Here is a 288,358-nt window from a genome sequence, read left to right on the forward strand (position 1 = left end):
TCAGTTCCTTTAAACCGTTTTATTTCCGTTATCGTGAATCCTGCGGACAAGGCAGGTTCCAGCCTGGATCAGCAGTAACGTCACGTCTTCGAGGAATTCTTTACTTCAGGAAAGTCTCTCCTAATTGACTGTATAAATCTCTTGGACTTTCGAATTTACCATTCTAAGAACGGTGTTCGAATTTACCACTTTAAGAACTATTTTTGCATTTACCCTTTTAAGAACTGTTCCAGAGTTGCCGCATAGCAGTTAACTTCCAGCTAAATTAGTCATTTAAATATTTTTTTGCTATTGTTGAGCAGAGTTTAATAAATGTTTGTTTGTTTTTATGAAACCTGACTCAATTGATATTCATTGTTGCTAGTCACGTGACATAATTTGTGGATTGTTCCATCTGGGATTGTTCCAATTTTGAGCTTAAGTGCTTGTTTAATTATCAATCTGATTTGGAAAAGGAGTAATACCCGATTCTTTTGTTTGATTGGTCTGTGGGTGGTATTCGGTAGCAATAAATATTGACGACTTTTTGGAATCGCCAGACCCGGAGTTTTTGGCGAAGGCGAGAAAGGGTGTTGTATCCGAGATTGCTAGAAGGTTGGAACTTAAAGGAATTACGAAGGTTACAACAAAGCCAGTAATTCAGAGAAAAATCGCGGCACACTATAAAGAGTTGGGTGTTTTTGATGAAGAAGTGTTAGGTATGTTTCCATTGAGTAATCTAGAGATGCAGTTACATATCGAACAAATAAAGTTAAAGCAATTAGAAGCTGATTTGGAAAGAAGTTGGTTAGAAGCTGAAAATAAACAGAAGGAATTCGAGGCTAGAGAAGCCCATAGGAAAAGGGAAGTTGAAGAAAGAAAAGCAGAGAAACAGAGGAAATTTGATCTAGAGATGGAGAAATTGAAGTCTGAGAATCAGTCCTCTGGTTCTAGGAAACAGTTTGTTGCTAGTTGAGAGGTTATTTTGGCTCCTCCATTTAATGAAACAGTGGACAAATATTTCCAACATTTTGAAATTTTGCACTGAGTTTAGGGTGGCCGAAAGAGAAATGGCTAGTGATGTTACAAAGTGTAATTAGAGGCAAGGCAAAACAAGTTTATACAGCTTTAACTGCTGAGCATGCACTTGATTATGATATTGTGAAGCAGCATATATTGAAAGCGTATGAACTACAGAGCTTATAGAGAAAGAGTCAGAAATTTGAAGAAATCTCTGGAAAAAACTCACATGGAATTTGCCTAGGAGAAATCTGTGTGTTTTGAGAGATGGGTTTCCTCTAAAAATGTGAATGGGGAGTATGATAAATTAAGAGTTGATTTTACTGGAGGAATTTAAAAGGAGCATTCCTGTTGATGTGAGGACATACTTAAATGAAAGGGACACTGCTACATTGCAGGAGTCTGCTAAATTAGCTGATGAGTGAGTTTTAATTCATCAGAGTAAATTTTCTCCAGGTAGAACTTTTAAAAGGAAAAATAGCGCAGAGAGTCAAGGTAAACCAGAAATTAAATCTGAAGTTAGTGAGAAAGGCAAGGATGAAGGGAGACATGTGAAGGAAAGACATTTTGGTCCTATTTGTAATTATTGTAAGAAACCTGGACATGTAATAGCTAACTGTTTTCGATTGAAAAAGAAAGAGAAGGAAGCAGTCCCAGACGCTTGTGTGCAGCATATTGAAACACCTGTAAATCCGCAGAGTTCGATAAATACCAATGAACCTTTGTCAGAGTCTGACCAAGTTAAGAGGGGATATGAACATTTTATAACCGAGGGATTTGTATCCTTGAAAGAAGGATCCACTCCAGTACCAATAAGAATCCTTAGAGATACTGGAGCTTCTCAATCACTAATGTTAGACAGTGTTCTAAAGTTTAGTGAGTCTGACACTGGTGAGGTAAACTATATAAGAGGAGTTGGGAGTGCCCTTATGCTGGTACATTTACATAGAGTAAATTTAAGGTCAGGGTTAGTTACAGGGCCTGTTAAAGTAGGACTACAACCCAGTTTACCCGTGAATGATGTTTCTTTATTGTTAGGGAATGACTTAGCAGATGGACAAGTTTTTCCTGAAGCGCATTTGACAATAAAGCCTATTTCTGAGGAACCACAAGGGGATTATAACACAGATTCTTCCTGCGTTGTAACCCGAGCTATGGCTAAAAAGACTGATGTGCAGGATGGGTTTGTTACCCATGACTGTTCAACTTGGGATTTGAATTTTGAGGATGTGTCAGAAACTTTCTTACCTTCATTATTTGATCAAGATTACTGTAGTAAATCTGACCATGAAGATTTGTCTTTATCTCGGAAGGAGGTGCTACCAGAGCAGGGTAGAGATCCTGAGATTATCAAATTAAGGGAACAAGCTCTTCCAGATAGTGAAATTGAGAAGGTGCCAGTAGGATATTATTTTGAAAAGGGAGTATTAATGAGGAAGGGGATATCACCTACAATTCCTGCAAGTGAGGAATGGGAAGTTAATCACCAGGTAGTAGTTCCTAAAGTTTATCGAAATGAGATTTTAACTATGGCTCATATTATGCCTTTAGGTGGCCATCAAGGTGTAAAGAAAACTATGAACAAGGTTTTTAAACATTTTTACTGGCCTAGTTTAAGAAAAGATGTGGCGACATTTTGCAGGACGTGTCATACTTGTCAAATTGTGGGTAAACCTAATCAAATTACTCCAGTGGCCCCACTGCAACCGATTCCAGCATTTGGTGAGCGGTTTTCCAAAATTATTATAGATTGTGTAGGCCCATTGCCAAAAACTAAAACTGGACATCAATATTTGCTGACCATTATGAGCATAGCGTCTAGGTTTCCAGAGGCAATACCTCTTAGGAATATAACAGCCAAAACTGTGACAAAGGCTCTTATAAAATTCTTCACTTACTTTGGGTTGCCTAAGGAAATACAATCTGATCAAGGTAGTAATTTTATGTCTGGATTGTTCCAGCAGATAGTTTATAATCTGGGAGCAAAACAGATTACCTCATCTGCATATCATCCAGGATCGCAAGGAGCCTTGGAAATATTCCATTCTACCCTTAAAACTATGATGAGGGCATATTGTGTGGAAAATGAAAAGGACTGGGATGAAGGTGTACATTTACTACTTTTTGCAGTATGGGAGGCAGTGCAGGAATCATTAGGTTTTAGTCCTTTTGAACTTGTGTTTGGGCATAGAGTTCAAGGACCTTTGGCCTTGTTGAAAGAACAGTGGAATAATAAAGAGGTACACACTAATTTGCTGGATTATGTTTTAAAATGTAAAGAAAAATTATGTAAAACTTGTAGCTTAGCCAAGGAAAATTTAAAATTGGCTCAGGAGAAAATAAAAACTTGGTATGATAAGGAAGCTAGAATGAGGTTATTTAAGCCTGGAGATAAGGTATTGGTTCTTTTCCCGGTACAAACAAACCCATTACAAGCTAAATTTCATGGTCCTTATGAGATTAAATCTAAACTAAATTATGTGGATTACATGATAAAAACCCCAGATCGAAGAAAGGCAACACAGCTGTGTCATATAAATATGATAAAACCGTATTATGAGAAACAGGCTGCTACTATGACTGTTGTGGTCAATTATAATGAGTTTGATCCCACTGGGAACTTAATGGATGATTTATCTGAAACTCATTTTAAGCCCAACATTATTTCTGCCAGATTACCAAACTCCACAATTCTGGAAAATATTGATGAGAAATTAGCTCATTTACAGCCAGAGCAGAGACAGCAGATGAAATGGTTAATTTTTAAATATAGGGATTTATTTCCAGACGTTCCTAGAAGAACCACCATAACTTCGCATGATGTAGATGTTGGAGATACAAAGCCTATAAAGCAACATCCATATCGGATGAACAGGGAAAAATGTGAACTTGCTGAACAAGAAATTAAGTATATGTTAGAGAATAATATTATTAGACCTTCTATTTCGAATTGGAGTTCACCGTGTGTTATGGTGCCTAAGCCAGACAATAGTATTAGGTTTTGTACAGATTACAGGAAGGTGAATGCTGTGACAAAAACTGATGCATATCCAATCCCTAGGGTAGATGATTGTGTGGATAAAGTTGGACGAGCAAAGTTCCTTACAAAGATTGATTTGTTAAAAGGTTATTGGTGTGTTCCATTGATGGACAGAGGTAGAGAGATTTCTGCATTTGTAACCCCATCCAGGTTATATGAATATAATGTTCTTCCATTTGGGATGAAGAAAGCACCAGGTACTTTCCCATGGATGATTAATAGTGTGATTCATGGGTTAAAAGGTACAGATGCCTATATTGATGACGTAGTTACAGGAAACTATTGTGTTGGCGCGTGGCCAAGTGGTTAAGGCGTCTGTCTAGTGATCTGAAGGTTGCTAGTTCGAGCCTCAGCTGAGGCAGCATGTTGTGGCACTTAACTACACATTGCTCTCCGGTGACACTGGTGCCAAGCTGTATCAGCCTAGTGCCCTTCCCTTGAACAACATCAGTGGCGTGGAGAGGGGAGACTTGCAGCATGGGCAACTGCCAGTCTTCCATACAACCTTGCCCAGGCCTGCGCCCTGGAAACCTTCCAAGGCGCAAATCCATGGTCTCACGAGACTAACGGATGCCTACAAGTTACAGGAAATAATATTTGGAAAGCACATATTACTGCGGTGGAGAAACTATTTGAAAGACTTTCAAAAGCTAACTTAACTATTAACTTAGTTAAAAGTGAATTTGGTCATGCCTCGGTGACCTACAAGTTATGTTGTGGGTCAAGGAAAACTAGCTCCTGTTCAGGCAAAAGTTCAGGCAATTTTAGAAGTACCCACTCCAACTGGTAAGAAAACTCTCAGAAGATTCTTGGGTACGGTAGGATATTACCAAAAATTTTTAGGAATTTTGCGGACATTGCTCTTCCATTAACTAACCTCTTGAAGAAAAATGAAAGGTTTGTTTGGACAGAGCCTTGTCCAGTAGCTTACTTTTCTAAGAAATTTAATTTGCATCAAAGAAATTATTCAACAATAGAATAGGAACTATTATCTCTTGTTTTGGCTTTACAACATTTTGAAGTGTATGTTGGTACAATTCAAAAACCACTCAGTTTACACCAATCATAATCCGTTAGTGTTTTTAAGTAAGATGAAAAACAAAAATAAAAGATTACTAAATTGGAGTTTGATGTTACAGGAGTATAATATTTTGATAACCCATATTAAAGGTAAAGGTAATGTGATCGCTGATCGTCTATCTAGTTGTTAAATGTACAATGTAATTTTTTTTGCAGTGCTTTTTAACATTTGTAACACTCCTACTGTATATTAGTTTGCAAGATGCTGTATGATAATACTGTGTATATTGTGTAAGTTGTAAATTTTATACATTTGTATTTGTTTTGTAAATAGTTAATTGTTAAAATTTTGCTCCTAAAAAGACCAAAATATTTTTGGAGGGAGGTGTTACATACCTCATGGGTATCTTGTGACTGTCTTATGACCATGATGTAATTGAGTATCTGATGAGCATGATGTAATGGTCATGTGGAGGTCAGATGATGTAATTTTTCCACTGATGTGAGGTCACGTGATGAAATGTTCTCACCAGGTATATAAAGGGAGACCCCTGGTGTGATGCAGTTAGTTTTTCCAGTTGAGTTTTAAGTTTAGTTCATTGTTTAATTCATCAGATACGCCGTTATGTTGCATATTCATCTTATGATGCAGTTTCGTTTTAAAGCGGAGTTCTACTTTCTATTGTAAGTAGTATTGGAGAGTGAAGACCTTGCCAAAGTACAGGAATTCACAGAGTTCAGTAAAGCTGATATTGTTTGGCGGTTTTGGAGGGGATTGACCTTGATTGAATCTTAGTTCAAGAAATAGTGACCTGCATCTTGAGATATCCTCTGCTAAAGCAGGAAGGATTGTGCAGTGTCTATTCTCCAGAGGAAAAGTTCAGTTCCTTTAAACCGTTTTATTTCCATCGTCGTGAATCCTGCGGCCAAGGCAGGTTCTGGCCAGGATCAGCAGTAACGTCACGTCTTCGAGGAGTTCTTTGCTTCAGGAAAGTCTCTCCTAATTGACTGTATAAATTTCTTGGACTTTCGAATTTCCCATTCTAAGAACGATGTTTGAATTTACCACTTTAAGAGCTGTTTTTGCATTTACCCTTTTAAGAACTGTTCCAGAATTGCTGTATAGCAGTTAACTTCCAGTTAAATTAGTCGTTTGAATATTTTTTCACTATTTTTGAGCAGAGTTTAATAAATGTTTGTTTGTTTTTATGAAACCTGACTCAATTGATATTCATTGTTGCCGGTCACGTGACACTATAGAGATTACAGAGGAGGAAAGGTTTGCTGTCTTGAAGCAAATTAGGGTGGATAAATCCCTAGGGCCTGACAGGTTGTTCCCTGAGATCCTGTGGGAGGCAAGTGCAGAAATTGCAGGGGCCCTAGGAGAGATAGCTAAATTATCCTTGACCACAGAAGAGGTACCAGAGGATGAGGGGATTGCTTTCATTGTCCCACTGTTTAAGAAAGGCTCCAAGAATAAACCAGGAAATTACAGACCAGTGAGCCTGACATCAGTATTCAAAAAAGTATTGGAAGCTATTCTAAGAGACTGTATATGAGTATTTGGATAGACATGGAATGATTAGGGATAGTCAGCATGGCTTTGTGTATGGTAGAACATGTCTAACCAATCTTACGGAGTTTTTTGAGGAAATTACCAGGTAAATGGATAAAGGCAAGACAGTAGATGTTGTCTACATGGACTTCTCAAAGCATTTGACAAGGTCCCACATGTGAGGTTGGTTAAGAATGTTCATTCACTTGGCATTCAAGATGAGGTTTAAACTTTGGCTTTGTGGGAGAGGTCAGACAGTGGTAGTAGATGGTTGTCTCTTTGACTGGAAGCTTGCAACTAGTGGAGTGCCACAGAGATCGGTGCTGGGTCCCTTGTTATCATCTATATCAACGATCTGTATGATAATGTGGTTAACTGGATCAACAAATTTGTGGATGACACCAAGACTGGGCATGTAGTGGACAGTGAGGAAGGCTATCATGGCTGCAGTGGGATCTGGCCCAGTTGGAAAAATGGCAGATGGAATTTAATGCAGACAAGTCTGAGGTGTTGCACTTTGTTAGGACCACCAAGGTAGGCCTTACATAGTGAATGGTGGCACATTGAGGAGTGCAGAAGAACAAAGGAATCTGGAAATACAGATCCATAATTCCTTGAAAGTGGTATCACAGGTACATAGGGTCATAAAGAAAGTTTTTAGCACATTGGCCTTCATAAATCAAAGTTTTGAGTACAGGAGATGGGATGTTATGTAAAAGCTGTTTAAGATATTATGTTTAAGGCACTTAAATACATTATTGTTTTAAGCATCTGTTTAAAACAAACGCTTCAACATTTGGAGTTAACTGCAGGAAAGATGTAAATAAGGTTGAAAGAGTACAGAGAAAATTTACAAGGCTGCTGCTGGGACTGGAGGGCCTGAGTTATAAGAAAAGTTTGAAAAGGTTAGGACTTAATTTCTTGGAATGTAAAAGATTGAGAGGAGATTTTATAGAGGTACACAGAATTATGAGGGGTTTAGATAGGATAAATGCAAGCAGGCTTTTTCCACTGACATTGGGTGAGACTGCAACTAGAGGTCATGGGTTAAGGGTAGAAGGTGAAAAGTTTAAGGGAAACATGAAGGGACACTTCTTCATTTGGGGTTGTGAGCGTGTGGAAGAAGCTGCCAGAGCAAGTGGTGCATGTGAGCTAGATTTCAACATGATGGATACATGGATGGTAGGGGTATGGAGAGCTATGGTCCTGGTGCAGGTTGATGGGAATAGGCAGTTTAAATGGTTCGGTATGGACTAGATGGGTTGAAGAGCCTGTTTATGTGCTGTATATTTCTGTGACTCTATGAAGAAATTTCTCGATTATGTTGCCACGATAAACATTGGTCTCTTGCAAGATGAGAAAGGGAATTAATAATGGGAAATAAGAAAACAGCAAAGACTTTGAAGTTTTACATTTATTGTCATAGTGAAAGACGCTAAAGACATCCAATAGGAATAGGTCGACAAGGAAAAGGGAAGAGGAACTTCAAATATTTGAAAATAGGTATCAAGTAAACTAAGGGGCCTAAAGAGTAACAAGTACCAATATCCAGACCAGGAGGTTTGCTGATACTGCTCGGGAGAGTAAAAACTGATTGTGCAGGGGTCCAGGAACCGGAGCAGCGGGTCAGTAAGGGAAGCATTGGACCAGCAGGTGGATGTCAGGGAAAGTACAGAAAATCAAAATTAAAATAGCAGGTATGATGGGTCAGCTTCTTTGAAGTGTGCATATTTTAATGGCAGAAGTATTATAGGTAAGGGTGATGAACCCTTTGCATGGATCAGTACATGAAACTATGATGTTGTAGATATTACTGAAATTTGATTGAGAGAGGGGCAGGAATAAGTGATTAATGTACCAGTTTTCAAAATGTTAGAAAAGATAAAGGAGGAGGTAAAGGCAGGAGTGGGGTGGCACCACTGACCAGGGATAGTATCACAGCTGTACTCAGAGGAGATATTATGTATTTGGGTGGAACTCAGGAGTAGGAAGGGTGCAATAACACTGATGGGATTGCACTACTAACCCTCCAATAGCCACCAGGACAATGAGGAATGGATATAGAATCAGTCTAAGGAAATGTGCAAAATCCAGAAGGTGGGGGGGGGGGGGGAAGAAAAGGCACGTCGTGGTGATAGGGGATTCGTTAGTTAGGGGAACGGATAGTAAGTTCTTTGGGTGAGAATGAGATTCCTGAATGGTATGTTGCCTCCTGGTTGCCAGGGCCCAGGACATCTCGGATCAAGTCCTCAGCATTCTTAAGTGGGAGGGTGAACAGCCAGAGGTTGTGGTCCATGTAGGTACCAATAGCATTGGTAGGACAATTATTGACGTTCTGCATACGGAGTTTAGGGAGTTAGGTGCTAGGTTAAAGGGCAGAACCTACAGGGTTGCGATCTCAGGATTGCTACCTGTGCCACATGCTAGTGAGGCTAGAACTATGATGTTTACACAGTATAATACTTGGCTAAGGAGTTGGTGTAGGAGGAAGGACATCAGAGTTTTGGATCATTGGGCTCTCTTCCAGGGAAGGAGGGGCCTGTACAGAAGGACGGTTTGCATCTGAATTGGAGGGGGACTAATATCCTAGTGGGAAGGTTTGTTAATGTTGCACGATGGAGTTTAAACCAGAGTTGCAGGGGGATGGGAACCAGAGTGCCAAAAGAGTTAGTGGAGATGTTGTGGAAGCAGATGTTGGTAGGACCTCAGACAAAGTTAGGAACAAAAAGGTTGAGCACGGTACGACTACTGTCCTGAGCTGCATATATTTCAAAGCAAGTATTGTAGGAAAGTGGAATAATAGTGCTGAAGATGAGGTAGCTGGTTTACAGTCAGAGGCAATGTGTAGTGAGGAGAGGCTGTTGACAGGACAAAATTGTAGTCAGCAGGATGATTTGCACTGTAAAAGGCAGACAAAATCAAAAAGGGTAAATACAGGACTCTGGTGTTATATATGAATTGGTACAGAGTACAGAATAAGGAAGATGCACTTGTAGCACAGTTGCATGTTGGCAGATATGATGTTGTAGCAATCAATGAATTATGGCTGAAAGAAGATTGGATGTTGTGAAATGAACCAGAATTGATTGAGGTAAAAGAACCCTTAGAGACAAGTGATCATCATAAGATCGAATTCACCCTGAAATTTAAGAAGGAAAAGCTAAAGTCAGATATTACAGTGGAGTAAAGGGATTTAAAGAGGCATGAGGGAGTAGTTGGCCAAAATCGATTGGAATAGAACACTGGCAAGGATGATGGCAGAGCAGTAAAAGCTGGAATTTCTGGAAGCAATACAGAAGGTGTAGGATATATACATCCCAAAGAGAAAAATATTCCAAAGGCAAGATGATACAACTGTAGCTAACTAGAGAGGTCAAAGCCAACATAAAAGCCAAAGAGAGGACATATAATAGACAAAAAAGTGGTAAGTCAGAGGATTGGGAAGCTTTTAAAAAACAACAGAAGGCAACTAAAAAAGTCACTAAGAAGGTAAAGATAGAGTACAAAAGTAAACTGCCCAATAATATAAAAGAGGATAGCAAAAGTTGCTTCAGATACATAAAGTGTAAAAGAGGGAGATATTGGATGGCTGGAAAATGATGCTGGAGAAGTAGTAATGGAGGACTGTTACGTGTCCACAGTTTCGTTTTCCTGGGAGTCCATAGTTTCATTTACTGTGGGCGTCACGTGTCCCCAGATTTGTTTTACTGAGGGTCCACAGTTTCGTTTCTGTGAGCATTACCTTATGATGTATGCTGACGGTATAAAAGAAATGCGGACAGTGCTGAGAAGGAGTCAAAGGAAAGAGAGAGAGAGTGAATATTGCAGACTTTGAGCTATCTGGGAACAGCTCACGATCGAGAAGGGTAAAGTCTAATGCTTACCCAAACCCAAAGGATTGGGTTAATCAGCGGCACACTGCATTGTGGAGACATGTCTGTCTTTCATATGATCCATGGGTGTGAAATTCGTGACAGTCACTTTGTGAAATCACTCTTCGTGAACTTCGGAACAGCATTCCTCAGCTGGGATCTTCAGTAACTGTTTCTTCATTTGCTAGCAGTGGAATCTTTGGAATTCGTTGTGATCACCTCATCGCTGTATTGTGAATCCGCAATCCTCTTCTCTCACCTATTTCGTGAATTACTGGAACTCCCTGAACTGCCATTGTAAGACTATGCTTGAGTAAGATTTGTTAAGAACGGGTTCTATGTTTGACTGTTTGGGAGTTATAGACGCATAACACTGTCAACTTCCGTTTAAGAAAGTAGTTTATTTAATTTTCTATATTTTCGTGTAGATGCAAATGAATATAGTGGTTTTAATATTTAAACCCGACTCAATTTGTCATCTCTTGCTGCTGGTATGTTAGGAAGTTGTAACAGAGTTGGGGGTTCGTCCGGGATATGAACAAAATTGGAGCTTATTAATTGATTGATTATCGATCTCGTTGGCTACTATGCTTTTGATTGGTTTGTGTGGGGGAACCAGCAGCAATGGATATTGGGATATTTCTGGCATCGCCAGACCCTCAGGCAGTAGGAGATGCCAGAAAGGATGATTTGTTGGCCATAGCTAGGGAGCTGGGACTTACTGTGGTAAAACAGGATATAATAAAGGTACCGATTCAGAGGATAATAACTGAGCATTATATTTCTTTGAGGAAGTTTGAAGAGGTGGTGTTAGAAAGGTTTCCCGAAAGTAAACCCAGTGATCTTGAGCTCCAGTACAAGTTGGAAAAACTAAAGATGGAGGCTGAGGATAGGCGAAGACAGCAACAGCTTGAGGCTGAGTTAAAACAAAAACAGCTCGAGGCTGAGTTAAGAGGAAAACAGCTCAAGATTGAGTTACAACAAAAGCAGCTTGAAGCTGAAGAAGCAGAAAAACAGAGGTGGTTTGCAGCTGAAGAAGCAGAGAAAAAAAGGTTTGAGCTAGAGAGGATAGAGAAGTTACAGCAAGGGGGTCCAATATTTGACTCTGGTGATAAGTTTGTTGCCAGTCGGAAAGTTAAATTGGTCTCTCCATTTGATGAAACTGAGGTTGATAAGTACTTTCAGCATTTTGAGAAAGTGGCTCATAGCCTAAAGTGGCCGAAAGTTGGCCTCTCTTGTTACAGAGTGTATTTAAGGGTAAGGATCAACAGGCTTATTCTGCCCTATCAATTGGAGATGCAGCTAATTATGAGATCGTGAAACGGGCTGTGCTTAAAGCCTATGAACTGGTTCCAGAAGCCTATAGGCAAAGATTTAGAAATTTGAGGAAATCTGTGAACCAGACTTACGTGAAATTTGCTTATGAGAAGTTTGTGTTTTGACCACTGGTACACGTCTAAAAATGTGGATGATAATTTTGAGAAACTGAAAGAGTTAATTTTAATTGAAGAATTTAAAAGGGGCATCCATAATGATATAAAGGCATATTTAGATGAAAAGGATGCCGCCACTTTGCAAGAGTCTGCTAAACTAGCAGATGAGTTTGCCTTAACCCACAAGGTTAAATTTTCCCCGAGTAAGACCTTCCAAAAGAGTAGCATGGATAGTCAGGGTAAACCAGAAATCAAATTTGGGTCCAGTGACAAAGGTAAGGATGAAGGGAAACAATGAAAGGAGAAGTCCTCTGGTCCTACTTGTCACTATTGTAGGAAACCTGGTCATGTCATGGCGAACGGTTTCCTTCTGAAAAAGAAGGAAAAGGAGGCAGTTCCAGATGCCTGTGTTCAAAAGGTTGAAACACCTGTAAACCCACGGGGTCCTGCACATTCTGATGAAGCTCTGCCAAAGGCTAAGGTGTCTGGTCAGGTTAGGAAAGAGTTCATTCCTTTTGTGTCAGAGGGATTTGTGTCAGTGAATGAAGAGCCACTCCCTGTGCCAGTGAAAATTCTTTGAGATACTGTGGCTTCTCAGTCACTTATGTTAGACAGTGTTCTAAAGTTTGTGATGAGACTGCCATTGATGAGGTAAATCTCATTTGAGGTATTGGGTGCGATGTTGTTTCTGTACCTCTGCACAAGATAATTTTGAAGTCAGAGTTAGTTTCAGGACTTGTTAAAATAGGACTACGACCCAGTTTACCGGTGGAAGGTATTTCTTTGTTGTTAGGGAATGACCTAGCAGGTGGTAAGGTTGTTCCTGCAGTGCAGCTGAAAACTAAGCCAATCAATGATGATTCAAAGATAGACCCTAACGTTTATCCCTCATGTGCAACAACTCGAGCAAGGGCCAAGAAACTTGCCAATGCAGATGGTCTTGTGCGGCATGATGGGCTACTCATGATAGCCCAAATAAGGAATCAGATTTTAGTGACTTGTCAGGGACTTTTCTGCCTTCATTGTATCACCAGGATCCAGGTATTAAACCTGATAATAAAGATTTATCTCTGTCTAGAAAGGAGTTTATAGCACAGCAGAGACCCTGAGATTGAAACTTTAAGAGAAAAAGCTCTCCAGGTGAGATTGATAAAGTGCCAGTAGGGTTTTATTTCAAAGATGGAGTGGAGGAAGTGGAGACCACCTGATGTTCTTGCAAGTGAGGAATGGGCAATTGGTCACCAGGTTGTAGTTCCTAAAGCCTATCGGAATGAGATTTTAACTTTGGCCCACAGTAAACCCCTGGGCGGCCATCTAGCTGTGAAGGAAACTGTGAACAAAGTTTTAAAACAATTCTTCTGGCCTAGTTTAAGGATAGATGTTGCAACATTTTGCAGGACTTGTCACACTTGTCAGGTTGGGGGTAAACCTAATCAGGTCACCCCAGTGGTACCACTGCAGCCAATTCCTGCATTTGGTGAACCCTTTTCTAAAGTTATTGTGGATTGTGTTGGCCCATTGCCGAAGGCGAAAGCTGGCCATCAGTATTTGCTAACTATCATGTGTACAGCACCTAGATTTCCAGAGGCAATACCTCTCAGAAATATAAAAGCCAAAACTGTGTCGAAGGCTCTTGTAAAGTTTTTTTTTACTTTATTTGGTTTGCCTAAAGAAATTCAGTCTGATCAAGGCAGTAATTTTATGTCAGGTTATTCCAGCAGGTAGTTTACAAACTGGGAGCTAAACAAATTATGTCATCTGCGTATCATCCAGAATCCCAAGGGGTCTTAGAGAGATTCCATTCTGCCCTCAAAACCATGATTAGGACATTCTGTATTGAAAATGAGAAGGATTGGGATGAGGGAGTTCATTTAGACCATAAGACCATAAGACAAAGGAGCAGAAGTAGGCCATTCGGCCCATCGAGTCTGCTCTGCCATTTTATCATGAGCTGATCCATTCTCCTATTTAGTCCCACTCCCCCGCCTTCTCACCATAACCTTTGATGCCCTGGCTACTCAGATACCTATCAATCTCTGCCTTAATTACACCCAATGACTTGGACTCCATTGCTGCCCATGGCAACAAATTCCATAGATTCACCACCCTCTGACTAAAAAAATTTTTTCTTCGCATTTCTGTTCTGAATGGGCGCCCTTCAATCCTTAAGTCAAGCCCTCTCGTACTAGACTCCCCCATCATGGGAAACAACTTTGTCACATCCACTCTGTCCATGCCTTTTAATATTCGAAATGTTTCTATGAGGTCTCCCCTCATTCTTCTAAACTCCAAGGAATACAGTCGAAGAGCGGACAAACGTTCCTCATATGTTAACCCTCTCATTCCTGGAATCATTCTAGTGAATCTTCTCTGTATCCTCTCCAACGTCAGCACATCCTTTCTTAAATAAGGAGACAAAAACGGCGCACAGTACTCCAAGTGAGGTCTCACCAGTGCCTTATAGAGCCTCAACATCACATCCCTGCTCCTATACTCTATTCCTCTAGAAACGAATGCCAACATTGCATTCGCCTTCTTCACTACTGACTCAACCTGGAGGTTAACTTTAAGGGTATCCTATATGAGGACTCCCAAGTCCTGTTGCATCTCAGAACTTTGAATTCTTTCCCCATTTAAATAATAGTCTGCCCATTTATTTTTTCTGCCAAAGTGCATAACCATACACTTTCCAACATTGTACTTCATTTGCCACTTCTCTGCCCATTTTTCCAATCTATCCAAGTCTCTCTGCAGACTCTCCGTTTCCTCAGCACGACCGGCCCCTCCACCTATCTTCGTATCGTCAACAAACTTAGCCACAAAGCTATCTATTTCATAATCCAAATCGTTGATGTACAATGTAAAAAGAAGCAGCCCCAACACTGATCCCTGTGGAACACCACTGGTAACCGGCAGCCAACCAGAATAGGATCCCTTTATTCCCACTCTCTGTTTCCTGCCAATCAGCCAACGCTCTATCCACGTATGTAACTTTCCCATAATTCCATGGGCTCTTATCTTGTTAAGTAGCCTCCTGTGTGGCACCCTGTCAAAGGCCTTCTGAAAATCCAAATATACAACATCCACTGCATCTCCCTTATCTAGCCTACTGGTAATTTCCTCAAAAAATTGTAATAGGTTTGTCAGGCAGGATTTTCCTTTAAGGAATCCATGCTGAGTTCTGCCTATCTTGTCATATGCCTCCAGGTACTCTGTAACCTCATCCTTGACAATAGACTCCAACAACTTCCCAACCACTGATGTCAAGATAACAGATCTATAATTTCCTTTATGCTTCCTTGCCCCCTTCTTAAATAGCGGAGTGACATTTGCAATCTTCCAGTCCTCCGGAACCATGCCAGAATCTATCGACTTTTAACATAGAACATAGAACATAGAATAGTACAGCACATACAGGCCCTTCGGCCCACAATGTTGTGCCGACCCTCAAACCCTGCCTCCCATATAAGCTCCCACCTTAGATTCCTCCATATACCTGTCTAGTAGTCTCTTAAACTTCACTAGTGTATCTGCCTCCACCACTGACTCAGGCAGTGCATTCCACGCACCAGCCACTCTCTGAGTAAAATACCTTCCTCTAATATACCCCTTGAACTTCCCACCCCTTACCTTAAAGCCATGTCCTCTTGTATTGAGCAGTGGTGCCCTGGGGAATAGAGGGAGTAGACCAGGAAATTATAGACCAGTGAATCTTTCTTCAGTGGTTGATAAGTTGATAGAAAAGATTTTGAGAGGCAGGATTTATGAACATTCGGAGAGGCATAATATGATTAGGAATAGATAGCATAGCTTTGTCAAAGGCAGGTCGTGCCTTCCGAGCCTGGTTGCATTTTTTTGAGGATGTGACTAAACACATTGATGAAGGTGGAGTAGTAAATGTAGTGTATATGGATTTCAGCAAGGCATTTGATAAGGTACCCCATGCAAGGCTTATTGAGAAAGTAAGGAGGCAAGGGATCCAAGGGAACATTGCTTTGTGGATCCAGAACTGACTTGCCCACAGAAGGCAAAGAGTGGTTGTAAATGAGTTGTATTCTGCATGGAGGTTGGTGACCAATGGTGTGCCTCAGGGATCTGTTCTGGGACCCCTACTCTTCGTGATTTTTATTAATGACCTGTATGAGGAAGTGGAGAGATGGGTTAGTAAATTTGCTGATGACACAAAGGTTGGGGGTGTCATAGAACATAGAATAGTACAGCACAGTACAGGCCCTTCGGCCCACAATGTTGTGCCGACCCTCAAACCCTGCCTCCCATATAAGCCCCCACCTTAAATTCCTCCATATACCTGTCTAGTAGTCTCTAAACTTCACTAGTGTATCTGCCTCCACCACTGACTCAGGCAGTGCATTCTATGCACCAACCACTCTCTGAGTAAAAGACCTTCCTCTGATATCCCCCTTGAACTTCCCATCCCTTACCTTAAAGCCATGTCCTCCTGTATTGAGCAGTGGTGCCCTGGGGAGGAGGTGCTGGCTATCCACTCTATCTATTCCTCTTATTATCTTGTACACCTCTATCATGTCTCCTCTCATCCTCCTTCTCTCCAAAGAGTAAAGCCCTAGCTCCCTTAATCTCTGATCATAATGCATACTTTCTAAACCAGGCAGCATCCTGGTAAATCTCCTCTGTACCCTTTCCAATGCTTCCACATCCTTCCTATAGTGAGGTGACCAGAAGTGGACACAGTACTCCAAGTGTGGCCTAACCAGAGTTTTATAGAGCTGCATCATTACATCGCGACTCTTAAACTCTATCCCTCGACTTGTGAAAGCTAACACCCCATAAGCTTTCTTAACTACCCCATCTACCTGTGAGGCAACTTTCAGGGATCTGTGGACATGTACCCCGAGATCCCTCTGCTCCTCCACACTACCAAGTATCCTGCCATTTACTTTGTACTCTGCCTTGGAGTTTGTCCTTCCAAAGTGTACCACCTCACACTTCTCCAGGTTGAACTCCATCTGCCACTTCTCAGCCCACTTCTGCATCCTATCAATGTTTCTCTGCAATCTTCGGCAATCCTCTACACTATCTACAACACCACCAACCTTTGTGTCGTCTGCAAACTTGCCAACCCACCCTTTTACCCCCACATCCAGGTCGTTAATAAAAATCACGAAAAGTAGAGGTCCCAGAACAGATCCTTGTGGGACACCACTAGTCACAATTCTCCAATCTGAATGTACTCCCTCCACCACCACCCTCTGCCTTCTGCAGACAAGCCAATTCTGAATCCACCTGGCCAAACTTCCCTGGATCCCATGCCTTCTAACTTTCTGAATAAGCCTACCATGTGGAACCTTGTCAAATGCCTTACTAAAATCCATATAGATCACATCCACTGCACTACCCTCATCTATATGCCTGGTCACCTCCTCAAAGAACTCTATCAGGCTTGTTAGACACGATCTACCCTTCACAAAGCCATGCTGACTGTCCCTGATCAGACCATGATTCTCTAAATGCCTATAGATCCTATCTCTAAGAACCTTTTCCAACAGCTTTCCCACCACAGACGTAAGGCTCACTGGTCTATAATTACCCGGACTATCCCTACTACCCTTTTTGAGCAAGCCAACAACATTCGCCTCCCTCCAATCCTCCGGTACAATTTCCGTGGACAACGAGGACATAAAGATCCTAGCCAGAGGCTCAGCAATCTCTTCTCTCGCCTCGTGGAGTAGCCGGGGGAATATTCCGTCAGGCCCCGGGGACTTAACTGTCCTAATGTATTTTAACAACTCCAACACCTCCTCTCCCTTAATATTAGCATGCTCCAGAACATCAACCTCACTCATATTGTCCTCACCATCATCAAGTTCTCTCTCATTGGTGAATACCGAAGAGAAGTATTCATTGAGGACCTCGCTCACTTCCACAGCCTCCAGGCACATCTTCCCACCTTTATCTCTAATCGGTCCTACCTTCACTCCTGTCATCCTTTTTTTCTTCACATAATTGAAGAATGCCTTGGGATTTTCCTTTACCCTACTCACCAAGGCCTTCTCATGCCCCCTTCTTGCTCTTCTCAGCCCCTTCTTAAGCTCCTTTCTTGCTTCCCTATATTCCTCAATAGACCCATCTGATCCTTGCTTCCTCAACCTCATGTACGCTGCCTTCTTCCTCCTGACTAGATTTTCCACCTCACTTGTCACCCATGGTTCCTTCACCCTACCATTCTTTATCTTCCTCACCGGGACAAATTTATCCGTTACATCCCGCAAGAGATCTTGAAACATTGAGCACATGTCCATAGTACATTTCCCTGCAAAAACATCATCCCAATTCACACCCGCAAGTTCTAGCCTTATAGCCTCATAATTTGCCTTTCCCCAATTAAAAATTTTCCTGTCCTCTTTGATTCTATCCTTTTCCATGATAATTATAAAAGCCAGGGAGCGGTGGTCACTGTCCCCCAGATGCTCACCCACTGAGAGATCTGTGACCTGACCCAGTTCATTACCTAATACTAGATCTAGTATGGCAATCCCCCTGGTCGGCCTGTCCACATACTGTGACAGGAATCCCTCCTGGACACACTTAACAAATTCTGCCCCATCTGAACCCTTGGAACTAATCAGGTGCCAATCAATATTAGGGAAGTTAAAGTCACCCACGATAACAACCCTGCTATTTTTGCACCTTTCCAAAATCTGCCTCCCAATCTGCTCCTCCGTATCTCTGCTGCTACCAGGGGGCCTATAGAATACCCCCAGTAGAGTAACTGCTCCCTTCCTGTTCCTGACTTCCACCCATATTGACTCAAAAGAGGATCCTGCTACATTACCCACCATTTCTTTAGCTGTAATAGTATCCCTGACCAGTAATGCCACCCCTCCTCCCCCTTTTCCGCCCTCTCTATCCCTTTTAAAACACTGAAATTCAGGAATATTGAGAATATATTCCTGCCCTTGTGCCAGCCAAGTCTCTCTAATGGCCACTACATCATAATTCCATGTATGTATCCAAGCTCTCAGTTCATCACCTTTGTTCCTGATGCTTCTTGCATTGAGGTACACACACTTGAGCCCTTCTACCTTACTGTCTTTACACCGTTTATTCTGCTTCTCTTTCCTCAAAGCCTCTCTGTATGTTAGATCTGGCTTTACTCCATTCACTTCTTTCACTGCTCTATCGCTCTGGGTCCCATCCCCCTCGCAAATTAGTTTAAACCCTCCCGAACCATGCTAGCAAACCTACCTGCAAGGATATTGCTCCCCCTCGAGTTCGGGTGCAACCCATCCAATCTGTACAGGTCCCACCTTCCCCAGAAGAGAACCCAATGATCTAAAAATCTAAAACCCTGCTCCCTGCACCAACTCCTCAGCCACGCATTCAACTGCCATCTCCTCCAATTCTTACCATCTCTGTCACGTAGCACTGGCAGCAATCCTGAGAACGTCACCCTTGAGGTCCTGTTCTTCAGCCTTCTGCCTAATTCCCGAAACTCACACTTCAGGACCTCATCCCTCTTCCTGCCTATGTCATTGGTTCCAACATGTATCATGACTTCTGGTTGCTTTCCGTCTCGTACCAGGATGGCATGCACCCGGTCAGAGACATCCCGGACCCTGGCACCCGGGAGGCAACAAACCATGTGGGTGTCCTTCCCACGTCCACAAAATCTCCTGTCTGCTCCTCTGACTATAGAGTCTCCAATGACGACAGCTCTCCTCTTCTCCATCCCACCCTTCTGCACCACAGGGTCAGACTCAGTGCTGGAGGCCCTGCCACCGTGGCGCACACCTGGTTGGTCGTCCCCACCAACAGTATCCAGGACGGTAAACTTATTATTCAGGGGAATGGCTACAGGGGTGCTCTGCACTACCTGTCTGCTCACCTTCACTTTCCCCGCTCTGACTGTCACCCAACGAGCTTCTTCCGACAGCCTAGGTGTGACTACCTCTCTGTAGCTCTCATCTATGACTGCCTCATTCTCCCTTATGAGTCGAAGGTCATCCAGCTGCTGCTCCAGATTCCTTACACGGTCTTCCAGATCGCTCAACCGTATGCACTTCTGGCAGATGTGACTCTGCGGGAGAGGGGAGTTCCCCCAAGACTGCCACATCTCACATGGAAGGCACATCACCGTCTCAGGAGACAGTGTAAAAACTAACTGCGAGCTAGCTTGTCCTCCGCCTCTTCTCGTCAAAGCCTGTTGAGTCAAAGCCTCAAAGCTCCACTCCTTCACTGGCCTACTCACGCTCTGGCCGCTTTCCACAGGCCGCTTCGCTTGAACTATCCCTCTATTTGTCTGTTTGAGCTTTTCAAAATGTTTGGTCACCTGACCTTGACTGCCCAATCAGCTGCTTTCTGCTGAGTCTGAGCTTATTCTAATTAACGGCTTACTGCTGATCTATTTTGAAAGATCATCGCTAATGCCTCCACAATCTCCACAGCTACTTCCTTCAGAACACGAGGGTGCATTCCATCTGGTCCAGGAGATTTATCTACCTTTAGACTATTCAGTTTCCTGAGTACTTTCTCTGTCGTAATTGTGACTGCGCAGACTTCTCTTCCCTGCCACCCTTGAGTGTCTGGTATACTGCTGTCTTCCTCAGTGAAGACTGATGCAAAATACTGGTTCACTTCCTCTGCCATCTCCTTATCTCCCATTACAATTTCTCCAGTATCATTTTCTATCGGTCCTATATCTACTCTCACCTGTCTTTTACTCTTTATATACTTGAAAAAGCTTTTAGTATCCTCTTTGATATTATTTGCTAGCTTCCTTTCATAGTTAATCTTTTCTCTCTTAATGACCTTCTTGCTTTTCTTTTGTAAGGTTTTAAAAACTTCCCAATCCTCTGTCTTCCCACTAATTTTTGCTTCCTTGTATGCCCTCACCTTTGCTTTAACTTTGGCTTTGATTTCTCTTGTCAACCATGGTTGCCTCCTTTTTCCACTTGAAAATTTCTTCTTTTTTGGAATACACCTGTCCTGCGCATTCCTCATTTCTCGCATAAACTCCAGCCACTGCTGCTCTGCTGTCTTTCCCGCCAGTGTACCTTTCCAGTCAACTTTGGCCAGTTCCTCTCTCATGCCATTGTAATTTCCTTTACTCCACTGAAATACCGACACATCAGATTTCGGCTTCTCTTTTCCTAATTTCACAGTGAACTCAATCATGTTATGATCACTGCTTCCTAAGAGTTCCTTCACCTCAATCTCTCTAATCACCTCCGGTTCATTACACAATACCCAATCCAGTACAGCCGATCCCCTAGTGAGTTCAACAACTAGCTGTTCTAAAAAGCCATCTCGCAGACATTCTACAAATTCTCTCTCTTGAGATCCAGCGCTGACCTGATTTTCCCAATCTATTTGCATGTTAAAATCCCGCACAATTATCATAACACTGCCCTTCTGACAAGCCTTTTCTATTTCCAGTTGTAATTTGTAGTCCACATTCCTGCAGCTGTTTGGAGGCCTATAAATAACTGCCATCAGGGTCCTTTTACCCCTGCTATTTCTTAGCTCAACCCATAAAGATTCTGCACCTTCCAATCCTATATCACCTCTTTCTAATGATTTAATATCATTTCTTACCAATAAAGCCACGCCTCCCCCTCTGCCTACCTTCCTATCCTCCCGATACACCGTGTATCCTTGGACGTTTAGCTCCCAGAGACATGTATCCTTTAGCCAGGTCTCAGTGATGGCCACAATATCATACCTGCCATTCTGTAGCTGTACATCAAGATCATCCACCTTATTCCTTATGCTGCGTGCATTTAAATACAACACCTTAAGACCAGTATTTGATACTTTTTGCTTTGATTTCACTGCAACTCATCCCAATGGCTACAAATTTGCCCCATCACCTGCCTGTCTTTCCTGACATCTTTACTGCTCACTATCTTAGATTTATTTCTGTTTTCCCCTTCCTCCGCTCTATCATTCCGGTTCCCATCCCCCTGCCAAATTAGTTTAAACCCTCCCTAACAGCTCTATTAAACTTTCCCACCAGGATATTGGTCCCCTTCGGGTTCAGGTGTAACCTGTCCTTTTTGAATAGGTCATACTTCCCCCAGAAGAGATCCCAATTATCCAAGAATCTGAAGCCCTGCCTCTTACACCAGTCTCTCAGCCGCGCATTCATCTGCCTGATCCCACTATTCTTGCCCTTGCTAGCACGTGGCACAGGTAGCAATCTGGAGATTACTACTCTGGAGGTCCTGCTTCTCAGCTTCCTTCCTAACTCCTGGAAATCTCTCTTCAGGACCTCCTCCTTTGTTTTTATTTGCAGTAAGGGAGTCAGTACAAGAGTCCCTAGGCTTTAGTCCCTTTGTACTTGTGTTTAGTCACCAGGTCCGAAGACCTTTGGCATTGCTAAAGGAACAGTGGGTTAACAATGACCTGCATGTTAATTTGCTAGATTATCTTTTGAAGTTTCAGGACAAATTGCAAAGGGGTTGCAACCTAGCAAAGGGAAATTTAAAATCAACCCAGGAAAGAATGAAAACTTGGTATGATAAACAAGTCAGAATGAGGTTATTCAAGCCTGGAGATAAAGTGCTTGTTTTGTTTCCTGTACAAACAAACCCTCTACAAGCTAAGTTTCTTACAAAGATTGATCTGTTGAAAGGATATTGGTATGTTCCATTAACGGATAGAGGTAGAGAAATTTCTGCCTTTGTGACGCCTTCTGGGTTGTGTGAATACAAAGTTCTGCCATTTGCAATGAAAAATGCTCCAGGAACATTTCAGATAATGATTAATTCTGTAATTCAAGGATTGGAACACACAGATGCCTATATTGGTGATTTAGTCATGGGGAATGACACCTGGGAAGCCCATATCTCTGCAGTGGAAAAGCTGTTTGAAAGGCTCTCAAAAGCCAACCTGACCATTAACCTAGCTAAGGGTGAATTTGGCCATGCCACTGTGACTTATCTTGGTTATGTTGTGGGTCAAGGCAGGTTGGCTCCTGTTCAAGCAATTTCTGAGGTTCCCATTCCAACCGGGAAAAGGGCTCTTACAAGATTTCTGGGAATGGCCGGATATTATTGCTAGTTCTGTAAGAACTTTGCTGATGTTGTTCTCCCATTGACTAACCTCCTGAAGAAGGGTGAAAAGTTTGTTTGGATAGGACCTTGTCAGGAGGCATTTGATAGATTGAAAGCTATTTTATGTCACCAACCTGTGCTCAGGGCACCTGATTTTGCCAAGCCATTCTCCATAGCTGTGGATGTCAGTGATGAAGCTGCAGGGGCAGTGTTACTACAAAGGGATGATTATGATGATGTTGACCATCCTGTGTCTTACTTTTCAAAGAAATTCAATGAGCATCAAAGAAATTATTCCACCCTAGAGAAGGAATTATTATCACTTATTTTGGCTTTGCAGTATATTGATGTGCATGTTTGCACAGCTCAGAAACCACTTGTGGTTTATACAGATCATAATCCATTGATGTTCTTGAGTAAGCTGAAAAATAAAAATTGAAGGTTACTTAATTGGAGTTTAATTTTGCAAAAGTATGATCTCATGATAACTCATATTAAAGGCAAAAATAATGTAATTGCCGATTGTCTTTCCAGATGGAGATATGATGTGGTGGCTATTACAGACACTTGGATGGCTCAGGGACAGGAATGGTTACTTCAAGTGCCGGGCTTTAGATGTTTCAGAAAGGACAGGGAGGGAGGTAAAAGAGGTGGGGGTGTGGCACTGTTGATCAGAGATAGTTTCACGGCTGCAGAAAAGGTGGATGCCATGGAGGGATTATCTACGGAGTCTCTGTGGGTGGAGGTTAGGAACAGGAAGGGGTCAATAACTTTACTGGGTGTTTTTTATAGGCCACCCAATAGTAACAGGGATATCGAGGAGCAGATAGGGAAACAAATCCTGGAAAGGTGTAATAATAAGAGTTGTTATGATGGGAGATTTTAATTTCCCAAATATTGATTGGCATCTCCCTAGAGAAGGGGTTTAGGTGGGGTGGAGTTGGTTAGGTGTGTTCAGGAAGGTTTCTTGACACAATATGTAGATAAGCCTACAAGAGGAGAGGCTATACTTGATTTGGTATTGGGAAATGAACCTGGTCAGGTGTCAGATCTCTCAGTGGGAGAGCATTTTGGAGATAGTGATCATAATTCTATCCCCTTTACAATAGCATTGGAGAGAAATAGGAACAGACAAGTTAGAAAAGCGTTTAATTGGAGTAAGGGGAATTATGAGGCTATCAGGCAGGAAATTGGAGGCTTAAATTGGAAACAGATGTTCTCAGGGAAAAGTACGGAAGAAATGTGGCAAATATTCCGGGGATATTTGTGTGGAGTTCTACATAGGTACGTTCCAATGAGACAGGGAAGTTATGGTAGGGTACAAGAACCATGGTGTACAAAGGCTGTAATAAATCTAGTCAAGAAGAAAAGTTTACAAAAGGTTCAGAGAGCTAGGTAATGTTAGAGATCTAGAAGATTATAAGGCTAATAGGAAGGAGCTTAAGAATGAAATTAGGAGAGCCAGAAGGGGCCATGAGAAGGCCATGGCGGGCAGGATTAAGGAAAACTCCAAGGCATTCTACAAGTATGTGAAGAGCAAGAGGATAAGATGTGAAAGAATAGGACCTATCAAGTGTGCATGGAACCGGAGGAGATAGCAGAGGTATTTAATGAATACATTACTTCAGTATTCACTATGGAAAAGGATCTTGATGATTGTAGTGATGACTTGCAGCAGACTGAAAAGCTTGAGCATGTAGATATTAAGAAAGAGGATATGCTGGAGCTGTTGGAAAGCATCAAGTTGGATAAGTTGCCGGGACCGGATGAGACGTACCATAGGCTACTGTGGGATGTGAGGGAGGAGATTGCTGAGTCTCTGGCGATGATCATTGCATCATCAATGGGGATGGGAGAGGTTCCGGAGGATTGGAGGGTTGCCGATGTTGTTCCTTTATTCAAGAAAGGGAGTAGAGATAGCCCAGGAAATTATAGACCAGTGAGTCTTAGTGGATAGTAAGTTGATGGAGAAGATCCTGAGAGGCAGGATTTATGAGCATTTGGAGAGGTATAATATCATTAGGAGTAGTCAGCATGGCATTGTCACGGGCAGGTCGTGCCTTTCAAACCTGACTGAATTTTTTGAGGATGTGACTAAACACATTGAAGAAGGAAGAGTAGTAGATATAGTGTATATGGATTTCAGGAAAGCATTTGATAATGTACCCCATTCAAGGCTTATTGAGAAAGTAAGGAGGCATGGGATCCAAGGGGAAATTGCTTTGTGGATCCAGAACTGGCTTGCCTAGAGAAGGCAAAGAGTGGTTGTGGGCATGTCATTTTCTGCATGGAGGTCGGTCACCAGTGGAGTGCCTCAGGAATCTGTTCTGGGACCCTTACTCTTTGTGATTTTTATAAATGACCTGGATGAGGAAGCTGAGGGATGGGTTAGTAAGTTTGCTGACGATACAATGGTTGAGGGTGTTGTGGGAAGTGTGGAGGGCTGTCAGAGGTTACAGCGGGACATTGATAGGATGCAAAACTGGGCTGAGAAGTGGCAGATGGAGTTCAACCCAGATAGTGAGAAGTGGTTTATTTTGGTAGGTCAAATATGATGGCAGAATATAGTATTAATGGTAAGTCTCTTGGCAGTGTGGAGGATCAGAGGGATCTTGGGGTCCGAGTCCATAGGAGACTCAAAGCAGCTGCGCAGGTTGACTCTGTGGTTAAGAAGGCATACAGTGTATTGGCCTTCATCAGTCATGGAATTGAATTTAGGAGCCAAGAGGTAATGTTGCAGCTATATAGGACCCTGATCAGACCACACTTGGAGTACTGTGCTCAGTTCTGGTCACCTTACTACAGGAAGGATGTGGAAACCATAGAAAGGGTGCAGAGGAGATTTACAAGGATGTTGTCTGAATTGGAGAGCATGCCTTATGAGAATAGGTTGAGTGAACTCGGCCTTTTCTCCTTGGAGCAACAAAGGATGAGAGGTGACCTGATAGAGGTGTATAAGATGACGAGAGGCATTGATCGTGTGGATAGCCATATGCTTTTTCCCAGGGCTGAAATGGTTGCCACAAGAGGACACAGGTTTATAGTGCTGGGGAGTAGGTACAGAGAAGAAGTCAGGGGTAAGTTTTTTACTCAGAGAGTGGTGAGTGCGTGGAATGGGCTGCCGGCAACGGTGGTGGAAGCGGATACCATAGGGTCTTTTAAGAAACTTTTAGATAGGTACATGTAGCTTAGTAAAATAGAGGGCTATAGGTAAGCCTAGTAATTTCTAAGTTAGGGACATGTTCGGCACAACTCTGTGGGCGAAAGGGCCTGTATTGTGCTGTAGGTTTTCTATGTTAAACTTGCAATATAATTTTAATAATGGAGTGGAATTTAATATTTGTATATGCTCCCGGAATATGTTGTATTAGTTTGTAGTGTGCTGTATGATAACCGTATATGTATTGTTCCACATATTGTAGATTGCGGTTAAAATTTTGCTCTTACAAATCAAAATTTTCTCTTCTTGTGTGGAGGTGTTACATGTCCACAGTTTTGTTTTCCTGGGAGTCCATAGTTTCATTTACTGTGGGCGTCACGTGTCCCCAGATTCATTTTACTGAGGGTCCATAGTTTTGTTTCTGTGAGCGTTACCTTATGATGTATGCCGATGGTATAAAAGAAATGTGGACAGTGCTGAGAAGGAGTCAAAGGAAAGAGGGAGAGAGTGAAGATTGCAGACTTTGAGCTATTTGGGAACAGCTCACGATTGAGAAGGGTAAAGTCTAATGCTTACCCAGACCCAAAGGATTGAGTTAATCAGCGGCACACTGTGCATTGTTGAGACGTGTCTGTCTTTCGTATGATCCATGGGTGTGGATTTCGTGACAGTCACTTTGTGAAATCGCTCTTCATGAACTTTGGATCACCATTCCTCGGCTGGGATCTTCGGTAACCATTTCTTCGTTTGCTAGCTGTGGAATCTTTGGAAATTGTTGTGATCGCCTCATTGCTTCATTGTGAATTCGCAAGTTTCTCCTCTCACCTATTTTGTGAATTACTGGGACTCTTTGAACTGCCACGGTAAGACTGTACTTGAGTAAGATTTGTTAAGAATGGGTTCTATGTTTGACTGTTTAGGAGCTATAGACACATGACATTGTTATCTTCTGTTTAAGAAAGTAGTTTATTTAATTTTCTATATTTTTGTGTAGATGTAAATGAATATAGTGGTTTTAATATTTAAACCCAGCTCAATTTGTCATCTCTTGCTGCTGCTACGTTACGAATTCGTAACAAGGACAATGAAATAGCGTACAAACCAATTGAGTATTTTTGCATCAGGCTTCACTGAGGAATATAGTAGCAGTATGGTGGAAGTTCCAGGTGTCAGGGTGAAATGTATGAAGTTACCATTACTAGAGAGAAGGATCTTGAGAAGGTAGATAAGCCCAGATGGTGTACAACCCAGGGTTCTGAAAGTGGTGGCTGAAGAGATTGTGGAGGTATTAGTAATAATCTTTCAAGAATAACTAGATTCTGGAATGGTTCCGGAACACTGGAAAATTGCAAATGTCACTCCATTCTTCAAGAAGAGAGAGAGGCAGAAGAAAGGAAACTATATGCCAGTTCCTCTGACCTCAGTGGTTGGGAAGATGTTGGAGTAGATTATTAAGTATGAGGTCTCAGATTACTTGGAGCCCATAGTCATCATGGTTTCCTTAAGGGTAAATCTTGCCTGACAAATCTGTTGGAATTCTTTGAACAAATAACAAATGGGATAGACAAAGGAGAATTGGTTAATGTTTTGTACTTGATATTTTTAGAAGACATTTGGCAAGGTGCCACCCATGAGGCTGCTTAACAAGCTACGAGCCCATGGTATTACAGAAAAGATTCTAGCATGGATAAAGCAGTGGATGATTGGCAGGAGGCAAAGAGTGGAAATAAAGGGAACCTTTTCTAGTTGGCTGCCTGTGACTATTGGTGCTGCACAGATGTCTGTGTGGGACTAATTATCTTTACGTTATATGTCAATGATTTGGTTGATGGAATTGATGGCTTTGTTGCAAAGTTTGAAGACAATATGAAGATAAATGGAGGAGTAGGTAGTTTTCAGGAAGCAGAGAGGTTACAGAGAACTTAGATAGCTTAGGATAATGGGCAAAGAAGGGACAGATGGAATAGTGTTGAGAAGTGTATGGTCATGCACTTTGATAGGAGAAATGAAAGGGTTGTCTATTTTTGAAGTGGAGAGAAAATACAAAAAAGTGAATTGCAAAGGGAAACAACAGGAATTCTGCAGATGCTGGAAATTCAAGCAACACACATCAAAGTTGCTGGTGAATGCAGCAGGCCAGGCAGAATCTCTAGGAAGAGGTACAGTGGACATTTCAGGCCGAGACCCTTCGAAGGGTCTCGGCCTGAAACGTCGACTGTACCTCTTCCTAGAGATGCTGCCTGGCCTGCTGCGTTCACCAGCAACTTTGATGTGTGTGAATTGCAAAGGGACTTGGGAATCCTTGTGCAGGATTCCCTAAAGGTTAATTTGCAGGTTGATTCTATGGTGAGGAAGGCAAATGTGATTTCAGCTTTCATTTCAAGAGGACTAGAATATAAAAGGATGTAATGTTGAGACTTTATAAAGCAGAGGTGAGGCCTTACTTGGAGTATTGTGAGCTGTTTTGGTCTTCTTATCTTAGAAAGGATGTGCTGAAATTGGAGAGGGTTCAAAGGGGGTTCACGAAAATGATTCCAGGAGTGAAAGGTTTGTCATATGAAGTGTGTTTTATGGCTCTGGGCCTTTATAGACTGGAATTCAGAAGAGTGAAGGGTGACCTAATTGAAAGTAGTTAAATATTTGAGGCCTTGGTAGAGTGGACATGGAGAGGATGTGTCCTATTCAAATCAATTCAAGTTTAATTGTCATTTAACCAGATATGAATACTCATGAGTATAGCCAAATGAGACAGCGTTACTATGGGGTCAAGGTGCAAAGATACATTACCAACAGTCACGCGCAATAAGCACACACAAGATCACAATCACGTAACGTGAGTCCCGAGGCCCATCTCCCGCCCACCCCCCATCTGCGATGCCACGGCTTGATGCACACAAATCAACAAACTCATGTAGAATACATACACACACAGACATATATATTAAGTGACACTGCGGTCTGAGGTCCAGTCCTCATCCCGCCGCCCAATTCCCGCTAGGCAAACCCATGGCTTTGTGGCCCAGGTAACATGCCTGAACGACTGGCATCCTGTTGCACTCACCTCAATAATAAGCAAGCAATTTGACAGGCTGGTCAGGATTACATTTGCAGCTTGCTACCACCCAAACTGGGCCCCTTACAATTCGCCTACCTACACAACCGATCGGCAGATGACACAATAGCCACTGCTCTACATACCATCCTTACACATCTGGAAAAGAAGGATGCTTTTGTGAGAATGCTGTTCAGCATTCAACACCATAATTCCATCAGGCTCGACAGGAAGCTCAAGACCTTGACCTTGACCTTGCCTTGTGCTGCTGGATCCTGGATTTTCTGTCAGATCGCCGGCAGTTGGTAAGAGTGGACTCCCTCACCTCCACCCCTCTGACTCTCAACGCAGGAGCCCCTCAGGGCTGTATACTGAATTCCCTCCTTTACTCCCTGTATATCCATGACTTTGTCGCCACCCACAGCTCTAATCTGCTAATTAAATTTGCTGATGACACTAGATTGATTGGCCTAATCTCAAACAATAACGAGGTGGCATACAGGGAAGAAGCCATCTCTCTGACACAGTGGTGTCAAGAAAACAACCTCTCCCTCAATGTCGCAAAAACAAAGGAGCTGGTTATGAACTACAGGAGGAATGGAGACAGGCTAACCCCTATTGACCTCAGTGGATCTGGTGTTGAGAAGGTAAACAGCTTTAAGTTCCTCGGCATCCACATCACTGAAGATCTCACATGGTCTGTACACATCAGCTGCGTGGTGAAAATGGCACAACATCACCTCTTTCACCTCAGACAGTTGAGGAAGTTTGGTTTGGGCCCCTAAATCCTTTCTATGGGGCACGATGAGAGCATCCTGACTGGCTGCATCACTGCCTGGTATGGGAACTGTACATCCCTTAATCGCAGGACTCTGCAGAGTGGTGCGGACAGCCCAGCGCATCTGTAGTTGTGAACTTGCCGTGATTCAGGATATTTACAAAGACAGGTGTGAGAAAAGGGCCTGAAGGATCATTAGGGACCCGAGTCATCCCAACCACTATCTATTCCAGCTGCTACCATCTGGGAAACGGTACTGCAGCATAAAAGCCAGGATCAACAGGCTCTGGGACAGCTTCTTTCACCTGGCCATCAGACTGATTTGAGTGTATTTCTACTTTACTTACTTTATTTTACTTTATTGTTGACAAACAATTGATACTAGAGTGTACAATCATCACAGCGATATTGGATTCTGCACTTCACGCTCCTTGGAGTACAAATCGATAGTAATTATAGTAAAAATTTAAATGATAAATCATAAATAGAAAATAGAAAAGGGAAAGTAAGGTAGTGCAAAAAATCAAGAGGCAGGTCCAGATATTTGGAGGGTACGGCCCAGATCCATTCAGCAGTCTTATCATAGTTGGAAAGAAACTGTTCCCAAATCTGGCCGTATGAGTCTTCAAGCTCCTGAACCTTCTCCCGGAGCGTAGGTGTTCAGCAAAATGATCTCCCAGTCTGTGCTGGGTCTTGCCAATATATAGAAGGCACCTACGCTCTGTCCGCCAGAGAAAGCAGGATCTCCCAGTGGCCACATATTTTAATTCCACGTCCCACTCCCATTCTGATATGTCTATCCACGGCCTCCTCTACTGTAAAGATGAAGCCACATTCAGGTTGGAGGAACAACACCTTATATTCCGTCTGGGTAGCCTCCAACCGGATGGCATGAACATTGACTTCTCAAGCTTCCGTTAATGCTCCACCTCCCCCTCGTACCCCATCCGTTATTTATTTATTTATATACACACATTCATTTTCTCTCTCTCCTTTTTCTCCCTCTGTCCCTCTGACTATACCCCTTGCCCATCCTCTAGGTTTTTACCCCCTCCCCCTTTTCTTTCTCCCTGGGCATCCTGTCCCATGATGCTCTCATATCCCTTTTGCCAATCAACTGTCCAGTTCTTGGCTCCATCCCTCCCCCTCCTGTCTTCTCCTATCATTTTGGATCTCCCCTTCCCCCTCCCACTTTCAAATCTCTTACTAGCTCTTCTTTCAGTTAGTCCTGACGAAGGGTCTCGGCCCGTAACGTCGACTGTACCTCTTCCTAGAGATGCTGCCTGGCCTGCTGCGTTCACCAGCAACTTTGATGTGTGTTGCTTGAAATTCCAGCATCTTCAGATTTCCTATTGTTTGTGTCTATCACTTGCAAACTTGGCAACAAAGCCATCTATTTTCTTGAATGTTTGAATTCAGTTATAGGAATAATGGTGGGGCAGTTACAAAATCATTCCATTGTGAAATAGAGTCAATACGGTTTTGTGAAAGGGATATCAGTTTTAACAAATTCGAGTTCTTTGAGGAGATAATGTGCAGCATGGATGAAGACAGAGTATCTGAATTTGAGGATTATTGCACAAGGTAAAAGCTTGTGGCATTGTAAATAGTACATATTAGCATGGATAAGTCTGGTTTATTAACAGCAAGGAGAGTTTCTGAACAAATGGGTCAATTCCATGTTGGCCAGCTGTAAGTTGTGGAGTACAATTAAGATCAGCGTTGAAACCACAACTATTTACTATCTACGTTATTGACATATGTACCAAGTATATAATAGGTATATTTCCTAATGATCCATAGATAATTGGGTATCCAAAATGTGAGAAGGCCATCACAAGTCTGCAATAGGACATGGAAATGTCCCTTGATGGAGAAAAGGAACAGAAAATGTTTCCATGTGTCTTTCTCTGGGCACGCCAGATACAGCGATCAGACCCCGTAGGCTTCTCGCTTTACAGCAACACTCACAACACGCTGGAGGAACTCCGCAGGTCAGGCAGCATCCGTGGAAATGATCAGTCAACGTTTCAGGCCGGAACCCTTTGTCAGACTGAAGAGGGAAGGGGCAGAGGCTCCGTAAAGAAGGTGAAAAACTAGTAAGGGGAAAGATAAAGGGGCTTAGCAAGGGCCTCACTTTTGTCCCCCTCTGTCCACACCTCAGTGAGTTCTGTGCCCGCCATGACGCTGAACTCTTCTTCCGTCTCCTATGTCTCCGAGCCTACTTCTTTGGCAGGGATTCCCCTCCCCCAGTGATGACCCCTTCTCCTGTCTTCAACCCTCCTCCTCCTCCTGGACACCCCGCCGGGGCCTTCTACCTGCACTCGATCTTTTCATCTCCAACTGTCGCCAAGACATCAACCGTCTCAACTTCACCACTCCTCTCTCCTGTTCCAATCTCACTCCCGCTGAACGCACTGCCCTCCACTCTCTCCATGCTAATCTCAATTTTAAAAAGGCCCTTTATCTTTCCCCTTACTGGTTTTTCACCTTCTTTATAGGGCCTCTGGCCCTTCCCTCTTCAGTTCTGACGAAGGGTTCGGGCCCGAAACGTTGACTGATCGTTTCCACGGATGCTGCCCGACCTGCTGAGTTCCTCCAGCGTGTTGTGAGTGTTGCTTTGACCCCAGCATCTGCAGAGTATTTTATATTCTCGGTTTACAAACTAGATCGAACTGTTAATTCAGAAAAGGCAAAAGGTGGAGGTGTGTGCTTCATGATAAACTCTCGGTGGTGCTCCAAGATGGTGATTTTGTCGAACTCGTGTTCCCCCTACCTTGAATACGTAACGGTCAAATGTCATCCGTTCTATTTACCTTGGGATTTCTCCTCCATAATCCTGACCACAGATTACACACCACCAGCGGTCAGGGACACCACCCGGACCAGATGGGTTCACTGCTCTGGGTTCAGGTGCATTGTAAACGGACAGTTAAGATTCAGGTATGTTGCAGCTACAGAAAAACTATATTTGCATCCACACTTCTGCAATTGTTAACGCCGTGAGATGGGTATGCGTCCCTGGTTACACGGGAAAAATCGGACGTATTCACGACAAATGGAATCTTTCACTTCGCAATCAGCTTATTACAGTTTAAACAAATATTACCTAATTCATGAACGGATAAATGGGAATGCAGAAAACGAGGAGCCCGGTCTATGCTCACAATAGTTCCGTCTCCCTTGGTTACCGTCTCTAAGGCCCGCCGCTGCCGTCGGGTCGCCAAGTGTCGCAAAACCGAAGGCCGGTCGGCAAGGGGAAAGCCGTAAAGGGAGCGCTGCCTCTGGGCCCAGTGAGGGTGGTGTCGCTGGAATGTAGAAGAACTGGAGGGAGAGACGCCTATATTGATGTACACTGGAGCATTCATGTAGTAGGATCAGGCGAGTCTGCGACTGTTAGTGGTGCATTTGCCTTCAAAGTGTTCTTCCTGGTTCTCGTCCTGATCACGTAGCTGACGCCATGGACGAGAACATGGAGGAGGACGCCAGCTATCAGCAACTGGTAATGGACGACCACAATCACAACAACTGGGAGGCGGATGCTTATCAGCATCACCATAACCACCAGCACCATAACGGCCACCGCCACACTGAGCTCATTCTGCCCGAGCCAGGCGGTATGTCGCAAGCACAACAGGATCCCAAAGAACTACACCACCACCACCACCATCATCTGTCTGTCAACGGGGAAGAGCGAGGGCCAGGAGCGCATAGGGAGCCTGAGCCCATGACCAATAAAGTAACCCTGAATATTAACAGTTCAGCTTCCAAGTTCTGTAAGTGAAACAGGGGGAGAAGAATCTTAAGACTATGTGTATTTTAAGATTATTTGTGTTAAATAACTGATAGTTAACGAGAATGAGGAATTCATGGTTTGAATTTAATTCATTAGAGTTGGATTTTCCATGCTTTTTATTTAAATTTTTTGTGCATCTAGCTGTAATAGTATATCCCTAAATATTGTATCTTAATATTTGGTGGGCAATGCTATAAAGCTGAAGTACAAATCATTTGAAGTAGAAAGTGTAGTTACTTAAATGCCACTCTCAATAGCAAAGAAATAAATAGGTTCTGATCTAAATAAACCTGAAACTTTTACTCAAACTAGCTTTCATGCATTAACTGCATTTCATATGTATGTGCAATAGGAATTGAAATAAGAATTAATTACTTTCTTGGGGGAATAGTACATGCTTGGTTTAATTTCAAATGAATGTGTCTGTCAACAGGTGTTTGGGACTAACGTAATCTATACAGTGGCATGCAAGAGTTTGGGCACCCCTCGTCAAAATTTCTGTTACTGTGAATAGCTAAGCAAGTAAAAGATGAACTGATTTCCAAAAGGTATAAAGTTAAAGATGACACATTTCTTTAATATTTTAAGCAAGAAAACTTTTTTATTTCCATCTTTTACGGTTTCAAAATAACAAAAAAGGAGAAGGGCCACTGGCTGCAACACAAGTCCAAAGCATGATCGATCCACCCCCGTGCTTAACAGTTGGAGAGGTGTTCTTTTCATGAAATTCTGCACTTTTTTTCTCCAAACATACCTTTGCTTATTGCAGCCAAAAAGTTCTATTTTAACTTCATCAGTTCACCGGACTTGTTTCCAAAATGCATCAGGCTTGTTTAGATGTTCCTTTGAATCTTTTGAATAGCACTTCTTGGCTGCAATGAGCAAAGGTATGTTTGGAGAAAAAAGGGTGCAGAATTTCATGAAAAGAACCCCTCTCCAACTGTTAAGCACGGGGGTGGGTCGATCATGCTTTGGGCTTGTGTTGCGGCCAGTGGCACGGGGAACATTTACTGGTAGAGGGAAGAATGAGTTCAATTAAATACCAGCAAATTCTGGAAGCAAACATCACACCGTCTGTAAAAAAAAAAGCCGAAGATGAAAAGAGGATGGCTTCCACAACAGGATAATGATCTTAAAAACACCTCAAAATCCACAATGGACTACCTCAAGAGGTGCAAGCTGAAGGTTTTGCCATGACCCTCACACTCCCCTGACCTGAACATCATCAAAAATCTGTGGATAGACCTCAGAAGAGCAGTGCATGGAAGATGGCTCAAGAATCTCACAGAACTAGAAGCCTTTTGCAAGGAAGAATGGGCGAAAATCTCCCAAACAATAATTGTAAGACTCTTAGCTGGCTACAAAAACTGTTTACAAGCTGTGATAATTGCTAAAGGGGGTGTTACTAAGTACTGCCAAGCAGGGTGCCCAAACTTTTGCTTCAGGCCCTTTTTCTTTTTTGTTATTTGGAAACTGTAAAAGATGGAAATAAAAAAAGTTTTCTTACTTAAAATATTAAGGAAATGTGTCATCTTTAACTTTATGCCTTTTGGAAATAAGTTCATCTTTTACTTGCTTAGCTATTCACAGTAACAGAAATTTTGACCGGGATGCCCAAACTTTTGCATGACACTGTATGCATTGGACTTTCTTCACTGACAAAAGTAAAATGCCAAGGCAAGCCTAGAATATTTGCAAACTGGAAGTAACAGTAAATTGCCAAGTAAAAGGAATAAACTCCACTCTTGAAAATTGAATGCTGCCTCTGAGGGATTGTTGCATACTTTGGTTACTTTTTCTCTGCTTTTTCCAGGTGTTGTGAATAATTGAAACTGAGACCTGACATTCATGACATAAGTTTAACCATCTTAACGCTTGCTCTGTCTGTGTATGTGTAAATATCCTATCAATATTTGACACAACTTATTTTAAAATTAATTATTGAATTTATCTGTAGAAGGTATATGTGTAATCTGTACAGTGAAAATTTAAGTACTGAAATAACGCAGAATCCAGAAAGCAGAGTTTAGTTGCAGTTCCCCTGATATACTTGTCTGCATCTGCAAAACTCATTATTGTATTGAACAGTATAGAACTGGAGGATTAAAACACAAGAGATTCTGCGGATGTTGGAAATCCAGAGCAACATGCACAAAATGCTGGAGGAACTCAGCAGGTCAGGCAGTATCAATGGTAATGAACAAAAAGTTGATATTTTGGGCTGAGACCTTTCATCCTAGTGTTTTAAATTGGTACTGATTTTCTTGGGCTGAGAAATTGTAACTTGTTTCAGGTTTATGTTAGTGTGGTGAGAAAGCAGGTAGGTAAATATCGTTTGGGAAGAGAAAATTGTCTGGAGTTCCTGTAGGTTAGTGGTCACCAATCTTTTCAAGCCCAAGATCTCCTACCTTGACCTTAGTGGAAGGCAAGATCTACCTACTAAATCGTTTATATTAAAAAAAAAACCCAGCTCAGATTATACTTCCAATTTGAGGCCTTTTATTTGGGCTAATTGTATTTGAATTACACAAAATACTTTTGTCAAACTTTCAAATTAATTCAAACAAGAAAACACTGTAACTAGCATATCAAGCAGGCCATAGCTGTCTTTCTTTAAGAATATTACAATACTTCCCACCTTTAATTCTAACTTTCATTATTTAATTTTATTTCAGCACGAAAAATAAATGAATAAGAATTGACTCTTGCACTCAGTGTGATGACTGGGGCTGAATACTTTCCGCTAGTAGAGACAACCAGTCTGAGACAGTCTGTGAGGTGTCTGTCAGTAAGACAGCTCCTGTACTTAGATTTAATAATTTTCATCTGTGAAAATGCAATTTCACATAGATAAGTTGACCTGGCACTAACTTTTAGTGCTATAAAACCAACGCGCCCACCGCGCATTGCTGGGGCCCCATCAGTAGTAATTGCCACCAGTTTATGAATGGGGGTGTCATTTTCACGGACATATTTTTTTAACTCATTGTAAATATCCTCGCCTCTTGTTCTCTCCTTTAATTGCGAAAGAGTTAGGAAGTCCTCCTTTGTTGTATAATCCTGGAAAGCCATTCTGACAAATACAACAAGCTGAGCTGTTTGCATTACATCCAGGGATTCATCAAACTGTAGTGAAAAATATTCAGAGTGACAAGTCCTTTAACAGTTGTCGATCCATGTCCTCTGACAGTGACTATACCCTCCTTGTCACTGTTGCAGGGCCAAGTGGTATATTATGTATTGCGGTTGTGATGTTGTTTTTGTTTTTAAAGTCATTAAAAACAGTCTCTGCAGTAATGGCCATTGCTTCCTTGAATAAATCGCCATTTGTAAAAGGCTTCTTGTGTTTAGCCAAAAGGTGACTGACACGAAATGATGCTTCAATAGCAGCTTTATTTTGAGCAGCATGTTTTGTGAAAAACGATTGCTGGGCCTTCAACCCTGATTTCAGCTCCTCAACTTTCCAGGCACGAATTGCGCTCTTCGGGGGGTAGGTGTCTTTAAATTCCTGGTGGTTGCTGTTGTGGTGCCGCTCCAGATTCCCTCTTTTAGTCAGTGCTTGTGTTTGGTGGCACAACATACATACACACTTGTCTTTCACCAAGTAGAAATTCCTCTTCCCATTCTGGATGGAATTTGTATGTTTTTGCCTTTTTTCGTGGAGCCTCCCCCATGCTATCAGGATATCATGAGCGAGTGCTGTATATCAGTGGTCCCCAACCTCCGGGCTGCGGACTGATACAGTGCCGCGAAGCATGCAGTGGTGCAGCGGTAGTCGGAATGCACCCAGCACATCTTTAAGAAAAAAGCCGAAATAAACAAGCTAATTAATGAGGTGCCGCCTGGCACGTAAATGTCGGCCCAGATCAGAGGCGATTGCCGATTGCATGGCCTCTGATCTGGGCTGACATTTACGTGGCAGGCAGCACCTAACTAATTAGCTTGTTTATTTCGGCTTTTTTCTTAAAGATGTGCTGGGTGCGTTACGGCCACCACTGCATGCTTCGCGGCAGTGTATCAGTCCGCGGCCCGGAGGTTGGGGACCACTGCCGTATATTGATGTTTGTGACAGTCTGTACTCTTATCTAATCTAATTGGTCACTTTGATGCAGCACAGGCTACGCTGAAAACGCGGTGCATGGCGGGGCAGCTACACACATGCGCACCGGGCAGAAAGAACGGAATTAAAACCCAGCAACCCGGAAACAATCCCTCTTTACAAACAGCTTTCAGTAGCGAAAGTATTGCTATATTACCATTATCCTAATTAGTATTACTTATTTTTATTATGCTCACATTACAACAGTATTTGTGTATTTATTTTTGATTTTTTTCGGATCTACTTGGAAAGTCTCAAAGATCAACCGGTCGATCGGATCGATGGGTTGGCGACCACTACTGTAGGTGTTACCTACTGACACACATTAAGGAACTGTATGTTTGCAATGTCATCAGCAGTTAGCTTGGTGGGAATGGGGTTCTTGTTTACAGATGTCTTATGCAGAATAATCTTTTGGATCATATTCTGGAATCTTAATGCCACACTATTGGGAGAATTTGTGAGATAGTTGGTGGAAACTGGTAAAACAGAACTTTGTGATTTGGAATAAGTTGCTATATTATTCATAATTTAATTGGACATTAATTCCTAAATATGCAGGGATTTAATTAAATGGTTAATTGATATGCCTTGTAGACAAGTGCTTTTTAGAAAAATTGTGATTCAGTGAATGTAATCAAGTAATATTTTGTGCTTTGAAATAATTTATATAATAGACTAAATGGGTTATAGCATACAGAAGTGAAATGTTTTTATTGTAGCAGTGTAGTTTTGAAAGGAATAATATACATTAATATAGAACAAATGAAGTGCATTTCATTACCTTGAAAGAGATGAAAGTCTTTTACAGAAGGCAGCAATCCTTTGGAAGATTGTTGCTGTCGAATGCAGGGAATCATGGCAGTCAATTTGAGCACTGCAAAATCCCACAAGTAAGAATAAGGCATTGGCCCGAACATGCTTTTCTTTGACATTTGTGAATGAGTTTTAGCATCCTCCTGGTTTTCAATTGCTCTCATCTGGAAATGCCTCATTCTCTCAGCTGCATAGAAGCATTCGCCTAGATTTATTATAGCCTCTGGGTTAGAACTTGGGCAACAATGCTAGATCAGGGTTTGAAGGGAATATTTAGTCAGGGTTAATTTTGAACCTTGAAATGTTCTGAAGTTTGTAACAGTGAACAGAAGAAATCTATTTTATAGAAATGACACAAGTTCTTTGACATCTATCAAAATATTTTAAATGTCATTTCCTTTCATATAAATTTGATTTAATTTCTATATTTCTTTATTTTTATTTTAACCTGCTCAGTACCAAAAAGCTTGGACTCATAAATACAAAACCTTATCCATCTCTTAACATTTTAGATGAAGGGTGCATAAATCTTTGCAAGGTATTGCTGTACTAACGCTTCCTCATTTTAAGTGACGAAAGCTTCCACACCCAATGAGTGCATTTTTCATAACAATGTTTAGATGCTTGTAATCAGGCAGTTGTGTTCTTTTGGTCACATTTTATATTTAGTCTTGTGCCAATGTGGAGCAACTACAATGTTTGGAGCGTATTAGTCAGATAATGGTAGTGGTGTATTTCTGCCACTAAGAATTGCTTGTCTATTACTCAGTAATCTATTTTTGTCTTAAGTTGCATTTCTTTGCTGTGTATATCATACAGCAAAAAGAAATAACTGGTTTTAAATTAGGTTATTGAAGGAGAAAGACTCAGGCATTCACATACTGAAATCCCTGAAGGTGGCAAGTCAAGCTGATACGGCTTTCGTTATTTTTTGTTGTGTATCTATCAATAGAGACAAAGTAGAAAAATAAATAAATTAATACCATCATTTGTATAAACCACTGTTTAGACATGAACTTGTTAATAATTAAATCTTGGTACTACGTTTAAGGATGGAGATTAAGGCCTATAAGAGGTTAATTGGATTTATATCAGAGACAAGAGATATCACTTAATATGGAAATAGTAGTAACTGGGGCTTTTTTTGTATCTTCTGATGGAACTAGAAGATATAAAATTTTGCAAAAATAAGAGCTCTAATTTCCTATTTCTATGCCTTCACGTTATGGATATTCTTGCCAGAGCAAAAAGGGCACTGAGTTGATAAGGGAATAACTTTTTTCTTTGTTTTTGAGCTATGGTCTGGAATAGCTGAAACGTTGATATAAGATTCAATACAACTCTCTAAAGGCACATGGAGGTATAATAAAGGAAAATGCACAAGGAAACCTAAGAAATTTGCATATCTAGCACAAAAACAGTTTGGCTTGTTATGAGTGTGAAATTACGTGGTAGTTCTTATAAATAATATCTTGGAGAGTAAGATGGTTATGAATTTTTCTGGTATCTGAAAACTCTAGTGCTGACCAGCCAAATTAATTTCCTCCTTCCTTTCTGTATTTCCTAATGACATTGGTTGAATGGAAGCTGCTATAGCCTGTGACACTTGAGTTTTGTGAAGTGTTGTGTATTCATTTGGTATGCATCTAACCAGGTTAGATCTTAGACTATATGATACAGAAGCAGAATTAGGCCATTTGGCCCATCGAGTCTGTTCTGCCATTTCATCTTGGCTGAGCCATTTTTCCTCTCACCCCTATCTCCTGCCTTTTTTCTCCTCCTCCCATATCCCTTCAGCCCTGACCAATCAACCTTTGTCTTAAATATACATAAAGTCTTGGCCTCCACAGCTGCCTGTGGCAACAAATTTACAGATTCATTGCTCTCTGGCTAAAAAATTTCCTCATCTCCATTCTTAAAGGCTGTGTCCTCTGGTCTTAGACTCTCCCACCATAGGAAACATCCTCTCCACATCCACTCTATCAAGGCATTTCACCATTCAGTAAGTTTCAATTAGATCACCCCTTATTCTTCTAAATTCCAGTGAATACTGGCCAAGAGCCACCAAACACTCTTTATATGACAAGTTGTTTAATCCTGGCATATTAATCATGAATCTTCTTTGAACGCTGTCCAGTTTCAGCACATCCTTTCTAAGATAAGGAGCCCCAAAACTGCTCACAATACTCCAAGTGAGGCCTCACCAGTGCTTTATAAAGTTTCAGCATAAACATCCTTCCTTTTATGTTCTACTCCTCTTGAAATGAATGCTAACATCGCATTTACCTTCCTCGCCACAGACTCATACTGCATATTAACCTTTAGGGAATCCTGAACAAGGACTCCCAAATCCCTTTATGCCTCAGATTTTTGTATTTTGTCTCCATCTGGAAAATAGTCAACCCTTTCATTTCTTCTACCAAAGTGCATGAGCATACACTTTTCAACAGTGTATTCCATCTGCCATTTCTTTGCCCATTTTCCTGATCTAAGTCTTTCTGTAGTCCCCCTATTTCCTCAGAACTATCTGCCCCTCCACCTATCTTCATATTATCTGCAAACTTTGCAACAATTCCATCTTCCAAGTCATTGACATGTAACATAAAAACAATCGGTCCCAATACAGACCCCTGTGGAACACCACTGGTCACCGACAGCCAACCAGAAAAGGCTCCCTTTATTCACTCTTTGCCTCCTGCCAATCAGCTACTGCTTTATCCATGCTAGAATCTTTCCTGAAATACCATGGGCTCGTAGCTTGTTAAGCGCCTTGTATGTGGCGCCTTGTTAAAGGCCCTCTGAAAATCCAAGTGCACAACATCAACCAATTCTCTTTTGTTGATACTGCTTGTTATTTTTTCAAAGAATTCCAACATATTTGTAAAGCAAGATTTTCCCTTGAAGAAACCATGCTGACTCCAGCCTTTTTTTATCATGTGCCTCCAAGTACCCCGAAACCACATCCTCAACAATCAACTCTAGCATCTTTTCAACCACTGAGGTCAGACAAACTAGTTTATAATTTCCTTTCTTCTGCCTCTCTCCCTTCTTGAAGATTGGAGTGACATTTGCAGTTTTGCAGTTTTCCAGTGTTCAGGAACCATTCCAGAATCTAGTGATTCTTGAAAGATCGTCAATAATGCCTCCACAATCTCTTCAGCCACCTCTTTCACAGCACTGTCATGTACACCATCTGCTCCAGGTGTTTTAACTACCTTCAGTCTCCCAAGATCCTTCTCCCTGGTAATGGTAACTTCGCACACTACATGGCCCTTGGTGCCTGGAACTTCCACCACACTGCTAGTGTCTTCCACAATGAAGACTGATGCAAAAAGACTGATCTTGGTTGATTTGGTAAAGTTGGTAAAGCTTAGTAACTTTAAAATTTATTTTGTTGTATAGATATTGCAAATTCTAATGCAGAATTAAACCAGTGGTCTTCAGAGGCTGATTCTAAATGCAGAATGATCAGAAGTCAAACAGATAAGAAAAGTTCTCAAAGTTTCATATTCATTTAAAATTACATCACAATTGGTGCCTTTTAACTAGAATAAATTGTAAATGGTGATATAGAACATAGAACAGTACAGCACAGTACAGGCCCTTCGGCCCACAATGTTGTGCCAACCCTTAAACCCTGCCTCCCATATAACCCCCCCCCACCTTAAACTCCTCCATATACCTGTCTAGTAGTCTCTTAAACTTCACTAGTGTATCTGCCTCCACCACTGACTCAGGCAGTGCATTCCACACACCAACCACTCTGAGTAAAAAACCTTCCTCTAATATCCCCCTTGGACTTCCCACCCCTTACCTTAAAGCCATGTCCTCTTGTAGTGAGCAGTGGTGCCCTGGGGAAGAGGCGCTGGCTATCCACGCTATCTATTCCTCTTAATATCTTGTGTACCTCTATCATGTCTCCTCTCATCCTCCTTCTCTCCAAAGAGTAAAGCCCTAGCTCCCTTAATCTCTGATCATAATCCATACTCTCTAAACCAGGCAGCATCCTGGTAAATCTCCTCTGTATCCTTTCCAATGCTTCCACATCCTTCCTATAGTGAGGCGACCAGAACTGGACACAGTACTCCAAGTGCGGCCTAACCAGAGTTTTATAGAGTTGCATCATTACCTCGCGACTCTTAAACTCTGTCCCTCGACTTATGAAAGCTAACACCCCATAAGCTTTCTTAACTACCCTATCCACCTGTGAGGCAACCTTCAGGGATCTGTGGACATGTACCCCCAGATTTTTCTGCTCCACCACACTACCAAGTATCCTGCCGTTTACTTTGTACTCTGCCTTAGAGTTTGTCCTTCCAAAGTGTACCACCTCACACTTCTCCGTATTGAACTCCATCTGCTACTTCTCAGCCCACTTCTGCATCCTATCAATGCCTCTCTGCAATCTTCGACAATCCTCTCCACTATCCACAACAGCACCAACCTTTGTGTCGTCTGCAAACTTGCCAACCCATCCTTCTAGCCCCACATCCAAGTAGTTAATAAAAATCACGAAAAGTAGAGGTCCCAGAACCGATCCTTGTGGGACACTGCCAGTCACAGCCCTCCAATCCGAATGTACTCCTTTCAACATAACCCTCTGCCTTCTGCAGGCAAGCCAATTCTGAATCCACCTGGCCAAACTTCCCTGGACTCCATGCCTTCTGACTTTCTGAATAAGCCTACCATGTGGAACCTTGTCAAATGCCTTACTAAAATCCATGTAGATCACATCCACTGCACTGCCCTCATCTATATGCCTGGTCACCTCCTCAAAGAACTCTATCAGGCTTGTTAGACACAATCTGCCCTTCACAAAGCCACGCTGACTGTCCCTGATCAAACCATGTTTCTCTAAATGCCCATAGATTCTATTTCTAAGAATCTTTTCCAACAGCTTTCCCACCACAGATGTAAGACTCACTGGTCTATAATCACCCGGACTATCCTTACTACCTTTTTTGAACAAGGGGACAGCATTCGCCTCCGTCCAGTCCTCCAGTACCATTCCTGTGGACAATGAGGACATAAAGATCCTAGCCAGAGGCTCAGCAATCTCTTCCCTCGCCTCGTGGAGCAGCCTGGGGAATATTCCGTCAGTCCCCAGGGATTTATCCGTCCTAATGTATTTTAACAATTCCAATACCTCCTCTCCCTTAATATCAACATGCTCCAGAATGTCAACCTCACTCATATTGTCCTCACCGTCATCAAGTGATCTTTAAGGAGGTGGACATGTTTTGCAGCAAATGCTAAATTGATCAAAATTGCAATATGTGAACTTGCTATTTGGATTTAAACGCAGGTTGTCAATTTGGAATGTTACTGAAAGGCTGCTGACATGTTGAACTAGGGATCTGTAAGTACTGACCAGTTACATTTTAACCCCATTGTAAACATTTGCCTCCTGTTCATCTGACTAGACCTTTATTGTAGTAACTTTTGTTCAGGATGACACCAGTCTTGAGTTTTAGAAACCCCCAGGGTGCTATTGTCTGATAGCTCCAAGTCAAATCCCAATTTGAGTGATTTATTTTTGTATTGTGTCTGTCTTCAAAATTTAAGCTGTCAGTTATTCAATAAAGCTGAGGATGGATTCTAGTGGATAATAGATATTCCAATGGCTATTCAGTTCTGGTCATCTTACTGCAAGAAGGTTGTGGATAGGGTAGTTAAGAAAGCTTATGGGGTGTTATCTTTCATAAGTCGAGGGATAGAGTTTAAGAGTCGCGATGTAATGATGCAGCTCTATAAAACTCTGGTTAGGCCACACTTGGGAGTACTGTGTCCAGTTCTGGTCACCTCACTATAGGAAGGATGTGGAAGCATTGGAAAGGGTACAGAGGAGATTTACCAGGATGCTGCCTGGTTTAGAAAGTATGCATTATGATCAGAGATTAAGGGAGCTAGGGCTTTACTCTTTGGAGAGAAGGAGGATGAGAGGAGACATGATAGAGGTGTACAAGATAATAAGAGGAATAGACAGAGTGGATAGCCAGCACCTCTTCCCCAGGGCACCACTGCTCAAAACAAGAGGACATGGCTTTAAGGTAAGGGGTGGGAAGTTCAAGGGGGATATTAGAGTAAGGTTTTTTACTCAGAGTGGTTGGTGCATGGAATGCACTGCCTGAGTCAGTGGTGGAGGCAGATACACTAGTGAAGTTTAAGAGACTACTAGACAGGTATATGGAGGAATCTAAGGTGGGGGCTTATATGGGAGGCAGGGTTTGAGGGTCGGCACAACATTGTGAGCAGAAGGGCCTGTACTGTGCTGTACTATTCTATGTTCTATATGATACTATAGAGAGTGCAGAGGAGATTTACAAGGATGTTGCCTGGATTGGAGAGCGTACCTTATGAGAATAGGTTGAGTATACTTGGCCTTTTCTCCTTGGAGTGACAGAGGTTGAGAGGTGACCTGATAGAGGTGTATAAGATGGTGAGAGGCATTGATCATGTGGATAGCCAGATGCTTTTTCCCAGGGCTGAAATGGCTAACATGAGGGGGCATAGTTTTAAGGTGCTTGGAAATGGTTGCAGAGGGAACATCAGGGGTAAGTTTTTCATACAGTGCCGGATTGGGGGTGTCTTGGATCATATTTCGGGCCTTCCCAGGGGTCCGGGGCTTTAATATCGGGATCTCCCCAATCATAATCTTGGGAGCTTGAGTTGTCAATTTGCCTAGTCGCTTTTCTCTCATCCTGGTTCTGTTACTTGGTTCTCCTTCAGTGGAGGAAACCTCATGTTCTTGGTTGGGTCTGGGATTTGAGGGACAGTTCCCTTCGTTCATTGTTTCAGCTTCTCCCGGTTCATCGACTGGGTGATGTACCTGTCTCTGTTGCCCCTGTTGCCAGGCACAGACCATCTCTATTACTTCTTGAATCCCCTCGTTCTTGGAGTCGTCTGCAAGATTCTTACCTTTCAGAATGTTACTGGGCTGTGCCTTAAGCATTTGGGGAGCCACTGGCAGAGCTGGGTACGGAGGTGCAGTGGGAGATGGTTTGGAATAAGGGGGTGGGTGAGGTGGTGGAATAACTGGGGCTAAAAGGATTGGTGGGGCCGAACTTGAGTCCGCCTTTTGTACAGGAGCGGGTTTCTCTTTGGATTCAGGGCGATTTTTCTTAAATTTAGGAGGCTGGTGCTTCTTTGCTATTTCCATCCATTTTTCAGAACATCCCATTATATATCCGACATCCCAGTTTGGATCTCCATTCCCATCAGGTCTGAATCAATGGAATCTTAAACGACCCCCCGTATGGCCAATTCCCTTGCGACCACCCATACAAGTCACTACTAAAAGTTACTGCATATCGGTCATCTCCCGTTTCCTTAATAATGGTGTCTGCTGGTGATCCCGCAGGTACCAGCAGGTCTCCTACCTTCTGTCGAGCTTTCTTTACCTTCTTCAGTCTGGCCGTTGTTACCTTGCTGACTCTCGGGGGAGCCTTGGATTTCCGAGCAGGAGCCGATCTAGCGGCTCGACTGCTACTAGCAGCTCCCATTATTTTGTAATGAGAGTTAACTACAATACACTGTCACACAATCGCACGCACACACTCGCCGGTGAGTTTCACAAGACCGGGTGCTGTTTCGTCACTCCGTGCTGTTATTAATCGGTAGCTACCCTTAATCTGGCGCAGCCCTCCCTTTCAGCTAAGGGCTCGCCCGCTGCACTCCCTAACCGGAAGCACAGCGTTAATCTACCTCCCCTCCCTTTCGGATGAGAGCAGGCCCAGTTCCTTCTCCTGGATTCTTTTCCTAGAATCGCGTAAGAGCCACTGTCTTGTTTCCGCTCAAGCGTACTCCCCACTATCTTGCCTCAGCTCAAGCGTAAGAGCCACTGTCTTGTTTTTGCTCAAGCGTACTCTATAGCGATCTCATCCTCGTCGTCATTAACTGTCAGAGAAATATTAGGAACTGCACTCAGACACGGAGGAGATCGCTTCAACCAATCTTTATTTGTGATACCACGGGGAACTCTTCCCTAAGAGCCGGGTGTCAGAGTTCCGAAAACAGCTTCATTGATGCAGTTGAGTACATATCAGTAAGCTGTACAAGCAGGGGGTATCGGTTAGTTATCACTTATGATCACAGTACATTCCATTGATGTGACAGTAGGATGCAGGCTTTGAGGTTTAAATCAACATTCACAGTCAATCCTGATACATGACCTCTGTTGTGCAGACACAATACATTCTGTTGCCCTTTAATCACGATAAGGAAGCCGCTCTAGCAGAAATATGCTAATATGTGATAAAGAATTACAAAAACGGACAGACTGGTGCATTCGGTTTCCCCCCACTGTCACCTTTCACAGGCTTTAAGCATTTATCCCATTTTGTCCATTTTAACCTTTTGATGCTTGATAATCCCTCCACACACACACAGAGTGGTGGGTGCGTGGAATGCACCGCTGGCCACGGTGGTGGAGGCGGATATGATAGGGTCTTTTAAGAGCTTCTTAGATAGGTACATGGAGCTTAGAAAAATAGAGGGCTGTGCGCTAGGGAAATTCTAGGCAGTTTCTAGAATACCTGGTCGGCGCAACATTGTGAGTCGAAAGGCATGTAATGTGCTGTAAACATTTATGTTCTGTTATTCATATTCCAACACATTTTATGATTGAAAGAAAAATGTGTATTGTTCCACTGTAACAATATTGTGACTGTTTTAAACTAAATGTTAATTTTCAACACATTTCTAAATTGAAAGAAGTTTAATAACTAAAATGATGTTTAATTTATTGAAAGCTTTTCTGAAAGTTAATCTTTGATCACATTCAGCAAGAGAAACCCTTTGGCAAAAATATTGCATTTGTTATGAAGTGTGTGGGATATCTTAAAGACAATATAAGGTACCATCAGAATCAAAGATTTATGCCGTTCTACTTAACTGGAAATTTCTGGAGGTGACAACTGATTTGAAACTTATTACTTTTCTTTACATTTCATATCATTTGGTGATGCTTGTATTTGAGGCTAATACTTGTGGGCAATGGTTGCTGTGGCTATTGTGGGGGAAGAAGACGAGTACAGAGGATTCTGTAGTTACAGGAGTAGACATGAGATTCTATGGATGTGATAGAGACACCCAGATGGAATGATGCTTCCAAGGTGCCAGGGTCAGGGAAGTTTGGATCAGGTTCATAGCATTCTAAAGTGGAAAGGTGAACAGACAGAAGTTGTGGTTCCTGTTGGTCATCATGATCATCAGGTGCCATGCCCCGTTTGAACTTTGACTGCCATAGCCCACACACTCCTGTTTCGGGTCAAGTGGATCAATTCATTGCTACCAATGATATAAATAGGGAAAAGGAGTAGGTCCTGAAGAGAGAATATAGGGAGTTGGGGTTAGGCAGAAAGCTGAAAAGCAGTAATTACTCCAAAGTAGTAATATCTGGATTGCTGCCTATACCACGTACCAGTAAGAGTAAATTTAGGATAATATGGCAAAGGAATGCCTGGCTGAAGAACTGGTGCAGAAGGCTGGTGTAGATGGCTGCCAGTGACTAGTGTTCCACAGGGGTCTGTCTTTTTACACTATATGTCTATGATTTGGATGATGAAATTGATGGCTTTGTTACCAAGTTTGCAGACGATATGAGGATAGGTGGAGGAGAAGATAATTGTGAGGAAGCAGAGAGGCTACAGAAGGACTTAGACAGATTAGGAGAATTGGCAAAGAAGTGGCAGATGGAATGCAGTATTGGGAAGTGCATGGTCATGTAATTCGGTAGAAGAAGGGTTCACTATTTTCTAAATGGTGAGCAAATACAAAACTCCTAGGTGCAAAGGAACTTGGGAATCCTTGTGCAGGATTCCATAAAGGTTAATTTGCAGACTGAATCTGTGATGAGGAAGGCAAATGCAATGAAAGCATTCATTTCAAGAGGACTAGGATATAAAAGCAAGGATGACACTTTATAAAGCACTGGTGAGGCCTCACTTGGAGTATTGTGAGCTGTTTTGGTCTTATCTTAGAAAGGATGTGCTGAAAATGGAGAGGGTTAAAAGTAGGTTCATGAAATGATTTCAGGATTGAATGGCTTGTCATATGAAGGGCATTTGATGGCTCTGGGCTTGTATTCACTAGAATTCAGAAGAATGAGGGGTAACCTCAGTGAAACCTATCAAATTCTAAAAGGCCTTGATAGTGGATCAGTACTTGGTTAGTGGATAAGCAGATGAGCTTAGAGCGTGGATCAGTACTTGGAGCTATGATGTTGTGGCCATTATAGAGACTTGGATGGCTCAGGGGCAGGAATGGTTACTTAGAGTGCCAGGCTTTAGATGTTTCAGAAAGGACAGGGAGGGCAGCAAAAGAGGTGGGGGCATGGCACTGCTGATCGGAGATGGTGTCAGGGCTGCAGAAAAGCAGGAAGTCATGGAGGGATTGTCTACTGAGTCTCTGTGGGTGGAATGTAGGAACAGCAAGGGGTCAATAACTCTGGGTGTTTTTTATAGACCACCCAAGAGTAACAGCGACATTGAGGAGTATATAGGGAGATAGATTCTGGAAAGATGTAATAATAACAGTGTTGTCATGGTGGGAGATTTTAATTTCCAAATATTTATTGGCATCTGCCTAGAATAAGGGGTTTAGAGGGGTGGAGTTTGTTAGGTGTGTTCAGGAAGGTTGCCTGACAATATGTGGATAAACCTGCACGAGGAGAGGGTGCAGGAATTCACATTAAAAGGGTTGCTGGACATGGGTAAGAGAGCACAGGTCAGGGTATTTTTAGCTTTAAGGGGTACAGGGTTTTTTTTACAGGATATGATGGATAAGCAGGTATAGGGTACTAGGATGGCCAAAGATGGGAGGATAAAGTGTAGGTTAGGGGGTGTGTGTGTGTGTGTTTGTGATTGGATGAAGGGATTTAGAATGTAAGTATATTGCACACCCCAGAGCAGAAGGTCGCGGTAATGCACCACTAAGCTGGGTGCCAACTGCCGTAAAACAAGATGGAGAGGCTGTACTTGATCTGGTATTGGGAAATGAACCTGGTCAGGTGTCAGGTCTCTCAGTGGGAGAGCATTTTGGAGATAGTGATCAAAATTCTATCTCCTTTACCATATCATTGGAGAGGGATAGGAACAGACAAGTTAGGAAAGCGTTTAATTGGAGTAAGAGGAAATATGAAGCTAACAGGCAGGAACTTGGAAGCATAAATTGGAAACAGATGTTCTCAGGGAATGTGGCAAATGTTCAGGGGATATTTGTGTGGCATTCTGCATAGGGACATTCCAATGAGACGGAAAGGATGGTAGGGTACAGGAATCGTGGTGTACAAAGGCTGTTGAAAAGCTAGTCAAGAAGGAAAGAAAAGCTTATGAAATGTTCAAAAAGCTAGGTAATGATAGAGATCTAGAAGATTATAAGGCTATCAGGAAGGAGCTTAAGAATGAAATTAGGAGAGACAGAAGGAGCCATAAGAAGGCCTTGGCGAGCAAGAATAAGGAAAACCCCAAGGCATTCTACCAGTATGTGAAGAGCAAGAGGATAAGATATGAGAGAATAGGACCAACCAAGTGTGACAGTAGAAAAGTGTGTATGGAACCGGAGGAGATAGCAGAGGTACTTAATGAATACTTTGCTTCAGTATTCACCATGGAAAAGGACCTTAGTGATTGTAGTGATGTCTTGGAGTGGACTGAAAAGCTTGAGCAAATAGACATTAAGAAAGAGGACGTGCTAGAGCTTTTGGAAAGCATCAAGTTGGAAAAGTCACTGGGACTGGATGAGATGTACCCCAGTTATTGTGGATTGCTGAGCCTCTGGCAATGATCTTTGCATCACTAATGGGGACAGGAGAGGCTTTGGATGATTGGAGAGTTGCAGATGTTGTTCCCGTATTCAAGAAAGGGAGTAGAGGTAGCCCAGGAAATTATAGATCAGAGAGTCTTACTTCAATGGTTGTTAAGTTGATGGAGAAGATCCTGAGAAGCAGGATTATGAACATTTAGAGAGGCATAATATGATCAGGAATAGTCAGCATGGCTTTGTCAAAGGCAGGTTGTGCCTTACTAGCCTGATTGAATTTTTTGAGGATGTGACTAAACATTGATGAAGGTAGAGCAGTCGATGTAGTGTATATGGATTTCAGCAAGGCATTTGATAAGGTACCCCATGCAAGGCTCATTGAGAAAGTAAGGAGACATGGAATTCAAGGGGATCTTGCTTTGTGGATCCAGAATTGGCTTGCCCACAGAAGGCAAAGAGTGGTTGTGGACGGGTCATATTCTGCATGGAGGTCGGTGACCAGTGGCGAGCCTCAGGGATCTGTTCTGGGACCCCTTCTATTCATGATTTTTATAAATGACCTGGATGAGGAAGTGGAGGGATGGGTTAGTAAATTCACTGATGACACAGAAGTTGGGGATGTTGTGGATAGTGTGGGGGCTGTCAGAAGTTACATTGGGACATCGATAGAATGCAAAACTGAGCTGAGAAGTGGCGGATGGAATTCAACCCAGATAAGTGTGAGGTGGTTCATTTTGGTAGGTCAAATATGATGGTAAGATATAGTATTAATGGTAAGTCTCTTGGCAGTGTGGAGGATCAGAGAGATCTTGGGGACTGAATCCATAGGACACTCAAAGCTGCTGTGCCGGTTGACTGGTGAAGAAGGCAATACGGTGCATTGGCCTCTGTCAATCGTGGGATTGAGTTTAAGAGCCGAGAGGTAATGTTACAACTGTATAGGACCCTGGTCACACCCCACTTGGAGTACTGTGCTCAGTTCTGGTCACCTCACGACAAGAAGGATGTGGAAACTACAGAAAGGGTACAGAGGAGATTTACAAGGATGTTGCCTGGATTGGGGAGCATGCCTTATGAATATAGGTTGAGTGAACTCAGCCTTTTCTCCTTGGAACAGCAAAGGTTGAGAGGTGACCTGATAGAGGTGAATAAGATGATAAGAGACATTGATAGTGTGAATAGTCAGAGACTTTTTCCTAGGGCTGAAATGGCTAACATAAGAGGGCACAGTTTTAAGGTGCTTGGAATTAGGTACAGAGGAGATGTCAGGGGTACGTTTTTTACACAGAGAGTGGTGAGTGCATGGAATGGGCTGCTGGCAACGGTGGTGGAGGCAGATACAATAGGGTCTTTTAGGAGACTTCTGGATAGTTACATGGAGCTTAGAAAAATAGAGGGCTATGGGTAACCCTAGGTAATTTCTAAAGTGAGGACGTGTTTGGCACAACATTGTGGGCTGAAGGGCCTGTATTGTGCTGTAGGTTTTCTGTGTTTCTGTGGATGTGGAGAGGATGTTTCCTGTGGTGAGGAGAGTCTAAGGCCAGAGAACACAGCTTCAGAATAGAGTGGTGTTCTTTTAGAATGGAGATGAAGAGGAATTTCTTTGGCCAGAGTGTAGTGAATCTGTGGAATTCATTGCTACGGGCAGCTGTGGAGGCCAAGTCTTCAAGTATATTTAAGGGTGAGGTTAAAAGATTCCTGACTGGTCAGGACATGAGGAGATAGAACATTAGAACATAGAAGAGATGTGGGGTGAAGGCAGGAGACTGGGGCTGCGAGGAGAATTGGTTCAGCCATAATGAAATAGCAGACCAGACTCGATGGGCCAAGTTCCCTAATTCTTCTCCTATATCTTATGTTGAATGGTTTTTAAATTTGTGGATCATTGGGATCTCTTCCAGGGTGGGTACAACTTGTACAAGTAGGGTGAGTTACACCTGAACCCGAAAGTGACCAACATCCTTGCGGATAGATTTGCTGGAGCTGTTGGGGAGGGTTTAAACTAGTTTGGTAAGAGATGGGAATAGGAGTGATAGGAGTGAGGATGGGGCTGTTGGACAGCATATAGATACAGTGTGTCATGAGACTGAGGATGGACAGGCAGATGATAGGGTAAAATTGCAGTCAGTGGGATGAGTTGGTGGAACAGGGGCCAAAATCAAAAAGGTTGTTGAATGTAGGACTGAAGGTATTATATTTGAATGCACACAATATACAGAATAGGGTAGATTATCTTGTGGAGCAATTAGAGATTGGTAGGTATGACATTGTGGCATCATTGAGGCGTGATTGAAAGAAGATCCTAGTTGGGAACTTAACATCCAAGGATGTACATTGTATTGAAGGGATAGGCGGGTAGGCATAGTGGGTGGCGTGGCTCTTTTAATAAAAAAATGAAATCAAATCCTTAGAAAGATGAATCCTTAGACATCGTATCGGAAGATCTAGAGTCCTTGTGGGTAGGGTTAAGGAACTGCAAGGGTAAAAAAGACCCTAAAGGGAGTTGTATACAGGCTCCTGAACAGTAGCCAGGATGTGGGCTACAAATTGCAGTGGAAGATAGAAAAGGCATGTAAAAAGGCAAAATGTCGGGATAATCGTGGGGGATTTCAATATGCAGGTAGATTGGGGGAAATCAGGTTGATGTTGGAATCTAAGGAAATTTGTAGAATGCCTGGAAATGGTTGTTTAGAACAGCTTATGGTTGAGCACACGAGGGGAATGGGAATTCTGGATTGGGTGTGATGTAATGACCCAGATTTGAATATGGAGCTTAAGATAAAGAAATGCTTAGGCAGTAATCATAATATGATAGAATTCATGCTGCAGTTTGAGAAGAAGCAGCTCAAATCAAATATATCAGTATTAGATTTTAGATTATGAAGACACGCAGTCCTCTTTTATTGTCATTTAGTAATGCATGCATTAAGAAATGATACAATATTTCCTCTGGTGTGATATCAGAAAACACAGGACAGACCAAGACTGAAAAAACTAACAAAACCACATAATTATAACACATAGTTACAACAGTGCAACAATACCATAGCTTGATGAAGAACAGTCCACGAGCACAGTAAAAAGTTCAAAGTCTCTCAAATGTCCCACATCTCACGCAGACGGGAGAAAGAAGAAAAACTCTCCCTGCCATGCCCGACCACAGTCCAACTCTGAGTCATCCGAAAACTTCGAGCCTCTGATCAGCTCTCCGACACCGAGTACGGAGCACCATCTCTATCTGAGCGATTCGACCTCAATCTCGGTTGCCAACAGCAGGCAAAGCCGGGGATTTTGAGGCCTATCCTCCGGAAGATTCACGATCGCACAGTAACGACTGCAGCGAAAGGGCGTTTCAGAAATTTCTCCAGATGTTCCTCTGTGCTTTCACGTCTGTCTCTATCAAATCAGAATTGTCCACGGCCCCTATTTAACGGATATGGTATCATTTTTCACTGGAAGGCTGTGCACGCGAGGCGAGCTGCACTCTCTCCTCCCGCCGTTACAGTGGAATAAAGGGAATTACAGAGGCATGAGAGAAGAACTGGCCAAAATTGATTGGAAGGGGACACTAGCAGGGATGACGGCAGAACAGCAATCACTTGTGTTTCTGGGGGAAATTTGGAAGGTGCAGGAAAGATGCACCCTAAAGATGAAGTATTCTAAAGGGAAGATAAGGCAACTGCGGCTGACAAGGGAAGTCAAAGACAGCATAAACACAAAGTGGAGGACAAATAATATAGCACAAATTCGTGGGAAGGCAGAGCATTGGGAAACTTTTAAAAGCCAACAGAAGACCACTTAAAGGAAAAAAAACTCATGAAGAGAGAAAATATGAAATATAAATGTAAGATGGCCAATAAAATGAAAGAAGATACCAAAAGTTTTTTTTTCAGATATACAGAGTAAAAGAGATGAGAGTGGCTATCGGACCACTGGAAACTGATGCTGAAGCCGTCAAAGAAATGACAGACAAACTGGATAATTATGTTGCGATCGCCTTCACTGTGGAAGCCAGTAGCAGAATGTAAGAAATGCAAGAGCGTCAAGGGGCAGAAGTGTGTGTCAATGCTAATGAGAAGGTGCTTAGGAAGCTGAAGGGTCTGCAGATGGTTAAGTCACCTGGACCCGATGAACTGCAGCCCAGGGTTCTGAAAGAGGTAGCTGAAGAGATTGTGGAGGCATTAGAAATGATCTTTTAAGAATCGCTCGATTCTGGAATGGTTTTGGAGGACAGGAAAATTGCAAATGTCACTCCACTTTACAAGAGGGAGAAGGCAAAAGAAAGGCAATTGTGGGCCAATTAGCCTGACTTCAGAGGTTGGAAAGAAGTTAGTCTATTATTAAGGATGTGGTTTTAGAGTACTTGGAGGCACATGTCAGTATGATTTTCTGACACGGAAATCTTGCCTGACAAATATGTTGGAACTCTTAGAGGAAGTAACAAGTAGGACAGAACAGGAGAGTAAGTGGATGATGTTTATTTGGACTTTCAGAAGGCCTTTGACAAGGTGCCACACACGAGGCTGTTTAACAAGTTAAGAGCCCATGATACTACAGTATAGATACTAGTATGAATAGAGCATTGGCTGACTGGCAGGAGACAGTGTGGAAGTAAAGGGGGCCTTTTCTGGTTAGCTGCTGGTGACAAGTGGTGTGTTGCAGGGATTGGTGTTGGGACCACTTCTCATGGTCTGTCATGGATGACAGAATTGATAGCTGTATGGCCAATTTGCAGACTATACAAAGATAGTGTTGAAGAAGCAGGGAGTCTGCAGAAGGACTCAGATGATTTGGGAGAATTGGCAAAGAAGTGGCAGATGAATGCACTGTTGGGAAGTGCATGGTCATGCAACTTTGTAGAATGAATCAAGGCATAGACTATTTTCCAAAATAAGGAGAAAATTCAAAAATAGGTATTTATAGGGACTTGGGAGTCTTTGTACAGGATTTCTTGAGGTTAACTTGCAGCTTGAGTTGGTGTCAAGGAAAGCAAGTGCAATGTTAGCATTCATTTCGAGTGGATTAGGATACAAAAGCAAGGATGTAAAGGCTATATAAGACATTGATCAGACTGCACTTGGAGTATTATGAGCAGGTTTCGGCCCCTCTCTGAGAAAAGATATGAGAAAAGAGGGTTCAGAGGAAGTTCAGAAGAATTATCCTGGGGATGAAAGGGTTAACATATGGGAATTGATTGATGGCTTTGGGCCTGTACTCACTGGAGTTTAGAAGAATTGCAGGGGGGCGGGGAGCTCATTGAAACCAATCGAATATTGAAAGGCCTAGATAGAGTGGATCTGGAGAGGATGTTCCCTACAGTGTGGGGGTCTTGGACCAGAGGGCACAGCCTCAGAATTGAGGGATGTCCATTTAGAACAGAAATGAAAAATTTCTTTAGCCAGAAGGTGGTGAATCTGTGGAATTCATTGCTACAGATGGCTGTGTAGGCCAGGTCATTGAGTATATTTTAAATGGAGGTTTTAATCAGGGCATCAAAGGTTACAGGGAGAAGACTGGAGAATGGAGTTCAGAAGGATAATAAATCAGCCATGATGGAATGGCAGAGCAGACTTGATGGCTGAATGGCCTGATTCTGCTCCTATGTCACATGGTGTTATGGCTGTCCCACGTAACACCCTGGACAATGAGAATATCAAAGCATTCCAACTAGATTTGGTCTCTTGACTACTTTTATGTATTGGGGGAAAAAAATCACCTGATGTCAAGAATATCACATGCCAAAGACAGTGATTGGTCTTCTGTTGATGATAGTATTTTATAGGGCATGGATGAGTGTCTGGCATGGTGACTGAGCATTTATTTTGTTTGTGGGGAAGTGCTGACTGTAATCAGTCAATTAGTGATTCAATGGCTATTTAGTTCCCTAAATGTTTAGATTACAGTTGTGTAAAACAAAAAAAACAGCTGCAGTCTTGGTTGACAGTTTAATTCAATCTGTAAGTTCATCAGAAACCATTTATTAAGTAATGCAGCACATGTTGTGTTTGCAGGAGGGTCTTTTTTTGTGCCTGGTTTAGCTACAGGTCTGTACCATTAACAGTCCCTGTTGCACTGGTGATTGTTGGGGTTGGATAACTGCTTTGTTTTTCATTGTTGAGGTCACATCATGTGTGTTGCATGTCTCGACTTCTTTCAAATGACACACACTCCTTTAGAAAGCTTAGGAGATCCATTAATTTTTCGCCACCCCAGCAATAAAGCTATCAGAAAGAGAATCATTCGTCCCCCCCATCCCTCCCCACTGATCTCCCTCCTGGCACTTATCCGTGTAAGCGGAACAAGTGCTACACATGCCCTTACACTTCCTCCCTTACCACCATTCAGGGCCCCAAACAGTCCTTCCAGGTGAGGCATCACTTCACCTGTGAGTCGACTGGGGTGATATACTGCGTCCGGTGCTCCCGATGTGGCCTTTTATATATTGGTGAGACCCGACGCAGACTGGGAGACCGCTTTGCTGAACATCTACGCTTTGTCCGCCAGAGAAAGCAGGATCTCCCAGTGGCCACACATTTTAATTCCACATCCCATTCCCATTCTGACATGTCTGTCCACGGCCTCCTCTACTGTAAAGATGAAGCCACACTCAGGTTGGAGGAACAACACCTTATATTCTGTCTGGGTAGCCTCCAACCTGATGGCATGAACATCGACTTCTCTAACTTCCGCTAAGGCCCCACCTCCCCCTCGTACCCCATCTGTTACTCATTTTTATGCACACATTCTTTCTCTCACTCTCCTTTTTCTCCCTCTGTCCCTCTGAATATACCTCTTGCCCATCCTCTGGGTCACCCCCCCCCCCTGTCTTTCTTCCCGGACCTCCTGTCCCATGATCCTCTCGTATCCCTTTTGCCAATCACTTGTCCAGCTCTCGGCTCTATCCCTCCCCCTCCTGTCTTCTCCTATCATTTTGGATCTCCCCCTCCCCCTCCAGCTTTCAAATCCCTTACTCACTCTTCCTTCAGTTAGTCCTGACGAAGGGTCTCGGCCTGAAACGTCGACTGCACCTCTTCCTATAGATGCTGCTTGGCCTGCTGCGTTCACCAGCAACTTTGATGTATGTTGTAGAAAGAGAATCATTAGCTTTCTTAAATGTTTCGAAGTTAGTGCTAAATTTGGTAAATTGTTTGTTTTTACCTTGTGTTTAGTGATGAACGTTATAACGGCAGAAGACTACCAACGCACTTATTGGCCGAAGCTGGACAGTGCCATTGATCAGCTTTTGACACAGTCTCCTGGAGACTGCATCCCTATTTCTTACGAGCAAATTTACAGGTGAGAGTGAAAAGAACTGCAGTAGTCAATAATGAATCTTGGGAAAGAGGTGATCTGAATGAAACAATTTCAGTTTGTGAAAATTAATTTCTAATACCTAGTATAACAATGTAGCCCAGACTTTTAAATGTATTGATTTGTGCTATTTGTGAAGTTTGAGGAAGACCCATTAGAATTTGACCATCATAGGAATGAAATTGCAACAAACTTGCCACTCTGGTTTCCTAATGAACACAAGCAATTTCTAGCCTTTTTATTTGTATTTTGATTTTTTTTTAAAAAATTACTTGGCTTGCACTCTCTCCCTTTAAGCTATCCTCTTCAATAGTACTCCATTTTTTTTGACATTCTGGATTGGTTCCCAAGCCAGCTTAAGTTGCAGTTTCTTTAATAAAATGAGTGGAGTTGATGTTATGAGCTGTATATCTTCAACGTGTATGTGCAGGGGTTCACCGGCTTACCAATGGTCTAATGGAAATTCGGATTGATTTATTTTTTTATCAGACATTATGCCGCCACAGTACCTAAAGAGACCGTGGATTACACATAATTAGACACTTGGCAAGATCCAATTAAAAAGAAGTTGGGTTTAAGTGGAGTGGGCGTTGTATGAGTGGGCCAGTGAAGGAGTGGGGAGTTGGGGCTTTGACTCAGTGAGACTTCGGTGAAGAGAGGAGTAGGCCATATGTAGGTTTTTTTGTTACTTTTTTTTCTTATTGTACATTTAGAGCAGTGGGGATGCCGGGAAAGGGTGTTGGAATGCTGTTCTTGTGGGGTGTGGAAATGCTGGGAGACTTCCAGTGGCCCTGAAGACTACAGACCCTATTAAGGAGTTGGAGCTGGAACTAGGTAAACCCTGGATCATTCGTGAGGGTGAGGCATTGATAGACAGGGCATACAGGGAGGTATTACACCTAATGTGCTGGATGCAGGTAACTTGATGACTGTCAGGAGGGGTTAAAGGGATAGGTAACCAATGCAGAGAACCCCTGTGGCTGTTCCCTCGATAGGTATACTGCCTTGGGTACTGTTGTGGGTTAGGGGAGGGGGGAATGATCTAGTGGAGGGAAACCATAACAATCAGGTCTCTGGCACTGAGTCTGGCTTTGTGGCTCAGAAGGGAGGAGGGGTGGAGAAGAGGCGAGCTGTAGTGACAGGGTATCAGTTGGTTAAGGGAACACAAAGAATGTTCTGTGGATGAGAACGAGATCCCCGGATTTGTTGACTCCAGGGTACAAGGGTCAGGGACGTCTTGAATCGAGTGCATAACATTCTTAAGTGGAAGGGTAAGTAGCCAGAGCTCATGATCCACATTGCTACCAATGACATGGGTAGGAGGGGTGAAGGTCCTGAAAAGGGAGTTCAGGGAGCTAGGTGCTAAGATAAAGGACAGAATCTTCAGGGTTGATATCTTAAGATTGCTACCCTACCTGTGCCACGTGCTAGTGAGGCCAGAAATAAGAAGATCATATCGTTTAATATGTGTATAAGGAAATGATGCAGGAGTGAGGGCATCTGATTTTTAGATCATTGGGTTTTCTTCCAAGGTAGGTGGGACCTGTACAGAATGGACGGTATGCTCCTGAACTGGAAGGAGTCTAACATCCTAGTGGGAAGGTTTGCTAGTGTTTCTGGTGGGGGAGGTGGGGTTAATATGCAGGGGGTTGGGAAGCAGAGTGCCAGAACAGATATTGGAGTGGTTGTGGAGAAAGATGTTGTTAAGCCTATGTACAAAGTTGGGAATCAAACTGTTGAGAACGGTGGGAGTAAAGTTCTGAGCTGCGTATATTTCAATGCAAGAAATATTGCAGGATGAGCCTGAGCTATGGAATGATGGCTTTGTAACCTTCAGTGAGACTTGGTTGCAGGAGGGGCAGGACTGGCAGCTCAGTGTTCCGAGATTCTATTGATTTAGACATGATTGAGCAGGATGGATTACATGGAAAGAGGTGTCATTATTGGTCAGGGAAAATGTTATAAGACCCTAAGACATGAGAGCAGAATTAGACCATCTGGCCCATTGACCCTGCTCCCCCAGTGAATCATGGCTGATCCTTTTTTAAAAAATCTCCTCCTCAACCCCCATTCCTGGTCTTCTCCCTGTAACCTTTGATGCCATGTCCAATCAAGAACCTATCAATCTCTGCCTTAACTACACACAACAACCTGGACTCCACAGCTGCATGTGGCAACAAATTCCACACCACCCTTTGGCTAAAGAAATTTCTCCGCATCTCTGTTTTGAAAGGGTGCCCCTCTATCCTGAGGCTGTGCCCTCTTGTCCTAGACTTTCCCACCATAGGAAGCATCTTTTCCGTATCTGCTCTGTCTAGGCCTTTCAACATTTGGCCTGTCCCCTAAAACACTCATTAATTTTTATAGATGCACCGTAGAAAGCATTCTTCTAGGGTGCATCACAACCTGGTGTGGAAGTTGTCCTGTCCAAGACCAAAAGAAGCTGCAGAAGATCGTGAACACAGCACAGCACAGCACATCACACAAACCAATCTTCCGTCCTTGGACTCACTTTACACTGCACGCTGTCGGAGCAGTGCTGCCAGGATAATCAAGGACACGACCCACCCAGCCAATGCACTTTTCGTCCCCCTTCCCTCCGGGAGAAGGCTCAGGAGCTTGAAGACTCGTACGGCCAGATTTGGGAACAGCTTCTCTCCAACTGTGATAAGACTGCTGAACGGATCCTGACCCGGATCTGGGCCGTACCCTCCAAATATCCGGACCTGCCTCTGGGTTTTTTTGCACGACCTTACTTTCCATTTTTCTATTTTCTATTTATGATTTATAATTTAAATTTTTAATATTTACAATTTTTAATATTTGTAATCCAGGGAGTAGGAAGCGCAGAATCAAATATCGCTGTGATGATTGTACATTCTAGTATCAATTGTTTGGCGACTATAAAATATAAAGTATAAAAGTATAACATTCGAAAGGTTTCAATGAGATCCCCCCCTCATCCTTCTGAATTCCAGCAAGTTCAGACCCAGAGCCATCAAATGTTCTTTGTATGATAGAAAGTTCTTTCATTCCTGAAATTATCCTTGTGAACCACCTCTGGACCCTCTCCAATGCCAGTTCACAATATTCAAGGTGAGGCCTCACCAGTGCCTTATAAAGCCTCAGCATCACATCCCTGTCCTTGTGTTCTAGACCTCTTGAAATGAATGCCAACATGGCATTTGCCTTCCTCAGCACTGACTCAACCTGCAAGTTAACCTTCAGGGTGTTCTGCACAAGGATTTCCAAGTCCCTCTGCATCTCAGGATTTTCTCCCCATTTAAAAAAAAAATAGTCCACATTTATCTCTACTACAAAAGTGCATGACCATGCATTTTCCAACATTGTATTTCATTTGCCACTTTCTTGCCCATTCTCCAAATCTAAGAACTTCTGCATCCTACCTATTTCCTTAACACTACCTGCCCCTGCTCCAATCTTCATATCATCTGCAAACTTTATACTTGGTAGTGTGGAGGAGCAGAGGGATCTCGGGGTACATGTCCACAGATCCCTGAAAGTTGCCTCACAGGTGGATAGGGTAGTTAAGAAAGCTTATGGGGTGTTAGCTTTCATAAGTCGAGGGATAGAGTTTAAGAGTCGCTATGTAATGATGCAGCCCTATAAAACTCTGGTTAGGCCACACTTGGAGTACTGTGTCCAGTTCTGGTCACCTCACTATAGGAAGGATGTGGAAGCATTGGAAAGGGTACAGAGGAGATTTACCAGGGTGCTGCCTGGTTTAGAAAGTATGCATTATGATCAGAGATTAAGGGAGTTAGGGCTTTACTCTTTGGAGAGAAGGAGGATGAGAGGAGACATGATAGAGGTGTACAAGATAATAAGGAATAGACAGAGTGGATAGCCAGCGCCTCTTCCCCAGGGCACCACTGCTCAATACAAGAGGACTTGGCTTTAAGGTAAGGGGTGGGAAGTTCAAGGGGGATATTAGAGGAAGGTTTTTTTTACTCAGAGAGTGGTTGGTGCGTGGAATGCACTGCCTGAGTCGGTGGTGGAGGCAGATACACTAGTGAAGTTTAAGAGACTACTGGACAGGTATATGGAGGAATTTAAGGTGGGGCGTTATATGGGAGGCAGAGTTTGAGGGTCGGCTCAACATTCTGGGCCGAAGGGCCTGTACTGTGCTGTACTATTCTATGTTCTAAACTTGGCAACAAAGCTATTCCATCATCTAAATCATTTATTAACAGCATAGAAAGAAGTGGTCCCAACACCGACCCCTGTGAACACCACTATTCGCTGGCAGCCAGCCAGAAAAAGATCCTTTTATTCCCACTCCCTGCCTCCTACCAATCAGCCAATGCTCTAACCATGTTAGTAACTTTCCTGGAATACCATGGGCTCTTAACTTCGTAAGCAGCTTCATGTGTGGTACCTTGTCAAAGGCCTTCTGAAAGTCCAAATATACAACACTGACTACATCCCCTTTATCAATCTTACTTGTGATCTCCTCACAGAATTCCAACAGGTTCGTCAGGCAGGATTTTCCCTGAAGGAAACCATGCTGACTTTGTCCTGTGTCATTAAGTACACCATCACCTCATCCTTAACAATTGACTTCAACGTCTTCCCAACCACTGAGATCAGGCTAACTGGTCCATAATTTCCTTTCTGCTGCCTTACTCCTTTCTTAAAGAGTGGAGTGACATTTGCAATTTTCCAGTCCTCTGGTTTTTGAAAGATCATTTCTAAACCTACCTCAGAACCCTAGGGTGTAGCTCCTGTGGTCTGGGTGACTTATGTACCTTTAGGTCTTTCAGCTTTTTAAGCACGTTTTCCCTTGTAACAGTAACTGCACCCACTTCTCTTCCTTCACACACTGCAACATCAGCCATACTGCTATGTCTTTCACAGTGAAGACTGACGCAAAATACTTATTTAATTCCTCAGCTGTCTCCTTGCCCCCTCCCCCATTATTATTTCTCATGTTTTCTCGTGGTCCTATATCCACTCTCTCTTTTATTTTTAATATGTTTGAAAAAAGCTTTTACTATCCAGTTTGATATTATTTGCCAGCTTTCTTTCATATTTCATCTTTTCCCATCTAAAAATTTTTTTAAGTTGCTCTCTAGATTTTTTTAACTTCCCAATCCTCCATCTTCCCACTAATTTTTGCTTTGTATGCCCTTTCTTTTGCTTTTACAATAGCTTTGACTTCCCTTGTCAGCCACAGTTGTACTATTTTACCATTTGAGTATTTCTTCATTTTTGGAATACATATGTCCTGCACCTTCCTCATTTTTCCCGAAACGCACGCCATTGCTGCTCTGCTGACATCCCTGCCAGCAGCTCCTTCCAATTTACTTTGGCCAACTCCTCTCTCATACCACTGTAATTTCCCTTACTCCACTGAAGTACTGTTACACCAGACTTTACTTTCTCCCTTTCAAATTTCAAGTTGAACACAATCCTGTTGTGATCACTGGTTCCTAACGGTTCTTTTACCCTAATCGCCTCTGGTTCACTATATAGCACTCAATCCAGTACAGCTGATCCCTTTCTCTTTTCAATGACAAACTGCTCTAAAAAGCCGTCTCTTAGACATTCAACAAACTCACTCTGCTCAGATCCATTACCAACCTGATTTTCCCAATCGACCTACATGTTTAAAATCTCCCATGACTACTATAACATTGCCCTTTTGACTCTCCTTTTTTATTTCCTGTTGTACCCAATGATCCACCTCCCAGCCACTGTTGGGAGGCCTGTCTTCAGGGTCCTTTTACCTTTACACTTTCTTAACTCAACCCACAAGTATTCAACATCTTCCGATCCTATGTCACATCTTTCTACTGATTTGATGCCATTCTTTACCAGTAGAGTCACCCCACCCCATCTGCCTACCTTCCTATCCCTCCAATATAGCGTGTAACCTTGGACATTCAGCTCCCAACTACAACCATCCTTAAACCACAATTCAGTGATGGCCACATCATACCTTGTAGTCTGTAATATTGCAACAAGATCATCCACCTTAGTTCTTATACTATGCGCATTTAGATTCAACACCTTGAGTACCATATTTGATGTCCTTTTTGATTCTGCATCCTGAATGATTTAATACTTAGCCTGTTGGCTGCAACTAAGACCCATCACCTGCCTGCCCTTCCTGACAATCTGACTGCATGCTATCTTTACTTTTTTCACCATCCGTCCTATCCTGAGTCCCTTTGGTCTGGTTCCTACCCCCCCTGCCAAGTTAGTTTAAACCCTCCCCAACAGCTCGAACAAACCTGTCCACAGGAATATTGGTCCCCCTCGGGTTCAGGTGGAACCCGTCACTTTTGAACAGGTCATGCCTCCCCCAGGAGATCCCAATGATCCAAGAACCTGAAGCCCTGCCCCCTGCACCAGCTTCTCAGCCACGCATTTATCTGCCAAATCATCCTATTTCTATTCCCACTGGTGCGTGGCACAGGCAGCATCCAGAAATTACTACCCAGGAGGTCCTGCTTCTCAGCTTTCTACCTAGCTCTCTAAATTCTCTTTTCAAGACCTCTTTGCTTTTCCTTCCTCTGTCATTAGTACCAATACGTACCAAGACATCTGGCTGTTCCCCCTCCCTCTCCAAAAAGTTGCGGTCATGATGTGAGACATCCCTGACCCTGGCAAGTGGGAGGCAACATACTATCCGGGTGTCCCGTTCACATCCACAGAATCTCCTGTCTGTTCCCCTCACTATCGAGTGCCCTGTCACTACCACTCCCTTATTCTCTCTGTTTCCCTTCTGCACCGCAGACCCATGCTCAGTGCCTGTAACCCAGTCATCGTGGCATTCTCCCGGGAGGTCATCCCCCACAACAGTATCCAAAGTGGTATACTTGTTCTTGAGGGGAATGGCCGCAGCTCTGCTCTAACTGCCTATTTTCATTTCTCCTGACAGTCACTACTTGCCTCCTGCAACTTTGGGGTGAACCTTGATCAAATATATCCTCACTCTCCTGTACAAGCCGAAGGTCATCCAATTGCTGTTCCAGATCCCTAACACGGTCTTCAAGGAGCTGCAGCTGGATGCACTTCACACAGATGTAGTTCCCCGGGAGGCTCTGGGTCTCCCAGTTCTCCCAACATCTGGCACAACAAACACATCACAGCCATTTAAATAGTACAGTAAGAGAGGGAAAAAACACAAAGAGGAAACCTTAATAGACCCTTTACACAGAGCTGACATCTCTTCCTAGCTGTCACCTCTTTTGAGCCAAAACCTGTTGCTTCTACTCTCGCCACTGGCCTACTCCTGACACTGGTTGCTCTGCTTATCCCTTCTGTACTTTTATTTAGTTCGTAGAGCTCTGTTGATGCTGCTGATTGGCCAGGAACAATGGACAAATACCCTCAAAGCTCCCTTTTTAAATAACCGCTGCCGACCTGTGAGAAACACCTCTTGGCAGTGCTCTGTCAGGACACACTGGAGAACTCATTTCGTGAGGCTTCATGGATAGAGCTGAGGAATAAGAAAGGTGTGACTTCGTCAATGGGATTATGTTATAGACCACTCAACTGTCTGCAGGATTTAGAGGAGCAAATTTGTAGAGAGATTACAGACTGTTGCATGAACATAAGGTTGTGATAGGTGATTTTAACTTTCCACATAGGGATTTGGTCTCCCATACTGTAAAAGGGTTGGATGGGATTGAGTTTGTCAAATGTGTTCAGGAAAGTTTCCTTAATCAGTGCATTGAGATCCCAAATAGAGAGAATGTGATACTCGATCCCCTATTAGGGAATGAGACAAGGCAGGTGTCAGAAGTTTGTGTTGGGGAGCTCTTTACATCTAGTGATCATAATGAAATCTCTTTCAAAGTAATTATGGAAAAGGATAGACCTGGTCTTTGGGTTGAGATTCTGCATTGGAGAAAGGCTAATTTTGATCGTATTAGAAATGATCTGGCAAGTGTGGATTCAGACAAGTTGTTTGCTGGCAAAGGTGTATTTAGTAACTGGGAGGCCTTCAAAAGCAAAACTTTGAGAATACAGATTTTGTATGTTCCTGTCAGAATAAGAGTCAAGTTTAACAGGTTTATGGAACTTCGATTTTTTTGAGAGCTATTGATGCCCTGGTTAAGAAAAAAGAGGTGCATTGCAGGTATAGGCAGGTAGAACAGCTGAAGTATTTGGAGTGTAAGAAATGCAAGAGAATACAAAGGAGGAAGAGTTCACTTTCTTGAGGCAAATGAGGGTGGGTAAATCCTCAGGACCTGATAAGGTGTTCTCTTGAATCCTGTGGGAGGCTGGTGCAGATGTTGCCGTGGTTCTACAGGAGGACCTCCACTGGTCGGGGTCAACATCCTCGCTGTCTACCTGATACACAAGCCAGGGCACTATGAAATGGAGAGCCAGCTGAAGGGCCTAACAGAGGTATTTAAAATGTCCTTTGCTGCAGTTAAGTTGCCATAGGCTTGGAGGATAGCTAATGTTGTTCTGTAGTTTAAGAAAGGTTCTAAGAATAAGCTACGGATTTATAGGCCAGTGAAGCTGACATCAGTAGTGGGAAAGTTATTGGAAGGTTTTCTAAGGGACTGAATATAAGTATTGGGATAGACAGGGAGTGATTAGGGATAGTCAATATATCTTTGTGCATGGTAGATCATGTGTAATAAATCTTCTACAGTTTTTCCAAAGAGGTTACCAGGAACATTGATGAAGGCTAGGCAGTGGATGTTGTCTATGTGGACTTTAGCAAGGCCATTGACAAGATCCCACATGACATTCAGGACAACATAGTAAACTGGATTAGACAGTGGCTTCGTGGAAGAAGCCAGAGAGTGGTCATAGATGGTTACCTTTCTGACTGGAGACCTGTGGCTAGTGGTGTGTAGCAGGGATCATGGCTGGGTCCTTTGTTTGTCATCAATGTTAACCATCTGGATGATTGATGTGGAAAACTGGATCAGCAAATTTACAGATGATACTAAGATTGGGAGTGTAGTGGAGAGTTAGGAAGACTGTTAGAGCTTGCAGCAAGATCTGGACCAGCTGGAAAAATATCAGATGGAATTTAGTGCAGACAAGTGTGAAGTGTTACACTTTGGGCGGACCAGCGAGAGTAGGTCTTACACACTGAGTGTTGGGGCACAGAGGAATGTGGTTGAACAGAAGGATCTGGGAATACAGATCTGTATTTCCTTGAATGTAGTTTCACAAGTAGATAGGGTTGTAAAGAAAGCTTTTGGCACATTGGCCTTCATACTGTAAATCAACGTATTGAGTACAGGAGTTGGGATGTTATTTTGAAATTGTATAAAATATTGCTGAGGCCTAATTTGGATTGTGTCCAGTTTTGGTCACCTACCTGCAGAAAATATGTAAATAAGGTTGAAAGAGTATAGAGAAAATACAGGGATGTTACTGGGATTTGAGGACCTGAGGTATAGGGAAGGTTGAATAGGTTGGGACTTTATTCCCTAAAACGAGAGGAGATTAGATAAAATATACAAAATTATGAAAGGTATAGATAGAGGGGTGGGGTGGAGATGTGCCTCTATCAAAGGACGTGTAAGGTGCTCCTTCCCTCCATTATCCTGCAGGTTACCCATGGGCAAGGTGTAGCACTTGCTTAGCCCCTCAATCCCCCCCGGATCAGGGAGCAGGAAGTAGATGGTCCTATGAGCAGCTGGTGTATAATACAAGTCCTGGTACTGTGACCACTGACGTCAGGCAGATAATCTCTGAAGAGTATTGATAATGGCTGTGCTTCCCCCCATCTTGTAAAGAAAGGCACTGTCCAGCAGAAGCCAATGTTGAAAGATTTGCCAAGAACAATCATGGTCAAATACCGTGATCACCTATGTCAAATGACGTAGCACATGATGATAATGATAGAGTAAGTGCAAGCAGGCTTATTCCACCAAAGCTGCATGAGACTACAATTTAAAGGTCATGAGTTTGGTGAAATGTTTAAGGGGAACATGGGGGGGAGCTTCTTCACTCGGAGGGTGGAGAGAGTGTGGAATGAGCTGCCAGCGCAAGTGGTGGATGTGGATTTGATTTCAACATTTAAGGGAAATTTGAATAAGTACGTGGATGGGAGGGATATGGAGGGCTATGGCCCAGGTGTGGGTTGATGGGACTAGACAGATGAATGGTTTGGCTCAGACTGGATAGGCTGAAGGGACTGTTTCTGTGCTGTAGTGTTCTATGACTCTATGAATCTCTAGCTGGTATGATGCGAAGTATTGAAATGAGTTTCGTTTTCAGTCCTGTATTATGTTGTGGTTCTGAATCCCACAAAGACTTAATTGTAACTAAAGGGGACTGCATTGCCAGCCTTGTTGCAGAGAGATGTGGACTGGAAATGTAAGAATGTGCTTCAATCCCAATCTGTATTGTCACAGGAGGATATTTTTGTCCTGGGTGCATGCTTTGTTACAGGACAGATCTAGTTATTTTGAATGACACCAAGATTAGGGGTGTAGTAGACTGAGAAAGACTATCAAAGCTTGCAGTGGAATCTAGACCAGCTGTAAAATTGGGCTGAGAATGGCAGATAAAATTTAATGCAGACAATTGTGATGTGTTTTGCTTTGGAAGGGTAGGGCATACATGGTGAATGGCAGGGCACTGAGGAGTGCAGTAGAACAAAGACATCTGTTACAGATCCAGAATTCCTTGAAAATGGCATCATGGGTAGATAAGGCTGTAAAGAGAACTTTTGGCCATCATAAATCAAAATATTGAGTATAGGAGTTGGGATGTTACGTTGAAATTGGATAGGATATTGGTGAGGTCAGATTTGGAGTATTGTGTGCAATTCTGTTTGCCAACGTACAGGAAAGATATAAGATTGAGAGTACGAAAAAATTTACAAGGATGCTGCTGGGATATGAGCACCTGAGTTTTTGGAAAAGGTTGAATAGATTGGGACTTTATTCCTTGGAGTATAGGGAAATGAGAAATGATAGAGATATACAAAATTATGAGGGTATAGATACGGTAAATGCTTTCCATTTGAGGTTGGATGAGATAACTAGATGTCGTAGGTTAAGTGTATTGTTCATTTTAAATGTGTTATGTTCTGAAAGCCAAAAATGTTTTTGTGGTGTAACTGTTAAGGCTTGATGACATTAACAGTTTGCATTAAACTGTAAACCTTGCATTTTGGTAAAATTTAATAAAAATGGCAGTAAATTTTGTGCTATATAACTGAGTAGGTGTGCCCTTGGCGAAATTTCACATCCATTTAGCAATTTTGGCAAAGAGTGGCACATAAAGATGTATCTTTCTGTGTTCAGTTTTGGTCAGCTCATTACAGGAGGGATGTGGATACTGTAGAGAGAGAGTGTAGAGGAGATTTACAAGGATGTTACCTGGGTTAGAGAGTATGCCTTATGACTCAGGTTGAGTGAACTTGGCCTTTTCTCCTTGCAGTGGCAGAGAATGAGAGGTATACTGATAGAGTTGTATAAGATGATGAGAGGCATTGATGGTGTGGATAGCCGGAGGTATTTTTCCAGGGCTAAAATAGCTAACACGAGGGATATAGTTTTAAGGTGTTTGGAAGTAGGTACAAGGGGGATGTCAGAGGTAAGTTTTTCATACAGAGAGTGGTGAGTGCGTGGAAAGCACTGCCAGCGAAGGTGGTAAAGGCGGATCCAATAGGGTCTTTTAAGAGGTTCTTAGATAGGTACATGGAGCTTAGAAAAATAGAGAACTGTATGGTAGGGAAATTCTAGACAACTTCATGGTTGGCACAGCGTTGTGGATTGAAGGGCCTGTAATGTGCTGTAGATTTTCTATGTTCTCTCACCAGTGTCAACTTTGTGTCTTGCCTAGTAATAACTCTAAAACCCATAAATCCGTAGGAGCCAGCTTGCATCATACTGGATTTAAGGATCGGTTCCAAGGGTGGATGTATCATTGAACAAATATAATGTGTGTCAGATATACACAATGTATTTTTCCTTTTTGATCAAATATGCTTTTGGAAGATTGTCTAATGAGCAATGTCAAGACTAAAAGCTAGATTATCTTTCCTTTTAATTTTAGTTGTGTTTACAAGTGTGTGTGCCAGCAACATTCAGAGCAGATGTACTGTGACCTCATTACAAAGATAACCAGTCACTTAAGACGAATCTCAGAGGAGCTGCAGGTACATATTATTTTGGATGTCTTATTTTCTTTGCAAATCTGATATGTATTATGTATAAGATTTGTTTCAAAGTAGATTTTATTATCAGAGTACATATATGTATTCCTGTGGGCACACTCAGCAAATCTATAGAATAGTAACAGTAAACAGGATCAATGAAAGGTCAAGTAGAGCATAGAAGATAATAAATTGCAAATGCAAATATAAATAAGTAGCAATAAATAATGAGAGTGTGAAATAACAATATAGTCCTTAAAGCGAGATTGTTAAGGAAATTAATTTGTTAAGGAAATTCAATTAAAATTTATCACCAATAAATTGGACACAGCTTTCAAAGTGACTACAGAATACCTTTAATGAATAAGGGAAGAATGATTTGCTAATGATACGATCATCAAGTCTTCCAAAGATCAATAGTCACAGCCATTGTTCCCTCTAATTTTTAGTGGTGTGTGCAAAAATCTTACGTTGTGCAAATTTTTTCCTGTGACTAAAGTATGTGCGTACTGAATGCACACATGGCACAGTTTAAATAGGTTTACAAAATATTTGACATAAAACTGCACAGAATAGCAACAAAATAACATACATATTTAAGTCAGTTAATTTTTTCTCTCTCCTGTCTTTGGCATTTACCCATTCTTTGTAAACTGTATCTAGACTAATAGAACTTCCATCCAATTGATAGCTTTTGATTCTCATTAACATATCCAAATGACATTCACCTAAACGGTTTCTCAGCTTGTTTTTGAGTTGATTCATTAGACTAAAACCTTGCTCACAGTCCGCACGAGACGCAAGAAAGGTTCCCCTAATATCCACCAACTGTGCAAGGTCACAAAACTGTTCATTTTGAAGCACAAATGCCACCATTTGAACAAAGTTTGAAATCAATTTGGATTTAATTTTTTCTTGCACGGAATATTTGAAATCATTAAACTATCTAACTATTACAGTATTTTCAGCTAGAAGATCATGATATTTTAGACATAAGGCATTAACTTGTTCCTCACCAAATGTGAAGTCACAATCTGCAATTGAGGAGAAATCAAAAGCTGACCATTCTTGTACCTCATCTTCAGGAAACCTTTCTTCTAAATGAACACAAAGACTATTTATGAAAGTCAACAGCGAACTTGTATCTACTGTGACATTTTCTTCACGTTGTTGGCTCAGCAAAACTTTAACTTTGTCACTCCACGAAACATTGTCTCCCAGATACTGCTTTCTTACCTTGTTAATTTTGCCTTGTGCAAAATGAAGTGAATCAATTGGTATCAGGCCACTTTTTTGCAGAATCTTGCACAGTGTAGCCAGTTCATCAAAGACATCACTTAAAACCTGTAAAGCTACTTTGTTTGTGATGTTTATCAATTTCTTAGGACAGTATTTCGCCATAGGGTCATTTGACTGGTCTTTTTCAATAAAAACTTAGTAAGCTATCTACAGGATTTGAGACAGGTCCTTTGTAAACTTTACAATATGAACACTGTCCGCCAAAGATGGCTGCCACCATGATGCAGCTGTACAAACCGGAACAGGAAAGGTGAGGTGACGTAAATTAATGACGTGCATTGTGGTATTTGAAAAAACGACTAACTAGTTAACAGAAACATTTAGCTAAAAGATTATTTTCATTAAGTGTGATTATTAATTACTACATTATTTTAGGTAACTAACCTTCTGTGCGCACATTCATTTCCTTTGTGCGCTGGTTGAAAAATGAGTGTGTGCGCACCCATGCACAGCTTAGAGGGAACGTGGATCACAGCCTTTTTTAAACATGCACGCAAAGCCAATTGCCTCAGTCAAGAATTTTTTTAAAAAGAAGTCAATCCTGCGTGTCTTATTAATTCCCATGAAAATGCCAGAGTCCTTCCCTTTTCTGCCCAAAACACGCAGATAGGTTGTTAGAAAATTCCTGAAACGAAGATTGATTATTGCAAGTGTGCTGAAAACCCAAACTGAACAGTGACTCTTTATTTATGGTATATAGAAAGTTCATTAAATCCTTAGATCTAGTAAGTCATTAAAGTACAGAAGTATAATTTATTTTGTATGTAAGTACCTGACAGGTGAAGGAAAGCCAGACACACTTTTTAATTGTCAGAAACTTGGAAACCCACACAGAAACCTGGAAACCCACAGGGTCCTTCCTACAATCTATGACCTTCACTGTGTTGTGCACTAAGGCCAGCACTAGGTATCTTGTGAAACCCTGCCTGGTTTCCTTGGCTGCGTAAGTCGAGGGAATACATACTCTGGTCTCGCCAAACCTGTGAGATTGAGATGGCTCTCTCACCCCAAACCCCGCTTTGTGTGGATGCTGGGAAATTTGCTACCCTGTTACAACTCAGTGCCAAGAATCAAGACAGCACACTGCATACGATTAAATGATTATATTTATGAATCTTAATTAAAGAGTTCATATGAAAAGAAAGAAAAAAAACAAAAAGGGCTCATTATAATTAAGCAGTCCAATGTGCACAAGTTGGAGCCCTATTCTTCCCATGATGCCTATTCACGGCTCCTCAGTCAACCGTGGTGCCTCACTGCATCGAATCACAGTCCCCCACTGGGTCGAATTCTATGACTGGTTTGCTCCAGTGTCTTCTCCCTTCATCTCTGTGACCAGCTCACATTCCAAAGCACCCGTTATCTCTAACCATAACCCAAACACTGCTCCTACAGAAAGGCGATTACCTTAGCAGTGAAACTTTTCCCAGGGTGTTACAATTGCTAATTAAAGGAAGGTACAAGGTGTTAAAAACTTGGGTATTTTAACCCTTTATCCAGAAATTTCTTCCACAGAGATGTTATCCTCTTCTGTTCAAGAGCCTGATCGTTGAGGGGTAGTAACTGTAATAATAATAAATCAGTTTTACCTTCCTCACCAGAGACTCAACCTGCAAATTAACCTTCAAGGAATCCTGCACAAGGAGTCTCAAGTCCCATTGTGCCTCAGCTTAGTGTACATTCCCTCCATTTAGAAAATAGTCTACACTTTTATTTCTTCTACCAAAGTGCATGACCATACATTTCCTGATGCTGTATTCCATCTGGCACATCTTTGTCCATTCTCCTAATCCGTTGAAATCCTCTGCAGCCTCTCTGCTTCCTCAACACTACTTTCCCCTCTGCCTAGCTTTGTAGTGTCTGCAAACTTAGCCACAAAGTCATCAGTTCTGTCATCCAAATCATTGACGTTATAATGAAAAAAGCAGTCCCAACACAGACCCCTGTGAAAAGCCACTAGTCACCGGCAGTCAACAAGAAAAGTCTCCCTTTATTCCCACTCTTTGCCTGCTGCCAATCAACCATAGCTTTATCCATGCTAGAATGTTTCCTGTAATACCATGGGCTCTGACCTTGTTAAGCAGTCTCATGTGTGGCTCCTTGTCAAAGGCCTTCTAAAAATCCAAGTGCACAACATCAACCGATTCTCCTTTGTCTATCCTGCTTTTTTTCCAATTGTTCCATGCTCCCATTTAATGTCGGAGAATGTATACAATACACAACCTGAAATTCTTACTCTCCACAGACATCCTCAAAACAGAAGAAAAACCCCAAAGAATGAATGACAGAATAAAGGATAAGAACCCCAAAACTCCCTGCTGCCTTCCCACGTGCAAGTGGCATCAACCCTCCCCCTGCTTACTTTACCACAAAGCATCAGCATTCCCACCACCCACCATACAAGCAACAGCAAAGCCCCCAAAGAGAGACCATGGTCTACAGTCCAGCAAAAACTAACTGTTCACTCCAACATTTTGAAATTTCACCAGCTCTCTCAAACAAGGGAGAGACAGAGAGAGAGAGCTGAGTCCTTCAGCCGCTCTTGCTGTCTTTGATGTTCTGGCTCCTACTACGCTTCACTTTGCAACGCTGGCAAGAATTCATGTACACAGGGCTGCACAAGGCCAAACCCTGAAGATGCCTGACTTGAGGCTGAACCTGGACATATCAAAATGCTGCCAATTGGTGAGCTCCAAGAACGGGAACCTACTGCTGTGCAGAATCCCAGTTGGAGTGCCACTGTAGATCAAAGATCCCAACAGGACCCCAGCCACCCTGAAAAGGAAAATAGAAGCACTAGAATAGGAAAAATTTATATGTTACGTTAATGAGCTGACAGAAGTGTGCCATCTTTAGCTTCAAAGAATTTCAACAGATTTGTCGAACAAGTTTTTCCCTTGAGGAAACCATGCTGACTACAACCTACTTTATTATGTGCCTCCAAGTACCCCGAAACCACATTCTTAGCAATCAATTCCAACATCTTCCCAACATTGAGGTCAGATAACTGGCCTATCATTTCCTTTCTTCTGCCACTATCACTTCCTGAAGAGTGGAGTGACATTTCCAATTTTTCAGTCATCTGGGACCATTCCAGAATCTAGTGATTCTTGAAAGATCACTCCTAACGCCTCCGTAATCTCTTCAACCACCTGTTTCAGAACCCTGGGGTTCTGAAACCATCTGGTCCAGGTATCTTGTCTACCTTCGGACCTTTCAGTTTCCCAAGAAGCTTCTCCCTAGTAATGGGAGGAAAAATAACAATTCTAACCCCTGACACTTGGAACTTACACCGTACTGTTAGTGCTTTCCTCAGTGACGACTGATGCAAAATACTTGGTTTGTTTGCCATTTCCTTGTCTTCTCTCTCCCCCCTCCCCATTACTACCCCTCCATCATTTTTCAGCAGTCCAGTATCCTCTCTTTTACATTTTATGTATCTGAAGAAACTTTTGGTATCCTCTTTGATATTATTACCCTGCTTATTTGCATATTTCTTCTTTTCCTCAATGACATTTTAGTTGCCTTCTGTTGGTTTTGAAAGCTTCCCAATCCTCTAACTTCCCAAACAAGAGAAAATCTGCAGATGCTGGAAATCCGAGCAATACACACAAAATGCTGGAGGAGTTCAGCAGGCCAGGCAGCATTTATGGAAAAAAGTACAGACGACATATTGGGCTGAAACCTTTTGAAGGGTCCTGCTGAAGGGTTTTGGCCCGATAAGTTGACTATTCTTTTTTTCCATAGATGCTGCTTAGCCTGCTGAGTTTGTCCGACGTTTTGTCCGTGTTTCTGTAACTTCCCACTAAATTTATATGCCCTCTCTTTGGCTCTTATGTTGGCTTTGACTTCTCTTGTTAGCTACAATTGTGTCATCTTGCCTTTAGAATACTTCTTCCTTTATGTGATGTATATATCCTGTGCCTTCCAAACTGCTTCAAAAAATTCCAGCTATTGCTGCTGTGCCGTCATCCCTGCCAGTACTCTTTTCCAATCAATTTTGGCCAACTCCTCTCATGCCTTTGTAATTCCCTTTACTTCACTATAATACGGATACATCTAACTTTAACTTCTTCTCAAATTTCAGGGTTGATCATATTATGATCACTTTTTCCTAACTTTACTTTGAGCTTTCTAATCAATTCTGGTTCATTGCCCAACACCCAATCAGAATAGCTGATCCTTTAGTGGGTTCAACCACGAGCTGTTCTAAGATGCCATCTCCTAGATATTCTAGAAATTCCCCCTCTTGGGGTCATGCACCAGCCTGATTTTCCCCCATGAAATTGAAATCCCCGTGACTTTTGTAACATTGCCCTTTGAGAATGCATTTTCGATCTCCCATTATAGTTTGTAGACCATATATGTTTACTACTGTCTGTATATAACTCCCATCAGTGTCTTTTAATCCTTGCAGTTCCTTAGCTCTACCCACAACAATTCATCGCCTCTGGCCCTAATCTTTCAGTCATGAGCCATGATTCAGTGATGCCTACAAAATCATACATGCCAGTCTGTAACATTGCTACCTGTTCATCTAGCTTATTCTGTATATTGCACGCATTCAGATATACCACCTTCAGTCCTGTATTCACCCTTAATGATTTTTGTCTGCCTTTTACTTTGCAACTCCTCCTGTTGACTGCAATTTTGCCCTGTCATCAGCTTCTCCTTACTAGGAGTCTCATTACAGATTGTGTTTGTTTGTAAACCAACTACCTCATCCTCAGCACTATCACTCCAGTTTCCATCCCTCTGCCAAATTAATTTAAACCCTCCTGAACAACTCTGGTAAAATTGCACACAAAGATATTGGATACCCTCAGGCTTGGGTGCAGCCCATCCCTTTTGAACACTATCTCACCTTCCCCAGAAGAGAGCCCAATGATCCACAAGTCTGAACCCCTGACCCCTGCACTAGTTCCTCAGCCACATGTTCACCTGCCAAATCATCCTATTCTTACCTTCACTGGCACAGGCAGACATCCAAAGATTACTACCCTGGAACTCCCTAAAATCTCTCTTCAGATCCTCCTCACCTTGCCTACTTATGTCATTGGTGCCAATATGCACCAAGACTTCTGGTTGCTCACCTTCGCCCTTGAGAATGCAATGGACCCGATCTGAGACATTCCTGATCCTGGCACAAGGGAAGCAACATACTGTCAGGTCACACAGTTGGTGGAAATGTAAATAACTCACGACCACTGGCATGGCATTGAGTTGGGGCTTCATTTTAAGAGGCTTGTCTGATGTGATGACGTAATTACATAAAAGGCTTTTAGCGCGCTTTGTGTTCAGGTTTTGGAGTTCAATAAAATGTGTTAACATTTTTTTTCTGAAACATAAAACGCCTGACTTCATTTTATTTGTGAAAACCTATATTGGTGACCCTGATGCTCCAGGGCGATTTTAGAATTTTTCAACATGTCGGACAACACAATCACTTTGAAACTGCTGGAGTTTTGGGAGCAAAATGCTGTTGCTTGTTTGTATAAGCCGAGGTCCAACACATGCAGTGAGAAATCACTGCCAATGACACCAAATTTTTTTAGTGTGGTAGCATTACTCAGTAATTACACAGATGTGAGAGTGGCGAGTCTACTAGATCACGTGCCTGAACACAATAAATACTGATTGCTGAAAACTTACCTTTTGAAACTTTTGGACTATCGGGGTTTGAGCATACAAAACAGTTGCTCTGCTTGCCTGATCTTAGCGATGATAAGCCATCAGAGTTATTGGGCCGCATGCTGTCTCTCCTGGGAAATCACTATCCTTGTTTTATTTTTAAAGAATTCTTCGTGCAGCAAATGCATGATCAAGTTCGCATAGCCCTTGCTCATGCACCTATGAAGAACTAAATGGCTGATGGTCTACCCTCAGCCAGGCAGCGATATACCATTCCTCCTCTATTCTCTACCTCAATAAGCCCAGTCAGCATGGTCTTCAACATAAGGACTCCCGCGGCTATGAAACAGACTATGCAAGACTTGTGTCTTTACCATGCTTGCTTTGGTACGAACACTAAGAACTGCTGACCACCTTGCAGCTTCGACAGTGCCAGCACAACAGGACATCAGAGATTTGTGAACACCGTGGATCCCAGCTGCCAGGGTTGTCTACTATTCATTACAGTATGCCTCCTGTGTGATACGGGAGCTCAAGTTAGTGTATTGCCAGCATTGCCTATTGATGAGAAGGTAAAGAGTAACAAAACCTTGCTGGAGGCATCTAATGGCAGCATGATCCAGACTTGGGAAGCATGACGAGTATGCTCTGCTTCAGTGGGAGGTATTACACATGGGACTTCGTCCTGGCTAAAGTTGCTAGACCTTTGCTTGGTGCAGATTTCCTGTGTGCCCAAGGACTATGAGTTGATCTTAAGAACTGCTGGCTTGAGACTTCGGGTGCTAAGGTGCTCCCCCAGTAAGTTCTCATAATGTATCAAGTGCATGCACCACTCTGTGAGTTTACTCAACTGCTGGGCAAATTCTCAAACATCACCAAGCCCACATTCTGCACTATTATAAAACATAGGATCGAGCACCACATTCCCACAGCTGTCCTGCCAGTCCATGCCTGCGCCCATAGAGTGGACCAGAAAAGCTGGCAACTGCGAAGGCTGTTGGAAGTATTTGCCTTTGTATGCTAGTCGAATAGCCCTGGGGAGTTGCCCCTCCATATTGTCACTATGTCCGATGTGCTGATTACTGATACCTTAACAAGGCCATTACCCCTGATTGTTACCTGGTCCTACATGTACTAAACACTTCAGCATGTTTAACCAGAAAGTTAATTTTTTCAAAGTCGATCTAGTTGGGGGCTACCATTAAGTGTGTGTGTGCACTCGGAGGACATTCCCAAAATGCCTGTGATAACCCCGTTTAGCCTCTTGAGATACTGCGCATGCTATTTGGATTGAAAAATGCAGCGCAGACTTGCCAATGGCTGATGGACTTTGTATTAAGAGACTTAGATTTTCCTCTTGTTTATCTGGATGACATACTTGTCACCATTGCATCCAAATCTGATAAACATATCTCATCTCTGCACGCTTTGATTACTGCTACACGGGGTGATTATTAAATAATGCCTGCTAAATGCCACTTTGGGTTGACAACCATTGACTTCTTTGGTCATTGAATCTCTGCAGAATGTGTGAAACCCCTCCCTTCGAAAAATCTGGTGTTATGGATTTCCTACCCCCCTGCACTACTGCAAAAAAAAACACGACAGTAGTTTTTAGGTATAGTGGATTTCTATTACCGCATTATTCTGCGAGCTGCTGAACTTGTGCTCCCCTTTGTATAGTACGCTTAAAGCAATACTACTAATCAAGTGCTTGACTGGTCAGCAGATATGACTAGGGCATTTGATGATGCTCTTTCCAATGTGACCCTACTGGCTCATTCACTCCCCAGTGCACCCATAGCCATTACTATTGACACTTCAGACCTTCCTGTGGTGCTGTGCAAGAGCAGTTGATTGGAGGCATGTGGCAGCTACTTGCCGCCCTTAGCTGGCAGCTCTGGCCCCCTTAAAAGGAAGTACAGCATGTTTGAGCACAAACTTTTCGGTCTCTGTATGGCTGTCTACCATTTTCATTTTCTTCTTGAGGGTCACCATTTCACAGCGTTCATTGATTACAAATCCCTTGTGCAACTGATAGCCAAAATATTAGACCTTTGGACTGCATGGCAGCAATGCCAACAGGCCTACATACGAGTTTACAACTGATATATAAGATATCAAGGGAAAAGTAATGGTGTGGCTGATTGCCTCTCATAGCCAACTGTTGAGGCATACACATACGTGGCAGCCGACCCAAGCTATTGATTCAGTGGTCCAGTCTTGCTGAACAGCGCTCATGCACCTGCAGCTGGCTGGCATTAAGTTTGGGGAAGCTGCGGTTTCTTTCCTGTGTGATGTCTCAACCGGTCGCTCTTGTTCGATAGTGCCCGCAAACTGGAGATGGACTGTTTTTAACTCCATATGGCCTCTTGCATCTGGGCTGAAAGGCCTCACAGAATCTGGATGCACTAAACTTTGTGTGGCATGGCCTTGGGAAAGATGTGCGTGATTGGACTGCAGCCTGTGTAGAGTACCAGTGAGGAAAAATCATCCATTATATCCAGATTCCATTGGCGTACAAAATGACCATGAGCATGACAACACAACTTGTGTAACCTGCTGCTACTCCACCCACAGAACATAGGATCCAAGCCAGGCTCAAAATGCTGGTTTTAGTGAATTCTGAGGGGAACTGTGTAGGATAAGGTATTTGGTGGAAATGTACGTTATTCCCAACCACTGACATTGAGTTGGTGTTGCTCTTTAAGAGGCTGGTCTGACATGATTTAATTATGTAAAAAGTGTGCTTTGTGTTCAGATTTTGAAGTTCAATAAAATGAGTTTTTTTTTTCTTTTTGAAACATAAAATGCCTCACTTTGTTTTAGTTACAAACCTACAGTACCGTCTGGGTGTCTAACGCACCCAGAGAATCTCATCATTCCTCTGACTCTGGAATTTCATATTAACACTGCAGTCTTCTTTACCTCTCTGCTCTTCTGAACTGCAGTATCAAACTCAGTGCTCGAGACCCATTTGCTGTGGTTCTCCCCCCCCCCCACAACCCCACAACCCCACAACCCCCAGGTCATTCCCCTCAACAGTATCTGAAGTTGTGTACGTGTTATTGAGGGGAACATCCACAGGTGTACTTTGCACTGGCTGTGCATTTCCTTTGTTTCTCCTGACAGTCATCTGGTTACCCGTCTACTGCAACCTAAGAGTGACTATCTCCTTGTAGCTTCAGTCTATCACCACCTCATTCTTCTGTGCGAGTTGAAAGTCATCAAGCTGCAGATCCAGCAGGCCAGGCAGTATCTCTAGGGAGAGGTACAGTCGACGTTTCAGGCCGAGACCCTTCGACCCCGAGTCCTGACGAAGGGTCTCGGCCCGAAACGTCGACTGTACCTCTCCCTAGAGATGCTGCCTGGCCTGCTGCGTTCACCAGCAACTTTGATGTGTGTTGCTTGAATTTCCAACATCTGCAGAATTCCTGTTGTAATCTGCAGATCCAGTTTCTTAATACATTATCTCAGAAGCTGCGACTTTGTGCACCTGCTGCAGAAGTGTTTATCTGGGAGAGTGGATGTCTTCCAGACTTCCCACATCCCCCACACAGTGCAAACACTGCCCCTGCAGTGGAAGTCACTAAACTGCCTGTTCATTTGCAAACAAGGGAAAATCTACAGATGCTAGAAATCCAAGCAACACGCACAAAATGCTGGAGGAAGTCAGCAGGCAGGCAGCACTTATGGAAAGGAGAACAGTACTGAGGAAGGGCCTTGGCCCAGAACGTCAGCTGTTCTCATTTCCATAGATGCTGTCTGGCCTGCTGAGTTCCTCCTGCATTCTGTGTGTTGGCTGTTCATTTGGATCTTTTAATACTTCTCACAATGATCTTTGTAAGTGATTTGTTTAATATTACCTCTTTAAGCACTATTAACACCACATTCGTCAATCATTTGTTTAATTGTGCATGTGCAAATAGGCTGCTGCTTCAACTGAATATCAACCAAAGCTGCGTTTGTGATAAAGTAGCTGATGGGACATTATGAAATGTAGGTATTATTCTCCTCTCAGAACTGGCTGACGTCTGTGGCAGGTTCAGTATGTTAAGTTAAGCTTCTCTGAATGCCTCTGTCCAAGGATTGCACTGTAGCACGTCAAGCATTTATCTATAATCCTGCAATGTTTGCTCTAATTCTACATGTTTACAAAATGTCCCTCAGCTGTGGGGAATGCATGTGTATGGTTGAGGAGCTACCACTGGAGTCATAAAGAATAATTTTACTGATTACTTAAAACCCCAATAAATTCTGTTTCATTTTATTTATGGTAAAGAAACCTTTTTCTCCATTTTATTCCTCCCAGTGAGGCTGTGGGTTTCCTACTGAGTTGCAGAGTGCTGAATTACAGTTGCAGGTTACTAGTTTTTTCAATTCAGTTTTTAAGTTGACAAATTAATTCTTTACTGCAACTTTGAATTTGTTTTAACTAGGAAAATGGATATGAGACATGCAGGGCCATAGAATGTCTTGACTGCGTAGTTCTGCAGAGGACTGGCATGGATATGATGTGCTGAATAGCCTCCTGTACCATTGCAACTCTGAATATGTAATTTCAGTAGTGTACATTAAAGTGAATTTAGAGGTTTTGTTCAAGATTATTGTATTTCTGTTCAATTACTCCATAATGTGTCAAGATTCCATATCCCCCTTGTCCTTGTAATCACAAGATTGGGTGTGTAGAGGAAAATACTTTAGGTTATTGCATAGATGTAGACTTTGAGGCTACAAAGTGGTGCACAGATATTGAGATTTTTTTGCATAAAGATGAATTGACTTACATTAATTGTAAGTACTATGGAACATAATAATAACATTTGTTTGAGGTAGTCCTTACTTCCATTACATTATCTGGTCTTTTATTCTAAGTGCTGTGCTTTTTCCTGAATTTATTTTATACTAAACATTTCGGGAACATATTTACACAGCATGTTGCAGATTTGATACACCGTATGCTAATTTGCTCAGTGTTTTTCTGTTGCTGTTCAACGTACAGTTGATGGCAGTGAAAATTGATTTTTCATCATGTACAGCCTTGTGGTAAAACACTAACAAAGCCAGAAGGTGTCAGTGTAGTCTGATATAAAATGAAGTGTGTTGAAAGACTCTTGAAAGAGGTCACCTGCAGTGAACTGAGATCTACAGGTGCCTCGGTGATCAGCTACTTACAAACTTCTAGTATTGGGGAGAGTGAGGATCTGAATTCTATAACTTGGAGATTTCAAGGGCGATTGTATTCTGCCATCATAGATCTCTGATTGTTGTGCAACAGCTTGTAGTGCGATTAATTTAATTTAATTTTTTTTTTGCTTAACTGTACTCTGTATGCCGGTGTGTACACTCTCTATGTTGGTGTGACTTTTGTTTAACTGGTGCCTTGTCTGTTACAGTTTAGATTATGAGAACACTTAGTCCTCTTTTATTGTCATTTAGAAATGCATACATGCATTAAGAAATGATACAATGTTTCTCCGGAGTGATTTCACAGAAAACAAGACAGACCAAAGACTAACACTGACAGAACCACATAGTTATAACATACAGTTACAGCAGTGCAAAGCAATACCATAATTTGATAAAGAACAGACCATAGGCACAGTAAAAAAAAAAGGTCTCAAAGTCCTGAGTCGATCAACTCCCGAGTCCCCAATAGCAGGTGGCAAAAGGGAGAAACTCCCTGCCGTAAACCTCCAGGCATCATCAATTTGCCGATACCTTGGAAGCAGCCGACCCTGAGTCCATCCGTCCGAAAACTCGGAGCTTTTCACCAGCCTCTCCGATACAGCCTCCCGAGCACTATCTTCTGCCGAGCGCCTTCGACCTCTCCCCGGCCGCTGAAACACGCAAAGCCGAGCATTTTGGGGCCTTCAGCTCCGGAGATTCTGGTTACCACACAGTAGCAGCGGCAGCAGAGCAGACATTTCAGAAGTTTTCCAGATGTTCCGCTATGCTCTCACGTCCGTCTCCATCAAATCAGGATTGTGCACTGTCCCCTACTTGACAGATAACAGATATTCATCACCGAAGTGGCCATGCGCGCTGTTGTCACGCCGCCATCTTCTCCCCCCTCCCGGGAGTTCATTTCCAAAAGTCTCTAGCGTTATTTAGGTGTATAACTAACACCATGATGAAGTAGTTTAAGGTATTAGAAATATATTGAGAGTAAATCTTTGCCAAAACTGTTTTAGATTATTGAAATCTGCCACATCAGACATCTGTTAAAAGTCTTGTAGTGAGTATATAGTATGTAAAAATGCATAACACATCCTTAGACTACTCATCTTGTCTCTGTTTCCCTTTTCAAACTGGTTCTAGTTTAAAAGCTGGCTACAGAATAGTTTGACCAAAACAAGACTTAAATACAGCTGCTCATTCAATTTAACTGAATCTATATTGAGTGAAACATTTTAAAAAGATACAGTGGGGTGCCATGGTAGCATAGCCGTTAGCCCGATGCTATTGCAGCTCAGGGCGTCGGAATTCAGTTTGTGTCCTCTATAAAAAGTTTGTGCGTCTTCCTCATGAGCGTAAGGGTTTCAGTTTCCTCCCACAGTCCACAGGTTAATTAGTCTTTGTATATTGTCCCGTGATTAGGCTAGGGTTAAATCAGTGGGTTACTGGGCAGTGCACCTTGCTGTTTCACACTGTTTCTCTAAATAAGGTAAGATAAATAAGAATTACAGATCATTTACATATGTAATGGGAGCTTGTATTTGTCCAAGCTATACCAGTTTTCTTCTTTTCAGAAAGTGTGAAACACCTTGTTTTAGTTTTACTCGTGCTGCCTCTGACTGCTCTCTGCATTGGTAATTTTTTCTTGCATTTGTACAGAACACACATACTATCAGCTTGGAAGAAATTTGCAGCATTTTCACATGGTGTATATTTGACTAAGTTTCCTCTGACTTCTCCAGGGGATTACTTGTAGGCACAGATGTCCATCACTATCATGACAGCATCTTCTTTGATTTGTATTTATTTTGTCGTCCTAGTCATGATGGCACTCCGGAATCAGAATCAGGGTTAATATCACTGGCTAAGTTGTGAAATCTGTTGTGCGGGAGCGGTGCAATACAATACATATTTAAAACCTTGTGTAAAAACTACTTTCAATCAAGAAGGCACCAGCAAACTTGGGCGACGTTTTCCAGATAGCAAATCTTGTAAATTATTTCACTTTTTCTATGCCTTCTGCTTTTTTTTTTAAAAACATATTGTTTGTATCATGGAAATAGTTGGTGCCTGTGATGTGCAGTTTGGATCTCAATTGAAGGATCCAGCAGTATGCTATGTCCAGAGAGCTGCCTCGAGATCAGGGGCGCGAACACAAAAAAGACAGAACACTCATGAACGACTCCATCTCTAAGCGGCGAGGAAGATTGAAGCATCAAGTTGAAGGCGTTCAGTCCCGATCAGCGAGCACTCCCGATGGCGGCTTTTTGGACCTGGTCAGTGAGTGCTCCTGAGAGAGGCTGCCAGTATTTGTATCCAGTCAGCGATCACTCCTGAAGGAAGCCACCATTCGCACCAAGGAAGGACCGTTTGATGTTCTGACATTTGAGTACTTGGACTGTACTTTATGTTGGTCTCCTTTGGTTTTTTGGTATTTCCTTCTTGTGGCTGATTGGCAGATGGGTGATTTGTAAGTTCTGTATGGGGGGTGTGAGTTTTGATTCTACTATCATTGTTTTATTTTGCAAGTGAAGTGGTTGGGGATTGTTTCCTTGCAGTTTTTTTTCTGCAGGAGAAGAAGTCGGGGATTTTATTGTTGCTGGGTTTTTCTTCTGCTGAGAAGGGGATTGGGGTTTGTATTGTTGCTGTTTTTATCCTGCAGGGAGGGTGTTGGGGATTTTTTTTTTGCGGAGCAGGGGTTGGGCATTCTGGGGTCTGCAAGTTTTTCTTTTACTTGTGTATTTCATGGCTATCTGGAGAAGACAAATATTAGAGTTGTATTGAACATGTAAACTTTGACAGTAAAATGAACCTGAACTACAGTAAGAATTGTTTTTGTGTGTATGTATGTGTGTGTGTGTATGTGTATATATTTTAAAATAGTGTATGCGCACGCACAATGCATAGTGCTGATAGTTTACAGCGTGGTTATTCAATTCTTTATTGAAATTTTTTTAAATGACAAAAATTCATTCTAATGAACACTTCAAACTTCTCAAGCGGCTGCCATTGCGGTAAACATTCAATCAGCCAATGAGAGCAGAATGTCTCTTGAGCCATTCACAGCCAATCATGGCTCTGTCTTCCCCTGCACGTGTAAACTTTCTTGCTCTCTCGCCAATTTATTCCATTGTTTTCACCCATGACGTCTGGAAAACAGCCTGCAACTTCCAGTGAGAGTAGTACATCTAAGATGTCTAGAAAAAGCATTAACTACTACTACGACGTCAACTCAGGCCTAGGGGGCTGGCGTCGGGCACAATGACGGACTCTCCACTTCTCCCTCTCCCTCATCAGTGTGTTCAGTTCATCTACATTAGCCGCGCCGCTGTCTTCTAGGAGCATGTTGACCATAGTCTTGGGAGGGCACCCAGGGTTCATCCTCCCATGCTTGGGCTCCAATATGATAACTAGGCTGGCAGGTAGCTCGGGGTGGCATAGACAGTGCCCCGCTAGTTGCAGTCTTCTCACCTCGATTTTAGTGGTGAGCATCGGTAGGTTGTTATAGAGCTCAACGTTCGTCATGTGCTGTTGCCAACTCACATCAAGAGCCATCCGGAGCATTCGTGTATAGCAACCATCCAGAGACTTTCGCATCGTCTTGGTGACTGTCCACGTCTCGCATCCTTACGTGAGAATGGACTCTAGGACTGCTATGAAAATCCTCTTTTTAAGCCCTCTGGTCAGGTTTGACTTCCAGATTTCCTTCATGTCATTCATAGCCCTCCAAGCCAGCGCTTTCCGTATCTTTATGTCCTTCTCCGAACTCAACATTCTTGACCTGAGGTACTTGCAGTCAAAGACTTTCTTAATGGTATCATTCTCTATGGTCTTGAGAGTATTTCGTCGCAGTTAAACACCATGTACTCTGTCTTTTTAGCATTTAGGTGAAGTCCAACTTTATTGCACTCAACTTCCACTTTTGTCAGTAGCTGCTGTGCTTCCCCCATCTGGTCAGAAAGCAGGACTATGTCATCTGCAAAATCGAGATCTGTGAGTGTAACTGGTCTGACCCTTTTGGTTCGCCGTGGTTTTATGGTAAAACCAAGCCTGTCATTATCTTTGGTAGCTTGACGTAGAGCGTAATCAAGGACGATTATAAAGATGTCGGGTGCCAGAGTGTCTCCTTGCAGCACACCAGCCAGGAGCTCGAACACTGCTGTTTCTCCATCTGGTGATACAACTTTCGCCATGGTTTTGGTATAGCTGGACTCTATTGTTCTCAGTAGATGGTCTTAGCACCGATGTGAAACTGCAAGTGATACAGTGTTTGGCAGCTGGTGAGCTTCAAATTGATACTGGTATCTCTTTGAAGTTTGCAGTGTTGATTGGTAATGACCCTGACTGGGATTGAATCAATAAGGCAAAGAGGTGTGTTCTTGACATGATTTCTTGCTACCAAGAACTGCTTCAGGGGAGGAAACTTAAGGCTCTCAAATCTTGAAGCCTACTTGAAGGAGCCAAAGTTGGAGAAGGACCCACCACCTGGTCCCCCTCTAAGATGTAACCAGCAGCTGCTTCCCTCCACTGATGTACAGGTTAGGCCTACTTGCGTGTTTGTTACTCCTCCAATTACTGTGTTTATGTAAAACAATAGGTATCTCCGGTTTGATTTTTTAAAAAAAAATCAGGCACACAGGTCCATTTATGTAATGCTGTGATGACTCGGCACAGGGCTGATTTACGTAGCGCTCCCCCTCTGAGGAACGCATCCTCACCATTAAGCGGGGTCTGAGTGATATGTATATGTAATTCAAAAAAATGGAGAATTTGCATTAGATTTATCTGGAAATTCGAACTTGATTGTTTGAATGAATACATTCCTTTAGGATTATCTTTGCTGGTCACTGTTGAGTTGCATATTTTTTTGAAGATGAGACTAAGATATTGCTCAGTTCATTTGTACATAAGATACAGGTGAGACTGCACTTGGAGTACTATGTTGTATGGTTTTGGTTGCCCTATTATGGGGAAAAACCTGATTAATATGGAAAGAAATCTGAGGATACTGTCAGAACTTGAGGAACTGTGCTAAAGGAAGAGGTTGGGTAGGCTAGCACTTTTTCCTTGAAATGCAGGCATTGCGGGATATCCTTAAAGGTGCATAAAATAGTGAAAGTGTAGATAGACTGAATATGCAGAGGAGGAGAGCTAGAAACTAGAGAGCATAGATTTTAGGTGGGGGGGGGTGATTTAAAAGAGAATCACGGGAAAACCTCATGCGGGGAGGGAGTTGTGTTGTTCAGAATGACCAGAGAAAGTGATTAATTGAATCAGGCAAAATAATATTTTAAAAAACATTTGCACAGGAGAGAGACGAATAAAGGTCAAATGTGGGCAAATGGGACTAGCTTGCTGAGCACCATGTTTGGTATGTGTAAGCTGGACAGAAGGGCCTGATTCCATGCTGTATTACTCTCTGAATACAACAAAGGTTTATGACAATGTTGCCTGGAATTGAGGGTCCGAGTTATGGGGAGAGGTTTGGAAACCCAGGACTTTATTCCTTGAAGAGTAGAAGACTGAGAGGTGACTTAGAGATGTAATTGGGTTTGACGTGGGCATATGAGCATTCCAGTTGGCATGGACAGATTGGGTGAAACAATCTGTTTCACTGATGTGCTCTGACTCTTAAGCTTTTTTTTTATTCAACAAAACAAGATTTTGAAAATCAAAAAGAAATTGGAAATCTGAAGCATAAACAGAATGCTGGAAATACTCGATCAAAAACATGAGTATCAGGAACAAAGCGAATGCACTTAGAGCATGGATCAGTACTTGGAACTATGATGTTGTGGCCATTACAGAGACTTAGATGTTTCCGTAACATCTAAGGGCAGGAATGGCTACTTAGAGTGCCAGGCTTTAGATGTTTCAGAAGGGACAAGGAGGGAGGCAAAAGAGGTGGGGGCATGGTACTGCTGATCAGAGATAGTGTCATGGCTGCAGAAAAGGAGGAAGTCATGGACGGATTGTCTTCTGAGTCTCTGTAGGTAGAAGGTAGGAATAGCAGGGGGTCAATAACTCTACTGGGTGTTTTTTATAGACCACCTAGTAGTAACAGGGTCATCGAGGAGCAGATACGGAGACAGATTCTGGAAAGATGTAATAATAACAGGGTTGTTGTGTGGGATATTTTAATTACCACAATGTTGATTGGCATCTCTCCAGATCAAGGAGTTTAGATGGGCTGAAGTTTGTTGGGTGTTCAGGAAGGTTTCCTGACACAATATGTATATAAGCCTACAAGAGGAGAGGCTGTACTTGACCTAGTATTGGGAAATGAACCTGGTCAGGTGTCAGATCTCTCAGTGGGAGAGCATTTTGGAGATGATGATCACCATTCTATCTCCTTTACCATAGCATTGGAGAGGGATAGGAACAGACAAGTAGGAGAGCGTTTAATTGTAGTAAGAGGAAATATGAAGCTATCAGGCAGGAACTTGGAAGCATAAATTGGAAACAGCTGTTCCTGGGGAAATATATGGCAGAAATGTGGCAAATGTTCAGGGGATATTTGCGTGATGTTTTGCATAGCTACATTCCAGTGACACAGGGAAAGGATACAGGAACCATGGTGTCCAAAGGCTTTTGAAAATCTAGTTAAGAAGAAAAGAAAAGAAAAGCTTACGAAAGGTTAAAAAAAAAACTAGGTAATGATAGCGATCCAAAGAATTATAAGGCTAGCAGGATGGAGCTTGAGAATGTAATTAGGAGAGCCAGAAGGAGCCATGGGATTAAGGAAAACCCCAAGGCATTCTACAAGTATGTGAAGAGCAAGAAGGTAAGACATGAGAGAATAGGACCAATCAAATGTGACAGTGGAAAAGTGTGTATGGAACCGGAGGAGATAGCAGAGGTACTTAATGAATACTTTGCTTTAGTATTCACCATGGAAAAGGATCTTGGCGATTGTGGGGATGACTTAGAGCGGACTGAAAAGCTTGAGCAAATAGACATTAAGAAAGAGGATGCACTTGAGCTTTTGGAAAACATCGTTGGATAAGTCACTGGGACTGGATGAGATGTACCTCAGGCTACTGTGGAAGGTGAGGGAGGGATTGCTGAGACTTTGGCAATGATCTTGGTATCATCATTCAGGACTGGAGTGGTTCCAGAGGATTGGAGGGTTTGAAGATGTTGTTCCCTTATTCATGAAAGGGAGTAGAGATAGCCCAGGAAATTATAGACCAGTGAGTCTTATTTCAGTGGTTGGTAAGTTGTTGGAAAAGATCTTGAGAGGCAGGATTTATGAACATTTGGAGAGGCATTATATGATTAGGAATAGTCAGCATGGCTTTGTTCAAGGCAGGTCGTGCATTACGAGCCTGATTGAATTTTTTTTGAGGATGTGACTAAACACATTGATGAAGGTAGAGCAGTAGATGTATATGGATTTCAGTAAGGCATTTGATAAGGTACCTCATGCAAGGCTTATTGAGAAAGTAAGGAGGCATGGGATCCAAGGGGATCTTGCTTTGTGAATCCAGAATTGGCTTGCCCACAGAAGGCAAAGAGTGGTTGTAGACTGGTGACATTCTGCATGGAGGTTGGTGACCAGTGGTGTACCTTAGGAATCTGTTCTGGGACCCCTTCTCTTTGTGATTTTTATAAATGACCTGGATGAGAAAGTGGAGGGATGGGTTAGTAAATTTGCTGATGACACAAAGTGATGAGTGGTGAGTGCGTGAAATGGGCTGCCGGCGACTGTGGTGGAGGCAGATACGACAGGGTCTTTGAAGGTGCTCCTGGATAGGTACATGGCGCTTAGAAAAATAGAGGGCTATGGGTAATACTACGTAATTTCTGAAGTAAATGCATGTTCGGCACAGCATTGTGGGCCGAAGGGCCTGCATTATGCTGTAGGTTGTCTGTTTCTATGTAAAAGGCATCAGTAGAAAAAGATGCCATTAATGATTCGGGTCAAAAACTTTCGCCGGCTGTTTATTTCCAATGTCTCCTTTCTCTTACATATGTTGGTGGTTCAGGTTGGATCACTGTTTGCTTCAGGACTATAGCATTTACTTTGAAAGTCAAATCAAGGTTAATTGTCATTCGGATATAGCCGAACAGCACACAGATCATGCTGGGTGAACTCAGGAGACCAGCCAGTATCAATGGAAAGAAGTACAGTTGACATTTCAGGCCAAAACCCTTCGGCAAGTCTGGAGAAAAAAAGCTGAGGAGTAGATTTAAAGTGTGGGGGGAGGGGAGAGAGAAACACCAGGTGATAGGGGAAACCTGAAGGAGGAGGGATGAAGTAAAGAGCTGGGAAGTTGATTAGTGAAAGAGACAGAAGGCCATGGAAGAAGGAAAAGGGGGAAGGAGCACAGAGGGAGGCAGGCAATGGGCGGGCAAGGAGCTGAGGTGAGAGAAGGGAAAGGGGATGGGAGCGTGAAATGGAAGGGATGCGGTTGAGGGTAGTGTTGATGGTGGAGAAACGGAAGCCCCTTCTTTTAAAAAAAAAAGGACATCTCCTTCATTCTCGAATGAAAAGCCTCATCCTGAGGGCAGATGTGGTGGAGAAGGGGGATGGAGTTTTTGCATTTAACAGGGCGGGAAAAAGTATAGTCCAGGTACCTGTGAGAGTCTGTGGGTTTATACTAGACATCGGTGGATAAGCTGCCTTCGGAGATAGAGACAGTGAGATCGAGAAATGGGAAGGAGGTGTTGGAAAATTTGAGGGCAGGGTGGAAATTGGAGGCAAAGTGGATGAAGTCGATGAGTTCAGCATGGGTGCAGGAAACAGCATCAATGCTGTCATCGATGTAGCATAGGAAAAGTACGGGACGGTTACCAGTATAGGCTTGGAACATTAACTGTTCCATGTAGCCGACAAACAGGCAGGCATAATTGGGACCCATGCCAGTACCCTTGGCTATACCTTTTGATTGAAGGGAGTGGGAGGAGCCAAAGGAGAAATTGTATAGAGCGAGGACAAGTTCTGCTAGTCGGAGGAGAGTGGTGGTGGAGGGAACTTGTTCAGTCTGGTGTCCAGCAAAAAACAGAGAGCTTTGAGGCCTTCCTGGTGGGGGATGGAGGTGTATATGGACTGGATGTCCATAGCAAAGATAAGATGTTGGGGCCAGGGAACCTGAAATCATTGAAAAGATCTAGAGTGTGTGAAGTGTCACGGATGTAGGTAGGAAGGGACTAAACTAGGGGGGTTAAAACAGTCGAGGTATGCAAATACCAGTTCAGTGGGGCAGGAACAAGCTGAAATAATCAGTCTGCCTGGACAAGTGGGTTTGTGGATCTTGGGTAGGAAGTAGAAACGGCAGTTGCGGGGTGTGGGATCTATGAGGTTTGTGGCAGTGGATGGGAGAAAATGGCTTGGTGTTTCTTAGTGTTTGTGAATGGATGTAGCCGAATGAGAAGGCGTTTCTCTGGGCTCGAGATGCAAAACCATACACACGTGTTCAAAATAATGAGAAAGTAAAAAAGAGAAAGAAAGAACATAGACATGTAAGAAAACAAACTTGTAGTCCAAGTCCCTGAGCTAATGTGACGATGGGGTCCAAGCTTTCAAGAGTCTAGTGCACAAACACCTATCATCTCTGGGAGAGAAGTCACATGCTTCTTCATAAGCTATTATGAAAGGGACCAGGATGGCAATGCTTGGTTGTTGGTAGGTAGGGTTAATACCTGACTTTCAAGAGCACTTGTGAGTTATGTTCCGGCTGGACTTAGTCCTTAAACAGCTGGAGAACCGTGCGGAAAGAACAGGTGCTGTTTTCTCCCAGTAGGGATTAGTTTTTAGTTCCAAGTGCTCCTGCCACGTTTTGTCACCCTGCAGCCTTATCCTTCAATCTCTTTGAATTATGGAGGACAGCATGTGTATAAATGTCTCTCGCCAGCAGACTTCATCATGATCATCATGACTCCAGTATTTCTACTATTCTTTAATGTTTCTTAATTGTACACATGATTTTTTTGTGTTCTATCGCTGAGCAGCAGTGAACCATCTGATTGGCCTATCACAGTTCTCTTTGAGAACTAGTGGACTTGATCAGCATTTCTGATTGTTCTATTGTTCACGATTGCACTTTTAAAAAAAAGTCCTGAAAATTGATGGTTCTCAGCAGTCCAACCTGTAATTCCACCGATCCACCCCTGGAAGCAGCACCGGCAGAAGCCACCCCTCCCAACCGAGCCCGGACGCCACGATACAACGCAAGCCTGAGGATAAGCCTAGTCCTAGCTACAACATGGCCTCATTACGTGTCTTTCCACCAAACAAGGGAAGCAGGCCTGTGGCAATAACTGTCCAACAGAGTCTTACGATCGCAAAAGAAATATCCAAGACAGTCACTCATGGTTTCACTCCACGCAGTCTTCGCGCCAGCTGGAAGGCAACAACTCCGATGCCTCCAAGTAGCAGGCAGCAGCACGGTCTCCACCCAAGTCAGCTCTTCTGAACCTAATCCGACTCCTCCTGCAGCCTGATGGCCCGGCACTTAAGAAGTTTTTATTTGTATTTTGTGCATTTGACTGGTAAAGTTTCTTTTATAGATGGTCAAGCAGTTTTGTTTGTGGTTCCTGGTTAATCTTAGTTGCATTTTTTTTAAAGAATTAAGACCTAGAAGCTTCTTCAGCCACTACAGTGCACATTCTTTTCATTGGATGGTTTGAGCTGCCTTTCAAAGATAGTTGCTGCAGAGTGAATGCATAACTTTGCACAGATATTCTGTATACATTACTGAAGCCTGATTCATATGACATTTCAATTTACTGAAATCAAATGCAGTGGTTCTAGAAAGTTTGTGAACCCTGCAGAATTTTCCCTATTTCTGCATAAATATGACCAGATTTTCACACCTGAAACTAGCTAATGAGAACCCAATTAAATAAATAACACAAAAAATTATACTTGTTTATTTATAAAATGATCCAATATTGCATATATTAGTTGGAAAAAGTATGTGAACCTTTGCTTTCAGTAACTGGTGTGACCCCCTTGTACAGCAATAACTTCAACGAAACATTTCCAGTAACTGTTCATTAGTCTTGCACATCAGCTTGGAGGAGTTTTAGGCAATTCCTCCTTTTTAAAAAAAAAACACTACTTCGACTCTGGGATGTTGGTGGGCTTCCTTGCATGAACTGCTTGCTCTGGATCCTTCCACAACATTTATAGGATTAAGGTCAGTACTTCGACTCGGCCATTCCAAAACACAAATATTTTTCTTTTTAAACCATTCTGTTGTTAACTTTCAGATTATTATCTTGTTGCATTATCCAACTTCTGTCAAGCTTCAGGTAACGAACCGCTATCCTGATATCCTCCTGTAAAATGTCTTGTTCCCTTAACAAGCAAGCTGTCCAGGCCTTGAGGTAGCAAAGCAGCCCAAACCGTGATTATCCTTCCACCATGCTTCACAGGTGGGATGTTGGTGTGCAGTGCCCCTTTTCCTCCAAACGTAACAGTGTGCATTTCTGCCAAAACGTTCAACTTTTGTCTCATTTGTCCGTAGAACATTGTCCCAGAGCAGTGGTTTCCTCCATGATGTCCTTCCATGAACACCATTCTTGTTCAGTGTGTGGGCACATGAATAGGGACTTTAGCAAGTTTCAGAGATTTCTGCAGGTCTTTTGCCGTTACCTTTCTGTTCTTTTTCACCTCCTTCAGTATTGCACATTGTGCTCTTGGTGTGATCTTTGCAGGATCCCCACTCCGGGGCAGAGTAGCAACAGCACTGAGTTTCCTCCATTTGTAGACAATTTCTCTTGCTGTGGACTGACAAACAGTCAGGTCTTTAGAAATGCTTTTGTAGCCTTTCCAGCTTCATGTATCTCTACAGTTCTTCTAAGGTCCTCTGAAAGTTGTTTTGAATGAGGTATGGTGGACATAAGCAGATTTTTCTTGAAGATCAGGTTCTGTCAGTAACTTGTGTGTGTGTGTGTGTGTGTGTGTGTCCTCACCAGTGCCTTATGCAGCCTCAGCATCACATCCTTGCTCTTGTATTCTAGACTTCTTGAAATGAATGCTGATGTGGCATTTGCCTTCCTTGCCACCAACTCAACCTGCAAGTTAACTTTCAGGGTGTTCTGCACAAGGACTCCCAAGTACCTCTGCATCTCAGTTTCCTGGATTTTCTCCCCATTTAGAAAATAGTTTGCAAATTAATTCTTCTACCAAGTGCATGACCATGCATTTTCCAACATTGTATTTCATTTACCACTTCCTTGCCCATTCTCCAAATCTGTCTGAAGTCCTTCTGCATCCTACCTATTTCCTTAAAACTACCTGCCCCTCCACCAATCTTAATATCATCTGCAAACTTGGCAATAAAGCCATATATTCCATCAGCTAAATCATTTATATACAGCATTAAAAGAAGTGGTCCCAAAACTGACCCTGCAGAACACCACTAGTCACTGGCAGCCAACCAGAAAAGATCTCTTTATACCCGCTTGCTGTCTCTACCAATCAGTCAATGCTTTAACCGTGTTAGTAACTTCCTTTCATACCATGGGCTCTTAACTTGAAAGCAGCCTCATGTGCAGCACTTGTCAAAGGCCTTTTGAAAGTCCCAAATATACAACATCGATTGCATCCTCTTTATCTATCCTACTTGTAATCTCCTCCAAGAATTCCAGCAGATTTGTCAAGCAAGATTTTCTCTGAAGGAAACCATGCTGACTTTGTACCATCTTGTCCTGTGTCACCAAGTACTCCATCATTTCATCTTTAACAATTGACTCCAACGTCTTTCCAACCACTGAAGTCAGGCTAACTGATCCATGATTTCCTTTCTGCTGCCTTCCTCCTTTCTTAAAAATTGGAGTGACATTTACAATTTTCCAGTCCTTTGGCATCTGCTCTGCACAGGTATAAAATGTAAATAGTTTACATCAGTGCAAGATCAGAAAACGTTTACATTGACGCAAGTAGTTTGCGTAAGTAGATTGTCTCCTCCACCTCCTGGCAGCTCGTTCCTGATTCACCATCTTCCTTGTAGAAAAGTTTAGACCTCAGATCTACATTTGTATTTATCTCCTATTAACTTAAATTTGTACCCTCTATTTCTAGACACGCCTGCACTGGACTAGCCAGTCAGTGCCCTTCATCATTTCATGGTAATTCCTCTGCTTCCTACATTCTAGTATGAATCAATCCAGCCTACTCAATCTCTCTTTAATGTCATATCCACAGTTACAGATACCAGTGGGTGAGTATCACTTGTGGTTTGATTTTACCATAGTTAAAGCAGGTCAGTATCACTGTAGGGTTGTCACCTGTCAGGGGTTAAGTAGATTTCCATTTGTGGAAGAAAGTTAATGATGAGGGGCATTGATCGTGTGGATAGTGGGAGGCTTTTTCCCAGGGCTGAGATGGCTAACATGAGAGGGCACAGTTTTAAGGTGCTTGGAAGTAGGTACAGAGGAGATGTTGGGGGTAAGTTTTTCTCGCAGAGAGTGGTGAGTGCGTGGAATGGGCTGGTGGAGGCAGATACCATAGGGTCTTTTAAGAGACTCCTGGATGAATACATGGAGCTCAGAAAAACAGAGGGCTATGGGTAACCCTAGGCAATTTCTAAGGTCGGGACATGTTCGACACATGTTAACGACTTGGATGTGGGTAGAAGGGTGGGTTGGCAAGTTTGCAGACGACACAAAGGTTGGTGGTGTTGTAGATAGTGTAGAGGGTTGTCGAAGATTGCAGCGAGACATTGACATTGATAGGTTGCAGAAGTGGGCTGAAAAGTGGCAGATGGAGTTCAACCCGGAGAAGTGTGAGATGGTACACTTTGGAAGTACAAACTCCAAGGCAGAGTACAAAGTAAATGGCAGGATACTTGGTAGTGTGGAGGAGCAGAGGGATCTGGGGGTACATATCCACAGATCCCCGAAAGTTACCTCACAGGTAGATAGGGTAGTTAAGAAAGCTTATGGGGTGTTAGCTTCCATAAGTTGAGGAATAGAGTTTAACAGTCGTGAGGTTAGGATGCAGCTCTATAAAACTCTGGTTAGGCCACAGTTGGAGTACTGTGTCCAGTTCTGATCGCCTCACTATAGGAAGGATGTGGAAGCATTGGAAAGGGTACAGAGGAGATTTACCAGGGTGCTGCCTGGTTTAGAAAGTATGCATTATGATCAGAGATTAAGGGAGCTAGGGCTTTACTCTTTGGAGAGAAGGAGGATGAGAGGAGACATGATAGAGATGTACAAGATAAGAAGAGGAATAGATAGAGTGGATAGCCAGCGCCTCTTCCCCAGGGCACCACTGCTCAATACAAGGGGACATGGCTTTAAGGTAAGGGGTGGGAAGTTCAAGGGGGATATTAGAGGAAGGTTTTTACTCAGAGAGTGGTTGGTGCATGGAATACCCTGCCTGAGTCAGTGGTGGAGGCAGATATACTAGTGAAATTTAAGAGACTACTAGACAGATATATGGAGGAATTTAAGGTGGGGGGTTATATGGGAGGCAGGGTTTGAGGGTCGGCACAACAATGTGGGCCGAAGGGCCTGTACTGTGCTGTACTATTCTATGTTCTATAAGGAAAGATTGAATAGGTTAGGACTTTATTCCTTGGAAAGTAGAAGATGAGAGGAAATTTGATCGAGGTATACAAAGTTATGAGGGGTATAGATAGGGTAAATACAAGCAGACTTTTCCATGAGATTGTGTGGGACATCAACCAGAGGTCATGGGTTAAGGGTGATGAAAGGTTTAATGGGAACTTGAGGGGAAACTTCACTCAAAGGGTTGTAACAATATGGAATGAGCTGCCAGCACAAGTGGTGCCTACAAGCTTGATTTCAACGTTTAACAGAAGTTTGGATAAGTAGATGGATGATAAGGGTGTGGCGATCTATGGTCCTGCTGCAGGTCGATGGGAATAAGCAGTTTAAATTGTTTGTCATGGACTAGATGGGTCAAAGAGCCTGGGTCTGAGCTGTACTTCTCTAGGACTCTATAAAATTTAATTTATAGATTGAGATCACGTTATCTGTAGAACTTTTTGCCATAGGCATCTGTGGAGATAGTCTTTTATATTTAAGGCTGAGGTTGATAGATTCTTGATTGGTCAGGGCATGAAGGCATACGGGAGATAGTAGGAGATTGGGGATGAGAGGAAAATTGGATCAGCTATGTTGAAATGGTAGAGCGGATCGATGGGCCAAATGACCTAATTCTGCTCCTATATCTTGTGGTCTTAAAAACAATAAGAAAAGATTTGTGACATTACATTATTAACAAAAATAAAATTGCATAATCTCTATTCAAATATTGTTGCTTGCAGTGTAAAGACTTATTTGCCTCTTTTGTGTCAGTGATTTTTTGTTCCCCCCTGTGTAAAGCTGAGGAATCTTAGCAAGACAGAATTCCATTGAATGAAGGTGGAGTGGCTGCATGTTGGTGCTTCCCACAACCAGCATAGTTTGTATATTTGTCTAAGTGTCAGCTCTTCTGGGAAGCCAGCATCTGCTTTTGCACTGAAGAGTTCTCAAACACTTCAACAGTTCTGTGGCTCACATTTCCCACTGGTGCCTTCCCATTGAGGATGCTGAATTGGAGTTGGCGCCTGGAATTGGAATGGTTGTAGTTTGCCATACTTGGGTGGAATAATATTAAAAAGAAAGATGAGAATTTCTTGGGGAGGGTAAAGGTACAAAATACTGGAAGTGGAAAGCTGATTTATATTAAAAAAGAGAGAACACAATATATTGATAAGGACGCAAACAGGAGGAAATCTGCAGATGCTGGAATTTCAAGCAACACGCAAAAAATGCTGGTGAACGCAGCAGGCCAGGCAGCATCTATAGGAAGAGGTACAGTTGACGTTTTGGGCCAAGACCCTTCGTCAGGACTAACTGAAAGAAGAGATAGTAAGAGATTTGAAAGTCTGATATGTCTATCCACAGCCTCCTCTACTGTCAAGGGAAGCCACACTCAGGTTGGAGGAACAACACCTTATATTCCGTCAGGGTAGCCTCCAACCTGATGGCATGAGCATTGACTTCTCTAACTTCCATTAATGCCCCACCTCCCCTTTGTATCCCATCTGTTATTTATTTATTATTAATTTTTCCCTCCCCCTCCCCCCTCCCCCTCCCCCTCCCCCCCTCTCTCTCCCCCTCCCCCCCTCTCTCTCCCCCTCCCCCCCTCTCTCTCCCCCTCCCCCTCTCTCTCTCCCCCTCCCCCTCCCCCCCCATCCATCCTCTGGGCTTCCCCCCTCCCCCTTTCTTTCTCCCAAGGCCTCCCGTCCCATTATCCTAACTTTTCCCTTTTGCCAATCAGCTGTCCAGCTCTTGGCTCCATCCCTCCCCCTCCTGTCTTCGCCTATCATTTCGGATCTCCTCCTCCCCCTGCCACTTTCAAATCTCTTACTAGCTCTTCTTTCAGTTAGTCCTGACGAAGGGTCTCAGCCCAAAATGTTGACTGTACCTCTTCCTATAGATGCTACCTGGCTTGCTGCGTTCACCAGCAGTTTTTGTGTGTATATTGAAAAGGATTTATTTTCTTCAGATCATATTCGCTAATTAACCCAAAGTTTTAGTTTTTATTAAATGAGGCTAGAACAGTCATACAGTGTAGAAGCGGGCTGTTGGCTCATCTTGTCCATCCTAACCGTCCTGCCCTATCTTTCTAAGTTTGGCCCATAGCCCTCTGAACCTCTTCCATCCATGTACTTATTGTGTGGCAAAATGGTGCCCGTGACTAATGGTAACATACTGCAGACAGTTCACAAAACAATTAGATATACTTCTTGATAAATTTCTGAACTGTGATCGATTGCAACCTGTAATTTCTCTTTTATGGATGAAATTTTGAGCTGACTAAATGATCGGTGCTTTTGCAGTCACCTGGGGAGTTCAGTGTGGATGAGAGTGGAGCAGTGACTGCAGCTATGGCAGGGGCAACCATTGCTGGGGGTGGCTGCATCGATTCCTGTTGGCAGAACATGAACCCATGGTCGGTTCCGTTACTCCATGCCGATTTAAAGCCTTGAGCAAGATTAAAATCAAGGATGAGAGCAGAAAACGAATAGGTGTTTAGTGCTGCCTGCCTGTATTTGACCAGTCTCCTCCTATTCTCGCTGCTGCCACCGGGCAGAAGATGCAAGAGTGTTGTGTCCCATGCTGCCAGGTTCAGGAGCAGAGTTGCCCTACAGTCATTGGGCTCCTATATGGGCTTCACTGGCCTCAGCACTGAACGGGCTCCGTAGCTGTCAACTGGCTTTTGGGGACACTGCAGTTCATGTTCCCTGTGCTTTTTTTCACACATTGTGTGTTTTATGGTCTTTATGTGCGTTTTTTTTAAAATGTGGTGTTTTCTGTGGTGTTTCTTTTGTGGCAGCCTGCAAGAAGGCAAATCTCTATTGCATACATACTTTGATAAGAAATGTACTCTGAATTTACCTAGATGGCTTTTGGATGTTGCTAATGTGCCCACCTTGACCATAATTTCTGACAGCTCCTTTCCAAATGCATACCATTGTTATGGGGAATGCAGGTTCAAGGGTTTAGTAAGTGGGGCAGAAGCCACTAATTATGAGTAAGAACATCAACTATTTCTTTACAGACATACATTAAAACATTTGACCAAACTTTTATGTCAAATAAATACTCATCTAAGCCACCCTAAGTTATGAAAACTATGACGATAAGCATTCAATAACTCTCCAAATATAACAGATACTTCGTTAAGACTCCCCAAGTTGCACAACTACAAAACTAAACCTTCAGCAGATACTCAGCTAAGTGTGCATGTGGGCAATCCTACATCTGCAGCATACTTTCCCAGTGATTCTTCAGCACTGATCGAGTGTGAAGAAAGCCCCTGGAAATAAAGGAAAAATTCTGTGTCTCTCGCACGTGCTATTCCTATACCCCTGAGGTGCCCAGAACTGGAAGCCGATGCTGTGGTGCGAAAGGCAACCTATGGGAAAGGGCTGCTGAATCCTTTGAAGGGGCCAATCAATGACCAGCACCTCAGTGACTTTCAACTGGCAAATAAGCCAACCAACCCTTCACATTACACTTTGCCTCTTGAAAGGCACAACACCTTGACAATCTGACTGGTATGAACCCCTGTGAATGTCTCACTAAACTAGGTATAAAACACAGAAGTACAATATCCAGTACTATAAACCCAGTAGTCATTCACCCTCTCCCCCCCCCGTGTACTACAGTAATCTACCAGTCTTCTGGTATCCCAAAAACCCAGCAGCCTCCCCTAGAATGTAATAACTATTTGAACTGCCCTCCCCCCCCCCCCCGTTAACCCACTGACTACTGATGTGACTACCAGGTGAGTGATATTCCCTGGCTTGTCGGTAATGTAGGTGCAACATTCTTAACCAATAATAGCACAAATGCCACCTTTCTTTGTGAACAGGTATCTAAGGCCATCCGAATCAGTTTCCAGGCCAGTCTGGCCATACCGTACTATGAAAGTCTGTCCAAAACCTTTCTGCCTCTGTGATAGTCGTACCACACTGACCAGCAAGGGCACTGTGGTGGTGAATGTACAGCACCACATACCCCAGATAGAGGCAACCATACCACCCTGTGGAGAGCCACGGAAAGACCTAGAAGCCACATATCCAGTAAGTGCCATTCAGTGTCCAGGCGGTGCCAACTTTCAAAGCACCTTTTTTGCGTAGACACAGTTAGGATACTCCTCCTGCTCTCACTCGATGTGTCCCAATGATTGGCTGGATCTGTGCCTATACTGCCTATGCCAATATTCCTTTCCTTTCCCTTCCCTGTTACCTGGGGAATCACTTTCAGATTTGGGACCTTTGAATTAAATAAATCAAACCTAGAAAAGTACCAGTCCTTAAAGCTCTTACTCCACTGGGGGTTACTAAAGCTCTAGTTCCTTAAGGCCGTTACCATACTATGGGGCATGCTTGGCTGGAAGAGACTTCTCCTTCCTGGCTTCCCCAAAAACAGAATGCTAAGACCTGCAATGCTAGACAACTTCCTCCAACAGCCTTCCTCCGGGTTATCAAAAGGGATCGGTATTAATGTCATCCCTTCTGCGGTGTGGGTAGCAGTTGTCGTACAAATCCAGCAATTCAACACGTTAGTTCTGTTTGTGTATTTATACGCCATACACAGGAATGTGTTATAGCACTTCCTACCACACGTCAGCATCATCACCATTTCCATCAGTATCCAGCACTTTGCCATTCTGAAAGCACAAACTCACTTGTTTCTAATAGCTGGGTGTTTAGACATAAAACAGTCTTTGTTAGCAAAGACAACAGCTAACGATTGTTCCCCAAATCTTCTAGTCTTCCAAAATATGAATTCCAAGTTTCCAATTTAACTGTCTACCAATGATCAATTTCCCCAATTTCCCATTTCCCTTTGAAATGTGGACATCTTGTGTCAGGAATAAAGATGCACAGATTTCAAAGGCGTAACTTGGATTTCACATGGCTAGTGTGAGATTTGGGTCACACTCTGCAGTCAATTCAACAGAAAACAGATAAAATAATACACAGTACCAATAAAAATCCATGCATGTACTTCTCTTCCTTCAGAACTTTCACAAGTAACTGCAAAACTTAGAACAACCAGTTAATTCCCTCAGTGAAGAACAAATTTTCTAAAGAACGGGGAAGAAAAGACTACTTGGTGCAAGGCCCCAACATATTAACACATTCATACAACCACTTAAAGCCCTCTAAAAAGATGATAACTCCTGCAAATTCCTGTACCAAGTAGAAGAATATTTCAATCAGTCACCTTTTCTGCTGAAGCATAGGATTAATTAAAATACCCATCCAATACAGATTTAACAAAAACAAGCTCTTGTGGCTACACTTCGCACATCATTTTCAAACTCAAATATTCACACTTTATTACAAGAGGAAGGAGTGCAGGGTGAATGACCCTATCTCCAAACGCTGAGGTGGGAAGGTGTCACCCCCCGCCTCCCCCCGCTACCCCTGCTGCCACTGAAGGTCCACTGGTGTCCTTTGCAGAGCCTTCAGCAAGAAACATAGGGAATCCTGAACAGAATATGGAGGAATTCTTGGAGGAAAAAGGAGTCCTTATCAGAAGAAGGCTTGAAGAATGATCCCTCTCCCTTTACAGCTTCCTGACCCCTTGGCAGTGCTCCCTCCACATTGCAGAGAGGGTGAGAATGGGGTACTCCATTTATGTGTTCCTTCAGCTCCTTAGCTATGAGTAATGGCAAAAGCATTTCCTTAAAAGTCACACAGCCCACCATCCCCGGGCTGCTTGTCTAATTTGTGAACCCAACTGTAGGGACCCTCCCTCATGTACTCTAAACCAAATAGCTGCACTTACAGTAATTGGAGCCCACTGGCAAAGGACTTTGGTCCATTCCTCCACTGTGCTGTACTCAGCCAGGAGTTTTAAATTCCACACTAGGAGGGAAGGGTACCTGATCCTGACCACCAATCCCATAATGATCATTACCTTTATGGGAAGCAAGTACTGTCCTTACAGCATTATTGATTGCATTTTGGGACAGCTGTCACCCCCCCTGCCCCTAAGATGGCCATTTCTATTAGACAGACTCACTCCAGTACAAAAACCATGTGACAAGAGGCTCTGCTGGCTTCTCTCTGTGCCTCTCCCCTAATCCTACCAATTACTTAGTAGAGAATTCCCTGATCTCTGTTGTCACAGAGGGGCCCATTGTACCACTTCCCACATGTTCCTGATCCTCTTCTTCCTCTCCCTCCTGGGTATGTGGGTATGGGGCTGCGTGATCACCAGCCTAGCCTGTACTGTTCCGCCTGCATAGGGAGAAGAGTGATCAGTTTGAGGGAGAATCATTGAACTGCACTCTGACCTCTGTTTCCCATCCTCACCATCCAGTTAAGACATTCGCATCCTCCATCTATGTGTGGGGATCATCTCCCCACAGCTTCAAGGTTCAGACCTTGATGAGATCTGCTTGCCAATGAGTCTATCGGGCAGCCTCTCACTTTATATTCCAACCACCCTTTGCATGAAGGACTTGCCTAATATCCCATTTTAATCTCTCGCCTCTGATCTTAAACCTATGCCCTATTGAATGAGTTTTCACCCTGTCTGCTCTCCTCATGATACCTCTATTAGGTCACTCCTTATTCTCCTATATTCCAGGAAATAACATCCCAATCTACACAGCCTCTTGTAACTCAGGCTGCCAAAATGGGCAACATCCTGGTAAATCTCATATGTACTCTTTCTGGTTTAACAATGTCTTTCCTTATAATGGAGTAACCAAAATGTACTCATTGCTCAAGTGCAGCCTTGTCAACATATTATAGAATTCACCATGTCTACACCTATACTCTGACTGATGAAGGCCAGCATACAAAACGCCTTCTTTACCATCTATCTGCCTGTGACATCGCTTCTAGTGAACTCTGCATTTGCACTCCCTCTGTTTCATAACATTCCCAGGAGCAGTACCGGTCATTGTGCAGGTCCTACCTGGTTTGATCTTCCATAATAGCAATACCTCAGTTATCTGGATTGAAAGTAATTTGCCAATCCTAAACTCACTTTTCTTGCTGAAAAGATCTTTAAGTCTTCATCACCTTCCACACTATCTGAAACAGCTACATTAGTATCAATTGCAAAGCAAACAAATAGAACCTATAATGCAGCTGGTATTTTACTTAGACATGTGTGTTCCTTTAACACTGTCCTAAATACCTTTTGCAGGTCAGCTGCCCCGATGCTTACATTGAGAGGTTTAATGCAGCGCTGAGCCAGTACATGGGAGCTCTACAGAGCATTGTGCCTCTCTTCATTTACATGGTGAGTATCTGTACACCTAGACTGTTGTCATTAGATAGGATGGAGCAGACTATTTTTCTATTTATAAATCTAGCAAAATGCTTTCTCTAGCTATTCATATACTTGGTTAATTGAAAAGATATTACTCCTCTAAGTGAATTTATTACAGACTCCAGAACTCTCCAGCCATGAATTTAATTCTGCATGAATTACTTCCGGGGCACCTAGGCACAACTCGAATAGCAGCAGTACTCTCAATAGATACGATTAAATATTCCTGTTTCAGCCTGATACAGCTAAAAAGCTTCCAAGGTCAGCACAGTCAACAAAGATGTCTTAATGCGATTAAACAAACTATTGCTGCTTAAAACCAATGGAAACAACACCGTTTGTGGTTGGAAGTGCCTACGGAGGACACCTCGGAGGAAGTGCGGGCGGAGATTAGGATTACAAATGTGTTTAAGGAAACGAGGTTTTAAACTCCCTATACCGACTATCATGCTGGCGAATGTGCAGTCTCTGGTGAATAAAATATATGATCTCAGAGCCAGGGTGCTGAATCAGAGGGATAATAGGACTGTGTGTGTCCTTTGTTTCACAGAATCCTGGTTAACCCCTTCCGTACCAGATGCAGCGATTCAGATCAACGGGTTTACTATACCGTGTCAGTATAGATCTATAGAATCTCTCAAACGCAGAGGTGGAGGAGTAGGCCTCATGATCAACTCTGCTTGGTGCACAAATATATCAGTGCTGTCCCAATTCTGCTCACCAGACCTGGAATATCTCGCAGTAAAGTGTCGTCCTTTTTATCTACCACAGGAGTTCTCTGCAGTCATTTTGGTAGCAGTTTACATTCCATCTCAGGCCCATGTCAAGCAGGCTTTAGATGATCTGAGTAATGGGATCAACATGCACGAAACAGAGCACCCTAACGCCTTCACCATCGTTTTGGGCAATTTTAACTAGGCCAGTCTGAAAAAATCAATAAACAACTATCACTAACAGATCACTTGCAATACCAGAGCAAACAACATGCTGGACCATTGCTACACCACCAACAAGAATACTTACTGTGCTATTCCACACCCTCACTTCGGGAAGTCTGATCACCTGGCTGTACTTTTACTCCCTGAGTATAGGCAGAGACTGAAGACTGTAGCACCAGCAGTGAGGACCAGGAAGGTTTGGACAAGGAAAGCACAGGAGTGCCTGCAAGACTGCTTTGACTGTATTCAGGGATTTATCTTTGAACCTGGATGACTATGCTGCAGTTGTTACCGATTCATTAAAACCTGTGTGGATGGGTGTGTGCCCACAAAGAATTATTATACATTCCCAAACCAAAAGCCGTGGATGAACCAGGAGGTAGGTCATCTGCTGAAGGTTAGATCTGTGGCATTTACATCTGGCCTGTACCAGAAAACCAGGTATGATTTGCAGAGGGCAATTTCGAACGAGTTGGAAGCGATATCAGATACGGCAACTCTGGCAAGGTCTGCAAGATATTACTTCCTACAAAGCGAAACCCAATCACCTGAATGGCATGATGCTTCACTACCAGATGAACTCAACACCTTCTATGCACGCTTTGAAAGGGAGAACACAACTACAGCTGCGAAGATCTCTGCTTCACCTGATGACCCTTGATCTCTGTCTCAGAGGCCGATGTTAGACTGTTTTTAAAGAGAGTGAACTCTCGCAAGGTGGAAGGTCCCGATGGAGTACCTGGTAAGGCTCTGAAAACCTGTGCCAACCAACTAGCGGGAGTATTCAAGGACATTTTCAACCTCTCACTGCTATGGGCGGAAGTTCCCACTTGCTTTAAAAAGGCAACAATTATACCAGTGCCTAGGAAGAATAATGTGGGCTGCCTTAATGACTATCGCCCGGTAGCACTCACATCGACAGTGATGAAATGCTTTGAGAGGTTGGTCATAACTAGACTGAACTCCTACCTCAGCAAGGACCTGGACCCACTGCAATTTGCCTATCGCCACAATAGGTCAATGTCAGGCACAATGTTGCCTCAGTGGCTCTCCAAACGCATTTAGACCACCTTGACAACACAAACACCTATGTCTGGATGCTGTTCATCGACTCTAGCTCAGTATCTAACACCATCATTCCCACAATCCTGATTGAGAAGTTGCAGAACCTGGGCCTCTGTACCTCCCTCTGCAATTGGATTCTCAACTTCCTAACCGGAAGGCCACAGTCTGTGCAGATTGGTGATAACGTATCCTCCTCGCTGGTGATCAATTCTGGCACACCTCAGGGTTGTGTGCTTAGCCCACTGCTCTACTCTCTGTATACACATGACTGTGTGGCTAGGCATAGCTCAAGTACCATCTATAAAATTTCTGACGATACAATCATTGTTGATAGAATCTCAGGTGGTGATGAGAGGGCGTACAGGAGTGAGATATGCCAACTAGTGGAGTGGTGCCGCAACAATAACCTGGCACTCAATGTCGGTAAGATGAAAGAGCTGATTGTGGACTTCAGGAAGGGTAAGATGAAGGAACACATACCAATCCTCATAGAGGGATCAGAAGTGGAGAGAGTGAGCAGCTTCAAGTTCCTGGGTGTCAAGATCTCTGAGGATCAAACCTGGTCCCAACATATCGATGTAGTTATAAAGAAGGCCAGACAGCGGATATATTTTATTAGGAGTTTGAGAGATCTGGCATGTCAACAAATACACTCAAAAACTTCTATAGTTGTACCGTGGAGAGCATTCTGACAGGCTGTATCACTGTCTGGTATGGAGGGGCTACTGAACAGGACCGAAAGAAGCTACAGATGGTTGTATATCTAGTCAGCTCCATCTTGGCACAGCCTACAAAGTACCCAGGACATCTTTAGGGAGCGGTGTCTCAGAAAGGCAGTGGCCATTATTAAGGATCTCCAACACCCAGAGCATGCCCTTTTCTCACTGTTACCAAAGTAGGAGGTACAGAAGCCTGAAGACACACGCTCAGCTTTGGACACTACCTCTTTTTTTTAATATACAGTATCTCTGTTTTTGCACGTTTTTTAATCTATTCAATATACGTAATTGATTCACTTGTTTATTTTTTTTCTTTACTAGATTATGTATTGCATTGAACTGCTGCTGAGCTAACAAATTTCATGTTATATGCTGGTGATTAAAAAACCTGATTCTGATTCTGAATAGCTCGGATTTGTCTGTTCTTCTTGCAGCTCAGTGGGAAATATTAGACCATAAGATATAGGAGCAGAATTAGGCCATTTGGCCCATCAAGTCTGCCCCGCCATTCACTTATGGCTGATAATCTTTTTCCTCTCCTCAGCTTCACTTCCTGACCTTCTCCCCGTAACCTTTGATGTCACGGCCATTTAAGAACTTATTAATCTCTGCCTTAAATACTCCCAATGGCCTTGCCTTGATAGCTACCTTTGGTAACAAATTCTACAAATTCACCACCCTCTAGCTAAAGAAATTTCTCCACATCTGTTTTAAATGGCCGACACTCTCTCCTGAGACTGTACCCTCTTGTCCTAGACTCCCCCACTATTGGAAACATCCTTTCCACATTTACTCTGTCTTGGGCTTTCAACATGTAAAAGATTTCAATATGGACCCTCCCCCCCACCATCCTTCTAAATTTCAGAGAGTACAGACCCAGAACCATCACACGTTCCTCGTATGATAACCTTTTCATTCCCGGAATCATCCTTGTGAACCTCCTCTGAACCCTCTGCAATGCCAGCACATCTTTTCTAAGATGAAGAGCCTAAAACTGTTCACAATACTCAAGGTGAGGCTTCACCAGTGCCTTACAAAGCCTCAGCATCACATCCCTCCTCTTGTATTCTAGATCTCTTGAAATGAACGTTAGCATTGCATTTGCTTTCCTCACCACTGACTCAACCTGTAAGTTAACCTTCAGGGTGTTCTCCACAAGGACTCTCAAGTCACTTTGCTTCTCAGTTTTTTGGATTTCCTCTCTGTTTAGAAAACAGTCTGCATATTTAATTCTACTACAAAAGTGCATGATCATGCATTTTCCAACATTGTATTTCATTTGCCGCTTTCTTGCCCATTCTTCTAATTTGTCTAAGTCCTTATGCAGTCTTCCTGTTTCCTCAACACTACCTGCCTTCCACCAATCTTCATATCATCTGCAAACTTGGCAACAAAGCCATCTATTCCATCATCTAAATCATTGAAATACACCATAAAAAGAAATGATCCAAACACCGACCCCTGCGGAACACCACCAGTCAGTGGCTGCCAACCAAAAAAGGGATTCTTTTATTCCCACTTGCTGCCTTCAACCAATCAGCCAATGCTCTAACCTTTGTGTCATCAGCAAATTTACTAACCTATCCCTCCACTTTTTCATCCAGGTCATTTATAAAAATCACGAAGAGTAGGGGTCCTAGAACAGATCCCTGAGGCACACCACTGGTGACCGACCTCCATGCAGAATATGACCCGTCTACAACCGCTCTTTGCCCTCTGTGGGCAAGCCAGTTCCTGATCCACAAAGCAATGTTCCCTTGGATCCTATGCCTCCTTACTTTCTCAATAAGCCTTACATAGGATACCTTGTCAAATGCCTTGCTGAAACCCATATACACTACATCTACTGCTGTACCTTCATCAATGTGTTTAGTCACATCCTCAAAAATTCAATCAGGCTCGCAAGGCACAACCTGCCTTTCACAAAGCCATGCTGACTATTCCTAATCATATTGTGCCTCTCCTAATGTTCATAAGTCCTGCCTCTCAGGTTTTTCCTCATCAATTTGTCAATCAGCTCTTTCGTCTTACTGATGTTGAGTGCAAGGTTATTGCTGCAACATCACTCCACTAGTTGGCATATCTCACTTCTGTATATCCTCTTGTCACCATCTGAGATTCTACCGACAATGGTTGTATCATCAGCAAATTTATAGATGGTATTTGAGCTATGCTTAGCCAGACAGTCATTGGTATGGAGAGAGTAGAGCAGTGGGCTAAGCACAGATCCCTGAGGTGCACCAGTGTTGATCGTCAGCGAGGAGGTGATATTATCACCAATCCGCACAGATTGTGGTCTTCCGTTTAGGAAGTTGTGAATCCAATTGCAGAGTGAGATAAAGAGGCCCAGATCTGTAACTTCTTAATCAGAATATGAAAGTAAGCTAGCCAGTAACATCAAAGAGGATACCAAAATTTTCTTCAGATACATAATCTGTAAAGCAGAGGCGAGAGTGGATATGAGACCACTGGAAAATGATGCTGGAGAGGTAGCAATGGGGGACAACAAAATGGCAGACAAAGTTTTAACTGTTGAAGGCATTAGCTGTATGGTGGAACTTCTAGGTATCAGGGGGCATGATGTGTGTGAAATTACCATACCTAGAAGAAAGGTTCTTGGGAAACTGAAAGGCCTGAAGATAGTAGGTCACCTGGAGCAGATGGTGTGCATTCCAGAGTTCTGAAAGAGGTGGCTGAAGAGATTGTGGAGATATTAGGAATCATCTTTCAAGAATCACTAGATTCTGGAATGGTTCCAGAAGACTAGAGAGAGACAGGAAATGAAACTAGGTCAGTTAGTCTGACCTCAGTGGTTGGGAAGATGTTAGAGTTGATCATTTATTATGAGGTCTCAGGCTACTTGGAGGCACATGATAAAATAGGCCACAGTCAGTATGGTTTCCTGAAGGGAAAATCTTGCCCGACAAATCTGTTGGAATTGTTAGAAGAAATAATAAGCAGGAATAGACAATGAAGAATTAGTGGATGTTGTGTACTTGGATTTTCAGAAGGTCTTTGATAAGTTGCCACACATGAGACTGTGTAACAAGCTATGAGCCCATGGTATTACAGAAAAGTTTCTAGCATGAATAAAGCAGTGGCAGATTGGAGGAGGCAAAAAGTCAAAATGAAGGGAACTTTTCTGGCTGGCTGCCAGTGACTAGTGATGTTCTATGGGAGCCTGTGTTTGGATCGATTCTTTTTAATTTACATGTCAATGATTTGGATGTTGGAATTGATGGTTTGTTGCAGATATGAAAATAGGTGAAATGGCAGGTAGCTTTGAGAAAGTAGAGAGGCTGTAGAAGGACAGACAGATTAGGAGAATGGACAAAGAAATGGCAGATGGAATACAGTGTATGGTTATGCATTTTAGTAGAAGAAATGGAAGGCATGACTATGAAAGACAATGGAGTGAAAATACAAAAAAACTGAGTTGCAAAAGGAATTGCAGGTTGAGTCTGTGGTGAGGAAGGCAAATGCGATGTTAGCATTCAGTTCAAGAGGACGAGAATATAAAAGCAAGGATGTAATGTTGAGACTTTATAACGCACTGGTGAGACCCCACTTGGAGAATTCAGAGCAGGTTTGGGCCCCTAGTCTTTGAAAGGATGTGCTGAAACTGGAGAGGGTTCAAAGGAGGTTCATGAAATTGATTCCAAGATTGAATGGCTTGTCATATGAAGAGCGTTTGGTAGCTCTGGGCCTGTATTCACTGGAATTCAGAAAAATGAGGATTGACCTCATTGAAACCTATCAAATGGTGAAAGGCCTTGATAGAGCGGATGTGGAGAGGATGTTTCCTATGTTGGGACAGTCTAAGACTGGAGGACACTGCCTCAGAATAGAGGGGCATCCTGTGAGAATGGGCATAAGGAGGAATTTCTTTAGCCAGAGACTGATGGATCTATGGAATTCTTTTCCACAGGCAGCTGTGCAGGCCAAGTCTTTATGTATATTTAAGGCAGAGATTGATAGATTATTGGTTGTTCAGGGCGTGGAGAGATATGGGGAGAAGTCGGGAGAATGAGAGAGGAAAATTTGATCAGCCATGATTAAATGGTGGAGCAGATGCAATGGGCCAAATGGCCTAATACTGCTCCTATAGCTTAAGGTCTTTTGAACAGAAAGAACTACAAAAAGTAATAGATATGGCCCAGTACCTCACAGGTAAAGCCCTCCTTGCAATTGAGCACATCTACGTGGAGCACTGTTGCAAGAAAACAGCATCCACCATCAGGGAACCTCACCACCCAGGCCATGCACTCTTCTCAATGTTGCCATCAGGAAGGAGGTACAGGAGCCTCAGGACTCTCACCACCAGGTTCAGGGACAGTTAATACCCCTCAACCATCAGGTTCTTGAATCAGTGGGGATAAGTTCACTCAGCTTCACTCACCCCATCGCTGAACTGTTCTCACTTGCTTCACCATTGAAACATCCCCGCAACCAATGGACTCACTTTCAAGGACTCTTCATCTCATGTTCTTGATATTTATTGCTTATTTAATTATCAATGTTTCTTTTTTATCTGTCCAGTTTGTTGTCTTTTGCACATTGGTTGTTTGTCCGTACTTCCATTGATTCTACTGTGTTTCTTGGATTTACTGTGATTGCTCATAGGAAAACTAATGTCAGGGTTGTATATGGTTATATATATATATGTCCCTTGATAATAAATTTACTTTGAACTTTGATTTAAAAAATATAATCCAAAGATTAGAAGAAGGCCTTTCAGGAGTAGACCATAAGATATAGGAGCAGAATTAGGCCATTTGGCCCATCTACTCCTCTCTGTCATTTCATTGTGCCTGATCCATTTACCTCTCAGCCCCACCATAAGACCATAAGAATAAGAGTAAAGTTGTATATTTTGTTTGTTCAAAGTGTATATCTCTCTTCTGTAAAACCACCGTTGATGCTAGGTTGATCATTAATTTTAAACGTTATTTTTAAAGAGTGGCTGTCGAAATAATGTGTCCATTGGTTGTGATCTTTGAAAATTGATCAGATTCTGAAAAATTTTGTGAATTAGCAAGCAGTAAATGAGCACTGCTATTCAGAGATGGAGGGATTGTGGAACAGTTAAGTGTAGGCTGATTAGCCTAATATCTGTCATTGGAAAAGTGCTTGAATCTAGTATCTACTTGACAAAATATTGGAGCTGTGTCTGATGCCATTAGTACAGTAGTTAAAGTGGAACCAGTTTTTGCAATGTGTTTAAATCTCCAAAAGGCATTTGACAAAATATCACAATAAAGGTCACTGTAAGATGGCTAGCCATTAGTTTGAAGGGGGATATTGGAAGTGGGATTGGTTGGATTACAGAAATAATGAAGTAGAGATAAATGAACCATTTGCAGGTTGATAAACTGTAACTATTCACAGATTAGTGCTGGGGCCAAAGCTGCTTAGAGGTTCTCATTTTCTTGACTGCAGGAACTGAACATGCTAACATTACAAAACAAATTGGAAAACTAAGTTGTGATGAGGAAACAGATTCTATAAAAGGATATGAGAATAGTCAATTGAGTGGGAAAACAATCCAGGTGGAGTATAATATAGGGATCTGAAGTTACCCACTTTGTAAGAAGGATAGACATATTGTAGGAGCAATAACTTTATGTATATAGTACCTTTCATACATTAAGGTGCTTTACATAGATTGTAAAGAGAAATCAATAGAGGCATAATAATACGAGACAAGATTAAAAATCATATGTAAAACAATCATTATATAGAATAAAATGTACTTGAATATACCAAATTATATGAATGTAGCACAGTAAATAAATTGTGAGATGTTGTTGCTCTAAATCATTAATTCTGAGGTGTATATATTTCAATGCTAGGAGTATTGCGGGAAAGGCGGATGAGTTGAAGGCATGGATTGACACGTGGAATTATGACGTTATAGCAATTAGTGAAACTTGGCTACAGGAGGGGCAGGACTGGCAGCTTAATATTCCAGGGTTCCGATGTTTCAGATGTGATCGAGGCAGAGGAATGAAAGGTGGGGGAAGGCATTGCTTGTTAGGGAAAATATTACAGCAGTGCTCAGGCAGGACAGATTAGAGGGCTTGTCTACTGAGTCCTTATGGGTGGAGCTGAGAAACAGGAAAGGTATGGCCACATTAGTGGGATTGTATTACAGACCACCCAATTGGAAGAGCAAATCTGCAGAGAGATAGCAGGCAACTGCAGGAAACATAAAGTTCTGGTGGTAGGGGATTTTAATTTTCCATATATTGATTGGGACTCCCATACTGTTAGGGGTCTAGATGGTTTAGAGTTTGTAAAATGTGTTCAGGAAAGTTTTCTAAATCAATATATAGAGGGACCAACTAGAGGGGATGCAATATTGGATCTCCTGTTAGGAAACGAGTTAGGACAAGTGACGGAAGTCTGTGTAGAGGAGCACTTTGATTCCAGTGATCATAACGCCATTAGTTTCAACTTGATCATGGACAAGGATAGATCTGGTCCTAGGGTTGAGGTTCTGTACTGGAAGTAGGCCAAATTTGAAGAAATGAGAAAGGATCTAAAAAGTGTGGATTGGGACAGGTTGTTCCCTGGCAAAGATGTGATTGGTAGGTGGGAAGCCTTCAAAGGAGAAATTTTGAGAGTGCAGAGTTTGTATGTTCCTGTCAGGATTAAAGGCAAAGTGAATAGGAATAAGGAACCTTGGTTCTCAAGGGATATTGCAACTCTGATAAAGAAGAAGAGGGAGTTGTATGACATGTATAGGAAACAGGGAGTAAATAAGGTGCTTGAGGAGTATAAGAAGTACAAGAAAATACTTAAGAAAGAAATCAGGAGAGCTAAAAGAGGACATGAGGTTGCCTTGGCAGTCAAAGTGAAGGATAATCCAAAGAGCTTTTACAGGTATATTAAGAGCAAAAGGATTGTAAGGGATAAAATTGGTCCTCTTGAAGATCAGAGTGGTCAGCTATGTGCGGAACCAAAGGAAGTGGGGGAGATCTTAAATAGGTTTTTTGCGTCTGTATTTACTAAGGAAACTGGCATGAAGTCTATGGAATTAAGGGAATCAAGTATTGAGATCATGGAAACTGTACAGATTGGAAAGGAGGTGGTGCTTGCTGTCTTGAGGAAAATTAAAGTGGATAAATCCCCGGGACCTGACAGGGTGTTCCCTCGGACCTTGAAGGAGACCAGTGTTGAAATTGGAGTTTTTCGAGGAGGTTACCAGGAAAGTGGATGAAGGGAAGGCAGTGGATATTGTCTACATGGACTTCAGTAAGGCCTTTGACAAGGTCCCGCATGGGAGGTTAGTTAGGAAAATTCAGTCGCTAGGTATACATGGAGAGGTGGTAAATTGGATTAGACATTGGCTCGATGGAAGAAGCCAAAGAGTGGTAGTAGAGAATTGCTTCTCTGAGTGGAGGCCTGTGACTAGTGGTGTGCCACAGGGATCAGTGCTGGGTCCATTGTTATTTGTCATGTATATCAATGATCTGGATGATAATGTGGTAAATTGGATCAGCAAATTTGCTGATGATACAAAGATTGGAGGTGTAGTAGACAGTGAGGAAGGTTTTCAGAGCTTGCAGAGGGACTTGGACCAGCTGGAAAAATGGGCTGAAAAATGGCAGATGGAGTTTAATACAGACAAGTGTGAGATATTGCATGTTGGAAGGACAAACCAAGGTAGAATATACAGGGTTAATGGTAAGGCACTGAGGAGTGCAGTGGAACGGAGGGATCTGGGAATACAGATACAAAATTCCCTAAAAGTGGCGTCACAGGTAGATAGGGTCGTAAAGAGAGCTTTTGGTACATTGGCCTTTATTAATCAAAGTATTGGAATATTATGATGAGGTTGTAAAAGGCATTGGTGAGGCCGAATCTGGAGTATTGTGTTCAGTTTTGGTCACCAAATTACAGGAAGGATATAAATAAGGTTGAAAGAGTGCAGAGAAGGTTTGCAAGGATGTTGCTGGGACTTGAGAAACTCAGTTACAGAGAAAGGTTGAATAGGTTAGGACTTTATTCCCTGGAGCGTAGAAGAATGAGGGGAGATTTGATAGAGGTATATAAAATTATGTTGGGTATAGATAGAGTGAATGCAAGCAGGCCTTTTCCACTGAGGCAAGGGGAGAAAAAAAACCAGAGGACATGGGTTAAGGGTGAGGGGGGAAAAGTTTAAAGGGAATATTAGGGGGGGCTTCTTCACACAGAGAGTGGTGGGAGTATGGAATGAGCTGCCAGATGAAGTAGTAAATGCGGGTTCTTTTTTAACATTTAAGAGTAAATTGGACAGATACATGGATGGGAGGTGTATGGAGGGATATGGTCCGTGTGCAGGTCAGTGGGACTAAGCAGAAAATGGTTCAGTAAAGCCAAGAGGGGCCAAAAGGCCTGTTTCTGTGCTGTAGTTTCTATGATTTCTATAGTTTCATGTTATGAAAGAAACAGTTGGTCGGTGTACATCTAGTGATAAAGACATCAAGTAGAATGTTGAACTTTATTGTAAGAGTAATGGAATACAAATGTAGAAATCTTGATCCAACTCTACAGGGCTGTGAGGCCACATTTAGTGAATTGCATACAATACTCTTCAAAGCAGCCAGTGTTAGAGTAGCTTCTGAATGAGGGAAAATTGAATAGATTGACCCTATACTTTCTGTAGCTGAGAAGAATAAGAGATGAGTAAATCTGAGGGTGTTTGAAGGGTAGATACCATGGGGAGAATCCAGAACCAGATGTAGCAATCACAGATTACGGGGTTGGCAATTTATAACTGAGGTGGAGAAGAATCTCTTCAGGGAGTAGAGAGTCTTCACAATTCTGTACTCCAGAGAACTACAAATGCATTATTAATGTTCAAAATTGAAATAGACCTTTTAAACCTGTAAGGGGATTAAGTGCTATGGGTTTTGGGAAGGGTTACAAGGTCTGAGTTTATCCATAATCTTACTTTGTAAGGGAACAGGTTTAAGAGTTCATTATCTATTTCTCATTTTTGTTCTTAGAACTACATAGATTTATGTTAAAGTATTAGCTGAGCAGAAGGGACAAGTTCAGTATATGTGAAACAGCTCCTGTCTTATAAAAGGCAAGGCTAAATGGATAATTTGTTGTTCCTATCTTCCTGTATATTTATTAGTAAATCTGCTCTATTGGAGGTCATGCACTGCCCTGCAGATTTCAGAAATAATTTACACACGTCACTTTACATGTAATTTGAGTCTAAATACTGCAGGATTCAGTAGGACAGAATTCTTAATTCATTATCATTGGGGTTAGTGCTGGTTGCTATTGAGTAAGATAGGTTAAGAACAAATGCTAATCCAAGTTTACTCTTTGGATTTCTCTGAATTTCAGTCTGATTTTAGCGCAACAATGATTAGATGGGAAAAGCCTTCAATGTAGATTTTATGTTAGATATATGACCAAAAGCCATATGAGCAGAATTAGGCCATTTGGCCCGTCGAGTTTGCTCCACCATTTCATTTCCCTCTCAACCCCATTCTCCTGCCTTCTCCCTGTAACTTTTCACACCTTGACCTATCAAGAATCTATCAACCTCCGCCACAAATACGCCAAATATCTTAGCCTCCACAGTCGCCTGTGGCAATGAATACCACAGATTCACCACCCTCTGGCTAATGAAATTCCTCCTCATCACCATTCTAAATAGATGTACTTCTATTCTGAGATTGTGCCTTCTGGTCCTAAACTTCCACACTGTAGGAAATATCCTCTGCATATCCACTCTATCTAGGCCTTTCAACATTTCATAGGTCTCAATGAGGCCATCTCTCATTTTTCTAAATTCCAGTGAGTACAGCCCCAGAGCCATTAAACTTTCCTCATACGATAAGGTTTTCAATCCTGGAATCATTTTTGTTAACCTTTTTTGAACCTTGTCCAATGTCAGCACATTGTTTCTTAGATAAGGGCCCAAAACTGCTCACAATACTCCAAGTGAGGTCTCACCAGTGCCTTAAAACCTCCATATTACATACTTGCTTTTATATTCTAGACTTCTTGAAATGAATGCTAACATTGCACTTGCCTTCATCACCACTGACTTAGCCTGCAAGTTAACATTTAGGGCATCCTGCATAAGTAGTCCCAAGTCCTTTTGAATTCGGATTTTTGAATTTTCTTCCCGTTTAGAAAATAGTCTATGCTTTTATTCCTTCTACCAATGTGTGTGACCAAACGCTTCCTGACACTGTATTCTTTGCAAAGAGGTTTCCCAATCTCCTTTGGGTCAAACTGATATACAGGAGGGAGATCAGTGGGGAGGGAAGAATGGACAAGGGAGTCGCATAGGGAGCGATCCCTGTGGAAAGCAGAATGTGGGGGGAGGGAAAGATGTGTTTGGTGGAATCCTGTTGGAGTTGGCAGAAGTTTTGTAGGAATATGTGCTGGACGTGGAGGCTGGTGGGGTGGTAGGTGAGGACAAGAGGAAACCTATCCCTGGTAGGGTGGCGGGTGGATGGGGTAAGAGCAGATGTGTGGGAAATGGAAGAGATGTGGTTGAGGGCAACATTGACGGCGGAAGAAAGGAAGCCCCTTTAGTTGAAAAAGGAGGACACCTCCTTCGTTCTCGAATGAAAAGCCTCATCCTGGAAGCATATGCAGTGGAGCCAGAGGAATTGAAGGAAGGGGATGGCATTTTTACAAGTAATAGGGTGGGGAGAGGTACATCCAGGTAGCTGTGAAAGTCTGTGGGGTTATAATAGACATCAGTAGAAAAGCTGTCTCCAGTGAGATTGAGAAAGAGGAGGGAGGTTTCAGAATTGGCCAGGTGAATTTGAGGGTGGGGTGGAAGTTGGAGGCAAAGTTGATGATGCCATCGAGTTACGCAGATTGCAGGAAGCAGCACCAATGCAGACATCGATGTAGCGAAGGAGAAGTACGGGACGGACACCAACGTAGGCTTGAAACATAGGCTGTTTCAAGACATAATTGTAGCCAACAAAAAGGCAGAGATAGCTGACACCCGTGTGACTGTCCATGGCTACACCTTTTGTTTGAAGGAAATGGGAGGAGCCAAAGGAGAAATTATATATAGCGAGGACAAGTTCCAGTAGACGGCGAGTTGGGGTGGGTGGGAACTGGTTGGGACTCGTGTCCAGAAAGAAATGGAAAACTTTGAGGCCTTCCTGGTGGGGGATGGAGCTGAGTAGGGACTGGACATCAATAGTGAAAATAAGATGATGGGGGCCAGGGAACCTGAAATCATTGAAAAGATCCAGTGTGTGAAGTGTCATGGATGTAGGTAGGAAGGGACTGAACTAGGGGGGGATAAAACAGAGTTGAGGTATGCAGATATGTGTTCAGTGGGGCAGGAACAGCTGAAACAATGGGTCTACCTGAACAAGCGGGTTTATAGATCTTGAGTAGGAGGTAGAAATGGAGGATGAGGAACTATGAGGATGGTGGCAGTGGATGGGAGATCCCCAGAGCTAATAAGGTCAGTGATGGTGTGGGAGACAATAGCCTGTTGCTCCTTAGTGGGATCTTGTTTGCGGGGTAAGTAGGAGGAGGTGTCTGAGAGTTGTTGCTGGGCCTCAGAAAGATTTCAAAGGTACATTTAATGTCAGAGAAATGTATCCAATATACATCCTGAAATATTTTTCTCTGCAGTCACCCACAAAAACTGAGAAGTGCCCCAAAAGAATGAATGACAGTTAAATGTTAGAACCCCTAAGCCCACCCCCCAGCTCCCCCGCAACGTGTAAGCAGCAGCAAAGCAACAATCCCCCCCTCCCCCACCAGCAAATAAATACATCGGCACCCACCACCGAGCATTCAGGCTTGCAGCAAAGCATCAATAAAGGCACAGACTCACAGTACCCCAAAGGCTGTTTGTTCACCCAGTATTCAGCATACCACAGGCTCTCTCTCTCCCTAATAAGGGAGAAAGAGGTGTCTCTGTTTCACTGTGAGAGGGAAAACATAACAACTCACTAATTTACGATGTTAAAAGTCCCATTGATTCGCTTTTTCTGAGCTCTGTGCCCAAAGAACTCAGGTTTCTGGGTACACAGCCAAAGATCTTCCATCTCCCACGACACCCTGGATTCCTGCAGAGACACCAACCTTCGGTCCCCCAATCTCCAGAGCCACGAGATCCCGGAACTCCGAAGGCAAGCTAAACTCTTAGGCTGCATCCTTGGCAAATTGCATAATGGCCAGTCATGAAACCCCGAGAGCGGGTCCTGTTCCCGCAAAGAACCGTAGTCAGCGTGTAACTCCAGGTCAGGGTCTTCAAAAGAACACTGAAAGGGAGAAATAGAGATATTAAAGATGGAAATAAAGCTGTTTCTGAAGATTCAAGCAAACGAGTTGCCGTTAGGCGCTGTTGTCTTCTCCTAAGCTCCTTCTCCTTGTAAAGGAGGTCAGTCCACCAGACTGCTACAGCACCCTCTTGATCTGCGGGTTTGATGGTGAGGTTAGGATTAATGCGGCGGGAGGGAAGAACAGAGCATTCGGAAGGGCTAGAAAAGGCACTCTTTATTCCCACTCTGCCTCCTGCCAATCAGCCAATGCTCTATCCATGCCTGTATCTTTCCTGTAATAAAATGGGCTCTTATTTTGCTAAGCAGCTTTAAGTGTAGCACCTTGTCAAAGGCCTTCTGAGGATCTACCAATTCTCCATTGTCTATCCTCCTTGTTACTTCCTCAAAGAATTCCAACAAATTTGTCAGGCAGGGTTTTCCCTTAAGGAAACCATGTTGTGTTTGGTCTATTTTATCATGTGCCTACAATACTCCAAAACCACATCCTTAACAATCTACTCCAACGTCTTCCCAACTACTGAGGTCAGGAAAACTGGCCCATAACCTCCTTTCTTCTGCCTCCTTCCCTTCTTGAAGAGTGGAGTGACATTTGCGATTGTCCAGTCTGCTGGAACCATGCCAGAATCTAGTGATTCATGAAAGATCTTTACTAATGCTTCCACAATCTCTTAAGTTATCTCTTTAGAACCCTTGGGTGTAGTCCATCTTGTCCAGGTGACTTATTTACCTTCAGACCTTTTAGCTTTCCAACCACGTTCTCCTTGGTAATAGCAACTGCACTCACTTCTGACCCTGACACTCAAACTCTGGCATACTGCTATTGTCTTCCACAGTGAAGAGTGATGCAACATACATATACATTTTGTCCTCTATTTCCTTCCTTGTCCCCCATTGCTACCCCTTCAGCATCATTTTTCAGCCATCTGATATCTACTCTTGCCTGTCTTTTACTCTTTATATCCCTGAGAAAGCTTCCTCTGTGTTCTTTGATATTATTGGCCAGCTTCATATTTCATCATTTCCCTCCTTATAGCTTTCTTAGTTGCCTTCTGTTGGTTTTTAAAAGCTTTTCAATTGTCTGACTTCCCACTAATGTTTGCTCTATTATATACCCTCTCTTTTGCTTTTATGTTGCTTTGACTTCCTTTGTCAGACATGGTTGAGTTATCCTAACTTATAGAATACTTCTTCCTTGGGATGTATCTGCACTTCCTGAATTGCTCCCAGAAACTCCAACCAATGCTGCTCTGACATCATCCATGCCAATGCCACTTCCAATGAACTTTGGTCAACTCCTCTCCCATGCCTCTGTAATTCTCTTGACTCCACTTTAATACTGATACATTTGATATTAGCTTCTCCCTCTCAAATTATGGGGTGAATTCTATCATATTGTGATCACTGTCTCATAAGGGTCCTTTAGTGGAAAGTTAAAGGATAGGGAAGCTTTTAAAAACTAACAAAAGGCAACTAAAAGTCATCAAGAAGGTAAAGATGAAATATGAAAGTAAACTAGCCAATGATAAAGAGGTTACCAAAAGTTTCTTCATACACATAAAATGTAAAAGAGAAGAGAATGGATATTGGACCACAAGAAAATGATACTGGAGAGGTAGTAAAATGGGACAACGAAACAGCTGACAAACGGCGTAAGAATTTTGCATCAGTCTTCACTGTGGAAGACACCAGCAGTATTGTGCAGTTCCAGGAGTTGGGGTCATGAAGTGTGTGAAGTTACCATTACTAGAGAGAGCATTCTTAGGAAACTGAAAGGTCTGAAGGTAGATAAGTCACTGGTCCAGATGGTGTAGAGGCCAGGGTTCTGGATGTGGTGGCTGAAGAGATTGTGGAGGCATTAGTAATGATCTTACAAGTTTCTGGAATGGTTCCAGAAGAATGAGAATTTCAAATGTCACTCCACTCTTCAAGAAGGGAGAGAGGCAGAAGAGAGGAAACTATGTGCCAGTTAGTCTGACCTCAGCGGTTGGGAAGATGTTGGAGTTGATTATTAAGCATGAGGTCTCAGGATACTTGGAGGCAGATGATAAAATAGGCCGTAGTCAGCATGGTTTCCTCAAGGGAAAATTTTGCCTGACATATCTATTGTATTCTTTGAAGAAGTTAACAAGTAGGATAGACAAAGGAGAATTGGTTGATGTTGTGTACTTGGATTTTTAGAAGGCCTTTGACAAGGTGCCACACATGAGTCTGCTTCACAAGCTGAACCCATGGTATTGCAGAAAAAGTTCTAACAGTGGCTGATTGGCAGGGGGCACAGAGTGGGAATAAAGGGAGCCTTTTCTGGTTGGCTGCCTGTGAATAGTGATGTTCCACAGGGGTCTGTGTTGTGTGTTGTGACCAGTTCTTTTTATGTTATACATCAATGGTTTGGATAATGGAATTGATGGTTCTGTTGCAAATTTTGCAGATGATATGAAGATAGGTGAGGGAACAGGTGTTTTTGAGGAAGTAGAGAGGCTACAGAAAGTCTTAAACAGTTTAGGAGGATGGGCAAAGAAGTGGCAGTTGGAATACAGTGACAGGAAGTATATGGTCATGGACCTTGGTAGAAGAAATGAAAGGGTAGTATTGTCTAAATAGAGGGAAAATACAAAAAACTGAGGTGCAAAGAGACTTGAGAGTCTTTGTGATGGATTCCAAAAATGTTAATTTACAGATTTAGTCTGTGGTGAGAAAGGCAAATGCAATGTTCGCAGTCATTTCAAGAGGACTGGAATATAAAAGCAGAGATGTAATATTGAGACTTTATAAAGTACCGATGAGGCCTCACCTGGAGTATTTTGAGCAGATTTGGGCCCCTTATTGTAGAAAGGATGTGCTGAAACTGGAGGGTGTTCAAAGGAGGTTCACGGAATTGATTCCAGGATTGAATGGCATGGCATGTCAAGAGTGTTTGATGGCTCTGGGCCTGTATTCACTAGAATTCAAAAAAATGAGGGGTGAAGTCATTGAAATCTATTGAATGGTGAAAGGCCTTGATAGAGTGGATATGGAGGGAACGTTTCTTATGGTAGGAGAGTCTAAGACCAGAGCACAGAGTCTCAGAATAGAGGGGTATCCTTTTAGAATGGAGATGAGGTATTTCTTTAGTCAGAGAGTGGTGAATCTGTGGAATTTGTTGCCACAGGCATCTGTGGAGGCCAAGTGTTTATGTATTTTAAGGTAGAGGTTAATAGGTACTTAATTGGTCAGGGCATGAAGGGATAAAGGAAGAAGGCAGGACATTTTGGGGCTGAGAGGAAAATTTGATAAGCCATGATGAAATGGTGGAGTAGACTCAATGGCTCTTTTGGTCTTATTCTGTACACTGTGTGCATTCAATCATAACACCTTCTGTCCTATGTTCATTACCCTTTCCGATTTTGTCTCCCTGTTACACTGCAACTCATCTCACTGACTACAATTTTGACCTAACATCTGCTTGTCCTTCCTGATGGTCTCATTACACATTGTCTCTGTTTGTATGCCATATGCCCCATCCTCAGCTCTGTCGTTCAGTTTTCCATTCCCTTGCCAAGTTAGGGTAAACCCTCCCCAACAATTTGAGTAAAACAGCCCACAAGGATTTTGGTGGTCCTGAGGTTAAGGTGTAACCTGTCCCTTTTGTACAGATTATACTTCCCCCAGAAGAGATCCCAGTGATTCATAAACCTGAGCCCCTAATGCCTGTACCAGTTTCTCAGTTACACATTAATTTGCCAAGCCATCCAATTCTTATCCTCACTGGCGCATGACATATGCAGCAATCCGAAGATTATTTTCAGTAGGTCCTGGTTTTCAGCTTTCTACCTAGCTCCCTAAATTCTCTCTTCAGGACCCCCGTCCCACCTTTTCCTACCTATGTCATTGGTGCTATAGTCATAGCCGAAGGGTGGTAGTGGGGACGAGCTCCCACTGCAAAACAAATGCTCTTCATGGCGTGTGTCTCAAACTGCCTCTGACAACCAAGTCCAACTCCTGTCCTTCACGTGTGGCATCGTTCTTACGCCTGGCGGAGCTGTTCTCACTGACAGAAGGGGCAAAGGCGGACCACTGGCGCCTTAAAACCAGTTGCTCCGGGCAGATGGGGCTCGTTAGCCATGGATGGTAGCTCATCTAAGAGAGGGAAAACTCCGATTTCAAACCTCCGCTGCTTTGCGGCTATACCCGCTCATGGGAAAGGTTTTGGGAGTAAACCCTGAGGAAAAATCCAGAGTTGGAGTACCGAAGGCAGCTGACTGCTGTACCCAGCACCGGCACGGCAACTCCTGCGATGCTGATGGCACCAAACCATACTGATGTTCGTCGTTCCTTTGGACCTGTCATCAGCATGGGGGGGGGGTCCCACTGCATGGGCCACAGATGGATCTCCATATCAACTCTGCTCTGGCTTGTGCCCTGGAGAGGCCACTCCAGCTTCGCTTTATAGCGCGGACAAACACGGGATGTAACTATGAAAATGGACAAGGGAAAGCCAGTGGATGTAGTGTACCTGGACTTTCAGAAAGCCTTTGATAAAGTCCCACATAGGAGATTAGCGGGCAAAATTAGGGCACATGGTATTGGGGTCAGAGTACTGACATGGATTGAAAATTGGCTGGCTGACAGGAAACAGAGAGTAGTGATTAACGGGTCCCTTTCGGAATGGCAGGTGTTGACCAGTGGGATACCGCAGGGTTCAGTGCTGGGACCGCAGCTGTTTACAATATTTAGATGAAGGGATTAAAAGTAACATTACCAAATTTGCAGATGACACAAAACTGGGTGGCAGTGTGAAATGTGAGGAGGATGTTATGAGAATGCAGGGTGACTTGGACAGGCTGGGTGAGTGGGCAGATGCATGGCAGATGCAATTTAATGTGGATAAATGTGAGGTTATCCACTTTGGTGGTAAGAACAGGAAGGCAGATTATTATCTAAATGGAGTCAAGTTAGGAAAAGGGGAAGTACAACAAGATCTAGGTGTTCTTGTACATCAGTCACTGAAAGCAAGCATGCAGTGAAGAAAGCTAATGGCATGTTGGCCTTCATAACAAGGGGAATTGAGTATAGGAGCAAAGAGGTCCTTCTGCAGCTGTACAGGGCCCTGGTGAGACCACACCTGGAGTACTCTGTGCAGTTTTGGTCTCCAAATTTGAGGAAGGACATTCTTGCTATTGAGGGAGTACAGCGTAGGTTCACAAGGTTAATTCCCGGGATGGCGGAACTGTCATATGTCGAAAGATTGGAGCGACTGGGCTAGTATACATTGGAATTTAGAAGGATAAGAGGGGATCTGATTGAAACATATAAGATTATTAAGGGATTGGACATGCTGGAGGCAGGAACCATGTTCCCACTGATAGGTGAGTCCAAAACCAGAGGCCACAGTTTAAGAATAAGGGGTAGGCCATTTAGAATGGAGTTGAGGAAAAACTTTTTCACCCAGAGAGTGGTGGATATGTGGAATGCTCTGCCCTAGAAGGCAGTGGAGGCCAAGTCTCTGGATGTTTTCAAGAAAGAGATGGATAGAGCTCTTAAAGATAGCAGAATCAAAGGTAATGGGGATAAGGCAGGAACTGGATACTGATTGTGGATGATCAGCCATGATCACAGTGAATGGTGGTGCTGGCTCGAAGGGCCAAATGGCCTACTCCTGCACCTATTGTCTATTGGGAAGCAGCAGTTACTGGTTATGAGTCATAATGCTTGATTGGCGTAGAGCATGGTGCCAGGGGTTGCTTCCGACGGTGGGAGAGACCACCATGTTTCGCTGAACAGCTACCGCCCGTCTCAAGCAGGGCAGCCCCAGCCGATAAGGTGCTGTCCCACCACAGTCAGTCTTCCTCATTGGGTGCATGGCGATAGTGGATTATTCCACCAAGAGCTGACTGCAACTACTGCAGCAGACAAAAAAGAAAGCAAATCGAATAAGCAACACGCACAACACACTGGAGGAACTCAGCAGGTCGGGCAGCATCCGTGGAAACGATCAGTCAATGTTTCGGGCCGAGACCCTTCATTGGGACTGAAGAGGGAGGGGGCAGAGGCCCTATAAAGAAGGTGGGGTGAGGGTGGGAAGGAGAAGGCTGGTAGGTGCCAGGTGAAAAACCAGTAAGGAGAAAGATCAAGGGGTGGGGGAGGGGAAGCAGGGAGGGGATAGGCAGGAAAGGTGAAGGAGGAATAGGGGAAAGCACAATGGGTAGTAGAAGGAGGCAGAACCATGAGGGAGGTGATAGGCAGCTGGAGGAGGGGGCAGAGTGAAACTGGGATGGGGGAAGGGAGGGGGAGGGAATTACTGGAAGTTGGAGAATTCATTGTTCATGCCAGGGGGCTGGCGACTACCCAGACGGTATATGAGGTGTTGCTCCTCCAACCTGAGTTTAACCTCATCATGGCAGTAGAGGAGGCCGTGTATGGACATAACCGAATGGGAATGTGAAGCAGAGTTGAAGTGGGTGGCAACTGGGAGATCCTGTCTGTTGTGGTGGAGAGAGCAGAGGTGCACCACAAAGCGGTCCCCCAATCTGCGTCGGGTTTCACCGATGTAGAGGAGGCCGCACCAGGAGCACTGGATGCAATAGATGACCCCAACAGACTCACAGGTGAAGTGTTGCCTCACCTGGAAGGACTGTTTGGGGCCCTGAATGGTGGCAAGAGAGGAGGTGTAGGGACAGGTGTAGCACTTACACTTACAGGGATAAGTGCCGGGTGGGAGATCCGTGGGGAGGGATGGGTGGACCAGGGAGTCGCGGAGGGAACGATCCCTGAGGAAAGGGGTGGAGAGGGAAAGATGAGCTTGGTGGTGGGATCCTGTTGAAGGTGGCGGAAGTTGCGGAAGATAATGTGCTGGATCCGGAGGCTAGTGGGGTGGTAGGTGAGGACAAGGGGAACTCTGTCCCTGTTGTGGTGGCGGGAGGATGGGGTGAGGGCCAAAGTGCGGGAGATGGAGGAGATGCGGGTGAGGGCATCATTGATGATGGCAGAAGGGAAACCATGATCCTTAAAGAAAGAGGACATTTGAGATGTCCGGGAACGGAAAGCCTCATCCTGGGAGCAGATGTGGTGGAGACGGAGGAACTGAGAATAGGGAATGGCATTTTTGCATGTGGCAAGGTGGGAAGAGGTATAGTTGAGGTAGTTATGAGAGTAAATGGGCTTATAGAAGATGTCAGTGGACAGTCTGTCTCCAGCGATGGAGACCGAGATCGAGATCGAGAAAAGGGGGAGAGGAGTCCGAGATAGACCAAGTGAATTTGAGGGCTGGGTGGAAGTTTGAAGTAAAGTCGATGAAACTGATGAGCTCAGCATGGGTGCAGGAAGCAGCACCAATGTAGTCGTCAATGTACCGAAGGAAAAGTTGGGGAGCAGTACCAGTATAGGTACTCACTCGCTCCAGCGGGCAAATCGAATAAGACAACACCCCTCAAGTTGGGATGTTGGAATGTCCACACAGTGATGACTGGACTTGACCAAAACCTCAAGGATATTGAAGATGCACAAAAAACAGTGGTCATTAACCATGAGCTACTAAGGCTCAAGGTAGATATAGCTACCCTACAAGAAGCATGTTTGGCAGATTCAGGTATACTGAAGAAAAGGGACTACACATTTTTCTGGCAGGGAAAGAACCAAGATGAGCCCCACGAGCATCTCCCCCTCCCCCTCCAGCTTTCAAATCCCTTACTCACTCTTCCTTCAGTTAGTCCTGACGAAGGGTCTCGGCCTGAAACGTCGACTGCACCTCTTCCTATAGATGCTGCCTGGCCTGCTGCGTTCACCAGCAACTTTGATGTATGTTGCTTGAATTTCCAGCATCTGCAGAATTCCTTTTGTTTGCCCACGAGCATGGAGTGGGTTTTGCCGTTAGGAACTCCTTGTTTCAAATGGTGGAGCCACCAGAAAATGGATCAGAGCGACTTATGACTCCGCCTACACACCAGTCATGGCCCAGTATCTCTCGTCACTGTGTATGCCCCTACCTTGAACTCCACCTCTGAGGCAAAAGACATGTTCTACGACAAATTAGAAGCTGTTGTCAGGAATATTCGCAGTGATGAGAATCTCGTTCTCCTTAGTGACTTCAGCGCCAGAGTGGGAGCCGATAATGATTCCTGGCTGTCGTGTCTTGGCCACTTCGGAATTGGCAAAATAAATGACAGTGGACAACGTCACCTGGAGTTCTGCTCCTATCATGGCCTATGTGTAACTAACTCCTACTTTCAGACGGAATTGCAGCACAAGGTCTCATGGCTACATCCACGGTCTAAACACTGGCACCAACTGGACATGATCATCACCAGGCGCTCTTTCATCAACTCTGTACTCATCAACCGCTCGTACCACAGTGCAGACTGCAATACGGAACATGCTTTAGTATGCTGCAAGATCAAACCACGTCCGAGGAAAATCCATCACTCCAAACAAACTGGAAAACCTCGCATCAACACAACAGAGATGAAACAGTCAGAAAAGTTTGACCAGTTTGCCAAGTCAGTACAGGGTGCTATGACTACCTCCTCGCAAGGAGATACTGCAACAGAACAATGGTCATACCTTCGCGACATCATCCACGAATCAGCACTCTCTATCTTTTGAAGATAGACCACAAAGAGCAGTGACTGGTTTGAGACAAAGTCCAACATCATGACTCCTGTCATCGAAGCCAAGCGTGCAGCTCTCACAGACTACAAGCGTTCACCATCCGACCAAACACACCAGGCACTTAGAGCTGCTAGAAGCAAAGTGCAACAGACTGCAAGGCAGTGCGCAAGTGAGTACTGGCTCCAGCTGAGTGAGGACATTCAGACAGCAGCTGTGACAGGCAACATCAGATCGAGGTGTGATGGTATCAAGAAGGCCCTTGGCCCATCGCAGAGCAAGACAGCACCCCTGAAGTCATCCAGCGGTGAAATAATCACCGATAAAAGCAAGCTTCGGAACGCTGGGTAGAACACTACTCTGAGCTCTACTCGTGGGAAAATGTTGTTGTTAGCTCAGCCATTGATGCCATCGATTGTCTACCAGTTATGGATGAACTCGACTCCGAACCAACCATTGAGGACCTCAGCAAGGCAATTGACAGTCTGGGCCCAGGGAAAGCTCCTGGCAATGATGGGATTCCTCCAGACCTGATCAAACACTGCAAGAGCTCACTCCTCCAACCTTTACACGAGGTCCTCCGTCAGTGCTGGAAGGAAGGAGCCGTACCACGGGATATGCATGACTCCAAAATTGTCACTTTGTACAAGAACGAGTGATAGGAGCGACTGCAACAACTACAGGGGTATCTCCCTCCTGAGTATCGTCGGCAAAGTCTTTGCTTGTGTAACTCTGGCACGTCTACAAACTCTGGCAGAATAGGTCTACCCTGAGTCCCAGTGTGGGTTTCGTGCAAGGAGATCAACTGTCAACATGATTTTCTCACTCCGTTAACTCCGGGAGAAGTGCAGGGAACAACAGAAACCCCGCTATGTCACTTTCATCGACTTGACCAAGGCATTCGACCTTGTCAGCAGGGATGGGCTCTTTCAGATTCTCCTCAAAACCGGTTGTCCTCCGAAACTCCAAAGTATCATCAAGTCATTCCATGACGACATGAGGGTTACTGTTCAGTACAATGGCAGCTCATAGAACCCTTCGCTATTCGTAGTGGAGTCAAACAAGGATGCATGTTGGCCCCAACATTATTCAGCATTTTCTTTCTGCTATTGAAGCACGCGTTTTGGACGTCGACAGAAGGCATCTACATGCACACCAGGTCAGATGGGTGGCTGTTCAACCCTGCGCGCCTGAGAGCAAGAACAAAGGTACGAAAGATATTAATAAGTGACATGCTCTTTTCCGATGACGCTGCTATAACCTCGCACACCAACCGCAACTACAAACTCTCATGGACCGCTTCTCTAAGGCATGCAAGGACTTCGGGCTTACCATCAGCTTAAAGAAAACAAATGTCCTTGCCCAGAACGTAGTGGAGACACCAGTCATTACCATCGACAATTACGATCTAGAAGTGGTCCATGAGTTCACATACTTGGGGTCGACCATTAGCAACGTTCTCTCCCTTGATGCTGAAATCAATAAGCGTATCGGCAAAGCAGCATTGATCCTTGCTATAAGAAATATGTTATAGCTCCTTCTGAGGAGTTATATAAACAAAGAACTGAACTTCAAATGGAACACAGTTTATTACTCTCGTCCTCGATTGTAAATCAATTAAAGAAAACAAGAAGTGAATTTTATGTACACAGTGACAAAATTGGTAAACTGTTGGCTAATCAATTGAAGTCTAAGTATGCTAAATCTCAAATTAATCAGATTTATAACCAAAATGATCGACTAATAGTTGATCATGTGGGGATTAATCAAACCTTCTGTGATTTTTACTCTTCCTTATATCAATCAGAGTCTCCTCGAGATTCTAAATATATGAATGATTTTTTAGATAATTTAGACTTCCCTGAGATTTCACAGGATATGGCTTCTATGTTAGATACTTCTATTACCATGGATGAGATTAAGAATGTTATTTTCTCTATGAATTTGGGGAAAGCTCCTGGCCCTGATGGGTTTACCGTAGAATTTTATAAATGCTTTGCTCCTTCATTAATCCCTTGGCTCTGTAGGGTTTTTGAGGCTTCATTGAAACTTGGTAAACTTCCTGAATCTTTTAATAGAGCGTCAATCTCTTTAATATTAAAGAAGGATAAAGATCCTGCTCAATGTGCATCTTATAGACCAATATCTTTATTAAATGTTGATTCTAAAGTTTTTTCTAAGTTATTAGCAAATAGATTAGAAAAAGTACTTCCCTCTATTATTTCGGAAGACCAAACGGGTTTTATTAAAGGTCGTTACTCTTTTTATAATATTCGTACACTGTTAGATATCGTTTATACTCCCTCACAAAATGTTCCTGAGTGTGTTATCTCTTTAGATGCCGAGAAAGCTTTTGATAGAGTAGAATGGCCTTATTTATTTAAGGTGCTTGAAAGGTTTAATTTCAGTTTGAAATTTATATCCTGGATTAAACTCTTATATTATTCTCCTGTGGCCTCGGTCCGTACTAACTCTTTAAGTTCACCTTTTTTCCCTCTTTTTCGAGGTACTCGACAAGGCTGTCCTCTTAGTCCTTTATTATTTGATATTGCATTAGAACCTCTTGCAATTGCCATTCGAGAATCTCCAAATATTACTGGGATAACTCGGGGCTTAAAGTCCCATAAATTATCACTCTATGCTGATGATTTACTTTTATATATTTCTAATCCTCAAAAATTCATCCCGGCTGTTTTAGAGTTATTAGCACAATTTGGTCTTTTTTCAGGTTATAAATTAAATCTTAGTAAGAGTGAACTCTTTCCGATTAATAAACAACTTCCCTTATATTATAAATTTCCATTTAAATTGATTAATAATTATTTTTCATATCTTGGGATTAAAATTACTTGTAAATACAAAGATTTATTTAAGACTAACTTTTTACCATTAATAGACCATATTATTCAACTTTCATCTAAATGGCTTCCTTTGTATTTAACTTTGATTGGTCGTATTAACGCAGTTAAGATGATTTTTTGCCAAAATTTTTATATATATTTCAGGCATTACCAATCTTTGTTCCAAAATCTTTTTTTGACAAAGTTGACTCTAAAATTTCTTCATTTATTTGGCAGAACAAAAACCCGAGACTGGGTAAAATACATTTGCAGAAAGCTAAGAGAGATGGAGGCTTAGCATTACCTAACTTTAGATTTTATTATTGGGCAATTAATATTCGACATATGAAATTTTGGTTACTGGACCAGGATATACAATCCATTCCTAAATGGGTAGTATTGGAATTACAATCTGTTCAGGGTTTTACACTTGGCTCCATCTTAGGTTCCTCTCTTCCTTTTGATTGGAAACGCCTTAAACAGGTGTCTAACCCGATAATTAAATATACCTTGCGTATTTGGTTTCAATTCAGAAAATTTTTTGATCTTAATCAATTTGGGTTAGTGATTCCTATATTAGGTAACATATTTTTTCCTCCCTCTTTTACGGATCGTGCTTTTCAAATTTGGAAGACTAAGGGTATTTCACGGTTTTTGGATTTATTTTTAGATGGTTCCCTTATGTCTTTTGAACAATTATCTAATAAATATAACTTATCAAGAATACATTTTTTTAGATATTTACAAGTTAGAAATTTTCTAAGTACTATACTTTCTTCCTTTCCAATGCTCCCTCCTACATACATTTTAGATACTATAATCAACCTTAATCCATGTCAGAAAGGTGCATCAGCTATGATTTATAATATTATTATGAAACTTAGGAAAGCTCCATTTGATAAGATTAGGGTAGATTGGGAACAGGAATTGGGGTTTACCATTTCTGTGGATGACTGGGGGCAGATTTTACAATTAGTCAATACTTCCTCTATCTGTGCTAAACATTCCCTAATTCAATTTAAAGTTGTTCATAGAGCACATATGTCCAAAGATAAGTTAGCGCGCTTTTATTCTCATATTAATCCTTTTTGTGATAGATGTCCGGGGCAGATAGCCTCTTTAACTCATATGTTTTGGTCTTGCCCTACTTTGGAAACTTTTTGGAGAGACATTTTTAATATTATCTCCAAGGTATTGAATATAGATATCTCTCCTCACCCTATTACTGCTATCTTTGGACTACCTAAAATTTCCAGTAATCTCTCCCCTTCAGCCCGTAGAATGATTGCATTTCTTACTTTAATGGCGAAAAGATGTATCTTACAACATTGGAAAGAGCTTAATGCTCCAACTACCTTTTTTTGGTTTTCTCAGACGATATTATGCTTGAACTTGGAGAAAATTAGAAGCAACCTTTATGACTCCTCTTTTAAATTTGAACAGATTTGGAGATCTTTTATTCAATATTTTCATTTAATGTAATATATACCCTTGTTTTTTTTCACTGTTTTTAATGGAGGTCGGGATTGAGGACGTGATTTTAAGTTTAACTCTGTTTGGTTTCAAGTTAGCCCATTGCTTTGCTTTGCTTTTAGTTAGTTGCACGGTGGGTTTTTTTTGGGGGTTTTTTTTTCTTTTTCTCTATTGATATATATATAAAATTAGTATATTATTATGTTACCTTGGTATATTATGTTTAAATTACATTGTAGTTTTTTTTTGTATTAATATCTTCTGTAATTTTATTATATTTTAACAATGTATTAGTGTCTATATGGCTTACCTTTTTGTATACTTACTTAATAAAAAGATTTAAAAAGAAAAGAAAGCATTGATCCTTGCTCAACTCTCCTCGTGGGTCTGGGAGAATCCGAAACTCGCTACAAAGACTAAGACTGCTCTGTACAGTGCATGCATTATCAGCACCCTCCTGTATGGTAGTGAGACTTGGACCATCTGCTCTAAGCAGGAGAGGAAACTCAATAGTTTTCACCTGCACAGTCTTCGCCGCATCCTCAGCATCACCTGGAGAGACAACGTCCCAAACTCTGAGGTCCTCTCCCGCGCTGGACTTCCCACAATGTTCATGCTGTTAAGACAACACAGACTGTGCTGGCTGGGCCACGTCCGTCGTATGAAGGATGGTAGACTGCCAAAGGACACCCTCTACGGAGAACTAGCAACAGGCAGGAGGAACGTTGGTAGACCCCAGCTTCGCTTCAAGGACCTCTGCAAGCGCAACATGAAAGCCTTAAAAATCAACACAGTGCTAGGAGGATACAGCAGATGACTGCAACAAATGGCGAGGTGCTCTTCAGCAAAACCTAGTGCAAGGCGAAAGAGTGATCCTGAGTCAGTTTGAGGAGTGGAGAGCACAGCAGACAGTGGACAACAATTCCATGACGTAACGCATGCAGCAACTGTGGCAGAGCCTGCTGTTCCAGGATCGGCCTCAATAGCCACAGTCGACGCTGCTCAACGAACCAGTGACTACCAGAGGTGCAGTACCCATGGTCGACCACGACTGACGGAGGTCACACACACACACACACACCTTTAGTGCCAATATGTACCAAGACATCTGGCTGCTCACCCTCCCCCCTTCAGAATCCCATGGACCCAATCTGAGACATCCTTGACCCTGGCACCTGGGAGGCAACTTACCATCCGGCTGTCTCTATCACGCCCACAGGATCTTGTCTCTGTTTCTCTTGCTCTGGATTCCCCTATCACTACTGCAGCCATCTTCTCTCCTCTTCCCTTCTGAGTTACTACACCAGACTCAGTGCCGAAGACCCAGTCCCTGTAGCTTCCCCCAATGATCAGCCCCTTAACACTATCCAAAGCAGCATACGTATTATTGAGGGGAATGGCCACAAGGACAATATTGTTCAACTCTTTGATCCCATGTAATATCAGATCATTGTTAGTTTGTAGAATAGAGTGAGTATTGCAGGACTACTGACTTGCAGTTTAAATCTCTTTTAAGACAATGTGTTTTTCCTGCATTCCCAAGTAGAAGGTTATTGTGATTTTGAGACAGTCAGAAGTGTGATATTCAACAATTTGCAAATTACAGTGAACTGTTCATTGTAACTTCTTTTGTAAGAAGTTGGAATTTGAGCTTATTTTTTTCCTCCATTTATAGTTTTGCTTGACTTATGAGCTCTTTATTGTACCTCACTCCAAACTGACACAAACACGAGGAATTCTGCAGATGCTGGAAATTCAAGCAACACACATCAAAGTTGCTGGTGAATGCAGCAGGCCAGGCAGCATCTCTAGGAAGAGGTACAGTCGACGTTTTGGGCCGAGACCCTTCGTCGGGACTAACTGAAGGAAGAGCTAATAAGAGATAGTAAAGAATCTCGTTAGCTCTTCCTTCAGTTAGTCCTGACGAAGGGTCTCGGCCCGAAACGTCGACTGTACCTCTTCCTAGAGGTGCTGCCTGGCCTGCTGCATTCACCAAACTGACACAATCCTTCTTTTGCATGTCAGTGCCGAATCCAAATACTGCAGCGGCTACAAGCTCTAGTAAACCTTTCAGTCTGCAAGGCTCAGAAAAAAAAAGTACTTGTTGATTATTTCAGATTGCTTGCAATTGATTTGGATCTTGAAGTCTTCATCTGTAGTGCAGTTTTAAAATCCTTTTGCTCTATTCCTTTCTTTGCTCAAACATAATGTGTTTCAAAGGCAAAGGTGTCAAATTTTATTACAAAAATGCAAATATTCTGTAAAGTAACATGAACTGTATTCTGATGGTCCATAAAATGTACAGGCATCGAAGCCCGATTTCAAAGTAAATTTTATTATCAAAATACATATATGTCACCATGTACAACCTTGAGATTCATCTTCTTTTTGGTATACACAGCAAATCTATAGAAAAATAATTATTAACAGAATCAATGAAAGACCGCCCAATTAGAGTGTTCAGCCAAAGTACAGAAGCAATAAACTGTGCAATGCAAGAAGAAGAAACAATAATAATAAATAAATAAGCAATAAATATCGAGAACATGAGATGAAGAGGTCCTTGAAAGTGAGATCATTGGTTGTGGGAAAGTTTCAATGATGGAGCAAGTGAGGTTGAGTGAAGGTATCCTTTTTGGTTGAAGAGTCTGATAGCTGAGGGCTAATAACTGTTCCTGAACCTAGTGGCGTGAGTCTTGAGGCTCCTGTACCTCCTTCCAGCAGGACCTGGGTGGTGGGGATCCCTGAAGATGGATGCTGCTTTTCATGTAGATGTGTTCAATAGTTGGGAGAGTTGAAGTTCCATTCAAAGGCATTGGTATTTTCATACCAGGCTATGATGCAGCCTGTCAATTTACTTTCTACTGCACATCTCTAGGTTTATCAGAGTTTTAGGTGTCATGCTGAGTCTCCACAAACTTCTAAGAAAATAGCTTTGTTTTCTTTGTAATTGCATTTACATGTTGCCCCGGATAGGTCGTCCAAAATAATAATACCTAGGAATTTAAAGCTGCTAACCCACTCCACCTCTGATCCTCCAATGAGATTTTTGGAGTTCTTACGGATATCTGGGAACAAGATGGCCCGGATGCATTTGTCAAATTTTTGAACTACAGTACGTTAACAGACTGGTAGAACTGGCACCCTACCTTGTGCTTTTTAAAAAAAGAATTTGTAGTACTGAGTAGTCAAAAGGAAGGAAATGTTTAAAGTACTAATGAAGAAACTATTGCTGATAGGATAATTTGATACCACTATTTGATGTTGAAGAAAGTCCCCTGAAGTCAAGTATGAAAATCTTTCTCTTTGCTAGGTCTTTAAAAGTCTGTTGTTAATGTGACAATGGAGAGGTCATATGATTTCATATAGCCAGTCATTAGTTAGGCACCCATTATCTTATGTGCACCTACGTTAATTTTCCTACAATTTGTTTAAATCTTCTGCAGTACAATAGGGCATGTTCTAGTAGAATAGCAGAATAGGGTCAAAGAGTTCAATGTCTAAACACAATCATGTACCTTTAATTAATCACATCAAGATGTTAATCTTTCTAAAACTAAACGTTATCATTTCATCTGTGTTATGATACAGGTAAATTAATTCTGGATGTTTGAAATCTAGAATTATACAGTAGAAATTCGTTTAGTTTTAGTCTTTTAATCTTTGTGTAGTGTGAAGTCTTTCACACCCATTCTTGGGCTTTATCAGAATTCTAATCAAAGTAAAATTTATTATCAGAGTACATTCATGTCACCACATACAACACTGAGATTCTTATTCTGTGGGCATACTTTACAAATCTATAGAATAGTAACTGTAAGCAGGACCAATGGACAGCAAACTGTGCAAATACAGATACAATTAAATAGCAACAAATAACAGCATAAAATAAGATAAATGAATCCTTAAATGAGTGTAGTTATCCCCTTTTGTTCAAAAGCCTGATGGTTGAGGGGTAGTAACTGTTCTGGAACCTGGTGATGCACTTGTACCTTCTACCTGATGGCAGCAACGAGAAACAGGCATCTATATACTACTGAAACTGTCATGCTCTGTCTGTCTGTTTGTGACCTCCAGTCAGCGCAAACACTACATTACAGCGGCACACTTTTTGGCTAAATCAAATTAAAATGCGCTAAATTACAGAATGCAGGCAAAGTTCAGGGTTATATATTTGTATAAAATTGCTTATTCACCAAAAATCAACAGGCTGGCTTTCACCCAAGAGCCGATCGGCCACCATGGTAATCGGGACGCGACAGTCCGACACATGCGCACAGCCAGCCTCAGCAGCGACACCTACTGGAGCAAAAGGGCAGGGCAGCTCTATTTCGAGGGCACAAAATACTCTGCAGATGCTGGGGTCAAAGCAACACTCACAACACGCTGGAGGAACTCAGCAGGTTGGGCAGCATCCGTGGAAAAGAACAGTCAATGTTTCGGCCAGAACCCTTCGTCAGGACTGAAGAGAGAGGGGGAAGAGACCCTATAAATAAGGTGGGGTGAGGGTGGGAAGGAGAAGGCTGGTAGGTGCCAGGTGAAAAACCAGTAAGGGGAAAGATAAAGGGGTGGCGGAGGGGAAGCCGGGAAGGGATAGGTAGGAGAGGGGAAGAAGGAATAGGGGAAAGCACAATGGGTAGTAGAAGGAGGCGGAACCATGAGGGAGGTGATAGGCAGCTGGGGGAGGGGGCAGAGTGAAACTGGGATGGGGAAGGGAGGGGGAGGGATTTTAAGGGGTCACATTCTGCTAATAAACTGAGGTTTACAAAGCAAAGCAATACCAATAGTATTCAGGAAAATTTAATGTTCATTCTGCTCATATCAGACTGCACTACCCTTCTCTCAAAGGGTGCCCCAACGGGTCAGCCCTTTGTCTAGTTTAATTTAGATTTGCTGAATGGATGGGAGGGTTTTACCCATGATGTACTGGGCCAAATCCATTAGCTTTTGTAGGATTTTCCACTCAGGCATTGGTGTCCCGTACAGGCTGTAATGCAGCCAGTCAGCATACTTTCTATAAAGTTATAGCTATAGTTTGTGCAGGAATGTTGAATCTAAGTTGTTAAAGGTGTAACATAGTTTTGGCAAATGGGAAAGCAGATTCAAATTTCATATCTACACAAGTAAAATCACTTTCATTGTATAAAAATTCAAATGTTTCTTTAATGAGAATCTGGCTCTTTACATCTAGTAAGCTTGCCGCACATCTGAGCAAAGAAATTTGTCGTTTTCTCCCAGGCACCAGAGAAGATTTGGGAAGTTCCTGTTTAGTTGAACCTGCAAAGTCCCCTTCAACAACTTGGGATTTGTTTACAAGATTTAAGTATATTCCACAGATTAGTCAAGCAAAGCCAAAGACCTTGGAGCAGAATTAGGCCATTTAGCCAATCGACTCTGTTCTGCCATTCCATTATAGCTGATTTATTATCCCTTTCAACCCCATTCTCCTGTCTTTTCCTTGTAACCTTTGATGCCCTGATATAATTTTCAGATCCTGGATATAATTAAAACTCTTAGCTAACATTCTAGTCTCTTTGCCCAACACTATGGTAAGACAAGATGGTGGAGATTGCCACGGTAGTGTAGCGGTTAGCGTGACGGTATTACAGCTCGGTATTGGAGTTCAAAGTTCAATTCTGGAGTCATCTGTAAGGAGGCTGTACGTCTTAACCATGGTATGTGTGGGTTTTTATAGCTTCTCCAATTTCCTCCCATAATCCAAAGACGTACTGGTTAGTAGGTTTATAAAATGTCCTGTGATTAGGCTGGGTTAAATCAGGGCTCGTTGGGCAGCACAACTCCGAAGGGCTGGAAAGGCCTGTTCTGCACTCCGTAATAAATAAAACGACAAACTCATATCAGAATGTTCAGTATTTGCTCTGCATCTTGCATATCTAATGCCTTCACATCGAATAAAGCTAAAGAAACATCATGCTAAATATTTACTGGTCACTCAACCCATGAGTCAATACATTGAATGCCTTTTCTGGATGGTATTGGGGAAATGAGTACAAAACTTGAAGAGCTGTGGAGTTAATCACTGTTATTGTTGGCCAAACTGTTGTTCATGGGCAATATAATGGACTGGCATGAAGTAGTGAGGCAATTAAAGGAAGCAAATGTCTGCTTGACTTATGTCACTGCTGCATCAGGAAGGAGGTGCAGGAGCCTCAGGACTCTCACCACCAGGTTCAGGAACAGTTATTACCACTCAACCATTAGGCTCTTGAATCAGTGGATAACTCCACTTGCCCCATCACTGAACTGTTCCTACAACCTATGGACTCACTTTCAAGGACTCTTCATTTCATGTTCTTGATATTTATTTCTTATTTATTTATTATTATTATTTCTTTTTCCTTTTGTATTTGCACATTGTTGTCTTTTGCACATTGATTATCTGCCCATCCTATTGAGTGCAGTCTTTCATTGATTCTGTTTTGGTTCTTGGATTTTCTGAGTGTGCCTGCAAGAAAATAAATCTCTGCCTCTATGTACCGTGTTAATAAATTTACTTTGAACTTTCATAAATCAATGGCTAGAAAGTCATGCAGAAAATTCCAGAACTTCTGAAATGTATGCCAGTTATAAGTCAGAGGCCCATATTAATGAGCCACTTTCAAAATTGCTCTTTTTACTTATAACATTGAATCCTGCTGACAACTTTTTTCTCACTTTGCAGAACAAATTTTACATTGAAACCAAACTTAACAGAGATTTGAGAGATGACCTCATAAAATTGTTTACAGAACAGGTTGCAGAAAAGCATGTTCCTACCTTAATGCGTAAGTAGTGTTGATAATTCTTGTATCTTTGTTTTAGGTTAATTCTAAAGGCACTTCAGAGTTGTGCTTGCCAAGACACATTAATACTACTTGTGGGATTTGCATCAATTTGAAGTACTACCTTGTTTAAAAAAACAGATAGTTCAGTTTATGTAATCACTTGTATTTGTTTGCTTCACTTCTTTCATTAGAATCAGAATTAGGTTCATTATCATCGATATTTGTCATGAAATTTATTGTTTTGTGGAAGCAGTACTGTGCAAAGTATAAAAATTACTATGCTACAAAAGTAGGTTATATATGAAAAAGAAAACTAGTTAGTGAGCTTTCACTTGACCTGGCTTCCATCTTACCATTTGGATTCCTTCTCTAAAGCAAAACTGCAGTTCATTTAGTGTGTGGCAGCAGCTTTTATACCTTTATTTAGATCTAAAAGATTAGCTGTATGTTTGCTATTGTGACAAAAATTATCTAACTTTCACTGTAAATTAAAGGCAAAATGGATATCTTCCAGAGAGCAGGAGATGTAGTCAGTATTTCAAAAATGGATTTGGGTCAGTATTGTATTTGGCACTGAATGTAAAATATTGTATGCTGGCAAAAATAAGTCAGTAGTGAAAGGTTTAGCAGTGGTATTGGATAGTTTGAGAGGAAATAATAGCTTGACAATACTAGTCACATTAGAAAGCTATTATGATGAGGTTGAAAAACTAAGTACAATATCAGAATTGTTGAAAAAATGTCTTTAGTGGTTCTGCTAAGAGCTTAAAAATAAAGCAACCAAATTTGGAGTGCACAATTTTGTCTATTACATTTCAGAAGAGAAGTGCCTGGGGGGGGTGTCACGTGATGACGTGGGATTGAGACGTGTAAATTCAGCTCTCCCGCAACAAATCAGTAAAGTACCATTTAAATAAAGCAAAGTTGGTAAATATTTTTTGAAAACTATTTATAAACTTTGTAAGATTACTTTACGGTATGCCTCCAAAACCGCAACAAAAGAAGTCTGCTGTTGCGAAGCAGCCGCGAGACGGGAAGAAAAAAGGGCCTACTGCAACGATGGAGCCTCGGACTCAGGTTGGATCTCCTTCGGTAGAACAGGGAGCAATGGCGGTGGCAGAGGTTGTTCCGAAGAAGACAACGGAATTGCGCATGCGCAAAGAAGAGCGCATGCACAAATCGACACAACGCAAACTACAAGAACCGACACCCACTGCAATTGAAAATGACTCAGAGTCAGAACTGGATTCTGCAGAGAACACAGATGAAGAAGAGGAGGAAGAATTGGAAGCGAGTGGAAGTAAAGGAGATGATAGAGACATAAGAGAGGCTGTATTGCGATCAACGGCTGAATTAAGGAAAGTAAGAGAAGAGCTTAGAGATACGAAGAGATGCTATAATAAAGTTATGGAAAGACAGGACAAAATGGAAAAGAAGCTTCAGAAGATGGAAAGAGAAATGGGGCTTATGAATGATAGAGTGGAAAAAACAGAAAATGATTTGCTTGTCTGGAACTCGGAAAGAAACCGACTCTTGGAGAAAGTGGACATGTTGGAAAATTTCAGTAGACGTAATAATATAAAAATTGTTGGTCTTACAGAAGGTATGGAAGGAGAAAAGCCAATAGAATTTTTTCAAAGATGGATCCCGGAGGTTTTGCAAATGGGAGAGGAGGCTCGATCAATTGAAATTGAGCGGGCACATAGAGCTTTAAGACCAAAACCAAAAGATGACCAATATCCACGATCGATTTTAATAAAATTCTTAAGATTTCAAGACAAGGAAAGGATTCTACAGGCGGCTGTTTGAGCTGCCAAAGATAGAAAAGGGCCATTGATAATTAAAGGGAAAAGAGTTTTTTTCTACCCTGATATAAGTTACGAACTTTTGAAGAAAAGGAAGAAGTTTAATCCAGTGAAAAAAACCCTATGGGAGCATGGTTATCAATTTATACTGCGTTATCCTGCAACTTTGAAGATTTTTTTGTCTGGTGGAGAAAAAAGATTTTTTGATGACTACCAGAAAGCAGAGCAGTTTGTGCAAGATTCTCTGAATATTCACCAGATACAAGAACAAACTCAGGAGAGCGAGATAGATTGAAGATGAAGATTGGGTTTAAGAATGGATTTGTTGGATTTTTGAAGCTGGATGAATGTATAAATATAGTATTAATTATATGAGGGGGGTAAGAAAGGTTAATGCTGGAGGAAATTAGCTGGGAATAATAATACTAATTTTGTTTATATATATATATATAACTTTTTTTGTTGCGGGGGAGCTGGAAGAAGCACTGATCGATTGCTACGTTAATCATGTGTGCAAGCGTGGCTTTTGCCGCGACCCGTAAAATGGAGGGGGGTAGTGTTGTGTATCTTTTCATTCACAACATTAGTGGGGGGGGTATTTTGTTTTTTTCTTTTTTTTTCTATCTTTTTTTCTCTTTTTGCCTGGAAGGTTGGGGGGGGAACACATAGCATCATGGTGAAGTTTAAAGTGATTCCCCAAGGAACTATGAGAGTTGAGAAGACAAGTAATGTTTTAGATTGGAGTAACTTTGTTAAGAATAATGACTAATTTATTGAATTTTTTGAGTTTTAATGTTAATGGGCTTAATGGACCAGTGAAAAGAAAAAGAATCTTAACATCTATTAAAAAAATGAAGATAGATTTAGCTTTTTTACAGGAAACGCACCTAACAGAAACAGAACATCAGAAACTAAACAGAGATTGGGTGGGTAATGTTGTTGCGGCCTCATTTAATTCAAAAGCGAGGGGAGTAGCAATTTTGATCAATAAAACGTTACCAATTAGGATACAAAATGTAATAACTGATTCTGCGAGGAGATATGTGATTATACATTGTCAACTTTTTTCCGAACTATGGACTTCTATGAATATTTATGCACCAAATGAAAATGATGCAAAATTCATACAAGAAACTTTTTTGAATTTGGCGGATGCACATGAAAAAATATTAATTGGAGGCGACTTCAATTTTTGCTTAGACCCAGTCTTAGATAGATCAACCAAGGCTGTTATAAAATCGAAGGTAGTAAATCTAACTTTATCATTGATGAAAGATTTAAATTTGATTGATATATGGAGAAGAATCAATCCTAAAGAAAGAGACTATTCGTTCTATTCCCATAGACATAAAACTTATTCAAGGATAGATTTTTTTCTATTATCAATGCATATTCAACACAGAGTGAAAAATATGGAATATAAAGCAAGAATATTATCAGATCATTCTCCTTTATTAATGACAATAATAATGGCTGATAAGGAGGAAGTGGCTTATAGATGGAGATTTAATTCAATATTATTAAAACGTCAAGATTTTTGTGATTTTATGAAAAAGCAGATTCAATTTTTTTTGGATACAAATTTTCATTCAGTGGAGGATAAATTTATATTATGGGATGCGATGAAAGCATATCTTAGGGGACAGATAATAAGTTATACGTCTAAAATTAAGAAAGAATATATGGCAGAACTAGATCTATTGGAAAAAGAGATTACAAGAATAGAAAAAGAATCACAAAGATATATGTCAGAAGAAAAAAGAAGACAACTTGCCAATAAGAAGTTACAATATAATACACTTCAGACATATAGAACGAAAAAAGCAATTATAAGATCTAAACAAAGGTATTATGAGTTAGGTGAGAGAGCACATAAAATTCTTGCCTGGCAGTTGAAAACAGAACAAGCTTCCAAAACAATAAATGCAATTAGAACAAGGGCAAATAAAATATCTTATAAACCTCTTGAAATAAATGAAACCTTTAAAAATTTTTATTCTGAATTATATCAATCAGAATCCCAAAACGATATTAATGAGATAGAAAGGTTTTTATCACAAGTTTCTCTTCCAAAATTGAATTTGGAAGAACAGAGGGGATTAGATATGCCTTTTACATTAAAAGAAGTTGAAGAAGCTTTAGGATCACTTCAAAGTAATAAATCTCCAGGAGAAGATGGTTTTCCACCTGAATTTTATAAAAAATTTAAAGATTTATTATTTCCTCTTTTTATGGAACTAATACATCAAGCAGAAAAAATACATAAACTTCCAGAATCTTTTTCAACAGCGATTGTAATAGTATTGCCAAAAAAGGACAGAGATCCTATGAAACTAACATCATACAGGCCTATTTCTTTATTGAATACGGATTATAAAATAATAGCAAAAATTTTATCGAATAGATTATCTAAATATTTACCAAAATTAATACATATGGATCAAACAGGATTTATTAAAAATAGACAACTGGCAGATAATGTAACTCGGCTACTCAGTATAATTCACTTGGCACAAAAAAGGGATGAGAAAAGTATAGTACTAGCTTTGGATGCAGAAAAAGCATTTGATAGATTAGAATGGGATTTTTTTATTTAAAGTATTAGAAAAATATGGGTTAGGAACATCTTTTATAAATTGGATTAAAACTTTAAATTCTAACCCTAAAGCTAAAGTAGTGACAGACTCTCAAATTTCAACACCATTTCAGCTAAAAAGGTCAACTAGACAAGGTTGTCCACTATCACCTGCTCTATTCGTATTGGCGATAGAGCCATTAGCAGAACTAATTAGATTGGATCCAGATATTATGGGTTTTAGAGTTAACCAAGAGGAATATAAAATTAATCTTTTTGCTGATGATGTTTTGATCTATTTAACAAACCCACAACATTCGTTACATAAATTATCTTCTAGATTGGATGAATATGGGAAGGTATCAGGTTACAAAATAAACTGGGATAAAAGTGAAATTTTGTCTCTTACTAAAGGAGACTATAGTCAATGTCGATTAGTAACCCAATTTAGATGGCCGGTAAATGGTATAAAGTATTTAGGTATAAGACTTGATAGTGATGTAAAGAATTTATATAAATTTAATTATTTACCACTATTGAAAAAAATTCAAGAAGACCTTGACAAATGGTGATACTACCAATAACATTAGTAGGTAGAGTCAATGTTGTAAAAATGAATATATTTCCGAGATTACAGTATTTGTTTCAAACATTACCAATACAATTGCCACAGAAATTTTTTCAAGAGTTAAATAAATCTGTGAGAAAATTTCTTTGGAAAGGTAAAATGTCAAGAATATCATTGGAAAAACTGACATGTAAATTTAGGTTAGGAGGGTTACAACTTCCAAACTTTAAAAATTACTATAAAGCAAATCAACTTAGATTTATTGCATCTTTTTTCGATGATCAAAAACCAGCATGGATTAAAATGGAACTAGACAAGATAGGAGAAAATAAACCTGAAGATTTTATATATAAATGGGAATCTAAATGGATACGGGAAAAGAAAGAATCTCCTATATTAACACACTTGATTGATCTATGGAATAAGATAAATGTTGATAAGGAAACACAGAAATCTCTATTAGCAAGGAGACCTTTGTTTCAAAATAGACTTATTCCTTTTACAATGGACAATCAACTTTTATATAATTGGTACCAAAAAGGGATTAAATTTATAGGAGATTATTTTGAGCGAGGTATATTGATGTCATTTGAACAATTAAAGGATAAATATAAAATATCTAATAATACTTTCTTTTGCTACTTTCAGTTAAGGGCTTACTTAATAGGTAAGCTGGGTCAAACAATGTTTTTGCCAAAAACTAATGAAATTGAAATTTTAATTCAAAAAGGGAAAATTAAAAAATTTATTTCTTGTATGTATAATTTGATTCAAGAACAGACAATTAAACAAGGAACCCATAAGTCAAAGCAAAAATGGGAAACAGATCTGAATATTAATATTGATGAAATAAATTGGTCAAGACTTTGTCTGGACAGTATGACAAATACAATAAATGTTTGACTTAGATTAGTACAATATAATTTTTTACACCAATTATATATTACACCACAAAAAATAAATAGATTAAATTCAAATCTATCTGATAAATGTTTTCGGTGTAATCAAGAAATTGGTACTTTTTTACATTCTACTTGGTCTTGTTTTAAAATCAACACTTTTGGATAAATTTAAGAGTCTTATTGGAACAAATTACTGGAATTCAACTTCCACATAACCCTGTATTGTTTCTATTAGGTGATATTGAAGGGATAAAACCGAAACTTAAATTGAATAAATATCAGAAAGAATTTATAAAAATTGCATTGGCAGTAGCTAAGAAGACTATAGCAGTTACTTGGAAATCTGATTCGTATTTAAGTATGGATCGTTGGAATAATGAAATGGCTAGTTCTATTCCACTTGAAAAAATTACTTATAATTTAAGAGATAATTATCTAACATTCTTGAATATTTGGCGCCCTTATTTACAAAAGATAGGATGTCATATTTAAGTGCTCCGACAAAGAATTTGGTTACTTGGGGAAAATAACGAATAATTATACCAAATTTATTTTGAATCCCATAGAGCATGTGGAAACCTTCCAATACCCAGGCGGCTCTTTTTTTTCTCTTTCTTTCTTTTAGGTAGGACTATATATATGGGGAGGGGGTTAAGGGGGGGGTGGGTAGATTTTATCTTTTCATGTATTCTTTTTGAAAATTCAATAAAAATTATATTAAAAAAAGAAGAGAAGTGCCTGTATTAAAGACAATATACAGAAAAGATGGACAGAAGTGGTTCTTTCGAAAGGAAAACTAGGATACAGTCTACAGTCCATTGAGGATGTGTTAACAAAATATGTATTGATAATTGTAGCTGAATTATTATGCACAAATTAAGTGAAAACATGTATACTTTTGCCATATAAACATATGAAATAATTTGGCAGATGAGGTAGATTGATTGTCCTGCATCTTCAAGCTCCAGTAAGATTTGGCTGCAAGGCAGGGGGGCATTAATGTTGTAAAGATGACCACTGGAGGAATTGACCCTTTCCTTGGTTGCCTGGTGTATTAATTTGTCTGAGACAGTTACACTGTGCCTACAACTTGGAAGCTTGAGTTCAATATTCTGCTTAATATAGGATGGTATTTTAATGTACCAGTGAGGAGATACTAAATGATAAAGAAGTGTAATCAATTGAATGAGACTTCAATTTGCAGGTGGTTGTTTGGTTTAATAGTTCAGATGGATGTTAAAGATCCCAGAGGGCAATGCATTCTCATCTTCAACTCCAAATTTCACTTCAGTTTCTGGAAAAGTCTTTAATCTTGTAGGATCATAAAAAATGTATGACAGAAGTAGCTAACATGTCTGTGTGGTCAAGAAAGATCCATTTTAATTCTATTTTCTAGTACCAAATCCTGCAGGTCACTATCATCTCAAGTTGGCAGGGTGGTATTGTTTCAAGAATTACCCCTTGTAACAATGATCAATGAAGCACAGAGAGATCTGTACTTACTGACAAGTACCTTTATTGTTTAAACTGACAAGTACATGGATTCATATACTAAATACCTTGTGTGCACACCCACTAAGTATCCCTGACTCTCCTGAATAGTCAAAGAATAGTGAAGGTATTACCCGGGCAAAGGAGTCTGTGCTGACCAGACATTCCTCATAGTCCTGATTCATTTGCCAGGTGTTCCACGCAGGGTCGCTCATGCTTGTGTCTGCGATGGTTATTCTTCAGAGTTGCCGCTGCCAGCACACACGAAGCATCCATTCCTATCAATTCAAATATTGCATTCCAGTGTCAATGGCCACAGGTCATGTGCCTGACCTTTAACACCTTGTTATTGGCCCTGCTCCAAGCCATCTTCCCAGCAAGTGACAATCGATAATTTATGGCTGTTTGTTCTTAATCAGCAATGAGCTCAAATCACTCCAGGCAGGCACCAACCCCAACATTTACAGGCCTGTATGATATATCCAATCAAAGAACATCCCACAAATAACTTCTTATTTGGAAATGATCTCCAGTCCAGCGGATTACCTGAGGAATCATTGTCTCTTTTTTAAAACATTGATCAAGCCCAGCACGTCAAGCTCACAAAATGGAGAACAGTGTCTCTTCACAAAATGGCAGCCTCCATCCCCAAGCACATGACAAGAAGAAAGACAATTAATCTGTCTGCTTCCACGGTCCTTGATTCATTCAAATTCACTGATTTTGTAGACTGTTGTTCTTTCTGGCTAACATCTCCCTCCTCTTAGGATCACTATCCTCCTCTATTCTGTTGATTACCCATAGGATTGCCATGGATCCCCAGCAGATGTGCTGCACTTACATTATAACATTTACTTATTAAATTCATACAACTCTTATACCAGTCACCATTTTCTCGATATTACAAAAATCATTACCCTGTACCTTTTGCATAATTTCAGCCTTCCATCTTCTAACTTGATACCCATTAAACAATACAATTATCAGTACAGATAAAGTTAGAAGTACAGCAGCATGTCATATTATCCTCACTTATGGATGTGTTTGAACAATTTGATCCCCAATTCCAAATCTAATCCCAAAAGTCTGAGTCACTCAATATTTAATTTGCCTTATCAACATGCATCTTAATAAATTTTGTATGTTTAGTCCATTGATGGATTATCTCATTTGCCTCCTCCACAACGTGTGTCTAGTCTGCAGTCAAATGAGGAATCAGTGGCAATAGAACATAGAATAGTACAGCACAGTACAGGCCCTTCGGCCCACAATGTTGTGCTGACCCTTAAACCCTGCCTCCCATATAAGCCCCCACCTTAGATTCCTCCATATACATGTCTAGTAGTCTCTTAAACTTCACTAGTGTATCTACCTCCACCACTGACTCAGGCAGTGCATTCCACGCACCAACCACTCTCTGAGTAAAAAAACCTTCCTCTAATATCCCCCTTGAACTTCCCACCCCTTACCTTAAAGCCATGTTCTCTTGTATTGAGCAGTGGTGCCCTGGGGAAGAGGCACTTGGCTATCCACTCTATCTATTCCTCTTACTATCTTGTACACCTCTATCATGTCTCCTCTCATCCTCCTTCTCTCCAAAGAGTGAAGCCCTAGCTCCCTTAATCTCTGATCATAATGCATACTTTCTAAACCAGGCAGCATCCTGGTAAATCTCCTCTGTACCCTTTCCAATGCTTCCACATCCTTCCTATAGTGAGGTGACCAGAACTGGACACAGTACTCCAAGTGTGGCCTAACCAGAGTTTTATAGAGCTGCATCATTACATCGCGACTCTTAAACTCTATCCCTCGACTTATGAAAGCTAACACCCCATAAGCTTTCTTAACTACCCTATCCACCTGTGAGGCAACTTTCAGGGATCTGTGGACATGTACCCCCAGATCCCTCTGCTCCTCCACACTACCAAGTATCCTGTCATTTACTTTGTACTCTGCCTTGGAGTTTGTCCTTCCAAAGTGTACCACCTCACACTTCTCCAGGTTGAACTCCATCTGCCACTTCTCAGCCCACTTCTGCATCCTATCAATGTCTCTCTGCAATCTTCGACAATCCTCTACACTATCTACAACACCACCAACCTTTGTGTCATCTGCAAACTTGCCAACCCACCCTTCTACCCCCACATCCAGGTCGTTAATAAAAATCACGAAAAGTAGAGGTCCCAGAACAGATCCTTGTGGGACACCACTAGTCACAATCCTCCAATCTGAATGTACTTCCTCCACCACCACCCTCTGCCTTCTTTCTTTCTTTTTAAATCTTTTTATTGAGTAAGTATACAAAAAAGGTAAGCCATATAAACATTAATACAATGTTAAAGTATAATAAAATTCCAAAAGGTATCAATACCAAAAAAAATACTACAAACAATGTAATTTAAACATAAGAAACCAAGATAACATAATAGTATACTAAATTTTATATATATCAATGGAAAAAAAGAAAAAAAAACGAAAAAAAAACCCCCAAAAAAAAACCCACCGTGCAACTAACTAAAAGCAAGGCAAAGCAATGGGCTAACTTGAAACCAAACAGAGTTAAACTTAAAATCACGTCCTCAATCCCGACCTCCATTAAAAAGTGAAAAAAAAACAAGAAGGGTAAATATTACATTAAATGAAAATATCGAATAAAAGGTCCCCAAATCTGTTCAAATTTAAATGAAGAATCATAAAGGTTACTTCTAATTTTCTCCAAATTCAAACATAAAATCGTCTGAGAAAACCAAAAAAAGGTAGTTGGAGCATTAAGCTCTTTCCAATGTTGTAAAATACATCTTTTCGCCATTAAAGTAAGAAATGCAATCATTCTACGGGCTGAAGGGGAAAGATTACTAGAAATTTTAGGTAGTCCAAAGATAGCAGTAATAGGGTGAGGAGAGATATCTATATTTAATACCTTAGAAATAATATTAAAAATATCTCTCCAAAAAGTTTCCAAAGTAGGACAAGACCAAAACATATGAGTTAAAGAGGCTATCTGCCCCGAACATCTATCACAGAAAGGATTAATATGCGAGTAAAAACGCGCTAACTTATCTTTGGACATATGTGCTCTATGAACCACTTTAAATTGAATTAGGGAATGTTTAGCACAAATAGAGGAAGTATTAACTAATTGTAAAATCTGCCCCCAATCATCCACAGAAATGGTAAGCCCCAATTCCTGTTCCCAATCTACCCTAATCTTATCAAATGGAGCTTTCCTAAGTTTCATAATAATATTATAAATCATAGCCGATGCACCTTTCTGACATGGATTGAGGTTAATTATCGAATCTAAAATATATGTAGGAGGAAGCATTGGAAAGGAATGAAAGTATAGTACTTAGGAAATTTCTAACTTGTAAATATCTAAAAAAATGTATTCTTGATAAGTTATATTTATTAGATAATTGTTCAAAAGACATAAGGGAACCATCTAAAAATAAATCCAAAAACCGTAAAATACCCTTAGTCTTCCAAGTTTGAAAAGCGCGATCCGTAAAAGAGGGAGGAAAAAATATGTTACCTAAAATAGGAATCGCTAACCCGAATTGATTAGATCAAAAAATTTTCTGAATTGAAACCAAATGCGCAAAGCATATTTAACTATCGGGTTAGAGACCTGCTTAAGGCGTTTCGAATCAAAAGGGAGAGAGGAGCCTAAAATAGAGCCAAGTGTATAACCCTGAACAGATTGTAATTCCAATGCTACCCATTTAGGAATAGATAGTATGTCCTGGTCAAGTAACCAAAATTTCATATGTCGAATATTAATAGCCCAATAATAGAATCTAAAGTTAGGTAATGCTAAACCTCCATCTCTCTTAGCTTTCTGTAAATGTATTTTACCCAGTCTCGGATTCTTATTCTGCCAAATAAATGAAGAAATTTTAGAGTCAACTTTATCAAAGAAAGATTTTGGAACGAAAATTGGTAATGCCTGAAACACATATAAAAATTTTGGCAAAAAAAACATCTTAACTGCATTAATACGACCAATCAAAGTTAAATATAAGGGAAACCATTTAGATGAAAGTTGAGTAATATGGTCTATTAATGGTAAAAAGTTAGTCTTAAATAAATCTTTGTATTTACAAGTAATTTTAATCCCAAGATATGAAAAATAATTATTAATCAATTTAAATGGAAATTTATAATATAAGGGAAGATGTTTATTAATCGGAAAAAGTTCACTCTTACTAAGATTTAATTTATAACCTGAGAAAAAACCAAATTGTGCTAATAACTCTAAAACAGCAGGAATGGATTTCTCAGGATTAGAAATATATAAAAGTAAATCGTCAGCATAGAGTGATAATTTATGGGACTTTAATCCCCGAGTTATCCCAGTAATATTTGAAGATTCTCGAATAGCAATTGCAAGAGGTTCTAATGCAATATCAAATAATAGGGGACTAAGAGGACAGCCTTGTCGAGTACCTCGAAAGAGAGGAAAAAAAGGTGAGTTTAAAGAGTTAGTACGAACCGAGGCTACAGGGGAATGATATAACAGTTTAATCCAGGATATAAATTTCAAGCTAAAATTAAACATTTCAAGCACCTTAAATAAATAAGGCCATTCTACTCTATCAAAAGCTTTCTCGGCATCTAAAGAAATAACACACTCAGGAACATTTTGTGAGGGAGTATAAACGATATTTAACAATGTACGAATATTATAAAAAGAGTAACGACCTTTAATAAAACCCGTTTGGTCTTCCGAAATAATAGAAGGAAGTACTTTTTCTAGTCTATTTGCTAATAACTTAGAAAAAACTTTAGAATCAACATTTAATAAAGATATTGGTCTATAAGATGCACATTGAGCAGGGTCTTTATCCTTCTTTAGTATTAGAGAAATTGATGCTCTATTAAAAGATTCAGGAAGTTTACCAAGTTTCAGAGAAGCCTCAAAAACCCTACAGAGCCAAGGAATCAATAAAGAAGCAAAACATTTATAAAATTCTACAGTAAACCCATCCGGGCCAGGAGCTTTCCCCAGATTCATAGAAAAAATAACATTCTTAATCTCATCCATTGTAATGGAAATATCTAATAAAGAAGACATATCCTGTGAAATCTGAGGGAAGTCTAACTTATCTAAAAAATCATTCATATATTTAGAATCTCGAGGAGACTCTGATTGATATAAAGAAGAATAAAAATCACAGAAGGTTTGATTAATCCCCACATGATCCAGTATCAATCGATCATTTTGGTTATAAATCTGATTGATTTGAGATTTAACATAATTAGATTTCAATTGATTAGCCAGCAGCTTGCCAATTTTGTCACTGTGAACATAAAAGTCACTTCTTGTTTTCTTTAATTGGTTTACAATCGAGGACGAGAGTAGTAAACTGTGTTCCATTTGAAGTTCAGTTCTTTGTTTGTATAACTCCTCAGAAGGAGCCATAACATATTTCTTATCAATTTCTTTAATCTTGTCCACAATTGCCATCTCCTCCTGCTTCTGTTTCTTCCTCAAAGCAGCAGAATACGAAATAATCTGACCCCGAATATAGGCTTTAAAAGTGTCCCAAAGAGTGTTAACCGAAATATCTTCTGTATGGTTAATTGTAAAAAAAAGCTCAATCTGTTCATTCATAAAATTAACAAAGTCCGAGTCCTGAAGCAACAGCGAATTAAAACGCCATTGTCTATTATTTGGTATATTGGCCATAATTTTAATAGAAAGCTTAAGTGGAGCATGATCCGAAATGGTTATAGAATCATAATCACATTTAATCACTGAAGGAATAAGACGAGAATCAATAAAAAAATAATCAATTCTTGAATAGGAATGATGAACATGTGAAAAGAAGGAAAAATCTTTTTCCTGAGGATGCAGAAAACGCCAAAATCCGTCGACCCAGAATCAGAAAGGAAAAAATTAATCAAATTTGCAGATTTATTAGGTAAGGTCCGTAAAGGAGCCGAACGGTCCAAAGCTGGAGACAAACAGGTATTAAGATCTCCACCCCAGATCAATGAAAACTCGTTCAAATTTGGAAACTGATTAAACAATGATTTATAAAATTCCGGACAATCCATATTAGGAGCATAAACATTAACCAAAACTACTTTTTTATTAAATAGTAAACCACTAACCAATAAAAATCTACCATTCGGATCAGAAATAATATCCTGTTGTATAAAAGTAACTGAGGAATCTATAAAAATAGAGACGCCTCGAATCTTAGCATTGGAGTTCGAATGAAATTGTTGACCCTTCCAGAATTTAAAAAAACGTAGTCTGTCCCCCCTCCGTACATGGGTCTCTTGTAAAAATAAAATTTGTGCTTTAAGTCTCCGGAACACTTTAAAAACTTTTTTCCTTTTAATAGGATGATTAAGACCGTTAGTATTCCAGGAGACAAAATTAATAATAGACTCCATAAATCCTAAAGTCAACCCACAACAAGGAGGATTGACGATAGGCTCGACCCACAAACCCGGAGAGGAAACAGAACATACGAAAGATACCGGGAAAAAGGACGCAACCAGTACTTCAATAATGTATATAGCCCAAAGAGAAACAAACTAAAACGTGAAGCCCCTCCCACCACCCCCCGCCCCAAGACCCCAAGGCAAAATCTAAAGCAGACCCGCCCGAAAGAAGCAGCGCTAAAACTACCCCCATGACTTCCGGTATACGCTCCCTAAAAAAAGGTATAAATATGAAAAAGATCAGCTAATTGTAAAACAGTAAAAAAGTAAAAAAAAGGTAGCTCAATTAAAATACACACACAACAGAACAAAAGCCAGAAAATATATATTAAAAAAAACCACAATAAACCACAAACCCATGAATAAACACAGCAACAAGAAAAAATAAGATTATTGACATAAAGTGGTTATAAAAAGCAAAACAGAATAAAATTTAAAAAAACTACAAAATTTAAGGCCACACAGGAAATATGTAAGATGACAAAAAGGAAGTAACCACCCAGAATCCCCTGGAAAAAGAAAGAAATGACGCAGTTGAAAAGAAAGTTTAGCAACCATATTAAGAAATCAAAAATAGACTTTTCTGCCCAAATAGGGCACGAAAAAGTTAAAACCAACCAATTCACAGCCTCCGATCAACGGAGATAATTAAAAAAAATAGCAATTAAGATGTTGAAGGTGAAAGTTGATCCAGATAACTCTGGGCATCCGATGGAGAATCAAAAAAACGAAGGACTCCATCTGACATGCGAATCCTTAGACGTGCAGGGTACAGCAACGCTGGTCTTAAATCCATCTTATAGAATTCCGACATCACAGATCTGTAGCGAACCCGTTGGTCCCAGATTGGTTTACTGAAATCTTCCACGAATCGGAACCTAAGATCCGAAAAATCAATGAAACCTTTAGATCGAGCGAATCGAAACAGTCTCTCCTTGTCTTGAAAGTAATGAAAACGTAAGATAACATGCCTAGGTCTATCTGACCTAGACGAATATGATGGGATTCTGTGAACACGATCCAGTAGCGGTGGTTGGTCAGGAAATACAGTAGGGAATGCATCTTTTAAAAGTTGAGAAAAATACTTCATGGGGTTGTTAGATTCCACAGCTTCCCGCACCCCAATCATTCGTAAATTCTGCCGTCGCATTCTAGATTCCAAGTCAGAGTTTTTAAAAGTCAGAAAGTCAAGTTTCTTCTTCATTACATTAATTGTTTCTTCGATTTTCCCCATCTTAAGCTCACTTTGTTGCGCGGATTTTTGAAGATCAGATATAGCCGACTGATGTTCCGCAATAAATGTTTGCATCTTATCAATTGAATCGGCAATTTTCTGGAGATTAGTTGAGATTTCCGTATGAATCAGGTCTTTGACAGAGTCTGCAATTTCCGTACGAATCATCTCCCTAACAGAGGTTGAAATTTCCCTCTGAATTAACTCCGATATAGCTTTCAAAGTCACCGGTGATTCAGTCGGGGGGAGATCCGTACCTTTCGGTTTAACCGGAGGTTTACCATCCTTGCCGTTTTTCCCGTTCTTAGACATAGCAGATCTAAGTTTCATCCAGTTGTCGGAGAATTCAGTTTAATTCAAAATATTGTAAGAGTTGATGCCTTAATGGTTAATTAAAGTATAGCTGACCATAGAGAAAAAAAACTCAGAGGTAATGGAGCGAGTCAAGAATGCGACTTCACTCCATGAGCGCTACCGGAAGTCTCCCCACCCTCTGCCTTCTGCAGACAAGCCAATTCTGAATCCAGCTGGCCAAACTTCCCTGGATCCCATGCCTTCTAACTTTCTGAATAAGCCTACCGTGTGGAACCTTGTCAATTGCCTTACTAAAATCCATATAGATCACATCCACTGGACTACCCTCATCTATATGCCTGGTCACCTCCTCAAAGAACTCTATCAGGGTTGTCAGACATGATTTGCCCTTCACAAAGCCATGCTGACTGTCCCTGATCAGACCATGATTCTCTAAGTGCCTATAGATCCTATCTCTAAGAATCTTTTCCAACAGCTTTCCCACCACAGACGTAAGGCTCACTGGTCTATAATTACCCGGACTATCCCTACTACCTTTTTTGAACAAGGGAACAACATTCACCTCCCTCCAATCCTCCGATACCATTTCCATGGACAACGAGGACATAAAGATCCTAGCCAGAGGCTCAGCAATCTCTTCTCTCGCCTCGTGGAGCAGCCTGGGGAATATTCCGTCAGGCCCCGGGGACTTATCTGTCCTAATGTATTTTAACAACTCCAACACCTCCTCTCCCTTAATATCAACATGCTCCAGAACATTAACCTCACTCATATAGTCCTCACCATCATCAAGTTCCCTCTCATTGGTGAATACCGAAGAGAAGTGTTCATTGAGGACCACGCTCACTTCTACAGCCTCCAGGCACATCTTCCCACCTTTATCTCTAATCGGTTCTACCTTCACTCCTGTCATCCTTTTTTTCTTCACATAATTGAAGAATGCCTTGGGTTTTCCTTTACCCTACTCACCAAGGCCTTCTCATGCCCCCTTCTTGCTCTTCTCAGCCCCTTCTTAAGCTCCTTTCTTGCTTCCCTATATTCCTCAATAGACCCATCTGATCCTTGCTTCCTAAACCTCATGTATGCTACCTTCTTCCACCTGACTAGATTTTCCACCTCACTTGTCACCCATGGTTCCTTCACCCTACCATTCTTTATCTTCCTCACCGGGACAAATTTATCCCTTACATCCCGCAAGAGACCTCTAAACATGGACCACATGTCCATAGTACATTTCCCTGCAAAAACATCATCCCAATTCACACCCGCAAGTTCTAGCCTTATAGCCTCATAATTTGCCTTTCCCGAATTAAAAATTTTCCTGTCTTCTCTGATTCTGTTCTTTTCCATGATAATGCCAAAGGCCAGGGAGCGGTGGTCACTGTCCCCCAGATGCTCACCCACAGAGGTCTGTGACCTGACCCGGTTCATTACCTAGTACTAGATCTAGTATGGCATTCCCCCTGGTCGGCCTGTCCACATACTGTGACAGGAATCCCTCCTGGACACACTTAACAAATTCTGCCCCATCTAAACCCTTGGAACTAATCAATGTTAGGGAAGTTAAAGTCACCCATGATAACAACCCTGTTATTTTTGCATCTTTCTAAAATCTGCCTCCCAATCTGCTCCTCGGTATCTCTGCTGCTACCAGGGGGCCTATAGAATACCCCCAGTAGAGTAACTGCTCCCTTCCTGTTCCTGACTTCCACCCATATTGACTCAAAAGAGGATCCTGCTACATTACCTACCCTTTCTGTAGCTGTAATAGTATCCCTGACCAGTAGTGCCACCCCTCCTCCCCTTTTTCCGCCCTCTCTATCCCTTTTAAAGCACTGAAATCCAGGAATATTGAGAATCCATTCCTGCCCTGGTGCCAGCCAAGTCTCTGTAATGGCCACTACATCATAATTCCATGTATGTATCCAAGCTCTCAGTTCATCACCTTTGTTCCTGATGCTTCTTGCATTGAGGTACACACATTTCAGCCCTTCTACCTTACTACCTTTACGCCCTTTATTCTGCTTCTCTTTCCTCAAAGCCTCTCTGTATATTAGATCTGGCTTTACTCCATGAACTTCTTTCATTGCTCTATCGCTCTGGGTCCCATCCCCCTCGCAAATTAGTTTAAACCCTCCCGAACCTTGCTAGCAAACCTACCTGCAAGGATATTGCTCCCCCTCGAATTCAGGTGCAACCCATCCAATCTGTACAGGTCCCACCTTCCCCAGAAGAGATCCCAATGATCTAAAAATCTAAACCCCTGCTCCCCGCACCAACTCCTCAGCCATGCATTCAACTGCCATCTCCTCCAATTCTTACCATCTCTGTCACGTAGCACTGGCATCAATCCTGAGAACGTCACCTTTGAGGTCCTGTTCTTCAGCCTTCTGCTTAATTCCCGAAACTCACACTTCAGGACCTCATCCCTCTTCCTGCCTATGTCGTTGGTCCCAACATGTATCACGACTTCTGGTTGCTTTCCCTCTCGTACCAGGATGTCGTGCACCCAGTCAGAGACATCCCGGACCCTGGCACCCGGGAGGCAACAAACCATGCGGGTGTCCTTCTCACGTCCACAAAATCTTCTGTCTGCTCCCCTGACTATAGAGTCTCCAATGACGACAGCTCTCCTCTTCTCCGTCCCACCCTTCTGCACCACAGGGTCAGACTCAGTGCCGGAGGCCCTGCCACCGTGGCTCACACCTGGTCGGTCGTCCCTGCCAACAGTATCCAGGACGGTAAACTTATTATTCAGGGGAATGGCCACAGGGGTGCTCTGCACTACCTGTCTGCTCACCTTCGCTTTCCCCCCCGACTGTCACTCAACGACCTGCTTCCGACAGCCTAGGTGTGACTACCTCCCTGTAGCTCTCATCTGTGACTGCCTCATTCTCCCTTATGAGTCGAAGTAACAACGTAGTCCCACAAATATCGATCCGTATCAGTTCGTTGGACTGCAACGTTCTTCTCTGGCACCTTCTCCACTGCCGGTTGAGGCAAAGTTCATCCTCTAATAGTCAAGTTTAAAGTCACATCCCCAATTGCAACATTGTGACTTTCCAAAAGACACTCTTTCCATCCCTTGGTACAACACATGGCTGCTGTTGCTGTATAACCCGTTCATCTCACCAGTGCATATTGCAGAAGAGAATCTTTATTCACAGGCAAAATAGACAACAAACAATTCTCATAAGCATTGAAACCACAATCCAGAAGTTTCTGTCTCGTCATCCCTTCTGGACAAGCCCAGTAGTTTCCTCCTTGATGACATACTGATAATTTTTTTCCTTTCCGGTACCATTCATAACAATAGAATGTTTTGGTGGGTTGCTTAAGGATCTCCAAGTATTCTCATAATATTTGCCCACATTGTGAAATCTTTTCAAGGAGAAAGTTAAATTATTTCCATGATGGGGAATGTGAAATACTGTACCAACATAAAACCTCCCTTTACCATCATCACAAGTACACAATACTCTGTTAGTTAGTGTAAGACTTCTAATGGAGTCTAATTATCCCAATGATGGAGGTCGGTGACCAGTGGTGTGCCTTAGGGATCTGTTTGTGATTTTTATAAATGACCTGGATGAGGAAGTGGAGGGATGGGTTAGTAAATTTACTGATGACACAAAGGTTGGCGGTGTTGTGGATAGTGTGGAGGGCTGTCAGAGGTTACAGTGGGACATTGATAGGATGCAAAACTGGGCTGAGAAATGGCAGATGGAGTTCAACCCAGATAAATGTGGGTTAGGGTTAGGGTGAGGTGGTTCATTTTGGTAGATCAAATGTGAAGGCAAAATATAGTATTAATGGTAAGACTCTTGGCAGTGAGGAAGATCAGAGGGATCTTGGGGTCCGAGTCCATACGACACTGAAACCTGGTTGGCTGTGTGGTTATGAAGGCATATGGTGCATTGGCCTTCATCAACCGTGGGACTGAGTTCAAGAGCCGAGAGGTAATACTACAGCTATATTGGACTCTGGTCAGACCCCACTTGGAGTACTGTGCTCAGTTCTGGACACCTCACTACAGGAAGGATGTGGAAACCATAGAAAGGGTGCAGAGAAGATTTACAAGGATGTTGCCTGGATTGGGGAGTATGCCTCATGAGAGTAGGTTGAGTCAACTCAGCCTTTTTTCCTTGGAGTGGCAGAGGATGAGAGGTGACCTGATAGAGGTGTATAAGATGATGAGAGGTATTGATCGTGTGGATAGTCTGAAGATTTTTCCCAGGGCTGAAATGGCTAACACGAGGGGGCACAGTTTTAAGGTGCTTAGAAGGAGGTACAAAAGAGATGTTAGGGGTAAGTTTTTTATGCAGAGAGTGGTGAGTGCGTGGAATGGGCTGCCAGCGACGGTGGTGGAGGCAGATACAATAGGGTCTTTTAGGAGACTCTTGGATAGGTACATGGAGTTTAGAAAAATAGCCTTAGGTAATTTCTAAGTAAGTACATGTTCAGCACAGCATTGTGGGCCGAAGGGCTTGTATTGTGCTATAGGTTTTCTATGTTTCTAATATGACACAAGGGAACCTCTTTTCCAACCCATTCTATTATTTGTTCATCTGATATCCAATTTGGTACTTGATGCGCATCAAGTTGTAATAAATTTGTACCAATCATGGCGAGCAACCAACTGGTATATGTAGCATAGATCTCCGCTTTATGAGTTCCCTTAGATAGAGTACAGAGGACACACCCCCCTCCATATACATGGAGAGGTAGTGGAAAGTGTGGAAAACCTAAAGTTCCTTGGAGTTATATTGTCAAAACAGCTGAAGTGGACCACCAACACCTCGCTGCTTGTAAAAAAAGGCAGAACAAAGACTCTTCTTCCTCAGAAAGCTGAAACAGGCCAAACTCCCACAAAAGCTGTTGCTTAATTTCTACGAAGCACAATTGAAACCATCCTGACCAGCAGCGCCACAGTGTGGTATGCCAGCTTTACAGCCACTGAGCGACAAGACCTGCATCGTGTGTTGAAGGCAGCCCGGCGAGTTGTCAGGATGGAGCTCCCAGGACTGGACACCATCTATTCCAGCAGACTCAGGAGGAAAGCAATCAGCATAACCAGAGACAACACACACCCCGGCCACTCCCTGTGTGACCCGCTGCCGTCCAGCGAAAGGATCAGGACACTAAAAGCCAGAACAAATAGACTGAGGAACAGCTTCTATCCCAGAGCTGTGGCCTCCATCACACCACTCCCACAGAACAATGACTGAAACTGTGAGCACACACATGTACACACAAGGACTCAAATACTTGCACTAATGGCACTTTGTGCATTACTGTGATATTCTGGTGATGCTGAAACTTATTTTCTGTTACTTATCTATTTAATACTGTTTTTCTAATACTGTCTTGTTTTTATCTACCGCTTTATTTAACTGCCTGAGAGGAAGCCAAACAGAGTTTCATTGTACCGATGTATAACGACAATAAAGATCATTCAATTCAATTCAATTCAGTATGAGGTCTGTGCAGTCGGTTATCAAATTGATTGTATTCTGAAGGGGTTTCAGAAAGTTAGTGAATCCAGTGTTACTTGTGATGCACTCTGAACAATTTGACTAGTTTGCATTTGATCCCAGTGTAAGGGGGTTTCGACTTTTATGTTACTGCAGAGGCTAATTAAAATGGCGTCGTTGTTATGTTAATCTGGGGAATGCGGCTTTGTTGTGTTAAACGCTGAAAAAGTTTGCGCTAGCAGTTTGTTTTTTCTTTAGAGTGTGATAAGAGAGTGCTATTAACCAATTGGGATAGTTGTTATGGTTTTGGTGTATTTGAAGATACTATATGCGCGGGGTTTTGGGGCAGAAGGCGGGAGAGCGAGACAAAGGATGGACGAAGTGCTGTGAGTCCGCTAACGGGGTCGGACCCCGAGCCGGACGTTCAGCGAGGAGATGGAGATGGACTTGTGTGGAGCGTCTGGTCGACCACCATTGTTGGTCCCAGGCGGCTGGTCGAGGTGGTCCGAGGGGATCGCAGGGTGAAGAAGAAGGTCCTTGAGCTCCAACGGTTTTTGTGCACGAAGAGATTGAACTTTGATAAGTGTGGCGCCTTTTATTTTCCTTTTATATTTTATTCTCTTTTAATTATATAGTTCCAGTAATATCTATAAACTGTATATCATTTAATTGCATCTGGAGTATTGTCTGTTATTTGGGCAGGGTGGGGTACCTCACACAGCATCCACACAAACGAATTACCCAGTTTGCCGGGGCCGAGACTGTTCCCCTAGACGACAGCGAGCCGAGCGACCCTGAGGATGGCCGGAGGGGCTACACCAATAATTTTCTCCAGTAATGTCCAGCATTTTCAGCTGAAGAGATTGCATCTGATTTTCCATTTTTGCTCTATCTAAGGTATTGACTGTTGCTACCCCGATGCGTAACCTATTCCCACTAATTCCAATAGTCCTCTCTTCCGTCTATTTTTGATTGGCCTAAACTCACTCCTGCTTAGTTGTCTCCCAAGAAGTGAGTAAATAATCGTTTTGTTGTAGGTGAGCACCATTCAGACACCATTACTTCAGTTAAATTAAAAATTACCTGCACATGCTGTTACCCTGGTACCAAAGTGATAAACTCCCCTGTATCTTCTAACACTAATCTTACCCCATTTGGGTTACGCTGAGTCTCACTACATTTAGGCTCTGGTGCAGTTTTAGTTAATTGAGGTTGTAGAGTGGCCAATTTCCTATTAGTTTTGAAAAACGCTGAATGAACCTGATGTTGAACCTGAAAAAACCAGTGATGTTGTGGAGATGGAACTGGACTCTCTGACGGTGGTGTCTGAAACGAGGAAGCTGTCCAAGTTGCATGCCATCTTGGACAATGTCTCCCAACTGGTTGGCCACAGGAGTACATTTAGCCAGAGACTCATTCCACCGAGATGCAACACTGAGCATCATAGGAAGTCATTCCTGCCTGTGGCCATCAAACTTTACAACTCCTCCCTTGGAGGGTCAGACACCCTGAGCCAATAGGCTGGTTCTGGACTTATGTACTGTGCAACTGTAATGAAAACCAATTTCCCTCGGGATCAATAAAGTATGACTATGACTATGACTATGACTAACCTGGGCCCTGACAGAAACTCTTACCTGTGTCCCTTAGTGTCCTTTACATTCTGTTCTCCCCATTCTGCTTTCCTCCTGTGGACAATTTATAACTATAGAAACAACCTTCGAGAAACGCTTGATGTGGCCACCCCAATCGATATATCTCTTGTGTAGATCACTACCCCACTCAATTTCCATAATTTCTCCATGGCCATCATCACCTGAAGTTTGCTTAATAATTAGGCTTATATGCCAACTAATAATTATCCCCTCTGGGTTACTGAACAATGTCATCTCTAAAATTTTACTACATACGAATTGTAACCTTGTACCCTCTGGAATATTTAATGTTTTATCCACACACATCAAACCATCTGCCCCAGCATAATACAAATTCAGGTCTTCTATTTCTCCCACATGTGCCCATATTACCCATGTCTGTTGAGAAAATTTGTTTTTGATCACCGAATGCTCTTCATATAACAAAGTCGTTCCTGATATGCTTGTCCACTGTAATGTTTCTTAAGCTCCAGTCATAGTTAATTCCATCACAATAAAATACATTATTCTCTTCATGTCAAATTAAATCTGTAACACAAGGGTAATATCTGCTCTTATTTCTAGTTTCAGTCTTAAATTACTTTGTCCATATTTTCTATCTGTTTTTCTAACCCATCCAATTCAGGCTCCCAATTATCTTTGGACTCAAGCCATCCGTCTTTTCTCACCCAGTTTTGTTTCAGAATAGGGGAGGCGGCAACCACTGTATTTCTTCTTTATTTTCTTTACAAAACTCCCCTGATTCTCAGACTGAGAAAATGTAAAAAAAAACCCTCTTTGGTCAGATCTGTTATCGTCTTAACATAGAACAGTACAGCACAGAACAGGCCCTTCGGCCCACGATGTTGAGCCGACCATTAAACCCTGCCTCCCATATAACCCCCCCACCTTAAGTTCCTCCATGTACCTGTCTAGTAGTCTCTTAAACTTCACTAGTGTATCTGCCTCCACCACTGACTCAGGCAGTGTATTCCATGCACCAACCACTCTCTGAGTAAAAAACCTTCCTCTAATATCCCCCTTGAACTTCCCACCCCTTACCTTAAAGCCATGTCCTCTTGTATTGAACAGTGGTGCCCTGGGGAAGAGGCGCTGGCTATCCACTCTATCTATTCCTCTTAATATCTTGTATACCTCTATCATGTCTGCTCTCATCCTCCTTCTCTCCCGAGAGTAAAGCCCTAGCTCCCTTAATCACTGATCATAATGTATACTCTCTAAACCAGGCAGCATCCTGGTAAATCTCCTCTGTACTCTTTCCAATGCTTCCACATCCTTCCTATAATGAGGCGACCAGAACTGGACACAGTACTCCAAGTGTGGCCTGACCTGAGTTTTATAGAGCTGCATCATTACATCGCAACTCTTAAACTCTATCCCTCGACTTATGAAAGCTAACACCCCATAAGCTTTCTTAACTACCCTATTTACCTGTGAGGCAACTTTCAGGGATCTGTGGACATGTACCCCCAGATCCCTCTGCTCCTCCACACTACCAAGTATCCTACCATTTACTTTGTACTCTGCTTTGGAGTTTGTCCTTCCAAAGTGTACCACCTCACACTTCTTCAGGTTGAACTCCATCTGCCACTTCTCAGCCCACTTTTGCATCCTATCAATGTCTCTCTGCAGTCTTTGACAATCCTGTACACTATCTACAACACCACCAACCTTTGTGTCATCTGCAAACTTGCCAACTCACCCCCCCACATCCAGGTCGTTAATAAAAATCACGAAAAGTAGAGGTCCCAAGTCTCTCAGTGGCCGGACAAGCACAGAAAATTCACCCTTCTTCAGTTTCAGTCGCCATTGTTTGAAGTTTGAGTTTCTTCATGTTGAGTTTCAACACGAAGAAACTCAACACAGTGGCATAGAAACCCCATCGCCAACTAGCGTTTTGGCGGTGAATTGCAGAGCGACACAGACACACCAACGCACAAGTATAAATGCTCACAACGGCGTAGCTCACTTGCGTAGGCTGCGGCGTAAGCTAGTACACACAAATATAAATCAGCCTTTATGCTCTTTATACATTTCTGACACTGCTCCTTCTAAATATTTTTAAATATTCTTTATCTTTCTTCTGCTCCTCAGTTAAATCCATAACCTTAATCTGTTGTTCCTTCTGCCTTCCCATCTCCCCCAATCTGCGACTGCCATTCCTGTCCATTTAAAGCACCTTGCATTGCTAACTCATCAGCCTTCCTATTCTCCTCAGGGACAATAAAAGAATACACTTTTATTCCATATTCTTTCCCCTTTGCTTCTTCAAATATGTACCGCGTCAGAGCAGCAGCTGGGAGGGATTTTCTGTCAGCTGAAACAAACCCTCTTGCTTCCCACAGAGGCAAATGTTCTGTAAGGCTGTTACAAATGTACATACCATCAGTGTATGACTGCTCCATGTGGAAAACATTTTGGGTGGCTAACACATATACTACAGCTGTTAATTCTGTTGCCCATGCACTCATAGTTTTAGCAAACTTTAAAGCTATATTGTACCTTTCTTGGCCATGTTCATCCTCTACATATGTGCCACACCCAGTTCTCTTCTCACCATCCTGTACTGGTGAGGAGCCATCTGCAAACAATTTAAAATAGGCTTTTTCCTTCTCCTTTGTATCTTTGTTCGCAGTCATTACTTTATCTGATCTTCCCCTATACCTTCCTTTTTGTTTTGATACAAATGGTCCCTTGGGATCATTTGCTATCATAACATTCATGTTCATCTCCTTGGTACACTAGGTTGCCAACTAACATAATGGTGGTACTTGCTTGTTTTACATCAACAGCAATGTCCATCTAACAATTCTGTTTTAGCTTACTGAACCACCTTTAATCCTTCCATCTAGCAGCAGCTGTATAGGGGTATGTTCTGTCAGTATTGTAAGTGGATTAAGTCCCACTATGTAGGCGAAATGTTGTACCACCCAGAAAACAGCTAACAAGTGTTTTTCATATACAGTACACCCCTGTTCTTCTGGTGAGAGCATGTGTGAAGCACACGCTACTGGTCTTCACTTCCCAATGGCACTGCTGAGAGAGTAGTATCAGCTGTGGCCACCTCCAACAAGAATGGCTCATTCGGATTTGGACTTTTTAGAGCAGGCGCAGTGGCCAAAGCTTTCTTCAGAGCTGTACTGGCCCGGGTATGCTCTGATTTCCATCCCCATGCCACACTCTTTTTCAGTAACTCTATTAAAGGGGCTGCCTTAGTGAAAAACCCATCAATGTGATCCCTACAGTATCCTACCAGCCCCAGAAAGGACCTCAGCCCTTTCCCAACTTGCGGAATAGGCAGTTTCATAACAGATTTTACTCTTCACTTATCAATTTCTCTTTTTCCTGGTGTCAAGATCATTCCCAAGTAACTAACTTCTTGTTTCATCACCTGTGCTTTTTTTGTAGGGTTTACCTTTAGTCTCAGTGCCTGTAATAATTGCAGCAGTTCTGCCAATAGTTGATAATGCTGGTGAAAGGAACCCGAGATGAGGGCAGTGGATGTATACTGTTGTCCTTGAAGGGTTAATGCAAACTTGTATTGACACTCTCTAGTGGGATAAAACAAAAACCATTATTTATATCTAAAACTGTGAACCATTGAGTTCTTTCATTCTGTTTAACCACTGTTTCCAGGGTAGTTGCTACAGTTGGGGCTGTAGCAGTAGTCAACGTGGCTTTGTCAAGGACAGGTCGTGCCTTACGAGCCTGAATTCTTTGAGGATGTAACAAAACACATTGATGAAGGTAGAACAGTGGATGTAGTGTATACGGATTTCAGTAAGGTATTTGAGAAGGTTCCCATGCAAGGCCCATTTAGAAAGTAAGGAGGCATAGGATCCAAGGAGACTTTGCTTTATGGATCCAGAATTGGCTTGCCTCCAGAAGGGAAAGGGTGGTTGTCGATGGTTGGTATTCTGCATCAAGGTTGGTGACTAGTGGTGTTCCGCGGGGATTTGTTTTGAGACCCCTTCTCTTTGCGATTTTCATAAATGACCTGGATGAAGAAATAGAAGGGTGTGTTTGTAAGTTTGCTGATGACACAAGGTTGGGGGTGTTGTGGATAGTTTGGAGGGTTGTCAGAGGTTACAGTGGGACATCGATAGGATGCAGAACTGGGATGAGAAGTGGCAGATGGAGTTCAACCCAGATAAGGGTGAAGTGGTTCATTTTGGTAGGTCAAATTTGAAGACAGAATATAGTATTAATGGTAAGACTGTTGGCAGTGTGGAGGATCAGCAAGATCTTGTGGTCCGTGTCCATAGGACACTCAAAGCTGCTGCACAGGTTGACAGTGTTGTTAAGAAGGCGTATGGTATGTAGGCACTCATCAAGTGTAAGATTGAGTTCAGGACCCAAGAGGTAATGTTACAGCTATACAAGACCTTGGTCAGATCCCACTTGGAGTACTGTGTTCATTTCTGGTCACCTCACTACAGGAAGGATGTGGATACTATAGAGCGAGTGCAGACAAGATTACAAGGATGTTGCCTGGATTGGAACTTGGGCTTTTCTCCTTGGAGTGTTAGAGAATGAAAGGTGACCTGATAGAGGTGTATAACAGCGGTCCCCAACCACCGGGCCATGGACCAGTGCCCGGCCGCAAAGCATGCGCTACCGGGCTGCGAGGAAACGATATGATTTGGCGATATGAGTCAGCTGCACCTTTCCTCATTCCCTGTCATGCCCACTGTTGAGCTTGAACGCATGCGAGGTCATTACGCATGCGTCATCCATGTCAGCGCGGGAAGGAGATCAACTCCTCGAGCTTGCAGATGATGGCGGGCTGAAAAACATATTTGACATAACATCTCTGCTAGCATTCTGGATCAAAGTCAAAGCTAAATATCCCGAGATAGCCACGAAAGCACTGAAAACGTTGCTTCCATTTCCAACATATCTCTGCAATGAATGCAACGAAAACTAAATTGCGGAATAGACTGGACATAAGGAACCCCGTTCGAGTACCGCTGTCTCCCGTCACCCCTTGATAGGATCGTCTTGTTGCAGGAAAACAAGCCCAGGGCTCCCACTGGTTCAGCGATATTGGTGTGTTGCAATGATTTTATATGTTCATATGGGGAAAGTATGTGCTGTGTGTTTAATATCCAAACGTTACTTAAAATGTTATGATGCTATTGACTTATATAACCATATAACAATTACAGCGTGGAAACAGGCCATCTCGGCCCTTCTAGTCCGTGCCGAACACTCTCTCACCTAGTCCCACCGACCTGCACTCAGCCCATAACCCTCCATTCCTTTCTGGTCCATATACCTATCCAATTTTCTTTAAATGATAATACCGAACCTGCCTCTACCACTTCTACTGGAAGTTCGTTCAATACTTACTTCAAGCTCCCCTGATAATTGACTTACCACTATATTCATGCGAGGAAAATATGCGCTGTATGTTTAATATTAAATTCGTTAGATAAACCCTTTTAGAAACGAAATTGAGTGTGTTAGCCACTTATCACCTATATTGCGTTCGTAATTAACATCCCCCCCGAACAGAATCGCCAAAAATGATTTGTAGAAAAAATGGGCACGTACACGCATGCGCACTGGTGCCCGTACAAGGCTTCATGGCCATTGTAGTCTTTCTCGAGGGTAAATCCAACGTATTTGACTGCTACTCTTGTTCGTTGGAAACCCTACCACCCCCTGCCACCACCACCCCCGATCGGCCGGTCCGCAAGAATATTGTCAATATGAAACCGGTCCGCAGTGCGAAAAAGGCTGGGGACCCCTGGTGTATAAGATGATAGGAGGCATTGATAGTGTGGATAACCAGAGGCTTTTTCCCAGGGCTGAAATGGCTGACAGGAGAAGGCATAGTTTTAAGGTGCTTGGAAGTAGGTACAGAGAGGATGACAGGGTTAAGTTTTTCACACAGAGAGTGGTGGGTGTATGGAATGCACTGCCAATGATGATGGTAAAGGTGGATACAGTAGGGTCTTCTAAGAGACTCTTAGATAGGTACATGGAGCTTAGAAAAATAGAGGGCTATGCAGTAGGGTAATTCTCGGTAGTTTCTAGAGTAGGTTACATGGTTGGGTCAACATTGTGGGCCGTATGGCCTGTATTGTGCTGTAGATTTCTATGTTCTATGTTAACAATGTTAGTTTATTCAGTTCTCAATAGTCTGTTGTCAATCTCCAACTACCATCTGGTTTCCTTACTGGCCATATGGGTGAGTTATTAGTGGAGGCTACTGACCTAAGTACCCCTTGTTGTACCAGACTCTCCTCAGCTTTTTTGGGAAGCCTATATTGCTTCTGTGGTTTGGGGTCTGGACCTTGTTTGCACACACTGCCAGCCATCTTTCCGCAGTCAGGCTTGTACCATGCAAATACCCCTGAGTTCTATGCAATGATTTGCTGTACTGTGTGATCACTGCTCAGCTCCTCTGGTTCTATCCTAATATTCACCTACTGGAATCTGTCATTTTCCTCAGTATCATGCCTCATTATGTGTAGGTTCAGTGGGATCAAACATTTCTAATGCCTTTTTAGATTCGTCAGTAGAGTGAGACACCAATGTCCTTAATCATCTATTTGAGGGCTCTGGTCCTAAGTGGTCTTGATCTAATACTGCTCCATATAATCTTTGGAACACTGTCCATAAATGAGGTGCAAACGCAGTGGGATGTTCACCTCTTTGGTAATGTTTGGCTAGCGTATCTACTGGGTCCCCTCTGCAAACACATTATAATCAATTTCCTTTCCTCGCCATCATCTACTCTCTGATGACTAGTTGCTTGAAACAGTTCCAAGGGTCATCTTTGAACCCACAAATCCCAATGTCTTTGACACTGTCTCTCAGCTGCTGTATTTCAAACAAAGTAGTGAATGTTATATTCTGGTTTTGATTTCCTGTCCCGGCTACTCCCTCTCTGGTAGTAACTGGGGGGGCCAGTGATAATTCCTTAGCATTGTATGCAGGCAGAGGATTCTCAGGAAAAAGTGCTTCATCATTATCATAACCATATCTGGCCACATCATCTGCTAAATTGTTACAATGTATATCTACATATTTACTCTCCTCCTCTCTTTCAGATCCGAAGGCATATATTATTCCTTTCTGCGCAGCAAGTTCCTGCAGCTTTTGTATCTGTTTTAAACACTTTGTATGATCACTAATGTTATTTCTTTTTTCAGAAGCTGATTTCTGTATCACAATTATAGCCGCCTTTAAATCACCGCACTGTTTCTTTAATTCCTCCACCTGGCTCTTGTCTAAATTAGCTGCCTCTTCCCGTTTACTTTGTTCATTAACCAATTTCTCATATTTCAGCTGAAATTGATTCATATACACCAAATCCATACTTCTTTGATTTTGTAAATCTGTAACATTTCTCTTGAGGGTTTCTAACTCCTTTCGGAGTCTTTTGTTTTCGTCTTCTAACTTATCTCGCTCAGCATCAGCTTTTTGCTGATTTCCTATTAACTCCTTAATGAGGCAGGCAACTGCTACTGGTTTCAGTAGCCGCTTGAATTCCCTTTCTGACAATTTTCTTTTGGCAGTTATAAAAACAGCTTCGCCACCTTCACCACTAGTGTGTCCAGCATACTCCCCGTATTGTGGCCATTCCCCCAATACGTTCTTCTGGAGGAATCCCCTCCAATCAAAACAATCCAAGTCCTTCAGAATTCCCTGAGATTTACATCCTGGGTCGGTACTAACTAGCTACCCAGCCCCCAGATCTCTCTGTTTCTCACCGATGTGGTCCGGCTCGAGTCCCTTGATGACTCAACAGGAGATCTATCCTCAGGCCCACAACAGGGACACCAATTCTGTTGTAAGAATTACCCCTTGTAACAATGATCAATGAAGCACAGAGAGATCTTTATTTATCAATAAGTACCTTTATTGTTTAAACTAACAAGTACATGGATTCATATACTAAATATCTTGTGTGCACACCCACGAAGTATCCCTGACTCTCCTGAATAGTCAAAGAATAGCAAAAGTATTACCTGGGCAAAGGAGTCTACGATGGCCAGGCATTCCTCGTAGTCCTGATTCAGTCACTGCTTGTTTCACACAGAGTCGCTCATGCTTGTATCTGTGATGGTTATTCTTCAAACTTACCGCTGCCAACATACACGAAGCATCCATTTTTATATCCATTCCTTATCAATTCAAATATTGCATTCCAGTGTCATTGGCCACAGGTCATGTGTCTGACCTTTAACACCTTGTTATTGGCTCTGTTCCAAGCCAGCATCCATTTATTACCTTCTTCCCATCAAGTGACAGCTGATAATTTATTGCTGCTTGTTCTCAATCAACAATGAGCTGGAATCGCTCCAGGCAGGCCCCAACCCCAACATTTACAAACCAGCATGTTATATCCAACTAAAGAATGTCGCAAATAACTTGTTATTTGGAAACGACCTCCAGTCCAGCAGATTACCTGAAGTATCTCCGTGTCTTCTTTAAAACATTGATCAAGCCGAGCACTTCAGGCTCACAGTATGGAGAACAGTGTCTTCACAAAATGGCACCCCCATCCCCAAGCACGTGGCAAGATAAAGACAATTAGTATGTCTGCATCCACTGTCCTTGGTTTATTCGAATTCACTGGTTTGTAGACTGTCATTCTTTTTGGTCAACAGTGTATTAGGTACACAGAATCAATCTCGAATTGGTATGGCATTTGCTGTGCCCGTGACCGCAAGAAACTAGGGGGAGTTGTGGGCACAGCTCAGCATATCACAGAAACTAACCTCCCCTTCACAGACTCTGTCTACACTTCTTGTTGCCTCGATAAAGCAGCCGGCATTATCAAAGACCCACTCCCCACCCTCCCCCGACATTCTCTCTTCTCCCTCCTCCTGATGGGCTGAAGATACAAAAGCCTGAAGGAACGTCCCAGCAGGCTCAGGGACAGCTTCTATCCCACTGTTATAAGAATTAGTACCTTGAGATTCAAGGTTTAAAGTAAATTTATTATCAAAGTATGTATACAGCACCACATACGACCCTGAGATTCATTTTCTTGCAGGCATTCACAGTAGAACAAAGAAATGTGGGATGGCACGGTAGTGTAGTGATTAGCTCAGTGCTTTACAGTACCGGTGACCTGGGTTCTATTCCTGCCGCTATCTGTAAGAAGTTCGTATGTTCTTCCTGTGACTGCGTGGTGTCCCTCTGGGTGCTCCACAGCCTAAAGACATACTGGTTGGTAGGTTAGTTGGTCATTGTAAATTGTCCCATGATTAGGCTATGGTCAGATCAGGGGTTGCTGGATGGCGCAGCTCAAAGGCTCATAGCGCTACACTGCGCTATATCTCTATCAATATATCAATCCAAATTTTTACAACTGTGCTGGGGTATTATGCCTCTGCTACGTTTTTGGTAATGAGTTCAGGATCTCCAGGAAAATATTTTTCCTTCCATGAATTACCCTCAGTTTGGGCCTTGTTGCAAAATGAAGTGGATAGTACTATTTATTCCCTTTAGGCTCCTCATAATTTTTATATATCTCTACTTAATTCTCCCTTCAGATTCCAAAGCAAACAACCTCAGCCTATCTAGCAGTGTCCCTTCTAATTTGCGCAGGTGCATAGCCGTGCGATAACTGAAATATTCCTGCGCACGTAGCCTTTGCCGCACAGTTGGAATTTTAAAAATATGATGTCAAATAATTTTGAAATTCTGCTAATATAACTTCTGAATCTATATTAATATAATTCTGAAATAACCTGTCATTAATAATGTGTGATTGAGCATAATCTGTAAATTTTCTAGCTAATAAACGTACCGCAACCTTTACTTTGGAACATTTTGGAGCTTCAGTGTATTTACATTGTCAGTGTTGCAAGATGGCGATACCTTTTATTGAACTAACAAAGTGAAAAATCTGCTTGGATCTGTAAGTTCTGATAGCAATACTGTTCACTCAATGTGTGTGTAATCAGGTGGACAATAAATTTCCTGACAATGAGTTAAGAGAATGCCAAGCTTTTGACCTTATTGCTATTTCAGATGCAACCAATTTTGAATTTGGAAAAGAGTATGTTGTATGATTGACAAAACAATACTCAGCTACTATTATGAACTACAACAAAAGTGTTGCAGCAAGATTTTGATTTTAAATTTGTTGTTTCCGAAAAAGTTAAAACTGGTTCAATTAAGGTGTTCACTGATATGTTGAACTGCATTCTTAGAAATAAAGAATTTGAAGAACTGTCAATTCTTCTTGACATCATTGGAACATTTCAAGCTTCTAGTGCTCACTGTGAACATGGGTTCAGTCTTATAAATTCAATGGAATGTAGATGTTGTGCTGGTTCCCCCACTCCTCTCTGCCTCTCTGTAAAGACCCGTCGTGTTTCCTCATTTTTCTACACCTTCCTGTAATATCCTTTTGTGCCTTCCTCATTTCTCCACACTCTCTGTAACGTCCCATTGTCCTTGCCTCATTCCCCCACACCTCACTGTAATGTCCTGTTGTGCTTTTCTCATTTCTCCACACCTCCCTGTAACGTCCCATTGTCCTTGCCTCATTTCCCACACCTCCCTGTAACATCCCATTTTTTTTGCCCATTTCCCCACACCTTCCTGTAACGTCCCGTTGTCCTTGCCCATTTCCCCACACCTCACTGTGAGGTCCCATTGTGCTCTCTTCATTTCTCCACACCTCTCTCAGTGCCCCTGTCGTGCTCTTCTCATTTCACCACACCTTTCTGTAATGTCTTGTTGTGGTTTCTTCATTTTCCCACACCTCTCTGTGATCCCATCATGCTGTCCTCATTTACCCACACCTCTCTTTAATGACCCATCATAGTTTCTCATATCTCCACAACTCTCTCAGTGCCCGTGTTGTCCTTTCCTCATTTCCCCACACCTCACTGTAATGTCCCATCGTGCTTTCCTCATTTCCCCACACCTCACCGTATTGTCCCTTTGTGCTTTCCTCGTTGTCCCACAGCTCATTGTAATGTCCAGTTGTGCTTTCCTCATTTCCCCACAGCTCTCTCAGTGACCCTGTCGTGATTTCCCTTATTGCATTTTCTTAAATGCGTTATCTCACTTCCCTCGATTGAATTTCATTTAATACTTATTTTTCCAGCTGACCAGATCACCTGTATGTTGTCATTCTAAAGTATTCTTCCAGAATATCAACCATCTGGGCAATTTTATAATAGCTGATGTCCAACATCTTTATATCAGATATTTCTGCACTTCACATTTACTTTCATAGCAGTGGCTGCATTTCAAACTGAATGATTTGATTTTAGAGCATTCTGTGGTCTTCTGATATGTGATGGTGTAAATTATGTCCCTTTTATGAAACATGCATATGTTTCAAAACAGCTTGAGATGTTAGTCTTATGGGGTTTGCTGTATTTCATGAAATGATGTGAATAAATTTTCTTTGTCATGTGATTTGGACTGAGTTCAAATGGGGCAAAGCAGGTATGTCCTGTACACACGAAACAGGACAAGTCCAACCCAGCCAATTACCACCCTATCAGCCGACTTCCAATCATCAGCAAAGTAATGGAATGGATCATCAATAGTACGATCATGCAGCACCTACTCGGCAGTAACCTGCTTACAGATGCCCAGTTTGGGTTCCGTCAAGGTCACTCAGCTCCTGACCTCATCACCTCCTTGGTCCAAATGTGGACCAAAGAGTTAAATACCAGAGGTGAGGTGAGAGTGATGGGCCTCGACATCAAGGCAGCATTTGACCAAGAATGGCATCAAGGTGCCCTAGCTAAAATGGAGTCAATAGGAATTAGGGTGAAAACCTCTGCTAATTGGAATCATACCTGACACAAAGAAAGGTGGTTGGAGGTCAATCACCTCATCCTCACGACATCACTGCAGGAGTTCCTCAGGGAAGTGTCTTCGGACCAACCATCTTCAGCTGCTTCATCAATGACCTTCCTTCTGTCATAAGGTCAGAAGTGGGAATGTTCACAGATGACTGCACAATGTTCTGCACCATTTTTGACTCCTCAGATAGTGAAGAAGTTTATAACCGAATGCAGCAGGACTTGGTCAATATCCAGGCTTGGGCTGACAAGTACCACCCAAGTACCAGGCGATGACCATCTCCCAACAAGAGAGGCTCTAACTATCGTCCCTTGACATTCACCATCATTGAATCCCCTACTATCAGCATCCTGAGAGTTAACATTAACAGGAAACTGAACTGGTCTAGCCACGTAAACACCGTGACTACCAGAGCAGGTCAAAGGCTAGAAATCCTGCCGCATGTAATTCACCTCCTGACTTCCCAAGGCCTGTCCACCATCTACAAGGCTCAGGTCAGGAGTGTAATGGAACACTTGCCACTCGCCTGGATCAGTGCAGCTCCATCAGCACTCAAGAAGCTCGACACCATCGCGTACAAGGCAGCCCACTTGATTGGTACCCCTTCCACAAGCATCCAATCTCTCGTCCGTCGATTAACAGTTACAGCAATGTGTGCTATCTTCAAGGTGCACTGCAACAACATGCCAAAGTTCCTAAGGCAACACCTTCCAGACCCACGACCACTACCATCTAGAAAGATGAGAACAGCAGATACCTGGGAACACCACCACTAGGAAATCCCCCTCCAAGTCACTCACCATCCTAACTTGGAAACATATCGCTGTTCCTTCATTGTCACTGGGTCAAAATCATGGAATTCCCTCCTTAACAGCACTGTGGGTGTACCCACACCTCAGGGACTGCAGCAGTTCAAGAAGGCAGCTCATCACCACCTTCTCAAGAGCAACTAGGGATGGGCAATAAATGCTGGTTTAGCTGGCGACGCCCACATTCCTTAAGTGAATGAAATAAACAAAACAAAGTAAATTGCCTCTTCTATCTATAAATTTTGCTCTACGAGTACTGCTTTGAAATACGTATTTGCCAGTTTAGTGCCCCAGTTGGCATTGTCTCTTTAATTTTCACAGATTAGCAAAAAGTAAATAGTTTTTAACATGAGAATACAAACACAAGAAAATCTACAGATGCTGGAAATGCAAAGCAACACACATAGAATGTTGGAGGAACTCAGTAGGTCTGGCACCATCTATGGAAAAGAGTAAACGCCCGACATTTAGAGCCGGCCTGCTACCTGACCTGCTGAGTTCCTCCAGGATTTTGTGTGTTGTGGCGACCCATTTTCTATGCAGGCAAACCGGCTCACAAAATGGCGTGAGCGTCGGCAGAGAGGCCAGCCCCAAAATGACGCTGGGCCTTCTTCACCAGCCTGGGGAGAAAACCCACGCGCAGGAAGAGACTTTTGTAATGCACCTCTGATGTTATTTCTGCCCGGAGAGGGTGGGAACGGAACTGCGTGAAAGCCAGTGCCGCGAAGTTTGGATAAACTAGTCTCGGGTGCAGTTTACAGACTGCGTGTTGTTATTTCTAGCTCTGTGTGTAGCACATCGCTACGTTGGTGACCCCAACGGTCCAAACGGGATTTGGACCAAAGATGATCGACTCTTCATCTGTACATGCAGTTTCACTAAAACTGCCAACTTTCTGGACGCTGCGACCAGACATGTGGTTTGACCAAGCAGAGGCCCAGTTCCAGATACGGCAGATATCTTCGGATTCCACACGTTACTATCACGTGGTGAGCTCCCTTGACCAGGAGACAGCCGCGCAGGTTAAGGATTTCATACAGTCACCCCCGGAAGACGGCAAATATGCAGCATTCAAAGCGCTGCTCATAGTGACCTTTGGCCTGTCAAGGCGTGAGCGAGGTGCCCGCTTGCTGCACCTGGACAGTTTGGGAGACAGGCCGCCATCAGCATTAATGAACGAGATGCTGGCCCTGGCTGAAGGCCACAAGCCCTGCCTCATGTTTGAGCAGGCGTTCCGAGAGCAACTGCCCGAGGACATGCATCTGCTGCTGGCCGACGCAGATTTCAGTGACCCCCGGAAGGTGGCGGCCCGGGCAGAGATGCTGTGGAAAGTCAAGAGGGAGAGTGGGGTGTCCGTCGGATAGATTAACAAGCCGTGCGCCCAACAGCAGGTCAGACCAGGCCCGGCAACGGAGCGCACACAACACAGAGGCAGGAGTGAGGAGGCAAATGAACAATGGTATTTCTACCACCAGCGGTGGGGCACAGAAGCCCGCCATTATCGCCCGCCCTGTAAGTTCCCGGGAAACGCCAGGGCCAGCCTCTTGTACGTCTGGGACAAACAGTGGGGACGGCGCTTCTTGGTTGACACCGGAGCAGAAATCAGCGTCTTACCCCCAACGGGGTACGACACCCGCAATAGGGAGCCGGGACCCACCCTGAGGGCCACAAACAGCAGCACGATATGGACCTACGGCACCCGCACAGTGCAGCTGCAGTTCAGCGCCAGTCGATTCACGTGGGACTTCACACTGGCTGCCGTGGCCCAACCACTCCTGGGGGCAGACTTCTTGCGAGCTCACAGCCTGCTGGTCGACTTGCAAGGGAAAAGACTGGTCCATGCCAAGACTTTCCAGACGTTCTCCCTGGGTGAAGCCAAGTTGCCAGCCACGCACCTAGACTCCATCATGGCGTCTGACAACGAATTCACTAGAATCCTGGCGGACTTTCCATCGGTTCTGGCACCGCAGTTCACAGCAGCCATGCCCAGACACGGAGTACAGCACCACATTCCAACCCAGGGACCACCCACTTTCTACACAGGGGAACCGGCTCACAAAATGGCACGCACGTCGGCAGAGAGGCCAGCCCCAAAATGGCGCTGGGCCTTCTTCATCAGCAAGGGGAGAAAGCCCACGCACGGGAAGAGACTTTTGTAATGCACCTCTGACGTCATTTCCGCCCGGAGAGGGCGGGAATGGAACTGCGTGAAAGACAGTGCCGCGAAGTTTGAATAAACTTGTCTCGAGTGCAACTTATAGACTGTGTGTCGTTATTTCTAGCTCTGTGTGTAACACATCGCTACAGTGTGTTTTAATGTGAAAATATTCAGTTTATAGTAGTATTTAGAATGGCTGAATAGAAAGGTTACACTGCAGCCTTTTTTGCTGTTGCAATAGAAGTGCATCAAGCAATATTAAACTGATTTGAACTGATCTCTTCAGTACAATAGTGTTTCATATTGGAATCAGTTTACTGTAAGCATTTCAAGACAGCTGCAGTCTAAACTTCTTGGCATAAATTCATCTGTGATGAAGGAGATGCACCTCACTTTCATAAAGTGAATTAAAAATTCTAGCTTGCCAGTAAGGTCAAGATATGAATGTGTGTTTAAAATTAATATAACTGGTGTCTTTCACTCTGAATAAATATTTGGATAATTTACAATTTAAGAATAATGGTTGTCCTTTAACTTAATATTATCTTTTTAAAATTTGTTTCAGCTTTACTAATAGAAGCTCAGTCAACTCCATTTAAGATCACTCCTTCAACCATGGCAAATATAGTTAAAGGCTTATATACACTTAGACCTGGTAAGTGCCTTTTGCTTTGCTTTAAATAAAATATATTATTCAAGGCTTATTGAAGGTTTTTTACATCTTGAAGTAATGTTGCAAAGCATTATTCTGAAGCTCCTAATACACTACCCTTTACAATTGTGAAGTTCTTTTATTCCTTTATCTTGCACCCTTCCACTTTATAATATCTTTTTAAATCATAGTCTTATTTCCAGGGTTAATTTATTGCTTTCTGCCCTCAGGCGTCTTTTGCAATACTGCAAGTGATCATAAGATTGGAGCAGAATTAGGCCATTCATCCCATCGAGTCTGCTTTACCATTCCGTCATGGCTGATCCTGGATCACACTCAACCCATACACCTGCCTTTTCACCACATCCTTTGATGCCCTGACCTATCAGGAAATGATTAACTTCCACATTAAATATACCCACGGACTTGGCCTCCACCGCAGTCTGTGGCAGAACATTCCACAGATTCACTACTCCCTGGCTAAAAAAATTCCCCCTTATCTCTGTTCTTGAAGGTCACCCCTGAATTTTGATACTGGGCCCTCTAGTTCTGGATACTCCCACCACAGGAAATATCCTCTCCACATCCACCCTAAGTCCTTTCAACATTCAGTAGGTTCCTATGAGATACCCCCGCATCCAGTAAGTGTAGGCTCAAAACTGGCAAACACTCCTCATATGTTAACCTCTTCATCCCTGGAATCATCCTGGTGAACCTCTTCTGGACTCTCTCCAATGATATCCTTTCTGAGATACGCGGCACAAAACTATTAACGATACTCCCAAGTGCAGTCTGACTAGTGTCTTATAAAGGCTCAGCATTATCTCCTTGCTTGACTTTGGCATTCAACTTGGCCTTAGCAACCACAAACAAAAGTTGGTTAATCAAGTACACTGTATATTACTGAAGGGGTTAATTAGATAAAATATGTGTAGCTTTAGTACATGGGTCTTAATTTAAGTATTCTGTTTTGGCTTGTAAAGCTGAATGGTTTTTAGGCCATAAGATATAGCAGCAGAATTAGGCCATTTGGACCATCGAGTCTGCTCCACCATTTCATCATGATGGATCCATTTCCTTCTCAACCCCATTCTTCTGTCTTTTCTCCATATCCTTTCACGCCCTGACTTCAAGAACCTATCAACCTCTGCCTTAAATACACCCAATGACCTGGCCTCCACAGCCACCCGTGGCAATTAAATCTACAAATTCCCCATCCTCTAGCTAAAGAAATTCCTCCTATATCCATTCCAAATGGACTTGCCTCAATTCTGAGGCTGTGTCCTCTGGTATGAGATTTCCCCACCATAAGTAGCATCCTCTCTACATCCACTGTATCTAGGCCTTTCAGCATTCGATAGGTTTCAATGAGATACCTCATCGATCTTATAAATTCCAGTGAGTAAAGACCCAGAGCCATCGATCGTTCCTTATAGGATAAGCCTTTCATTCCCAGAATAATTCTTGTGAACTTCCTCTGGATCATAAGACCAGAAAGATGTAGGAGTAGAAGTAGGCCATTCGGCCCATTGAGTCTGTTCCACCATTCAGTCATGGGCTGATCTAATTCTTCCAGTCATCCCCACTCCCCTGCTTTCACCCCATACCCTTTGATGCCCTGGCTAATCAAGAACCTATCTATCTCTGCCTTAAATACACCCAATGACTTGGCCTCCACAGCCGCTTGTAGCAACAAATTCCACAGATTTACCACCCTCTGACTAAAGTAATTTCTCCACATCTCAGTTCTAAATGGATGTCCTTCAATCCTGAAGGTGTCCTAGAATTCCCTACCATGGGAAATAACTTTGCCATATCTAATCTGTTCAGGTTTTTTAACATTCGGAATGTTTCTGTGAGATCCCCCCTCATCCTCCTGAACTCCAGGGAATACAGCCCAAGAGCTGCCAGACGTTCCTCATATGGTAACCCTGTCATTCCTGGAATCATTCTCATGAATCTTCTCTGAACCCTCTCCAATGTCAGTATATCCTTTCTAAAATAAGGAGCCCAAAACTGCACACAATACTCCAAGTGTGGTCTCACGAGTGCCCTATAGAGCCTCAGCATCATATCCCTGCTCTTATATTCTATACCTCTAGAAATAAATGCCAACATTGCATTTGCCTTCTTCACTAACCTCCAGGTTGAGAAATCCTTTCTGATGTCAGCAAATCCTTTCTTAAATAAGGGGCCCAAAGCTGTTCACAATACTCCCAAGTGATGCCTCACCCAAGCCTTATAAAGCCTTGGCATTACATCTTTGCTTTTATATTCCCATCCTCTCAAAGTAAATGCTAACATTGCATTTACCTTCCTCACCACCAACTCAGCCTGTAAGTTAACATTTAGGGGATCCTGCATGAGAACTTCCTGCTTCTCAACATTTCCTGCCCCTCAACATTTCCTGCCCCTCTCGGCAACCTTCCTGCTTCCTCAGCACTGCCTGTCCCTCCACTTATTTTCATATTGTCTGCAAACTTGGCCTCAAAGCCATCAAATCCGTCATCCAAATCATTGACATTCAATGTAAATAGAAGTGGTCTCAGCACCGGCCCTTGCGCAACACCACTAGTCACCGGCAACCAATCAGAAAAGGCTTTCTGACCTCCGACCATTTATTAACACTCTGACCTCCTACCAGTCAGCCAACGCTCTATATGCTAGTAGCTTTCCAGTAATACCTTGCGTTTTTATGTTGTTAAGCAGCCTCATGTACACTTTGTCAAAGGCTTTCTGAAAATCCAAGTACACAACATCAACCAATCTCCTTTGTCTATCCTGCTTGTTATTTCCTCAAAAAGAATTCCAACAGGTTTGTCAAGCAAGATTTTCCCTTAAGAAAGCCGTAGTCTTTGATCTATTTTATCATGGGCCTCTACGTATGCTGAAACTACCTCCTTAACAATTGACTCTAACATCTTCCCAACCACTGAGGTCAGGCTAACTGACTATAATTTTCTTTCTTCTACTTCCATCCCTTCTTGAATAGTGGAGTGACATTTACAATTTTTCAGTTCTCTAGAACCATGCTAGAATAATGCCTCCACAATCTATTTCAGAATGCTGTGGTGTAGTCCATCTGGTGCAGGTGACTTACCTACCTTCAGACCTTGTCCTGTGGTCCAATATCTACTCTTGCCTCATTGTTACTCTTTATATATCTGAAAAGCATTTGTCTTCTGTTGTTCTTTTAAGTATCCCAATCCTCTAATTTTCCATTAATCTTTGCTCTATTATATGCATTCGTTTTTGCATTTTTGTTGGCCTTGACTTCCCTTATCAGCTACAGTTGCATCATCCTGCCTTTAGAATACTACTACTTCTTTGGGATGTATCTATCCTGCACCTTCCGAATTGATCCCAGAAACCCCAGCCGTTGCTGCTCTGCTGTCATTCCTGGTATTGTCCCCTCCCAAGCAACTTTGGACAGCTGCTCTTTCATGTCTCAGTAATTACCTTTACTACATTATATTACTGATATTTCTGACTTTAGCTTCTGCCTCTCAAATTGCAGGGTGAATTCTATCATAATATGATCACTCAGTCCTAAAGGTTCCTTTACCTAAAGCTCCCTAATCAAATCTGGTTCATTACACAACACCCAATCCAGAATAACTCCCTCAATGTCACAAAAACAAAGGAGTTGGTTGAGGACACAGGGAGTAATGGAGACAGGCTGACCCCTGTTGACATCAATGGATCTAGGGTTGACAGCTGAACAGCTTTAAGTTCCTTGGCATACACATCACTGAGGATCTCACGTGGTCTGTACGTACCAGCTGTGTGGTGGAAAAAGCACAACAGCACCTCTTTCATCTCAGACGGTTGAAGAAATTTGGTATGGGCCCCTAAACCCTAATAATTTTCTACAGGAGCATAATTGAGAGCGTCCTGACTGGCTGCATTACTGCCTGCTATGGGAACAGTATTTCCCTCAGTTGCTGGATTCTGCAGAGAATGGTGCGGACAGCCCAGTGGTTCTGTAGGTGTGAACTTCCCACTATTCAGGACATCTACAAAGACAGATGTGTAAAAAGGGCCCAAAGGATCATTGGGGACCCAAGTCACCCCAGCCACAAACTGTTCCAGCAGCTGCAACTTCCGGGAAACAGTACCGCAGCATAAAAGCCAGGACCAACAGGCTCCGGGACAGCTTCTTCCACCAGCCCACCAGACTGATTAATTCACGCTGATACAATTGTATTTCTGTGTTATATTGACTGTCCCACTGTACATACTATTTATTACATATTAATATAAATTGCATATTGCATATTTAGACGGAAACGTAACAAATATTTTTCTTCTCATGTATGTGAAGGATGTAAGTAAAAAATGTCAATTCAATTCAATAAATACAAGCATGATCTACCATCTTATAGGCATTCTACAAATCCTTACTCTTGGGATCCAAAATCAGCACCAACCTGATATTCCAAATCTACCTGCATATTGAATAACATTGCCCTTTTGACATGCCTTTTCTATGTCCCAATGTAATTTGTAGCCCACATCCTGGCTACCGTTCAGAGGCCTGTATGTAACTCCCATCAGGGTCCTTTTACCCCTGTAGTTTCTTAACTCTATCCACAAAGATTCTACTTCTTACGATCATCTTGTCATCTTTTTGGTCCCATTGAAATCAGCATGAGATTGTGTAACACATTTTTGTGGTGAATTTTGTGGTGAAGTTGATAACATGGTATCTAAACTTGCTGTGAAAATTCATTGATTTTGACAATCGGCTGATGTTACAGTTGAGTAGGTCGATTGTCACTTGCTGGTCATAAATAACATATTTTCCAAGCAACTCCCACCAGTGATTTTTTTCCCCTTTACCTAATCTCTACTAAGATGGATTCAACATTCTGCTCCTTAGATCTTGTATCATCTCTCACTATCGCCCTGATCTCATCCTTAATTGAGAGCGCCATCCCACCTCCCTTACCTTCCTGTCTATCCTTTCATATCACCTGATATCCTTGGATATTTAATTTCCAATCCTGTCCACCCTGCTACCACGTTTCTGTAATGGCCACTAAATCATACCCCTTTGTACCTATTTGTGCCACAATTTCACTGATCTTATTTCGAATGCTACAGACATTCAGATAAAGTGCCTTTACACTCATTGTGTTTTTAAAATCTTGTAATCATTTTCTCTTTGGCACTCGACCTTGCTTTACTTTTTTCTTTTTTATCTTTTGCTTTGTCTTTATCTTTATCCACACTCTTTCTCTTTTACCTTATCCATACTTCTCCAATCTGTTGAACCCACCCCCATACTATTTACTATTTAGTTTAAAGCCCTATCCATAGCCCTAGTTATGCGATTCGCTAGAATCCAGGTCCCATCACGGTTCAGGTGGAGCCAGTCTATTGGTGCAGCTCCCTGCTTCCCCAATACTGGTGCCAATTTCCCATGAATTCAAACCCACTTCTCCCACACCAATCCTTGAGCCTCATATTTAACTCTCTAATCTTCTTGATGCAATGCCAATTTGCACGTAGCTCAGGTACTAATCCAGTGATTACCACTTTTTTAGTTCTGCTTTTTAATTTAGTTTCTAGCTGCTCAAATTCCCTCAGCAGAACCTGTTTCTTTGTTCTACCTATGTCATTGGTACCCACATGGACATGACAACTGGTTCTTGCCCCTCCCACTCCGAATTTCTCTGTAGGTCAGATAAGATGTCCTAAACCTGGGCCCCAGACAGGTAACACAGCCTTCAGAACACTCTATCCTCACGACAGAAAACTCTGTCTATTCCCCTCACTATACTATCCTCAATTTCCACTACACTTCGCTTCTCTTCCCCCTTCCTACAGACCCCACTCTCATCCACACGGGGAGCAAGAATCTCAGACCTGTTGGACAATCTCAAGGGCTAAGACTCCTCCAGCACTGTCTCTTGGATCCCACTACCCACTCACTCGCAGTCACACCCTCTTGTCCCTGACCACGAATCAAATTTGAGGCAGCTAATCTAATGGGTGTGACTACCTTCTGAAACAGAGAATCCAGGTAACTCTTGATGTGCCACAGTGTTTGAAGCTCAGAATCCAGGTCATCAACTTGGAGCCTGAGTTCCTCGAGCAGCCAACACTTGCTGTAGATAAAAGAGAGTCGAGCGTAGATATAGAACCAATACAAAATGACGCTGGAGATATTATAATGAGAGATTCAGATGTGGCAGAGGAACTGAATGCGTATTTTGCATCTGTCTTCACAGTGGAAGACGTCTGCAGTATACTGGACGTTCAAGAGTGTCAGGGAAGTGAAGTTTGTGCAGTGAAAATTACGACTGAGAAGGTGCTCAGGAAGCTTAATGATCTGAGGTTGAATAAATCTCCTGGACCTGATGGAATGCACCCTCGGGTTCTGAAGAAAGTAGCTGGAGAGATTGTGGAGGCATTAACAATGATCTTTCAAAAATCAGTAGATTCTGGCATTGTAACAGATGACTGGAAAATTGCAAATGGTACTCTGCTATTTAAGAAGGGTGGGAGGCAGCAGCAAGGAAACTATAGACCTGTTAGCCTGACATCAGTGGTTGGAAAGTTGTTGGAATCGATTGTTAGGAATGAGATTACAGAGTACCTGGAGGCACATGACAAACCAAAGCCAGCATGGTTTCCTGAAAGGAAAATCCTGCCTGACAAACCTACTGCAATTCTTTGAGGAAATTACAAGCAGGATAGACAAAGGAGATACAGTAGACGTGGTGTACTTGGATTTTTAGAAGGCTTTTGAGAAGGTGCCGCACATGAGGCTGCTTAGCAAGATAAGAGCCCATGGAATTACAGGGAAGTTACTAGCACGGGTGGACCATTGGCTGGTCGGCAGAAAACAGAGTGGGAATAAAGGGATCCTATTCTGGCTGGCTGCCGGTTACCAGTGGAGTTCCACATGGGTTGGTGTTGGGACCGCTGCTTTTTACGATGCATGCCAATGATTTGGACTACGTATTAATGGATTTGTGGCTAAATTTGCCGATGGTACAAAGATAGGTGGAGGAGTGGTTAGTTGAGGAAACAGAGAGTCTGCGGGGAGACTTGGATAGTTTAGGAGAATGGGCAAAGAAGTGGCAAATGAAATACAATGTTGGAAAGTGTATGGTCATGCAATTTGGTGGAAGAAATAAATGGGCAGACTATTATTTAGATGGGGAGAGAATTCAAAATGCGGAGATGCAAAGGGACTTGGGAGTCCTTGTGAAAGATGCCCTAAAGGTTAACCTGCAGGTTGAATCGGTTGTGAAGAAGGCGAATGCAATGTTGGCATTCATTTCTAGAAGTATAGAATATAAGAGAATATATGGTCTTATAGATGTGGTCACCAGGGACCACAATGGGATCCACCAGCTCCCTCATCATACAGCTACAGCATATCACCTGATCCTGCAACATCCCAACCTTATTTAATTAGCTGCAATTTCGTGACTTTTTATTGAACTCCTACAACAGCCTTACCTGATTCTTACCTGTGCCTCCCTGCCAAAGCCTCAACTTCCCCTCCTACACTGGTCCACTCACACAATGGCTGCTCTGCTTTGGTCCTGCTTTACTTTTATTTGCTCCTGCTAATGAATCGTGAATCGATTGGTCCGCCGCAAAACACTACTTCTTTAACATCCCCCTCCCCCTCCCTCTCCCCCCTCCCCGCAGATGTTGCCACCCTTCTGGCACCAACAGAGCATGCCCACGATTCATTAAACCTAACCATATGTCTTTAGAATGTGAGAAGAAACCCATACGGTCACGGGGAGAACATATAGACTCCCTACAGTCTGTGGTGAGAATTGAACCCCGATCGTACAGCCTGCCACCAGACATTGGGGGGCAATTTCTGACATATATGTTACTACTTTCTATTTTAGGATTAATTTCCTTGTGGGCATTTACAGGGACAAAGATTGGTATAATTTTATGAAAAACTACCCATAAATTCTGACAAGCAACCAATGTGCAAAAGCAGACAAACTGCAAATGGAAGTAATACTGACAATGTAAGACCTTGAAAGTGAGTTTGTAGATTGTAGAGTCAGTTAAGAGTGCTGGTGAATAAAGTTATCCACGTCGGTTCAGGCACCTAATGCTTATATGTTAATAACTATTCCTGAAGCTGATGGTGTGGTATCCAAGGCTTCTGTACTTCTTCTCAAGCCGCATTTTAGGTGTAGCCCACAACAGTTTCAGAAGGTATCTCTCTTACGACTTCTCAAGGGCATCTGGGGATGGACAATTAAATGCTTGCTCAGCCTGCAAAGCCCACATCCCTCAAATGTAAAGGAGGAATGCAGGAGTTCCAGAACTGTCTTTTGATATCATGGCATCATCTGCCTGAGTGCGGCAGGCAGCCGTCTCCTGACCGAGTGCGGCGGGGGGACCGTCCCCTGACCGGGTGCAGCGGGGGGATCGTCCCCTGACCGTGCGCGGCAGGTAACCGTCTCCTGACCGGGCGCGGCGGGGGGATCGTCTCCTGACCGGGTGCGGCAGGCAGCCGTCTCCTGACCAGGCGCGGCGGGGGGATCGTCTCCTGACCGGGTGCGGCGGGGGGGGGCGTCTCCTGACCGGGCGCGGCGGGGAGATCGTCTCCTGACCGGGCACGGCGGGGGGATCGTCTCCTGACCGGGCGCGGCAGGCAGCCGTCTCCTGACCGGGCGCAGCGGGGGGATCATCTCCTGACTGGGCGCGGCGGGGGGATCGTCTCCTGACCGGGTGCGGCGGGGGGGGGGCGTCTCCTGACCGGGCGCGGCGGGGGGAGGCATCTCCTGACCGGGCGCGGCGGGGGGATCGTCTCCTGACCGGGTGCGGCAGGCAGCCGTCTCCTGACCAGGCGCGGCGGGGGGATCGTCTCCTGACCGGGTGCGGCGGGGGGGGGCGTCTCCTGACCGGGCGCGGCGGGGAGATCGTCTCCTGACCGGGCGCGGCGGGGGGATCGTCTCCTGACCGGGCGCGGCAGGCAGCCGTCTCCTGACCGGGCGCAGCGGGGGGATCATCTCCTGACTGGGCGCGGCGGGGGGATCGTCTCCTGACCGGGTGCGGCGGGGGGGGCGTCTCCTGACCGGGCGCGGCGGGGGGAGGCATCTCCTGACCGGGCGCGGCAGGGGGGATCGTCTCCTGATCAAGGGTGGCAGAGAAATTTAATTGACAACCTACTGCAAAAATGTCCAGGACTTGACAATCAGAGCTGCATCTTCCTGCTTCATTTTGTCAGAAATCTGCATATTCGATGATGACAGTACCTTGTAGCATGGCTCTGGTTTGAGTTAGTGTGGTGTGTAACATCTATAGCAGAGGAGGCAATGATCAGCCTGTAATAAAAGAGAACTTTTCTGCCACTTTAACGTTCAACAATTTATCAATATCCCAGCGTAATCACTGACCCAAAGCTTTACCTAGACCAGTCATCCAAATACTGTAGCTGCATGAACAGGCCAGAACCTAGGAATCATATGGGAGTAGTTCTCCAAAAAGTTTTCAGCATCTACAAGGCACAGCTCATCATATTTTTGAGTAAGGTTCATTTGTCTGGATGTATGCAGCTCCAACCAGGAACAATCAGAGCAACACTATATATCAGAGAAAGCAGTTTACTTGATCAATACTTCTTCCATCATGCCAGGTCTTTACCATTTACACCACTGCTCTAAGTATCTTGACATCTTTAAGCTACATTATAGAATTTTGCCATGGTTATTACAGCAACACAGTTCCAAGAATTTTCAAATATGAGGAAAACAACGGCGGGGAAAAGGGATGCTCTTTGGGAAAGGCCAAGGGCAGCAACCGCAGGGGAAAAGAGATGCTCCTTTGGGAAAGGCCAAAGGCAGCAACCGCAGGAGTAAAGGGATGCTGCTTTGGGAAAGGCCAAGGGCAGCAACCGCAGGGGTAAGGGGATGCTCCTTTGGGAAAGGCCAAGGGGCAGCTGCGGCAGGGGATAAGGGAACACTGCTTTGGGAAAGGGCAAGGAAAGCATTTTTAACGGGGGACAAGTGGATAGCTGATGACTTAAATGAGTATTTTGCGTCAGTCTTCACTGTGGAAGACACTAGCAGTATGCGTGATGTTGTAGTGTGTGAAGGAAGAGAAGTGGGTGCAGTTACTGTTACAAGAGAGAAGGTGCTCAAAAAGCTGAAAGACCTAAAGGTACATAAGTCACTTGGACCAGAGGAACTGCACCCTAGGGTTCTGAAAGAGGTAGCATTAGAGATTGTGGTGGCATTATAAATGATCTTTGAAAAATCATTGGACTCTGGCATGGTGCCAGAGTCCTGGAAAATTGCAAAATGTTACTCCACTCTTTAAGGAAGGAGGAAGGCAACAAAAAGGAAATTATAGACCAGTTAGCCGACCTCAGTGTTTGGGAAGTTGTTAGTCAATTGTTAAGGATGAGATGATGGAGTACTTGGTAACACAGGACAAGGTAGTACGAAGACAGCAAGGTTTCCTTCAGGGAAAATCCTGCCTGATGAACCTGTTGGAATTCTTTGAGGAGACTACAAGTAGGATAGATAAAGAGGATGCAGTGGATCACGTATATTTGGACAAGGTGCCACACATGAGGCTGCTTACCAACTTAAGAGCCCATGGTATTACAGGAAAGTTACTAACATGGTTAGAGAGTTAGAGCGTTGGCTGATTGGTAGGAGGCAGCGAGTGGGAATAAAAGGATCCTTTTCTGATTGGCTGCCAGTGACTAGTGGTGTTCCACAGGGGTCGGTGTTGAGACCACTTCTTTTTATGCTGTATATCAATGAATTAGATGATGAAATAGATGGATTTGTTGTCAAGTTTGCCGATGATTGGTGGAGGGGCAGGTAGTGCTGAGAGAACAGGTAGGATGCAGATTAGAAGAATAGGCAAGAAAGTGGCAAATGAAATACAATGTTTGAAAATGCATGGTCATGCACTTTGGTAGTAGAAATAAATGTGCAGACTATTTTCTAAACAGGGAGAAAATCCAGGAAACTGAGATGCAAAGGGACTTGGGAGTCCTTGTGCAGAACACCCTGAAGGTTAACTTGCAGGTTGAGTCAGTGGTGAGGAAGGCAAATGCCATGTTGGCATTCATTTCAAGAGGTCTAGAACACAAGGACAGGGATGTGATGCTGAGGCTTTATAAGGCACTGGTGAGGCCTCACCTTGAGTATTGTGAACAGTTTTGGGCCCCTCATCTTAGAAAAGATGTGCTGGCATTGGAGAGGGTCCAGAGGAGGTTCACAAGGATGATTCCAGGAATAATCCATTCAGTCCTGCAATGATTTTCGTGAACCTCCTTTGAACCCTCTCCAGTTTCAGCACATCCTTTCTAAGAAGGGCCCAAAACTGCTCACAATGCTCGAAGTGAGCCTCACCAATGTTTTATAAAGTCTCAACATTACATCCTTACTTATAGTCTAGTCAACTTGAAGTGAATGCTAACATTGCATTTGCCTTCCTCACCACAGACTCAGCCTGCCTAATAAACTTTAGGGCATCCTGCACAGAGGTATGACCCTTTCTTTTCTGGGAGTTACTTTTTCTTTAATGGTTCACCTGTTTTATTTTTTTGCTGTTATTGTATAATGATGATAATCTTAATTCATTGAAATTCCTTCCCATGTATGCAGGGCAGGCAAATTGTGAGCTTCTCAGAAAGAGGAAGGATGCAAAACGCGCAAAATATCAAATTCTCAAAAGAAGTCTTACTGTGCTGAGGCAGGCAGAAATTCTGATCATTTAAAATATTTGCATGATTTCAAATGATCTCTGTTTCAAACTTATTGCATTTTTAGGAACAGTGCAAAGTATGCTTTGTACAGTTGCTACAATAGCTGTGCAATGAGAATGCACTGAATTCGATGTTTTGTATCTGATGGAGAATCATTTAACGTTAAGTTATAATAGAAACTAGAGATGACAATGCCAGAGGAGGCTATTTTGGCCCTTGATGCTGATAGCAAAATCAATGTGATAAATACAAAGCTCAGAGACAATAACTCTTTACATGGGAGCCTCCCAGCCTCCCCAAGGATTACATCTGCACCAGGTGCATTGAGATGAGGCTCCTTAAGGACCTTGTTAGGGATCTGGAGCTGCAACTTGATGACCTTCAGCTAATTAGGGAAAGTGAGGAGGTGATTGATAATACCTATAGAGAGACAGTGGATAGCACCTCAGTGACAGTCCCCCTCAGAAATCGATATATCATTTTAGATACTGCTGGAGAGGTTGACCTGACAGGGGAAGACCACAGCGAACGGGACTCTGGCACTCTGCCCAGTGCCATGATCAAAAGAGCAAGGAGAAATGCAGTAGTTATAGGGAATTCCATGGTGAGGGGAACAGATAAGAGATTCTGCAAGCCGGACAAGGATACTCGGATGGTGTGTTGCCTCCCTGGTGCCAGGTACAGGATGTCCCAGATCGGGTCCAGAGTATTCTGAGGAGAGAGGGCGAGCAGCCAGAAGTCTTGGTACATGTTGGTACCAATGATATAGACAGAAAAAGAGAGGAGGTCCTGAAGGAAGATTACTGGGAGCTAGGAAGAAAATTGAAAAACCGGATCTCCAGAGTAATAATCTCAGGATTACTGCCTGAGCCACACGCTAATGAAGGTAAGAATAGCAGAATTAAACAGATGAATGTGTGGCTAAGTAACTGGTGCAGGGGGCAGGGCTTCAAATTCTTGGATCATTGGGATCTATTTTGGGGGAGGTATGATTTATACAAAACCGATGGGTTACACCTGAACTCAAAGGGTACTAATATCCTGGCGGGATTGTTTAATATAGCTGTTAGGGAGGGTTTAAACTAAGCTGGCAGGGGGAAGGAAACCAGGGTGTTAGGGTTGAGGAAGAGGAAAATAGAAATAAGTCAAAGATACTGTACAGCAAAGATGGCAAGAAGGACAGGCAGGTGAATAGACAGGATAATTTGCTGTGCGATAGAAATATGGCAAAATCGGTAACAGATACTGATCTAAGTGTACTGTACTTAAATGCACACAGCATTAGAAATAAAGTGGATGATCTTGTTGTACAGCTACAGGTTAAAAGATATGACATTGTGGCCATCACCGAGTCATGGCTAAATGATGGATGTGATGGGAGCTGAATATCCAAGGATACACAGTGTATAGGAAAGATAGGAAGGTAGGTAAAGGGGGTAGCGTGGCCCTGATGGTAAGTAATGATATCAAATCACTAGAAAGAAGGGACATAAGATCAGAAGAGGTAGAATCCTTATGGGTAGAATTAAGAAATTGCAAGGGTAAAAAGACACTAATGGCAGTTATATACAGGCCTCCAAACAGCAGCCGGAATGTGGACTACAAGTTACAGCTGGAAATAGAAAAAGCGTGTCAGAAGGAAAATGTCAAGATAATTATGGGGGATTTTAATATGAAAGTGGATTGGGAAAGTCAAGAAGGTGCTGGATTTCAGGATAGAGAGTTTGTAGAATGCCTACGGGATGGTTTTTTGGAGCAGTTTGTCCATAAGCCCACCAGGGGACCGGCTGTTTTGGACTGGGTGCTGTGTAATGAACCTGAGGCGATTAGGGAGCTGGAGGTAATGGAACCCCTTGGAAGTAGTGATCATATTATGATTGAGTTCACTTTCAAATTTGAAAAGGAGAAGCTGGTATCAGGTGTATCGATATCTCAGTGGAACAAAGGAAATTACAGTGGTATGAGAGAGGAACTGGCCCAAGTAGATTGGAAAAGTAAGCTAGATGGAGGGACGGTAGAGCAGAATTGGATGAAATTCCTACAAGAAATAAGGAAAGTGCAGGAAAAATATACTCCAAGAAAAAAGAAAATCATGAATGGGAAAAATGGCACAAATGTGGCTAACGAGAGAGGTTAAGGCTAAAATAAAAGCAAAAGAGACGGCGTACAAGGAAGCAAAAATTAGTGGGAAAACTGAGGACTGGATGACTTTTTAAAAACTTACAGAAGGAAACTAAGAAATTCATTAGGAAAGAAAAGATGAATTATGAAAGGAAGTTGGCAATTAACATAAAAAAGGATACTAAGAGTTCTTTTTAATATATGAAGAGTAAAAGAGTGACATGGGTAGATATAGGACCGATTGAAAATGATGCGGTAGAAATTATAATGGGCAGAGGAACTAAATGAGTATTTTGCATCAGTCTTCACAGTGGAAGATATTAGCGACTTACCTGATAGCCAGAGGTCTCAGGGAATAGAATTAGGTATAGTCAAGATTACTAGAGAGAAAGTGCTTAGGAAGCTAAATGGACTAAGAATATATAAGTCTCCCGGACTGGATGAGGTGCACCCACGGGTTCTGAAGGAGGTGGCTTTAGAGGTTGTGGAGGCATTGGAAATGATCTTCCAGGAATCCATAGACTCTGGCATGGTTCCGAAGGACTGGAAGGTCGCAAATGTAGTTCCGCTGTTTAAGAAAGGAGGGAGGCAGCAAAGAGAAAATTACAGACCTATTAGTCTGACATCGGTAGTTGGAAAGTTATTGAAGTCGATCCTCAAGGACGAGGTTATGAAATACCTCGAGGTACATGACAAGATAGGCCGAAGCCAGCATGGTTTCATGAAGGGAAGATCCTGCCTCACCAACCTATTGGAATTTTTTGAGGTAATTTCAAATAAGATTGATAAGGGAGAGGTTGTGGATGTTGTGTATTTGGAATTTCAAAAGGCCTTCGATAAGGTGCCGCATATGAGGCTGCTTAATAAGATGACAGCCCATGGAATTACAGGAAAGATATTGAAATGGGTGGAGCATTGGCTGATAGGCAGAAAGTAAAGGGTGGGAATAAAGGGATCCTATTCTGATTGGTTGCCGGTTACGAATGGTGTTCCGCAGGGGTCGGTGTTGGGGCCGCTTCTTTTTACAATGTATATCGATAATTTAGATTATGGATTAAATGGTTTTGTGGCTAAGTTTGCGGATGACACCAAGATAGATGGAGGAGCAGGAAGTGTTGAAGAAACGGAAAGGTTGCAGAGAGACTTGGTCAGTTTAGGAGAGTGGGCAAAGAAATGGCAGATGAGATACAATGTTGAGAAATGTACGGTTGTACATTTTGGAAGAAGAAATAATCAGGCAGATTACTATTTAGATGGGGAGAAAATTCAAAAATCAGAAGTGCAAAGGGATTTGGGGGTCCTCGTGCAGGATACCCTAAAGGTTAACCACCAGGTTGGATTGGCAGTAAGGAAAGCGAATGCTATGTTGGCATTCATTTCAAGAGGAATAGTGTATAAGAGTAAGGAGGTGTTGATGAGGCTCTATGGGGCACTGGTGAGACCTCATTTGAGCTCTTAAAGATAGTGGAGAGCTCTTAAAGATAGCGGAATCAAAGGTTATGGGGATAAGGCAGGGACTGGATACTGATTGTGGATGATCAGCCATGATCACAGTGAATGGCGGTGTTGGCTCGAAGGGCCGAATGACCTACTCCTGCACCTATTGTCTATTGGAATACTGTGTGCAGTCTTGGGCCCCCTATCTTAGAAGGGATGTTCTGATGTTGGAGAGAGTTCAGAGAAGATATACGAGGATGATTCCTGGAATGCAGGGGCTAACATATGAGGAGCGTTTGTCGGCTCTTGGACTGTATTCATTAGAGTATAGGAGTATGAGAGGGGATCTCATAGAAACATTTTGAATGTTGAAAGGGTTGGATAGAGAAGGCTGTTTTACTTTGTGAGTGAGTCCAGGACAAGAGGCCACAATCTTAGAATTGGAGGGTATCCATTTAAAACAGAGATGAGGAGAAATTATTTTTAGCCAGAGGGTCATGGATCTATGGAATTCGTTGCCACATACAGCTGTGGAGGCCCGATCATTGAGGGTGTTTAAGGAGGAGATTGATAGGTATCTAATTAGTCAGGGTATCAAGGGATATGGGGAAAAAGCTGGAAATTGGAACTAGATGGGAGAATAGTTTAGCTCATGGTGGAGTGGCGGAGCAGACTCGATGGCCCGAATGGCCTACTACTGTTCCTTTGCCTTGTGATCTTGTGATATAGCAAAACTCCATATTATTAACCAGCTTTTTCCAGTTGCTCAAACTAATTGGTATTCAATCACTATTTTTATTTGTTTCAATATTAATTTGGAAAATAAATTTTATTGTGGCTGTTTCTTCAGTTATTACAAGGTAGTCAACCTCCTCTTGCTTGGAAATTGGGTGTGAAATGTAATGTATTCCATTAGCTATATAATGTAGTTTTCTTTTCTCGCATTCTTTATTTCTAAGCGTTGAGTAAGGTGTTTGCAAATATGAAATGTGATATAATTCATGAGAATTTCATCTTGTCTCCATTTCAAAACCTGATAAATTTTTCATACCCATTCTGGTGGAGCAGACTCGATGGGCCAAATGGCCTACTTCTGCTCCTTTGTCTTATGGTCTTATTTTAGAGAAGTTGTCAAAGACATGCAGTCTTGGTGCAAAACCAGAAAAAAAAAATACATTGTATGCTCTTATTTTATAACAAGTCACTTTATGCTATTCAGTAATGATCTTGTTTATTGTAAGTGTATTTTTCTTTTAGATTGGGCACAGCTGGCACCAAGTCTCTTTTCGAAATTCATCCCAAATATCCTTCCCCCTGCATTGGAATCCAAACTGTCAGAATATGCCGCTGAAGACCAAAAACTCCAGCGCGAATTAATACAGAATGGCTTTGCAAGGTAACATAAGGACACCGGTCTACAAATCCTTCACAGCCCTTTATTAATGCAAAGATAGCGTGCTTTGTCAGGGCATTGGGCACAGAATTGTTCATGCTGCTGTTGTGTCAGTGCTCCAGTGTGATGCCAAGCCAAACTATACAGGTTCACTGTCAACCCCCACACAACAGCAGAACTCATTGAAAACATTTTTATTCTGTTTGAAATTTGCAACCGTTATGCAAGATGGGAATCCTCACTTTTGTCTTCTGCATACTGGCGTAATTATAGAATAAATTCATAATTGTTCTGCTTTTTGCTCCACTAGCCATTGAAATACAGGCAGTATTATTCATTTTTGCAATTAAATATTAAAGGTCATTTGTTTATGAGTAATATTGACCAGCCTGCTGGCTATTACAGGAAATAATCTGGATATAATCGAGACATCCATCAAAAAGTTTGTTTCCTGAGTTTTTCCACTTTCAGTGATTTTGCTATGAGCAATATTCCTTACTGCAGTGATCAAATTTATCATTAATGTGATTTTATGCTCATTTTCAATGTCATTTTAGTAAACCCAAGAATTTAATAAGAGGAAATTTAAAGTGGACAGAAATTAGTCCCTTTAATTTGGGAAGTGCCCCAGCCTTGATCACTCTTAGAGTTTACTGTGTTTTTTGTTACATGGTACTGGACTGGGACCCAGCTAAATTGAAACTTGTATTTGCTTCCTTTTGCACATCTCCTCTTTCATCTGCTCCCACCCCACTGCAGCACCACAGCAAAACCCCAGAACCTCGCAGTTGTATACCCTGACTTCCTACACATCAGCCCCAACCCCCTTCAGGTTACTGAGGTGTCTGATATGGTCTCTATGAGGGTCAGTCCTCAAAGACAGATTTTTCTCTGTACGCTGGACACCAATTGAAGGAAATGTTGCAACCCTCTTAAAGTTTACAGTAACAGGCTTACAACCAAAAGGATTTTTTGGTGGTGACAAACAATAACACACGGTGTACCTGTTGTAGCACTCAAGGCCATAAATCCTAAAGCTGAAACATTGTACTACATTGCAGGCTCCTTAAGTTTATTGAAGTATGCAAGAGAACATACACTCAGTGGCCACTTTATTAGGTATCTCCTGTATCTTTTGAGTGCATGTTTGTGGTCTTCTGCTGCTGTAGCCCATCCACTTTAAAATTCGATGTGTTGTGCATTCAGAGATGCTCTTGCACACCTGAGTTACTGTCGTCTTCCTATCAGCTTGAACCAGTTTGGCTATTTTCCTCTGATCTTTCTTGTTAACAAGGCATTTTCACCCACAGAACTGCTGCTTGATTTTTCACACCATTCTCTGTAAACTCTAAAGGATGTTGTGCATGAAAATCTCCGGAGACCAGTTTCAAACCACCGTCTGGCACCAACAATCATTCCACAATCAAAGTCACTTAGGTTATATTTCTTCCCCATTCTGATGTTTGGTCTGAACAACATCTGAACCTCTTGACCATGTGTGCATGCTTTTATGCATCGAGTTGCTGCCACATGATTGGCTGATTAGAGATTTGCATTAATGAGTAGGTGTACTGGTGGACCTAATAAAGTAACCACTGATTGTATTTTATAAATTAGAAATTCGATAATTTAGAAGAAATGCTAACATCAGTCAGCTGCTAAAATATGCAATATATTTAGGCTAAAACAAAGAGTTGATTAAAATTCAAGATTGCAACATTAGTTTTTAAATCAATGAGAGTTTGTGAGTGAGGCATTTGTCATTTTGAAATAATGAAAATACAAACCACAATATATGTTTCCTGTCTTTATGCAAGATTCATGTTCTTGATGAATTTGAGAATGTTAAAAAAGGTGTTAGTATGACAAGAGCACATGGATATTTGAAGTGTTATTTAGAGTGAGGGTAAATTCTTCATCCATTGTAACTTGACACCTTACTTTAAGGCTTGTTGCATCACTCAAGGTTTCTTTGCCAGTTATATTTGTTTTACTCCTTAGCACTTCAATAGTTGACTACCTGTTTGTTCCCTTTTGTCCTACTGGGCTTAGGACAGAGGAGGGAGGAGGGAGGAGGATGATGGCAAGAGGGTACTGACAAAGCCATCTCATAGGCCTGACCTCTGGAGCACTTCCAACATTTCTCTTTCTATTTGTATCCAATGTTCGTCCTTTCAAAAAGGAAATGGATGTCAAGTTTCTCAAAGCTGCACTCATAACAAGTGTTCAATTAACTTATGCAAACATGGTATTTATTTTCATTCATACAAGAGATTGAGCTGTTCTGATCAGGGAGTGTTCTTTCATGTTGATTTTCTGGTTTCTCATTTCATTAGAGGGGACCAATCACGAAAAAGAGCTGGAGAGGAGCTAATATTCAGTGAGTACCTCAAATCTTGAATATGAGTTTTCAAAGTTTGTTCTAATGGCTTTATGTGGTGTGTAAATTAAACATAACTTTCACCAGTTTGCACCCTTTTCATTCACTGCAAAAGATTACAGATTTTGCAGTACATGATTTTTAAATACTTAGAAACATAGAAAACCTGCAGCACCATACAGGCACCTTGGCCCACAATGCTGTGCCAATCATGTCCCTACCTTAGAAATTACCTAGGGTTACCCATAGCCCTCTATTTTTCTAAGCTCCATGTACCTCTCCAGGAGCCTTTTAAAAGACCCTGTCGTATACGCCTCTACCACCATTGCTGGCAGCCCATTCCACGCACTCACCACTCTCTGCGTAAAAAAAAACTTACCCCTGACATCTCCTCTGTACCTGCCTCCAAGCACCTTAAAACTGTGCCCTCTCATGCTAGCCATTTCAGCCCTCGATCCACACAATCAATGCCTCTCATCATCTTATACACCTCTATCAGGTCACCTCTCATCCTCCGTTGCTCCAGTGAGAAAAGGCCGAGTTCACTCAACCTGTTTTCAAAAGGCATGCTCCCCAATCCAAGCAACATCCTGGTAAATCTCCTCTGCACCCTTCCTGTGGTTTCCACATCCTTCCTGTAATGAGGCAACCAGAACTGAGCACTGTATTCCAAGTGGGGTCTGACCAGGGTCCTATATAGCTGCAACATTACCTCTTGACTCCTAAACTCGATCCCACAATTGATGAAGGCCAATGCACCGTATGCCGCCTTAACCACAGAATCAACATGTGCAGCAGCTTTGAGTGTCCTATGGACTCAGACCCCAATATCCCTTTGACACTCCACACTGCCAAGAGTCTTACCATTAATACTATATTCAGCCATCACATTTGACCTTCCAAAATGAACCACCTCACACTTATCTGGGTTGAACTCTCATCTGCCACTTCTCAGCCCAGTTTTGAATGTCCATATCCCGCTGTAACCTCTGACAGCCCTCCACACTATCCACAACACCCCCAACCTTTGTGTCATCAGCAGTTTACTAACCCATCCCTCCACTTCCTCATCCAGGTCATTTATAAAAATCACGAAGAGTAGGGGTCCCAGAACAGGTCCCTGAGGCACACCACTGGTCACCAACCTCCATGCAGAACATGACTTGTCTGCAACCATTCTTTGCCTTCTGTGGGCAAGCCAGTTCTGGATCCACAAAGCAATGTCCCCTTGGATCCCATGCCGCCTTACTTTCTCAATAAGCCTTGCATGGGGTACCTCATCAAATGCCTTGCTGAAATCCATATACACTACATCTACAGCTCTACCTTCATCAATGTGTTTAGTCACATCCCAGAAAATTCAATCAGGCTCGTAAGGCACGGCCTGCCTTTGAAAAAGCCATGCTGACTATTCCTAATCATATTATGCCTCTCCAAATGTTCATAAATCCTGCTTCTCGGGATCTTCTCCGTCAACTTACCAACCCCTGAAGCAAGTACCTTGTCTTATTAGGAGTAGACAAGATTTTGCTGTGGTGGAGGAATATCAATTGAAAATGTCTTATTTCTTATAATCCCACTTCACTGGTGTTAATAAAATTGCACTGGGCATATCATTCTTAGTTGTATCGAGATAATAATTTTAAAAAGCGACTCACAAAGGTCTCCTTGAGCTGGTTCCTGGAAGATCTTGTATTCAGAATTCTGGCAAATGCATTTGAGTAGAAAATAGAGCAGGCAAGATATTTCTGAGAACTAGTGTATTTTTGAGCACGATTTGACCTTGGATTGCTAATCCTACTTCAACCTCAAATTCTTGGCAATTGAGTTAATTTGGTTTCCATCAGAACAATCTCTTGGATATATTAGAATACTACAAAATGTCACAGCTCTGTGCTTATTGTTACTTGTTCCTATTGTATTTTAGATGGTTCATCATCTTTATCGTCATCATGTGCAAATGCTAGAGGATTCAGATAGTGAAGACCTGTTTTCTATTGCCTTGGAAGGACTGAACGTGAAGGTGCAAGGACTGTAGAGGAGTAATGCAGTGAAGAGAACGGAAGCTCAGGCCTGTTTTCATCTTGCCCTTAAAAAAGATGCCATCTTTTAAGTTTTTTGTTCCTGATGATCATGCTGCTAATAGACTCTTTCCACTGGCTCATAATGTGGAGCCCTTACCTGGACCTCTTCCATCCTGGTTCCCCTTAAACAAACCCAGCACTCTGCCAATGATTTTAAAATGGGGTGTAGTCTTTTTTGTAAGAAGCTCAGTTTTCTCCCACTCTAACCATGTTTGTGACTGCTGTTTGTCATCTAAAATACTCCCTATTTTGCAACACCTTTCAGAATTTGATTTTTTTATTTCTATGTCATTACATCTAGGTAAGGTGGTACTGGAATTGGTTATTACACAGGAATCACATCTTCATCAAATTGCTTCTAAAGTATTAAACAATTATCCTGATAATATCTCAACTAAATTTAATTCCAATGTCCATGCACTTCATTTAATGAAATTAAAGTTCAAAGTAAAATTTATTATCAGAGTACATACACTTCACCACATACAACCTGAGATTCTTTTTCTGTGGGCATGATTATTGCACAATTGTGAATATCTGTCACATCCAAGGTATGTTGATCTCAAAATAATTTATCCAATAAAAGGTTTGAGAGGATTATTCAACGTAGCTTGCTTAGCAGTTGTCATAGCTTGTATATGAAAACCCAACGACATTGTTTTAATTGAGTCCAGTACCACTCAATTTATATTAACATTACTAAATAATTAACATTGCAGAGTGTCATAATGGTTAATCTTGCTATTGAAGTTATTTTGGCTGTGTGAAAGATCTGCCATATTATTTATTAGATTATTTCCTTTATGGTCACCTCATCTGGTAGATCAAGTGACTAGAGTATATATTTTTTCTCCTGCACAGTTTGTTCGTTTAAATTTGAGTTTATTAAAGTGGTATTGCATGCATTGAGATCGCTTTCAATTTCACCCATTTTCACTATTAAAGTCAGTCATCTAGAGGAAAGGAATGCAGAGGCCAAGTTAAGATGGGACTTCCTGTTTAAGATGGCGCTACCGAAGACATGCGACAGCTTACTGGTAGTTCAAAAGCAAAGGAATTCAATCAAAACCATTATTAATGACACCTTTTTTGAAGTAAATTGTGGTAACCTGTCACTGCAAGCAATAAAGAAGTGAGTGAAGCAAAACAAATTTGCGGGGTGTGCCCTACGCACTTGGAGTTGGAACCTTGCTGGTTGGAGTAAATGATTCAGAGGGGAGAAGACAGGATAGAGGAGCCCTTATGCCAGTTCAAATAACCTGGGTACGAGGGTGGATTGCTGTAAGCACCGAGCCAAATTGGAGAGATCGAGACTGCTTCTTTGACAGTGAAATCCAGGTCCGAAGCAAATTGACTGGCAATGTGTTCAAGGAGTGATTCACCACAGCGAGGCCCAGGTCTAATATGAGGTACAATCCTCTGTTTGGACAATCTAAATGCTGGCCCATTTAGATTGGAAAGGCAGGGTGTCGAGAGTCAGACGTGGTTGGATTGTTCTGGGCACCGAGCTGATTTGTAGGGGTTGAGAACGGCTCCTTCGGCAGTGAAATCCAGGCCCGTAGTGATTCACCAACAGTGGGGCCCAGGTCCTAATACGAGGTTCAGACAATTTAAAATCTGGCCCAGATAGTCTGGGGGTTTCTCTCTCTGTCATCCTAAGGCTGTGAGACTGCCCCCAGATGCTGTGCTTCCTGCGAACTTTGCAGTGATTTGCCCCACTAATATGATGAACTGAATACTGAGGCTTTGAGCCTACTCTGAGCTCTCTGGGGATTTGGATATATGGACTCAGTTTGGTTTGAAATGCTGTTGTTGCTCGCTTCACTTTTTTATATGATATGTTTTGTGTGTTTTTTTTCTTTCTCTGCGGGCACTGGGGGTTTGGTCTTGTTCTTTTAATTGGGTCCTTTCAGGTTCCTTGCTTTGCGACTGCCTGTAAGCAAACAAATCTCAAGGTTGTATAATTTATACATTCTTTGATAATAAATGCACTTTGAAACTTGAAACTTTGAAAAGCATGAATGAAGGTGTTCTGATAATTACACATATAGTAATCATGGTTGACGTATAACTTTCTAAGCTGATTTCATATGATTGTAAAATTCTTTCTAGGAAAAAGGTATAAGAAATTATGATTAGTATCTTGGGAACCAACTCTTCCTCATCTGCCTATAATGACTATTTCAATTGTGCAATAAAACCCAAAATTGACTTTGGATGTTATGGCACATTTACGTTCACTTATATAATTAATAGCTCATCCAAACACCAGTCTGTTTACATATGTATCGAATCTTCAAGGTGCAAGAGTCAAACAGAGAACAAAGAAAATTTAAAGGGACTTTTTCTCCATACCTTAAAAGTGGGTAAGAACTGAAAATGTTGGCAAAGTTGAGAGTACAAGCCTTGTTAAATTAATATGATGCAACTACTCTAATAATTCTGTCAATTTGCTCACAGCCACTTTTCTAAAGCATAGTGATGAGTTTAAGTTTGTGAATGAGCTATCCTGAAAAATTGTGGTATATGCCCCAAGTTTCAGTTCTCACTTTGAGCATAACAATAATAGGGAGCTATCAGTGAACACCGCAACAGAAATGAGCACTTGAGTCTTCTGGGTTGATTTGAATAAACTTATGATTGTTGCAGACGAACAGAAAAACTTTACTTCTGTTCCAGGTCTTCCTAAGTTTCTAACACTCTTTTGAAAGCAATTTCTAAAAATGATTGTTCCCATCTTTGCTCGTCCAATGCTCACTTCTGTTATTGTGGAATTCTCATGCTGTATCTGTCTCTTTATTGTCATGCACTTTGCCTTTACAAAGCTGAGGCACTGAATGGGCCCTTGTTATTTTCATTTTTATATAAATAGTGGTAATTGTGGAGTGTGATTGGGCTCCTTATGTGTTACATAACAATTATGGTGACATTACAGTACTGTGAAAGGCTATTTGACCCTTCTGCTTTATTTAGCATAATGTACTGTTCCTGCCCTAAAATTCACCAAACATGAGATATTCCACATGGTATCATTGCCGTAGGCAACTGTGAAGGCCAAGTCATTCGGTAAATTTAAGGCAGAATTTGAAAAATTTTTGATCAATCAGGGCATGAAGGGATATGGGGCGAAGGCAGAAGACTGGGGCTGAGGGAAAATGGATCACCTATGATGGAATGTTGGAGCAGACTCAATGGGCCAAATGATCTAATTCTGCCCCAATATCTTATGGTCTTATGGTTCACATGCCACATCCAACTTGAATCTGGCAATTTTATGGCTTGGTTTGACTTTTGCTTCAGTCAGAAACTTTTGGGCTTGGGTTCCAGAGAGCTGACCTGGTAATGTGCACCACTGAGGGAGTAGTCCACTGTTGGAGGTGGCTGCTTTGGCATCAGATATTATTCTGAGACTTCTGCCTGCTTATCCAAGTGGATATAAAATATAAATGATCCTATAACATTATTTTAGAGCATGGCAAAAGAAATTACACCCAGGCCTATATTTAACCTTCAATAAGCAGCACTTTATTAAAACATATTGTTTGCTATTATTTTAAATCTGAGTATACTGTTTCACTTTGAACCTAATATTTCCTGCATTAACAATGAGTATGGTAAAAATGTTTCACTGTCTGGACAACATTTTGTATTAAGGTTAAGAAAGGGGCTGTAATCAGTAGTTTTTATTAACCACCGTCAGTTTCCCATGCATTCTTTATTGGATTTATTGCAAGCTATCTTGTACTGTTGTGCTTTGGTATAGGGGTTACCCATCTAATAGGAAGGTTAAAGTTTGTGCTTTCTACTCTGGGTAAGTTAATTTTTAAAAAGTTAATTCCATCACAGCAATGATCTGTGTAAACGATTTAAATATTCCAATAATCAAATTTCACATAGATTCATAAAGCTGTACTGCATTAAGTCCTTTAATGAAATGGATCAGTGCAGGTCAAAATGCTTAAATGTATTTGGCCCATATCCTTACTAAACCTTCCCTATCCATGTACAGTTGCAAGAAAAAGTTTGTGAACCCTTTGCAAGTACCTGGTTTTCTGCATTAATTACTCCTAAATTTGGTCTGATCTTCATCTAAGTCACAATAATAGGCAAACGCAATCTGCCTGCACTAATAACACGCTAACAATTGTACTACTTCGCGTCAATACTGAGTACGCTATTTAAACAATTAGTCTAGGCTCAAAAAAAGTACGTGAACCTCTGGGGTAATGCCTTCTGTAAAAGCTATTTGGAATCACATGCTCCAGTCAATGACATGAGATTGGAGGTGTGGGTTGTAGAGATGCCCTTCTCTATGAAAAAGACATAGTCAAGTTACTGACAGAGCCTGCTCTTCTCAAGATAGATCTGTTTATGTGCACCATGCCTCTATCAAAACAACTTTCATAGGACCTTAGAAGAAGCTTTGTAGAGATGCATGAAGCTGGAAAAGGCTACAAAAGCATTTCTAAGACCCTGAACATTCATCTGTCTACAGTAAGAGAAATTGTCTGCAAATGGAGGAAATTCAGTACTGTTGCTACTCTCCCTAGGAATGGGCTTCCTGCAAAGATCACAGCAAGAGCACGACATGCAATGCTGAAGGAGGTGAAAAAGAACCCAAGGGTAACAGCAAGAGACATTCAGAGATCACTAGAGCTTGCTAAAGTCTCTGTTCATGTGTCCACTATAAGAAAAACACTGAATCCTTATTGTTAATGGTGTTCATAGAAGGACACCATGGAAGAAACCACTGCTCTCCAAAAGAAAATATTGCTGCATGCTCAAGTTTGCAAAAGACCACCTGAATGTTCCACAATGCTTTTGGGACAATGTTCTGTGGATAGATGAGACAAAAGTTGAACACTTTGGCAGAAATGCACAACGATATGTTTGGAGGATAAAGGACACTGCTCACAACTGTGAAGCATGGTGGAAGGAGCATCGTGGTTTGGGGCTGCTTTGCTGCGTCAGGGCTTCGACGGGTTGCAATTGTTGTGGGAACAATGAATTCAAAATTGTATCAAGACATTTTACAGGAGAATGTCAAGGTAGCAGTCCATCACCTGAAGCTTAAGAGAAGTTGGATAATACAACAAGACAATGATCCGAAAGATAAGAGTAAATCAATAGCAGAATGGTTTAAAAAGAAAAAAATTGATGTTTTGGAAGTCCAAGTCAGAGTCCAGACTTAACCCAATTGAGATGCTGTGGCATGCAAGGTATCCCAGAAATATTGATGAACTGAAACAGTTTTGTGTGGAGGAATAGTCTAAAATTGCTCCTCATGGTTGTGCAAGTCTGATCAGCAGCTACAGGAAAAATTGGAGGTTTTTCTGCTAAAGGAGGTTCTACCAGTTATTAAATAAAAGGGTTTACATACTTTATCCAGCCTGGACTGTGGATGATTAAACAATGTGTTCAATGAAGACATGAAAGTACAATTGTTAGTGTGTTGTTAGTTTAGGCATATTGTGTTTGTTTATTATTATGACTTAGATGAAGATCAGCCCACATTTTATGAGTAATTAATGCAGAAAACCAGGTAATTGCAAAGTGTTCACAGACTTTTTCTTGCAACTGTACCTGTTCAAATGTTTATTTTTAAACGTTGTCATTGTACCTACCTCTCCCACCCCGGGCAGCTTGTTCCATATACCCATCATCCTGTGTGTGTGTTGGGGAGGAGGGAGAGTGTGCTGCCAGGGCCGATTTAAGTCTTTCCCTTGTCACCTTAAAACTATTTTCTCTAGTTTCAGGCTCCTCTGCCTTGGGAAAAAGACTTAATTTCTCATGTGCAGCGTAGTTTCTAAACTAAAACCTGGGCCTTCAATTAGTCCAAGAGATTATGATTACCCATGTTAATTCAGTCATTATAAACAAAATAAATTTACCCCTATGATTTGTTCACTGTACTAGTTCTGGTAAAACTTTAATGGGAATCATTGATGTTGAAATATATGTTCCAGGCATAAATTCTAGTGCTTCATGTACAAACGTTTGTATAAATAGAAATGAACATTCATGTAAAGACCCAGGCTGACTGGTTGGGCCAATGTTTAATTTGACATAATTTAATTTAATTTTATAAATCTGATAGTTCATTTCAAATTTATGAAGTTTGGGTAGGACAGGTCTAGACTACATCACTTGTACTGAAATCAACAATTGTTTAAGAAATGAGTTTCTAGTTTTAGTTGTAAATACACAGCAGAAATCAGGTTGACTAAAATTCTGGAATCATTTGCTAGATGTTTTAGATATGGTAATACTGTTAAATTACAGTTTGTGCAAAGCAACTGTTGTTTTTTGAAGTGTCAGATTTAACTAGTGTATATTTAGCATGATCGTGGCAGTAAACAGAAAAATTAATATGCAGCATCTTGTGCAGGGATTTCAGGTTGGTATTTATACTGACCCACAAGTCCTGGTCTAATGTTTCTACCCTCTAACATTTCCCATCCCACAAAATGCTCCAGGCTGCATTTCTATCTGGCTGTAAATTTATGGGGAAAATTATTTCTTCATCTCAAAGACGACTTGGGCAGAGTGGTGGATCTTGCTGTGAGATGTACAAGCGTGAAACAATATTGCTGCATCTGAAAAAAGGACAACAACAAACATACGAATGCAAACACACGAGATCCTGCGGATGCTGGAAATCCAAAGCAAAAGCACACAAAATGCTGGCAGAACTCAGCAGGTACCTTGCCCAAAAATATATGATGATCTTGACCCTCGTTCAAAAATTGCACCGAATTACCACTTGATGTACCACCCAAACAGTAACTCAAAGGTCAGTGATGCCTTACGAATGAGCAACCTCTGAAAATCTTACCTAGCTGCATATTAGGTAGGTAGCTCCTTTCTAAAAGAGACTGGTTTTCTGCATTTCAGAAGGGAAAGGTACCAATATGAAGGTGTGAAGGTATTTTCAGTGACATATGCTTAATAACTGTTGGATAACTTGGCTGACCCTCCTGTTCTCTAATATGCCTCTTGACTATACTTAGAGAATTTATAGTGTTTGGCTGATAGAGATGAGTCCAAAGACCATATTAAGCTCCCAAGTGTAAGCCAGTTTCTCTGTATTGTATAATCAGGAAACCTAACCTTCACTGGTGAGGCCTCACCTTGAGTATTGGGAACAGTTTTGGGCCCCTCATCTTAGAAAAGATGTGCTGGCTATGGACGGGTCCAAGGAGGTTCACAAGGTTGATTCCAGGAATGAAAGGGTTATCATACAAGGAATGTTTGATTGCTTTGCGTCTGTACTTGCTAGAATTCTGAAGGATGAGGGGGGAATCTCATTGAAGCCTTTCGATTGTTGAAAGGCCTAGACAGAGTAGATGTGGAAAGGATGTTTTCCATGGTGGGAGAGTCTAGGACAAGAGAGCACAGCCTGAGCCTCTGGACAGAAATGTGGAGAAATTTCTTTAGCCAAAGGGTGGTGAATTTGTTGTCACATGCAGCTGTGGAGGCCAGGTCATTGGGTGTATTTAAGGCAGAGATTGATAGGTTCTTGATTGGACATGGCATCAAAGGTTACAGGGAGAAGGCCGGGGAATGGGGCTGAGGAGGGGAAAAAGGATCCGCCATGGTTGAATGGTGGAGCAGACTTGATGGGCCAAATGGCCTAATTCTGCTCCCATGTCTTCTGGTCTTATGGTCTATATGCCAGCTTTATCCCCACCTGAACACCGAATAACCTTAACTCAGCAGTTGCTAATGCTGCTGCATGGAAGTTTTTCTTTGCATCTGTGCGTACATGCAGATGACAATAAACTTTTGACTTTGATCATGAGATTTTTGTTTCCAGAGCATTTGCTCATTTATATTCTAGTGTTCTACACATCTGTAAAAGGCTGCACTCCTAAAACTATAAAAAAAAATGTTCTAAATAATGTCATCCAGAAGGTATTCTGGCATTATTTCACCTGGCTGCTCATTTATATTCTAGTGTTCTACACATCTGTAAAAGGCTGCACTCCTAAACTTGTAAAAATATAAATAATGTCAGCCAGAAGGTGTTCTGACATTATTTCACCAGCCCCCTCATTTGGAAGAACTCCAGTCTGGTGCACCTCCAATTAGTTGTTGCTGTACTGAGTCAAGGTTAGTATTATTCCTCATCGAGATCATTAGTGATCCAGCTGACCACCAGAAGCTCTTCCATTTGCTTAATATGTACCTTGATTGATGTAAATCTGAAAATGCTGGGCTCCGTACCTAATCTTTGCTCAATTTGATGTAAGCTTGGCTACTTGTAAGAGTCAGACTGGTTTTTAAGAATTAATTAGCCTAGGGTTTCATTTGAGCTGATATTAGTGACATTGATTGAGGACACAGTAAGGCTTGAGCATTGTGCCAGTTTAGTAGTCTATCTAGATTTCCACATGAAACATGATCACTTCACTTTGTGTCTGATGTTTAACTTGAATGGAATGGTGTAGGTAGGGTGAGGAAGTCGTCGTATTACCCTTTCTAAAGCACCTGGCAGAGGGAGAACCAGGCAAACCAGTATTGGAATCGTATAACTTTGTTTTTCATGGGTGGTAATTATCTTTTCTAATAATTAGTGAGAAAATACACAAAGGTTATTATCAAATTGGATTCAAGTAGAATTTACTGTGTGAATGAAATGAATAAGCATTTCCAAGTTAAATACAAGCCATTTGTAAATTGGGCTGATTCTTCTAATAGTGCAATTAAATTGGTACCATATGTGTACTTCAATCAACAGGGTTTAAGCCCAAACCCTTGTACTCCTCCCTACCCCAAACTTGGCAATCTTTTCTCAGACATTCAGGCACAGGAAGTAAGTACAATGTGTATTTTCTCTCTTGTTTTAAGTTGCAGTGAGATGGTTTTCTTTTGTCATGGTTAACTAAGCTATTCAATACTAAAAATTAATTCTTTGCACATTTTTCTATTCAAAGTGCTCAAACAATTAAAAAATATAATTCAAGTAGTTTCTGTGAAAATCTTGATTTCTGTAGTAGGATTGCTTAATGTGTCTTCAAATAAAGATGTTGCTCTGATAATGTAGTCCTGTTAACATGTTTAATATACTTGGAGCAGAGAACTGATGCAAGTAAAGCAGAACTGTGCATGGGTTTAATTAGTTTAAAAAATTAAACCTGTGGAAACCAGTGAAAATGGTTCACTTTATTAATAAATATTTTAAGAAATGGAAGGCAATATGTTGCATAAGATGACTATAAATAAATTCATTTTTGCACTATGATGATGTTTGGTAAAGTCACCTATTTTGTTAAAAGAGAAGTGATTAATTATTTAGTGATGGATGTCAGTTTGTGATCTTCATAACCTTGGGTATGTACCCCTCTTCCAATAAAGTTATTCAGTTTGCTGCAAAGATACCAGGATTTATTTTTGTAATTATGTTATTGCATTTATTTCTATTTCAGAATGTTTGATTAGTTGTTTCTTTTCAAAAGCTGTAGCTTGATACATGTATGTGTTGCTTGTATTTCTTTTACATTAAATTAATTTTTATGACACTTAGCACTACCATAATCTGAGTTGTGGTTTGGTCTCTTAACTTTCCAAAGCAATTCATGACAACTCACACTTTTGTATTTTTAGCTTCTATCATGTGTGATAGGATCTAGAAGAATTATTTCTCTAGTGTCAACAGCTAAAATCGTCATTTGTCCTTTAAAAGCAATAGCTGGTTTCTCTGTTTTCTGAGACAGTTCTGACTAAGTCTACTTGGCCATCTGTGTGATGTCATGAAGGATTGTAAACAGATGAAAACAAGTGAATTGCATTTCAGAAGTCTATCAGGAAATTATGTGGAATTGGGAGAGTTTTCTAATCACTCAAGCTACACAATCCATATTTTAATTTTAATGTTTACTAACTTATGATCACGCTTTTGCTTTTTATCCACCTGATAAAGTTTAAGGGAATAGGGGATTCTCAGATCCCTGTAAACAATGAATTAAGTACTGACTGTCTGTGACTGCAGTGTGTTTGAGTAATGTCTCACAGCTGCTTTCTTTGGAGCAAGGTAAGGGTTAAAGTTCGCCCAGATCCACATAAGATGTCTCTGGGCTTTTCACACCTTTCGATTTTGACAAAAAGCAGTATCTGATGGAAATTAGACAGAACATTCCTTTCTTAATTAAAGCACAAATTTGACAGATGTTCTTATCTTTGTCATTAAGTTGTGGCTCCAGCAAACCAGGTAGGACATTCCTTTCTTTAATTAAGGTGGCTGGAGTGTCTAACAAATTGATTGTACTTTTGTATCAATAGTCCATTGACTTGGCTGGAATAGTTATCAAACTGATTGTTCTTTTGTATCGGTGGCCTTATAACTTCTGAGAATTCTGACATCAGGCAGTGAACTTGCAGAACCGCTGGGGAGATGAGAAAGGTTCTCTCCCTGATGTCGCGTCCAAGTTCACTCGCCGGCTGAGCTCGAAGAAATAAACGGGTGAAAAGATAAGTAACGATCTTTTTGTGCTGTTGATGATTTGATCTAGCAAAGTTACGTTTACATACCTTGTCCAAATAAAATCTCATTTCTTCACCTTGTTTATCCATTTTGTATTTATTTTTCTCTTTGCAATGAATATTTTGTTGCTGTCTCCATCTACTTACTGAGATCTCAGCTTCCAGTTCCCGTCTACCTTTTACCTACTGTATCCTTAATTTCATTTGTTTTCCATTCTTTGTTCTTTCCATTTCTTGGCCTGAAATTACTTACCTTTATTTTCTGCTACTTGGTTCTTGCCCTCCACCTGAATGCTAACCTCCTTTCTTGCTTCACAGATATATTCAAGATAACTTTTAATGGATTGAAAAGATATTAAGGTCATATGTAAACCAAGTGCTAAAAACATCATTGAAGCTGGGATTTCAGTTGAACATTATTGTAATGTAATGCCTTGGTTCACATGGTTCATATATTTTCTCTGTTCTGCTTTTCTGTTTTCAGTGTAAGCTGCTTGTTCGGGTTACTGTTGAAGATGAGAGATAGTGTGCCATCCAATCGGGATGAACGAATTCAGGGGAGGTTTCTCTGGTGAGGGACACTAAGGTTGGACTTGGGGCTTTTGAGAGGGACGAAGAGGGAAGACGCCAGAGAGAAGAGGTCAGAGGACTTGACCAGGAGTGGGGCCAGGATTCGATGAAGCCCGGGGAAATCGAAGGAGTATCCCTAATATTGATTGGCACCTGATTAGTTCCAAGGGTTTAGATGGGGCAGAGTTTGTTAAGTGTGTCCAGGACGGATTCCTGTCACAGTATATGGACAGGCCGACCAGGGAGAATGCCATACTAGATCTAGTACTAGGTAATGAACCGGGTCAGGTCACAGATTTCTCAGTGGGTGAGCATCTGGGGGACAGTGACCACCGCTCCCTGGCCTTTAGCATTATCATGGAAAAGAATAGAATCAGAGAGGACAGGAAAATTTTTAACTGGGGAAAGGCAAATTATGAGGCTATAAGGCTAGAACTTGCGGGTGTGAATTGGGATGATGTTTTTGCAGGGAAGTGTACTATGGACATGTGGTCGATGTTTAGAGATCTCTTGCGGGATGTTAGGGATAAATTTGTCCCGGTGAGGAAGATAAAGAATGGTAGGGTGAAGGAACCATGGGTGACAAGTGAGGTGGAAAATCTAGTCAGGTGGAAGAAGGCAGCATACGTGAGGTTTAGGAAGCAAGGATCAGATGGGGCTATTGAGGAATATAGGGAAGCAAGAAAGGAGCTTAAGAAGGGGCTGAGAAGAGCAAGAAGGGGGCACGAGAAGGCCTTGGTGAGTAGGGTAAAGGAAAACCCCAAGGCATTCTTCAATTATGTGAAGAAAAAAAGGATGACAGGAGTGAAGGTAGGACTGATTAGAGATAAAGGTGGGAAGATGTGCCTGGAGGCTGTGGAAGTGAGCGAGGTCCTCAATGAATACTTCTCTTCGGTATTCACCAATGAGAGGGAACTTGATGATGGTGAGGACAATATGAGTGAGGTTGATGTTCTGGAGCATGTTGATATTAAGGGAGAGGAGGTGTTGGAGTTGTTAAAATACATTAGGACAGATAAGTCCCTGGGACCTGACGGAATATTCCCCAGGCTGCTCCACGAGGCGAGAGAAGAGATTGCTGAGCATCTGGCTAGGATCTTTATGACCTCGTTGTCCACGGGAATGGTACCGGAGGATTGGAGGGAGGTGAATGTTGTCTCCTTGTTCAGAAAAGGTAGTAGGGATAGTCCGGGTAATTATAGACCAGTGAGCCTTACGTCTGGGTGGGAAAGCTGTTGGAAAAGATTCTTAGAGATAGGATCTATAGGCATTTAGAGAATCATGGTCTGATCGGGGACAGTCAGCATAGCTTTGTGAATGGCAGATCATGTCTAACAAGCCTGATAGAGTTCTTTGAGGAGGTGACCAGGCATATAGATGAGGGTAGTGCAGTGGATGTGATCTATATGGATTTTAGTAAGGTATTTGACAAGGTTCCACACGGTAGGCTTATTCAGAAAGTTAGAAGGCATGGGATCCAGGGAAGTTTGGCCAAGTGGATTCAGAATTGGCTTGCCTGCGGAAGGTAGAGGGTGGTGGTGGAGAGAGTACATTCAGATTGGAGGATTGTGACTACTGGTGTCCCACAAGGATCTGTTCTGGGACCTCTACTTTTCGTGATTTTTATTAACGACCTGGATATGGGGGTAGAAGGGTGGGCTGGCAAGTTTGCAGACGACACAAAGGTTGGTGGTGTAGATAGTGTAGAGGATTGTCGAAGATTGTAGAGAGACATTGATAGGATGCAGAAGTGGGCTGAGAAGTGGCAGATGGAGTTCAACCCGGAGAAGTGTGAGGTGGTACACTTTGGAAGGACAAACTCCAAGGCAGAATACAAAGTAAATGGCAGGATACTTGGTAGTGTGGAGGAGCAGAGGGATCTCGGGGTACATGTCCACAGATCCCTGAAAGTTGCCTCATAGGTGGATAGGGTAGTTAAGAAAGCTTATGGGGTGTTAGCTTTCATAAGTCGAGAGATAGAGTTTAAGAGTCGCGATGTAATGATGCAGCTCTATAAAACTCTGGTTAGGCCACACTTGGAGTACTGTGTCCAGTTCTGGTCACCTCACTATAGGAAGGATGTTGAAGCATTGGAAAGGGTACAGAGGAGATTTACCAGGATGCTGCCTGGTTTAGAAAGTATGCATTATGATCAGAGATTAAGGGAGCTCGGGGTTTACTCTTTGGAGAGAAGGAGGATGAGAGGAGACATGATAGAGGTGTACAAGATAATAAAAGGAATAGATAGAGTGGATAGCCAGCGCCTCTTCCCCAGGGCACCACTGCTCAATACAAGAGGACATGGCTTTAAGGTGTTACGTACCCCGTAACTGGGTTGCCAAACCAGCAGAAATGGATCACTCAGTTGGAGTCTGGATTACTAGAACTAAGAAAGTTTTATTAAAGAAACAAGCAACACAGTAATTGAAAGGATAATAAATGCAACAGTTCAGCAATGATAAACCCACATGTGCACAGAATTAAGATAACAGCATCAATCAAGCTCTATCATTGTCTAGGGGTAAATGACCAATTTCAAAGTGACACAAAGTTCAGTCCAATTTAGTAGTTCAGTTCGCAGTAATCGTTGCCATGGTGATGGACAACGTGGGGGGAGGGAGAGAGAGAACGAGAACGACTGATCATTCAGAAACAGCTTCCACTCACAGACCGGCGATATTGCTCACAAGCAGCTTTTGGGCAGGTCCTTGGTGATGTCACCTGAGGTCACTGACTGTGACCCCTCCTCCAGATGCGGTCGATCCTCTGCAGTGAACCCGGCACCCAGGCAAGGGTGGACACACACCGGGTTCCCACTGATCGTACCTTTCCACCCTGTGTGTTTATGGCCCGGTACTACCCACCGGCTTGTGAGAGGCACACCGCTTCCAGGGTCTCGTTACCTCGGGTATCGTGTGTGTCCTGCCTTAGCGAACCTGTCCCTTTTTATCCCCCTGCTGGGGCATCGCCTGTCCACCACTTCAAACAGTTCAGGGTTCAAAGGGGGAGCCGCTCTGGACAGCTCTCTCTCCCGTCCCTTCATTACACATCTCCAGATCACCAGTCCATCACTTCAAACAGTTCAGGGTTCAAAGGGGGAGCCGCTCTAGACAGCTCTCTCTCCCGTCCCTTCATTACACATCTCCAGATGCTGCTTCATTGTGTGCCTTATCTCTCCCTCCCCTGAGGACAGGTGGCAGACCAACTGCTGATGCCTCTGGTGCTAGCCCAGGCCAGCAAACATTTTAATTTATGTGTATTCTCGTCACAAAGGTAAGGGGTGGGAAGTTCAAGGGGGATATTAGAGGAAGGGTTTTTACTCAGAGAGTGGTTGGTGCGTGGAATGCACTGCCTGAGTCAGTGGTGGAGGCAGATACACTAGTGAAGTTTAAGAGACTACTGGACAAGTATATGAGAAATTTAAGGTGGGGGCTTATATGGGAGGCAGGGTTTGAGGGTCGGCACAACATTTTGGGCCAAAGGGCCTGTACTGTGCTGTACTATTCTATGTTCTATGAAGGGGAAACTGCGAGCTCCAACTTGTGCACTCTGGACTGTTTCATTTCAAATGGGCCCTTTTCATTTTTTGCTTTTTCTTTAGTAACCCTTTAGTCAAATTAAGGATTATAAAGCTAAATCTTTTAATTGCATGCGGTACAGTGTGTTATTCTGTGGTGCTTATTTGTAACAGGGTAACAAATCATACAGCATCCACACAAACGGGGATTTGGGAGGCTCGCACTTCAGTCACCCACATTTGGCGGGGCCAGAGGGTGTCTTTCCTAGACGTACGCAGCTAATGGAACCAGAGTGCTACATAAGAGTTTTGAGGTTAAATTGAGATCACAAAGTTGAGTTATTCTTTCATAGAGTCTATTAGCAACCCCAATTTTATAAAAGCTGTTAGTGTGAGCATAGTAAAACCTTTCAGGGCCATTTAATGCATTGTAATCTTTTCATTATATAAGAAAGAATTTATATAGAAACATAGAAAATCTACAGCACAGAACAGGCCCTTCGGCCCACAAAGCTGTGCCGAACATGTCCTTACCTGAGAAATTACCTGAGGTTACCCATAGCCCTGTATTTTTCTGAGCTCCATATACCTGTCCAAGAGCCTCTTAAAAGACCCTATCGTATCCGCCTCCACCACCGTTGCCGGCAGCCCATTCCATGCACTCACCACTCTCTGCATAAAAAACTTACCCCAACATCTCCTCTGTACCTACTCCCAAGCACCTGAAAACTGTGCCCTCTCGTGCTAACCATTTCAGCCCTGGGAAAAAGCCTCTGACTATCCACACGAACAATACCTCTCATCATCTTACACACCTCTCTGTCACATCACCTGTCATCCTCCGTTGCTCCAAAGAGAAAAGGCCAAGTTCACTCAACCCATCTTCATAAGGCTTGCTTCCCAATCCAGGCAACATCCTTGTAAATCTCCTCTGCACCCTTTCTATGGTTTCCATATCCTTCCTATAGTGAGGTGACCAGAACTGAGCACAGTACTCCAAGTGGGGTCCGACCACTTAGCTGCAACATTACGTCTCGGCTCCTAAACTCAGTACCACGATTGATGAAGGCAATGAAGGATATGCTTTCTTAACCACAGAATCAACCTGCACAGTAGCTTTGGGAGTCCTATGGACTCGGACCCCAAGGTCCCTCTGATCTTCCACACTGCCAAGAGTCTTACCATTAATACTATATTCTGTCATCATATTTGACCTACCAAAATGAACCACATCATACATATGTTAGATAGGTCTACATATTTCACAAACAGACTTGAAGAGCCACATTGTCCCAGGGCGTCAAAGGGTTTGGGGATAGGCAGGGGAGTTGGGATGACTGGCAGAGTTGGATCAGCCATGATTGAATGGCGGAGCAGACTTGATGGGCCGAATGGCCTACTTCTCCTATATCTTATGGTCTTGTGCTGTTTTGTCATCTGCATCAATGATCTGGATGGTAGTGTGGTTAACTGGATCAGCAAATTTGTGGATAACACTAAAATTAGGGGATAGTGGACAATGAGGAAGGCTATCAAAACTTGCGAGATCTGGACCAGCTGGAAAAATGGGCTAAGTGGTCGGGGACTGAGAAATGCGGTAGAACAAAGGGATCTAGGAATACAGGTCCGTAATTTGTTGGAAGTGGCAGCACAGGTAGATAGGGTCATTTAAAAAAAGCTTTTGGCACATTGGCCTTCATAAATGTATTCAGTGCATGAGCTGGGATGTTATATTAAACTTGTACAATATAAGATTTTGGTGAGGCCTAATTTGGGTGTAACTCTCGCTTTGACTAGCGACTTAATTTAGGGGGTGATAGCCCCCGGCCCAGCCAAACTTAAGAAATTTTGTTTGGGTGGATGCTGTGCGATGTGTCCCCTGTTACAAATCACTACCCTGAAATAAAAAGTTGTACACAATATGCGGTTAAGCGATTAAGCTTTATAATTCTTACTTTGACAATATGGTTAGTATTGAAAATGAAAAAAAGAAAAAGGGCCCATTCTTATGAAACAGTCTATTGCTCAATGTTGGAGCTCACTGATAAGCCGGTCATCCACCATCCACCTCCTCTGATCGTCGCTGCCCTTCGGACCCTCGCTCCAAGTCCACCCCGTCCAGCAGTCTACCAACTCTCCCCATTCGCGTCTTCTCTCCTCATCTCTCCCCGGCAAAAGACCGCGAAAATCTCTCTTCCAGACTCACAAGAAAGAACAACAGCATTCCAAAACCTGTTATCTCCAGTCATAACCCAAACATTGCTGCTACAGAGAAACCTGTACATTATCAGTGAAATCTTACAGCATGTTACATGGGGTATGTGTACAGTTTTGGTCACCCACCTACAGGAAAGATGTAAACAAAGTTGAAAGAGTACAGAGAAAATTTACAAGGATGTTGCTGTGTTTGGAGGACCTGAATTATAAGGAAAGATTGAATAGGTTAGAACTTTATTCCCTAGAATGTCGAAGATTGAGAGGAGATTTGATAGAGGTATACAAAATTATGAGGAGTATAAATAGGGTTAATACAAGCAAGCTTTTTCACTGAGGCTGGGTGGTACTACAACCAGAGGTTATGGGTTAAGGGTGAAAGGTGAAACATTTAAGACGAACATGAGGGGAAACTTCTTCACTCAAAGGGTCGTGAGAGTGTGGAATGAGTTGCCTGTGCAGGTGGTGCATGTGAGCTCGATTTCAGCTTTTAAGAGAAGTTTGGATAGGTACGTGGATTGTAGGGTATGTAGGGTATGGAGGCTATGGTCCTGGCGCAGGTCGATGGGAGTAGGCAGTTTAGATGGTTCGGGAGGGACTGCATGGCCTGTTTCTGTGATTCTGACATTCACTCAAATTCACAACTCGTGTGTGATTTGACTCTCATTTTCATTGCAGAATTTGTTAAAATAAGGCATAAAATGAGTTCTAATGGGCAACATTCACTCAAACCCACAAGTCCGGTGGTTGATTGCACACTCGGTTGTTCCCTTAGCTGTTAAATGACACTTTTCCTTTACAAGAACTAGTGCTGGTGAAGGCTATAATAGCAATACATGGAAATTAATATTACTCCAAGTGCACCAAGATGATTCTCCACACCTACCTGTAATGTAAAATGCCTCTAATTCACTTCTGTTAATTTAAAAATCAGGCTTTATTATTGGAATGACCAAAAGAAACATCTCTCAAATGGTGATGTCCAATATATTAGGAAGTGATTGTTTCAGAAGATTTTCCTGCACTTTTCTCATTGCTGTTGCAAATGCATCTTCAAGGCAAAAAGCCCTTTGAAGACATGAAGAAGAGGGAGGGCAACATTGTGATGACATTAGCCTTCTGTTTCCTGGATACGTTGGATAACCAGATAACTGGTTAGTTAGCAGAATCAGCTGATATAAACTCGTCTTCCATAAACATGTAATTCACTTGAATGTTGAATTCTGCTCCTGAATGAATTGACTTAGTTTTAAAATGAAAATTCAGCGTGAACTTGTTGCAGAATTGTACATTTAGGATTACACTGGAAATGAGTAGAAAATAATTTCCTGTACGGGGTCTTTCTTTTCGTTAAATTTAAAATGGCTTCTCTTGTTATGTTATACTGAGGAATGCTAGAAAGTCTCTAACTAAGTTGCTTGGGTTATTAGAGATAGCAGGGTGCTATTAACCAATGGGTGGTCATGTATCGTTTTGTTTTCGGATACCATGCTGTATCATATGACTGGGAACGGGGTTTTGGCGGGGAGGACGGTGGACGTGCGGAGAGGCTCCGGGTGGTCCCCAGCCGTGAGTCGACAGAATTCGGGTGGTGGTCTGAATTCCAATTGAGCTCCAACGGTAGCGCGCGAAGAACTTGGACTTTGATGTGTTGGCGCCTCTTTTTTTCATTACTTTCCTCTCTATCAAATTTATATTAATGTCACAGAATTAGTAACATCTATAAAGTGTACCTGTTAAAATTTACTGGGTGTGCTGGCTGATGATTGATGTTTGGGATTGATTCGGGCGGCGACCGACCCTGTGGGGAGTTGAGGCGGGTGCTGGGTGGGATTTCCCCTAGACATATACGAACCAATATAACGGAACGTTACAAGTGGGGGCGACCGTCCTGGATTTGTCTGTCTGTATCTTGTTTTACGGCGGTTGGATCTTGGATTTGGATTTTCAGTAAAGTTGTAATAGTCGTCGCGTTAAGTGGTGCGAAGATGGATCGAGATAAGATTGTCAGTTGGTGTGAATTGGAGGAGGTACCGGTGAGTCATGCGTGCGTGTTAAGTGGGGTCGATTATCGCATTCCGGCAGATGTACTGGTGCGAGGGTTGAGTTTGATTAAAGGTATCGGGCAGGTAGAATTTATAGCTAGAAGGGGTGGGAAAGAACTGCAGTCCAGCTGGATGTTGGTGCGGACGAGTGCCGACGTCACGACTTTAGAATTACCAGCGACAGTCCACGTCCGGGGGGAGGCAGGGCCGTGGGGTCTCCACACCCTCCCCGAGGACGCAAGTGAGGAGGTGCCGGAGGAGGAGCTGGATGAGGCCCCAGGGGAGGGGCCAGTAGCCAGGGGTGGAGGTGTGGAGTGGGAAGGTTTGGCCAGGCCCTGTCCCCATGGACGTGCTAAGACTTCCGAGTTAGCGGCTGCCATTACCTCCCTGGCGAGAAGGGTTGAGGGGCCCCGCCCGAAGCTCAGAATTTTCTCGGGAGCCGGGCCCACCCCGGAAGGGGAGGAGGAATATGAGACCTGGGTTGAGGATACATCCCAGTTGTTAGAGGTGTGGCCAGTTTCGGATGAGGAAAAGAGACAGCGATTGATGGAAAGCTTAAAGGGCGAGGCGGCCCGTGTGGTCCGCGATCTGAGAGCGGAACGCCCTTCGGCTTCCCTATCGGAGTGTTTGGACTGTCAGGAGATCCCTGGAAACATTTAGCGGAGTTTCAACAAATGGGGCAGAGAAGAGGGGAAAACCTCTCAGAATACGTTTTCCGGCTGGAAGGGAAGCTTACGGGGGGGCTGCGGCGACGAGGGGTAGTGAGGGCGGAAGAAGTGGCGAAGTTGAGGATGAGCCAGATATGTAGAGGTTCCCGGGAGGATGACAGGGTGGCTTGGAGTATCCGGTAGTCATTTAAGTGGAGCTCCTCTCCATCATTCGGGCAGCTGATTAGAGGGGTACGGGCAGAGGAGAGTGCTTCGGGCCGACCAGAGGGCTCGGACCCCCAGGGACGGTCCTCAGCGGTTCAGGAGGTGGTAGCCGGGGTGAGATCAGAGAAATCCAAGGGTCCCCGGGGGGGGGCGTATCGGGAGGAGAGAGGCGGCGGGTAGCGGGTGCTATAACTGTGGGAGAGAGGGGCATTTCCGGCGGGAATGTGAGTGGCCGGGGGTGTGCTACAGCTGTGGGGAAGCGGGTCACTTGCGGAGGGATTGTGAGAGACGAGATGCGCCGATGGGGGAGGGCCCCCGGGACACCAAGAAGGGAGAGGTATCGGGAAACTTAGGAGAGGCTCAGTGAGGGAACGGACTGGAGTGTCGGGAGGAACACGTTCCCAGAAAACAGCTATGGAACCCCAGAAAGAACAAGTCCAAATTCCTGATGGACTGGTGGGACCCCGTTCCAACGTGTCCCTACGGATAGAGGGAATCTTTGCGAAAGCCATCCTTGACAGCGGGTCGCAGGTTACCTTACTGTACCGGTTGTTCTACAATAAATATCTGAAGCATTTGCCAGTAACTCCGTTTAATGCACTGGAGATTTGGGGCATAAGTGATGGTGATTACCCGTACGATGGGTACCTGTCAGTGAGATTGGAATTCTCGGAGGGAGATGTGGGAGTGTCGGAAGCCTTTGAGGCGCTGGTGTTGGTCTGTCCGGACCCGGTGGAACCCGGTGGTGCTGCCCTGCTAGTGGGGACTAACTCCCCTCTGGTGCGACGGCTCTTGGGAGCCTGTAAGAAGAAGGTGAGGGAGAAGTACTTTGTTCATTATGGCCTTCCCCGGCGGATCCATAGTGATCAGGGACGGGACTTCGAGAGCAGGCTTATCCATGAATTACTGGGTATGCTTGGGGTTGAGAAATCCAGAACCACCCCCTATCACCCGCAGGGTGATCCTCAGCCCGAGAGGTTTAACCGGAGCCTGCTGGACATGCTCGGCACTTTGGAGGTCGGCCAGAAGAGTAAGTGGAGTCGGCACATTGCCCATTTGGTTCATTGTTACAACTGTACTCGCAATGATGCTACGGGGTACTCGCCCTACTATCTGATGTTCGGACGGAAAGCGAGGTTGCCCATTGATGTGTGTTTTGGGACTGAAGCGGGTGAAATACCTTCGAAGCCATGTCTGAAGTACTTGTCCGATATGAGGAGAGAGTTGAAAAGGGCGTACGAGTTGGCTGAGGCGCCAGCCACCAAGCAGAACCAGCGGAAGAAGAAGAGGTATAATCAGAAAGTGAAGTTCGTCCAGCTATTGCCGGGAGACCGAGTCCTTATCCGGAATTTAGGACTACAGGGTAAGCACAAGTTGGCGGACCGTTGGGCAGCCACCCCCTATGTGGTGGAGAGTCAGATGCCGAATCTCCCGGTTTACCGGGTGAGACTGAGGGCGGACAGGGGCCTGTCAAGGTACTCCATCGAAGCACCTGTTGCCTCTGGGTCGCGAGGTGAAGATGGACCCAGAGCCCGAATGGGAGTTTACTCCTATTACGAGGACTATGCGAAGGCGCGGGGCGAGGGAAGAGCCCGCTGCGAAGAAGACGGGGTCGGCCCCCACCTCGAGAAGGGATACTTCATCGGAAGACGATGATTCGGACTTGTGGTACCTGCTTCTGTTCGCTGATTCCCCGGTGCCGGGAGAAGAGACTCCTGGCCCTTCCGTCACTGAGTCAGGGGAACCGAGGGAGGGTGTTGCAGGGCCGCCTGTATTACAGCCGGGATTGGGGGGGGGGAGGAGAGGGTGGAGGCAGAACCTGAGCCAGAGGGCTCACAGGGGCAGAGGGATCCCGGTGAAGGGGAAGGTCTGACAGATAGGCCCGGGGGGTCACCTGGGGTGTCTGAACAGGGAGAGTCAGCAGAGGAAGTCCAGAGGCCTCAGAGGAGTAGGCATCCCCCGGAGAGACTAACTTATACGGCGCCGGGTGTTCTACTGCCCTGGAAAGTTATGTCACTGCTTTATGCACCTAGGTTGGGTTTTGTGTTTTACAAGGAGCGCTGGTGAACTCTGTTAACGTCATGAGGGCATGACTTTTATTGGTGGGGGGAAGAGTGTACGGGGTCTTTCTTTTCGTTAAATTTAAAATGGCTTGTTATGTTATACTGGGGAATGCTGAGACAGTCTCTAACTAGTCAGTTGCTTGGGTTATTATAGATAACAGGGTGCTATTAACCAATGGGTGGTCATGTATCGTTTTGTTTTTGGATACAATGCTGTATCATATGACTGTGGACGGGTTTTTGGCGGGGAGGACGGCGGAGAAGCGGGGAGGACGGTGGATGGGTTTTGGCGGGGAGTCGGAGGAGAGACGGGGTGGACGGCGGGGAGACGGGGAGGACGGCGGACGGGGTTTTTGGGGGGGAGTCAGAGGGGAGACGGGGAGGATGGTGGATGGGGTTTTGACGGGGAGTCGGAGGAGAGACGGGGAGGACGGTGGAGAGACGAGAAGGACGGCGGACGGAGGAGAGACGGGGCGGACGTGCGGAGAGGCTCCGGTCGATCACTCCGGGTGGTCCCAAGCCGTGAGTGGACGGAATTCAGGTGGTCGTCAGGAATCGATTGAGCTCCAACGGTAGCGCGTGAAGAACTTGGACTTTGATAAGTGTTGGCGCCTTTTTTTCATTATTTTCCTCTCTGTATCAAATTTATATTAATGTCATAGAATTAGTAATATCTATAAAGTGTACTTGTTTAAATTTACTGGGTGTGCTGGCTGATGATTGATGTTTGGGATTGATTTGGGCGGCGACCGACCCTGTGGGGAGTGTTGAGGCAGGTGCTGGGTGGGATTTCCCCTAGACATACACGAGCCAATATAACGGAACGTTATAGGGGTAAAAGAGGGCACAAACACTCTCCACATTTTACCTGGGTGAGTGTTTGAAGAGCCTGGAACTGCAGGTTCAGGTCCTGGAGTTGTTAAGTGGAAAATCAATGAGAGAATGTCCAACATTTAATGCATGAATATTCAACATCATCATATCATCATTAGTGTTGTGTTGTATGACATAAGCGATCATCGTGACTATGATTGTTCTTGGCAAATTTTTCTGCAAAAGTAGTTTGCCATTGCCGCCTTCTGGGTAGTATCTTTAGAAGCCGGGTGACCCCAGCCAGTATCAATACTCTTCAGAGATTGTCTGCCTGGCATCAGTGGTTGCATAACCAGGACTTATGATGTGTACCAGCTGTTAGTACGGCTATCCACCACCTACTCCCATACTTCATGTGACCCTGATCGGGGAGCTAAGCAGGTGCTACACCTTGCTCAGGGGTGAGCTGTAGGCTAGTGGAGAGGAGCACCTTACACCTCCTTTGGTAGAGGTGTATCTCCACACCACCACCCCACATGAGTATTAGCTGGGGTGAACAGTCTACTCTATTATAAATTTCTAAGACAGTAAAAATAAATTTCTATCATTTTATCAATGAGGGATGACAAATGTGTGAGACTTGGATCAGGAATGATAATGGTAATTTGAAGGGATAAAATTTACAAATTAGATTTGAGTCCAGATCCTATGCACATTAATTTCACAATTTTAAACAAGGTACCAAATGTTCTTCAATAATTGAAGATCCTTTTACACTTGTGTATATTCTTATTGAGCCATAGAAATGAGCTGCTTCAATAAATCCAGTTCCAGCAGTATATAAAAGGATCGAATAAAATTTCAATTTACTGCAGAGACTTTTCTGGGCATGATTTCTGTGCAATATTATGTTTTCTAAATATATTTACAAGTGCAAACATTTTATTTGGATACATTGAAGTGGATTTTGTGTAGTGTTCCAACTGATGAACTGGAAATGACTACAGAGAACAGTATACCGAAATCGAGATGATAACTACTGGTTGAGGACAATTAACACTGGAGTGAGTGAAGAGCTTTTTTAGATTATGAAGACATGCAGTCCTCGTTTATTGTTATTTAGTAATGCATGCATTAAGAAATGATACAATATTTCCTCCGGTGTGATATCACAAAACACAGGACAGACCAAGACTGAAAAAATTGACAAAATCACATAATTATAACACATAGTTACAACAGTGCAACAATACCATAACTTGATGAAGGAGTCCATGAGCACAGTAAAAAGTTCAAAGTCTCTCAAATGTCCCACATCCCACGCAGATGGGAGAAGGAAGAAAAACTCTCCCTGCCATGCCCGACCACAGTCCGAATCTGAGTCATCCGAAAACTTCGAGCCTCCAATCAGCTTTCCGACACCGAGTACTGAGTGCCATCTCTGTCCGAATGATTCGACCTCAATCTCGGTTGCCAACAACAGGCAAAGCCGGGGATTTTGAGACCTTCCCTCTGGAAGATTCTGGAGACCAGAGCTCGTAAGATAAAATTCTGTTGAGTCAGATGTTCTTTAGACATTTATCATAAATGACATTGCTTTCAGCTGCACGTTTAAATGACTTTGACCTGGGTAGTTTTCACTTTGACCACTTGTTACTGTTTTCAGCCTTTTCAGTTTCTGTGAGAGAAATGTTGTCTATAAGGATAATTCTTTGATATTTTAGTTACAGAATTATATGTGTACTGAAAAATTCAGCAAAAAATGTTTTAGACTTTTAGAGGATCTGAACATTGTATTAAAAATCCTCAGGACTTGCACCATCAGGTTCAAAAACAGTTACCACCCCTCAACTATCAGGCCGTTGAATAAAACGGTATAACTACACTGACTTGCCCCATCATTGAAATGTTCCCACAACCAATGAGCTCTCTTTCAAGTACTCTTCGTCTCATATTCTGGTTAGTTATTGTTATTTATTTATATTTGCATTTTTCTTTTAGAGTTTTGGCCCTGGATGAATTTTATTCCCTGTACTTTTCAAGGTGCCATCATTAGACTATAAAATACAGGAGCAGAATTAGCCAATTTGGCCTATCAAGAAGATAGGTATTTACTTCACACTTGTCCTTCCATTGATCCAGCAGAAATTTCCACTGGATTAACTTCCACAGTTCTTGGGGGTCCATAGAATCTCTCAGCCTACCATCAACCATCCAGCCAGCATGACCCCATGTGCTGCCCTCTGCTGAATGGTGGGAGACACATTGGTGCTTGTTGGCCACCAGACACATGCTGGTCTGGGTTGGGCTTTGCAGCCACACAATGGGGGAATTAAATTAGATTGCTTTGTCTTGCTGGCTGACCTTTGGCATGGAATTTCAGCAAAGACCAGAGCAACCAGTATGGGGTAGTCTGCCTGGTCAGGACCTGGGAATGAAGTTGGGAGCAGTGAATACTTGTGTCTGTGCCAAGAAAGGACATCTCAGATATCAAGTATATAAGACCCACTTGGGAAATGATTTTGCAACTAGATCAGCATTTTTGAGCAGGTATCAAAAACATGAAAATATCTCGGTCAATGCTTGGTAATCCTGGGGCCTGCTCCTCACTAAGAAATGAAGCCTTTCTGGGCCAGTGCCAGGCTCGGTGTGAAGACAGAGCTGTGCAGAGTCTGCCGTCAAATGAATACGCCAGTGTCAGGCTCGGTGTGAAGCACTCTGTGGCACAGCTCATAGAACCGCTACTTTGCAGTTCCATCCTGATCTTGGTTGCTACCTGTGTAGAATTTGCATATTCTCTCGAATCAGAATCATATTTATTACCATGCACATATGTTCTTTAGGTACACCAATATAATGCAATGCATAAAAATACTGTTACAATAATAAATATTTTTAAATAGTGTAAAAAGAAAGCAAGATATTGAGATGTGTTGATAGACAGTTCAAAAATCTGATGGCAGAAGGGAAGAAGTTGTTTCTAAAATACGTAGTGTGTGTCCTTGCAGCTCTTTAGTTCACATCCCCTTTCCCATTCCTCCACCAATGATTTCCCAGCTCTTTACTTCACTCCCCCTCCCCATTCACCCACTCTCTCCCTCACCTGTATTTATCATCTAGTTTCACCAATCATTTCCAACCCTCCCTGCACCTTCTTATTCTGGTTGCTTCCCCTTCCTTTCCAGTCCTGATGAAAAGTCTCAACCTGAAACATGAACTGTTCATTCCTTTCTGTAGAGGCTGCTTGAAATGATGAGTTCCTCAAGCATTTTGTGTGTGTTAGCTTGGAAACCACCCGGTTGGCTGTACAGGGCTTTTGAGCTTCCTTGCAGAGCAAAAGAGTTTAGATTGTTAGTTAGAAAAACTCTACTGTGTGTTTTTTATAGACCACCCAATAGTAACAGGGATATCGGGGAGCAGATAGGGAGACAGATTCTGGAAAGGTTGTCGTGGTGGGAGATTTTAATTTCCCCAATATTGATTGGCATCTCCCTAGAGCAAGGGGTTTAGATGGGGTGGAGTTTGTTAGGTGTGTTCAGGAAGGTTTCTTGACACAATATGTAAATAAGCCTACAAAAGGAGAGACTGTACTTGATCTGGTATTGGGAAATTAAACTGGTCAGGTGTCAGGTCTCTCAGTGGGAGAGCATTTTGGAGATAGAGATCACAATTCTATCTCCTTTACCATGGTATTGGAGAGGCATAGGAACAGACAAATTAAGGAAACATTTAATTGGACTAAGGGAAAATATGAAGCTATCAGGCAGGAACTTGGAAGCATAAGTTGGAAACAGATGTTCTCAGGGAAATGTACAGCAGATATGTGGCAAATGTTCAGGGGATATTCACATGGCATTCTGCATAGGTGCGTTCCAATGAGACAGGTAAAGGATGGTAGGGTACAGGAACTGTGGTGTACAAAGGCTGTTGAAAATCTAGTCAAGAAGAAAAGAAAAGCTTATGAAAGGTTCAAAAAACTAGGTAATGATAGAGATCTATAAAATTATAAGGCTAGCAGGAAGGAACTTGAGAATGAAATTAGGAGAGCCAGAAGGGGCCATGAGAAGGCCTTGGCGAGCAGGATTAATGAAACCCTCAAGCTATTCTACAAGTATGTGAAGAGCAAGAGGATAAGACATGAGAGAATAGGACTGATCAAGTGTGACAGTGGAAAAGTGTGTACGGAACCGGAGGAGATAGCAGAGCTACTTAATAAATACTTTGCTTCAGTATTCACCACAAAAACGGATTTTGGTGATTGTAGGGATGACTTACAGCGGACTGAAAAGCTTGAACATATAGACATTAAGAAAGAGGATGTACTGGAGCCTTTGGAAAGCATCAAGTTGGATAAGTCACTGGGACCCGACGGGATGTACCCCAGGCTACTGTAGATGACGGAGGAGATTGATGAGCCTGTGGCAATGATCTTTGCATCATCAGTGGGGACAGGGAGGTTCTAGAGATTGGAGGGTTACAGGTGTTGTTCCCTTATTCAAGAAAGGGAGTAGAGATAGCCCAGGAAATTATAGACCAGTGAGTCTTACTTATGTGATTGGTAAGTTGATGGAAAAGATCCTGAGAGGCAGAATTTATGAACATTTGGATAGGCAGAATATGATCAGGGATAGTCAGCATAGCTTTGTCAAAGGCAGGTTGTGCTTTTGAGGATGTGACTAAACACATTGATGAAGGTAGAGCAGTAGATGTAGTGTATATGGATTTCAGCAAGGCATTTGACAAGGTACCCCATGCAAGGCTTATTGAGAAAGTAAGGAGGCATGGGATCCAAGGGGACATTGCTTTGTGGGTCCAGAATTGGCTTGCCCACAGAAGGCAAAGAGTGGTTGTAGACGGATCATATTCTGCATGGAGGTCAGTGACCAGTGGTGTGCCTCAGGGATCTGTTCTGGGATCCCTTCTCTTCGTGTTTTTTATAAATGACCAGGATGAGGAAGTGGAGGGATGGGTTAGTAAATTTGCTGATAACACAAAGGTTGGGGGTGTTGTGGATAGTCAGAGGTTACAGCGGGACATTGATAGGATCCAAAACTCAGCTGAGAAGTGGCAGATTGAATTCAACCCAGATAAGTGTGAGATGGTTCATTTTGGTAGGTTAAATATGATGACAGAATATAGCATTAATGTTAAGACTCTTGGCAGTGAGGAGGATCAGAGGGATCTTGGGGTCTGAGCCCATAGGACACTCAAAGCTGTTGTGCAGGTTGACTCTGTGGTTAAGAAGGCATACAGAACATTGGCCTTCATCAACAGTGGGATTGAGTTCAAGAGCCGAGAGGTAATGTTGCAGCTATATAGGGCCTTGGTCAGACCCCACTTGGAGTACTGTGCTCAGTTCTGGTCGCCTCACTACAGGAAGGATGTGGAAACTATAGAAAGGGTGCAGAGGAGATTTACAAGGATGTTGCCTGGATTGGGGAGCATGCCTTATGAGAATAGATTGAGAGAATTTAGCCTTTTCTCCTTGAAGCAACAAAGGATGAGAGGTGTATAAGATAATGAGAGGCATTGATCGTGTGGATAGTCAGAGGCTTTTTCCCAGGACTGAAATGGCTCTCACATGAGGGCATACAGTTTTAAGGTACTTGGAAGTCAGTACAGAAGAGATGTTAGGGGTAAATTTTTTTACGTAGTGAGTGCGTGGAATGGACTGCCGGTGATGGTGGTGGAGGTGGATACCACTAGGTCTTTTAAGAGACTCCTGGACAGGTACATGGAGCTTAGAAAAAATAGAGGGCTATAGGTAACCCTAAGTAATTTCTAAAGTAAGTCCATGTTTGGCACAGCATTGTGGGCCGAAGGGTCTGTATTGTGCTGTAACTTTTTCTTTGGTTGTTTCTAAGTTTCCAGTTATTCTGCCATTTAGCACAACTGGTTTGTGCTGACCAAAATGCCCATCCAAACTAGTCCCACGTGCCGGCGTTGCTCCATAACCTTCTAAACCTTTCCTAACTATGGAGCTGTCCACCCACCCCCCCACCCCGATAGCTCATTCCATATATCTCTAAACATCGATGTATAAAGATAAGCTGTTGCCCCTTGAGTTCTCATTAAATCTCTCCCCTCTCACCTCTTGTTTGTGATTCTCCAAACCTGGGAAGTAGACTGAGTGCATTCATCCTGAATGCATTTTCTCCATTCCCATTTAGAATTCTTCCCTGCAAATCTTGGTGCTGTCAGTGATGAGCATGCTGAAAAGTTTCACCAGGATATTGTGGCCATGGAGAAATGGTGTCAGGACAACTGGAATCCATCAATGCTGGCTGATTATTGTTGGACACTTAAGCGAGAAGCCTCAGACTGTGAGTACAAATGAAAATCATCAACAACAAACCTTTTTTAACTATTGCAAAGTGTCAGCACCATTATGCAATTAAAAACATTATACTCAATAAAAGTTAATTTCTTGTTTCTCCCAATTGCTATGAGATATAAGTAGTCTGAAATCATCTTTGTGTTCAGCTTCAAGTGGTCTATCATAAACAAACAATATTTCAGAGGAAGCAACAGTTTCAGTTCTGTCCAGTGCCGTAATTTCCAACTCTTTTCAGTGTGATTGAGATTAGATTTTATTGAAGGTGATTCGAGAGAGAAATATTGGCCAGGACATCAAAGAGAAGATCTTCAAAACAGTGTTGCATTATCTTTCAACCCATTTTCCTGATGTTTGTATGTGTGATTGTACCTCTGGAACATGTGGGGCCTGTGTGTGTGTGACTGTGGCTCTGAGATATGTGGGGCCTGTGTGTATGTGATTGTACCTCTGGAATGAGTGGACATAGTGGGAGAGAACAAGCAAAGTGCCCCTGAGAATTTCCTGGTCATGTGATTCCATTGTCACGTGGAAGATGAAAGATGATCGTAATCCCAGGGTTCTGAAAGAAACAGCTGAAGAGATTGTGGAGACATTATAATGATCTTTCAAGAATCACTAGATTCTGGATAGGTTCCGGAGTACTGGAAATTTGAAAATGTTCCTCCACTCTTCAAGAAAGGAAGGGCAGGTGAAAGAAAATTCTAGACCAGTTAGCTTGACTTCAATGGTTGAGATGAGGCCCCAGTAATCTTCCAGTATAAGGTGGCACTGGTGAAGCACAGTGACGACTTACTAGCCAGTTTAAGTGCTGGGCCAGATTGAAAAGGTGAGAGTGGTGGGCTGGAGGTGAGGGACAGGCTGGGTTCAGCGTGTTGTTGATGAGATTTACTCGTTTCTGCACTGAACTGAGGCTGTGCCCTGGCACCAACAAGTTCCAGGGCTGGCTGCAGTGACGACTGGCTGCATGGCTGTGAACTTACTTTTATTGTTTGCACAATTTCTGCACGTTGAGAGTTTTAGGTTCTTTTTAAAAAGCTTTCTTTGTTTTGCAGCTGCCTGTAAGGAGACAAATCTCAAGGTTGTACAGAGTATATGTACACAAACAAGAGAAAATCTGCAGATGCTGGAAATCCAAGCAACACACAAAACGCTGGAGGAACTCAGCAAGCCTGGTACCATCTATGGAAAAGGGTACAGTCGACATTTTGGGCCGAGACACTTTGGCAGGACTGCAGGAGGGTCTCGGCCCAAAATGTCAACTGTGCTCTTTTCCATAGATGTTGCCTGGCCTGCTGCGTATATGTACTTAGTACTTTGAACTTTGGTGTCTCATTTGTACTCTAAGCTACTGGGTGGATCAACTAGCACCTGTCTTCACTGAGATATTTAACACCTCTCTGCAATTATGCAGCGTTCCAGACTGCTTTAAGGTTGCTACAATTATCGCAGTTCCCAAGAAAGAGAAGATCACTGGACTTAACAAGTATAGGCCAGTAATTCTGACTTCAGTAGCTTGCTCATCTAATGGTGGCCTACCTTATTAATGATCCTCTTCTTGATCCGCTACAGTTTGCTATAAATGTGTGGTCGAGAAGGTATTGACTGGCTACATCACTACCTGGTATGGAAACACTAATGCTCTTGGAACAGAAAATTCTACAAAAAGTATTGGATATCGCCCAGTCCATCAAAGGTAAAACCCTCCCAACCACTGAGTACAGCACATCTACATGGACCGGTGCAGCATCTATGATCAGGGAATCCCCCCACCACCCAGGACATGCTTCCTTATCCTGCTGACATCAGGAAGGTGGTACAGGAACCTCAGGATTCATCCCGCCAGGTTTAGGAACAGTTAATACCCCTCAACCATCAGTCTTTTGAACTAAAGGGGGTAACATCACTCAACTTCACTTGTCCCATCACTGAACTGTGCCCACAATCTATGGACCCACTCTCAAGGACTCCATCTCATGTATTTGATATTTATTATTTATTTATTAATTTTTCCTTTCTTTCTGTATTTGCAGTTTGCTGACCTTTACATATTGATTGTCCTCCCTGTTGGTGTGGTCTTTCATTAATTCTATGATGGTTTTTGCATTTATTGAGTATGCCTGCAAAAATGGATCTCAGTAGTTTATGGTGATATATATGCACTTTGATAATAAATTTACTTTGAACTTCTCAACTTTTGCTCATAGGGTAAATTGCTCAGTTAACTTGTGGATAATGGTTAACTTGTGCCTTCATTACATTCTTCAACAGTAGGATTCCCCCAACACCTACATGCGGATCTTGTTTGTGGATCTTAGCTCTGCCTTCAACACTATTGTTCCAAAGTTGTCTACAGCAAGCTAACTCAGTCAGCTGTACCCTACAGTCTTTGTCAATGGATTATGAACTCTGACTGGAAGAAAACTTTATGTAAGGCTGGGCTCCTACCTGCCCAATCCAATGTCTATAAGCACAAGCTCTCTCCAGGCAACACACATCAAAGTTGCTGGTGAATGCAGCAGGCCAGGCAGCATCTCCAGGAAGAGGTACAGTCAAAGTTTCGGGCCGAGACCCTTCGTCAGGACGAAGGGGTCCTGACGAAGGGTCTCGGCCCGAAACGTCGACTGTACCTCTTCCTAGAGATGCTGCCTGGCCTGCTGCATTCACCAGCAACTCTGCTGTGTGTTGCTTGAATTTCCAGCATCTGCAGAATTCATTGTGTTTAAGCTCTGTCCAGGGCTGTGTTCTTTCAAATTCTCAAATGACTACACCTTCACAGATAAATCCATTAATATTCATGGATGACATGATTATAGTTTGTCTCATCTCTAGTAATGATGTGACCTGCTATCAAAAAGAGGTAGACTGTCTTACAGCATGGTGTGGTCGTAACAATTTGGAGTTTAATGTTATGAAGACAGTGGAAATGAGGACTGGTTTCCACTGACAATCCTCTACCTTCCCCCACCCCCTTAGAATTCAATGGTCAGGCTGTATCTATGATCCAGTCATTCAGATTCCTGGGGATTACCATTACATTGGTGGGACAAGCACGTCACACTCATCAGCAGAGATAGTGCTTCCTACGCCTGTTTAGAAAATAACATGTCGAAGTGTATCCTGATGAATTGTTTTTCTGCCATTATTGAGTGTGCTGTGACCACCTTGATCACCGTTTGGTTCCCCACTGTCTCCCTGTCCAAGCCCAGGTTGCAGTGAGTGGTCCAGCAGCAGAAATCATTGGCTGTCAGCTACCAACATTAAAGGACCTGTTCATTGCTGGAGCGAAGAAAAGAGTTTGAAAAAAATTACTGCTGAGTCCACCTACTCTAGAAGTCACCTATTCACCAAATTGCCTTCAGGGAGATATTACAAGTCTGTCAGCAGCAGGACTGCAGTCATCTCTGAAGCTTCTTTCCTGTAGCTATCCAGCTTCTCAACAAAATTCACTCAGGTGTTATAGCCTGACTATCCCTGCACAACATCTGATAAATGGTCTTTCTTGCTCTCCTTGTTCTGTTGATAATTATTGAGTCTGTTCATATGTTCACATTTATTTCAGTTTGATTATTGACGTTTGCACACGTGACTGTTCTGCCCATTGAGTATCCGTGACTGTTTACACTATTGTCTTGTAATTTGTTGGTTGGGATTGTGTTGTCTGTTATGGTATTGTCCTGTGGTTTATGCTTGGCACTAAAGCACAATCAATTCTGCTATGTTTCACCTACTGGCAATAAAGTGATTCTGATTCTGAAAACGTTGGAGTCCATTATTAAGAATGAAGTTTCAGGGTACTTAGAGGCCTGTGATAAAATTCAGCATGGTTTCCTTAAGGGGAAATCCTGCCTGACAAATCTGTTGGAATTCTTTTAGGAAATAACAAACAGAGTAGACAAAGGGGAATTGGTAGATATTGTGCACTGAATTTTCAGAAGGCCTTAGCAATGTTCGACATGTGAGGCCACTTAACATGATAAGAACCCATGGTATTACAGGAAAGATACTGGCATGGACAGAAGATTGAAATGGCAAAGAGTGGGGAAAAAGGGGGGCCTTTTCTGGTTGGCTGCCAGGGACTAGTTGTGTTCCACAGGGTTACTGTTGGGACCACTACTTTTTAAGTTACATGTCAGTGATTTTGGATGATGGAAATAAAGACTTCGTAGCCAAGTTTGTGGGTGATACAAAGATGAGTGGAGGGGCAGATAGTGTTATGGAAGCAGGGAGTCTGCAGAAGGACTTTGACAGATTGGATGAATGGCAAAGTAGTAGATGGAATATAATGTCAGAGAGTGTATAGTCATGCACTTTGGCAGAAGGAACAAAGGCATAGACTATTCTCTAAACAGAGAAAATTCAAACATCCAAGGTGCAAAGGGACTTGGGACTATTACCTAAAGGTTAACTTGCAGGTTCAGTTAGTAGTAAGGAAGGCAAATGCAATATTAGCATCTATTTTGAGAGGACTAGAATATAAAAAGCAACAACATTGAGGCTTCATAAGGCGTTGGTCAAACTGCACTTGGAGCATTGTGAGCAGTTTTGGTGCCCTTATCTAAGAAACAATGTGCCAGTATTGGAGAGGGTCCAGAGGAGGTTCATGAGAATCATTTGGAGAATGAAAGGGTTAACGTATGAGGAGCATCTGATGGTTCAGGGACTACTCACAGGAATTTAGGAGAATGAAGGGGGATTTCATTGAGACCTATTGAATGTTGACAGGCTTAGATAGAATGGACATGGACAGAATGTTTCCTATAATCTAGGACAAGAGAGCACAACCTCAGAATAGAGGGGCATCAATTCAAAACAGAGAAGATGATGAACTTCGTTAGCCAGAGGGTAGTGAATCAATGGAATTCATTACCACAGACAACGTTGGAGGCCAAGTTGATAGGTTCTTCATTAATAAGGGCATCAAAGGTTATGGGGAGAAGGTAGGACAGTAGGCTTGACAGATAATAGATCAGCCATGATGGAATGGTGGAGAAACTTGATGGGCTGAATGGCCTGATTCTGCTCCCATGTCTTCTGGTCTTCTGGAGAGGAGACTTAATGCAGGTGTATAAAATGATAAGATTCCTTGATAGAGTGGCCAGCCAATGCCTTTTCCTCTGGTTGGCAACGACTAATACGAGAGGTGATTGGAATCAGAATCAGGTTATTATCATTGACCAATGTCACGAAATTTGTTGTTTTGGGACAGCAGTATATTGCAATAAAATTACTATATGTTACTGGAAGAAATGTAAAAAAATTAAACAAGTGGTGTAAAAAGAGAGAAGATAGTGAGGTAGTGTTCATGAGTTCATTGTCCATTCAGGAATTTGATGACGGAGGGGAAGAAGCTGTTCCTAAAACATTGAGTGTGTCTTCAGCCTCCTGTGTAAGGTAATGTAATTGGTGGAGATGCATATAATTCACCACCACCAACATTGAGTTGAGGTTTCACCTAAAGAGGCTTGTCTGTTGTGTTGACATAATTATGTAAAATTTTTACCACACTTTGTATTCAGTATTTTCAGTACAATAAATGAGTTATGGCTTTTCTTAAGACCATAAGATCATAAGACATAGGAGGAGAATTATGCCATTTGGCCCATCGAGTCTGCTCTGCCATTTCATCATGGTTGATCTTATTTTCCTCTCAGCCCAAATCTTCTGTCCTCTCTCCACTTCCCTTCTTGCCTTGACCAATCAAGAACCCATCAACCTCTGCCTTGGGTATACATAAAGACTTGGCCTACACAGCTATCTCTGACAAAGAAATCCACAGATTCACCACTCTGTCCTCTGGTCTTATACTCTCCTACCATAGGAAACATCCTCTCCATATCCAATGTATCAAGGCCTTTCACAATTCAATAGGCTTCAATAAGGTCACGCCTAGTTCTTCTGAATTCTAGTGAATACAGGCCCAGAGCCAAATGCTCTTCATATGACAAGCCATTCAATCCTGGAGTCATTTTCATGAACCTCCTTTGAACCCTCTCCAGTTTCATAGAAACATAGAAAACATAGAAAATAGGTGCAGGAGTAGGCCATTCGGCCCTTCGAGCCTGCACCACCATTTATTATGATCATGGCCGATCATCCAACTCAGAACCCCGCCCCAGCCTTCCCTCCATACCCCCTGATCCCCGTAGCCACAAGGGCCATATCTAACTCCCTCTTAATTATAGCCAATGAACTGGCCTCAACTGTTTCCTGTGGCAGAGAATTCCACAGATTCACCACTCTGTGTGAAGAAGTTTTTCTTAATCTCGGTCCTAAAAGGCTTCCCCTTTATCCTCAAACTGTGACCCCTCGTTCTGGACTTCCCCAACATCCTTTCTAAGAAGGGCCCAAAACTGCTCACAATACTCCCAAGTGAGGCTTCATGAGTGCTTTGTAAAGCCTCAACATTACATCTTTGTTTTTATATTCCAGTCCTTTTGAAATGAATGCTAACATTATATTTGCCTTCTTCACCACAGACTCAACCTGAAAATTGACTTGCATAAGGACTCCCAAGTCCCTCTGCACCTCAGTATTTTGTGTTTTCTCTCCATTTAGAAAATAGTGAAATTGTTCACTTCTACCAATGTGCATGACTATACACTTCACGGCACTGTATTCCATTGGCCACTTTTGTGCCCATTCTCCCTCAGTCTAAGTCCTTCTGTAGCCTCTGCTACCTGTCCTTCCACCTATCTCCAAAGCGCCTGCAAACATTGTAACAAAGCCATCAATTACATCATCCAAATCATTGACATATAACGTTAAAAGAATCGGCCCCAATACAGACCCCTGTGGAAAACGGTTAGTCATCGGAAGCCAACCAGAAAAGGCTCCCTTTATTCCCTCACTTTGCTTCCTGCCAATCAGCCACTGCTTTATCCAGGCTAGAACCTTTCCTGTAATACCATGGGCTTGTAGCTTGCTAAGCAGCCTCATGTGTGTCCCCTTGTCTATGGCCTTCTGAAAATCCAACTACACAATATCAATTGATTGCGCAACCACCAACTGCGACTCCAGCCTTGAACTCCAGGCCGGGTCTTTATGTGCTGCTGTTGTGACTCCCCTTCCCCCACCACCACTCCGCAGCCCCGTCTCCCTCAGATCCCACCGTCAGCTCCTGGGCCCTCAGAGGCTCCATCTTCCTCTCACCCCAACCCTCCCCTCTCCATTGACACCCCCAGCCTCCCCCCTCCCCCCTCTGATCCCAGCTCTCATCCGTGCCGGGTCTTTACCAACCCCTCCGACCTTCAACTGTCGGAGGCAGAACGCTCTGTTCTCAGTAAGGGCCTCACGTTTGTCCCCCTTCACCCACACCTCAGCGAGTTCCGTGTTCGCCATGATGCGGAACTTTTCTTCCGCCGTCTCCGTCTCCGAGCCTACTTCTTCAGTAAGGACTCTTCCACCCCCACCGATGACCCCTTCTCCCGTCTTCAACCCTCCTCTTCTTCATGGACACCCCGCTCTGGTCTTCTGCCTGCTCTGGATCTCTTTATTGCCAACTGCCGACGGGACATCAACCGTCTCGACTTCACCGCACCTTGTCCCCATTCCAACCTCACTCCTTCGGAACGCTCTGCTCTCCACTCCCTCCGCACTAATCCTAACTTTATTATTAAACCCGCTGATAAGGGGGGTGCTGTTGTAGTCTGGCGTACTGACCTCTACCTTGCTGAGGCACAGCGACAACTCGCGGATACCTCCTCTTATTTACCCCTCGATCGTGACCCCACTAAGGAGCACCAGGCCATTGGCTCCCACACTATCAACGACTTTATCCGCTCAGGGGATCTCCCATCCACTGCTACCAACCTTATAGTTCCCACACCCCGCACTTCCCGTTTCTACCTCCTACCCAAGATCCACAAACCTGCCTGTCCTGGCCGACCTATTGTCTCAGCTTGCTCCTGCCCCACCGAACTCGTTTCTGCATACCTCGACACTGTTTTATCACCCCTTGTTCAATCCCTTCCGACCTATGTTCGTGACACTTCTCACACTCTTAAACTTTTCGATGATTTTAAGTTCCCTGGCCCCCACCGCTTTATTTTCACCATGGATGTCCAGTCCTTATATACTTCCATCCCCCATCAGGAAGGTCTCAAAGCTCTACGCTTCTTTTTGGATTCCAGACCTAATCAGTTCCCCTCTACCACCACTCTGCTCCGTCTAGCGGAATTAGTCCTTATTCTTAATAATTTCTCCTTTTGCTCCTCCCATTTCCTCCAAACTAAAGGTGTAGCTATGGGCACCCGTATGGGTCCTAGCTATGCCTGCCTTTTTGTTGGGTTTGTGGAACAATCTATGTTCCGTGCCTATTCTGGTATCTGTCCCCCACTTTTCCTTCGCTACATCGACGACTGCATTGGCGCTGCTTCCTGCACGCATGCAGAACTCGTTGACTTTATTAACTTTGCCTCCAACTTTCACCCTGCCCTCAAGTTTACCTGGTCCATTTCCGACACCTCCCTCCCCTTTCTAGATCTTTCTGTCTCTGTCTCTGGAGACAGCTTATCCACTGATGTCTACTATAAGCCTACTGACTCTCACAGCTATCTGGACTATTCCTCTTCTCACCCTGTCTCTTGCAAAAATGCCATCCCCTTCTCGCAATTCCTCCGTCTCCGCCGCATCTGCTCTCAGGGTGAGGCTTTTCATTCTAGGACGAGGGAGATGTCTTCATTTTTTTAAAGAAAGGGGCTTCCCTTCCTCCACTATCAACTCTGCTCTTAAACTCATCTCCCCCATTTCACGTACATCTGCTCTCACTCCATCCTCCCACCACCCCACTAGGAATAGGGTTCCCCTGGTCCTCACCTACCACCCCACCAGCCTCCGGGTCCAACATATTATTCTCCGTAACTTCCGCCACCTCCAACGGGATCCCACCACTAAGCACATCTTTCCCTCCCCCCCCTCTCTCTGCATTCCGCAGGGATCGCTCCCTACACAACTCCCTTGTCCATTCGTCCCCCCCATCCCTCCCCACTGATCTCCCTCCTGGCACTTATCCGTGTAAGCGGAACAAGTGCTACACATGCCCTTACACTTCCTCCCTTACCACCATTCAGGGCCCCAAACAGTCCTTCCAGGTGAGGCATCACTTCACCTGTGAGTCGACTGGGGTGATATACTGCGTCCGGTGCTCCCGATGTGGCCTTTTATATATTGGTGAGACCCGACGCAGACTGGGAGACCGCTTTGCTGAACATCTACGCTCTGTCCGCCAGAGAAAGCAGGATCTCCCAGTGGCCACACATTTTAATTCCACATCCCATTCCCATTCTGACATGTCTATCCACGGCCTCCTCTACTGTAAAGATGAAGCCACACTCAGGTTGGAGGAACAACACCTTGTATTCCGTCTGGGTAGCCTCCAACCTGATGGCATGAACATTGACTTCTCTAACTTCCGCTAGGCCCCACCTCCCCCTCGTACCCCATCTGTTACTCATTTTTATGCACACATTCTTTCTCTCACTCTCCTTTTTCTCCCTCTGTCCCTCTGAATATACCTCTTGCCCATCCTCTGGGTCACCCCCCCCCCCTTGTCTTTCTTCCCGGACCTCCTGTCCCATGATCCTCTCGTATCCCCTTTTGCCTATCACCTGTCCAGCTCTCGGCTCTATCCCTCCCCCTCCTGTCTTCTCCTATCATTTTGCATCTCCCCCTCCCCCTCCAGCTTTCAAATCCCTTACTCACTCTTCCTTCAGTTAGTCCTGACGAAAGGTCTCGGCCTGAAACGTCGACTGCGCCTCTTCCTATAGATGCTGCTTGGCCTGCTGCGTTCACCAGCAACTTTGATGTATGTTGCTTGAATTTCCAGCATCTGCAGAATTCCTGTTGTTTGCAATATCAATTGATTCTCCTTTGTCTATCCTGCTTCACTGTCTGGTATGGGGGGAGGGGGTGGGTGAGCTACTGCACAGGACCAGAAGCTGCAGAGGGTGGTAAATTTAGTCGGCTCCATCTTGGGTACTAGCCTACAAAGTACCCAGGACATCTTTAGGGAGCAGTGTCTCAGAAAGACAGCGTCCATTATTAAGGACCTCCAGCACCCAGGACATGCCCTTTTCTCACTGTTACCATCAGGTAGGAGATGCAAAGGCCTGAAGGCACACACTCAGTGATTCAGGAACAGTTTCTTCCCCTCTGTCATCCGATTCCTAAATGGACATTGAACCCTTGAACACTACCTCACTTTAATATATATTCTGTTTTTTGCATGATTTTTAATCAATTTAATATACATATATTGTAATTGATTTACGTATTTATTTTTCTTCTATATTATGTATTGTATTGAACTGCTGCTGCTAAACTAACAAATTTCACGTCACATATCAAATATCACGCCGGTGATAATAAACCTGACTCTGATTCCTGTTACTTTGTCCAGGAATTCCAACATATTTGTCAGGCAAGATTTTCCCTTGAGAAAACCATGCTGCCTACGGCCTATTTTAATCATGTGCCTCCAAGTACCCTGATACCTCATCCTTAATAATTAACAACAACAACTTCCCAGCCACTGGTCAGACTAACTGGCTTAGTTTCCTTTCTTCTGCCTTTCTCCCTTCTTGAAGAGTGGAGTGACACTTGCAACTTTCCATTTTTCTGGAACCATTCCAGAATCTAGTTATTAGAAATATAGAAAACCTACAGCATAATACAGACCTTTCAGCCCACAAAGCTGTGCCAAACACGTCCTTACCTTAGAAATTAATGATTCTTGAAAAATCATTACTAGTGCTTCCATGATCTCTTCAGCCACTTATTTCAGAACTTTGGGATGTACACCATTTGGTCCCGGTGACTTATCTGCCTTCAGATCTTTCAGTTTCCCATGAACCTTCTCACTGGTAATACTAACTTCATACATTTCCTGACCCCTGTCGCCTGGAACTTGTACCATACTGCTAGTGTCTTCTGTAGTGAAGACTTGTGCAATATACTTACTCTGTTAATCTGCCATTTACCTGACCCTTGTTCCTTACTACTTCTCCAGCATCATCTTCCAGAGGTCCAATATCCACTCGTGCCTCTCTAACACTATGTAGCTGAAAAAACATGTGGTATTCTTTTTAATATAATTGGCTCACTTACTTTTGTATTCTATCTTTACCTTTTTTAATTTTTTTTAGTTGCCTTCTGTTGGTTTTTAAAAACTTTCCAATCCTTTAATTTCCCACTGATTTTTTCTGTATTATATGTCTTCTCTGGCTTGTATGTTGGTCTGGACTTATTTTGTTATCCACGGTTCTGTCACCTTGCCTTTAGAATACTTCTTCCTCTATGGGATGTATACATCCTGTGCCTTCCGAATTGCTTCCAGAAATTCCAGCCATTGCTGCTCTGCCGTCATCCTTGCCAGTGTTCTTTTCCGGTCAATTCTGGCCAACTCCTCTTTCATGCCTCTGTAATTCTCTTTACTCCACTGTAATACTGATACATCTGACTTTAGCTTCTCCTCAAAATTTCAGGATGAATTTGATCATCTTATGATCACGTGCCGAAGGTTTCCTTTACCTTACGCTTTCTAATCAATTGCACAACATCCAAAGCAGAATAGCTGATCCCCTAGTGGGATCAACAACAACAAGCCATCTTCCCAGAAATTCCTTCTTGGAATCGAGCACCAACCTGATAGTTCCAATCAACCTCCATATTGAAATCCCCCATGACTATTGTAACATTGATCTTTTGGCAAGCATTTTCTATCTCCCATTGTAATTTGCAGGCCACATCCTTACTACTGTTTTGTGTGTCTGTGTACAACTCCCATTGGGATCTTTTTACCCTTGCAGTTCCTTAGCTCTATCCACAATGATTCAACACCTTCCAACCCCATGTCACCCCTTTCATATTTGATTTCCTAGTTTATCAACAGAGCAATGCCACCCCCTCTGCCTTACCGCCTGTCCTTTCAATACAATGTGTATCCTTGGACATTAAGCTCCCAGCCATAATCTTTCTGCCATGATTCTGTGATGCCTACATCATACCTGCCAATCTGCAACTGTGCTGCAAGTTCATCTACCTTATTCTGTAAACTGAGCGCATTCAGATATAACACGTTCAGTTTTCAGACACCCCATCTCTCCCGGAAGTTCCGGGAGTCTCCCGCATATTAATAGTGGTTCCCTGATGCCCACAAATTATATACAATATCACGGAAACAAGTTTTTTTTGAGGATGAGCGAGAGAAGGCAAGAGACAGCGCAAGAGCGAGCGAGAGCAAGTGCGCAAGCGACAGAGAGAGAGCAAGAGAGAAAGTGAGAGCGCGCGAGTGACCATGAGGGAGAGTGCGCGAGCGAGAGCATGCTGTGGCAGAGTGTTCCAAAAAAAGAAAATATAAAAAGTACGTCACCCCAGACTACACTAAAGTGTACCCCTGCCTAACAGGGGTCAAAATAATGACAGTGTTGCTCACTGCACTGTTTGCAACAGTGACTTTTCTATTGCCCATGGTGGGTTAAGACTGTAAAAGACATGTTGAGGTGAGTTTAACAGGTGTCATTCGTTCATTAGCATAGCTAACGTTATTTAAACTAGCTGGCCAGCTGCTAAGGAGCTACTCTATTGCAGACATCCCACCTCTCCCGGAAGTCTCCTGCAAATTGATGGTGCTACCTCCCTGAAATCAGTTTTTGCAGGGTGGGATGTCTGAGTTTTGTACTCATTCTTTTCAATTTTGTCCACCTTTTACATTGCAACTCATCCTGTTGACTGCAGTTTTGCCCAATTAACTGCCTCTCCTCACTACACATTGCCTCTTTTATCAACCAGCTACCTCATCTTCATCTGCCTTTCCTACGATACTTCTTGCGTTGAAATATACACAGCTCAGGGCACAAGTCACACCATGCTCTAACTTTGACTGCGGTCTTACCCACATCTGCCTCAGCAAACTCTCCACCAACTGCTCTGGCACTCTGGTTCCCATCCCCCCTGCAATTCTAGTTTAAACCCCACCGTGCAGCATTAATATGTTAACAACCCCTCCCGCGAGGATATTAGTCCCCTCTAGTTCAGATGCAAACTGTTCCTTCGGTACAGGTCCAACCTTCCCTGGGTGATGGGAGTCTTTAATAATGGATGCTGCCTTTTGAAGGTATTTGCTTTTGTAATGAATTGATCTGTGTGGATGATATGCAAGACAAGATTTTTCACTGTACCTTGGTCCTTGTGAAAATAATAAATCAATTTACCAGAAAATGAAAATCAAAAGTATGGAAGCCAAATTATCAGTCAGTTTCCTTTGTCAGAGCCAGATTGACTTTGTTGTTGCAGATCATGTATAACAATTTGGATCATCCTCAGTAAATGGTGCTTTCCCATCCAGTCCACTGCTATTTGCTGACAAAGTTTGCACTGTTATTTGATTTCCATAATCTGTTTCCCAATGCAGTGAAACATGGTATAAATATTACACTCAATACTATGTGCAGTGGGCCACAGTTTAAATTTACCCTCTCCCTTCACCTATATTTTCACTGATAAACATCAAATTGCAACTTTTGTTTTATGTACCCTAAAGCTTTTTATTCAAAATTTAATTGCTTCTGGGATAGAAATTAGAAATGAAAGGATAAATGTGCTGTGAGCATTGACATTTGAAAACTCTGCATTTCAAACAAGGGATTTAATCTGCTATGACATCAAACTACTTGTTCAAGATGTAATATTAACAGTTTGGACAAATAGAAGCAGAGACGTTGAAAGGAATTGAAATTACTTCACAGATCTTTAAATAGAAGATGAATAATAATCTCTTATTACATTGATGCCAGCTGTAGTTCAGTTAACACCACTCAATTCTCTGTGTGAGAAGGAAATAAACTCCGGTCCCAATCCAAACACACCAGCATTTCTTCAGTGAAGGGATGAAGCACTATCAGGGATGCTGTCTTTTAAATTGGGCATTTAACCAAAACTCTGACTAAATACAGAGAAGTTGTAGCTTGGAGATCTAAAACTATTTAAAACATCCAGCAGATATTCTGGAGAGAATTCAAAGATTCAAAGTGCATTTATTATCAATGAATGTATAAATTATCGAACCTTGAGATTTGTTTGCTTACAGACAGTTGCAAAGCAACAAACCCAAAAGAACCCAACTTAAAAAATGAGCAATCCCCAGTGCCCACAAAGAAAAAAAATGAAACAAATCATACGAACAATAGAAGCGAGCAACAACAACCTGAACCAAATTGAGTCCTTGGATCCAAGTCCCCGGAGTAGGCCTGAAGTTCATCATATTGCCGCAAAGTTTGCAGACGTGAAGCACAGCAGCTGGGGGCAGTCTTACAGCCTTAGCATTGTCTAAAGAGGAGTACCCAGACTACCCGGGCTGGCATTTAAATTGTCCGAACATTGCACTGAGAACTGGGCCCCGCTGCAGCATATCCCTCTGGGCCCAGATTTCACTGCTGGAGAAACCATTCTCAACCTCTCCAAATGAGAGTCTTCTCTCCTCACATGACATTTTTTTTACTTTTTAAACAAAGAGAACAATAAGTTATTAACTACAGTTGCTTTCAATATAATTGTCTGTTTAATTGTAACATGTTGAATGTAGACAGGTAACTGCAGCACAACAGATTTACAATAGTAGTGCATCCCAACTAGCAGAACCCCTTTGAATGTTCAACACTGGTAGCTGGTCTGAAAGCTCCTGAGCACAAACCTCAGACATTCAAAACACACCTCTTTTGTTCCAGTGTTGAGGGATAGCTCTCTCTCTAGCAAGTGACAAAACAGACCTGCCCTGAACTGTGCATTAAGTGACAGGGACACATCTTTAAAAAATAAGTTAATCCAGGTGAAGACCACTTAATGTTTTCCCCTGATCTCATGCTGAAGCTTTCAATGGCCACCAATGAACATGAACATTTTATATTATGGTGTTCTATGATTCTATCATTCATCGATTGGCTTCACATGCCCATTGATTGGTGTCAATAGCTTTAAAGTATTAGTTTAAGTTAAATTGTGAATAGTTTTTATTCCCTCAATAAATGACAAAAAACCCAGAATAACCTGAAAGCCCCCTTCCCCCTCCCACGCACAAGCAGCAGTTAGTATCACCCCTCCCTCTCCCCCACTTATTCTAGCACAAAGCATCAGCATTCCCACCACCCACCATGCCAGCAACAGGAAAGCCCCCAAAGAGAGACCATGGTCTATAGTCCATCACAAACTAACTGTTCACTCCAACACTGACATCCCACAGCCTTTCTCTCACACACACTAAGGGAGAGACATATCACTCCTTCCAGTGACAAGGGAGACAATAGTCACCGTTTCAAGGTTACAGTCACAGTCTGAAGCGTCACTATTTACTTTGAGTTCCCTGACTCGAGAATCGGCAGCAAACTCACTCAGCATTGAGAGAGAGAGAGAGAGAGAGAGAGAGAGAAAGTAACCAATCACTGAGTGCAGAGGCCTCCGACAGTCTCTCTTGCTGTCCTGATCTATCAGCTCCCTGCAATGCTTCAGTTCGCGATATTGCCAAGAATTCGTGTTCACAGGGCTGCACAAGTCCGCACCCTAAAGACACCCGACTTCAGGTCACACTCGAACATACTGAAAACACAGCCAAACAGTGAACTCCAAGAATGGGAACACGCCAGTGTAGAACCGTCATTTGATGCCACTGCAGATTAGAGTCCAACCGAGCCCCAGCCACCCTGAAAAGGAAAATAGAGACATTAGAAGAGGAAGAATTGAACTGTTTAACATAAAAGGAGGGTTTGATGGCTCTGGGCCTGTACCCACTGGAGTTTAGATGAATGAAGGGGGATCTCAATCAGAATCAGGTTTATTATCACCGGCATGTGACGTGAAATTTGTTAACTTAGCAGCAGTTCAATGCAATACATAATCTAGCAGAGAAAAAAGAATAAAACACAAAACTACATATATTGAATAGATTTTTTTTTAAAAAGTGTGCAAAAACAGAAATACTGTATATTTAAAAAAAGTGAGGTATTGTCCAAAGCTTCAATGTCCATTTAGGAATCGGATGGCAGAGGGGAAGAAGCTGTTCCTGAATCGCTGAGTGTGTGCCTTCAGACTTCTGTATCTCCTACCTGATGGTAGCAGTGAGAAAAGGGCATGCCCTAGGTGTTGGAGGTCCTCAATAATGGACGCTGCCTTTCTGAGACTCCGCTCCCTGAAGGTGTCCTGGGTACTTTGTAGGCTAGTTCCCAAGATGGAGCTGACTAGAGTTACAACCTTCTGCAGCTTCTTTCAGTCCTGTGCAGTAGCCCCTCCATACCAGACAGTGATGTAGCTTGTCAGAATGCTCTCCATGGTACAACTACAGAAGTTTTTGTGTATTTGTTGACGTGCCAAATCTCTTCCAGCTCCTAATAAAGTATAGTCACTGTCTTGCCTTCTTTATAACTACATCGATAAGTTGGGACCAGGTTAGATCCTCAGTTCTTGACACTCAGGAACTTGAAACTGATCACGCTCACACTTCTGATCCCTCTGAGGATTGGTATGTGTTCCTACATCTTACCCTTCCTGAAGTCCACAATCAGCTCTTTCGTCTTACTGACATTGAGTGCCAGGTTGTTGCTGTGACACTACTCCACTAGTTGGCACATCTCACTCCTGTACGCCATCTCGTCACCACCCAAGATTCTACCAACAATGGTTGTACCAATCGAATATTGAAAGGCCTAAACAGAGTGGATGTTGTGAGGATGTTTCCCACAGTGGGGAAAGTCTATGACCAAAAGACAGACTCAGAACAGAGGGACGTCCCTTCAGAACAGAGATGAGGAGGAATTTCTTTAGTCAAAGGGAGGTGATTCTGTGGAATTCATTGCTACCGTCGGCTGTGGAGGACAAGTCATTGAATATATTTAAAAGAGTTTGATAGGTTTTTGGTTAAGGCATCAGTTTATGGGGAGAAGACAGGAAGGTGGGGTTGAAAGCAATAATAAATCAACCATGATGGAATGGCAGATCAGACTCAATGGGCTAAGTGGTCAAATTCTGGTCCTGTATCTTAGTTGTTTGGTCTTTTCCCTTTGGACTACCTCAATGAACGTTTGCCTTGTATGGATGGCATGCCAGCATGTTTCACAGTACCATAAGATATAGGAGCAGAATTAGGCCATTTGGTCCATCAAATCTGCTCTGCCTTTTCATCATGGCTGATTCAATTTTTCTCTCAACCCTAATTTCTTGCCTTCTCCCCATATCCATGAACAGTCAAGAACCTATCAACCTCTGCCTTAAATATACAAAAAAGACTTGGCCTACACAGCTACCTGTGGCAACAAATTACACAGATTCACCACTCGCTGGCTAAAGAATTTTTTCCTCATTTCTGTTGCGAAAGGACACCCCTCTATTCTGAGGCTGTGTCCTCGAGTCTTAGACTCTCCCACCATAGGAAATATCCTCTCCATATTCACTCTATCAAGGCCTTTTACCATTCAATAGGTTTCAACACAGTCACCCCTCATTGATATGAATTCTAGTGACATCAAAAGATCTTCAATATGACAAGCAGTTCAATACTGGAATCATTTTTGTGAACTTCCTTTGAACCCTCTCCAGGTTCTGCAATTCCTTTCCAAGATAAGGGCCCCAAACCTGCTCCCAACACTCCAAGTGAAGCTTCACTAGTGTTTTATAAAGTTTCAGCATTACATCCTCGCTTTTGTATTCTAATGCTCGATGAATGGTAACATCGCAATTGCCTTCCTCACCACAGCCTCAACTTGCAAATTAACCTTTAGGGAAACCTGCACAAGGAATCCCAAGTCTCTTTGCACTTTTTTTTGTATTTTTTCTCCATTTAGAAAATAGTTAACCCTTTCATTTCTTCCACCAAAATGCATGACCATATACTCTCCGACACTATGTTCCATCTGCCTTTTCTCTGCCCATTCTCCTAATCTGTCAAAGTCCTTCTGTAGCCTCTTTCTCAAAACTGCTCCTCCCCTACCTTCATAACGTTTGTAAACTTTGCAACAAAGCCATTAATTCCATCATCCAAATCATTGACAAGTATTGAAAAAAGAATCGGTCCCAATACAGACACCTGTGGAACACACTGGTCTCTTGCAGCCAACCTGAAAAGGATACCTTTATTCCCACTCTTTGCCTCCTGCCAAGCAGCCACTGATTTATCTATGCTAGACTCTTTCCTGAAATACCATGGGTCCGTAGCTTCTTGTGCTCATGTGTGGCACCTTGTTAAGGGGGGGGGTGCGGAATCATCAAAGGCTTTCTGAAAATCCAAGTACACATCAACGCATTCTCCTTTCTCTATCCAGCTTGTTATTTCTTCAAAGAATTCCTACATATTTGTCAGGCAAGATTTTCCATTGAGGAAACCATACTGGCTATGGCCTATATTATCATGTGCCTCCAAGTACCCTGAGACCTCTTCCCTAATAATCAACTCCAACACCTTCCCAACCTCTGAGGTCAGACTAATTGGCCTATAGTTTCCTTTCTTCTTCCTCTCCCTTCTTGAAGAGTGGAGTGACAGTTGCAATTTTCAGTTCTTCCAGAACAATTCCAGAATCTAGTGTTATGTACCCCATAACTGGGTTGCCAAACCAGCAGAAATGGATCACTCAGTTGGAGTCTGGATTACTAGAACTAAGAAAGTTTTATTAAAGAAACAAGCAACACAGTAATCGAAAGGATAATAAATGCAACAGTTCAGCAATGATAAAGTCACGTGCACAGAATTAAGATAACAGCATCAATCAAGCTCTATCGTTGTCTAGGGATAAATGACCAATTTCAAAGTGACACAAAGTTCAGTCCAATTTAGTAGTTCAGTTCGCAGTAATCGTTGCCATGGCGATTGACAATGTGGGGGGAGAGAGAGAGAACGTGAACGACTGATCATTCAGAAACAGCTTCCACTCACAGACCGGCGATATTTGCTCACAAGCAGCTTTCGGGCAGGTCCTTGGTGATGTCACCTGAGGTCACCGACTGTGACCCCTCCTCCAGATGCGGTCGATCCTCTGCAGTGAACCCGGCACCCAAGCGAGGGTGGACACACACCGGGTTCCCATTGATCGTACCTTTCCACCCTGTGCGTTTGAGGTCCAGTACTTCCCACCGACTCGTGAGAGGCGCACAGCTTCCAGGGTCTCATTACCTCGGGTGTCGTGTGTGTCCTGCCTTAGCGAACCTGTCCCTTTTTATCCCCCTGCTGGGGCATCGCCTGTCCACCACTTCAAACAGTTCAGGGTTCAAAGGGGGAGCCGCTCCAGACAGCTCTCTCTCTCCCATCCCTTCATTACACATCTCCAGACGCTGTTTCATTGTGTTCCTTATCTCTCTCTTGAAGACAGGTGGCAGACCAACTGCTGATCACACAGGACAGCTAACATCTTATCTATGTGTATTCTCGTCACACTAGTTATTCTTGAAAAATCATTACTAATGCCTCCACAGCCACCTCTTTCATAACCTTGGGGTGTACACCATCTGGTCCTGGTGACTTGTCTACTTTCAGACCTTCCAGTTTCCCAAGAACCTTCTCTCTCGTTATGGTAACTTCACACACTTCATGCCCCCTGACACCTGGAACTTCCAGCATACCAACTTCCAGTCAAAGTTAAAACAAAGGAGAGGGCATACAAGGGAGCAAAAATTAGTGGGAAGACAGGATTGGGAAGTTTTTAAAACCTTACAAAAGGAAACTAAGGTGGTCATTAAGAGGGAAAAGAATAACTATGAAAGGAAGCTAGCAAATAATATCAAAGAGGATACTAAAAGCTTTTTCAAGTATATAAAGAGTAAAAGACAGGTGAGAGTAGACATAGGACCGATAGAAAATGGAGAAATTGTAATGGAAGATAGAGATGGCAGAGGAACTGAATGAGTATTTTGCATCAGTCTTCACTGAGGAAGACATCAACAGTACACTCAAGGGTGGCAGGGAAGAGAAGTGTGCGCAGTCACAATTACGACGGAGAAAGTACTCAGGAAGCTGAATAGTCTAAAGGTAGATAAATCTCCCGGACCAGATGGAATGCACCCATGTGTTCTGAAGGAAGTAGCTGTGGAGATTGCGGAGGCATTAGCGATGATCTTTCAAAAGTCGATAGATTCTGGCATGGTTCTGGAGGACTGGAAGATTGAAAAGTCACTCCGCTGTTTAAGAAGGGGGCAAGGAAGCAAAAAGGAAATTATAGACCTGTTAGCTTGACGTCGGTGGTTGGGAAGTTGTTGGAGTCGATTGTCAAGGATGAGGTTACAGAGTACTTGGAGGCATATGACAAGATAGGCAGAACTCAGCATGGATTCCTTAAAGGAAAATCCTGCCTGACAAACCTATTACAATTTTTTGAGGAAATTATTAGTAGGCTAGACAAGGGAGATGCAGTGGATGTTGTATATTTGGATTTTCAGAAGGCCTTTGACAAGGTGCCACACAGGAGGCTACTTAACAAGATAAGAGCCCATGGAATTACGGGAAAGTTACATACATGGATAGAGCGTTGGCTGATTGGCAGGAAACAGTGGGAATAAAGGGATCCTATTCTGGTTGGCTGCCGGTTACCAGTGGTATTCCACAGGGGTCCATGTTGGGGCCGCTTCTTTTTACATTGTACATCAACGATTTGGATTATGGAATAGATGGCTTTGTGGCTAAGTTTGCTGATGATATGAAGATAGGTGGAGGGACTGGTAGTGGTGAGGAAACAGTCTGCAGAGAGACTTGGATAGATTGGAAGAATGGGCAAAGTGGCAAATGAAATACAATGTTGGAAAGTGTATGGTTATGCACTTTGGCAGAATAAATATTTAATTGGGGAAAGAATTCAAAGTTCTGAGATGCAACGGGACTTGGGAGTCCTCATACAGGATACCCTTAAGGTTAACCTCCAGGTTGAGTCGGTTGTGAAGAAGGCAAATGCAATGTTGGCATTCATTTCTAGAGGAATAGAGTATAGGAGCAGGGATGTGATGTTGAGGCTCTATAAGGCACTGGTGAGACCTCACTTGGAGTACTGTGGGCAGTTTTGGTCTCCTTACTTAAAAAAGAATGTGCTGACGTTGGAGGGTACAGAGAAGATTCACTAGAATGATTCCAGGAATGAGAGGGTTAACATATGAGGAATGTTTGCCCACTCTTGGACTGTATTCCTTGGAGTTTAGAAGAATGAGAGGAGACCTCAAACATTTCAAATGTTGAAAGGCATGGACAGAGTTGATGTGGCAAAGTTGTTTCCCATGATGGGGGAGTCCAGTACGAGAGGGCATGACTTAAGGATTGAAGGGCACCCATTCAGAACAGAAATGCAAAGAAATTTTTTTAGTCAGAGGGTGGTGAATCTATGGAATTTGTTGCCACGGGCAGCAGTGGAGGCCAAGTCATCGGGTGTATTTAAGGCAGAGATTGATAGGTATCTGAGTAGCCAGGGCATCAAAGGTTATGGTGAGAAGGCGGGGGAGTGGGACTAAATGGGAGAATGAATCAGCTCATGATAAAATGGCAGAACAGACTCGATGGGCCGAATGGCCAACTTCTGCTCCTTTGTCTTATAGTCTTATGTTGCTAGTGTCTTCCAGTCAAAACTGTTGCAAAATACTTAAGATAATCTATTTCATTGCCCCCATTACTACTTCCTCAGCATTGTTTTCTGATATCCGCTCTTGCCTCTTTTACACTTCATGTATTTGAAGAAACTTTTGGTTTGCTTTTTAACATTATTGGATAGCTTACTTTCATACTCCAGTTTTACCTTCTTAACTTTTTTTTTTATAAAGTTGTCTTCTGTTGGATTTGAAAACCCCCCAATCCTTTAACTTTCCACTAATTTTTTTAATGTGGGCTTTGACTTCTCTTGTTAACCACAGCTGTCTCATCTTTCCTCAGGAATACTTCTTCCTCTGAGTTATATACATCCTATACTTTTGAAATTGCAAGGAGTAAGGAGTTCGTACGTTCTCCCTGTGATCGTATGCGTTCCCACAAGTGCTCTGATTCCCTCCCACATTCCGAAGGATGCCTTCTGGATTGCTTCCAGAAATTCCAATCATTGCTGCTCTGCCGGCATGGCCGCCAGTGTTTTGTTCTCCAATGAATTCTGTCTAACTCTTCTCTCATGCCTCTGTAATTCCCTTTACTTCACTGTAATACTGATACATCTGACTATCTTCTGCTTCTGAAATGTACATGTGATCATTTTCCCCAAAGGGTTCTTTTACCTTAAGCTCTCTAATCAATTCTGGTTCATTGCACAACACCCAATCAGGAATAGCTGATCCTCTAGTGGGTTCAATCACAAGCTGCTCTAAAAAGTCATCTCATAGGCACTCTTGAAATAACCCCTCCTGGAATGCAGCACCAACCTGATTTTCCCAATCTACCTGCAAACTGAAGTCCCCCATGACTATTGTAACATTTCTCCTTTGGCATGCATTTTCTATCTTCCATTACAATTTGTAGGTCCCATTCTTACCACTGTTTTGGGGGTCTGTATACAACTCAAATCAGAATCTTCTTACCCTTGCAGATCCTTAACTCTATTCACAATGATTCAACATCTTCCGGCCCTATGTCATCTTTCTAATGATTTGATTTCATTTTTTAACCAATAGAGCAATGCCAGCCCCTGTTCCAGTCTATCCTTTCGATACAATGTAAATCCTTGGACATTAAGCTCCCAGCTATAATCTTTCAGCCTTGATTCAGTGATGCCTACAACATCATACCTGCCAATCTGCAACTGTGCTGCAAGTTCATCTACCTTATTCCGTATACTGCACACATTCAGATATAACACCTCCAGCCCTGTATTCACCCTTTTCGATTTTGTCCATCTATTACTTTACAACTCATCCTGTTGACTGCAATTTTGCTCTATCAACTACCTCCTCACTACACATTGCCTCCTTGTAAACCAGCTACCTCATCTTCAGTACTATCATCCACTTTTCCTATGATGCTTCTTGCATTGAAACTTAGGCAGCTGAGACCTCTATTTGCAGAGTACTCAACCTTTTGATTCTTAACTTTGTCTGAGGCCTTACCAACATCTGCCTCCAAAACCTCTCCACTAACTGCTCTGGCACTCTGGTTCCATTCCCCCTGCAACTTTAGTTTAAACCCCCTCTTGCAGCATTAACAAACCTTCCCACTAGGATATTAGTCACCCTCCAGTTCAGGTGCAAACCATCCCTTCTATGCAGGTTTCACTTTCATTGGAAGACAGCCCAATAATCCAAAAAATTTATGTTCTCCCTCCTACACCAACTCCTTAGCTATGTGTTAAACGGTATAATCTTCCTAGTTCTGGCCTCACTAGTATGTGGCATGGGTCGCAATCCTGAGATCACAAACCCAGAGGTCCTGCCCTTTAACCTAGCACCTAACTCCCTGAACTCCCTATGGAGAACCTCATCACCTGTCCTACCCATGTCATTGGTACCTACATGGATCATGACTTCTGGCTGTTCACCCTCCCACCTAAGAATGCTGAGGACTCGATCCGAGATTTGCCAGACACTGGCACCCAGGAGGCAACATACCGTCTGGGAATCTCGTTCTCATCCACAGAACCTTTCTGTCCGTTCCCCGAGCTCACAAATCCCCTATCACCACAGCATGCTTTTCTTCTCACCCCCTTCCCTTCTGAGTCTCAAAGACAGACACTGTGACCCAACCACTGTGGCTTTCCTCTGTTAGGCCACCCCCTCCCCCGACAGTATCCAAAGTGATATACTTATTGTTGAGAGGGATGGCCACAGGGGTACTCTGCACTGGCTCCTTAACCCCATTCCCCTTCCTGACTGTCACCTGGTTTCCTGTGTCCTGCACCTTGGGTGTAACTACCTCTCTATATGTTCTATCTATCACCCCTTCAGCCTCCCAGATGATCCAGAATTCATCCAGTTCCATGTCTCTAACTCCTGAATGCTGGATGCACTTCTTGCAGTTGTAGTCATCAGGGAGATTGGAGGTCTCCCTGCCTTCCCACATCCCACAAGAGGAGCATTTCACTTGCTTGTCATCCCTACTGTCCCTAGCTGAGCAGATAGAAAGAGAAAAAAAAACTTGAGCTCTTCTTCCTTCTGTGTGACAATAATAAACCAATTACTAATTATTTAACCTCAAACAAACTTCAAAATGCTAAGTAGGAACTTAAGTAATTTATAAAAATGCATTTTAAACTACACAACAAACCTCTAACTTATTATGTAGCTTTGATATAGACTACTACAGATAAATGCTATTTTCTGCCTTAGAGTAAAAATGAAAATAGTTCTTATCTTGACTTTGTTGGGCAATTTTCAAGTTATAAGGAAAAGCTATTGAGATAGAAGAGCTTACATTATATTTTGATTTCACAAGAGTGATGTGAACAATTATATTGCTGGTTTCACACTGCTGTGCACGGGGTCAATATCCTCTGGAGAAAGGCCATGTACTTTATCCAGAAAACAATATAAATTAACACAGGTGCTTCTCTGTTAGATTCTTTCTCAATAAAATATTCTGAGTTAAAGATTTTGATAGGAAAGGGTTAATATCAGCTTTGAGTTTGGAAACCAGTTTGCATCTTAGTTTGTTATAGATAATGGCCTTGCCTTTCAGCAGAGACGACTCTGAGAATGAATACTTGCAGTTTGTAAACACAAAATAATCTGCAGATGCTGAGGTCAAAGCAACAATGTGCTGGAGGAACTCAGCAGGTCAGGCAGCATCTGTGGAAATGATGAGTCGATGTTTCGGACCGGAACCCTTCGTCAGGACTGTAGAGGGAAGGGGCAGAGGCCCTATAAAGAAGGTGGGGGGGAGGGTGGGAAGGAGAAGGCTGGTAGGTTCCAGGTGAAAAACCAGTAAGGGGAAAGATAAAGGGGTGGGGAGAGGAAGGAGGGAGGTGATAGGCAGGAAAGGTGAAGGAGGAATAGGGGAAAACACAATGGGTAGTAGAAGGAGGCAGAACCATGAGGGAGATGATAGGCAGCTGGGGGAGGGGGCAGAGTGACATAGGGATAGGGGAAGGGAGGGGGAGGGAACAGCCGGAAGTTGGAGAATTCTATGTTCATACCAAGGGGCTGGAGACTACCCAGATGGTATATGAGGTGTTCCTCCTCCAACCTGAGTTTAGCCTCATGATGGCAGTAGAGGAGGCCATGTATGGACATATTTGAATGGGAATGGGAAGCAGAGTTGAAGTGGGTGGCAACCGGGAGATCCTGTCTGTTGTGGCGGACGGAGCAGAGCTGCTCGACGAAGCGGTCCCCCAATCTGCTTCGGGTTTCACCAATGTAGAGCAGGCTGCACCAGGAGCACCAGATGCAATAGATGACCCCAACAGACTCACAAGTGAAGTGTTGCCTCACCTGGAAACTGTTTGGGGCCCTGAATGGTGGAAAGAGAGGAGGTGTAGCACTTACGCTTACAGGGATAAGTGCCAGGTGGGAGATCCATTGGGAGGGACCAATCCCTGCGGAAAGCAGAGAGGGGTGGAGAGGGAAAGATGTGCTTAGTGGTGGGGTCCTGTTGAAGGTGGCGGAAGTTGCAGAGGATAATGTGCTGGATCCGGAGGCTGGTGGGGTGGTAGGTGAGGACAAGGGGAACTCTGTCCCTGTTGCGGTGACGGGAGGATGGGGTGAGGACCAAAGTGCAGGAAATGGAGGAGATGCGGGTGAGGGCATCATTGATGATGGCAGAAGGGAAACCATGATCCTTAAAGAAAGAGGACATTTGAGATGTCCTGGAATGGAAAGCCTCATCCTGGGAGCAGATGCGGTGGAGACGGAGGAACTGGGAATAGGGAATGGCATATTTGCATGTGGCAGGGTGGGAAGAGATATAGTTGAGGTAGTTATGAGAGTCAGTGGGCTTGTAGAAGATGTCAGTGGACAGTCTGTCTCCAGAGATGGAGGCCGAGAGATCAAGTAAGGGGAGAAAAGTGTCCAAGATAGATCAAGCGAATTTGAGGGCTGGGTGGAAGTTTGAAGCAAAGTCAATGAAACTGATGAGCTCAGCATGGGTTCAGGAAGCAGCACCAATGTAGTCATCAATGTACCGAAGGAAAAGTTGAGGAGCAGTACCAGAATGGGTTTGGAGCACAGACTGTTCCACATAACCAACGAAGAGGCAGGCATAGCTGGGGCCCATGCGAGTTCCCATAGCTACATCTTGGTCTGAAGAAAGTGGGAAGAGCCAAGAGAAGTTATTAAGTGTGACTACCAGTTCCGCCAACCGGAGGAGGGTAGTGGTGGTGGGGAACTGGTGAGGTCTATTATCCAGAAAGTAGCGAAGGGCTTTGAGGCTGTCTTGATGGGGAATGGAGCTGTATAAAGATTGGACATCCATAGTGAAAATGAAGCAGTCAGGACCGGGGAACTGGAAGTTATTGAAGAGGTGGAGGGCATGGGATGTATTCCGGATGTAGGTGGGGAGGGACTGAACTATGGGTGACAAAATGGAGTCCAGGTAGGCAGATACAAGTTCGTTGGGACAGGAGCAGGCAGAAACTAGTCTACCGGGACAGTCAGGCTTGCGGATCCTGGGGAGGAGGTAAAACCGAGTGGTACAGGGTGTGGGAATTATGAGTTTAGCAGCTGAGGATGGAAGGTCTCTGGAGTTGATAAGGGCAGTGATGGTACGGGAGACAATGGATTGATGTTTTTTGCTGGGGTCCTGTTCCAGGGGTAAGTAAGAAGAGGTGTCAGAGAGCTGCCGTTTGGCCTCAGTGAGGTAGAGGTCCGTCCGCCAGACTACTACGGCACCACCTTTGTCTGCAGGTTTGATGGTGAGGTTGGGATAAGTGCAGAGAGAGTGGAGGGCAGTGCGTTCAGAGGGAGTGAGGTTGGAACAGGAGAGAGGAGTAGTGAAGTTGAGACGGTTGATGTCTCAGCGACAGTTAGAGATGGAGATCGAGTGCAGGTAGAAGGCCCGGGCGGGGTGTCCAGGAGGAGGAGGAGGGTTGAAGACAGGAGAAGGGGTCATCAGTAGGGGGAAGGGGAATCCTTACCAAAGAAGTAGGCTCAGAGACATAGGCGACAGAAGAAGAGTTCAGCGTCATGGCGGGCACAGAACTCACTGAGGTGTGGACAGAGGGGGACAAAAGTGAGGCCCTTGTGAAGGACAGAACATTCTGCCTCAGAGAGGGGAAGGTCAGAGGGGATGGTGAAGACTCGGCAAGGGTTGGGGCTGGGGTCGGAGGAGAGTGAAGAGTGGGAGGTCTCAGATACTCAATATTTGCAATTGCTTGTCTTGTAAGAACTAGACTCAAGGATATGAGACAGTTTGTTGATACAAAGTTGTACAGAGGACTGAATTTTAAATTTTCAGCTGTTGCCATGGGTATAGTTTATCACAGGGGAACTTCTTGTGAACTTAGCTTGTGTTTTCTAATTCACAGCCTTTGCAATCGATTTGTACAGGCATAAAAGGAGCTGCGCTCTATTATTTGGAACTCAAAACCACTGTTAGAGGTTTCACTTTAAAGATATCGTGAATAAAGCTTTCTTTATTTTGAAGTCTGTGTCTAATTCACTTGTGATCAACTTTAATCAAATTTCTTCAGCAAATTAATTTTCCTAAGAGACTTCAGCAGTGACATCCCACTGTTCAACGATGGGGTTTATTTTTGTGAAGTGTGGACCATTTTATATGCTGAGGGAGACCACTCCAATTGTGTCATAACTGTATAGCTGTACATGTCACCCCCCTCACCCCACCCCTGCCAATGCCAGTGAAGCATAGCATGAGCACTACAACACCATCTGTGACTTTCAAGCAAAGCACCCCAAAGGTATCTTCATCATTGCAGGCGATTTTCAGCGTGCCAAAGTAAAGACTATTCTGGCCAAATTCCACCAGCATGTTGAGAGGTGTTGCAGAAATTTGATTGGAAAAGAACACTGTCGGGGTGACGACTGAGCAGCAATGGCTGGATTTCTTGAAGCAATTCTGAATGCAGAGAATATTTACATCCCAAAGAGGAAGTAGTATTCTAAAGGAAAGATGACCCAACTGTGGCTAACAGGGAAGTCTAAGCCCTAGGAGAAAGCCTATGAGAGGCATTGATCATGTGGATAGTCAGAGGCTTTTTCGCAGGGCTGAAATGGCTGTCACAAGAGGGTGCAGGTTTAAGGTGCTGAGGAGCAGGTATAGAGGAGATATCAGGGGCAAGGTCCCCCCCTCCCCCCCGCAGAGAGTGGTGAGTGCGTGGAATGGGCTGCCGGCAACAGTGGTGGAGGCAGATGCAATAGGGTCTTTTAAAAGATTTTTGGATAGGTACATGGAGCTCAGAAAAATAGAGGGCTATGGGTAACCCTAGTAATTTCTAAGGTAGGGACATGTTCGGCACAACTTTGTGGGCCGAAGGGCCTGTATTGTGTTGTAGGTTTTCTATGTTTCTGTGTTTCTATGAATATAAAAGCCAAAAAGAGGGCATATAATAGACCAGGAATTAGTGGGAAATGAGCAGTTTGGGAAATGTTTAAAAACCAACAGAAGGCAACTAAAAAGTCATTAAAAAAGGTAAATATGGAATACGAAAGTAAGCTAGCCAATAATATTAAAGATGATACCAAATGTTTCTTCACATACATTAAGTGTAAAAGAGTTGAGTGTGGATATCGGACTGTTGGAAAATGATGATGGAGAGGTAATAATAGGGGACAAGGAAATGGTGGATGAACTGAATAAGTATTTTACACCAGTTCTCTGTCATAGTTGGGGGGTGCTGGGAGCAGACCCAAATGCAAGAGACAGACACTGAGATACTAGGAACAGGACTTGACTAGAGAGCTGGGACAAGAACACAGACTTGGGCTCGGACATTGGCTAGGCAGGACCAGGACAAGGAACTGGGAACTAGGAGCCTGAGCTTGGACTCCAAGCCAGAGACTGGACAAAGATCCAGAACCTGGGTCTTGACTCAGGCTCAGACCCCGGAACTAGGTGAGGACATGACGAGGCCTGGGTTCTTCGAGGCCAGGACATGACGAGGCCTGGGTTCTTCGAGGCCAGGACATGACGAGGCCTGGGTTCTTCGAGGCCAGGACATGACGAGGCCTGGGTTCTTCGAGGCCAGGACATGACGAGGCCTGGGTTCTTCGAGGCCAGGACATGACGAGGCCTGGGTTCTTCGAGGCCAGGACATGACGAGGCCTGGGTTCTTCGAGGCCAGGACATGACGAGGCCTGGGTTCTTCGAGGCCAGGACATGACGAGGCCTGGGTTCTTCGAGGCCAGGACATGACGAGGCCTGGGTTCTTCGAGGCCAGGACATGACGAGGCCTGGGTTCTTCGAGGCCAGGACATGACGAGGCCTGGGTTCTGACTCCAAGCCAGAGACTGGACAAGGACCCAGAACCTAGGTCTTGACTTGGGCTCGGACTCTGGAACTAGGCAAGGACATGACATGGTCTTGGGAGATAGGAACCTCAGAACACAAAGCCAGAAGCCTTGACTTGGTCTTGGGGAGGACAGGAACACAAAGCCTTGGTCTAGAGCACGGGAACATGGAGCCTTGGACTTGAGAGACAGGAACATGGAACACAGAGCCAGGACCCCTCCTTAGGAACAGGATGTAGGGCCAGGACTCATACACAGAATGCTGAGCACAACAAGGTGTTTCCCAATACTAGGTAGTGGCAAACAGCCAGACCTACCTAGCAAAGACATGGACACAGAGACAGATCCCAACACTAGGTAGCAGCAAACAGCCAGACCTACCTTGCAAAGGCATGGACACAAAGACAGTTCCAACTCAACAATGGACAGTTCCTTATCTTGACACAGCAAGGCTCCAGTGGTTGAACTTGACCAGGTTGCAGGGCAAGGCTCCAGAAGGAAGGGGAAGGGAACAGTCCAGCCTTAGGGTAACAGCAAAGGTGGCCTGGCTTACCCAACAGAAGCAAGGACAGGATACTGACAAGACAAACCAGGAACCACACTCAAACCCAGGGCCACTTATATTCCCAGCCCCAAGACAAGCATCAGGTGCCTATGATTAAGCCAACTGAAACAAGGGACAGCCGGAAGACCTGGAGTCTGGAGTACACGGACCAGACCATGAACTGGAATGCGGAGTTCATGGACTGGACCATGACATCCTCACTGAGAAATACACTTGCAGAATGGTGGAAGTTCCAGATGTCAGAGGTCATGAAGTTTGTGAAGTTACCATAACCCGAGAGAAGGCTCTTGGGAAACTAAAAGGTCTGAAAGGTCACCTAGACCAAATGTGGACATCCCAGGGTTCTGAAAGAGGTGGCTGAAGAGATTGTGGAGGAATTAGTAATGATCTTTCAGGAATCACTGGATTCTGGAATGGTTCCACTAAACTGGAAAATTGCCAACGTCACTCCACTCTTCAAGAGGGGAGAAAGGCAGAAGGAAATGAAACTATAGCCCAGTTAGTCTGACTAACTAGTAGGAAGATGTTAGAGTCAATTATTAAGGATAAAGGCTCAGGGTACTTGGAGGCGCATGATAAAGTAGGCCATTGTCAGCATGGTTTCCTCAAGGGAAAATCTTGCCTGATAAACTTGCTGGAGTTCTTTGAGGAAGTAGTAAGCAGGATAGACAAAGGAGAATTGGTTGATGTTGTGTACTTTGATTTTTAGTGACAACTGCCACACGAGGCTGCTAAACAAGCTATGAGCCCTCAGTATTACAGGAAAGATTCCAGAATGGATAAAGCAATAGTTCATTGGCAGGAGGCAAAGAGTGGAAGTAAAGGGAGCATTTTCTGACTGGCTGCCGGTGACTAACGGTGTTCCACAGGGTCTGTGTACTCTTTTTACATCATATGCCAATGATTTGGATGATGGAATTGATGGCATTGTTGCAAAGTTTGCTGATTATATGAAGATGGGTGATGAGGAAGTAGAGAGGCCACTGAAGGACTTAGACAGATTAGGGGAGTTGCAAAGAAGTGACAGAGGAATATGGTGTCGGGAAGTGCATGGTCATGCACTTTGGTAGAGAAAAAGAAAGGGTTGACTACTTTCTAAATGGAGAGAAAATACAAAAATCTGAGGCATGAAGGGATTTGGGAGCCCTTGTGCAGAATTCCCTGAAGGCTAATTTGCAGGTTGAGTCTGTAGTAAGGAAGGCCAATGCAATGTTAGCATTCATTTCAAGAGGACTAGACTATAAAAGCAAAGATGTAATGTTGAGACTTTATAAAGCACTAGTGAGGCCTCACTTGCAGTATTGTGAGCATTTTGGGCCCTTGATCTTCGAAAGGATGTGGTGAAACTGGAGAGTGATTGAATGCCTTGTCATATGAAGAGTGTTTAATGGCTCTGGGCCTGTGTTGGGAGTAGACCAGTGTTGAGAATAAGAGTGTCAGGCTTTGGCACAGAGGAGGCTTTGGCATGAAAGGCATTGGCTTTGGGTAAGTTTCTGTTAAGGTTCCCTTTTTCCCTCTTACTGTATCTAGAGTAGTAAATGGCCATTGTGTGTTCTTCATGCCAGATGTCGGAGTCCTGGGAGACCCAAACGCTCCTGGGGAATTAAATCTGCATGAAGTGCATTGGCTGTAGCTCCTTGAAGACCGTGTTAGGGATTTGGAGCAGCAGCTGGATGACCTTTGTCTTGTACAGGAGAGTAAGGATATCATCGATTGGAGTTACAGGGAAGTAGTCACCACAAAGTTGCCGGAGGCGAGTAGCTGGGTGATGGTCAGGAAAAATGGAAATATGAATAGACAGTTAGCACAGAGCATCTCCATGGCAATTCCCTTCAATAATAAGTATACAGTTTCAGATACTGTCAAAAGGGTTGACCTCCCAGGAGAATGCCATGAAGACGGGGTTACTTATTGGCACTGAGCATGTACATAAGGGAAAGAGGGAGAAGGGAGAAGGGGTAGTGATAGGGTACTCAGTAGTCAGAAGAACAGATTGGAGGTTCTGTGGACGTGAATATGACACCCAAATGTTTTTTTGTCTCTCAGGTACGACAAACAGGAATGTCTTGGATTGCGTCGACAGCATTTTGGAGGGGGAGGAAGAGCAGCCAGTTGTCCTGATACAGTGACGTAGAAAGGAAAAGCAGAGGTCCTGAACAGAGAAGTTAGAGAGCTAGGTAGAAAGCTGAGAAGCAGGGCCTCCCGGAAATTAATTTTCCGATTGTTGCCTGTGCCATGGGCCAGTGAGTGTAGATACAGGATGGTTTGGCAGATAAATGCGTGGCTGAGAAGCTGGTGCAGAGGGCAGGGCTTCAGGTTCTTGGATCATTGGGATCTCTTCTGGGGAGATATGATCTGTTCAAAAGTGACAGGTTGTACCTGAACCCAAGGGGGACCAATATTGTCACTGGCAGGTGTGTTAGGGCTGTTGAATTTGGCAGGGGGGTGGGAACCAGAGTGAAGGGACTCAGGATAGAACGGATGGTAAAAAAGCAAAGATAGTGTGCAGTCAGACTGTCAGGAAGGACAGGCAGATGAAAGGAAAAAAATGCAGTCAGCAAGGTGAGTATTAGTGTGTTAGGAATGCAGAATCAAAAGGCTTGCAAATACAGTACTCAAAGTGTGATACCTCAATACATGGAGTATAAGCAATAAGATGGATGATCTTTTTACATAATTACAGATTGTCAGGTATGATGTTGTGTCCATCACTGAATTGTGGCTAAATGTCCAAGGTTACACGTTATATCGGAGGGATAGGAAGATAGGCAGAGGAGATGACTTGGCTCTGCTGATAAAGAATGGCATCAAATCGGTAGAAAGATGTGACATAGGATCGGAAGATGCTGAATTTGTGTGGTTGAGTTAAGAAACTGCAAGGACAAAAGCACCCTGATGGCAGTTATATACAGGCCTCCCAACAGTAACTGGGATGTGGACCACAGATTACAACGGGAAATAGAAAAGGCGTGTCAAATGGGCAATGTTATGATAGTCATGGAAGATTTCAAAATGCAGGTCAATTGGGAAAATCAGGTTGGTAATGGATCTCAACAGAGTGAGTTTGTTGAATGACAATGAGATGGCTTTTTAGAGTAGTTTGTCATTGAGCGTACTAGGGGATCAGCTATTCTGAATTGTGTGTTATGTAATGAATCAGGTGATTAGGTAGCTGAAGGTAAAAGAACCCTCAGGAGGCAGTGATCACAATATGATTGAGTTCAACTTGAAATCTGATAGACAGAAAGTAAAGTCTGATGTAGCAGTATTTCAGTGGAGTAAGGGAAATTACAGTGGTATGAGACAGGAGTTGGCCAAAGTAAATTGGAAGGAGATGCTGGCAGGGATGTCAGCAGAGCAGCAATGGCGTGCGTTTCTGGGAAAAATGAGAAAGGTGCAGGATAGATGTATTCCAAGAACAAAGAAATACTCAAATGGAAAAATAGTACAACCACGGCTGACGTGGGAAGTCAAAGCAAAAGAGAGGACATACAACAAAACAAAAATTAGTGAAAAGATAGAGGATTGGGATGCTTTTAAAAATCTACAGAGAGCAACTAAAGGAGTCATCAGAAGGGGAAAGATGAAATATGAAAGCAAGCTAGTAAACAATATCAACTTGTATAGTAAAAGTGTTTTCAAGAATATAAAAATAAAAGATAGTTGAGAGTGGATGTAGGACTGCTAGAAAATGAGGTCGAAGAAATAAGAACGGGGTCAAAGATATGGCAGATGAACTAAACAAGTATTTTGCGTTAGTCTTCACTGTGGAAGACACGAGCAGTGTGCCAGACTTTAAAAGGTGTGAGGGAAGAGAAGTGAGTGCAGTTACTATTACAGGGAGAAGGTGCTCAAAAAGCTGAAAGACCTAAAGGTACATAAGTCATCCGGACCAGATTATCTGGACCCTTGGTTACTGAAAAAGGTAGTTGTAGAGATTGTGGAGACATTAGTAATGATCATTCAAAAATCTCTGGACTCTGGCATTGTGCCTGAGGACTGGAAAATTGCAAACGTCACTCCACTCTTTAAGAAAGGAGGAAGGCAGCAGAAAAGAAATTAGAGACCAGTTAGCTTGATCTCAGTGGTTGGGAAGATGTTGGAGTCAATTGTTAAGGATGAAGTTATGGAGTACCCAGTGACACAGGACAAAGTCAGCATGGTTTCCTGAAAGGAAAATATTGCCTGGCAAACCTGTTAGAATCTTTGAGGAGATTACAAGTAGGGTAGATAAAGGGGATGCAGTGAATTTTGTATATTTGGACTTTCAGAAGGCCTTTGACAAGATGCCACACATGAGGCTGCTTACCAAGTTAAGAGCCCAAGGTATTACAGGAAAATTACTGGTGCTGTTTGAGCATTGGCTGATTTGTAGGAGGCAATAAGTGGATATAAAAGGATCCTTTGCTAGTTGACTGCCAGTGACTAGTGGTGTTCCGCAGGGATCAGTGTTGGGACCGCATCTTTCTATGCTGTATATCAATGATTTAGATGACAGAATAGATGGCTTTGTTGCTAAGTTTACAGATGATTTGAAGATTAGTGGAGGGGCAGGTAGTGTTGAAAAAACAGGCTGCAGAAGGACGTAGACAGATTTGGAGAATGGGCAAGAAAGTGGCAAATGAAATACAGTGTTGGAAAATGCATGGTCATGCACTTTGGTAGTAGAAATAAATGTTCAAGGTTTAATTGCAGGCTGAGTCGATGGTGAGGAAAACAAATGCAATGATAGCATTCATTTCAAGATGTCAAGAGTACAAGAGCAGGGTTGTAATGCTGAGGTTTTATAAGCACTGATGAGGCCTCACATTGAGTGTTGTGAACAGTTCCCAGCTCCTCTTCTAAGAAAAGATTTGCTGGCATTGGAGAGGGTTCAGGGCAGCTTCACAAGGATGATTCTGGGAATGAAAGGTTTATTTTACGAGGAATGTTTGATAGCTCTGGGTCTGTACTGACTGGAATTCAGAAGGAAACCTTTCGGATGTTGAAAGGCTGAGACAGAGTAGATGTAGAAAGGATGTTTCTCATGGTGGGAGAGTCTAGGGCAAGAGAGCACAGCCTCAAGATAGAGGGGTGTCCATTTAAAACAGAGTGCGAAGAATTTGTGGAACTTGTTACCACAGGTAGCTGTGGAGGCCAGGACATTGGGTGTATTTAAGGCAGAGCGTGATAGATTCTTGATTGGACATGGCATCAAAGGTTACAGGGAGAAGGCCAGGGAGTGGTGCTGAGGAGAGGGAAAAAGGATCAGCCATGATTTAATGCTGAACCAGACTCAATTGGCCAAATGACTGTAATTCTACTTTTAGGTCTTATGGTCTATTCACTATAATTCAGAAGAGTAAGGGGTCTCTTAAATACTCATGATGTATCTGCGTCTACCACTACCCCTGGCAGTGTGTTCACTGTGCAAAACAAACCTATCTCTGACATAACCTATACTTCCCTCCAGTCACATTAAAATTATGCTCTCTCATATTAGCCATTGCCACCAGGCGGAAAAAAAAGCATGGGCTGTCCACTTCATATTGCCTGTTATCATCTTGTAAATCCCTGTCAAGTCACCTCTCACCCTCCTTTGCTCCAATGAGAAAATCCTTCGCTTGCTCAACCCATGCTGGTAATAGTACATGGAGACTGGGAGAATGAGGTGTTCTCACTCACACACATGTAAAATCCTGAGGGCGACTAATGAGGTAACTGCTGAAAAGATGTTTTCCCATGTAGAGAGATCCAGAACCTGAGAAAAAAAAGTTTCATTGCAGGATCCTAAAGAAGGGTCTCGGCCCAAAACATCAACTGTCTATTCATTTTCAAGAATGCTGCCTGAGCTGCGGAGTTCTGTGTCTGTTGGTCAGGATTTTGAGCATCCACAGACTTTCTTGTGTTTACCACTGTTAATATCCACATTTGGAAATAGTTCCATTTTACAAGTAAATTATTTGGTGGAAAGAGAATTGTCCCAGTGATTATCCCTTTGTACAAGTTATTTATCACTGACCTGGGAAATCTTTTATTACTGATACTTATTTTTAAGTTCAAAATTAGCCTAATAGTTTTTCTCCAATAGACATAAAACGTCAGAGAATCCACAAGATGAAAATCAACAAACTATTTATGTTCACAAGAGGGTAAAATTTACCCCAGTGACTTACCTGGGAATGTAAGCAACTGGACTGTTATAAATCCAATCATACACGCTAACGTTATATCATTGAATCTCAAATTGGGCCTCATGGAAAGTAACTTCTAACTTAACTGCCCAAAATCACTAAAACCCAACAAGAACATTTCAGTTTCAGTGTCTGCAAAATAGATTGATAGACTGCCAGCTTGTTGAAATAATACCGGAGGGCATTTTAAAGGACAGGAATATCCAGCATTTGGATAGACAGAGTCTGATTATTTGTGTGTGGAAAGTTGTGTTTGACCAATTAGAGCCTTTTGACGAGGTAACCAAAGAGGTAGATGTGGGTAGAACAGTGGCGGTGGTCTCTTTGGACTCCAGCGAGGCTTAGAACAAGGTGCTGCATAGTAGGTTGGTTAGATCCCATGGAATCAGGCAGAGCTATTTTGGTATCCAGAAGCAGAGGTTGGTGGTTGAAGGTTGTTGTTTGCAGTGGAAGCCGGTAACCACTGGTGTGCCGTAGGGGTCATGCTGGGATCACTGTTATTCATTATTTATAGAAATGATTTGAATGTGAATCTACAAGGCCTGATCGGCGAGTTTGTGGATGATACTAAACAAGGAGATATAGTTGATAGTGAAGTAGATTACAAAGGGACTGTGATCAGTTGGGGAAGTGAAGCATGAAATTTCAATACAGGTAAGTGTGATGTGATGTACTTCGGAAAGTCAGACCAGTGTAGACTTATACTCTGAATGGTAGGGCACTGGAGGGTGTAATGGAGCAGAGCGACTTATGAATATAGGGGCATGTTTCATTGAAAGCAGTGTAACAAGGTGGTGAAAAAGGCGTTTAGCACACTGGCTCTCATTGGTCAGGGCACTGGGTATAGGAGTTAGGACATTATGATGCAGTTGTACAAATCATTGGTGAGGCCACACTTAGAATTCTGTGTACAGTTTTGGTCACCCTGTTATAAGAAAGACGTAGTTAAACTGAGAAAGAGTGGTGAATAAAATTACAAGAAAGCTGCCAACACTAGAGGGGCTGATCCCAGGGAGGAGTTATAGGGAGGAGTTCACTGGCTATTCCTCTGAAAACGAGGCATGACCATATAGAAATGTTTAAAATTATGTGAGGCAGAGATAAAGAGGATGGTAGCAGTCTTTTTGCCTAGGCTAGGAGAGTCCAAACTAGGGGGGGTATAGGGTTAAGATGAGAGGGGAACAATTTAAAAGGGAGTCGAGGGGCATCCTTTTTACTCAGACGGCGGTGAGCATACAGAGAGATCGGCTAGAAGAAAAGGTTATGGCAGATGTAATTTTACAGTTTAGGTAGGTAGAGGCAGTGTGGTTAGCCAAGAGTCACTGGGCCGAAGGGGCTGTATGTGAGTTGTATTAGTCTGTGACTCTATGACAAACTAGGACCAAGGAAACCATGCTGAAATTGATTCTCATCACATCGATCATAAGCAGGAATAGGCATATGGTACCTTTCATCTGCTTCACTTTTCAATAAGATCAGGTTTGAGCTTTATTAATTCCACTCTTTACCAAATCTCCATGTCAATTGGTTGTCACTGTGTCTAAAATATTGCCAGTCCCAATTGTGAAAGCACTCATCTGAAAACAATGGAATACATTTCACAAGATTGCTGTATTGTGTTTTTAGTGTTTTCGGTTGAGTTTGATTTTCTACCAATATTACATTAAGCATTTTCCTTTGCTTATTTACTGTAAGTTTTTTTGCAATTTCTTAAACTATCACAGCCAACTTATCTGTTCTATCTCTGTAATTGCCAATGTGTAAAATTAAAACTCGAGTTTTGGACAGCCACTTATGCCTTAAAATTGAAATATTCTCATTATAGATCACACCTCCATAGAGCAATTCCTCCTTTAACACTCATCAAACTGGTCTCATCACACAGAAGTCAATGATGTTAAATCTGTCACAGTGAAACTCTCTCAAACATTCCCGTACTATGAAATGGAAAGGAAAGGTACATCACATCCGGAGTTTCTCCGGTTAGTGGGCGATTTCCCTCCATGCCTCTCTGACGTATTGGGGAACCGTGTACGAGGCAAGTTACAGCAGTCGTTTGCTGTTGCCTTCTGCCTGCTGGGTGAGTTTCCAAAGAGATCACCAGCTCGTAACCCTGCACAGATGGAAAGTGTGCAGGGGAGCCGGCTGGATTCGAACTCGGGACCTTTTGTCCTGAAGTCCGACGCTGATGCCACTACGCCACCAGCCAGGTCACTATGAAATGAAAGAGGCAAAAAAAAAATTATTTTAAATGAGAATCATTATTCCTTTTAAACTCCTCTCCTTCAAAATGAATTTGTGGAAAGTGATTGAAGGGACTTGAATTTAGAGCTTTGTGTACTGATAGTTCACTGATCTGTACCGATGGAAACAGCCATAACAAGTATCTTATTGTATTGCTTAGGGAGGAACATGACAGAGATGAAATAAAGATATAACTGGGGGGAGTGGAGTAAGTTCCCACTTAAATCAACAAGAATGGTGCTATACATTTTCAAAGTTAAAGTTACAGATTCTGTGGGTTCTTTGTAAACCTTCACTTAGTGATCCTACCTTTTCTCTTTGGAGGAATAAAGGAACTTGTTTCAAGAAGGCCGATTGATGTCCTTTGAGAAATTAGTAACTAAATACTCTCTCTCATATTCACATTTTTTGCTATATCTTCAGGTCAGACATTTCTTACAAGAATATTTAAGGAATTCTCCATATATTCAAGACTCTGACCTGTTAGACATTATTTTAAAAATGAACCTTTTAGTGAAAGGTTTTATTGGGAAAATTTATAATTTACTATTACAACAGGATAATTATCCTTTACTTAAGATTAAGCAAGATTGGGAAAGAGAGCTTAACATGACCTTGATAACAGAGGATTTGTTGCGAATTTTGAAGCTGGTTAACTCTTCTTCGATTTGTGCCAGTCATTCTCTAATTCAATTTAAAATTGTACATCGTTATTATTTGACAAAGGAGAGATTGTCTAAAATATTTCCTAATGTAAATAGTCAGTGTGATAGATGCAAAACTGAGATAGCTATATTGACACATCTGTTTTGGTCATGTTCTGTATTGAAACAATTTTGGAAATCAATTTTTTCTACAATTTCTAAAGCTTTAAAAGTCAATTTACAACCTAATAAATTGACAGTTTTGTTTGGTATAATTCCTCAACATATTCACGGTATTTCTATATCAGACCAATATGTAATTGCATTTGTCACATTATTTGCTAGAAGGGCTATTTTATTAAAATGGAAAGATGCCTCTGCTCCCACTTTGATACAATGGTTCTCTCAGGTGATGTTATGTCTTAGTTTGGAAAAAATTAGAAGTTGAACTTTTGATCCTAGATTTGACTTCGAGAAAAGGTGGGGTTCTTTTGCCCGTTATTATCATTTGATTTGAGTTAATAAAGATGGTCCTTTTCTGATGCTTGGGTATATGGATTTGGTTGGCAGATTGATGTCTTTTTTTAATGGAAGCTTGTATGGCGTATAGCTCCGGGGTTGTGCTCCAAATGGTTTTTTTTCCCATTTTTTTTGTTATTAGGGGTTTTTTCTGTTTTAGTTAGTAGGGGTTCTTTCTTTCTTTCTTTCTTTCTTTCTTTCTTTTTTCCATTAAAAAACTTTAACATTTTGTTTTTTTTTATTATTATTGATATACAGTTCAGCTTGGTTGATAGTTTAACTCTTATTCTACATATGGATATGTTGTCTTGATTATTTTGATGTATTTTTCTCTGTTGTTGATTTTCAATAACAATTAATAAAAAGATTTAAAAAGAAAGAAAGAAAGTAAATGAAAGCCCATTAACCACTGGCAGGCATAGTTGAATTCCAGTGTTGATACTTTACTCATTTGCACATTTTGTTTTGAAAATATTTATTGTTAATATTAGAATGAGAAATTGCATTTTAATAAATATGCACATTTAGTAACAACATTTAACAATAACTCTGAAATATGTACATTCACTTATTGGAGGATATCTTTGGAGAGGTTTGATAAATAATAAGATCAGTTGGTAATGACCCTTTCTTTCCTTTTGCTGCAGTCTGCAGTACTGGGCATAATGCCAGTGGAAGGGATTTATTCAGCCTTTGGGAGTCAACCATAAGGAACATATTTTCTCTCCACATGCTTTATGTGAAGCATTCTAAACCCTCTAGACTTTAAAAGAATGCCATTAATTCTTGAAGAGCTTGACAGAATTGATGCTGTGTAGTTGTTTTCTTTGTCTGGGGAGTTGTCTGGGAATTAGGGATTACAAGTGAAGAATTTCATCCTCTATCTTAAACACTGAATTGGGGCTGCATGCTATTGTCCAATTTACACAAGTCAATGCTATTGACTTCAGTGAAACTAAATTTTGGAAGTGGGAATAAGATCCACCCAGGTCATACTAGATTACCTAATTAGTGCACATTATTTATTGACATACAGCGTGAAGTAGGCTTTCTGGCCCTTCAAGATGTGCCATCCAGCAATTATCCAATTTAGTCCTAGCGTAGTAATGGGACAATTTACAATGACCATTTAACATACCAACCGGTACATCTTTGAAATGCAGGCAGAAACCAGAGCACCCGGAAAAACCCACACGGTCACAGGGAGAACGTGCAAACTCCTTAAAGGCAGCAGCAGGAACATAAGCCTGTACTGTCATCTCAAACTAAAGTTTCTTTGCCAGTTAAGACTGCCTTGAGGAGAGATGTCTTCATTCAGAATTTTGTGAAGCTTTGACTGTTTCTCTCCCATATCTATTGTTATTCTCTCCCATACATTTCTTCCAATTTTGAGGAAGTTTATGACTAAGATTACTGGATATTTAAGAATTTAGGGCATCTTATCAATTTACAATTTCATTTTTTGGTGATTATAGTTTATTTATTGTAATATCTAATGTCACCATCTGTCTCCATCATCTCACAGCTCACACCTCCATAATGGGTTTAATTTAACTGAAAACCCTGGTGTGCACTGATCTACATCACTCCTGGTTGAGTGGCCTTGCAAAACAATCCCTAACTCAAGTCAGTAAGACTGAAGAGCTTCTTATTGACTTTCGGACGGGGAAGAAGGGTGGACAGGCACTAGTCTACATTAGTGGATAGGCTATGGAAAGAGGCAGCAGCCCTAGGTTCAAAGGCATTAACTATCAGATGACTTGTCTTGGGCCCAGCACATAGACTCAATCACGAGGAAGGCATGCCAGCAGCTTTACTAAAAGGTTAAGTTGGTTCAGTGTGTCTCCAAACACTCCAACAAAGCTCAACAGCTGGGTTGTTGAATGTACACTGTAGATTGGTTGCATCATGGTCTGCTACACCACATCAAAGGCAAGGAGGACCGGAAGCTGCAGAGGATGGACTGATACTTCACCAGCACATCCCTCCCCACCATCAGTAGTATCTACAGGAGTTATAACCAGTTTGACCACTTACAACTAAAATGAAGTTTGTTTTATTCTAATTGTGCTTCTTGTAAAAATAGATATTTAATTTATGTTTTTTGTTCTGAATACTGCTTATCTGATGCTCTGTGGCTGTGGTGTGCTGCAGGGTTTTTTTTGCACCTATGAATGCACAAACTTCTTCAAATGATAATAATTTCTACATTGATTATTTGACACTCAGGATACATCTGCTGTTTCGTTACTTTTTAAAATCCTGTCTCTTTGAGAACAATATGACCTCGGCAAATTCTCTTACATTTTTATAGATCAATGTTAGCTCATGTATCAAACATTGTTTCAGAGAAAGCAACCACAATACTTCAAAAGTAAATTTTAATTTTGTGAAAAAGTTTGAAAAGGAAGACACTAAATTAGCAGTTTAATGAAAAATCCAGGGCTCTATCATATATCGTTTTTGAGATATCTCCCATTGTGTCAATTGAGACAGTTCATAATGGTATAAGACCATAAGACGTAAAGGCAGAATTCAGCCAATCAGCCCACTGAACCTGCTCCACCATTCCATCATGGCTGATTTATTCTCCCTTTCAGTCCCATTCTCCTGCCTTCTCCCTTAACTGTTGATGCCCTTACTAATCAAGAATGTATCACTATTACAGTGGAGTAAACAGAATTACAGAGGCATGAGAGAAGAGTTAGCCAAACTTGATTGGAAAAGAACACTGGCAGGGATGATGGCAGAGCAGCATGGAAGCAATTTGGGAGGCAGAGGACATATACATCCCAAAGAGAAAGAAATATTTTAAAGGAAAGATGACATAACCATGGTTAACAAGAGATGTCAGAGCCAGCTGTGAGGGGATCCAGGAGTGCCCCTATTAACTATTTGAAGAGAGACAGAGAGAGACATTTATCATTGATGGTTTGTTTGGAAAGGAGAGAAAGACAGAGTTAGTTACCACCGATATGTTGCTTTTGAAAAGAGAGAGTGAGAGACAAAGATTAACGGTTGGACTGTCACTTTAAGGCATTGGAAGTGACTTTGGATTTTTACTGAGTTTGGAGTTGGAGACAGCAGCTGGAGAGTTGCTATGGTGACCAAAGGTTGGTTATTGATGTTACTTTCAAGGACAGATTGCCTGCTTGTGCACTTCTTCACAGACAAAGGAAGGAGGGACTCTTTGAATGACAGGTGATGTTCAGCTGGTGGGATAAATGGGAGGTCAGATGATACAGACCTCAGACACATGATCTGGACACTGAATGAGCATTGTTGTGCCCGCAGAGGAAGTGGGTTTTGGAGGATCGATCAGGCGGATCGATCCAAATTGCTATTCCAGCGGTGAAGAGGGGGTTGACTGGTGGGGAGTTGTCTATGTGTCCACCCTTGCCGGGGTGATAGCTCCACCACAGAAAAACCAGTCCCCCGGTTAAAGTCACAGTCGGTGACTTGTGAAGGATTTCGGAGGACGACGAGAAGATCGACGGCATCAGCTCACCTGAAGACTCAACTCTCTCTCTCTCTCTCTCTCTCTCTCTCTCTCACTCTCTCTCTCTCTCTCTCTCTCTCTCCATCACTAAACTAAATACCACAAAATGAACTGAACTGAACTTTACTCAACATTGTAAGACTGTATCTTTTTACCCCTAGGCTTAAAGAAGCTTGGTTTTCATACATATATATTCCACACTTACTTTTATATACAATCATTGCTAACCCGTGTGATTTATCTACATTTATATTACTGTATTGCGTAGTTACTAATAAATATTAGTAGTTTATAGCAATACGAGACTCCAAAGTGGTTTCTATTTCTGCTGGTTTCTTAATCCCCGTCACGGGGTACGTGACACAGCCAACATAAAAGCCAAAGAGAGGGCATATAATAAAGCAAAAATTAGTAGGAAGTAAGAGGATTGGGAAGCTTTTAAAAACCAACAGAAGGGAATTTAAAAAGTCATTAAGAAGGTAAAGATGGAATATGAAAGTAAGCTAGCCAATAATATTAAAGGGGGTACAAACGTTTCTTCAGATACATAAATGGCAAAAGAGAGGTGAGGGTGGATATCAGACCACTGGAAAATGATGCTAAAGAGGTGGTAATGAGGGATTCCAAATGGTGAACAAACTGATTAAGTAGTTTACATCAGATTTCAGTGTGGAAGGCACTAACAGTATGGTGGAAGTTCCAGAGTGTCAGGGGTCAGAAGTGTATGAGGTTGCCGTTACTAGGGGGAAGGTTCTTGGGAAGCTCAAAGGACTGAAGGTAGATAAATCATCTGGCCCAGATGGTGTACACCCCAGGGTTCTGAAAGAGGTGGCTGAAGAGATCATGGAGGCATCAGTAATGATCATTCAAAAATCACTAGTTCTAGAATGGTTCCAGAGGAATGGACAATTGCAAATGACACTCCACTCTTCAAAAAGGAAGAGATGCAGAAGAAAGCAAATTATAGGCCAGTTAGTCTGATATTAGAGGTTGGGAAGATGTTGGAGTTGATTGTTAAGGGTGTGGTTTTGGGATACTTGGAGGCTCAGGATAAAATAGACCATGGTCAGCATGGTTTCCTCAAGGGAAAAATTTCCCTGACAAATCTGTAGGAATTCTTTCAAGAAATAACAAACAGTACAGACAAAGGAGAATTTGTGGGTGTTGTTTACACAGATTTTCAGGTCTTTGACGTGATGCCACATGAGTCTGCTTAACAAATTAAGAGTTTATGGTATTACGGGAAAGATACTAGCATGGATAAAGCAGTGGTTGATTGGCAGGCTGCAAAGAATGGGAATAAAGGGAGCCTCTTCTGGATGGTTGCTGGTGACTAGTGGTGTTCCATGGAGGACTGTGTCGCAGTCGCTTCTTTTTATGTTATATGTCAATGACTTGGACGACAGAATTGATGGCTTTGTTGTAACGTTAGCGGACAGTACAAAGATAGGTGGAGGAGCAGGTAGATTTGAAGAAGTAGAGAGGCTACAGAAGGACGGACAAATTAGGAGAATGGGCAAGGAAGCGGGAGATGGAATACAGTGTCAGGAGGTGTATCGTCATGCACTTTGGTAGAATAAATTAAAAGGGTGACTATTCACCAAATGGAGAGAAAAAACAAAAATATAAGGTGCAAAGGGACCACAGTCCAAGAGGACTAGAATATAAAAGCAGGGGTGCGATGTTGAGATTTTATAAAGCTGGGAGTATTGTGACTAGTTTTGGGGTCCCTTTCTTAGAATGGATGTTCTGACACGAGAGGGTTCAAAGGAAGTTCACAAAAATGATTCCAGGATTGAATGGCTTGTCATATGAAGTGTGTTTTATGGTTCTGGGCCTCTATTCAGTAGACTTCAGAAGAATGAGGGGTGATCTAATTGAAACCTACTGAATGATGAAAGGCTTTGATAGAGTGGATGTGGAGAGGAAGCTTCCTATGGTTGGCGAGTCTAGGACCAGAGGACACAGCCTCAGAATAGAGAAGCACTCTTTTAGAATGGAGATGAGCAGGAATTTCTTTAGCCAGACATTGGTGAATGCATGAAATTAACTGCCACAGGTGACAGTGGAAGCCAAGTCTTCATGTATATTTAAGGCGGAGTTTGATAGATTCTTGATTGGTCACAGCATGAAGGGATACGCAGAGAAGGCAGGAGATCAGGTCGAGAAGGTAAATAGATCAGTCATGATGAAATGGTGGAGCAGACTTGATGGGCCAAATGGACTGATTGTGCTCCTATATATTCTGGTGTTTTGGTCTAACTGATCAACTTCCACATTAAATATATCCAATGATGGCCTCCACAGCTGCCTGTGACAATGAATTCCATAGATTCACCACCTTCTGGCTAAAGAAATTCCTCCTCATCTCTGTTCAACAGGGACACCAGTTAGTTCAACATCAGCAGTTGGGAAAATGCTTGAAGCTATCATTAAAGAAGAAGTAACGAGGCATCTGGAATGAAATGGATCCATCAGGCAGATGCAGCATGGATTCAGCAAAGGCAGGTCCTGTTTGACAAACTTACTGGAGCACTTTGAGGATATAATGAGTGCAGTGGATGGAGGGGAACAGATAGACGTTATTTATTTGGATTTCCAGAAGGCATTGTGTTATGTACACACAACCCTGTACAAGTATCAGCAGCAATAGAACACACCTGGAGTCTGGTTTTGCTGTTGACAATCACTATTTTATCAGTAACTACGTAATATAGTAACTTAAACCAGGTAAACCAAGAATTAGCAGTGGTTTGCATATATAGGTGTAAAAAAAATAAAGTTCCCAAACTCATTCAAGCTCAGGTGGCAAGAGTTCAGTCTTACGATGGTGTGTAAGAAAGTTCAGTTCAGTCCACGGAATTGAGGTGAGAGAGAGGTATTTGCAATCCAAATAAACCGGTGTTGTCGATCTTCCCATTGTTCTCAAGTTAGCCAAATGTGACCACACTAACGGTACCGTCTTCAAGTGGTAAAGCTACCAACCCAGGCGAGGGTTAGTCACACCGGTAGTTCCCACAGGGTCACCCTTACATACACTGTGATAGCCACTGATCCAGTTCCACGACATACAAAATAACTCCAACAGTGATTTGCCATAGGGATGCCTTTCTTCAGTGAACTACCACACCCAGGCAAGCGTAATCACACACGTGGTGTTCACAAAGGTTTTCCCCTCACCAGAGAACCTACTCCTGTGGATTAACTATGTGACAATCACACCTCCGTGTTCGAAAGGAATCAAACTCACCCTTATGGGCTACTTGAAGAGAGTCCAAACAGTGATCCCTTTATCACTAGGTTTCTTCTGTTTCAAACCTTCCTCTCCCCTCCTCTCTGCAAACTTTTTCTAGTTGCAGCACTTGTGAGAGTCATTTATTAATACTCTGGATCGATCTCAACTCACCCCTTTGGGCTAATGAAAGTTTAAACCAGCGTCCCCACTCACTGGTGTCTTTCTATGATCAAACCCATCTCGACTCTGAGCATGTGTCTCTCTGTGTCTGTGAGAGAATAATCTGACATTGCTTATTCAAAGCAAGCCGCAAATCTGTATAAACAATTGATTGACCATCAAATAACTCCACCTCTCTCACCGTAGTTAACAAGCAATTTTGTAGTCAGTAGAAATCCAACAGTTTCCAAAAGTCAGTCTCATTCTCTCAGCGTTTTGAAGTGACAGTCCACAGAAAAAATGAACCCTAGGGGTATATGACAGTTTGATATGGTGCCACATAAAAGACATATCCATAAGATAAGGATGCATAAAGTTGGGGGTGATGTATTAGCATGGCTAGAGGAGTGGTAAACTGATAAAGAGCAGAGAGTTTGGATACATGGGTGTTTCTCTGGTTGGCAATCAGTGGTGAGCGGTGCAACTGTCCACAATATATGTTAATGATCTGGACGAGGGGACCGAGTGTGGTGTATCTAACTTTGCTGATGACATTAAACTGAGTGGAAAAGCAAATTGTGCATAAGATATGGAGAGTCTGCAGAGAGATATAGTTAGGTTAAGTGAGTGGGCAAGGGTCTGGCAGATGGAGTACAATGTTGGTAAATGTGAGGTCATTTAATTTGGAAGGAAAAAATGAAAGAGCAAATTATTGTTTAAATGGTAAAAAATTGCAGCATGCTGCTGTGCAGAGGGACTTGGGAGTGCTTGTGCATGAATCGCAAAAGATTAGTTTGTATGTGCAACAGGTTATCAAGAAGGCAAATGGAATGTTGGCCTTCATTGCTAGAGGGATTGAATTTAAGAGCAGGGAGGTCGTGCTGCAACTGTACAGGGTACTGGTGAGGCTGCACCTGGAGTACTGTGTGCAGTTCTGGTCTCCATACTTGAGGAAGGGTATACTGGCTTTGGAGGCAGTGCATAGGAGGTTCACCAGGTTGATTCCAGAGATGAGGGGGTTAGACTATGAGGAGAGATTGAATCGCCTGGGACTGTACTCGCTGGAGTTCAGAAGAATGAGAGGAGATCTTATAGAAACATATAAAATTATGAAAGGGATAGATAAGATAGATGCAGGAAAGTGTTTCCACTGGTAGGTGAGACTAGAACTAGAGGACATAGCCTTAAGATTCAGGGGAGTAGATTTAGGACGGAGATGAAGAGGAACTGCTTTTCCCAGAGAGTGGTGAATCTGTGGAATTCTCTGCCCAATGAAGTAGTGGAGGCTACCTCAATAAATATATTTAAGACAAGGTTGGATAGATTTTTGCATAGTAGGGGAATTAAGGGTTATGGGGTAAAGGCAGGTAGGTGGAGATGAGTCCATGGCCAGATCAGCCATGATCTTATTGAATGGTGGAGCAGGCTCGATGGGCCAGACGGCATACTCCTGCTCCTATCTCTTATGTTCTTATGACACGTTTTAGAGGCAGTGCCTCCTGTTCATAGACTTCCCCACTCTGCGAACATCTTCTCCAAAACTCTATCTAGGCCTTTCAATATTCAGTAGGTTTCAATGAGATCCAACCCATCCCCTCCATTCTTTCAAAATGCATTGAGTACAGGCCCAAGGCAATGAAATGCTCCTCACATGTTGATCCATTTATCCATGGGGTCATTCTCGTGAACCTCCTCTGGACCTTCTCCAAAGCTTTCACATCCTTTCCTAAAATAAGGGTCCAAAACTGCTCACAATACTCCAAGTATGATCTGATCAATACCTTATAAAACCGTGGCATTACATCTTTGCTTTTATATTCTATACCCCTTGAAATTAATGCCAACCTTTCATTTGCCCTCTTTACCACAGACTCAGCCTGTGAATTAACCTTCTGGGAGTCATGCATGTGGACTCCTAAGTCCCTCTGCAACTCTGATGTTAGAATTTCCTCCCCATTTAGATGATAGTCTGCACTATTGTTCCTTTTACCAAAATGCATTATCGTACATTTCCCAACACCGTATTCCATCTGCCACTTTTTTGCCCATTCTTCCAATTTGTCTAAGTCCTGTTGCAATCACATTGCTTCCTCAGCACTACCTACCCCTCCATCTATCTTCGTATCATTTGCAAACTATGCCACAAAGCTATCAATTCTGTTATCTAAATCAGTGGCAAACTGTGTGAAAAGTAGCAGTCCCAATACTGACCCCTGAGGAACACCATGAATCACTGGCAGCCAACTCAAAAAGGCCCCTTTAATTCCCACTTGTTGCCTCCTGCCTGTCAGCCATTCCTCCATCCATGCCAGTACCTTTCCTGTAACACCATAGGATATCCTGTTAAGCAGCCTCATGTGAGACAGATTATCAAATGCCTTCTGAAAATCCAAGTAAATGACATCCACTGCCTCTCTTTTGTCCACCCTGCTTGTTACTTCTTCGAAGAACCCTGACAGATTTCCTTTTACAGCAACTGTGCTGATTTTCACTTATTTTATCATTAGTCTCCAAGTACCCAAAACCTCATCCTTACTAATGGACTCCAACACTTTCTCAATCATTAAGGTTAAGCTAACTGGTCTATAATTTCCTTTTTTTTTGCCTTCTTCCCTTCTTAAAAAGTGGAGTGACATTTCCAATCTTCCAGTCCTCTGGGACCCATGCCAGAATCAAGTGATTCCTGAAAGATCATGACCAATGAATCTGTTATCTCTTCAGCAACCTCTCTCAGGACTCTGGGATGTAGTCCATGTGGTCCAGGTGACTTATTCACCTTAAGACCTTTGAGTTTACTTAGCACGTTTTTCTTTGTAATAGCAATGGCACTCACTCCTGCTCCCTGACACTCACGGACCTCTGGTACACTGCTAGTGTCCGCCACAGTGAAGATAATTGCAAAATACCCATTAAGTTCACGTGCCATTTCTCTGCCCCTCCCCCCCATTACAACCTAACCAGCATCATTTTCCAGTGGTCCAATATCAACTCTCACCTCCCTTTTACTCTTTATATCACTGAAAAAACTTTTGGTATCCTGCTTTATTGGCTAGTTTGGCCTCATATTACATCTTTTCTTTCTTATAGTTTTTGAGTTCTCTTGTTGGATGTTAAAAGCTTCACAATCATCAAACTTCCCACTCACTTTTGCTACCTCATATGCCCTCTCCTTGGCTTTTATGCAGTCCTCAACTTCCCTTGTCAGCCATGGTTGCCTGCCCCTGCCATTTGAGAACAACTTCTTCTTCACATCCCTACGCTATATTACATCGGCCACTTTTTTTGCTCCCTGCTTCCTCTACACTGCTGCTCCTCCACCTGTCTGTATTATCTGCAAATCTGGCCACAAAGCCATTGATTCCATTATCTAAATCATTGACATATCATCTGAAAAGAATCGGTCCCAACACAGACCCCCGTGGAGCACCTTGAGTCACTGGCAGCCAGCCAGAATACGCCCCCTTTATTCCCACTCCTTGCTTCCTGCCAACCAGCCAATCACCTATCTAAGATTGGTTTTTCTGTATTACTGTGTAGTTCCTCTCTTCAGTCTTGTGTGTCTGAATACATTCTTCTGTGTGTGTGTTTTATCATTAGCTGAGATCCTCTTTCTCCTCTGCATTAAACGGTTCAGCGAAGAGCACTCACAATAACGCTCTCCCTGTGAGAAGGCTAAAACTGTGCCAAAGGCAGATATGGATGTCCAATTTTCAGCGCCCAGGAGCTTAGGAGTGAACTATATTTACAATAGATGTTAAGAGCTTCTGAAAATAACCTTTGTTACAATGTAACAAAATGACCTTCTTTACAATTCTATAGGGCAGTAACCTATCATGAGAACAGCATAGTAATGTAACAGTTAGTGTCACACTTCACAAAACAATGACACAGTGACAGAGACCTGCACTGTCTATAAGCAGTTTGTATGTTCTCCACATGGCTGCATGCGTTTCCTCTAGGTGCTCTGGTTTCCTCCTACATTCCAAAGACATACGGATTAGTAAGGGTTACTAAATTGTTGGCCTGCCTGCTGTATTGGCACTGTAATGTATGGTGACATTTCCTAGCTGTTCCCAGCACGTATTCAAGTCAAGTCAAGTCAAGTTGCTTTTTATTGTCATTTCGACCATAAACTGCTGGTACAGTACACAGTAAAAATGAAACAACGTTCCTCCAGGACCATGGTGCTACATGAAACAACACAAAACTACACTAGACCATGTGAGACAGCACAAGGCTACACTAGACTACGTAAGACAACATAAAAACTGCACTAGACTACAGACCTGCACAAAACTACATAAAGTGCACAAAACAGTGCAGGGCATTACAACAAATAATAATCAAGACAATAGGCACAGTAGAGGACAAATTACAATATAATAATAAATGATGTAGATGTCAGTCTAGTCTCTGGGTATTGAGGAGTCTGATGGCTTGGGGGAAGAAACTGCTACATAGTCTGGTCGTGACAGCCTGAATGCTTCGGTGCCTTTTACCAGGTGGCAGGAGAGAGAAGAGTTTGTATGAGGGGTGCACGGGGTCCTTCATAATGCTGTTTGCTTTACGGATGCAGCGTGTGGTGTAAATGTCTGTAATGGTGGCAAGAGAGACCCTGATGATCTTCTCAGCTGACCTCACTATCTGCTGCAGGGTCTTGCGATCTGAGATGGTGCAATTTCCGAACCAGGCAGTGATGCAGCTGCTCAGGATGCTCTCAATACAACCTCTGTAGAACGTGGTGAGGATGGGGGGTGGGGGATGTACTTTTCTCAGCCTTCGCAGAAAGTCGAGACGCTGCTGGGCTTTCTTTGCTATGGAGCTGGTGTTGAGGGACCAGGTGAGATTCTCCGCCAGGTGAACACCAAGAAATTTGGTGCTCTTAACGATCTCTACGGAGGAGTCGTCGATGTTCAGCGGAGAGTGGTCGCTCCGTGTCCTCCTGAAATCAACAACGATCTCTTTTGTTTTGTTCACATTCAGAGACAGGTTGTTGGCTCTGCACCAGTCCGTTAGCCGCTGCACCTCCTCTCTGTATGCTGACTCATCGTTCATGCTGATGAGACCCACCACAGTGGTGTCATTGGCAAACTTGATGATGTGGTTTGAGCTGTGTGTTGCAGCACAGTCGTGGGTCAGCAGAGTGAACAGCAGTGGACTGAGCACACAGCCCTGGGGGGACCCCGTGCTCAGTGTGATGGGGTTGGAGATGTTGCTCCCGATCCGGACTGACTGAGGTCTCCCAGTCAGGAAGTCTAGGATCCTGTTGCAGAGGGAGGTGTTCAGGCCCAGTAGGCTCAGCTTTCCAATCAGTTTCTGAGGAATGATTGTGTTGAATGCTGAACTGGAGTCTATATAACAGCATTCGAACGTACGTGTCTTTTTTTGTCCATGTGGTTCGGGACAGGTGGAGGGAGATGGCAATGGCATCGTCTGTTGAATGGTTGGGACAGTACACGAACTGCAGGGAGTCCAGTGAGGGGGGCAGCAGGGTCTTGATGTGCCTCATGACGAGCCTCTCGAAACACTTCATGATGATGGATGTGAGTGCAACGCGACGGTAGACATCGAGGCAGGACACTGAAGACTTCTTCGGCACGGGGACGATGGTGGCGGCCTTGAAGCACGTAGGAACGATAGCGCTGCTCAGGGAGATGTTGAAGATGTCAGTGAGAATCTCTGCTAGCTGGTCTGCTCATTCTCTAAGCACTCTGCCAGGAATATTATCTGGTCCAGCAGTCTTCCGTGGGTTGACCCTGCATAGAGTTCTCCTCACGTCGGCCACGGTAAGACACAGCACCTGGTCATTGGGAGGAGGGGTGGTCTTCCTCGCCACCACGTCATTTTCCACCTCAAACCGAGCGTACAAGTTGTTCGGCGCATCTGGGAGGGAGGCATCACCAGCACAGGCAGGTGGTGTTGTCCTGTAGTTGGTGATGTCCTGAATGCCCTTCCACATGCGCTGCATGTCGCTGCTGTCCTGGAAGTGGCTGTGGATTCGCTGGGCATGTGCACGCTTTGCCTCTCTGATGGCCCGGGGCAGTTTGGCCCTCGCTGTTGTTAGGGCTGCCTTGTCACCTGCTCTGAAGGCAGAGTCACAGGTCCTCAGCACCTCCGCGGTCATCCATGGCTTCTGGTTAGCGCGTGTAGTGATGGTCTTGGCCACAGTGACGTCATCGATACACTTGCTGATGTAGCTAGTCACTGATGCCGTGTACTCCTCTAAGTTGGTAGAGTCGCCATCGGTTGCAGCCTCCCTGAACATGTGCCGGTCAGTCTGCTCAAAGCAGCCTTGAAGAGCAGAGATGGCTCCTGCTGGCCAGGCTTTCACCTGCTTCTGAACTGGTCTGGTCAGACTGTGTTCTTTGTTGACACAACCAACACATTTCACTGTATGCTTTGGTGTTTTGACAGTATTGTGACAAATAAAGCTGAGCTTTAATATTGATTTGTTTGAATGAAATTTATGAATGGTCTCTATCCCAACTCAAAGCATGAGAAAATGCTCATTTCTGTTAGGTTAAATCCCTGTATCAATTCTATTTGTTACTGGTGATCTGCAATTTCGTTAAACATATAGAGAGAACAAAAATCTGCAGAAAACCTTAAACCGGCCAAAGTAAATGCTGAAAGGTTATGGCAACATTTTTGTACATATAGTAATATAGTAATAGGGAGCTAGGGCTTTACTCTTTGGAGAGAAAGAGGATGAGAGGAGACATGATAGAGGTGTACAAGATAATAAGAGGAATAGATAGAGTGGATAGCCAGCGCCTCTTCCCCAGGGCACCACTGCTCAATACAAGAGGACATGGCTTTCAGGTAAGGGTTGGGAAGTTCAAGGGGGATATTAGAGGAAGGTTTTTTACTCAGAGGGTGGTTGGTGCATGGAATACACTGCCTGAGTCAGTAGTGGAGGCAGATACACTAGTGAAATTTAAGAGACTACTAGACAGGTATATGGAGAAATTTAAGGTGGGGGGTTATATGAGAGGCAGGGTTTGAGGGTCAGCACAACACTGTGGGCCGAAGGGCCTGTACTGTGCTGTACTATTCTATGTTTTATGTTCTATGTTCTAATACTAGTGTGCTTAAAGTCTAAATTCATCGGGGCAGATGGTAAAGGTGAAATAAAAGTATGAAGAATCCATTTCTTCAATATTCTTTGAGGGATGAGGTGAATTTTAGATGAGGTAAATTGTGGGATTGTGTGGACAGTAATAGATGCAAGGAAGTTGTAACTGTGACAGTGTTATAGAGAAAGATAGTGTTATGAACCGTGACAGAATACTGAGAACAAAACAGACATGGCTTTGAGCAAATGGCAATATATTGATATCAGGGAATTCAATTACTGTACATAACACTGTTTTACAGTAGCATGAAACTGAAAGTATCTTTTTCTCACTCAGACCAAAGTACAATAAGGATCAATGTATGCCATTGGGAAATTTCATTTGGACCTTTCTTGCTATTTCTCTGACCTCAATGCAAGTTCAGCATCAGGGTCTTAAGAACTGACATCATTCTCAGTTTTCTGGTGATTTTGAAGTTTTGCCAGGCTGCTCAGACAATATTATACTGGGGTGCCTACTGTGCATTTCATTGAGAACTCTGGGAATAAATGATTGTCTCCTACATTGAAGTGGCAGTAGCAATAGCATGACCACTCAAGTTGAGTATGATGCTCTCTGAAAAATTTATTCCCTTAATGGAGAAAACCTGCTTAACATGGGGAGGCTGATGCATAGGCAGTACCACCTAGTGCTTGTCAGATTGGGGTCAGGACTCAGTGGCAGAGAATGCAAAACAACTGGGGACCTTTTACTGCCACAGCATTCCTCCGCCTTCACTGGTGTTATAATGTGTGATCATCTTCCACCCCCTTCCCTGTTGAGTTCCTGGTTGAATTGTGCATTGGAACCTCCCCCTTGACGTCACCACCTTGGGTGACGCTACGAGGAGCAAAGCTCCAGACAACAGTGCTCTTGTGATCTCAGGAACCCACATACCTCTCCATCATGACAAGGTGATGATGCTCAGAGAAGTGGCAGAAAGTAGATTATTACCCATATCCATGGCCAATATAGTAACGCTTCCAGGAAAATTCAATCCCAAGGAATCTCTTGATCCCTGTCAAACTGCTTAGGACTTTTATTGTGCAATTTCACCCAATCCCTTTGCAACCACTTTCCATCCCCAGTCCTCCAGTTTCCCATTCCCTCCTGAACTCTGATTCCTGTTTGTTCCCGTCCTCTGATACCTCAAACCCTGCATCCCTCTAAATTTCCACTCCCTCCTAGCTCCTCTAAGCAGTGCACTGAGATTTCTAAGCAAATAGGTTCTGGAAATATAGAAATAATATGTAAATTCTTTGAAGCAATGTTCAAAGAAAATTTATGAAAGTACATATATGTCAGCCCATAATACCCTGAGATTCATTTTTCTTGTGGGCATTCACAGTAGAGCAAAGAAATACAGGAGTATTGAAGAGTCATTGAAAGTGAGCCTGCACGTTATGGAATCAGTTCAGTGTCGAGGGAGGTGAAGTTATTCAGGCTGTTTCAGGAGCCTGATGGTTAAAGGGTGAAAACTGTTCCCGAACCTGGAGCGGTGGGAACTAAGGCTTCTGTATCTCCTTCCCGATAACAACACTCACTTAGCATAATTCAAGAAAGCATAATTCAGTTAACATTCCAGGAAAAAAACAATTCTCAAATCTCTTTGCAGCTTCCAACAAATCAGTTTTTCCAAATTTTAGTGTTTCAACCTTTGTTTACTAACAAAAGAGATCATAAATAAATCACCTCAGTTGCCAGTTGTAAGAAACAGTATCATCCAGATGAATAGCCTTAAAGCAAGCTTTATGTGAACAATATTGTCCAATGACTCACTCATAACTTGACAGAATTATGGCAGATTATCACCAGAGGCTGTTTGAGCATTTCAATGCTTATGTTGGACATAACATCCCTGCACAGATTATACATGATTATTGTAAATCTCTGCACCCGTTAAACCCAATTGCTATAAATCATTGTGTCCATTATACACAATTGTTGTAAATCATTGCACCCATTGTAAACAAGTGTTGTAAAACACTATATGCGTTAAGCACAACTATTGTAAACATCTGTAAACATTACAACAATCACTGTATATCAATGCACCCATTAAGCACAATCATTGAGGCAAATTCAAGTGGATAAATCCCCACGACCTGACAGGATGTTCTCTCGGAACTTGAAGGAGACTAGTGTTGAAATTGCAGGGGCCCTGGCAGAAATATTTAAAATGTCGCTGTCTACGGGTGAGGAGCCGAAGGATTGGAGAATGGCTCATGTTGTTCCGTTGTTTAAAAAAGGATCGAAAAGTAATCCAGGAAATTATAGGCTGGTAAATTTGACATCGGTAGTTTGTAAGTTATTGGAGGGAGTACTAAGAGACAGAATCTACAAGCATTTGAATAGACAGGGACTTATTAGGGAGCGTCAACATGGCTTTGTGCATGGTAGGTCATGTTTGACCAATCTATTGGAGTTTTTCGAGGAGGTTACCAGGAAAATGGATGAAGGAAAGGCAGTGGATGTTGTCTACATGGACTTCAGTAAGGCCTTTGACAAGGTCCTGCATGGGAGGTTAGTTAGGAAAATTCAGTCGCTAGGTATACATGGAGAGGTGGTAAATTGGATTAGACATTGGCTCAATGGAAGAAGCCAGAGAGTGGTGGTAGAGGATTGCTTCTCAGAGTGGAGGCCTGTGACTAGTGGTGTGCCACAGGGATGAGTGCTGGGTCCATTGTTACTTGTCATCTATATCAATGATCTGGATGATAATGTGGTAAATTGGATCAGCAAGTTTGCTGATGATACAAAGATTGGAGATGTAGTGGACAGTGAGGAAGGTTTTCAAAGCTTGCAGAGGGATTTGGACCAGCTGGAAAAATGGGTTGAAAAATGGCAGATGGAGTTTAATACTGACAAGTGTGAGGTATTGCACTTTGGAAGGACAAACCAAGGTAGAATATACAGGGTAAATGATAAGGCACTGAGGAGTGCAGTAGAACAGAGGGATCTGGGAATACAGATACAAAATTCCCTAAAAGTGGCGTCACAGGTAGATAGGGTCGTAAAGAGAGCTTTTGGTACATTGGCCTTTATTAATCAAAGTATTGAGTATAAGAGCTGGAATGTTATGATGAGGTTGTATAAGGCATTGGTGAGGCCGAATCTGGAGTATTGTGTTCAGTTTTGGTCACCAGATTACAGGAAGGATATAAATAAGGTTGAAAGAGTGCAGAGAAGGTTTACAAGGATGTTGCCGGGACTTGAGAAACTCAGTTACAGAGAAAGGTTGGATAGGTTAGGACTTTATTCCCTGGAGCGTAGAAGAATGAGGGGAGATTTGATAGAGGTATATAAAATTATGATGGGTATAGATAGTAGCGAATGCAAGCAGGCTTTTTCCACTGAGGCAAGGGGAGAAAAAAACCAGAGGACATGGGTTAAGGGTGAGGGGGGAAAGTTTAAAGGGAACATTAGGGGGGGCTCCTTCACACAGAGAGTGGTGGGAGTATGGAATGAGCTGCCAGACGAGGTGGTAAATGCGGGTTCTTTTTTAACATTTAAGAATAAATTGGACAGATACATGGATGGGAGGTGTATGGAGGGATATGGTCCGTGTGCAGGTCAGTGGGACTAGGCAGAAAATAGTTCGGCACAGCCAAGAAGGGCCAAAAGGCCTGTTTCTGTGCTGTAGTTTTTCTATGGTTTTCTATGGTTTCATTGTAAATCACCGAAACCATTAAACACAATCGTTGTAAATCTCTGAACCCATTAAACACAATTGTTGTAAATCACTGCAAATGGTACAGACAATCCTTATAATTCACAGCGCGCATCAAAACACAACTGTTGTAAATCACTGCACCCGTTATACAGGATTGTTGTAAATCACTGCACCCATTATATATGAGTGTTGTAAATCACTGCACCCGTTATATATGAGTGTTGTAAATCACTGCACCCGTTATACAGGATTGTTGTAAATCACTGCACCCGTTATATATGAGTGTTGTAAATCACTGCACCCGTTATATATGAGTGTTGTAAATCACTACACCCCTTATACAAGATTGTTGTAAATCACTACACCCGTTATACAAGATTGTTGTAAATCACTACACCCATTATACAAGATTGTTGTAAATCATTGCACCCGTTATACACAACACCGAGTTGCAGTACCTCAAAGACTTCGCATTTCACCCAGTATTCGACATACCACAGGCTGTCTCTCTCCCTAATAAAGGAGAAAGAGGTGTCTTCGTTTAACAGTGAGAGGGGAGACATAACAAACAACCACCGGTTTACGATGTTAAAAGTCCATTGCATTGCATTTTCCGAGCTCTGTACCGAAGATCTCAGGTCTCTGGGCACACAGCCAAAGATCTTCCAACTCCCACAACACACCAGTCTGTCAGAACATTGACCTTTGATCCGCCCATCTACAGAGCCCCGTGATCCTAGGCCTCCAAAGGCAAGATGAACTCTTAGGCCATGCCGTTGGCATGTCGGATAATGACCAGTTGTGAAACCCCGAGAGCGGGTCCTATTCCCGCAAAGAACCGAAGTTAGCGTGTAACTGCAGGTCAGGGTCTTGAAAAGAACCCTGAAAGGGAAAAACAGAGATATTAAAGGTGGAAATAGAGCTGTTTGTGAAGACGCAAGCAAACGAGTTACTATTGAGCACCATCTTGACTAAACTCCGTCCTCCAGTAAATCACTGCACCTGTTATACAGGATTGTTGTAAATCACTGCACCCGTTATATATGAGTGTTGTAAATCACTGCACCCGTTATACAGGATTGTTGTAAATCACTGCACCCATTATATATGAGTGTTGTAAATCACTGCACCCGTTATATATGAGTGTTGTAAATCACTGCACCCGTTATATATGAGTGTTGTAAATCGCTGCACCCGTTATACAGGATTGTTGTAAATCACTGCACCCGTTATATATGAGTGTTGTAAATCACTGCACCCGTTATACAGGATTGTTGTAAATCACTGCACCCGTTATATATGAGTGTTGTAAATCACTGCACCCGTTATATATGAGTGTTGTAAATCACTGCACCCGTTATATATGAGTGTTGTAAATCGCTGCACCCGTTATACAGGATTGTTGTAAATCACTGCACCCGTTATATATGAGTGTTGTAAATCACTGCACCCGTTATACAGGATTGTTGTAAATCACTGCACCCGTTATATATGAGTGTTGTAAATCACTGCACCCGTTATACAGGATTGTTGTAAATCACTGCACCCGTTATATATGAGTGTTGTAAATCACTGCACCCGTTATACAGGATTGTTGTAAATCACTGCACCCGTTACACATGACTGTTGTAAATCACTGCACCCGTTACACATGACTGTTGTAAATCACTGTGCTTGTTATACGAGGGGTGATTGATAAGTTCGTGCCCTAGGGTAGAAGGAGTCAATTTTAGAAAACTTAGCACATTTATTTTTCAACATAGTCCCCTCCTATATGTACACACTTAGTCCAGCAGTCGTGGAGCATACGGATCCCTTCTTTGTAGAAGTGGTCCACAGCAGGGGTGATTGATAAGTTCGTGGCCTGAGGTAGAAGGCGATGTCTTATTAACTTCAAACTTTCTGCATTATCACAAACTTATCAATCACCCCTGCTGTGGACCACTTCTACAAAGAAGGGATCCGTATGCTCCACGACCGCTGGACTAAGTGTGTAAATGTAGGAAAAATAAATGTGCTAGGTTTTCTAAAATTGACTCTTTCTACCTTAGGCCACGAACTTATCAATCACCCCTCGTACATGACTGTTGTAGATCACTGCACCCGTTACCCGTTATACACGACTATACACGGGTAGTGAGATTGCTAGCAAGGAAAGGGTGATGATAAGGCAAAATTGCAGTCAACAGGATGAGTTGCAATGTAAAAGGTGGACAAAATTGACAGCGTTAATACAGAACAGAAGGTGTTATATTTCAATGCACGCAGTATATGGAAAAAGGTAGATAAATGTAGCACAGTTGCAGATTGACATGTATGATGTTGTAGGCATCACTAAATCATGGCTGAAAGAAGATTATAGCTGGGAGCTTCATGTCCAAGGATATATACTGTATCAAAAGGTCAGAGCAAGACAAAGGTGGAGGCGTGGCTCTGTTGTCTTCTGATGAAAACAAATCATGCACAGGGAACCTTGGTTTTCAAGGGATATTGGCAATCTGGTTAAGAAAAAGAGAGAGGTGTTTGGCAGGTATAGGCAACAAGGAACAAATGAGGTACTTGAAGAGTATAGAAAATGTAAGAAAATACTAAAGAAGGAAATCAGGAAGGCAAAAAGAAGACATGAGGTTGCTTTGGCAGATAATGTGAAGGTAAACCCGAAGGGTTTCTACAAGTATGTTAAGAGTGAAAGGATAGTAAGGGACAAAATTGGTCCCCCAGAAGATCAAAGTGGTCGTCTATGTGTGGAGCCTCACGAAATGGGGGAGATCTTAAACACTTTTTCTGCATCAGTATTTACTCAGGGAACTGGCATAGCATATGTGAAAGGAAGGGAAACAAGCAGTAGTGTCGTGGAACATATAGAGATTGAAGAGGAGGAGGTGCTTGCTGCCTTACAGTGAATAAAAGTAGATAAATCCCCCGGGCCTGACATGATACTTCCTCGGACCTTGAGGGAGACTAGTGTAGTAATTGCAGGGGCCCTGGCGGAAATATTTAAAATGCCCTTAGCCACGGGTATGGTGCCGGAGGATTGGAGGGTAGCTCATGTTGTTCCGTTGTTTAAAAAAGGCTCCAAAAGTAAACCAGGTAACGGCAGTTCCAGTGAGCCTGACATCAGTAGTAGGTAAATTATTGCAGGCAGATGGAGAAGATGGCGGCGCCACGCAGCTCGCAGCGGATTATGTCTGTTATCTGTCAAGTAGGGTGCCGTGCACAATCCTGATTTGATGAGACAGACGTGAGCACATGGAGGAACATCTGGAGAAACTTCTGAAATGCCCGCTTCGCTGCCGCTGCTACTGTGCGATCCAGAATCTCCGGAGGGGAAGGCCCCGAGTCCTCGGCTTTGCTTGTTGCTCCACGGCCGGGGCGGGGTTGAAACACTCAGCAGAGATGGTGCTCGGTGCTCAGTGTCGGAGGGCTGGTCGGAGGCTCTAAGTTTTCGGACGGACCTGGAGTCCGCTCGGAAGCATCGGTCGGGTGCTTCCAATGCATCGGCAAGTTTGCGGTGCTTGGAGGTTCATGGCAGGGAGAGTTTCTCCCTTCTACCGTCTGCGTGAGATGATGGGGCTATCGGGACTTGAGACTTTTTTTTACCCGTGCCCATGGTCTGCACTTTATCAAATTACGGTATTGCTTTGCACTGTTGTAACTATATGTTATAATTATGTGGTTTTGTCAGTTTTAGTCTTGGTTTGTTCTGTGTTTCTGTGATATCTTTCTGGAGGAACATTGTATCATTTTTTAATGCATGTATTTCTAAATGACAATAAACGAGGACTGAGTGTCCTCATAATCTAATCTAATCTAATTATTGGAAGGTGTTCTGAGAGATCAGATATACAAGTATTTGGACAGCCAAAGGCTGATTAAGGATAGTCAGCATGGCTTTGTGTGAGGTAGTTCGTGTTTAATGAATCTTGTAGAATTTTTTGAGGAGGTTACCAAGAAAGTAGATGAAGGAAAGGCTGTAGATGTTGTCTACATGGACTTTACTAAGGCCTTTGACAAGGTCCCACATGGGAGGTTAGTTCAGAAGGTTCAGACACTGGGTATCCTTGTAGAGGTTGTAAACTGAATTCGAATCTGGCTGTGTGGGTGAAGACAGAGAGTGGTAGTGGATGATTGCTTATCAGAATGGAGGCCTGTGACTGGTGGTGTGCCTCAAGGATCTGTGCTGGGACCATTGTTGTTTGTTGTCTATATCAATGATCCAGATAATAGAACACAGAACATAGAATAGTACAGCACAGTACAGGCCCTTCAGCCCACATTGTTGTGCCACCCCTCAAACCCTGCCTCCCATATAACCCCACACCTTAAATTCCTCCATATACCTGCCTAGTAGTCTCTTAAATTTCACTAGTGTACCTGCCTCCACCACTGACTCAGGCAGTGCATTCCAAGCACCAACTACTCTCTGAGTAAAAAACCTTCCTCTAATATCCCCCTTGAACTTCCCACCCCTGACCTTAAAACCATGTCCTCTTGTATTGAGCAGTGGTGCCCTGGGGAAGAGGTGCTGGCTGTCCACTCTATCTATTCCTCTTAATATCTTGTATACCTCTATCATGTCTCCTCTCATCCTCCTTCTCTCCAAAGAGTAAAGCCCAAGCTCCCTTAATCTCTGATCATATTGCATACTCTCTAAACCAGGCAGCATCCTGGTAATCCTCCTCTGTACCCTTTCCAATGCTTCCACATCCTTCTTATAGTGAGGTGACCAGAACTGGACACAGTACTCCAAGTGTGGCCTAACCAGAGTTTTAGAGAGCTGCATCATTACCTCGCGACTCTTAAACTCTGTCCCTCAACTTATGAAAGCTAACACCCCATAAGCTTTCTTAACTGTGAGGCAACTTTCAAGGATTTGTGGACAT

The 288,358-nt window shown here is 42.7% G+C and overlaps 1 protein-coding gene across 2 annotated transcripts; it reads left to right on the forward strand.

The window, feature by feature from the left end:
* The first annotated feature begins 33,201 nt into the window (after positions 1–33,201).
* Positions 33,202–206,944, forward strand: cacul1 (CDK2 associated cullin domain 1). 2 transcript variants are annotated; one of them, XM_063072081.1, is made up of 9 exons: positions 33,202–33,718; positions 57,583–57,709; positions 69,734–69,836; positions 103,590–103,685; positions 138,291–138,393; positions 176,197–176,286; positions 192,818–192,956; positions 195,290–195,333; positions 197,261–206,944. In XM_063072081.1, the coding sequence occupies exons 1-9, from the start codon at positions 33,403–33,405 to the stop codon at positions 197,311–197,313; spliced, it is 1,071 nt and encodes a 356-aa protein (XP_062928151.1). In that variant the 5' UTR covers positions 33,202–33,402; the 3' UTR covers positions 197,314–206,944. The 2 variants fall into 2 exon arrangements, with proteins under 2 accessions (XP_062928151.1, XP_062928152.1); XM_063072082.1 differs by lacking the exon at positions 103,590–103,685.
* The last annotated feature ends 81,414 nt before the right edge of the window (positions 206,945–288,358 follow it).

The sequence above is a fragment of the Mobula hypostoma genome, chromosome 19 (genome assembly GCF_963921235.1).
Source record: "Mobula hypostoma chromosome 19, sMobHyp1.1, whole genome shotgun sequence".
Classification (NCBI taxonomy): Eukaryota; Metazoa; Chordata; class Chondrichthyes; order Myliobatiformes; family Myliobatidae; genus Mobula; species Mobula hypostoma.

What these genes read in the sequence shown, in the direction of transcription:
- cacul1 (XM_063072081.1), top strand. Translation starts at nt 33,403, where the DNA reads ATGGACGAGAACATGGAGGAGGACGCCAGCTATCAGCAACTGGTAATG. An exon ending in GAATCTCAGAGGAGCTGCAG is followed by an intron (nt 69,837 to 103,589) that starts GTACATATTATT and finishes TACCTTTTGCAG; the next exon opens with GTCAGCTGCCCCGATGCTTA. An exon ending in TGGAGAGGAGCTAATATTCA is followed by an intron (nt 195,334 to 197,260) that starts GTGAGTACCTCA and finishes ATTGTATTTTAG; the next exon opens with ATGGTTCATCATCTTTATCG.